The sequence below is a fragment of the Strongylocentrotus purpuratus genome, unplaced genomic scaffold (genome assembly GCF_000002235.5).
Source record: "Strongylocentrotus purpuratus isolate Spur 01 unplaced genomic scaffold, Spur_5.0 spur5_scaffold_21, whole genome shotgun sequence".
In the NCBI taxonomy this organism is placed as follows: Eukaryota; Metazoa; Echinodermata; class Echinoidea; order Camarodonta; family Strongylocentrotidae; genus Strongylocentrotus; species Strongylocentrotus purpuratus.
In genome coordinates, this window is record NW_022145607.1 from 9,716,968 (window position 1) to 9,994,654 (window position 277,687).

General features: G+C 37.2%; 8 protein-coding genes and 1 long non-coding RNA gene across 14 annotated transcripts; 3 read left to right on the forward strand and 6 right to left on the reverse strand.

Annotated features, from left to right (window-relative positions):
• Nucleotides 1–3,419: 3,419 nt before the first annotated feature.
• On the reverse strand, nt 3,420–30,211 carry LOC115928128 (cytochrome P450 4F6-like). Its single transcript, XM_030994897.1, has 8 exons — nt 30,201–30,211; nt 12,289–13,161; nt 11,453–11,596; nt 9,324–9,517; nt 8,102–8,249; nt 7,607–7,696; nt 7,144–7,292; nt 3,420–4,473 (listed from the first exon to the last, which is right to left on the reverse strand). Exons 2-8 carry the CDS (start codon nt 12,625–12,627, stop codon nt 4,026–4,028), a joined length of 1,512 nt encoding a protein of 503 aa, XP_030850757.1. The 5' UTR covers nt 12,628–13,161; nt 30,201–30,211; the 3' UTR covers nt 3,420–4,025.
• LOC105442213 lies at nt 15,124–22,601 on the reverse strand. Its single transcript, XM_030994127.1, has 4 exons — nt 22,478–22,601; nt 21,502–21,645; nt 16,046–17,179; nt 15,124–15,257 (listed from the first exon to the last, which is right to left on the reverse strand). The coding sequence occupies exons 1-4, from the start codon at nt 22,599–22,601 to the stop codon at nt 15,124–15,126; spliced, it is 1,536 nt and encodes a 511-aa protein (XP_030849987.1).
• Nucleotides 26,497–38,021, reverse strand: LOC115928129 (vesicle transport protein SFT2B-like). Its single transcript, XM_030994898.1, has 6 exons — nt 37,907–38,021; nt 35,909–35,995; nt 32,933–33,021; nt 31,436–31,553; nt 30,442–30,500; nt 26,497–30,064 (listed from the first exon to the last, which is right to left on the reverse strand). Exons 1-6 carry the CDS (start codon nt 37,973–37,975, stop codon nt 29,995–29,997), a joined length of 492 nt encoding a protein of 163 aa, XP_030850758.1. The 5' UTR covers nt 37,976–38,021; the 3' UTR covers nt 26,497–29,994.
• Nucleotides 38,022–39,599: 1,578 nt separating this feature from the next.
• On the reverse strand, nt 39,600–111,229 carry LOC105440521 (phosphatidylinositol-binding clathrin assembly protein-like). The gene is made up of 26 exons (XM_030994899.1): nt 111,122–111,229; nt 109,482–109,615; nt 96,959–97,101; nt 95,338–95,413; nt 83,926–84,028; nt 83,319–83,358; nt 82,038–82,094; nt 78,847–78,958; nt 76,581–76,687; nt 74,009–74,050; nt 73,062–73,091; nt 72,244–72,288; nt 70,500–70,576; nt 69,718–69,832; nt 67,272–67,361; nt 65,103–65,310; nt 64,436–64,582; nt 60,198–61,103; nt 54,247–54,315; nt 53,025–53,193; nt 50,340–50,405; nt 48,905–49,043; nt 46,836–46,880; nt 45,925–46,008; nt 45,331–45,462; nt 39,600–44,315 (listed from the first exon to the last, which is right to left on the reverse strand). Exons 1-26 carry the CDS (start codon nt 111,202–111,204, stop codon nt 44,301–44,303), a joined length of 3,234 nt encoding a protein of 1,077 aa, XP_030850759.1. The 5' UTR covers nt 111,205–111,229; the 3' UTR covers nt 39,600–44,300.
• Nucleotides 103,075–103,967, forward strand: LOC115928130. The gene is made up of 2 exons (XR_004065906.1): nt 103,075–103,147; nt 103,845–103,967. It is a non-coding gene; the product is annotated as an uncharacterized LOC115928130 (long non-coding RNA).
• A 7,376-nt stretch (nt 111,230–118,605) lies between the features above and the next one.
• On the forward strand, nt 118,606–139,903 carry LOC115918133 (protein SON-like). Of its 5 annotated transcripts, XM_030994901.1 has the most exons (11): nt 118,606–118,724; nt 121,757–125,259; nt 125,714–125,919; nt 127,062–127,196; nt 127,612–127,884; nt 128,659–128,769; nt 133,769–133,891; nt 136,483–136,630; nt 137,246–137,433; nt 138,236–138,290; nt 138,370–139,903. In XM_030994901.1, exons 1-11 carry the CDS (start codon nt 118,645–118,647, stop codon nt 138,426–138,428), a joined length of 4,881 nt encoding a protein of 1,626 aa, XP_030850761.1. In that variant the 5' UTR covers nt 118,606–118,644; the 3' UTR covers nt 138,429–139,903. The 5 variants fall into 5 exon arrangements, with proteins under 5 accessions (XP_030850761.1, XP_030850760.1, XP_030850763.1 ...); XM_030994900.1 differs by having other exon boundaries at nt 138,236–139,903; XM_030994903.1 differs by lacking the exons at nt 137,246–137,433; nt 138,236–138,290; nt 138,370–139,903 and adding an exon at nt 134,988–135,091 and having other exon boundaries at nt 136,483–136,572.
• LOC115928131 lies at nt 129,172–133,689 on the forward strand. The gene is made up of 2 exons (XM_030994905.1): nt 129,172–130,198; nt 130,863–133,689. The coding sequence occupies exons 1-2, from the start codon at nt 129,868–129,870 to the stop codon at nt 133,016–133,018; spliced, it is 2,487 nt and encodes an 828-aa protein (XP_030850765.1). The 5' UTR covers nt 129,172–129,867; the 3' UTR covers nt 133,019–133,689.
• A 4,359-nt stretch (nt 139,904–144,262) lies between the features above and the next one.
• On the reverse strand, nt 144,263–156,247 carry LOC115918942 (protein downstream neighbor of son homolog). Of its 2 annotated transcripts, none has more exons than XM_030995265.1 (11): nt 156,160–156,247; nt 153,052–153,395; nt 152,680–152,775; nt 151,719–152,053; nt 150,581–150,708; nt 148,975–149,028; nt 148,216–148,394; nt 147,624–147,726; nt 146,691–146,882; nt 145,512–145,707; nt 144,263–144,836 (listed from the first exon to the last, which is right to left on the reverse strand). In XM_030995265.1, exons 4-11 carry the CDS (start codon nt 151,941–151,943, stop codon nt 144,474–144,476), a joined length of 1,440 nt encoding a protein of 479 aa, XP_030851125.1. In that variant the 5' UTR covers nt 151,944–152,053; nt 152,680–152,775; nt 153,052–153,395; nt 156,160–156,247; the 3' UTR covers nt 144,263–144,473. The 2 variants fall into 2 exon arrangements, with proteins under 2 accessions (XP_030851125.1, XP_030851124.1); XM_030995264.1 differs by having other exon boundaries at nt 151,719–152,056.
• A 58,875-nt stretch (nt 156,248–215,122) lies between these two features.
• On the reverse strand, nt 215,123–216,864 carry LOC115928273 (slit homolog 3 protein-like). Its single transcript, XM_030995345.1, has one exon. It carries the CDS (start codon nt 216,804–216,806, stop codon nt 215,151–215,153), a length of 1,656 nt encoding a protein of 551 aa, XP_030851205.1. The 5' UTR covers nt 216,807–216,864; the 3' UTR covers nt 215,123–215,150.
• Nucleotides 216,865–277,687: the final 60,823 nt, after the last annotated feature.

Consider the following 277,687-nt stretch of genomic DNA (forward strand, 5'->3'; position numbering starts at 1 on the left):
TGGGGACCTTTCTCTAACAAGCCCAGCTTTTATAAGGTCTCCTCTTTCTTTCATGTACAGCACATGATCTTACATAAATAACTTTTGTATATAATTTCTTTAGTTAATAACAAGAGTTGTATGCTGAACGTTACTATTGCGCTTCCAATTATGTTCGTTATACTGATAAACTGCTGTTCCAGTTTCTTTATTTGAAATTCTATGTACAAATGTTTGTGAAAGAAGAAATAAAATGAACTACAATATGAACTAAAATGCGTCTTTTCCATCGCTGGAGCTGAGTCTAATTTCGCGGTCGATATACGCATGGCTGCGAGCCCTGTGTGTAAGCATCATTGTCCGCTGTGTAAAAACTTCGATTACGCACTTGCATAAATTATAGAGGTCATTCGTAATTTTATAAAAGCTATTTTTCATTGGATTGAAATTGGCCCTTCTTTCTCGACAACCAATCAAATGATGTGTTACATCAGACGGCAGGGGATTATATACTCTCTGTTTTCGCGGCCGAGACCCCAATAACAAGTAGTATACTTACGAGCATTATCTCCTTGAAGTACACAACCCCCAGTGAAAAAGGCGAATTTTCCTGTGTCCTCCATAGTGAAATCACAAATTTAATGATTGTTGTCCATATTTGAAGACGAAAAGGTCCTATTTTCCAGTCTACAAATCAGTTCGAAATTTGTATCAGTGGAAAGAACAATATTTGAATATGTGATTTTCACCCAAGATGCATATATCTCCGTTTAGTCTCATTGGACAACGCCCCCTATCGTCAGAGTCCAGCGGCCTAGCATGTTAGCGTATGGACTTTTACCCCCCCCCCCCCAAAAAAAAAAAAAAAAAAAAAAAAAATCGTTAAAAATTCATTTTTTGTTTAAACGAAAAGCACATCCATCCCGATGTACGTTGACACTAGCTCTTTCATTGGAACCCTCATGTCCCAATGACTTTTGAAAGTTCATCCACCGTAATTTGATAGGTCTCCAGCTCGCCACTACCTATATAACACATGTGCAACAAGTCAAACTTTGGACGCAATTTGCCACGCGATTGTAAGGTTATAGGTCAAGCACACGAAGGATAACAAGCATGAATTGTCATAGATCAGTTCTGATTGGTTCATTATGTCCATTTCAGCCAACCCCCACCGTAATGTTTCCATTTACTATAGGAAAACATTTTGCCGAGGTAAGCAAACACATGAATATTCATGACCGCCATGGACTACTCGATTATTTACAGAGGGGTGCAATTGTGCACCACATCAAACTCCCCTACTTTCAGTCAAGTATTTCATTGCATTATGTAGTTTGGTATGTTTATTTTACTAACTGTTTAATTATCAGATATCAATGATAGTCAAAAGATATTGAAAAGGTTCTTGTATTTTGTATATTGCAAAGCAATCTGACATACAAAATCGCTATCAAGTGTCGTCTGATCTGCTATATACGTTCAAGGCACATTGATCTGGGGACTGTCATGTACACAGTTTACTCGTCATTGTAGATTTATGATACGCCATCTGTCATTTATTAGTCTTTAACTTTTTTGTCGACATAATTACCACACACATGAACACTCTCACTCCCCCTCCCCAACACACCATTTCCGCACACCCGGTTCACACATCAAACCCAATGGCATATACACCCTGCAACATAGTGGAACATTCTAGTTTGGTAGTGACGTCGAACTAACTACGTTTGTGCTGGCAATGGTCCAGCGAGCGAAAATGAGACAACCGGAGCAATATGAGTTTGTTTTCCTTGTAGGAGCATTTCTTCACACACGTGTTGTAGACCGCGGAGCGAGACCGTGTGAGCAGATACCTGAAATTTGTCCATATGCAGTTTCATCAGTTTCATTAGGAACTGGAATTTTCATTTTGCATTAAGTATCTGTATCTGGCTACAGTGAGAGGGTGTATTAAAAGTACCATAGTCCGAGATCCGTTGATGGTCGCTTGGTGTCCAGTTTCTATTTCAACCACCACGGTGACGGGTTGCTCTCTCCTCGTCAACTCGCGGACGTCCGGAACAGAACCAAACCAGAGGTCATTGATGAGGTCAATTGTTATAACTGAAGATAACTGTGCGATAATTACTTGTTTTTTCATTTAAATTTTTAACGGTGTCACCTGTTTTTTAAACTAGCAAAATGATCATAGTCGTAATTGGCTCGTCGAGGATGCCGAGTCTTGCCGAAATGTCGTCTCACCGTTTAAGAACCGAAAACAGCGTATTAACAATATTGGATCGGCCAAAACTTTTAAGTCATGTTTTGAAATAATCATGTAATCTAAATCAAATGAATCAAAAGAAATGCAAAAACACCACTGAGAGGAGACACGGTACCGATATTGGGTTAAGGGAGCACTGGCAAAATGAGGGGGGGGGTAGCTGGTAGGTGTGTGTGTGTGTGGGGTGGGATACGAATTACCATGCAGGGCTATTAATAAGGCTAATTATGGTTCAGGGGAAGACGCAACCTATAACCATGAACATAAGACATCGCGGAGAGATATGAGAACCGGAAAGCGAAAAAAGGAAAGGTAAAAGAAAGATATATATTCCAAAGTCCTTTTTATTTGTTTATACGTATAAAAATCATACAAATTCCATCCGAAAAATATAATCCAAGAGGACAAACTATAGATTAGTACTCTGAATGTCTGTTTCTGCACAGGGAGTACCTATTTACAAAATACAATTACATACATTTATCAGAAACTATAAAAGCTTTATTAAACATTACACTGTAACACTATGATATTTTGCAATGTAATTAGTAAACATACCTATCACTAGAGTACATGTAGCTATGAAAGCAGAACTATCGTTCATCAAAAATTTGTGATACAGACTCCCTTTAACAATTTATTTTTAAACGAAGTACAGATACCGGAATTTTCAAAATATACCTATTTTCCACAGAGAATATATAAATGCAATAGTTCAGTTCAGTTCAGTTCATTTTATTCAAAACCACGCAAAGCATGATATAATCTGTTACATAAAAAAGAGACTGGTAATAGTACATCAATCAACATATTCTAACTTGATTACATAATAAACTGAACGGTTATAGGACCCCTTTTATAGAAGCTAAGCTTGTGAGCGGGGCCCTAAAGTCAACAAAATACATACATTTACCGTAAAAAGAAGGTTACGTATGATTATACAATGGATGAAAATACTAAGCTACAGAATATAGAACATACAAATACTCTCTCTCTCTCTCTCTCACACACACACGCACATACACAGCAAACAAACTAATGAGTAGTTCCTTAATGGTCAAAAAGCATAAGAAATTACTAAGATGCAAAGAAAAACTATGTCAGTCTTTCAAATAGATACGTTTTAGATAACCTTCTAAAGCTAGAAAGAATTGTATTATTTTTTGTTTAATATATCATCAGGCAGACTGTTCCATTCTTTAATGCAAGAGATATACGTTGAAGCCAAATGTCCATCACCTGTTCATCAGCTTCTGATTGTTGCTGAAGAAATTATCAATCATAAAAAACGACAAATCTTCACGATAAGCTCCCGGTATATAAAGATGAAATTAGGAACTGCACACGGATATTATATATACAAATCATATATTTGCTACTGAGACAGCTGTTCCGGGCTTTATTTCGTCAAATGTATATAGGGTCACAGTAAGGGTTGCAATTCAGTTTTATTTTAGGTGTATGGTTAGGTTAGATAAAGCGTTGGGTCCGGGGTTGACGGTACGAATTCGGTTATTGGAAGAAATCGACGCAGAGCAATTGTCGCAAGAGCAGCTGCAATACAATCTGCACAGTAATACAGAAGTGAGATTTCATACACACATATTACTACTCTATGGATGGCATGCTTTTATGGTGGAATATAAATCAAATCATCAATATATAATGCAATATGAACAGGCGGGGATAGTTTTACCATCGTAGGGGAAATCGTGGGGGAAACCGTTACTTTAACATATAATGGTGATAGCAATAATTAATCGAAGGATGTACCAAATTATTTTTTACTCCGAGGATGAATACCTAGCAGTATTTCATCTTCTGGTACACTAACAACCCGTAAGACTGGCTTGGAGTCACGGACCAAAGTAAAGCAGAACTTGTCGAAAATCCGAATCATTGCTACCTGTATCTCCTGTAGCGCGAACTGCTGTGCGATGCAGTTGCGAGCACCTGCGGAGAAGGGAATGAAAGCGAACGGATCTCGGCCTTCGACGTTCTGGCGGTCGAAACGACTTGGTCTGAATGTCATATGGTCATCGCCCCAGACGTCAGGGTTGTGATGGAGCTGATAGGTGAAGAGGGTAAGCTCGGTGCCTGCTGGGACTGTTAGACCGTCGACGACCAGGGGTTCGGTCAGTAGGCGGCCTGGGGATACGAACGAGTACATGCGCTGACTCTCCTTGACACATTTCATTAGAAATGGGGTACGATGGAGATCTTCACTGCATAGGGGAAAATAGTATCAATAGTAAACAAATATACCATGCACTAGGAGGCTCTAGTTGAAATTATGGATCGAGGTGGCAGGAATATTTGTGTCGCCGAGGATCCATAATTTCACCAGTGGCTTGAAATAGTGCATGATATATTTGTTTTATATTTTTCAAACCAACTTTCAATAGTGCAATATACCATGGATGACGTCACGGTTACATCATAGCAATGTTATGTTTGGTCACGTGATGCCATGTTGACCAATCACTGAACAGGATTTTATTGATCAAAAATATAATTTGAAATATCAACGCCCGTTTAACGCCCGTATGTTGCACGCGAAGCGTCATTTAGACTGTTCTCTCACCAGCGCTAATCCAGTCTAACTTTAGAATATAAGTGCAGGTGCTAACGATGTAGTATAAATGTTTGCACTGTTTGACTTTTTGTACTTTTTGGACAAGCGAAAGCACAGGCGCACAGTTTTCTCAACGACAAATGATTTGACTGACATAGACAATATTACTCCTAACAGACAGGCGTAAATAGTCAATTTTGACTGAACGCGCGCCAACAATATAAACAGCAACAACAACAACTTTTTGTACTGCATGATATGCGTCAAAGGTTGCGCTAGTCACAGACGTATCACTATGTCAGGTCACTAGTGACTTTTAGATTGAGTGGACGAGAACACGACGAACGCCGACTGATCATGCGTGTCAACGTACTCAACTGCCCATGTTGACTACAATTAGAAATCTTTTAGATTGTACTCGACGATATACATGCATGCAGGAAGTAACACTATGAATATGACGAACAAAGAAAGAGGACAAAATATACAGTTCCTCATTCTATCCTCAACAATAGGCCACTTTCGTAATGTAACCAAATTTAATGCATAAGTCTTTGTAAAGTGCCTCAATACACATTATTTTATTCACCTGATAAGAATAATAGTATTTTTCATTAGACAGAATCCGAACTGCATACATTAGTTGTTGCCAGGTTGGACAAACATTATGGCTTGACCTACCTAGCAACACTTAATATATGCAGTTGCATTATGACTATTGAAATACTATTATTCTTATCAGGTGAATAAAATAATTTGTATTGAGGCACTTCACAAAGACGTATGCATTAAATTTGGTTACATTACGAAACTGGCCTATTGCTGTGGTAGAACATCCCTTCACTGCTATTATGTAAAAATGTGTATGAATATGCATGTGACACCTGTTCTACACATTTTTACATAATAGCAGGAAAGGGATGTTCCTTTGTCTACCTGAGGAACTGTATATTAATGCACATGCGGCAAATACTAGTACCGTACTAGATTTAGGAAAATCAACACTATGAATATGACTGACAAAGAAAGCGGACAAAATAAACAGTTCCTCAGGTAGACAATGGAACATCCCTTCACTGCTTTTGTGTAAACATGTGTAGAACAGGTGAATATGCATGTGACACCTGTTCTACAAATTTTACACAATAGCAGTGAAGGGATGTTCATTTGTCTACCTGAGGAACTGTATATTTTGTCCGCTTTTTTGTCAGTCATATTCATAGTGCTAGGTTGACGCATTCTCGATCGCCGACTGAGACGACGTGACGCATGCGCAGTGCCTTAAAATGACGTCACACGTTACAGTAAAAGCTGTCGACGTGCTAATCTAATAGTCCCTAATAATGACGCCTCATGAGCAACATACATTATTTTCTGTTCGTTTGTTTTGTTCGAAGTCAATGAGGAGATTACTGCAGAGACATGATCTTGAAAATAATATTCTGTATTTCCGCATATTTATTTATTTATATTATATTCCGCACATCCTGAACCAACTGGGAAAAGAGTACTTAATAATGTATTTGCCAGCTTTGTCCGGTCTTTATTGTTTTACTTCATGAATCACTTATTTTAGGTTGGTAATTACAATTAAAGTATGTGACAGCCACTGTCTAGCCGGCTACAATTCCTTTATCTTTTGCAATTGTTTGAATGTCTTTGGTAGGAATGCATGGTGGAACAGCTACAAAGGTATATAAGTATACGGAAACACCAAGTAGTAAATTGCCGAAAGAATAACAACAGTCCTAATTTTAAGGATTACATACATGGTGTTTCCGTAAAATTCAATACATTATTTCCAAATGTTTAATCTTTCCATAGAATGGAGTTCTAGTCATGCCATTGCATCGTAACGGAAACTGGAAGCGAGTGGAAAAGGTTGATTATTTTAGGTAATAAGTATTGGTGTATTAAAACTGTGATGTTTTTGAAAACATGAAATTGGTAAGAAATTTACCCATTCTTGCTAGAAGCACCACTCTACATAGAAATGTCTTCAAGGGACTACACAGACAGGTGGCATGAAAGTGTGGTTCACAACCTCTAGCTATTACTTGTCATATTTTGAATTCTTGTTTACCACTCGATTAAGTGCATTTGAAGAGCCATTTTGTCTTCTCTGTCTTCTCTTCCACACTAAAATAAAAAGAATGGAAAAGCTCCCATTTTTTAATTTCCAGCTTTCTAGGAAATCTACAGGCTCTCAGGCTACCTGATTTTGGGGGTCAAGTTACTGGTTTCCATATGGATATCTGTATATCATCATACCAATTATTTATACCGTGTAAAAATACTAAGTAAGATACATCTTTTTTACCTGCGAACTTCAGGATCACGATCTTGGAAGAGTTCATCAATTTCTTCCTGGACCTTGGTCTGGTATTCTGGGTGAGTAGCCAGCAAGTACAACAGCCACGTGAGGGCGCTAGACGTCGTATCAATTCCGGCAAAGACGAAACTATTTATCTTTCGAATATAAAATGATATAAATACGATGTTTGATTTTTCCTCATTCTTGGTGTAACCAACTGGAAGTTTTCAAATCTTGGCTTCAGTTGTATTGATAGAGTTGTCAAATTCAAAGATGTCTGCTAAAGTTTTCACGACCACAGTGTTGAGTATGGTCAATTAAACCTAGCTAAAAAGTATTGTCTATGGATTTGCTGGTTTAATCATTTCATAAATATGATGGATTATGTTTTTTACGTCTAAAAAAAAAATCGAAAAGGAAATAGATGTGTCTCAAATGTTGCCCTCCAAAGTTTCATAATTATACATACCTCGTCTCTCATTTCTCTATCCGTTAGTCCGCCCTCTGTGTCCTTTGCCAACATAAGAGTATCCAAGATATCCTTGCCCTTGGAAAATTCCTATATAAAAAAATTAGTATATTTAGGCATTTCGTACAAACACTCACACACGCACACGCACCAACACCCATATATTAACACACAAACACTAACACAACCACGGCCCCTCATACCTTGACGCATACCTTCCTTTACAGAAAACACACACACATGCACGCTCCCCTAACACGTTGAATTTTTCAGACACCCGCACACACACAGCCCTCCCACACCCCCACCATACCCTGCTATATTTATAGCGATATTAACTTTGTGTCGGATTTTGAAAACTTTGCGCTGTCACATATCAACAACATTAAAAAAGTTGGTGTAACTATTATTCCTTTTGCTGCTCAAAATTTGTGATCATTGCTTTTTATGAGGCAACACGAAGCCTGTACCATTTGTTCCTTAGTTCCTGCTTACCGTACATCCGGTCTGTCTGTGTTGCTCCCTACGATCAGAGATGAGTTTCTCCTGAAGTCTATGAAGGACGTCGATCTCTTTTCTCCAAGACTTGTAGAGTGAAGATCGTCGGAAGATGAAGTCGTAGGTGAGGTGTGGGCTCAGAGACCTTCAACAAGAACATATAAGCATGTTGTAGTAGGTCCATGATATACGTCAGCAGTTACGTTACAAAAGCCCACCCATGGTGAGCGGGGACTCGGTCTTTTCTCGGAAATTAAATGTGAATGGACAACTTATTAGGGGAGGGAGGACAGGGGAGGGGGAAGGGGAGGAAGGTGGTCAAAATGATTTCTTCGTTCCTTTCCGTTCTCCCTTTTTCTCTTTTTTCACTACTCAATGTAGGGGAATGTGCCCCAAGTGTCATCCTATAACTATGCCATTGCAGGTCAGTCGCTAGTGAGATCAATCATGAAATTTATCCCACAGCTCCGTCATTGGAAGGACTAGCTCCACATCCTGTCTCTGCAGTGACATAACCAATATTGGGTCCTTTCCACGCACCTGGCCCAAAACCATGATAAGCCACTACCATGTACTGAATAATCCAATGTAGTTCTATCGTAATATCCTATCCTAGGACAAAACTTTTCACCTTTCTCTTTCTCAAAAGCAGTAGTTCATTAAAGGTTAGCCTACGATTCGGTTCTCGAAAACACTGGACCTCAATTATAACTACCTATCAGAAAAACGAAACAAACGATTTTTGTTCAAAAGACGATATACCATAAGCACCTAGCAAGTTGTCTCTAGATTATAACAAAAATTATTATTACTATAAATTACAATTAGTATAGTAAAAACTAAATGCATCCCTGTACAAAGAAGCTTTCAAAGGCAAGAAGGAGGCTTGCTCATCCCTTTTTACTTCCTCGTTTAACTTCATGTGGCAAACACATAATCACCAAGTATACTCAATATCTAGTTGGTATTTTGTCTTTCGTATGGGTAATTGGTCATTTGTTGTCCAAAACTTCATCAAGAACAATATAATTGAAACTCTACGGTCTAGTAATCAAAGGATTCGAAGCTGTTCCAGAGCTATCATTTTGATATCATAATCAGAAATACTACTAAGAAGATGCAGTCGGTAACGTTTGGGAAAACAATATATTCCACTGTGTCTTGCATGATTGTACTATGTAGTAAGAATGCTAGAAAGAGATATGCTTCTGTTTCGTACCTCTTCATGACAATGCCAGCCAGGGTCGATACAGATTTCATGTATTCTGAGACACCCTCCTGGCAGCCTGACTCGTAGGAAAAGGCACATTGTAAGATGACGTCACTGGAAAAAGCACTCGTGGTTTTGTGGAGTTCGAGGAGCTCTCCCGCCACACCTCTTTGTGAGATCACTGAAATCAGGGTGTCGGCAATCTATATAAAATATCATGATCATTAGTATAAGTCGTGTACAGCCTGTTTTTGTATTTGGGTCATTGTACGAATTTTTGGAGAGGACTACGAACTATACAAATGTAGATGGGATACCCCCTCACTGGTTTTTGAAGTTTTGTTGTATTACAAAATTACATTCTTTAGAAACAACTATAATATAAAAACAAGCAATATACTGTTTTCTCACTTATACTAATATTTATTAGGTACATTTTAGTAAGTAGGCAGGAAGGGACTTCTTAAAAGAGCAAGCTGCATAATCATTTTTGTAGCACAGATCTATTTATATAACTCTTAATCGTGTAAACATTCAGTGTAAACTGCGCCTACGTGATACCAACAGAATACAAATTTTCTTCAATATTAACTCGTACATTTTGACGGATATTATGTGAGGGAGCGTAGCGACCGAGCGAGAAGTTTGTTTTCATTTTTATTACCTCAGACCCTAAAACTGTTTTTCAGTCTTTAGCCAGTATTTGCTATACAGTGCGTCCCAGAAAAAACGAAACCGAGAATTATCGATGTTTTATCATAACTTATTCACATTTATAATTAATAAATTACACATGTTTGGAAAGCTTAGATCCTCTTCTTTCATGTGATGTAACTCATATAATGCATATTTCACGCATGAGTGATTAAAATGATTTTGAAGAAAGGAAACCAAAAAGTCATTTGGCGGACGCTATCTGAATTTTTCAAAGAGAAAATCACATTTCTAGAAAGTTGAGTTTCTGCCCTTTCATATGAAGTCTACAGTTAGGAAAAATGAGCAAGGAATGACAAAGTTCCATTTGTTTAAAATAGTGCTTGTATTTCCATAATTTCATTACACGAATTCGTTTTCACTGGCTGCTTATCGTAGCAACAAACGGTATTTAACAAAAGATTTAACTCTGTTTCCTTGTCAATCAGCCGTAGACGAAAGACTTCTTGCATGCATGATTGTCAACGAAACGAAGTTAAGTCTTTTGTCAATTCTGCTTGTTGCTACTGCAGGCAGCCAGTAAAAACGAATTCGTTTGATAAAATTATGGAAATGCAAGCACTACTTTAAACAAACAGAACTTTGTTACATTGAATTACATTGGTTCCTGTGTTATAGTGATGGGGTATATTTTCAACGAGAGCTTTTTGCAATGCGGAACCTATAATCTGCAAGCACCGCTTTTCAATAGGTTCCTCACATTTTACTCAATCTGACATATGAATTGAATATCATTATTTCATGCTTATATACCATATACATATATGATTTCTATTTCATAATGTCTTTCTCTATTTACTGTAAAATGTGGAGAAATAAAAAAGAAACGTGAAAACTTAAAATGCAGGAAAACCCCCAGGTTTTTGAAAGCTAGGATATCGAAATTCACGACGTTCGATGGAATAACCCCCTCCAACACCCTCTGCTGTTCGGTTGCTTCGCTACCTCGCGGGGTTCACATTAATGATGCCATCCAATTTTAAAACACCCCCATGAAAAAAATCCTGCGTACGCCACTGAGTTGGATAACATACTAATCATAAGCAAAATTAACAAAGACAGAAATCAGTTATGTTTCAAAAAAATTAAGGTAGCGATAGTAATTCATAGATCTGTTTAAAACATGAATATACATTACAAAATAGTTCTAAACTGAAAAAATAACGCAACCCTCTTCCTTTAATAATAAATTATGATATAACGTTCACAAGCGCTTCCTAAGAAGTTTGGATATTATTACCCTGGCTAAGGTTAGACATATGATTAGGCCATACGGGTAACCTATCATCGAAATAGAAACATAGTCTTAATACTAAACGTTTAACGTGTATCTGGTCCTATCTTTGTTCCTTATATTATACCCAAATTGCTTAGAAATAAAGTTGTCAATAATGTTTCATAAAAAACAAAAAATTTCATAATACCTGATTCATTTTAGGGATATGACTCTTGAGAACGTTGAAATGGAAAGAGTTTGTAATGAGCCTCCGATGTCTCTTCCATAAATTACCGTCTGTTGTAGCCATAGGTTGGCCTAGCCATTCATCAAATAGTCGATACACTTCACTCTGTCAGACGAACAAAACAAAACAAATATTAGGGTCAAATGTATTTGTTGACTTGGTGTTCCAGGCCTTCCTAGTATAGTAGGGGAATCTAAACAAAGTTATCATCTGAAGTGCCATTTTCAAGTTATTTATTCTGGTCCAAGCTCCACATTTCGATCAAATCATCGAGTATACCAAGTATGTCGGTAACGAATATAGCATGATGTCGGTAACAACATGCCATGGAACTGCCCAGAATAAAAGATTTTACGTATGCCCAGTCTCAAAAGGATTGATATCAAGGTTTTGATTTCTCTGACCTAATTATAAAAGCACATGATGCAGTTCTTCATCTGCTCTTCAGAATGAGCTCTCATGAAAGCTCTAGGAGGGCTATAAACCTAATGCAAATCTGAAGATGAGGTACGTGACTTATATGAGAGAAAATATATTGGACTCGCTCTTATACGAGATACATACCAGTGTGGGCTTGTGGTGTGTGTGTGTGTGTGTGTGTGTGTGACTGAAATAAGAGGAGCAATAAGAGGTGCACTCTTCTTCAGATACATATCTTCTTAAATCTTGAGGAAACGGGCAACGGCGTTCTTTTCGGGATATTACAAATTATCATGATATGCCTTGTACAAGTTTTAAGCTCGCAAAATGAAATACGATATAAGGTTTCCAATAGAGTAAAATCTTAAATGACTTACTTTGACCGTTCCAACACTGCCATTGAGTACATTCCGTACAGATTCAGGATGGTTCAGTACCACAATGGGTTTCCATCCCGCCCAAAAGACATGAAGTCTTCGATAGGTCTTAGGCGTGTTACGATGCCACTCGAACCCAGGAGTCACGGGTCCAGGTTCTTGCAGGACATTGCCGAACAGCCAGTGAGGTGGAGCACCTGGAAGAGTGCGCCGAATGTGAACGATCCGCTTTACTTCTGTCCATACTGCGATCATACAGAGCAGACATCTGTACCCGAGAAAGCTGAAAAGCACGGATAACACCAAAACTGAAACTGGGGCAAGATTCCATAATGCCATAATTGCTGCCCGTCTTTTAACCACGTTGATAGTCAAGAGTGATATTATAATAATTCTGCAATTAAGTAGCAATTCTTGATGTCTTCAAGAAGGCCGAAGTGTTGGAAGTGAGCAAAATATTAGTGGAGAATATTTAATATCCCAAATATACCGAGCACATCTGAACACTCCGTATATACAGACGCAAGCTTATTATGGCTTGCACTGTAATATGTACTCAATACTCAGATACGATCAGTACATACGTCCGATAATGTAAAGAATTGACCTTAAAGTTAAGGACTATCTACAAGCTAATCAATTCCGCATATTCATGACAAAGAACCCGCAAGCTAGGCGCAACGACCCACAGCCAAAACTAGTATACATATTAATAGTAGACGATGCTATCAGATTGCTGAATACATAGTGGCTATATTAGCACAAAGGAAATTTATTATTCAAAGGAAATTTTATTATTCCATGCTCTGCAGTTCAGGCGCGAGGCCTGCTTTGACCACTCCAATTTTTTCAAAGTAAACGTTCCGGCCTCTCCTGCCTATTCATATTTGAAAATACACTGTAGTCCAAAGGTCAACCCATAAAGCAAGGTTAGCTCAAATCAAGTGGTTTTTGACGATTTCGCGTCATTTGCTTGGGAAAACAAATCAACAAGTCGATTGTAGGTGTGTTTGTTGCACCTGTGATTGATGTAATATGGATTCCAAAAAGCGATATTCCTACGCCAGAAATCAGTTACTATTATATCAGATGAGTAATCAACGGTGGCGTAGCCTCAAAGAGGGGGGGGGATATAAACCTCCATCGTGTGGTTAAAACACATTAGAAAGAAAACAAGACAAACAGAAAGAAACAGAAAATCCGGCAGAAAATAGACGACTGAACCACCTCCCACACCTCAACCCAAAAAAGTTAGAGGGTAGTGCGATTAGGAACACTGTCATATTAGGTATTGATATCAATATCCAAGCATTATACACTATACAAACTACAAATAATAGAGACGAAGTTATGTAGAAAACAAATACTTATTCAGATTCATTCATTCAGATTAATTGTATTGGTCCATTTGGAAATTAAGTTGTTGGCATTACATAAAGCACATGAACAATATACAATAGACAATAATATACACAATATATAATACACAGTAGCAAATGTACAATGACACATTCATATGGAAACACGGATATAAATCGTTTTTACATAGTGGTATAATATAAGAATATATGAGAAATTGTACGAATTAAAAATTTACTCTAGGTTATAGATGCCAGGAGGGTCAAATCTGACTGACATGAGCGCTATACAAGAACCCATTATTATTATTATTATCATAAGGTATCAATATCAATATCCACTATACAAACTACTAATAATAGAGACGAAGTTATGTAGAAAACAAATACTTATATGAGAAAATGTACGAATTAAATATTTACTCTAGGGTATAGCTATTTTAAAGGCACACTGCCATACTTGTAGCTACTTGCTCCCTCTATATAGAAAACTTCTCCAATCGGTGCCTGTTGGTCCCCCATGATCCTCTTTTTCTTATGTTAAATGAGAGCTGAGTTAATGAGATAGCCACCTGTCACAGTGACCTCGATGGCTCTCTGTGTGGTCTAATCCCTTCTGGCCCAGTAATGGTGACGGTCTTTAAGTAAAAGGTTATAATGTTTTATCCAGACTCTAAAAAGGGGAGTTATTAGAAGAAGTAAAAGTAAAAGAAGAAGAAAGAGGGAAAAGGGGATTGAGAAGGAAGAAGAAGGGCGAGATAAAGAAGGAGGTGGGAAAGTAGAAGTGGTAGAGGAAGAGGAGACAACTGTGACATTGGCAATGGAAGATAATTTCAGTCAGTTAAACAATTACAAATAAATGGTTAACACAGATTTTTAACTTCGATACAGAAGATGTAGTGTTTATATTAATAAGATTAGACCCCAGTATAAATATAAAAGAGGTATATATATATATATATATATATATAAAATAATCTACATAAAAACTTGATTTCATTACATTGTGTGTATCATTAATTGAAAACAATGGTTGGAATTAAAGTATTGCACTTATGGGATCACATCATAACTATAATATTAGTAGTATTAAAAAAACATCTGTTTTCTGCTTTGTAAATGTGTATAAGTGAAGGTATGGGGTTGTTTTTCACTCTGTTTGGCAAAGTAGTGTAATTTCTTAATCTTTTTTGATTAATCTGGGGGTTCTTTAATTGGTTACTGGAAATACATTTTCCAATGAAAGATGTTCAGATTACCTGATACAGGTATGACATCAAATATTCGTCAGTTTCCATGACTCTCTCCCATAAACTAACAAAATACATATTACAAAACGAAAAACAAGGCAAAATAATGCAACAAAAACATAATAAAAAAAACCTATGTTTGTGGCGACTTAACAGACTTTGAAGACGACATATCTGATTAGATGACGTCAAACAAAGCTCCGGGATCAATCATGCCTGTAGCGACGTTAAACGTGTTTGGACTTGACTCTTCTGTTTAACAGTACCGATATGACTACGATGTTGATGGTGAAGATCAAAACAGGGATTCCAGTCATCATGAATACGATGGTATAAGACTGGATGACGTCAAACAAAGCTCCTGCATGGGAGAATAGATTAAGAAACAATCGAAAAGAATTCCCAGCTTGGATAACACAAAATAATAGGCGATGAGTCATCCAGATCATTGAGTGCTTAAATGTTCTATTTGAAAATATCAGAAATATTTTAGAGTAAAACTGAAATAGCTTATTTGTTTTAATTTTCAACCCCTTATAGTGTGGAAAATCCTAGGCGAAATATTTATCACTAAGTTTGCTCTAAAAAAGGACAGGCTTACCATTTCGAGTTTAGTATAAAAAAAAGTTTAACAAATTATGTTAAAAAATGAAAATAAAGCATATCAACATAAAATAATTGATGTAAAAATACCACCTCGTTTTGATAATTGAGAATTAAATGACACGTTGCATTGCTTTCCACTGATTATGGATTTTCACAAATCTCGAAACAGAGTGGCACGTTCATAAAACCCGCACTAGTAAGGTGGAGGAGGAAACGATGATGTGCGTTTTAGAGACACTATTAAACAACTGAACCATCGCTACTGTATACTAGGAAACATCTATGAATTTACAGTGAACTGCATGGCGTTCTGTCTTACAAGCCTTGTACTTTATTAAAGATATTCTTTCGTCTATCATTTTGCAAGTTTATGTATGACTATCATGTATATTTTTAACATGTTGGATGATAAATAAATTAAGAATTGAATTGACAAAAAAAGTTGTATTAAAAAGTGGCATTCTCTAGTGTTAATAAACTTTGTGTTAATATACACAAAGCTTGAATTTAATATTATTTCAGAGTGTCAAGATAATGGCCTACCTGTGAGTAACCCTGCCGAGATATTACCAGAACCGTTAATTAACATCACCAGTCCAAGGCCGAAACTGAAGTTGCTTTCATCTACCAACGTCAATTTGAGAAAAGTTGCGTCTACAGTATCCAGCACAAAGAAGCAGAGGCCCTGCAGAAATGCCCAAACTGAACGAATCATGAATGATTCACCGACGAAATCCAAGAAAAATGACAAACTGGTAATAAAACCAACGGTGATGTAGATTTTGAACATGTGTACTTTCTTAATGAGGAGAATGACAGTAATAGTTCTGCCAATAATCCCACTGATTCCACCAATTGAAGACAAGAAGACAGCTCGAGATGGGGTGATGCCTAACTGCTCTGCGTGAGGCACTAGGTACAACACCCAGGCTTCGAACGAATAGGCACGAAAGAAAGTCGCTGGGAGGCACATTAAGAACAGAGCTTCCTTGGTTATAAACAGTTTGCAGCGAGATATAAATGATGAGCAGAAATTATATTTCTCACTATGATCATTTTGACCAGATCTCGAAGCATTAGAAAGATCATCCACTTTACCAGGACGATCGCATGCACTATTTAGCACAGTAACGTGTTCCTCACGGTTATCATCGTCATTTAAAATCCCTTCATCCTCCTCGTATCTTATTATATCATTTATTACGATTTCAGCATTTAGTGTCTCCGTATTTTCAAGGTTTTCCTTGGAGTGAAAACGGCTTTCTGCCAGGGCTTGACCTTGGACCATATCATTTATTGATTCATCTTTCAATGTTGTCATTTGATCACCTCCTACTATACCATCTACCTCACCGTCATCATCCGACGGTTCAAAACGGATCACCTCCAACGGATCTTGATCACTACCACTTTGTTCAGTAGTGTTATCTTTCACAATGAAGACTGGTTTCCGAATGGCCGCTCCCCCTGCAACCTTATGAAACATGATTGCTCCAAGAATCATAAAAGCTCCCGAGTAACCGTACGCTTCTAGAGCTCGCTCGGTGATGACGGGTAGGAACATTATACCTGCTATTAAACCATATGATGCTACGGTGTTCATTAGAACAAAGCTCTCTTTGAAATACTGGTTCATCAGGAGAGAAATCGGTAAGTAGACACAACATCGGCCAATTCCTATCAATGAGATAATAAAGTGTTAAAAAGTAGCATTAGTGAAAAATATTGCAGATTTCAAGTTTCAAGTTTCTAGTTTATTTTGTTTCATATTTCACAAAAAAGAATTCAAATAATTGACAAAACTAGAACATAATATGAAATATACTAAAAATGTCACATTCTACCGTGTGTCTCAAAAAAAACGTAACACTTTTGAAATGGTTGCCAAATTGAGCATATATAATTTTATGAAAAAATGTCTATATGTATGGAAAGCTAAAGGACCAACCTTTCATATGATATGAAAAAATTAAAAAAAAAATCATGCTTCGATGGACAGTGTTCACTTAAGTTAGAGGTATGAAAATGGGCCTGCGCAGGATTTTTCCTTCCAATTTTGGACAGGTAAATTACTTGTAACTTACAAAATAAGGTCGATATGAGATATTCATGATCGATGGATCAAAAGGATATTTTGAATCAAAAGGATATTTTGAATACCTCGAATACCATTCCTTTTTCAGTGTTATTTATCAATCCCGAAACACCACCGCCCACCCCCCCCCCCACACACACACACACACACACACACTTCCACCCACTCCCATCTCATTGTATCATTGATCTGGTAGATGTGAACGGGATTAAGGAAGAATGGGAATTGGCTAAATTGAAATATTCCAAATCATAATTGACATTACGCAACCCACTGTCCTCCCCCTCCCACACACACACACACACACACACACACACACACACACACAACCTTCTTCCCATCCTCTCACCTACTCCTTGCTTTTTTATCAGTTTTCTTCCGAAAGTTTGGTGGATCATTTTTTCCATTAATAATCAAATTAACCAGTCACTCATTTTGATCATTGAAATCAATCGATAAATCACTGAAACATTAATTCCATCAAGCAATTGCTCAAACCAATTATCACACGCACACAAACCACACACACACGCACGTACACACACACACATATACGCGCACACACATACACACACGTGCACACACACACACACACACATTAGGGCAGACATGACAAAAAACAAGTTAAATCTTTTTTTAAAAGATTTTCATGTTTCTTTTATTTCTTTCTTATTTAAAACTGCTTTGTTCATCTTAAAATGAAAGATCTGACAAAAGTAATCAGTTCAGTAGTCCACATGGCTATCTTTTCTTCTTGATTGAATATCAAGGCTTTCAAAGTACCGACTGAGTAAGGGTACCGGTAAAGATAAAAGTCTTTCACATTAATGATCGACGTGTCCACCTTCTCTCTCGATACACGATCTTGCCCGTTTCAGCATGTCCAGAACAGCTCTCCTGACTGTGGCTCTGTCTTGACGAAGGACATCAATCTCATGGGTGATTCTCTCCTTGATATCATCCAGCGTGTCGGGAGGTGTGGTGTAGACCTTGGCCTTGAGCCATCCCCACAAGAAGAAGTCGAGAGGCGTCATGTCAGGTGAACGTGGAGGCCATTCAACTTCGCGGTTGAGGGATATCACTCGATCACCGAAGAGCTGGGTGAGGCGCTCTGTGACATCCCTGGAGCGATGGCAAGGTGCCCCATCTTGCGCCCACCATACGCGTTGAAACCGTCCATTCCTGCCACGGCGATACCTTGCAACTCTATCGAGGGCAGGGACAACATGTCCATCTATCATCTGGAGATAGGCTTCACCGTTGACATTGTTGTCAAAGAAGATGGGCCCAATGATGTCCCCTCTGCCAGTGAGACCGGCCCACACCGTCACCTTGGACCGGTTGTACTTCCTTTGGTAGTCGAACTCTTCTGGAGGATGCCCTTTATCCCGGTATGCCACAAGATTGTGCGTGTTGACCTGGGCATTGAGAGCGAAACCGGACTCGTCCCCTATCAACAAGTCATCTAAGAATCGCGCCGGCCTTCGGAGTAGCCACTCACAAAATCTTGTGCGACGCTGACGATCTCCTGGGAGAAGCTCGTGTCTCTTGATCATCTGGTAAGGGTGGTAGTGAAGATCAAGTAGCGTGATCCTGTTGAAGGTGGCGTGGGGTAGATCTGTAGGGTTTCGCCGACAGCTGATGTCTCCATCCTGATGATCCTGAATGGCTTGACGAACCACTTCAATATTCTCTGCCGATCGTCCAGTCCTGAGGCGTCCTGATCTTCCTCGGTTCAGATTATGGCTCGTCCCCGTTCCCTCGTACTTGGCGACATTGCGGTACACGGTAAGACGCGAAGGGCAGCGTACATCCGGGTAGACTTGTCTGAACCTCTGACAGACTGCTGTAACATTGTTAGTTCGATGATACTCAGTTACCATGAAAGCACGCTGCTGATTTGTGAATTGGGGTCGTTCCATACTGACAACATGGCATAAGATGGACTGTTTGAAGGCTATGTAACAACTTAATGCAGTTATTTTTACTCTTAAACCTGTAATGTGTAATACCATGTTTTTGCCTCTTTGTTTTAGTATTAAACAGTGATTTTGGATAAAGAGGATTATGTAACAGTTTCTGGCTACTCAGTGTTCAGGCCAATGAAGAATAACAATGCAATGTCATACGGTATTCCATGGACAGGTGATAACAAGTTCAAATGTGGGGAAAGAGAAGGGGTCTGGTATTTTCAATGCATAATGAATGATGTACTTAGCTATTACATGTTTGGGTCATTCATAAAACCTGAATAAAATGTGATTGATGATCCACCAAACTTACGGAAGAAAACTGATAAAGAAAAGGCAAGGGGTAGGTGATGGGATGGGAAAAGGTTGTGGGGGGGAGGAGAGTGGGTTGCATAATGTCAATTATGATTTTGAATACGGTATTTCAATTTAACATTTTCCCATTCTTCCTTAATCCCGTTCACATCTACCAGATCAATGATACAATGAGATGGGAGTGGGTGGAAGTGTGTGTGTGTGTGTGTGTGTGTGGGGGGGGGGGGGGGTGGGCGGTGGTGTTTCGGGATTGATAAATAACACTGAAAAAGGAATGGTATTCGAGGTATTCAAAATATCCTTTTGATTCAAAATATCCTTTTGATCCATCGATCATGAATATCTCATATCGACCTTATTTTGTAAGTTACAAGTAATTTACCTGTCCAAAATTGGAAGGAAAAATCCTGCGCAGGCCCATTTTCATACCTCTAACTTAAGTGAACACTGTCCATCGAAGCATGATTTTTTTTTTAATTTTTTCATATCATATGAAAGGTTGGTCCTTTAGCTTTCCATACATATCAACATTTTTTCATAAAATTATATATGCTCAATTTGGCAACCATTTCAAAAGTGTTACGTTTTTTTTGAGACACACGGTATAATCAATTCTTTGAGAAGACTTCGAAATTAATTGGATTGAATGATAGGTTATACAGGGTGAAATGTGAGGAACCTATTGAAAAGCTCAGCTTGTATAGGTACCTAATATGACATACCTGTGAGTGCCAGACCGAAACCGGTAATGTTGGAGATGAAGCCACATGATACCAGACACACCCTATACATTACCTCCTAATATGACATACCTGTAAGAGCCAGGGTGAACGATACCAAAACCGGTAATATATATTAGAGATGAAACCATATAATACAGTTCACACCCTATTTATTACCCCTCCTAATATGACATACCTGTGAGTTCCAGGGTGATCGATACCAAAACCGGTAATATTATGTTGGAGATGAAACCACATAATATCAGACACACCCCACTTATTACCCCTCCTAATATGACATATCTGTGAGTGCCAGGGTGATACCAAGACCGGTAATGTTGGATATATCCACATGATACCAGACAAACCCTATACTTTGTTTACCCTTCGTATTATGACATACCTGTGAGTGACAGGGTTAAACCATGACCGGTATTATTCGAGATAAAACTACATGATACCAGACACACCCTATTTATTACCCCTCCTAACATGACATAGTTGTGAGTGCCAGGATGATACCAAATCTGGTAATGTTGGAGATGAAACCACATGATACCAGACACCCCTCCCCCATTTGTTACCCCTCCTTATATGGCATACCTGTGAGTGCCAGGGTGATACTAAGACCGGTAATGTTGAAGATAAAACCTATAATACTAGACACACCATATGTATAACCCCTCTTAATACGAGATGCTTGTGAGTGCCAGTATGATAACAAGACCGGTAATGTTCGAGATAAAACCACATGATACCAGACACACCCCATTAAAAAAACCCTCCCAATATAAAATACCTGTGAGTGCCAGTATGGTACCAAGACCGGTAATGTTCGAGATAAAACCACATGATACCAGACACACCCCATTTAAAACCCCTCCCAATATGACATACCTGTGAGTGCCAGCATGAAACCAAGTCCGGTAATGTTGGAGATGAAGCCGCACGCTACCAGACAGACTCCGCTTATTACCCCTCCTAATAACATGGCCACAATTCGATGATCTACTCTCTGGAGGACCAAGGAAACGAAAGGACCTGCATGTACATCGAATGAATTATAGAACTTAACGAAACACTGTGCTCAGAGTGGGGGGGGGGGGGGGGGGGGGGGGGGGGTACCAATATACACCAATATATGAACTTCAAAGGAAGGAGAAATATCAATGTAAAATCCATATTTCTTTAAATTTGACTGGGTATGCGATTCAACCTCATCATATTTTGTGTACATATCAATGCCAATATCCTTCCAACAATACAACCATATATGTATATATATATATATATATATATATATATATATATATATGTATATACATTTATTATCATCATTATTTATTCGGCATTTCAGAAGAAAAAGGTATATATAACAGGTAAAACAAATAAAACAATAGACTGATCGTGATATAAAACAGATGAAGAGATTTTGTCAGAGCAGACGGGGATGCCTGGGACAAGAAAAGGTGAACTGAATCACCATGACCCTCAGGTCTTTTGTCCCCCACCCCGTCATCTCTATCCAAATCTGTACATAAAATCAGAAGGACGAGACAGCAACACATAAGCTTATATAAGTGTGTCACATTGAAAAGGGTTAGGGCGATATATTGAAAGTTGACATGAAAGTTGTAATGACAAGCGGTTTGTGTAGAAATCTCTACAACCCCCCCATGAAAAGTCCACCCCTGTTGCCAGGGATATCATGCGTCATTCATGAGTGTCCGGGTGCGTGTTTGGATGTGTGCGTGTGTGTCGATAGAGGGACGGGTGTTAATTGAAAGCCATTATGAATACGTCTTACAAATTTTGATACATTTGAAAATATAGATCTACAGTCTATTGTCCTTTAAAGAATCAAATAATTCACCTGAAAAGAGCATGATTGTACCGGGTAAACTGCAGATGAAGCCTACTATGGCGTAATTTATGTTGAATCTTTCAACCATCACTGGGAGGAGAACGCCGAAAGCCTTGGTGATCCCAGACCCCATGTTTATCACGAACATGCATAGTATGATGACGTAACCCCACTTCCAGTTTAAAATTGAGATCTCTTGTCCTCTTGATGACTCCATTTCTAAAAAATAATTTGTGCAAAATTTGACATTTAAAACTTTTAAAAAGGAGCTTAATAACTTAAATGTGATCCCCCCAAAAAAATCTTGGTGAGCAACAACTTAATTCACATTTTCTTTATATTGTAACGAAATTTATTACAAATATTTAATACAGACTTCTCTCGATCTCGAACTCTTGTCTCTTCTTGCTCAGTATCTCTCTCATTCATGTGTCATGCGTGTATACAAAACAAATGTCACAGAAGAAATAGAGTAGGTCGATCGTGAATTTCAGTTCTATTCGTCGTTTATTACTTTAAATAATGACAGCTCGGTAGAAACCGTGCTCTCTAAACTGCCACTAAATAAGTCATGTACAGTGTATTATCAGAACGCTTGCAGATTTGGAAAGCGGCAGAAAGGAGTCTCGACGATAAGTCTTTAAGAAGAAGTCTTGAGGAGAAGCCCCTCGATTTTAAATCTCCCTGGCTTTATATAGGAAGCTATATTGTTTTCTATAGCCGGACAACCTTCCAGCAAGAAAACAATCCGACCTCGAGTCTGTCTTAAACAGGACAAGGTTTGGCCTCCACTCGGGTTCATTAGGGACTTTTAGATTTGCGTGGACTGATACGTGTGACGTCCATTCAAGGCAGTGCATTACAATTACGTCGATCGTAGCAATCCACATTGTCGTTCGACAATTCTAAAAGTCCCTATTCATCGAGTGTCTGTCCTTGCCAGTGGCGGATTCAGGGGGCCGGGGGCCGCCCCCTCCCTTTTTTTCCTTCCCCCTCCCCAAGCCACTGAACGAAATATCTGACGACGTAATTTTCCAATTTCCGACCCCCCAACCCCCCCCCCCCAAAAAAAAAAAAAAAACCCTGAGCTTCCGGGGGCTCTGCCCCTGGATTTCACCAGTGCCACAAATAAGGTATCAAAATATCCTCATCTCACCGTAATTAAATGCCTAAAACCCCTTGACTTCCGGTGGCTCTGCCCCTACACCCCACCTCGAGCCCTAAGGCGTACGGCTGTATGCTAATCTGACAGTAATTTAATGCTTAAAACCCCTGAGCAGGCCGAGTTTCTGAGGTCTCGGCCCCATGGACCTCACTCCAATTAGTGTCATGCCAGAGTCACAAATAAGGTATCAAAATATGTTCATCTGACCGTAATTAAATGCCTAAAACCCCTAAGTTTCCGGGGCTCCGCCCCCTCGATCCCACCAGGGGCCCTAAGGCGGGCCCCTGAATACTTGTCTGACCGTTATAAGATGCCTAAAACTCCCGAGCTTCCGGGGGGTCCGCCCCCTGGACCCCACGCCAATTTGTGTCCTGCCAGTGTCACAAATAAGGTTTCAAAATATGCTCATCTGACCAGAATTTATTGCCCAATAACCCTGAGCTTCTGGGGGCTTCGCCCCCTGGACCCCATGTCAATTCGTGACCTGCCAGAGTCACAAATAAGGTATCAAAGTATGCTCATCTGACGGTAATTTAATGTATAAGACCCCTGAGCTTCTGGGGGCTCCACCCCTTGACCCCCCCCCCCGAGAAACGTTCATCGGGGCCTGCCTGTAAGAGTGAGGTGATGGGGATTTTTTTTTGTCTACCCCCCCCCCCCCCCCTCCAACGTTTTTGCCACTGCCGATTTTACCATTACGTACTAATATTTGGCTCGCATAATTTCAAATTTGCCCCCCCCCCCCTAAGAATCCTGGATCCGCGCTTGGTCCTTGCCGTTACGTAAGACAAGGGCAGACTCTATAGACGAGCGTGGCCCTGGGCTTATGCAATAGAAATTCCACTGAGGACGAAAAACACGCAGGCACTGCCGAAAAACATGTCGTAAATCTACTCAAGGACTGTTTGACTTGCACAAATAGCAAAAAATTAACTATGCACATGATACAGACATATCTAAATTCGTTATACACTATCAAAGCTTCTTGTATACTCCTTCAGTTATATATCTTTTTAATTTGTTATGTCGGGTAAGCCCCGGGCAAAGTTTGTCATCAAAAGCAACCATTATCACAGTATGCGTACAATTGAATACATAGTAAATCAAATTAAATCAAATCGAATCAATCAAATCAATCATCATTAAACTGCCCAATAATGGATTAATCAATCACTTAATCATATAATCGACAGTAATGAATCAATAGATAAATCAGTCAACTGATCAATCAACTGATCGATAAATCATTCAATTTTGTAGAAAAAAAATAAACCGATCAAACAATCAAGCATCCAATCAACCAATCAACCAAACCAACTAACTTACCAACTAATCACCCAATCAATAAATCAATCTACCAACCAACAATTAACAATCAAACAATCAACCAACAAATCTACCAACTAACCAACCAATCAACCAATCAATCAATCAACCAACAAACCAACCAACTAACCAACCAATCAATCAATCAATTATATTAACCAACAAATCAATATATGTCCAACTAATTCAAGGGTATGATAACGAGCATACTGTTCTTGTCCTGCTTTACATAAATACGATTACATAACTCAATACTTTGATTTGTTCTCCATGGGGGCATGAACATAAACTGGGTGGGCTAATGGGCAGCATGCGACAACATTAATTGATATACAGGTGTCTTTAAGAGCACAATATTTATGTCATACTTACTCTCATGCAGTATGTCTGTAATGTATGTAGACCAGTAGATTTGGGAATCAAAGATCACGAAAGTTGATGATGCCAACACTGTTTATCATTCTCATTCTTTTTCTCGCTCATGGTTGGAAGTAAGCACGTTCAACAGTATAAAGATCCGATACCGATACGTCATAAAAGTCTTTAAAGTCTCACCTCCCTGGTAAAGGGGTACTTTTCACGCACCAAAGTCCTGCTCGTAGTACGTACACAAAAAAAGACTTTACACACCGGACTTAGGGGGTGCTTTCAAAACAGAACATGCATAAGCGTACCCTGAGTGGAGGGCCGGGTGCAGTTTAGCAATTAGTGTTCAAGACAGGCGCGTACGCAGGATTTTTTTCGAAGGAGGGGGTGGGGGGGGGGGGGGTTAAATATTAAAATCGCGCCGAAAATTTCGCGACGACTCAGACAGCCGCTGAATAAGCGGGGGGGGGGGGGTAAGAGGACATATATTTTTTTTTGTCAATTTGGTTTGAAAACGGGGGCATGGGCCAGTCGTGCCCCTTCCCTAATTCTGCAGTACTACCCCGAATAAGAGGGGGAAATGAGGTATAAAGTATATGCAGGGTCATTATCTACGTCAACTGGGATTCGTTTATTTCTCATTCCCTCTCCTTATTCTAAATAGTTGATTTCTATTTCGTTTCTTTGTTATTTGTCTACATTTTTTAAAAGCTTGGCCTATATATTCACAAGATAAACATTATCATGGTGGATTATTGCTACTCGTAGTAATGTATATTTATAAAGCGCTTAGAGACATTGTATTAAGCGTTATATAAAAGCTAAATATTATTATTATTATTATAAGGTGTACCTAAAGACTTTGTGTAAATGTTAATGATTTGAAGGTTACATACGCATGTGTTTATGATTAACTCACTATATGGGAAGGGAAAAGACATGAAAATCAAAGAAAGAAAGAAGTGGGGAGAAACAGATGAAAGTAGAATAGGACAAAGAAGAGTATGAAGAAATTGATAAAGAAGATAGGAATATTCTTAAGAATCCTTAGAGAAAAGGGAAAGGACAGACAAAATCTCTATAGCCTGTTTAAATTGTAATCTTTACTACTGATATTTCTTTCTTTGTTAACCCATAAACCATAACTATTCTTATGTGTGGAGATTACAAGTTTAAGAAAAAATAAGAATAGGCAGTTGCCATTATTAAGATACATGGCAATAAAGTACAGTTTTACAGCAATGCAATATAATGAGACAACAATACAGTATATTTGTATTTCCATATTGATATATATTTACAGGCAAAATTACTATCACTTTACATACACCATCTAAATATGAAAGTTTGAAACATTTTTGTTAATCACCAGGTTTACAGTGCTTGGTAGAGAATGATCCATTATTGGAAAACTGCATATTCCAATAACTTTTTATTGAAAATTAATGCATTTGATGAATGCCAATAGTTTTGATCAGCATATATCCACTGTACAACACAAACTGCTATGTTTGTTTCACATTATGCACATAAACTTAAATATAGAAATGCAAAAGACATGCCACTTTTATGACAATGTTCACAATCTTACATAGAATAAGGTAACTTGAAAAAAGTACAGCGCTTGCAGAAAATGAATTTACAAACAAATGATTTTAGAACTCGACAAAAAGTATTACACCACAAAAATATATGAGGCCCAATCTTCATAAATCATAGATAAAGTTTTACTGATTTTATGATAAAAATAAATATGATTTCACATGAACCAAAACTGTAATTGGCACTTTTGATATAATATCATATATTTTGTGTCCATAATGAAAAAGCACATTATACAGTCATTTCAAAAAGGCAGATTTTAACTCTTCAAGATTCTGATATAAAATATGATTCAGTACTTTTGGAAAGTACTCTCAAGGTTGCTTTCTAAAGACACTCTTTTCTTTGGAAGATCATTTGATTAACACATAATGGACTACATTAAACAATAAAAACATGTCACATCAATATCATAAAGACCAATTTTGATGAATTTGATAAATACTACTATGCATATTTCAATTAAATTAACTCAATGTATACAAAGAGATCGATTGGCCCAAATATTATTTTGATGCTGGCAAATTATTTGAATAAACGTGGAAAGATGTCACACATAGATAATTTTAGATTGTCATTTCATGAACTTTAAAACTTAACTTTCAGTTTCTCCTTAAAGAATTGTACTACAGACACAGTTTTCAACTTATTTGTTACATTGTTGCCCACATTTTTTTGCAGCGTATTCTAACAGGAGCACACTCTAATTTTGAAATGGCAAGGTAGTGCCAGCGTTTATATTTGGTAGATTTAACACATTAAACTGCTGGATCCACGGGTCCCTTTGATTCTTCTTCTTATTGAGTGATACTATGGACAGAATATTAAACCCGATCCAACAATGAAACTGCCATCAGTATTCAGTAACCAAATTGCACTTCTTTTCAATGTCAAACACATTCAGTAACCATGTACACGTACAAACACTCTAACCAGAAACATGAAACCAATACATGTATTACTGTACAAACTACTTGGAGCAAATGTTAAGTGTTACCTCGTTTTACAGAAGACAATTGCAAACATTCATTATAGCAAGGTAATTTTGAGAGCCCCACTTCTTTGTATTCTATTGTTTATTAGTTCTGAGAAAACAAGGATTCTATAAAACAAGTTCATTTTCTTGGTCTCGATAAATTTGACAGAGGTTCCCCAATGTACATGCATGTAAGGCCAGAAGGGCATGGCAGGTGCAGTTTGATTTACCATAAGACACTAGAAAGTTGGCATGCGTCATGAAATAAATTGATTCATGTCACAGAAACAGTGAGTTATAAATAGATCACATTCTAATCAATTGGCAGGACTAATTCGATTTTACAAGTCCTACAACTACAAAATTTCCAAATGTGACTAAACTAATACAAATCACGTTCATATGCAATTGATGTGATGATAATGTAGACTTCATATATTATACTGAACTTAATTCTCGCCTTCACATCTCAGTTTAACACAATGTTCAAATCATTGACAATAAAATAAAAAGTAAATAAATACATCTACATGTAAGTACTACTGCTGTATTAAACCTAATTTTACCTCATCAGATAAGGGCACTTAATCATGAAGCTGAGAAGGAAAAAAATATTGATCAAGATGATACTAAAATGCTGACAATAGAATATAGAGTAAGGCAAATGAAATAAATTCCCTTTATAAAAAAATAAATAAAAGAAAGAACAAAAAATTGAACTTCATAATTCTGAATATCATAGAAAATATAAGTAGAAAGATTGAAAACAAAAGGTTTCTATTCTACATAGGTGCATTTCTGTACAGATAAATAGCCTTTGGAAAGAAAAAAAATCAAATATTAATTACACCAAAGCTTCTGATATATATTTTATCAATGGTGCTGTAAAACAGAAACTTTCGCTACATGCAACTTTCGCGAATTGTAGCTAAGAGTCTCTTACACCGCATGAAAGGTTTATAAATGGCTGAACGTGGAAAAAAATAGATATAAAGATATATATATCTCATATATTTTATAATACTTTGTAAAACTAATCTTGTATCAATGTCATTTAAGCCAAACGATCATGCCTCTGAAATACACTTTCATTAAACTCAGACAGGCAGTTGTGGTCATGAATGATCGTGCGCTAGTTTTATACATCCACCCATACCAGTCATTTTACTTGTGCAGCTTAATGCTTGAAGGCACTGTACTGGCATTCGATGCATTGTATAACCAAAACCTTTCACGCCCTTAACTTTTACGAATCTGGACTCTTCATGAAATACGCGAAAGTTTCATGCATGCAAACATTTATGGTTTTACAGTTTGTTCTCTGTTTGGATATGCAATCTGGTACTATCATTGGAACCGCTGTCTTAAGCCTCGTTTACATTTAGCACAGGAAATTGGAACCGCCTCCTAAAGCCTTGTTTACAATTAGCACGGCGAAACCATTGCCATTTTTTTTGTGCTTACATATATATTGTGATACCATACCCTTCACGCTTCTGTTTATTATTACATAGAGCTCACTGAATATGCACAGGACCTTCATTTACCCGTGAAGAAAGAGCAGCAGCTTTTACGCGGTGTTTCACTATGTCATATCTGAACAAGCCTTTATGAATATTGTGCTAAATAACCTCTTTTTATAATAGTATTATAGTAGTAATAAAGTTTGAATCTTGCAATACCTCGAAGCATATGAGAGGATATGCCTGAAGTCAGGGGTATCACTAAAAGGAGGGAGGGAGGGGGGGGGGAGGGGGTGTGGCATGTTTTATGGTTTCTTTCAGCTTCTCCAAATACAAGAATGAATCAGTCCAAGCAACATTTTTTACGTGCAAGTATCAGCCTGGTAAGTCGCACCTTCCTTGGTTGAGCCTTTCACGTTATCAAGGAAAACTTTTGTCCTGAAAACGGACATTAAATTGAAAATATATTGCAAACAAGTATCCCATATGTTGGAAGCGATGACAAATCTTTCTGTCCCTCCTACCTACAGGTATATGAGCATTGACAGATACTTATTGCAGCTTCTTGCCATGTCTATGTTGATTTCTTTTGTACACTGTGGCTCATAGCCCTCTTCCGTCTCAGAACCTATGCGAAGCAACCCTCGCAGCATTTCTTCACACCATCTCTTGCGTATGGGATGTAGGATATGGAATACCTAGGTGTCAAATACAATGGGTAAAAATGTCTGAAAATAATAGCAATAATTTGGATATGTGAACTTGCAGCATTTCGCATCTGACTAAAAATAAATCACTTGCTTTCAAAGTTTTAATTACTGGCAGAATAAACACAAACACAGATCAAAAAGGTTTGAGAAACATCAGACAGGAAAGTTGTAAGTTTCCATATCATATGATATGAAGAAAACTATGTCAACTATCATTTCCCAAAATACTAACTGTTTTAGTATATTGTGAAATCCTTAATTTTTAATTTTTTTTATTTTTTAAAATACTTTTTAAATAGCTTAATAAATAATGTAATTTTAATGTGTATCATGCTGAAAAAGAGATGAAATTTTTTAATACATACCATAATGATGCAAGAAATTGTAGAAAGCAGAACAGGATTGCCAGAATGGTGATTTCCCACTGTAAGAAAGAGAAAAAGAGAGAGAGAGAAAATCCTCAAAGTTTCTTTATTCCATTTTATTTTGTTAACTTTAGGGCTAGTCCGAGCTGTTGTCTTTACATCACAAACCGCATCTTACATGTTAGTATACATGTTTACCGTATCTGATAACTGTAGTTAATAGCACTATTGGAGCTTTTAACAGGCCAAATATGGAATGAAAAGACACATTTTGATGTCACTATAATTACGCTCAACTCTACAATACGTTGTAACCTACGAGAAATCAAATTACCAAAATACCTTGGGCATGCCCTTTACTGACATAGCAACAGAGTCTCTAACCATGATTATGTTCCATGCAGGTTCAGCACAGATATAGGCATCATATCATGCATAAATCTTCTTGTTCCTCCAAAAATAGGTATTTAATTTGTTTCATACTTAAAAACACTCCCATCAAAATATTACTCATCATTAGTAGTGGTAATATCAGCATTAAGCTGCTCATCAACATCAACATCAGTTTCATCATCTTCATCTTCATCTTCATCATCATCATCATCATCATCATCATCATCATCATCATCATCATCATCAGTATCATCATCATCATCATCATCATCATCATCATCAGTATCAGTATCATTATCATCATCATCACCTTCATCATTTTCTTCTTCATCATCATCATCAACACAATCATCAATACCATTATCTCCACCACCATAACAATCATTTCCACAATGCTGATGTCTTTTTAATCATCATCATCATCATCATCATCATCATCATCATCATCATCATCATCATCATCATTGCCATCCTTCTTCTTCATCATCATCATCATCATCATCATCATCATCATCATCATCATCATCATCATCATCATCATCATCATCATCCTCCTCCTCCTCATCATTCATCATACTACCCCAGACTATAATCCACTTACCCACAGTGCAGACATGAGTGTCAATGCAATCATGGCGATCATGATTAATGTTGCAATAATCCTCTTCTCCTTAAACATGTTCTTCAGCTGATTGATGGGTCCCATTAGAAACAGGGTCCTTTAGAGAAAAAAAGAAGACAGTCAAACAAAATTATTAACGAATGAGTAGAGCTGGCCAGGTATTTGGTATTTTGTCGAATTTGTCCCACACATCACCAACATCCAAGTTTATGGTACAAGTACATCTGGGCCCCGTCAAAGAGTTGTAATTGATCCAAATCAATTGCGAGTTTGCAGTCTCCCATCTCTTATGTACATAGTTGTGATTGATATCAATCACAAATAACTTGTGATTAATCACAATTGTTTTTAAGACAGGGCCCTGATGTTTGTATTAATTTGCAAGCCCTACCAAAGCTTTGATTAGACCCAAGCTTAAAGGTAAAGACCAGTATTGGAAATGCCCCAATTTCAAAAAATGAAATGGAAGCTCTCATTACCAATCATGTGAAAGAATATGTTTTGACTAATACATGATGATAAAAAATTTGCCGGGAAACTGCCTAATAATTCATATATTTGGTAAATTTGTTTCTCTCATGGTCTGTGAGAGATATAGGGTAGTCCCATATACATCTTTCTGTGTACAGTGCTTGTAACTTTACGAAGAATGGGCCAAATTTCTTATCACTTTGATGATTCCAGAACCTTGCAGATGCTAGATGCTAGATGATCAACCTTTTCTGATCGATTCCACAACGTTTCTTTCACAATGCAATCGCATGACCATAACTGGTCTTTACCATTAAAGTCAAAGTATATTTCTGATGTACCATACTAATAGTAACCTAAACAGATTAGACACCAAATGACAAAATATATTGAACTTGTCATGCTATATCATTTGTTAGCACACAGCAATAGCAAATGCAGTACTGCATAATGATCAATATATTTAACAATTATGTCCATAATTATATACATATGCTAGAAGAGAAGTACCTTCAAGGGGACTGCAGGATCAAGCTTTTATCTGTAACATCTTTTAAATGAATTAACATCTCACATTAATTAGAACACAATATCAAAATTGTCTTCAAATCCCTACTGATGTGTATTTCTACCAAATTAACTTCACTGTCCTGTATACCCTGCTCAAACTCTTATCTGCCTGCCCTTTCTTCCCGCCCCCCCCCCCCACTCCGTGAACGGAGGGATACCATGCGTGTTCCCAAACTCTCTGGCTCGTAACAAAAGTAGAAGGTCTACCCGTATTGACTTTACACACCAAACTTTTGTTGAAAAGGGGGGGGGGGGGGGTGTGCTGAAAAAGGTTTGTATAACATAAGAAAAAGGTTGACCCGTATTGACTTTACACACCAGACTTTTGCTGAAAACGGGGGGGGGGGGGGGGGGGGGGGGGGGGGTCGCTGGGAACACGCATATGCGTACCCTAAATAACACTGAGAGGGGGGGGGGGGCCTTTCTTTCACTTACCCAGAAAGAGCGATTACGGTGCCGAAGCAATACAGGACGGCAAACGTACGAAGGTTATGACTCGATGGAATGAAGAGGAGGAAGGAACCCTATAGGAAACAAAGAATAAATAAATAAATAAATAGTGAACATTTATAATGCGCCATGTCTGTCAATAATGACACTCCTGGCGCAGTTGTGTGAAAATTGTATAATTATAATTGTGGGCATACGACGAACCAGTGATTCAAGAAAGAAAGTAAAACACACATACCGGTAAGTTAAAGTTTAACATACTTCAGGACATAATTTTGCAATAATAGAATTACAATAATTTTTATTTATTTTTTTTTTTTTTTTGAACCTAAAAGCAAGGTTACACACATAAAAAGAATAAGAACAAATCAGACGATTGGGTTATGTAGTCTTGCAGCACCAGCTACATACCAGTGATATCACTAATGGTTGACCTGTATTGAAAAACCACTGATATCACTAATGTCTTTGTGTAAGATATTAATCTACATTTGCCACACTCCACCCAGGTGAGGTAAATGGGTATCGGGTAGGAGGAAATTCCTTGAATGCTTGAGCGCCTTTTCATGGAAGCTTGGCTAAAGCCAGGGGTAATGATATGATTGCAGGCCAAGCCTTTTATATATTATACTAGGAGGACCCGTGGAAAATCCACGGGATTCTAGGGGGTGGTACGTGGTTGTATTTATGATGTGCTATCAATTTTTTTTCAATTTTCATGTTAGATGATCTATTTTTAATATTCATGTTTGTTTTTCTTTTTTTTTCTTCCCCCTTTTAATTTCAATTTCATTTTCCCTCTTGGTAAAGGCCTACTTTTTATCCTTTTATTCTTTTTCTACTCTTGTCATAATATTTAATTCGATAGATGATCAACCTTTTGTTTGCTGTTTCATATATCATTTTGAAATGTTTTTTTTTATTTGTAACATATTAAAACTTGAAGATTAAAAGAAAAAATGAAATTAGTAATTTGTAAATAAACTGATGCAAACTATTTTACGCTTTAACTTTCGTTTTCACTTTCATTATTTATGATTATTGTTTTTCATTCATTCCCATCCTTATTCCCATTATCCCTTTCCCGTCCAGTTTCTTACGAATTATACTGTTCTCAAACCTCCCATTTTCATTTTTCATATTTTCACTCATCTCTAATTAGAACTTGTTCCAATTAATCAAAACATGAGTAACAATTGTTTAATTTGGCTTAACATACATTATTACAACTACATGTTCTATTAAACAAAATGATCAACAAAATGATATTTTGCATGGATGATAAGAACTTCAGAGAGGTCCCGGAGGTCTCAGTGAAAATACACAAATATTGACTGCTCATGAGGATGAAATTATCATTCCCAAGGTGGTGTTCATACCGGTCCTTCTATCACCCGAGGCAAAGCCGAGGGGGTGATAGAAGGGCCAGTATTTGAACGAAATCGAGGGAGTGATAATTTCCACCACCATCCGATTACAGAGCAGTCCTTATTTTGTTTTGTTTATCCCTCATGCTTTCATTAACAGGTCAGTAGAAAAGAAATCCAACATCAAGAGTCTATTTAACATATTCTTTCGGAGTTCAAAAGTTTCAAATAACCAACGCTAAACGAAATCAAACATACGGAAATCGAATCTATACAGTGTAGTGCAGTAACTGCGGCGCAGCGTAAAACGATGGCTTGAGCGCCGTGATGACCCGCCTGAGTTGGGCGCTGGAAGGAATTTGAAATCCTGTATGCTCTGTGTGTGTGCAATGATTGATTAGGCGTACTATCACAGATCTATTAGCGTTATTATTGTTGTCATTTCGATGTAGTTTTCATGAAAAGACCTATAAGACAGAAGCTTGGACTATGAATATGTTGGTATAGATCACAGAATTTGAATAATTGTTTTCAGAGTAAAGATTTTACGCGAAAATAGGTCCATCGTTTGCGCATGTCGAGTGTAGCCCAGCTCAGCTCACACACAGTCACAGTTCCGACAGTGCTCGGCAGCAGTGTAGTGGCGCAATGCGCTGTCCGTGTGTGGACTCAAGCCTCAAGGCAGCCAGCTTGCAACTGAACTGTAAGTTACGATGGATTTCTTGTGAAAACTTTACTTTGAAGAATGATTATCAAAATTCAGTAAACATGGACGGAATAATCACAAAGTTAGCCCTGCTTTCATACCTCTAATTCACGTTAACTATATACAAATCACAAATCACGGCAATCATAGAATGAAAGTCGCAAACCGACTGTGCGTGTGACATGAGCGTAAAATCATCGCATACATGCACGTACAGGCATAGGCCGTCTGGCGTACAAAGCATACCCTATAGCAAGATCCATAACACGGGTAAGCCCAGCCCGTCAGAGCGTAGATTTACTACATCTCATCACCCGGGTGAGTCATCGGTTACTGTTTATTTCTCTGACACGCTACAAAGCATATCCTATAGTAAGAGGTCTAACTCGGGGTACGCCCCACCGTTTAAAGATGAGATTTGCTACACCCGTTGACGCGAGTGGATTCTCGTCTATTGTGTGTCTCTTCGTCTCTCTTTGATAATTAGACAAAGGGCGGGAGCACGCCTTGTCAACTCGCTCTCGCGGGTTCGTCGCCTCCTTGCAATCCACGACGCCCGCCGTACTTTCGTTCGCCCGTCCTCCCCGAAACCCCGAAACCGCGTTTAACGGCATGGACGTCGATCGCGGGGTCGAGGTGGCACGCGGGTTACGGGAGACAGGCCTCATGGAATTGTGCCACCGTTCCCGCGCCACGGCGGAGGCGAGCGGGGTCGGGGAAAGACCTTTTTGAGGAACCGTTTTGGACCCCCCGCGGCGATTTTGCGTATTAGTAATATAGATTTATTCAGAACCCTTCACTGGAGCTACAAACATGTAGATGCAAGTGGATATTTAGTGGTTTTTAAATGGCTGATGACTAGAGAAGATAATTATGCTTGAAACTTACCAATATGGATAGTGAGCAACCAATAACAAAGCAGGCAATGAATCCTTTAATGCGGGTTGACCAGCTGAGTGAAGAGGCATTGTACACCTGAAAAATAAAATATTCCACAAACATATAATTGTTTAAAAAGGAGAATTAACTCTAAAGAGAAATGCACTAATTATTTTAATATTTTTCCCATTTGTTGAGCTTATACACTATGTCAGATCAAAACATGAGAGGGGGAATCACTCAAGATATCTTTTACGATTGAGTCCCATGCAGTGCTATTTGGGGTCTGCCATTTCCTTGGTGTGTACATGTGTCAAGAGAGTTCAATCACTACATATGTTACACTTACAGTAAGAAATATATTTCCTTTGCGCAATAATGCCAAATCTGATTTGTTTCATCAAATAGATTTAAAAGAATATGAATGGGAAAAAAAATACTAGATTGAGATCTGGACTATGTTGTTCAGAAATTTTCAGGTGGGGGTATTGACAATTCAAAATGAATCAGTAGTTCAAAGAAGCTTCCATGCAAAATGTCATAGATCTTTGTGTTGGACAAAAATAATTGACATTATAAAGTAGCTCTAGTATTTTAAACATCGTGATTGGTCAAAATGCGTCACATGACAATATGACATGACAATATGACATGACCATCACTATGAACATGACTGACAAAGAAAGCGGACAAAATATACAGTTCCTCAGGTAGACAAAGGAACATCCCTTCACTGCTATTATGTAAAAAGTGAATATGCATGTGACACCTGTTCTACACATTTTTACATAATAGCAGTGAAGGGATGTTCCTTTGTCTACCTGACGAACTGTATATTTTGTCCGCTTTGTTTGTCAGTCATGTTCATAGTGCATGCACCTTTTTTGTGGGCATGCACGATCAAAGCGCGCGCCAAAAAAAGCGCAGTCAAGAGTATCATTGCACGCTCTAAGATCGATATCCAGCGCAGCGTACATGTAGAGCAAGTGCAAGGTCTTATCTTTTCATTTTCTAGTACCAACATAATCTCCTAGACTCCGACTATAGACCTACGTTAGATCTAGATCTTTTGTTTGTTTTGATTTCCATTTGTCGCTATTTTATAAAACAAATAACACACTTGACACTGTTATCATTCCTGATATGACCCAGCAAGCAAGACACAGATGTAAAATGACTAAGGTGCAAGACCCGGAAGCTGGGACATCCCCCTTGAAGTTAGACCTGGAATCTTGGAGATGGCTTCTTCCAGAAGCTTTGGCATTCAAGGTATTCAAGGTATTGTGTGTAATGTAAATGCAGTGTACGCTCGGTATCTTCAGATGGTGCACACTGTAAGCTCGTGCACAGAGGTGGCCCCAATCTAAAGAAACCTCGCACTGCATTTACCACTAACAAACGCTGGGTCGTGCGTTATTTGTAGAATATTATTATTAAAGACAGACAAATATTTAGTGTTTGATGCATATTTTCATTGAATCAAAAGCGAATTGACAGCTGTATTTGAGTTAAGTATTCTGAAACACAAACCTCATAGTCATTAGCAGCATTACGGTATATATACTTTGTGTGTAGGAAAAAAACGTTAAGAGTTAAGACTCAAGAGTAAGACACCCTCTGTTGATTTTTCAAAACAAAACTCACAAACACAGCTGGACAAAAACTCAACAAAATTCACTCAAAATCGGCATAAGAGAAGGCATTAATATGTTTGTTTAGTGTCCAGACACCCAACCACCATCACCTAGCCTGATTTGACATCTCTATAATCTAGAGAAAAGATAACGATTAAGAGTAGACCTATAAGAGTGTTGATAGGAATTGAAAAATTATAATATAGATTCTAGGCCTAAAGATTGTATCCAACACGTAAAGCTACGCGCGGGACTGAAGTCAAGGATCTTGGGTCCCGTCTACGTCACATTAAATACTCGTATAATGTGAAAAAAGTACAGCGAAAGTGCATCGTGAATTTTAACCAAATATAACAAACTACCGAATACTTACGTCGGTTATTATGCTTTGCTCATCCTGCTGCTCTTCTTCTCCACGCAATACCTTTTTCAACTTGTCCATTTTCCTTATTATTGTAATCTCACTCTGCAAGTTAAGATTTTTTAGTCTATCATTTATGAATGAATAATTGAACAGCGTGATTTTTTACGACAAACCTAAATTTAACTTATGTCGTCATACGACTCCAAATTCGATTCAATGGGCAATAATTTGCTCCACAGCCAATTTCTAACATCTCTGTTTTGTAATTGGAAAGGAAAGAAAAGAGAAAGCTAATGTTGATTATTAATTTAGGCCACATGTTTGCCTTCGATCCCCTCTCTCCCAATCTGCTACTTAATTTTAGCAGGAAATTTGATTTTCTTTTTCAAGGGGTGGGGGCGGGGGATGATATAGATCGAGGCCCCATAGTGGCATAGCAGCCAGATATTTTTGTTGACATGTTCTTTGAGAGGACCATCAAGCAGTCATTTTTTTCCCACTAGTATATTTCACTCGGATCGATCATGTAGAGAAACTATGATATTTTATGATTTTTAAATACAATATAATTAATACTTTTTTTCCAGTTTTAATTTACACATTGGAAATTTCTTGTATACATGAAATTCTTCTTTTTTTTTTTACTAACTTCCAATGCATGTAGGCCTATATGTGCATGCATGCTCTCATTAATTTTGAATATCTTTGATCTTCTCCGTTTCCTAGTACAATTTGTGAATATATTCATTGACTTTTCCCATTCTCACTATAAATTTGTCTTACAATTGAACTCTAGAATAGGCCCTATAGATGCACTTCTTCTTAAAGAGAAGGTTGAGTTCTGGGAAGAGGTGAAAAATAAATTGTGAGCATTACTCATTCTTATTATGCAAGTGTGGAAGAACATCAGTTAAGACATGTTCCCTGAAAAGCATGGCTCTTCAAATGCCTTCATATTCTAAATATGCATGTAACATCGTAAAAATCGGGGGGGGGGGGGGGGCGGCTTTTTACGCCACATGTTCGTGTAGTCCCATATACATCTTTCTGTGCAAGTGTTTGTAACTTTACCAAGACTTGGCCACATTTCTTATCATTTTGATGATTCCAGAACCTTGCAATACACACAAACTCTTTAGATGATCAACCTTTTCTGGTCGGTTCCACACCGTTTCTTTCACAATGCAATCGCATGACCAGAACTCAACTTCATCTTTAATCTTCTCATTCTCACTTTCATTTAAACAATATCCAAACCTCATCCCTTTCACATTTTCTTACTTCATATGACCCTCTTCTAGTCAAACAATTATTAACACTTTCTTTTTCTTCTTCTCCAATTCTGACTGTAAGTAGCTCTCTTTTCATTAAACAATAAGTGTATACTTCTCTTTCTCTCATTCTCACCAAACTTCTACGTCAAAGGACTATACTTCTCTTCTTCTCTTTGTCATATTCTCACTACGTGCAACACTTATCTATTTGAATAATATCAACACCCTTTTTCACGATACACATTTAAATTGAATAAAACCTTCCCCTTCTCTTCCTCTCACAACAATTTTTTTATACATCAACAATACATACAAGTCTCTATACGGTCTCTTTCTCCAAATTTTTTGTTGGGAGTCTGTTTTCTCTTCTTTGAACCTCGAGAGTAACAAAAATCCAGCAGAATAAAACAAACGATTGCTTCACATTGTTTCTTTTCATCACTTTATTTTCATTTATTGGGTCACGAGACCAACATATTTCCATTCTCTACGGATAGAAGTAGATACGGCTCTGAGAAAAAAATTACAAACGAATGGTTGATACATAATTCTGTCACATTCGTAAAAATAGACAAGACAAATCTGACCACAAAGGTTTCACAGATGACAGCTTGAAAACACTCAATATTCATTTCATAGAAACTGGAGCTTGCGGGTAGACTGACTGCATAGTAGAAATTAAGATGCAAGGGACTAATAGGGATCTTACTAATAGAGAATCGTAAACAGTATATCAAAAAGAGGAAAGACATTAAACGTTGTCTAAATACAGGATTTCAAACTGCTCTTAAACTCTTCTAGAATTTGTACATGTAGTTTAAAGCTCTCTTTTTCATTATAGACATAATTTCTCTTTATTTTCATAAACCACATTTCGATTAAATGATCGGAGGACAATCCCATTTATACACTCAATAGATAGAATATGGAACAATGTCTTTTCTTAGACTGGATGAGGTGTAAATGTACAAATAATTTACATCACAGTACGGAAAATACCCTTTATCAATTATTACGTCATGGTCCATCAAGATTTTGGGTAGTTAGTTGGATATTAGCATTCAACATGAACATTTATCTAGTAGACTTTGTTGTATCAGATAGATAACATGTAACACACATCAGTGTCATTAATGATATATAACATCCATTGTGGAGTAAAGCATAACTAACCATCAACATAAATACAAAAGAGTAAATAAAAATAAAATAATAAACGATTGAACAAGATAAGATATGAAATAAAATTGATATTGCTTTCACTGTAGTAAAACAAGAATGCATCTCTTGTTCTTGTTTTGCATACATAACATCATACATTCATTTGGAACACTGCTAAAGCAAAGTAAAGATTGCTTTTACAACACCTGATGACAATTATTTCATCAAGGGCAGATTTGTATTCTAACCCATAAAACACCAAACATATGTCTGTGGTTTTTATGTGCTTTTACATTACTTGATCTAGAGATTTGCTTCAGCTATACTAATTACCAATTTGGAAAAGCAAATGATGGGGCATTTCAACTCTAGAATTTTAACTTGGTAGAATATCAAGATCTGTTTCTGCAATCATATGGCATGGTTCAGAGAAGGGTTGAATCATCCAGAATCGCTTAGTGTCACTGGCATGTTCAGTTGGCAAATGCACTATAATTTTATTTGAAGGCATTTACTCAACATTGATGTGCCCCAATATGAAACAGGGACACTAGGGCCCGTAAAAAAAAGCTTAGCAATTGATTGCACGATTGATTTTTCCGGATTGATTGCATTGAGCACTATGTGCAGTCAATCGCAAAAATCAATTGTACATTCAATTGCTTTGCTTCATGTTACAGGACCCAGAGTGAGTAAGGATAACAAGTTTTTGATGTGATTTTGCACCCCCTCCCACCCCCTGAATGATGCAGACCCTTTCCATTTCTTTAAAACATGATACATGATAAATAAAAGGATAAAGAGGGTCTAAATCATTTCTGGAGGGGAGGGGTATAAACAAAACTTTAAAATTATACAAAGTCAACTTACAGTCTCTTCACCGTTTTACGGAACCTGTAATTCATACCATGGGTAGAAATGCAGATAACTATCATCTTCATTATATTTCCCTCAAACTCAGAAACATCAGGCAATGTAAATTCTAAAAAATGGTTTTAAGATGTCGATCCATGGAAATGACAACTGACAGAGTAATAATTCAGCACATTTATAACACACTTGAACAGTTGTATTACAATGTATGGTATGTAGCTATTAATTCACCGACCAAAATAGCATATTCGTAAAACAAAAATTACAAACACTGCCTCACACTCAATTCAATTATATATCTCTCTTTCTCTCTCTTTCTCTCTCTCTCTCTCTCTCTCTCTCTCTCGTCTCTCTCTCTCTCTCTCTCTCTCTCTTTCTCTCTCTCTCTCTCTCTTTGTATCTCTATCCCTCTCACACACACTCCATTTTATTTTGAATCAATTTGACATCCAGATTTACATACCTGCATCAATTCATTTTCCTATATATAATATGCACACAGACACTCACCCAACACACAATAAACATTAAGAAATAACATAACTTTCCCCCTTTTTATCAAACAAGTAATTTTCTACAAATGTACACATTCTATGTCTAATCCGTGATAAATCTTCTATGCAATCCAATAACTTTTCAACATAATCATATTGATTAAGAAAAATGTCTTGAATTACACATCACAAAATGCATGTTACACATGACATTGCTACCAACTCCAAACCAAATGATCATCTGTATACAGTCAACTTCCATTTTAGTTTAGGACATACAAATGCTTAATCTTCATGTGCATATTTTAACCCCTCAAACATCATTGCAAATTAAATTTAAAAACAACGATTTTGATGCGTGTTGTGGCAATTAAAATATAAACTAATCTCAAAGTTGTAGAAACTTCATCTATTTCCCGAATCAAAGTTCATCTAAGATTTGACTTAAATTTTGGTTTAAGCTTTCAGATGATGATTTCTAAGTTATCATTTTCCCTAAATACCACAGCTCTGAACAATTGGAGATATACATGGTCGAGCACAGTATCCATTAAACAAAGTACTTCTTATTAATGCTGGTCCATAATTCATAATGCCTTCTATATCCATACAAGGCAAGGGTACAAAAAATACATATGCACACCTAATAAATTTATACATGTATTTGAAATATCCATGACATATTTCTTACATCAACATTATATTTAAGAAAAAGTAAAATCTATAAATGGAAACGCCAAAATTCAGGTAGATGATGATGTACAAGATTTGAGTCGCGCAAAGATGAAATTTCATAATCATGGTCCTATACTTATCCTACTACTCCCTATTATTCTTAAGGTAGTATATGTAAATGGTCTCCATTCAAGTGAGCAATTAACACTGCTCCAATGATGAAGGTGTTCATTACATCAAACCTTACGCTACTTAATATTCGTTGGCAGTAGGGTCATGATTAGAATATATATTAAAGATCAAAAGGTAGACATTGAAAAAGGATGTCTTCATAATATGTTACATGTTCAACACATTGCTTTCTGCATTATAAAATATTACTTTGACAAAAAGATGATCATTCATATGTACAAAATGATTGGTGATTATTGAATGATTTTTGTTTTGTGTGTGTGTGCTCCAAATGGTGCAGAAATTTCTTGAATAATCATAGGTTTGTACACTTAAGAAACCAGAACATGATCTGAAGTGTGCATTTCAATGTGATATAGAGCACATAATGTATTTATTCATCCATTTATGGCCCAACAGCTCATATATTGCATCATAATAAATCAGACTTTGTCTTAAATTAAATTTTATTAATAGAACTCAAGATTAGCTTGAAAATGCCTTTTTTCAGTGGGTTTCAACCTAAGGTATCCTAGGGTTTAGATCTTTCAGCAGCCCTACACAATAACGCAAGGCTCCCACATTAAATAACAACCACAAAAACTACCGCAGCAAAATGACATACGCATAATGCAGTTAGCATTCTTTCATCTTAGAACAAAACCAAAAGTAAGAACAATTAAGGCTCGTTAGATATGACACGGTAAACCGCCGCAAAAAAGCCACCTCAGGTTTTTTGTACACGTCAATGAATGGTAACTGGGCACCATAAAGGTCCTGCCCGTGTTCACTAAGCTCTGTGTACGTCATCGTAACAAAACTTTTTAAAAACACTGAAGTTTTGCAGCATCACATCTGAACGAGGCCTTCAGAGTGTTTTTAGTTAAGCACAGAAACTTTGGTTTGTTGTGGCAGTTTACCATGCCCTATGTTGACAAGCCTTAGATGTAACTACATACTACGATGTACTTCTGGGATCTTATCATACCTGGAACTGCCCAGCATCTGTAAAAGGTGCAGAGACACAGCTGATGTTTAGTTGTCAAACAAAGCTGAAGGGTCCAGATGTGAGAACTCACCATACCATCCATAACTGACCCATATAAGCACACTGTTTTGTCTCACAGCGTTACATGCTTTGCCTTAATAAACAGGCTCTTCTTGTTGCTTCCATTTTCATATTCCACTGACTTATACTGAAGTTCATGATAAAGACTTTGTCCTTTGTGTTTGTGTTTATGGACATAGGACTTCATTCATACACATGTATTCATCATGACAAAGAACTTGTAGGTTGTGTGCAAGAGTAGTTCACAAATCCAACACGAAAATTCACTTAACCCGTTTACTACTAAGCTATCTAATTTCCTATGCAAAATACAGGAACCATTCAATTGACAGAGGCAAAGGGTTAAATCTTCAGGGTATAGCACTATAGAATCAATCCATGTCAATGACACTTTGACAAAATGAAGATATCTATCTTTGATGTTTGAGCCCACTTGCACTAACATAAACATGGATGACTGGAATCGCTCAATCACAAAATATAACGTATGAGAGTGGACGCCATCGAGAAAAAAAAATTCTTGATTCGTGGGGCTGGTTTCTACATAATTGGTCACAAACAGCTTCTTTTCTCCACTTTGAAAATGTGCACTCATATCATAATATATATATATTTATATATTTATCTATTTATATATATATTCATATATCCATATATCTCTGTGGAGATGACTGACATCTGTGGAGCTAGATGAGATTACCCTGTGGGAGAAAATTGAGAGAAAAAAAAAAGAAGAAAAAATTTGTAATGCAATATTGTGTAAATTGTTTCTTAATATTAAAATAACAGGTGCAAACTACATTAAATCTGGCTGCCGTTCAATTTTAGAGGTTGCACTACAAATTGTACTAGCATTAGATATATAAGCATGTGAAAAGATTGAGAAAAAAGAAAGGACATTTATTTTTCCTTCATTCATACATCAAATTTTGCATATCATTAATACAAACAATATGATCTGACTGGGATCCAATTTTAGAAGAAATTACACTAGCCTAAGATGTGAACATTCAAGAACAGATGTCAAAGAAAAAGACATTAATTTTCATTCATTTATTCAACGACTTATGCAATACTACACAAATAATGAATGGTTATGGTTGAGTTCAATGAACGAATGAAAAACATTCATTATTTGTTTTATACAACATCGAAGAAGATCTAATAGAACGTTAATCAACAAATTATGCCTTACTCCTTATATTAAAGATAAATTAAAGTTGGAGTCAAGTCTTCTCGATTACATTCACATTGCCTTTGCGTCAGATACACGAAGGGATACGAGAGGTACGCAGTGTGCATATAACCAAAAATGCACGCCCGTGCAATAGAATATCTATTGAATATCATGTGACCAACAATCCTCCAATCAAATGACAAGGATCCACGTAGGTGTTGTATAACATTCCTTAGAGCCAAGTGCAAACAATACTACAGTCAAACCTGTCTATAGCGACCGCCCATGGGAAACACAAAAAGTGGTCTTTGTAGACAGGTTCCTTTAGTTCAAGTTTCAATGAGAAACCATTTTTAAGGGAAACAAAAATGTGGTCTTTGAAGACAGGTGGTCACTAAAGCAGGTTTGACGGTATCTGATTGTGATTCAATTTTAGAAAGAAATTGCAAACTCTGTAAATTCAAATCTATTTGGGGCGACGAGTCCCTTACAAACAATGTGTGTTCTGCAGCAACATGTGCGGAGGAAGGTGGACTTACGAATGGATCTGCGGGTGCTTGAGCTTGTGTAGGTGGTCTCGTTGGTTGATTATACATAGGTTGACCCATACCTCCAACAGGTTGTCCAAACATGCCCGCGGGTGCCATGCCCATCGGTCTTACACCCATGCCCTTCAAGAGAAAAATCAAAAGAGAAACATAGAAATTATTAGGGTATGGTAACATTAAAAGCAATCGAGAATAAACACAGCCTGTTCATGTATTCCATGATTATAAACACAACGATATAGTTTCTCATATATATATATATATATATATATTACTTTTTTTTACAATGTGTGACCAAAACAAATTTCCATGTATTCTTGTGAATTTGGATGAATAAAAAGAATTGAATTGAATTGATTTGAATATGTCCACGGATGCCATAACCAACAGTGCAGCTAAGGAAGCAGAGTTACGGGAACATACTGCTACAGCTGACCTAAGATGATGCTAGAGGAGATTTTTGCGATAGTGCTTTGTTGGACAGGCACAAAAGAATATACACCATGTCGAGACAAACTGACACAAAGTTGGCCAAACTCTGTCTACAGATTTCTCTGATCACTCACGCAACATACAATAACTTACCATTCCAGGTTGGGCCATCCCTGCTTGTTGAGCACCAAATTGTCCTGAGAATGCTTGACCCCTCCAATCGGCCGTTTGACCGCTCTGAAACAAAACATATACCAAAAATCACCATCAGTAATGCCTCCCAAACATAAAAACTTCCCGAATACAGAAATTCAATAAGACATAGCAGGCAGACTGCCTAAAAAATCATTGCAGGAAAGAGAAGGGCTAGTGACAATTTTCTTTTCTTTTTTCTTGAGGGGGGGGGGGGGATCCTTTTGAGTTTTCACGCATGATTGAGTGAACCTTCTAGAAAGCTGTTGTAAGCAAGCTCATGAGTGGTCTCACGAGTTGTCTGGCTCGTAACCTGACAGTCTACTTGCATATCCAGAATGTATGTGTGACCAGATTAAGAAATATGAAGCGCATTTTTCTTATCTCATTTAAATTGTGGTGCAGCTTATCTATCTTTTTTGAATCTGCATTGAATAAAAAAAAACAATACAAGATTGCACAAAACTACATGTATACATTTAATGCATAACTGTGCCAATGATACATATTAAGGGTAACATATTGGCCCACATGTTCAACATGTATTTTCTAAAGCACAATAGTACATTTAATACTGCATTTCTGTGTACAATGTAGTAATACTTTCATCCAAAAATTTGTCCTAATATGAGATATGAACATACACTTTATATGGAACTTAGCCCCTCTTTTTCCCAGCAGAACAGCAACATCACCAGAAATTTTCTTGGCCCTCAGATGAAGAAATTCCATGAATTTCAAAACTAACCCACCACATCCACCTCCAAGAAAATGGATGATACCACATGGATAGACATACAGCACTGCCAGCAAATGGAGCAGATTGCTGCTCATGGACTATACCATTAGTCAAACAGGGGTGTTAGACTCACCATGGTAGTATTTGGTGGTGGAGGTGTTGGTGCAGACTCAAGCTCCTTTACATCATTATTTTAACGTTTTGTGAAAGCATGAAGTGAGAGTGGTGTTAACAGAAATGAAAGATAATATTAGCATTATGTTTAGAATGAGGACAGGATCAGAGAATAGCGAACTGTGTTAGTTTCAAATAAAGCTACAAAACAGAATGAGGATTACTAAGACAATGTATAATATGGTAAAACATAAGATGAAATGATATATGAAAGAAAGATTACATGTTGTTAAAATGAAACAAATGAATTGAGAAAACATGCAAGACAGGATGAGAGAGGCATGGTAAAATGATAAAACACCAAATTGAATTTGTTCACAATCATACAGTTATCACAATTCATGATTCTGCTTGATGAGGATAATTTACTCATAAATGACAAATAATTAAAATTAATTATTCATATTCATAAGGGAAAATTACTATATGACTAGAGACCTTTACTGATTACAATAAACCCCACACCACAATTGCATCCACATATAGCTTTTCATTAAACAAGGACAAATTTATATTAAACAAAAAACATACACTCACACACAGAGCAAACTATTAAAAAAAACCAGTTCAAACAACTATCCAAGATAATCACTGAAAGGTCGTTATCTCATCAAATCAGCTCTCGGTTAACATAAGAAAAAGATGGGGACCAACAGACACCGATTATGCATTGTTTGCTATATAGATGGCGTAAGTAGCTATAAGTAGTGCAGTGGGGCTTTAAAATCAATTTTCAATTCTGACTTCCAATATTAGTATCTGTTTAATAGTATCCTGTTTAATAGTATCTCTTTTGAAAATGAACAAGGCTAGTTACTTTAGAAATTCTTTTGTTTTCATAACCTTTCCCCAATTTAATTTCCTTCTTCGTACAAATACACTACAAGACTAAAATATAAATAAAAGTGGTTAAAATTACTGTAGACATGAAAAAAGTACTACCGGTATACTTTATAACCATGAAACATACAAATAGATCATGCTACTATTTCCTCTCAACAGGTAGTTCATTATACAAAATCTAAAGGTGGCAAATCACACATGTACTATTCTACCAGGAATTTTCACAAGGATCAATTTTTTTTATCCAGAGTGCCGTAAAACATTTTTTAGATTTATCACATCATATATCAACCGCAGCTTTCTGAAGCAGAAAAATTGTCAGCAGCATTTGCTTGTTTGTTTTTTCCTACTTTGAGCTCATATCCATAAAATTAAATGTTCAATTAAAATCTATGTACCATGCAAGTATCATCTTCAAAGCTAATATACAACATAATGATCTGAACCAAATGAATGAGTAAAATAATAGATGTAGAATATGTAGAAAAGAATGCAACTATTAAATCAGAAAGCATGAGTTAGTTTGATTCTAGAGACAGAGAAATGTAATAAACATGAATATTTTAACCGTTAACATCATCAGAAGAGTAATTCCTTAGAGTTCATGAAGTTTTGCTGTACTGTACATCCTAGCTTATAAATACATCTTCCATCATTTCACATAATTATATCCCAACCCCCCCCCCCCCCCAAAAAAAAAAAAAATAAAAAAAAAATATATATATATATATATATATATATATATATATATATTGCTGGTGATCTGACATTTGCTTGAGTGACTTTTGCTCACTGTTTTATTTCATCAAAGATATAGGTTTGGGATTGCAGTCGGGTTTAATTTGTCATAGTTTTAGGGTTATGGTTAGGTTTAGGGTTAGGATCAGGGTTAGGGCTAATGTTAGTATTTGATCAAGAGTTGAAATTAAGATTTGTGTCAGTGTAGAAAACCATGAAGTAATTGTCACCAGTAGTATGTGCTGAAGAAGGCTCTTTTATGGTTATTTTGTTGATCAAAAGCAAAATTGCATGTCATGAAATTCACCGTTCTGAATCATCATGAAATAAACAAGAATCCTCATGACTAATAGATTAGGATGTTGCCGTAAGAGCTGGTCAGAATGTCTATACTTAAGTGCTCTGGACCTGAGAGTTTAGGGTTCAAATCCCTGTTGATCTACTCACCATGTAACCTCCCATAGGGGCTGCTGCTGCAACACCCCATGCAGGGGCAGCCGATGACCCGATGGGGCCCTTCTGGGGTGACCAACCGGCCCCTCCGGTCCTCTGTGATGGTGAGTTCTTGGTCCACTGATGTTCCGTCCTAAAAGAAATCAAAGTTTAGGGACCAAAATCAATTTACCAAGATTCTTTCATTTGAATGGACGATGGGAACAACGCACAGGAATGACTATTATACACAATCTAATGTACATCCAAACACTTTGGAGCTTTACAAATTGTCAGCGAACACACTGCCAACGAGAATCAGGTGTTCCGTGTGTTAAGCCTACGGGAATTGGAGTATTCTAAAGTCATCAGGTTTTAATGACATCTCAGATTTATATTTCCTCTTGATTTTAACATTAATATCATTTCATACAGTCCACCTTGATTCTCCCTTGCCATATTAAATATGAGCAATCCATACAAATAAAAATGACCATTTGCAGCCTCTGATTTTAGTACCGGTATGCATAATTAAAATAATAATAATATATCAAATACTCATGTCATGCAATTACACTTAGATTAGCAGCCATCCAGCCTCATATGGACATGCAACTATATGAACTGAGCCCAACTTTCAAGGCAAATCATTTGCATGTTTAAATACAGGTAATGAATGTCATGAAATGGAATGCAATTTTGAAAATCTTCCCACGGCATAGACCTCTAATCAGCATGAAATCAAAAAGCGGTTTCATAAAATTTTGATCAGATGCTACATCAATGTAGCATTGTTACAGATAGTATTCCTTTTTTTTTTTTAATGAACACATTTAACAAAAAAAGAAAGTGTAACACATCTAAAAAAGGGAACTCATGTAAAAAAAGAAAAAAGGAAAGGACCAGTGAACCACACATTTTCAGAATCAGGTCAAGATATGAAAAATACTTGCATTTACGGTAACTGTAAAATGGAACCTTCACAGCATGGAGAGACAATATAGGGGGTTTGTAGTGCAACAAAGGTAGAATTATAATAGAGGTGCATGTACATGTATATAATCACAGGCTCAATGAAATATAAATTGAGGTAAATTGCACGAGATGGCTAGATGTAACGAAGAGCGATAGATATATTTCTGAAGATAAGATCAGAAAAAGACTGAATCTCAGGTAATTAACTACATTAGAAGCATTATTTATTTGGTTAGGGATTATGAAGTATGATTAGAATATACTTTGCATCTTATTTGTCTGGTGCATTGCTGGTTAGAGGTCTATGCCGAGTTTTTGACTAAACATGAAGCGTACATATTATTATAGAGGCTTGACAATTAACCCTTTGAATGTAATCTTTTTGATGCATGCATCCCAAATGAAAGCCCAGCCACCAGTGGATTATTAATAGGGTTAATAAAACTATGACGAGACATTGCCACCAAGCACCTACTTCAAACGGCCCATTCCATGAAGATCAAAATCAAGTGCACCACTTCCACTCCCAGCTCCAGCAGTTCTGCATTAGTAAGTGTGTGATGAGAGGAGGGCATGACAGCACAGCAAACGGATGAAGGAGGAACGCACGCATCCCAGAGAAAGTAGGGAGAGTGGAGGATGGAGGGTGGTGGAGGATGGGCAGGAGTGATGCGTTGAGGAGGATGACGGGGGTTTATCGGGGGAGCAAAATTGAAAAGGTTATGTGGTGTGAATGAATGAACAGGGCAGGAAGAGAGGAAGGAGAGAGAGAATAGATGTGGGATAGAGGAAGATGCAGAATCAGGATTGATGAATGGAGAAAACAGGATGGAGTGATGGGTGACAAAATTGAAAGGATGAAAGGAGAGGGATAAGGAAAAATGAAGACGGAAAAGAAAGGTGATTTATGACAAGAGAAAAGGATGAAACAGGGCATCCAAAAAAAAAGGCAGTAAGCAAAGAGAATGGAAGGAAGAAGATTGAAAAGGGTTCCATGATGGAGAATGCAGGAATCAATAATGAGGAATCAATAAAAACAAAGAGGATAGATGGACAGGAGTGCGAAGATTATTGGCAAATTAAATTAAATGGAAGCAGTAAAGGTGCAGCAAAAGAAGAAATAGGACAGATAGCCATGTAAAACAAAAATAAAAGTATTGAGGGAGGATGGGAAAATGAAAGGGGGGTATTACAATCAGTGATTTAGAATGAAATAGAAAGAAGAGCAAGATTAGAAAAGAGTTGGAGATTGATAACATGGTTGCGGGTCACATCGATATGATGGAATGATCATGAGCAAATTCACCAAAATTAAAACATACAAAATAAAAGAGAATTGGCATGAGGGTTCAACAAAAGAATGGTATTTAGGAATAATGGATAGGCAATGAAAAGATATACAAACACATTTTACAAGGGAATGAAAAGGGAAAGAATGATACGTGAATGTGCGAATAGGAAAAGCAAACCGAAAAAAAGAGGATTGGTTAAATGGGTGATTCAATTTCATGTAAATTGTGGAAAAAATGAGAATTAAGCATTGTAAACTAACAGAGCCATTGATTATATATCCTCTTAATAACATACATGAAACAGAACATGGAACAGTACACAAAGAACTCAGAAAAAGAAAGAGAGAGAGAGAGAGAGAGAGAGAGAAAGAGAGAAAGAGAGAGAGAGAGGAAAGAGAGCAAAAATGGTACAGGCTTGAAAGAATAGTTATTTTAGCATTAAAGGTAAAGACCAGTTATGGTCATGCGATTGCATTGTGAAAGAAACGTTGTGGAATCGATCAGAAAAGGTTGATCATCTAGCATCTAGCATCAAAATGATAAGAAATTTGGCCCATTCTTCGTAAAGTTACAAGCACTATACACAGAAAGATGTACATGGGACTACCCTATATCTCTCACAGACCATGAGAGAAACAAATTTACCAAATATATGAATTAGTAGGCGGTTTCCCGGCAAATTTGTTATCATCATGTATTAGTCAAAACATATTCTTTCACATGATTGGTAATGAGAGCTTCCATTTCATTTTTTGAAATTGGGGCGTTTCCAATACTGGTCTTTACCTTTAAATTTATTTTTTTTTAATGTTGGTTAAGTAAAAGGGATTATAGCAATTAAACCAGAGGTGTGATTTAAAGTTTAGAAAATATAAAAGTAACAAGAATTCAGAGTAGGTTAACAAAAAGTAACAAGGAGAGAGAGAAATATGCAGAGAAGACGACCTTTATATATATAGGTGGCCACTGCATGGTACAGGTATGAGAAGGAAAAATGGTATTGAATTCCAAAGAATACATGTGTACACAGAAAGACACTCAACAAATTGTGAGTTAAGATGAGGAACAATGAGGGAGCATTGTAATTTTTTGAAGAAAGTTAATGCTAGATATAAAGAGTGAATGAAAATGACACACATTAACGCAGATACAGGTACATTACATCACCAACACACATCAAAACGAGACAAAAGAGTGACTGAATGTGAATTAACATTATGACATGAAAGCATAATATGAAGTATATATATACATGGAATGCATGTACTAATGAAAATTACTACGATACTAGTTACTACACTATAACAGCCATTAAAACCAAAGCATTTCAGACATATTTCATGAAGAAAAAAATTTCCTAGTATTTCTCACATATCATGCATAAAGTGTATTAAGCAACTGCAATCTTTCAAAGACAAAATAGTATTAAAAGTTTGGTTTAGTTGGTGGTTGGTGAAATTTTAAATCGGATTAAACTGCACTGCAAAAAAAACCAATGTTACTGCGAGTGGCAGACCATTTTACTGCAAAATTTCAACTATAACACTGCAAATCCACACTCATTACACTGCAGAAGGCCCACATTGAATTTCTTCTTATGGATACAGATGAATTCCAACAGATCATTTTCAAACGCTAGCATTTTAGTTTTGTAAATCTTTTTAAAATCTAGAAATTAGTTGGCCATTTAAAAAAAAAATGGGGTTATTTTTTTAAAACTATAAACTAAGCTGCTTTTCTTTTTTTCTTTTTTTTTGCGGGGGGCTTTAAAACTTTAACCATACAACCCCTTCTACAGGAAGAAAAATGTCACCACATTTCTAAGCCTACATATTCCTCTAGAAAAGCAAGGTAAATTTTAAACTCACTTTTTAGGAGAGGCTACACCTTTAATATCGAGATTTGTTGCCAATTTGACGAGTGTTGTGTCGAGATTCTTGCCCCCGTTGGCGGCCATGACCTCTGCCTGTGAGGGGGGTACATATTGTTGGTTCATGGGCTGGAGGACATCTCCCATGATGGGTGCGGTGGTTTGGGCTGAGGAAGAAGGGAGAAGGAGGAAGGGGGAAGCAAGAACAGGTTATAAACATTATCCTCATTGGTGCAGAAGTACAGGGCAGTGTTTCACGAAACCATCATAGGTACAAGTTCACCAACATCCACTTGAAATCCATGTATTGTAATAAACATGTGTTTGAATGGGACGTCAGTAAACTTGTACTTTTGACGGTTTTGTGAAACTATGCCCAGGTAAATATACAAGTGTCACTATACAAATACAGTCTGAAAATTGTAAGCTACAAACAGATGTTTATAGCACATCTAAACACTGGAGAAATGGATTTCCCAACACGGTAAGTGGATTAAAAAAAAAACATTTCTGATCCATTTCAAGCACAGCAAATGACCTTGATGTTTTGAGGACAATAATCATCAGATGAAGCTTTATTTTATCATGTGGATGTGCAAAAATGATCCTCTCTAATTGTAATGACTGTGGTCACTTTTAAAATTGCAATTTTAATAATATATGAAGAAATGATTTTATATTTGCAGATGAAAGGACATTCTGAAGTGGGGTGGAATACGAGAAGAAAACAGAATTTTCATATGAAAAAAACCTGGGGCCCGTTGCCTAAAACTTAATACCATTAATGGTAACTTTGCTATCAATGGCAACTACCATGGTAACAGCTAGGCTCAACAGCCAATCAAAATCAAGGTCTCCATGGTAGTTGGGAAAGTTATCATCAATGGTAAGTTTTATGCAACAGGGCCCTGATGATAGATAAATGACATTACTTACCATTAAATCTGAATATTATACATCATAAATTTATAATTATAACTAAAAATAGATATAATCTAGCTTATGGTACATGAAAAATATTGGAAAATTAATGAAATCAAACATTGACCAACTTTTTTTAAACCCACATTAGGATTTAACTAATATAAATGGTTATAAACTCTACTTTGAAATTGCTTGTCCTTTCAATTCAAGCTCAAAATCATGCGTCTATCTCTGCAAAGAAGGAAAAACACACTTTATAGAGAAGACTACACTGTCTACTTTGCATGCACAGTTACCTGCTGGCTGCACACTGCTTCCGAATGCCTTGTCAAAGTTTGCCCCAATGTCATTATTATTTGCAAAACCTGTGAGATGGAAATGAGAGAAGAAAATGGCATGGAAATAGAGAGATGCTTGCACACACAGAACATGATTACGGTAAGCACATAAAGTGAGATCAAGCTTTATCACCAAGGATCACACTCAAAACGAACATCTTCAACAAAGTACTTCAATGGAACAGTGATGACAGGACACATTTCGACTCAAATTTGCATTGAAATGTCACATGAATTTGCATGAGTGAAAAAGCAACAGATAGAGAAACAGTACGAAAAATGAAAGTAATTTGCAGAGAGCTAAAAAAAGGGATCAGAATCAAAATAATTTTTTTTTCAACTGTTATTATTAGCTGACAGAAAATATGTATTGGCATGGCATTGTTTTTGATAAAAAATTCACAAATATTCAAACACACAATGTTCATACAGTACATGTATCTAGAACTTAGCTGGCGGCTCTCTGGCTTATTTTACTAAATGTGCATGCTGTATTCTTCAAATTGGCAATATGATGATGGCAGTGATAATGATAATGATTCTAATGATAAAATGATTCAGTATATAAAAACACACGGCTCACTGGCAAATATTTGCTGAAGCTGATATTTTTATTTTTTTTGTTATCAAAAACCTATATCTACCTGTACACTAAATACTAATTACACAGAGCTTTAGACTAGATCTTACACAACAAAAAGCAGAAGTTTGCTGATACAGATCTGACATGGGTTAAAGCGATTCTGGACTGATGAACTTTCTGCCCTAGCCTACTGTTTATTGTACAGCGCCATCTCATGGTCAACTAGCAAATAGTGCTTATATAACCCACTAAGACTTGATGCAAGAACCAACAGCGCAGCTAGGCAAGCACAGAGGGTTACAGGATCATACTGCTGCAGCGGACCTGAGATGGCGCTAGACAATATTTTGCTGTAGCGCTGATTTGCAAACAAATCAGATAAATATTCAATATAGTTCTACATGTACAGGAACAGTCAAAAGGAAATACAAAATTAATGTACTGTCAACAGTATTGTGAAACTACCAATATGACAGCTACACTTCAAGATGCGAGAACAAATACTAGAATATAAACAGTCACAAAATGAGACTAATCACTATTCAGTACACACCATAGACAGGGATTGGCAAGAAAGAACGTCAAGCATACTACGACACACATGGAAACAGACAATAATTCACTTCTATAAATAAAATCTACTATTAAAATGAACAATACACTAGAGCAGAGAAAGGGGTACAGAATACAATGAACAAATTACTAAATACAGAGCATCTTGATATTTGAATGAAGTTATTCAAACTGAAGACTTGGGGGACAACAGAGAAATTCTATCATACCGCAGACAGGCAGCTTCATTTATTAAAAAAATAATAATAATATAACAGCCTTCTCTTTTCAATGGAAGATTAACTTCTTTATTGGTTTCTTTACTTCACCTACAGAAAAAGGTTGTGTACTTTCTTTCTTTTTTAAGTCACATGAAATTGAAGATCAGAGTAATGTCTGTTCCTCTAATAGCTTCGGCAATAATAAAACAATTTTTCTCACAGCTCATATCATACGATGACACACTATCTACATGTAATATCATGAGGATGCTAATTTATCTACATGTTGAAAAATCAAAGAGAAAATATTAAACATGATGAATGGGTGTACACGGCAAAAGGATCTAAAACTGATGGGAAAAAGGAAATCATTAAAAAATGACAATTCAACCAACATCAAAAATCGAAGCCTGTTCTTCAGAGGCAATGGAATGCCTTTCACAAAATGAATAAACCTTGGCATGAATTCATTATACCATAAAACACTACTTTCTTCAACATCTAAACATGACTGAAAACTACTTTTTTCTAGAATATCAAAATAAGATGTTGAGCGATAAAACAGAAACTTAAAATGATTGATTTTAACCTAAAATATCACACTTGATCACAGATACTTAACTATTTTTTTTCAATACCAAAAGACAACCTCTACATCACACACAAATAAAAAGAAGAAATAATAATAAACAAATAATTAGTGCATCAAACAGAAGAGTAAAAGTTGATTAACATTTCTTAGTGCTTTTGTGCCAATTTTCTTTTGCAAAATTACAATTTTTATATCAAATTATTTTTCCTTTCCTGTGTGTGGTAAAGAGGTATATCAAAACAACTGCACACTACAAAGACGACTAAAAATGGGCTACTCAAACCATTCTATGACATTAAAATTGTTTTTACTAGAAATCAATTATTTCACATAGCACAAATTTACTACATGATCACTACATCAAACAGGGTTTGCTGAATCTCATCAAGACAGACAAAATAGTTATGTGAATTCAATAGATGCTAATGATCCAATCTTTAAATTAAATATTTTTGACAGAAATTTTGATAACAAGTAGATCGTATATATGCGATTCATAGAAAACAGTTCATTTCTGAGAAAAATTTGATTTAATCCCAAAAGGCATACACAGGCCCAATGCAATGAGAAACAGACTCTGGTCAAATTTCCATTCAACTGATATTGGTCTAAAAACATGATCATGTGAAAATGATAGCAACACAACCAATATTTGCTACCATTTTTATTCTGCATTCCTCATGCATTTTTTTCTTGGGCTCAGAATGAATTAGAAATTAAAAAAATGATTTTGTCTTTGAACTCCAGCAAACCTTTATTTGATGAATACATGTAAGTCACTGGGATTTTCTTAAGCTCTAGCTCACACCATATTAAGATGGATTGTAGAAGTGGTCAGTTTTGCAATTCATTTATTTTCTCGAGTTTTGTGCAAGTTTCAGGGAATGTCACGTTAAAACCATATTTAAATATTCACACTCTTTTCTACACAATGTGTTTAATATAGGATGATGATCCAAACACCCCACCTACTGATTCCAAACAAACAAAATTATTAACAAAATATTGGTCATTTCATAAAACCAGTAGTTTTTATTTGGTCCCTTGTCAGTACCGTGCCAGTTCTGTCAGTGCGACTGGGGTAAGAAGCTTAAATAAGCAAGTACTTACAGTACTTGAAGTGCACATATAACTTTGCTTATTGCAAAGGTAATGGGCCGTATTGGACAAAAATTTAACCCAAAGCTAGGCTTCAGCTTTTGTTCAAAATCAGGTTTTAAAAAGGAAGTTAGTCTGAGATCTAGATTTTCCTTCCTTAAACATGATTTTTCAACCCAGGGTTGAGTTTAACTGAATTAGTAGAATACGGACAAATGAGAACTGCAAAAATGAGCACTTCTGTATTAAAAGATAAGGGTGATTTGATGACAATGATGTAGCGTCACACCATGCCCAGTTTGGTACCTGGTGATGAAATCATGGAAGAGAGGATGGGCTGGGGATGTTCTGTGAGAGAGATTACACAAGATTATCATGGAGGGAGGAAAGCTGATGAGGATGATGATGAGTTCATGCACCAGTCAGTATAGGGAAACCCCCCCAACTGAACAACCCTCCAGAGTGTGTCATTAGGGAAGTTAAGATTTGCCCGCCGACATACAATGCAGTGGATTGCTATATGTGACGTCCTTTTAAGGCACTGTGACGTCCTTTTAAGGTCCTGTCAATGCCTTAAAAGGAAGTCACACGTAGCAGTCCACTATGTCGGCATGCAAATATAAAAGTCCCTATTGAAGAGTCTTGTACCAGGGACAAGTTGATTTACAGGTACAGTCGAACCTGTGTATAGCGACCGCCCAAGGGAAACACCACAAGTGATCTTTGTAGACAGATTCCTTTAGTACTTGTTTCAATAGGAAACCATTTTCAAAGGAAACAGAAAATGTGGTCTTTTAAGACAGGTGGTTTATACTAAAACAGGTTTGACTGTATCTTATTGACCCATAGCACAGGGTTTTAAGGATAACATTGTTAACACTTGGTCCAAACCGAGTAGACCAGCCATGCCACATCCCAGGAGGCATGGGTTGGAAATACTGAAAGCATTTTCAAGGTTGAAAGTATGAAGAGAGATATATTGTTAACTTTGTCTGGAAGGATTTACGCCTTTTTTCCCATCTTCTTCTTGCTGTTTGAAATCCCTATGCTTGATATTTTTACCAAGTGCATATGGCACTGGCCCGAACCCTGTGAAGATGCTACGTAAATCCATTAGTTTTAATGTGAACATCCAATGCTTTTGTAAATCAAGTGTATGTTGAAGAAAACAGTGAAATGGCAACTCCAGATGGCAGAAATGACACACCCTGGACAGTCATTACAAGGGGATTTGCCTTGAATGGTGCATTATGGTTAGTACATGATAGGGGGCGGGGTCTAAAACTACCATGACTGATGGCCCACAAGATCTGCAGATTTAAACCTGTATTTTATTGCTACAGCTGTAGAGTACCTTGAGTGTCATTAGAATACTTTACAACTGCTTTTTTTAATTTTTCAGCATCTAAAAAAATAAAGTTTTCCTGATCAAGTTCTTATTCCTAAATCCAATATTTTGTTTTAATGTCTAAGCAATAGATAGGTATGAAAGCTGCTTCTTCGTCAACAGGATCTTAACCTTTGACCTTATGCCTTCTTGCTCTCAACAGATGATATTCTCTTTACACACAATGTCAGTTTTTTTTTTTTTTTTACTGCACATGATAATAACAATGATATCATAATACTTCCAGTGATATAGCTTCATGGCAAATTTGCATGGATGGGGAAATTTAGCAAAGGGAATACGCTCAAATGGTAGTGAATTTTGTGATAAGTTTGTTACTGTAAACTTGGACCATTTTGGACGTCAAGGAAGCAAACGACAATTCATACTCTGTAGCAGTGCTTGCCTATATGTATTGCCTTCTGTAATGCAATGTTTTTTTCTTTCTATTATTGTGAAGCTCAGAACAGAATATAATTAATGTTTGAGATTGTCCAATGTCCATGTTTACAGTAACTGACATGAGATGATTAACAGAGATGAGTATTAGTTATGGTTCATGAGAATGTACATTCAGAAGCTATTATTAATAATGACAGGTACATTTAGTACGGGGAAGGGTGAATTGTTCTACATCACTTTTTCACATAATAATCTGACAGGAAAGGTCTATCCACTTTGGATTGTGGAAATGCATTTTGGGGCAAATTTAAAGTCTTCTGATCAATATCCATAATATTAATTTGAAACCTGTATCAATCCAAAATCTTCTAATAATATAAGTATGATTATAAATTTTATCCTAAAAAAGAAATCATCTTTTCAAGGGAAATAATCGTTTTTGATTTGTTTTTAAACTACTACACATCTAAAAATGATAAGATGACCAATAATGCGACATGTACTTGAAAATAAAACAATGTCATCATCAACACTGACATGATACATTCTTTCTTTTGAACAGAATATTACTTGTATTTTTTGTTATAATATATAATTTAATGTAAAACTACATAAACGTGTCCTCTGTCCAGAGCCAGAAGGACGTTAACTTAGAGTTAAATTATACACGTTAACGCCCTTCTGGTTTTGAAGAGACGATAAACACAAAAAACAGCTAGACATTTACAGGATCCATAGACTTTATGCACAGTTGAATCAATCAGAAATAGTAAATCTCTGATTTGGATTTTCATTTGAGAAAAATAAAGATATAAAGAAACAATATGTGATATATTGTAAGGCACTATTCGGAGTATGAGGTATAATAAGATACTACAAGAGGCTCAAGTTCTGTATATATAGATGTACAGAACAAACAATAAAGTTGTGATTATACTGTAACCATTGGCGCTGAGAATTTCACATGAAAACAAACAAGAGATATAATATCCATCAAATATGAACATGGAGAATAACTGAGGGCTCATATAAAGACATCAACACTTAAATAACCACAACAGATGATCTATTTACTTTCAAAGCATTGTCCAAGGACACCCTGGTCTACTGTAGCAGAAGTAGACGGGGTCAAAGGTCGAGCTCCAAAGATGGACTCTATCTCAGAGGGCTTGTCGACGTCCCAGGAGTGGGTTCCTCCCTGGGTGTCATCTGAAGCGGTGGTGATGGGGGTAAAGTCTGATGAAGGATTAGTCACAAAGGGTGACGACGAAGCCAGGGTATTCTGCAGAGGAACCTGGGGGGATGGGTTTGGGGATGGGAAGGGGGTGGGGTGATGGGTAGGGGAGTACTTGGGGTTCATGGCAGGTGACTTGGGAGTCTTGGCTGGGGACAGGCTAAGGCCCATTGGGTCAAACGACACTGAATAATTAGGGGCTGCAGGGCTACCGAACGGAGACTTGGGGGCTGCTTGGTCAATAGCTGATGACGCATTGGGGCTGATAGGGTCTAACATAGGGGAATAATTTGGGGTTATAGGACTGCGAGCGGGTGATTTGGGAGCAACAGAGTCACTGGTTGGTAGGAAGCCAGGGGTAGCTGTATCAAAGGATAGGGAATAGTTTGGCACCTGCACGGGCTGAGAGGGGGCTTGGGTGGTCATGAGGGAACCATCGGAAGCAACACTGGGAGACAAAGGATCTAACTGATTCATGGAAAACGTCTGAGGCGCTAAGGGGGCCAGGAGATCCCCCTGGGGGTCAGCGCCCTTTTTAGTCTTCATGTAATCATCTTCAATGCCAGCAAAGGGATCAAGTTTGGTGCTACTAGCACCTTCCTCGGGCTCAACAGACTGGTCAGTGTGCTCCAGGACGGGGGCTTGACCATCAAAATCAGCCAGGAATGGGGGTTGATCTACATTAGCTTGGGTTGCGGGATTACTTGAGGTAAAGGGGTTAGGAGGATCTAAGGATCCTGCCATGTCTACACAGAGTAATACCCACAATTATAACCAATCATAACCATAGCGGAAAGATATATCCATAGATTACCATTGTACATAAGTTAACACAACGGGATGTACATGTATAAATAACAGTACATTAAGTACAAATAGATATGTTACATGGTTAAATGTACATGTATGGGGTGGAAAGAGAAGAAAGAAGATTACAATTAATTCACCAATCCCATTACCCTGTAACTACATTGCTTCTTGATATCCAAACATTAAAATTTATAATAATGCAAGTTCTAATGTTTGATAGATATGAACATCCTAGAGCAATCAATATCATAACTTTTGCATGTATATCATAATTTTGAAGAAGCCTCAGTTACTTGGAATTTCTAGCCCAAAGTATCATATAACTACACTGTACCAATAATCAGTATAAGTCACACCTACACTGTTGCCTATAGAAGGGACTAAGGAAAAATCGATGACACAATGTCACTTCAACAACAGAGGAAGACGTAGGATAAGTCACTTAGTACAGCTGAAACTGGGAGATAGGGAAGCTGGCCCCTACTACCAACATTCTTTATTACTGGGTGACATAGAAGTAATTGGCTTGCACGAAATATCCAGATCACATGATACAGATTTCTTTGTAATGAGTTCAAGGGAACGCACAGCTTAAAGTCTTACCCATCAGACTACAAAACTGAGGGATAAATGACAGACTGTAGGATATTACCACAGAGCCTTGGTCTTACCCACAGGAATACAGAACCAAGGGCTAATGGCAACTTAAAGGGTACTACATGTAATGTTCTAACTTCAAGTCTTGCCTGAAGGACTAAAGTAACTGAGGCCTAATGGCATTGGGTATCTTTGTCTCCGATTCTCAAACAAAATCCTGGATTTGGCTCATGCTGCAATGATAATTATAAACCTTTAGGTCAGTCAGGAACTCCATGACTTTTACAAGCCGATCACCTGTCTGATTATCAAGATATTTATGATTGGAAATCAAAATCAAATCAAATCAAAATACAATGGTTTTTGTAACACTACAGTCTATTGGGGAAAATGAGTATGGTAAAACTAGTCACTTAAAAATGTATACTTTTTTGAGGCACTTCATGATCATTTTGAGGGCTTTAATATTACACCATATCACAGACACTGATAAACACGTAGGGCCATGCATCTCAGATTTAACATTGTTAAATGATGCCTTTAAAGGGTACTACATGTACTGTACTGACTTCAAGCCTTGCCTAAAGGACTAAAGTAAACTGAGGTCTAAATGACAGACTGTAGGATATTACCACACTGACTTGGTTTTACTCGCAGGAATACAGAACCAAGGGCTAATGGCATATTATTATTAAAGGGCTTGGGTATTAATTAACTTTGCCTCAGATTCTAAAAGAAAAATCCTGGATTTAGCTCATGCTGCAATCATAATTATGAACCTTTAGGTCAGTCAAGCCTCCCATGACTTTTACAAGCCGATCGCCTGTCTGATTATCAAGATATTTATGATTGGAAATTGAAATTTTAGGGCTTCAATATTACACCATATCACAGACACTGATAACATGTAGGGCCATGCATCTCAGATTTAACATTGTTAAATGATGCCTTTAAGGGGTACTACATGTACTGTACTGACTTCAAGCCTTGCCTAAAGGACTAAAGTAAACGGAGGTCTAAATGACAGACTGTAGGATATTACCACACTGACTTGGTCTTGGTACAATACGAAAGGATACAAAAACTATGAACTGGTTTCAAATCTAGAATCTTCCATGTTGCCTGTCAATGCTTTATCCATTTAACTACTTTCGCTTTTTCACTTTGGAAAGGGGTCATGTAAAACGAGCTTCCAGACCTAAAGACATACAAGGTCTCACAACCATATAACTGATATTAAACTAGCTAGCATAGTGCACACAGATAATAATACAGTACTGGTTGGGAGTGAAGACGGAGCAAGCAGACCCAGCGAGTCCACATAGCTGGCCGGAGCTGATCGACTGGCCTCAATGGATTGACCAGGGATGTCAATGGGGACAGACTGGGAGACAGCTGCCCAAGAGCAATACGTGTAAAAAGCATAAGAGTATAGACTGAGAAAGTACCGGATAAAGGGCAAATTGTGAAGATTAATCTTAATTTATTTTTCCTATAGTTTCTTTCCATAAAGCTAAGTGAAGTAGAAATGATTTTATCATTTAAAAGGATATAATTTTTTCAACTTTCAGTATCACTTTATCACACAAGGCATGGTAAAAGAGGTAAAAGCGTTTGAAAGTTAAGCACAGCTCATGTCTTGGCAAACTCTTGAAACAAACAAAACCCCTGGAGAGGTACAAGAAGAGTGGAAATGCTTGAGGTTTGTGTTCATGTAGTCATTGACTTCATCTTTCCATCCAAGCTTTCAGGCAATATTGACAAAAGAATTCCAACATCATCTGAACATCGAGAAATTATACCTGGGTTCAAAACTTGAACAGAATGTCTGAAAAGGGATTTTTCCTTCAATTCAATTCTAGATGCATTTTGGTACGACTCCAAAACTTGGTTGGAAAGACAAAATCAATTAATAAACGAACAGGAATTCATAAATGTTGGATGTTCCCAATTCTTCTACCCTTTCTTTGCATCTAATGTTGTGGACCTACTGAATTATCGGTAGACATAGAACAGTCTAGGAGTGAAATAGTGTGTGTATACAACTGTACCAATGGTTTGCTCAGGAGGTGCAGGATAGAGTATTTAAAACAAACCAGAAAAGAGATTTCCACATAAACTTTGTGGCAACTTGATCCACATGACAAAACATGATTTCACTTATGGACTTATTTCATAAAAGACATCTTCCTTATAAATGCGTTGAAAAGGAATGTGTGAAATTACCGTTCTTTATTTGGAGAATACATGTATACATCAGAATGATAATGTGAAATGAAGAAAATCAATTAAGCGTTTAGAACAGCATGTTTTTTCTTTGTGAGCTTCATTCCATCGTTAGCCTTTCAACAACCATTTAACAGCACACAGTAACAAATCTTGTATGCCAACCCAACAATCTTTTCAGCTCATTCTCCTTATGCAGGTCAAGATGTGTTAATATCCTTGCATTGTAAATCCCAAGCTAAATCCCAAGCGACTGTTTGTTCTAATAGGGTAACACTTCTGCTTTAAAACTGTATGCAAGAAAAAAAAACGGGAGAGAGAGAGAGTGATTAAGAGAGGGAGACTGAGATAGAGGAAGAGAGAGAGAGAGGGGGTAGGGAGAGAGGGGAGAGAGTGATTGAGAAAGAGAGAGAGAGAGAGAGGAGGATGGAAGGGAGGTATTTACCATTTGGTGATCCCCCCCATTGCGGAGGTTGGTTGGAGGTCATGGCCTGAGTGGCCATCTGAGCATGGAGAATGGTGGTCATCTGGTTGGACTGGAGGAACATCAGGTCCTGTGAGGGCTTCATGCCTGGTTGATTGTTGTTGTTCACTGTGTGTGGGGGGGGGGGGGGCAAAACAAGTTATGCAAATTGCACATCAGACGTACAACAAACTCTAATCAATCCCTCCATGACAAGCAAAAAATGTGAGTTGATCATTGGCTCTAGTAGTAGTAGTGGTGGTTATACCTGACTGTTATGAAAGCCTAAATGTTTGTTAGTAAGCAACCAGAGGATAGACGACTTAAGGTCCTCTCCGAGGGACCTGGTAATGAGGATTAATGCTTTACCAAAGGGCACTAGCGCATTGCCTTGGTTCTAACCCAGGTCGCCGGCTTACGAGACCACTACTCTACCAACTGTGCTATCGGTCTTTTTGTGGCAGTTTCCATATCATAGGAGAATTTTAGTCACCCCAACGTTTTCATATTCATATTTGAAGTAATGTCCCTTGTATCTATGATTTCTACATCAATCAATCAATCAATCAAAAGATATAGCGCCTTTTGCTTGTGGTTACAAAACATTGCACACACCACTCCACATAGAGAGGCTTTTCTTTGGACAAACCTGCGGGGGCGGCAAACAGATCCTGGCCGGATGTTGATGCTGCGACAGGTTGGGGTGCCGCTGGCGCTGGGGCGGTGATGAAGGGGTTTGAAGTTTGAGCTGGAGCTGCTGCTGGTGCTGCTGCCATCTGTGGGGTGCTCTGGACTACAGGCTCCGGCGTGAAAGTGATGGACTGCTCCGACTGCTGGGTCTCTTTCAATCTTTGCTCCTGTACAACAAGGCCAGAGGGGATCAGATTAAATATTTCTTTTCTTCTTTAACCCATTGGACCATCGCATTCTTTCATTCTCATAAGCTTAACATGAGAACCATTGTAGGAACCACTGTTACCACTGTACCCTTCCAGTAGGCATTTGGTTAATGGTAAAAGTATATGTTGTATACACTCTGCTACAGCAGATTATATTGGGATAAAGACCAGCACGATGCTAACATTCAAAGGAATGTTTTTTTTTTTTATTGTTGTTGTTGTTGCTACTGCTCTTGATTTTGTTGTTGTTGCTCTTCCTGTTGCAGCTGTTGTTTTTGCTGCTATTGTAGTTGCAGCTGTTGTTGTTGTTGTTGTTGTTGTTGCTCTTGTTGTTACTCTTGTTATTGTTGTTGATTTTTAGGTTATTGTTATAGCTGCTATTACTGCTGCCATTATTATTATTATTGTAATCGACCATATTTTAATGATTTACATATGGATGCTTAAAAAAGGAACATAAAAAATCAACTCCAGGTATATTATAACAAGGTGGCTCATGTTGATATACTGGATGTAGAAATATATTGTTTATTTTTTTGTAATTTTCCTGTTTAAGTCAATCCTGAGAGATTTCCATTCTTTCTGAACATGCCATGTAAAAGATGCCAGTGCATTAATAGTTCAATATGGCACAAAGTCATTCCAATCCTACTTTGATTATTCAAGACAATTCCATGAACATTTGAGGAAATTTAAGAAGGATCTAAAAATCCCAAGCTTATTCACTGCCCTTTTTGATAAGAGATTCTTTTTCCTTACCGGGGCAATTGATAAATCTTCTGTTGGACCTAACATGTCGATAAGCTAATGAGCTTATTAACAGGTTAATCAATTTTGTGGGGCTTCGTAAGGGTACTAATTACATGTCTCCAGCAGACTTGGTGTGCAGACTCTGCTATATTAAAACAAGATGCACAATGTAGCATACTTTCACCTACAGTTACTTTAAAAAGCATGCAATTTTCTTCTTCTGATGATCCCTACACATACACATGCAAACTGCTAAAAATAAAAAAAAATGTCCTATTCGTCAGTTACAGGGTAGATTTCATGACTGAACTGAGGGGGTTTCCCCAAAGTCTATGCATTAGGCATTACAATGTATATAGAATTTTCTTCCAAATTTACTCTAAATTCATTCAGATATGCAATGAGCAATATGCTTAAAATGCACTACATCATGCTTGTAAGGTGACATGCAGGAATAGTGTGAGAGAAAGACTGATTTAACGTCATCTCATCTATTTTGTTTTTCTTACATTATGCAATGACTTTACAATGAAAATCTGATAAAAAAGTAATTATTGGCAGTGTACTAGGCTGTTCAGTGAGTGAGGAACAGTTATAAGAGTCTTCAATTTTGATTTCATCAAATGTGCTTTAACTAATCTACAATATTCTACAGCTTGAAAAAGTAAGTTTAAAATCTAATTTCTTGGATTACTTTCACTAAAGACAGTTACATCTTTATTAAGCATGCAATTTCAGTGGATTTAATTTGAATATTTCAGGCTTTGTCATCAAAAGGATGAATCTTAAGATTTCAAATCATGGAAATTTTGATGGTTTACTTGGTTTACATGCACCTTGTAGTTCCTGAATAATAATGAGTTTGGCCATCTCTTAATATATACCATCATACATGTAGTGTCTGCTACTCTACAAAAACTTGAATTTGATGGGAAAGCCAAGAACAGTTTTGTGCAGTCTACAATGTGGAATGTCTTTAATGAGATTCTAAAACATAAAACTGGTACAGATTAAGTCTGCTACTTGGAAGAACTTTTATCTAAGATTTGGACGAAATTTAAAATCAGAATTGGTGGAGGGAAAAGGCAAGACGATGCGAATGATGATGCAGGATGAACGCATGCCTGAGGAAGGAGAGAGTGTCCGCGTTCACCAAGACAAAGGGATACCTGATCATTAAAGTCAAACAGGATGGTTGTTCCCACTTCATTGTAACTCTGGGAGGTGTGGCTAAAACTCTGAGAGGTGTGGCTAAAACTCTGAAGTCAAGAAACATAAACACCGCCGGATGTTGACAATGTGCACGACTATAATGAGGCAAGTTGCCTCAATAGCAACATGGATGGTGAGATACAGTCAAACCTGTCTATAGCGGCCACCCAAGGAAAACACAAAGAGTGGTCTTTGTAGACAGGTTCCTTCAGTGCATGTTTCAATGAGAAACCATTTTCAAGGGAAACAAAAAAAATGTGGTCTTTGTAGACAGGTGGTCACTAAAGCAGGTTTGACTGTACAAATATGTCATGTTTCGTTACAGGCTATAGGTGACAGGTGTGGCAGATGGCATTACCGTAAAAAGTGAGTTAGTACGATGCAAGGAGTGGGGAATAAAAAAAATCCCAGTCATATCTGAATTTGGGAGAACCTGTCGACTGGATTTGATTGATAGGGAATCGCGAATTCTAGCACATTCACTCAGGGCCTTGTCTTATAAAGAGTTTGATTGACTTGAATTGATCGCAACTTGAAATTAAACACAAAATCAATCTCTACACAGTTGCAATCAATTTTAAGTTGTGATTGATTTCAATCGATTGCAACTCTTTATAATACAGTGCCCAGATTTCAGATACCGGTGCCTCAGCCGCACACTTTCACGTTAAAAATGATGGCATTCTAGGATTACAGTAGTTAACCGTGTTGTAATCAAGAGTTGTAATCTGAGGCAAGGAACGAGAAGGAATATTTTCAAGGAAAACATCCTTCATAAAATCTTTCCACTCCTAACATGTCCATTCCTTGTTTGAATCGCAAGAACATACAGATACTTTGTGTACCGTTTCTTTAAGTATAAAGCCTCTTACAATAAAAAGTTCTGGGACCCATTCACAAAGCCTTTTTTCAATGACAAATGACAAAAATCAGTGACAAATCTGCTGATAACCAATCAGAAGCAAGGATTTCAGTAGCTTATAACAACAACTGTCAATTGTCACTGATGACAGGGTGTGTGAAACGCCCCCCAGATCTAATACATTGAATCTGGTGACCATTCAAGCATCCATTGAGTAAATTAATGTATCTGAAAATGATGAAAAAAAGTTGAATAAAGTCAGAAACCATAGGATTGAGCTTTACACACACAAAACCCTGTAAGTCTGATCAGAGCACTTTAGATGTTACAGATAAATGTATAATATAAATAGTAACTAAACCACAGGGGAACAATTCCACAATCTAAAGATGCATAACTGTGGGGTGGTAGGGATAACAATTAAAAAGCCCATACACATACATGTATATATTACATACATGTACATGTAGTAATATATGCTGACTCAGTATATATATCATTTTCTTGATAAACCATACAGAAATTGGTATAGAAGAGAGAACATCAACATTCACATACAATATGTATCATTTCAGTTCCATATCATTTGCATATAACTCTTTGAGAGATGTATCCAGTTTTCTAGGAATCACCAATCCATATTACATAAGACATGAATTGTTACATCAAGCAGCACAGTATTTCTTTTAAGTTTTCAATGCCACTATGATTGGCTAGCTTTCAAGTCGGTGTAAAGGTATTCAACTCATAGAAGTATCAATGATTATGTAACCCAGATTGAATAAGGTAAGCTCAAGGATAAGGCTTTTAGTCTCTATCCATCTGACACACTTGAATGAACTGTCTTCATCTATAAGTGTATTGTAAGTAGAATAATCTTCCCTTCCAGGCCTACACATTTCAATATATTATCGTCAGCTTCCTCTTTTCAAGGATACTATTCAACAATGTAAAAATACGTTTGATTACAAGGATCGTTAAACAAGAAGAGGAATGGATGGAAAATACACAGAGAGGAGAAAATAAGCTGGATATAAAAAGAGAGAAATTGAAAATAGGCCAATAAAGAGATAAGAAGAAAGAAGGAAAAAGATTGTGAGATGAATATAAAGTCTAGATTCACAGAAAGCGAGAGAGAGAGAGAGAGAGAGAGGGGAGGGAGGGAGGATGAGAGAAAGAGAGAGAGAAAAAAAAGAGAAAGAGAGTGAGAGAGAAAGTGAAAGAGAGAGAGAGAGAGAGGGGGGAGGGAGGGAGGGTGAGACAGAGAGACAAAGGCAGAGAGAGAAAGAGAGAGAGAGAAAAAGAGAAAGAGAGTGAGAGAGAGAAAGTGAAAGAGAAAGAGGGAGAGAGAGAGAGAAAAAGAGAGAGAGAGAGAGATAGAAGATAGAAATCAAGAGAAAAGAAAAAGAGGGTTAGATTAAGAGAGATAAAACAAAGATGTACAGACAGAAGGTGTGTGTAGAAAGAGGGCAATAAAAGAGAGAAAATATGATGGGATAGGGAAGGTCTTTCACTAAAAAAAACTGACAAAATATGCATGCCTTGAGTGCCGCTAATCTTGCCTTCTCGTCCTCGAGGGCCTTCTTCTTGTCGTTATCGTCGATGGATGCTGCTGATGATGAGAATGCGTTTAAAACTGTCTGGACTGTATTGGCTCTGCATATGTAATAGGAGAAAAATAGGAAGGAATGACAGTGAAAGAATGATCTAGATTATACATATATATATCAAGATACCTACAGTGTACATGTATGTGCAAGGTGAAGAGACAATATTCTTTGGTATTGAGGGATAGCAATATACAAGCAAAATGCAGGTCACATATGCTTCTCTGTAGATCTATGAACCCATTGCTTGCCAGGACTGGGAAGTCCCTGTATTAAGTCAATGGAAATGGGAGAACTCAGTTGTCAATGAGTTAATTGTCAATACAATGCTTTAATAATGTACTTTATATTTATAGATCACACTGTACATGAATTTATTGAGTTTAGAATGTATTGGCATGTAACTCACAAATACAAATTAAAGCTGAATTTCAGGATATTTCTAGGTACAATTACAAAAACATAGAAAGTGGAGAAGGACAGCTTTTTCTAAAAAGGGCTCTTCACATTCCTGTGGGAATTAGCTCCATTGGGTGCAATTATTTTCATAAACTAGATGCCCTGCTTTTCTTCTTACACAACCAGCATACCAACAATTATTTCTGTGAGATCCTAATGGATACAATTACTATTTACTAAGAATAATAAAGCATCAAACACCCAAAATGTTGTTATGTTCCACATGCATTTTTACATTATACCATCGTCATACTTACTTGTTCCAGTTTGACTTTTTGCTGCTTTCGATGGATGCCAGATGCTGCTCAAGGGCTTCTAACAGACTACTTGGGGCCTGCAAAATAAATGTTTCAGTAAAAAATTATAAACTTTAATACAAAATGACTTCTAGGCATGATAAGATGAGACAGATGTCAGTGCATTTTAATTTCTGTAAGAAGTTACATATTTCATTTTGAAATATTTCATGGCATCTTCTCTGGCTCAATAAAGCACATAGCAATAGCAACATTTTCAAATGAGTACAACTGTATTAAACTGATGTACTACTAATACTGTTAGCACTTTGGTCAATTAACTGGTAAATTGTTTTATTAAAAAGTAATTGGTCTAATTTTTATAACTACAACTTTCTTGTATGTTGTTGTACCACTTTATACTCCATTTTGACATTACAATGTGATCGCTAGGAATAATGCGTCATTAACAGCAAAATTGTTGTAAAACAAACTAAAAAAAAAAAATGTGAATGGCTCCAAAGCAAATAAATATGTTAATTTACATACATGTAAGTGAGAAGGGCTGTATAAAAGGGTGAGGTACCGTAAAGAGATTTAAATCGGTTTGATTGACTATGTATGTATACATGACTTACATCTCTCATATAAGCAAGTTGAGAAATGGATATTGAGAAGCACGAAATGCAAAAAGATAAAAATTGGTATATTTCAGTGATGTGATGTAAATTTCAGGTGTAAAGATTGAAATGTATTCAAGTACAGAAATGTATAACTGGCTATTTCAGTGAAATTTATTTTTAAATTCATAACGCATGTACTTTCTGTTAAATGTTTGATAGCAAATCTTTGCAAGAAGTATATAGAGTACATGAATTAGGAGTTGAGTTGAATCAAAAATATGGCCTTGAGTGGGGGGGGGGGGCCTGGTCAAAACATTTATGTGTACAACCATGAGCTTTTATAAACATTACAGAGCTGAATTAAAAACTAACAGGCCTTGTGTATCCTTTTCAGCAATTTTAAAAGATTTCCCCCTAGGCGACATTTTTTTCTTCATGGCAGATTCTTCTCCCGGAACAAACAAAACACTCTGTCACTGTCTAATCGTTTTTTAGGCCACACTCCACTTGAAAATGTTGCTGCACGTTAGCCTTGAATACGTAAGGATCTTGAATGTTAACTATGGATGGTGGTAAAGAGTTCCAGTTTGGAAGTGTTTTTGGAAAAAATGAATATTTGAATGAATCTTTGTTTAAACTAATTCAAGTTATTGTGCGATCTCCTGACCTGGGCCCCATTTCACAAAACTTGTCATCAGTGGCAAATGACAGTTTTTGTTATAAGCTACTGATATCCTTGCTTCTGATTGGTTATCAGCAGATTTGTAACTGATTTTTGTCATTTGTCATCGAAAGAAGGCTTTGTGAAACAGGTCCCTGGTTGTCACAGGATGAAGTGGTGAAGTGGTGAAAAGCAAATGAGTTCTTAAATGAAGGAGTTATACATATAGTTATCACAATAAATGATGAAATGGTGAATGATAACATAGGTACATGTATGGGTTAATAATTCATGTAATAGAAGAAAGAAAACTTCACTACTCATAAACTCTTCTCATTTCAAATTATACTTGGTCGATCATGCCAAAACAATACTATAATGTAATGTACATGTGTACTTGTATCAAAACAAAATAAAAACAGTATCATGCATTGCTTCTGTTCAAAAGTCAGCCAGCGCTAAAAACCAAACACTGCCTCACCTTACCCGTATCCAGTGGTTTCCATGGAAACAACATATTAGGACACTGCAACTCAAACAACAAGACGTAAATGTGCATCTTATGCTGTACTATGAATACCAGATTATAGTTGGGTTAGTGGCATTAGGCCTGTCCACATCAGCTTGAGTTTGCCAAATAACCTGCTTCTTTCCCATATAGCGATATATTTTGGAAACAAGACCAAGATTTCTCCAGATATTTTCTCGACCAAATATCCTGCTAGGTAGCTGGATAATTTGCGATCGGGATAATTATAATAGCTGGTTATCTGGCAAACTCCAGTTGATGAAGACAGGCCTATTGCAATTCATGATTTCTAAAAACAATATGTAAATAAGCCAAGTTTATAGTTTATACTGTGCAAATAGTTTGTCCTACCCTAAAATCAATCTCTTTTGGAAAAAAACATGATTTTTTTTTTGGTCCTGATCATAACATAACCTTGGGGGAGGGGGAACTACATGAATGGCAAAGCAGAATTTGTTCATATATTCTCAGTGAAACATATTTTCAGGTACACAGATACACTTGACTTAAATGTTCAGAACTGAAAACTTTCTTTTTGTAGCAAGCACGTGTAATACACACTTGTCATCCTTTCTTCATTCTATATAAGGACAGTATACTCATCTGTGTCAACACATCAGCTGTACCATCCATTATTGCTATTTAAACAATTGATACGTGCTTTGGATATATTATAGGCTGAGCTAAATGCATAGTATAAACTTAACTTTTGGAATGCTTGTATAGGTATTTTCTGGAATAATAAAAAAGGGGTCATTCAGGAAACTCACTGTTTTATATTCAGGTGGCACATCACCAAACTGCAGGTAAATTACATGCAAGATAACATTCAGAAAGATATACAATTACACAGTCAATCAATACCATTCCAACATGCTGAACAAATTGTGCATTTCTAACTCTCCCCCCCCCCCCCCCCCCTCTTCTAGAGCATCTTTGGTATCACTTTCAGCCAACATTAAAAATGATTTCTCTTTTTATTCCATCTCTCTATCCCCCTCTCTCTATCTCTCAAATATAGCTTTTTGTTGTTGTTATCTCTTCTTATTACACATTCCTCTTTTTAAATCATCTGCAATATCAATATTATCGATATATTTCTTGTAAAATATGACACATACAACTTCCATGCTCTTAAATTCTTTAAAGTACAAGGCTTTGCTGATATACAGGAACACAAACATGTACAGTGTATTAAACTTGTTTTAATTATTTTGAATCCAATCCATCCCCCCCCCAAAAAAAAAATAAATAAATAAATAAAAAAAAAAAATAAAAAAAAATAAATAAATAAATAAATAAATAAATAAATAAAAATAAAAAATAAATAAATAAAAATAATAATAATAATAATAATAATAATATCAAATGATCCCTACTAAAGTATTAATGATTCAACAAAAGGTAAACACAAGAAACAAGTAAAAAAATACATTGAAGTCATACAGAGTTACATGTATATTGTACCTTGCTAAATAAACACAATCGTATACATTTTACACTAAACAAACGACACTGCATGGCAGACTTTTGAACTGAAACAATGCTTTTGCACATCTACGATTGACATATTTTTTTGGGGAAAAGTTTGGTGAAAAATTTACCAAGATCCTCAACTATACATGCCACAAGACAACATAGGACCATAGAACACATGATGCCAAACAGGACAGATACAGATAACACATTTAGTGAGCTAGAAGTTTGGCCTACTTACCTTCGCTAAATCTGGAATTTCTCCCTTGTCGATACCCACTTGCTGTGATAATGAAAAGAAAAAAAATGGTTGAGAAAATAGTTATAAATTATTCATGAACATGAGTGATGAAATCTTTTCCAATTTGTACAGGATTATAGCATCATCTGCGCGATATATTCAGAATTCAGAACATAAAATAAAATATCTAGCTCAAAATGTTATTGCCGACTACGTTAATATATCTGATCAGACTAAAATTTACATCATTTTACACAGAGTTGATACTCTCCCGTTAGATGTATACACTATTATTATTACTATTTTACAAATATATCATTCCAAAACCAAACACATTTTCCCATTATTCCCATTTTAATGTTTGTTTACAGCCAAAAAGGCATATATTGATAGCAATTTACACTGTTAACATCCTTCTAACAGACAATATATTTAAATCAATGTATTCTCCACACAAAAAAATGTCAAAGTTATGACTGATATTACATGTAGGACCACACATGACCGTAATTATTTCTCAGGGCATTACACAACAAAGTGAAACCCAGGTACGCAAATGAATTTTTTTTTGCAGCTTTGCACATTATTAATGTTCCTTGCATGAGGGATATCCTTTTAAAAACAGGACGAGCGGGGCAGGAGAGGATGACAAGTCCCTCATATAAATCACATTTAATTGAAACCCTCGCTGCATCTGTATAAACAAACGTTGCTGAATGATCAGTCGCAAGACCGGGAGAAGAGGATGAATCAAATTTATTACTTGCTCAGCTTTTCTTTGATGTCATCATATTACTCCTATATCAGCACATTCAAAGCATTGTATAATTTCTTCCACTTTGTCTGAAATTAATCTATACAGGGAACATGTCTACTCTTTATATGTTATAAACCCCCTCCCCCCCTTCCCCCCCCCCCCCTCCCCCCAAAAAAATTGCTTTGCAGCAAAAATTTTGAATTACCTAAAAATGGTATGCATTTGCATTTGCATTTCCAACATGTACCGGTACCCCATTTTTTCAATGTACAAAGATGTTTGGCTTTATTAATATTTGTTATATATAAAAAGCTGAGTTTTAACTGAAAGTCAGGCATATTTATGTTCAACATCAATAAATATAAGTACAGGCGTACATTAACAACCATTTAAAAAAAAAGAACTATTAGAATATTGTAAATACCTTAAATAAACAAACAATAGGCACATGGTTCATTTATATCTAGGACTACCCTATAAAGAAACCATTATTCTATTTTTGAAAAAGTACATACACTGTATGAATTTTCATTAAACACCTTTTCTAATTAAAAATATCTGTGCCTAGGGTAATGCCTAATACTTGAAATGTTGGACTCTTGATGCATTAAGAATACCAGTATGCATTTTCAATTTCATACGCTGTTTCAATATTGCGTTGCAGACGAGGGAGATAAAGGTGGCTATGTATTTATACCTAACCCTTGAATTGAAAATCCCTCAAGCCAGTATTCATATCGTCATTCTTTGAATAAAACATGAGGGTATTAGATCCAGAAGACCACAGAGTATGGATAATGCCCTTCTCTTTCAATTTGCAGGCAAATGAACAACAAAGAGGCAGAAATTCATACCAACTTTATGCATGAAAATTTGACAGCCAAGCCAAAAAGGCCGCACAGGATATATAATTGACGATTGTTATTCATCATGCATAAAAGCTAATGCACTGCATGTATAAGCTACCAAAATATTTGATTTTAAGTCTAGAAATTCAACTCATCTTTATAACATAGATTTGGGCCTGATACAACAATATTGTACTGGAGTAAAAACCAGAAACTAAAAATAGTATTACAGCTAAAGTTTTCCTAGGATAAATATTAAGAAAATAATAGTATTAGCTGGCTCTTAGTTGTGGGAATATCTATAATTTTGCCTATATCCTACATGTACATGTAGCTCAAGTATTACAATTGGATAGATTATTAAAAACCATCCAATATCATATGAATGCAATGATATATTGATGTTTTATGGCATTTGTGGTATTATAGCTGAGGCTATTGGAAGATGGTTGAAACAACAGAGTCTGAAAGCAAAGTCAGAATGTGGTTGATGCTGAATGTTGTTTTTGTCCAAGTTAAAGAGCTCTCTAGAGTACAAATGTCAGAGCATGCAGTCTGAATAAAACATTTCAACAGTTTGAATACAATTCGGCTTCCTCCTTTTAACCCCTACAGTGCCACTAACTCAAGATCATTTCCCGTAATGGAATTTTCATGAGTTAAATGTAGGGTTTAATATATTATTTGATGGTTAGAGTAAGCCTAAAACAGCTTTTGGAACAATCTTTGCAATAAATGTAGTTGTTTTAATTTCAAAATCAGCATTTTCAGGTTGAGACAAGTAGTACTGTCTGGACTTTTCATGCAAAGGAAACTTGATGAGTTACTAGTGTTTAATTCATTGATCCACTGTCAGATTTGGGCATTTAACATAAACAAAAACAATCTTGAACATAAAATGTACTCAGCATACAAAATTCAACACTTTTTTAGTCAAAAGAAAGAGTATTAAAATTCATGCCCTTACCTCGGCTACTTTGAGGAACTCTCCTATCCTCTCCATGCGAATCAGGAATTTCTTGTAGATGTCCAGCGCTGTACGGCAGTCTTTCTTGCCCATGTCAAAGTACTTCTCTGCACAACACAAACAAACAGAGCTTACAAGTTAAAGAAGAACCAATCACACATAAAAATATATATTTCACCATGGCAACTGACACATATCATTATCCCAAGATAGCTTCCAGGAGCTGCTGAAAGGGATTGTCATTTCAAGATTTAAGATATAGATTATCTCCGGAATTGCATGCGAGATCCAAATGCTTCACAGCCAAACATCATAAATACCATAAGAAATACATTTTATATTAATTCCCTCACTGAATGCTAATTTTGATTTGCACCAAAATTTAAGCGAGTACTTCGACTTCAACTAAACTTTATTACAATTATTTTAACCTTAATTCATAGGGTGCAAAATTTGTATTAAACTAAACTTACACATCTTTCATAGAGGTATTGTAATATCTTAAGTTGATATTTTGAATTAAAGGATGCCAGCAAAGAAGGCCTTTCAATAATAGTGAAACACATTCAGTGATTGTTTTTCTATAACTGAATAGGGCTGTCAAAATTTGATATAGTACTACCAAGGGTATCTAGATCTAAATGATAACAGAAACTGAATTCATTTATTCATTTTACCAGTCATATTACTTAGTACCCAAATCTATCCATCTACAGTACCATCTGAAAAATGTACTACATGTATGTATTCTCAAAACACATATGATAAGGATCTCAGTACTCTGTAGTGACACAGCAAGGTACAATGTACAAGATATGTCACATGCTTTGTATTCTCAGGGAAGATATATATCATACTACCAGGGTATTAAATGTCAACAGATACATTATATTGTACATGGATGTTTGGCGACAGCTACACTGGTCACAAGGCTATAACTCTCATACAGGAAGGTTATTTTCATTAGATTTGGTGTTGATTAGATTCAGTGGCATAATCAACTCTTCAGTGCTAACATTAACGATCATGGCATGATAAAGACACATTGCAATTATCTTCTACACTATAGCTACAGTGTACATGAATACAAAAGAATCAACATGTCAAGTCTAATATTAACTGCATTAAATTATAGATCTATACTAAGCCTAGATACACAACTGTTTTATCAATGTTTATCAATCACATTAAATTCTCGACTTAACAAAATGTTTGTCTATAAAATCATAATAAATTGTCAGTACATAATTATTTCAAAATTCTGTGCTATCACAAAAACTCTGAATACACTGTCCACAATTAATTTTTACTAATTTGTTAAAACCATTTCAAGTCTTTAAATACGTCCTATCACTCATAAATGCTTCATTTTATAGTCTACAAATGGAAATGAATAACTAATTCATAATTAGTCTCAGACATATATCCAATAATCTTCATCTCTCATTGGAATTTCAAATTGGAATTCCATTGATGGATTACTCAGAAGGCGCAGCTACGCATGATGGAGTATTTGGCAGAGCACAATCTACCCTGTACAGGTACATGTGTAAAAGCTTGTAAATAATTAATGACTCACCCTACACCCACATCGTTTGATGGAAGGAAAACCACAAATTAATTAATTTTGATTCTTAAAACATGTGGTATAGCGATTAGTAATAATGTAATGATGCAGGGCTCTTCTGGTAACCATTCTAGAAACATGATGAAGCTAAACGTGTGTAGTGAAAGTGGCATGAAAGAAGCATGAACAATGCATTTCCATAACACTATCATGGCATGATGAAGTTTCAGCACATAAAGTTTTATCTCTAGTTTCTACACCACCTAAATGTAAATCACTACTCTGGACTGAACAAGTATGAACACTTGGATAAAAAGCTCTTTTTCATATTTTCAGATCTTTAGACAACTACTGTTTCTAAACAGCTTAAAAAATAACCCTTTTGATTGTGTTGTTGACTTATGCTCTATTAGGATGGCTATTGTTCAAACAAAACAAAACAACAACAAAATCCCCCTATAAAGGAAATTTTAATCAACTTTATTGCGATTGTCTTTTTTGTTGGTTTATAATTTTTTAACAGAGCTCATTTATTTAATTTCAAAAAACTTTGGTAGAGCTTTCAAAAGTTATATAACTCAATGCTTATACTTGTTTAATAAATTTATATTTTGTTTGTTTTAATGTTGCACAATTTGACACTATTGGTGGATTGTCAAAAACGGTAGATCTTACTACAATGTATCTTTGACTACTAACCTAAGAGATTGATGATTCCATCGTTGTAGCATGCAAACAGCCGTATGCTGTCTTTGAACAGGAGCATGAATGCACTATTTATTACACCATTGGACAGATTATTGGACGTGACCTGTAAAGAAAGAAGAAAAAAAGAGAAAAACAGTATAAATGATTAATAAAATGCTGAATAAATTTTTATGAGAAGCATCTTTTTTATTAATATTATTTATTTGGCAAAGACAAAGAAAAATCAATGAATACAAACAAGAGTACATTTGGAAAAGAGTCAAATGGATGCCAGGAAAAGAAAAAGATAAACTTAGTAACTATAACCCGAAGGTCTTCTTTCAAGAGTCCATTTCATAAATGTTTATGAAAAGAATCTTATCGTAAAATTACCTTTATAAGTAGAATCTTTTAATACAAGAAATCTTATGAGAAGAAATTTTGAAAGACAAGAAGCAGTATACACATTTATATAAAGACAGAAGAGCTGCATTGTCTCATAGCTTGATCCAAAAACATACTTCAAAGCATGCAGTCAACCATAGTTGTTTAATATAGACGTAAGGCTTTCCACCTCATAAAGCAGGAGTGCCCTTTCCAATCGCTATGCTCTATTTACGTCTGACGACATTCTGCGAGGGGCAACATAATGAATTTTCTTTCTCCCCAAAGCAAAAAAACAGAAAAAAATACTCATGTCTTTGCACATGCACAAAATACCATCAGAGCAATATGCTAAAGTAAACTGTCTGCATATGAAATGTATCCTAACCAACATTGTTTTCTTATTTAGGATTTCTTTTTCCTCCAGTATTTATCAAATACGTACGTTTTAATACCTGGATTAAAAGAATATAATAAAAACACAGACAAAAGAGTACCAGAAAAAAAGGTTCTAAAAACTCAAAGTTTTGGTATGGGGTCATGAATTTGGTTCAAATTAACATATTGGAAGCATATGCAATCCTACAATATTCAGTGATCGTTGTCCCGGTTGAAATCGAGTCTCAAGTTATGAAATTATAAATGATAAACTCTTTATGCTGTATAGCTCCCTCTCAAGGTCAAGATATCAATTTAGCTATGAAACAATGTTTCTTGACTAAAATCGACCGATTAGCTACATGTACTCCTGTTTGGAAATTATATATCACAACTACATATTCTGAGATTTTCATGGTCGCGGCTACCATTGTACGGCCGTAGGCGCTATTTCTCGAAAACAGAAGTGTTTTAGGGGTTAATTTTTTTAGTGCTTATAATACATCCACAGGGGCATCCAAATATATCAAAATTGTAAAGATTCACTATCCACCCAATTTTCAAAATTTCCCAAAACTTTGTATTACCTTTAAAGGTGCTTCTTCTATAAAATCATTTGGAGGACACAATGATAAATTCTGAATAGATGTCAATTCAACAAATTTCATTATTCTTACAAACACAATTGTATTACTGACACTGCAAACTGTGGCTATGTCTAGGTTTCATAGCAACATATTGCATACTGGAATCATCAAAGACTAAATAATCACACACAGTTCATCTGTAGTAAGTAACTTCCCTTCCTCTACTTAATACAGATTACATCTCAGTCACAAGAATCCATTATCAATAAAGTGACTTCATTAGTTTCAGCACAGCACGCTCTGTTCTGGAAATTGATTTGAATTTGCTACAGGTTCTTCTACTTAATGAATCCTAGATTTGATCTGGAGGGAGAGTTGCCTTGGGCTAAAGATGCTTTAGCTCATAGATACCTGACATCTATACCCCACATTAATAAATATGATTACAGTTGAGTAATAAATGTTGATATCACATACCCTTCACATATTTTTAAAGGAATTATATTTATTAAAAAAAAGTTATCATGTAAATAATAGATTTACTGTCGGTGGTAAATTTGTATTTTGGTTCAAAGTATTCTATTTGTCAAAATAGCTATTAATATACTTTAAGAATTAGAGTCAACTCTGTTCTGATATATTGTTCATATTAAAACCATCATCATTGCAGCTGTAGAGACACACTGGTGCTGCAACGATGTTGGTTTTAATATGAACAGGGCTCCTGAAAAAAAAGGGCCAGAGTAAATAAACCATGTCAACCCGTGTTTCTGCAGTTCTGATTGTTTTAATAAAACAACCAATCGACTGCATGATATAGAATTTGGGATTACTTGGAAGCTCTTTCTCTTGAAATGAATTTCCATAACCAGAACTCAAGATTAGCTTGAAGGTAATATGCGTATTAAAGGAAAATATCTCATTTTGATTTCCAACCTTGAAAGATGAAATTGAGTTCTGGTAATACGATAAAAATTGTGCAAGAAACTGTCTCAAAGCCATTGGGAAAGGTCTGATTACGGAGTCATTAGAAATTAATGTACATGCTGTAAGACTTGGGAGTGATCAAAATAAAAAGACTCTCAATCTTACTGAAAATCACATGCACTGCACACAAAGTGGGTGAGTGGGACTACACACACACAGGTGGCATAAAAGTTTAGTTTAAAATTTTGAAGAGCAAGCCTATTCAGGAGATAATTTTATGGTGGTGGTTATTTTACCTGACTGCTAAAAAAGCATAAATGCTTGTAAGCAACCAGACAGCCGGCGGCTGGTAATGAAGATTAATGCCTTACCAAAGGACACTAGCGCATCGCCTTGGTTTCGAACTCGGGTGACCGGATTACGAGACCACTGCTCTACCGACTGAGCTATCGCACCTCCTTTATTTATCAAGATATTCTTCCAATTCATTTACAAAGAATGAAAAAGGTCTCAAATAATTTGTGATCTTTAATCAGAACTCACCCTTCCCATAATCCCATTACTATCCCTCCATCTAATCATGGACCCTATCCATGATTTAATCAAGGGAATATCAAAGATGTGAGGGCATGCTGTAACAAGACACTCGCATCATAATTTGCATGGATGCCGAGGATCACATTCAATCTCAAACCCCACATCACTTGTGGCTATCTCGTACACTATAAGCTTTATGTACATTGTAACTTTATGTAGTTGTATCTTGTTTAGAAATTTGTAAGGATTCATAGAGATGGGAGACTTTCTACACATACTACTTTTAAAAATTCAAAATTGTAGACTTACATTCAATGTCTAGATTTTTAAAGAAAAGAATTATATCTTCTTCTTTTTTCCTCATATCTCATACTTTTTTTACTCTCTTACCTCAAAGTCTAGTAGGGCATCCATTAGGTCTTGCAAAGGGGGAAGGGTTTTCAGGAGCTGTGAAGACAAGAAAAAAATAATGACAAGCAATAGAAATATTTATTTTATAGAACATTATGGGAAGTGTTGGCACAGTTAAATAATAGGCCTATTTTCATTTTACATCAATATATAGAGGATGCTGTCTGTTCTGTGGTGACCAGCTCATAAACTTTTAAAGGCACACTGTCCTACTTGTAGCTACTTGCTCCCTCTATATAGAAAACTTCCCAAATCGGTGCCTGTTGGTCCCCCATGATCCTCTTTTTCTTATGTCAAATGAGAGCTGAGTTAATGAGATAGCCACCTGTCACAGTGACCTCGATAGCTCACTGGGTGGTCTAATCCCTTCTTGCTGAAGTAGTAACGCCTCCCTTTAAAGTTTTAGTTAAATTGAATAGAATAATCTGATTCTCAATCTACATTTACATGTATAAAACTTGCAGGATAATTACATGTACAGTCAAGCGAACAAAGGCACAAACATTTGAAATATGCCAGACGTTAATTTCTTTGTTCAGCATCACATTCCTTGGTCTGATGCTATTATTATTATTATTATTATTATTTAGAGTCGATATAGGAATACAGGCAAAGACTTTCAAAAAAGTTAACCTATCCCTTTAAGATGGTTAAACAACATCTTCATGCTTGCACACACTTCAATGCAAGAGCAAACAATCTACAGTACAGGTTGTTGAGATGAAACCACTTGTTGATACCATTTCATTCTTGTTTTGATTCATTTGACTAGAGATTGATTTATTGATTTGCAATACCAATGTTTTGCTTGATCTGAAAAAACCTATTTATTAGTATGATATCAACTGTCGACCCTTAAGTGGATCGTAAATGTGAGACTCCAAACAATCTTTCTTAGAAGAGAGTCCGTATTGAACTTTTACAGTTGGTATACATTAGGCCTAAAAAAAAGATGTTGTATTGCCCTTTGCGACCGTTTAATTTTTAAAAAAAGTATTAAAGCTTTCAAAACTAAGAAATATCAGCCAAAAGAGGGATTATTTTTTATTTTTTTTAAACATTTCCGACCGACCGACCCATGTTTTGGCAGCTACAGTGTTAAAGGGCAATACAACATCTTCTTTTTTTTAGGCCCGTATGAGCTTGTGTAAAATCTTCAAAATGTGGGGGCTCCGGACTTAAATTTAGGTGGGCATTTGTCACGGGCACCTGCTAGTGTCGAGACCTGGTAATTGTATGAGCAAAGGAGATGAAACTTACTTTTTCTGCACACATTGTTCTTAGTACTCCTTCTTCCTTCCTATTGGAATGAAATAGACACAAAGAAAAACATTTCAATCAAAATTGAGCAATACAATGTATTAATATGTCATATGTACATGTACATGTATTTTAAATTGGGAATATGAAACCTTAGTCTTTGATTTGATTTGATTTGATTATTATAGGTAGTTCCTATATCATAGGAAGTGTAAGAACTGAAGTTATATGTTGAATGCATAATTACATGGAAGTTACAAAATGAAAATTAAATCAAATTTCAACATATGACATGATGCTTCTTTCTACAAGAGAACTTTATATTTTATTACAGGCTAATCATGGAAAAAAATATACGGGGGCTCGGGGCGAATTAGCCCCCGAAAGTCATAAAAGAGCCCCCCGAAAGTCATAAAAGAACCCCCCCCCCCCCCCAAAAAAAAAAAAAAAAAAAAAAAAAAAAAATTGCATTTAGTTCAATGCAAAACAAAATAAAGAGTGTTATTTTCATGCAAGCAAGCTTGAAAAGTAGCCCCCCAAAATTTGTAAGTATTTTTTTCCCTGAGGCTAATGATTACTCCTGGATATACAAGTAAAGAGTTCTTACCCTCTTTTAGCCCGACAGAAATCAAATGCCATTTGTCTGAATGCTAGAGCCTTGCAGTTGAGGTACTTGGCGTACCGCCTGATGTATGTTGACATGTCATATCCTGTAGAGAACATAGCAGAAGGAGAAAGAAACATTAGTTATTTATAACTTGGAATCCAAGCATGTATAATGTACAGGTTGCAATGTATTTGATGTTAGGTTATCTTGAAATTCAAATGGTAAAACAAAATATACTTGGTGTATCGCCTGATTTTGTGGGGAAAACAAACGAGTAAGAAAGGCAAAAAGAAACATACAACGTTTACTCGTAGCTATGAATTCAAGCATGTCTAATTAACAGGTTGCAGAGTATTTGATGTTTGTTTGTGTTATCTTGGGAAGCGATTGGTACGATAAAAGATTCTTCTTACTAGGTCTAAAATCAAAACTTGTTGTATTGCCCTTTACATGTAGGTGCCAAAACATGGGTCGGTTGGTCTGAAAAGTTTTTTTTTTAAACTTTTTTTTTAACTTTTTTTTTCTCGCCCTGTATGGGCCTATATGGGCCTATATTTTTCAGTTTTTAATTTATTTTTTTCCAGTCCTCTTTTGGCTGATATGTATAATTTTAGAAAGGTGTCTCCCTGGTTTCTAGCTGGTGTACTGTAGTGCATGGTATAAACATGTACACGAGGCCTGGGTCTACGTTCATGTTTACACTAATAGGATTTTGAAAATAGGGCAGAAGACGAGTGAGAATTTGGGAATAATTTAATTTTATGCATTTAAATCCCATTTAAACAAACAAAGTACATATTTTTTTATTCATTAATAATAAAATTTTTTTTTAAAGGTTTAAAAAAAAAAAAAAATTAACTGCTGACCATAGATTTTCAGATTTTTGGGTCGGTCGCAAAGGGCAATACAACAAGTTTTTATTTTAGGCCCTATGGAAAAATGACATTGAAATTCATGAAACACAACAAGTAGCTAATCATGTTCATGTACGTTGTAGTACATTGTGAAAGAACATGAAGGAGGCAGAAGCAATTATTTTCTCATTCATACTCTCCTTAAAGGGAAAGTCCACCCTGAAATTAAGTTAGTTTTAATAGGAGTAGAAAAATGAGAGAAACAAGTCAGTGAAAGTTTGAGCAAATTCCGATTAAAAATAAGGAAGTTTGGATTTTTGAAGTTGTGATCAATCAAACACAAATTGGCAACTCTATGACGTATCATGCGAGCTCAACTTCCATTTGCTCAGAACTAAAAAAATCTAAAATTTTCATTTTCCCTCAAGAAAAATTTCAACCATACATGTACCCTAAATATAATAATTGCAAATATGTTTCTATACTCCCCCTGCAAGGAACAAATATATATTCCGTCATCAATAACGAAGAAAACATGATTTTATGGAATATTATGCACAAAGCAAATGAAGGAGAGCTCGTATGATAAGTCACAGAGTTGCCAATTTGTATTTGATTGATCACAACTTCAATAATTCATAACTTTCTTATTTTCATTCAGAATTTGCTCAAACTTTCACTCACCTGATTTTCTTATTATTCTGCCTCTATCGAAACAAACTTATTTTTGGGGTGGACTTTCCCTTTAAATTCCACCTTTTGGAAAACATGTTTACAACATGACTTAATTACATGTATCCTTTATGAGCACATCACTAGGAAACAAAGATGACAATGTCTCACTTGATACATCCCCCATACAAAATGTTTTCACATACAATGTAAATGTAAATGTATGGCATGTCCTTGTGAATTATGCTCCTGCATTTATCCTCATCCTGCTTCCTCCTAGCAGAACAGAAAGTTAACATTTCTTTTCATACCCTCAATGTGATCATCAAATTGATAGATATTTTTCTTTTTTTCCTCCCCCCTCCCCTCCCCTAAAAAACTTTATTACATGGGCATAGCCAGTTAGCCATATCTACACATAGACATGTACATGTACATGTACAGTATATGTTCATCCAGGTCTAGACAATTTCGCCTACCGGTAGATTTTAAAAAAAAAGAAAAAAAAAAGTGGTGCTTATAAAGCGCTTTACTACAAAGTCTCTATTAAACGCTAGGCCCATAGCTTCATTTACCATTAACTGTACATGTAGGTCAGCCGCTTAGCGCTTATTAGCTTATTATTCACGTACTACCCGATTAGAAATTATTCTGCTTGGCAAGGAAAGTACATTACATTCCATTGTAATTCAACCAGGTTTACAAGGAGTGTCTTCAACATATTTTGTCAGCCATACTCCATACTCATAATTCATATTCCTCTGCATGTTTCGTGACAGAAACGGAAGCCCCAGAGGATATAAGAATTTGATCTTGAATCGGCAGACAGTCCATCATTCTACTTGACCCAAAACAACTTTCATTTCCTACGAACTGCTACCATGGCAACCAGCACCATCACATGGTTTCATGATGCTCAACTTATCTGTCTCAGAGAAGCACTTACATGTACATGTTGTACATGTAGCAAATAAATAGTTGTCGTAAAAGCTATGAGTTTGGGACACCTGACAGTAGAGACTGTTTAAAAACATGAGTGCTGGAAAAAAGCTCAAGTATGAGTAACTACATTTAATGATTAAAATGAATATCTCACCCAAGGAGCTTTAGAGTATGAGATACATGTATATATTGTAAATGTAACATTCCAATTATTCATTATTGAGTTTAAGGAAAGTAGTTTACATGAAAAATGATCCACCACAATTTCAAAGGAACCTCATATCAACTCAAAGATTTATTTGAACAATAAGGGATTTTCTATGCACGTTAATGTAAAGATCTAAAGATATTGAGAGAGAAATCCAACAAACTCTAATCTGTAGAGACGATGCTACACAAGAATTATGTCTGTGTTCCATAATGAACATGTACAGTATGTGCAACTCAATTAATCAAAATTATAAAAACAACAACAACAACCAAAAATACAAAGAATTCATTTAAACAGGTTCATTTGAAATGGTCTTCATCAATCATTTTTGCAGAGTTATCTATGGATGGAGGTCTAGACATTCATGTACAGTATATGTACATTAAAGTTTCAGTATCACCGTAGCAATGTACAAGTACATGTACCTTTAAATTAGACTTGAGTTGACCTTGGGCGATGAACTCAAAACAGGAGCTGAATGGAATGTGAAATATGAGGCAATGATTACACATCGTCACTGCATATCAACAATGTCATCATATTACACACAAATCTGAGACAAAATAGTGTTCATTTCAAGTTACTATCATGTTTCCAATTAATGAGCTTCTCTTACAAACAATTTCTGCTACTGTTTCAGCTCTTTCACAGCAACTATAATGTTTCCTATTAATGAGCTTCTTTTACAAATAATTTCTGCTACTGTTTCAGCTCTTTCACAGCAACTATCACATTTCCTCTTAGTATTAATGAGCTTCTTTTACAAATGATTTCTGCTACTGTTTCAGCTCTTTCACAGCAGAATAAAAGGAAATACTGTCATGAAATAAATTGCTTTTTGGAAAGAAGGCTGTTTTCAAAGTAATAGGGCCCTATGTATGCAGATTGTTTGAACCACTGTAACTTTTAATTTTAAAAAGTAGAAATTAATCAAGATTTGCAAATAGCCTACATGTATATTTTTGTATTAAACTACAATACCTGATAATTTACTAATGTGAATACAAAAATGACTTTCCTAGTACCTTGAATCTACAGTGTATATAAATATTATTGTTGAGTATGAATAAGCATTTAACCTTGAGCCCTCATACACTGTAGGGCAATAAATTCTTTAGCAGCAAGTCACAATAATTGTGTCACCAAGAGGCACATTCCATAAAACCTCGCACAAATATTTACATATTGGCTTGTAGGCATGTACAAGTGCTTTGTATAGATCTGTACACTGCACATGTTTGCAAGTGGTTCATCAGCCTCTATCATTTTATGGTGGTTTAGACAGTACTGGTACGTAATAATTTGTCCATACAAACAAGTGCAATAATGTTTTCAGGAAATGGTTATCATTTTAGGGAGTTATTGAGCCATAAGGGAAGAGGTTGTTATTGTTTGTTTTCTTTGGTTTCACATTTGTTTGTTTTGGTTTTGTTTGTTCTTTGTTTACTTATACAGGCGATTAAAAAGAAGCCATATTAGTTATAAAAAAACATAAAAAAGAAGAATATTTGTACCCAGCTGATCGTCTCAATAACTGCTGGGTTTTTTGTATTTGCTTTAAAAAAAAACATTCATTTCAAAATTATGTACATGTAGGCTACATGTAGGCCTATGCCTAAGAATACAAAGTACATGTATTTTAAGGCAACATCATTCAATTAACATTCTGTTCCCAGCTGAACATCTCAATTACTTTGATTATAACGTTGATCCTCTAAATTGTTTCATGAACCTCCAAATTGAAACAAATCCTGTCTACACAGGTATTGCCTACAGTACATAGTGGATTTATATATATGCAGAGCTGGCATTCATTCTCTCTCGAGCAAGCCAGGAGGGTCGATGAGTAATTTGCACACGTCAGCCAGTCAGCCAGCCAGCCAGCCAGCCAGCCACACACGTTTAACCCACTGTTAATTATTAGTTCTCTATTGATCCCTTTTTGTATGCACTGTCTAGGATCAGGATCAATGGGTAGTACACTATACAATGTACATGATGTGCATAAGATGGTACTGTGTACAGTAATGTACATGTAGGTGTGTGGGCAGTACATCCAGAAAGTCTGCAATATGCACAGCCTTTTCCCCAACTCCTCTCAATGATAAACATGCATTGGGCCTTGGGGTGGGGGAAATATAAGGTATTGCATCACATGTACTACATGTACATGTATAGCTTAAAGCTACATGAACATGTATAACTGCATTAACACTACAAGCAAAAAAAACATTTTTTTTCCCTTTTTTTTCCCTCACATTCCGGTGTTTCGTCGGAAGTTGCTAGGCAACTACCCATAAACACAACAAAAAACCTAAATAAAAAATCCAGTGTAAATGCTCACTCTCAAACTTTGGTGAATCATTCCCGTTTTTGGTCAAGTGGCTATCCTTTAAGGCTGTGCACAACATTGTAATGAGGTACTCGAGTACACTCCCAGGCTTACAAGCGAATACTCGAATATTCGGACGCCATGTTTTTTTATAATTTTTTTGAATTCTTTTGAATTTTTTGAATTTTTGATTTTTTTGATTTTTTTGCCACTACCATACCACTGGTGCAGTATCCCAGTATCGCCGAAAACGCATGCAATTTTACTTCGAGTTGCAGTTTAAGGCATCAATTTAATAATAATAATAACAGTAAACAATGCTGTTTTAAAAACCAAAGATGCCAGAATAATCCATTGTCCTCAGAGTCCAAACAGAAATCTGGACATTTGGTCCCAGTTTCTGAGTGGTGAGTTTGACAGTGCTTGAGTCGGGGAAACATTTTTATTGACGGTACCCTGGCACGGGTAAGCTTCGGCCTGGACAATTTTTTTTTTTTTTCTCGGCCGAATATTCGGGTTTGAGAAATCGTACCCGAGTAGTTGTCAACCGTGCGGGTACTCAAGCATTCGACTACCTGTCGCAGCCTTACTATCCTTGCATCCGTACTAATGCATGAAGAACAGCGACGACTCAAGCATGCGCTCAACTTATACATGTACCACCAAACAAAACAGAACCATCAAACTCCAATGGTTTCTTAAGTGTTTTTCCAGTAGTGTAAATGGCAATAAAAAAGACCCAATGGTTTTTCAAAATAATTTTTGGGCTGTGTAAATGGGCTTACACTGTAGCTTGGACGACCTACAGCCTTTTCACACACAGCTAAAATTCATTGGATCTAGAGATGATTAGTTTAAACTTGTTTAACTCGACAGTTTTAAACATGTTTAAAGAAAATTTTCCCTGTGTGAACATCATTTATACGATGTTCGGATAGATATTAAGTCGCGATTCATACGCCCCTCAAAGCAGGCTGCAGATACGAAGTTTGTATCTAGAGAGCTTGACATTTTGTGTGTGAACGGTTTAAACGTGTTTAAACTGGATGGAGCGTGCACTTTGTTTGATATGACATGACCTTCAATGCGCAATGGCACTACTGCGCATTTTAATAGCAGTAGTTAATCACGAAACGATTTACGATCGCACCGAAATTTATGTGTGTGAATGATGTCGTATGTACAGCTGATTAGTTTAAAGCCCTTTAAACTAATCATGTTCATAGAATTTTAGCTGTGTGTGAAAAGGCTGTAAAAATATGTACTGTAGCCTAAATTTTATTTATGACAGTTCATAAATGTACAAGTGTGCATGAATCTTTCCATAAACATTTGACTGCACTACCAGAAAGGCCAATTTTGCGCGTCACTACAAATTGAAGGTCTTTTCCATCAAAATAAAATGAATTCATGCCGCAAAGTGGCAGATACTTAAATAGCGTTCAGTTGTTCATATAGGTTTCATCGGTCCTAGTAAAAGTCAATATCCCTCTAGTACAACAGGAAGCTGTGGGCTTTGACCCACACCATTATTGGTCACGGGGAAAGACAAAGGCACAGTATTACTAAATATAACATTTTGAATGAGCAACGATGGATCATGTGTCTATATTTACAAATGGGGGCGGGGGCGGGGGCTTCTCAACAAACAATCATGTTGCAAACTTCCCAGATGAAATGAACGTTAAATGTTTTTTGTGGTAGTTTACCACGACGAGCCTTTACAGTGACCACTCCAACCACAGAGGATGCAGGTATAAAAGACAGTTTTTGGAAAGTTTTGTGCAGAGGTTCTATGCATCATTGGAGTTACAATATGACTGTCCTCATCAGCTCAAGCTTGCCGAAAAACTCGTTATTTCAACTATACTGATCACAAATTAACCAGTTAATTTGCGTCTTCATCAGCCCACAGTTGCAATTAGCTGGATATTTGGTCGATAAAAATCCAGAGAAATGTTTGGTCTTGTTTCCAAAATATCCTGCTATTTGGGAAATAGCTGGCTAATTTGAGTCAGTCTGAGCTACAGCTACTGTAGTTTATGATGAGCGTATCGGTCTGGGGAAGACGCGATTTTGAGCTTCAGGATAATAACCCAAGTCTGAAAATAGTGGGTTGTTTGGCAAACTCGAGCTGATGAGGACAGGCCTATGTAGCACGCAAGTGACCCTTTCTCCCTTCCTGTTCCATATCCCAGGTAAGATTCTAATTCCGGACGCGTATCCATTCCTGGGTGGAAGCAAGATTCCTTCCGCACATAAAGAATGATCAATGAAACCTGTAGTGGTAATGATTACAACAGATTGCTGCTTGTCTGTATACATGTATGTGTATATGTACGTATTAGACAAATACTACACGCACATCATGACTTGAAATGGAGAAATATACAGGCTTACAAGATGAAGAGACTTTATAAACTGTAAAGCTAATATTTTTAAAAATCAAATTGGATTCACACTTTGAAACATGTGTATGTACATGTACATGTAGGCCTACAAGTGTCTTCGAAATTTCTTTCATATTTCAATATATTTTTTCTCCACAAAAATGTAGGACTAAAAGTTCCTAATAAATGGTAAGGTTATTCACAAGTACATCTACAACTGTACATGTATCATGTTTATTGTTTAGCCTGTGTATAAAACTAAGAATTTCCCTTCTCCATGCCCCCATTTATTCCTCTGCTTATGTTTTTATTTGTCAAATAAGTTATAGTGTACCAAATAAAGATTATACAGTAGCACTAATACTGTATGTGTCTAGGGCAGTGCCTCAAATGTGACCAATATGAATATCTAGGTAAGTAGGTATATATTTCAAAGTTTGTTAATAACTTGCAAAAGAGTACAAAAGCTGAGTTATCTATTTCTACAGCAAGTCACCTCCCACAAACCAAAGTCCACTTCCATTGTACTAGGATCGGAGTGATCAATGGAGATATGCAGGAATTTAATTTTGAATACAATTTCACCTATCAAAAGGTCACATCGTTCACTGATATGGGTGAATGGTTTGATTCCTATCATTTGTTCCTTCTTGCAGAATCTACCAGATATTAAAGGGGTAGTCCACATTGGTCCCTGGTATTAAGTTGGTTTTTCATAGAAGCACAAAACACGAGAGGAACAGGTGGTCAGTGAGAGATTGAGCAAATTCCTCTTCAAAATAAGAAAGTTATGAATTTTTGAAGTTGAGATCATTCAAAATCAAATTCGCAAATCTGTGACGTATATATAGCAAGGTCCCTCCCATTTGCTGTGTACTAAAAATATCAGTAGTTGTTATTTCCTTTTTTTTAAATTCAATCATGCATGCATCTTAACTATAATTTTTCCAAATATGTTTCTTCACATCCCTGGTATTGAAAAAATGTATTGTGTAATCAATAACAAAGGAAATGAAAGTTGATGAAATTTTATGTACATGAAGGGCCTACAGAGCAAATTGGAGAGGAGCTTGCAAGATACGTCAAAGTGTTGGCAATTTGTGTTTGATTGATCACAACTTCAAAAATTCATTCCTTTCTCATTTTTAGTTGGCTTTTGCTCAAGCTTTCACTGACCTGTTCCTTTTCATTCTACTGCTTCTAATATCAGGGAGCACTTTAACCTTTTTTAATACAGTACGTGCACAGTACAGTACAGGTACTTACAGCTTCATAGAGATCTACACGTGTGTACACCCCTGCATTCCCCTCAATTAACACTAAAGTTTTTATAAATGTTGATCATATTCTTATTTGTTAATCTACTTTGCTGCATTCTGTTATCGGCCGATCAAGGTCTTTCAGTAGGCCTGAATCATAATAATGCAGACAGTAAACATTTACATGTACTGTACATGTGTGCTTACAATCGCATGAGTTCCTTTACACTGCAGACATAACATTCACTTGTCCAGAGGTGAAACTTCTTACAATGCGATTCAGTTTTTGACTCTTTATTTCAAATATTTCACTTATTTACTCGCTTTCAAAAGCAATTTTTTTTTAAAGATACATATGCAATGTACAACAAAAAGTAAAATGATATGGGTTTAATAACAGACTTAACACCCTTTTGATTCCATTTTAAGGTTCACAAATCTGTTCAATTTTCTGCCCTCCTTAAATACAACATACTACCAAGAATTGGATTGTCCTTTAGAAGGAATTGGAATTTATATCACATTATATGAACATACCGTAATTAACAGTGTATAAACCGCCCCCCTCTTTTTCACCCTTAAAAAAAAATATACATATTTTTTTTTTTTGCAAGCCAGGTCCGTGTTAAAAAACCCACGCGGGAAGGCCTTTCATTTAACTGCGAGGTGCAGTTAAATGTGTAAGATCAATTATGTAAATTTAAAAACAGTAGAGGACCTAGGATAGAACCTTGTGGTACGCTATGTAATAGAAGAAAAATTGGAGGAATTATTATTATAAACTACATAATGAGATCTATCAGAAAGATTGCTTTCAAACCAAGATGACAGACAAATTTGAGTGTTGTTCTAGTTTCCGAGTGGTGAGTCAACACACCGATTACTGAGCTGGGAGACATTGCCAGGCATTTTTTCTTTTGGTGTACCATGTAAAGTATAAGACGCACCCCCGACTTTGAATTTTCTTCGGCGGCAAAAAAGTGGGGTTAATACACCGTTAATTACGATAGATTAAGGTGCTACTGATTTACAGGTAAGTTTCTCTAATCCAGCATGAAGACTATGTACTGAAAGTCTGAATGTAAAGCCATGCCCAAAATGATTGTAAATGGCATTAACAGACAAAACCTGAATAAATACATGAATCAAACTGCCCAAAGGCCCCTTTTCATTTGTAAACTTTACCCTTTAATTCTAAAAGAAATTTAAATAACAACAACCAACAAATAGATTTCATGATGAATGACAGTATCATTGAGCTTTTCTCTATCTTCCACTTTTCTTTTTGTCATAAATCACTAATTTCCAATGTTCAATGTCGCCTTTCAAATGCATATATTGCTATTAGATGTGATCACAAACAAGATCTTCTGGATGTACAACATGACAGGGATAACTTCTTTTAAAAATTCATCAAGATATTGATTACAGTTATGTTTTTGTATTCCCTGATGAAAAAACCTGCTGGTTGCCATAATTCCAGGATGTAACAACATGATATGCGCCTTGACACTCCACAGGGTGGATTTGGCACTATACAGTGTAAGTTACATATATAGTCATGATCTTCATTATTATACCTGACTCTAAAGCTAACTTTTCTTCAACCTGTACATGTACCGTAAATATCCGTGTATAAGGCCCACCCTTATTTTGGGGTGGGGGAAAAAAAAAAAAAAAAAAAAAAAAAAAAAAAAAAATTGTTGTTGTTGTTGTTGTTTTGTTGCCGAAAACCCACGCGGGGAAGGACCTTCATTTTACATCGAGGTGCAGTTGAAGTTGTGAACTTGTCACAAATAATAGTAACAACAGTCTAAGGCTTCATGATACCACGTGTCCCACACCAGCCTCATCACATCACATAGCAGAAGCACTGTGTTCTATGCCAAACATCAATAGTCATGCATGATATGAATAGCATCCTCTAAATTTCTGACAATGGAGTACCTAGGATAGAACCTTGTGGTACACGATTTGTTATAGAAAAAAAAATTGAGGAATTATTATTATAAACTACCTATTGAGATCTGTTAAAAAGATAACTTTCAAACGAATATGACAGAAAAATTTGAGTGTTGTTGTAGTTTCCGAGAGGTGAGTCAACACACTGATTACTGAGCTAGGAGACATTGCCAGGCATAGCGCCATCAATCGAAACTAAAAAAAAAAAATTAAAAAAAAATTCTGTACCTGTGTAAGACCCACCCCCGACTTGCAATTTTTTTCGGCGGCAAAAAAGTGCGACTTATACACGGAGATTTACGGTACATGTAAGGCTCCTAGCTTACTGGCACCCAAGTATTAGAAGTATGATATCCTCAAACGGGAATATTGTTTGAAGATTGACCAAAATCAGACCAATTGTCGGACAATGATGTATTTGGAAATTAGTAATAAAAAAAGGAGAAAAAAGAAGATAGTTTAGATATGTACAGTGCATGCAAGAAGACTTGATTTATGGTTTATTCTTCCAAACTTTCATGGAAGGATTCTTTTTTGTAAGCTAGGAGCCTTAAATATACAGGTTGATGATATCAAGAAAGTGTCTGGACAAAGAATGAAAGGTGCAACACAAATGGCAGGTGAAAGAGATGCATGGCGTGCTCTCGTGAAGACCACAGCAGCGCTTTACAGCGCCATCTGAAGTTGATGATGATGATGATCATCATCATTAAGATAATTATTTGTAAATAGATCATATTTGATGTATAATTCTGTATGAATCAAACAAAAGGAAGAAATTTGAACTGACCTTGCACATTTGTTTTGTCTGTGAAATCATCCAAACTGAAAACACTGGCTCTCGTTGCTAGATTCCACATGAAGCGCTGCAAGAACACAAGCAATATAAAAACATATGATGGTTTATTTTAAGATTCTCTTTATTCAAAAATATATTAATATAAATTTCAATTTCAATTTCAAATTTCAATTTCAAAATTCAATTTCAAATTCAACTAATATTGGAAGAAAAAAAAAGAAATTTGATTTGAAAAAAAAATTGAATATTAATATCTATTGTAGAGGAATAACAAAGGGGAAAAATTCTTGTACGGGGTATTTTCTCAAAGAATAGGGGCAGAAATGACGGAAAGCAAACATTTAGAAAAGATGATAAATTACATGTACATATGTCATAAGACTCAGCAAAATCAGCATAAAAAACATTTTGTGTACAGTGTATACCCATTTATCATAATAATCATCTACATGTGACCACCCATTCATCATGATAATCATCTGCAATGTACATGTGACCGGTCTATAATAAAGACAAAACATTGTTTATATTCTCAGTTCCTGTAGTGAAGGAGTTCATGTACAATGTACATGTATGTATTTGAGTCAGGACAAATCTTAATTGCAACCACCAGATTCTGGGCCTGTAAACAAAGCAAAGGTCAGGTCGATTGGCTGAGATGAGAGGGAGTCTCAAGGAAAAATGGGAAGACGAGGGACAAGAAATAAAGTACAGATGTCTTTCAAAATGTCAAACGCCCGACAGGTTTCCTTGTCCTGTTCTAGAGCCCCAATACCCATCAGAAGCAATCCATGTACATTGTATAAATAAATAAATAAACAAATGTCCAAGTGGCAGAGATCCTGTTGTCAACCCTTACAAAATGCCTCTCAAATTGAAGGCAAGGACAATCAAGTTGCCTGCTGAAAGGCAGAAGGGCGTTTACTGACTTTACTCTATGAAATATGATGTGAGTTAATTCTTTCTAGCTCTCAAAAGATGATGCCTTCGCAATAATGCACTGACTATTTCACAATGAAGGTTTAAATTACATGTACACTGTATTTGTTATTGTTGTTTTGTTGTTTTATTTTTTATTTAGGTTAGTTTGTTTATTTATTTAACCTGACTGCTAAGAAAGCGTGTGTATGCTTGTAACTATTAGCAACAAGGGCCAGACGACTTTAAGACCTCTCTGAGGTACTTGGTAATAATAAGGATTAATGCCTTACCAAACCCGGGAACTCCCGGTTATGAGACCACTGCTCTACCACTGAGCAGTCTATGGAATAGCATCCATTGCACCATGAGTTGGTGTGTGGTTATTAAGTTTTATTAAGGTTTTGAAAACGATGACCAAGTTCCCATTGGTTAATCTAGTTGATCTTTTCAAACCAACTTTATAACATTAGGATGGACTTCCCCTTTAATTATAAGCAATCTATGGAGTAGCATCGATAATGACCATACTTACATCGTTGCCATGCACCATGAGTAGGTGTGTGGTTATTAACATTTTAAAAACGATGACCCAGTTCACATTGGTTGATCTTTTAAAACCAACTGAATATTAGACTTCCCCTATATAAGTTTAAGCAATCTGTGGAGTAGCATAACAATTGATCATACTTACATCATTGCCATAGACCATGAGTTGGTGTGTTGTTATTAACGTTTTGAAAACGACGACCCAGTTGCCATTGGTTGATCTATGTACAATCTGGTCTGCTAGGTCTGGAATGCTGATATGTTCTGCAGCAGTGCACTGCAGTAGATCTATAAGACAAGAAATAAAAATGGAAAATTAAAACATTAAGCATTATTAGTTTAAAATAAAGCTTTCTGGGTTACTACACCACGTAATTTTGTCAAAGGAATAAGAATTGCTTTTTGACATTTCGATCAGAAAGCTTGGATCGTCTTCAGGAGAGTGACAATTTCTTTTAATACATGTACAATGTACATTCACATGAAATGTAATAAACTGCATGGATTTTCCTTCTCAAGGATGACAAGACTTCTGAAAGGATTTTTAGAATATTTGTTTTTGTTTTTGTTTGTTCTTTGAATTGAGAAAACTTACATGTACATACATGTATAGGTCTCTTTCTTGTAATAACTGTTATGTTTTTGTATAAATATATTATGCAACAAAAAAATGTAATTACACCAGATATTGCAGGAAATACATCAAAATTAAACTCTTTTTTCAGTTTTTTGCAATGGACTACACACACAATGCCAATTTGAAAGTTTTCACGTTCACATTAAACACTGATGCTCCATTTGTACAACAAACACATTAATTTCCAGCACAGGATTTCAAAGGCTGGAAATTTACTAATGGAAATTTCTTGCCACCATCCACCTCCTAATCATTAACTTTTCATAATCAACACTACAACAAAAGGCAAGGCTGAATTTTGTGAGGTAATTGATTGATTACACGAGAAATAAACCAAGCAATAACTTGGCATCCATCCATTATTTCATTTCCCAACCCAATAATATTACCAGCACGAATATATATTTGAACAATATCAATGGGAAAGTAACAATTCTGTTTTTCAATTACTGCTGTTTGTTCTCTGAGGCACTTGCGTTCAATCATCATACATGTAGCCCTCTGCTACACCCCGCATCTATCCATTTCTAGCTGCGGTGCTGCCGGTGCAATACATTTTCGGTAAATAGAGAGTGCCATGGCTACTGCAGACGATATGTTAATGATCCCGGATAGAGCACTGCATGAGGGTGGGATAGCTTGTGCATGCAGTGGCTGGATGTAATGACATTGCATTAGTACGGTGTGGCACTAACGCGTACATGTATGTGTAACAGTGCATACTTTTGAATTGTGACGTTCAGGCTTTGAGTCCTATTTATTAAAGCTGTAAACAATGCGATGATGGTATTATGGGAAAGCTGATTAGCTTCTTTTTTTTATATACAATTACACTTTCAGACACTTTTATTATTTGTACTGATAAATTTATATCACTTACAATTTTTTAGGATCTAGAGATGAACTTGTAGTTCCAAACTACAAATTCACTTTCACATCTTTCAATTTGCAGCTCTTTTGCTGTATTAAAGATTAGTCATTCCTTATATTTTCGCAATAAATACTCACTGTGCATTTATTTTTAAATGAGCAAGATCAAACATAAAGTAACAAAAGTTACATGTGAACAAGGGAACATGTTCGCTGTAACTGTTTAAAAATATTATCATGTACAGTACATGTACCATCATTAACGACCTGGATTTTCAACAAGACTTTAAATTGTTGACAATCCTCATACATTGTACACTCAACCAAACTGGTGCAATGTATTAAGGTCATCAATTACCTGTCTAATGTTAAACTTTTTTTTAAATCTCTTTTCCTCATGTTATATGCATCTCTCCTCTTTTCTTTCTCCATATCTTTATTTATGTACAGTATATACAAAAATGTACGTGTATTCCACATTCTACCCACACCTTTTTCCAAAGTTCGCTGGAGGTCAAGTAATTTGTCTCACCAGCAGACTTTAATACCGTAAATGTACTGTACATCAACTCATTATCATATGCATGTACATTGTACATGAAGAACATTTGTAGTTCTACCTGTACATGTACTCTGTGTGCAATAACTTAAAACATCTTGTTCTTTTTTCCAAAGAATTTCATTGCACATTTTCGTAATGCATCAAGGATCATGCATGCTTCTTCCTAGGTATCTTGTTCAAGTAGGGAACAGCAATATGAATGTTAAAATGATATTATATTTATAGGCCTTCATTATAATTTAAATGCCGGTGTGCACTGTACAAGTAAAGCTTTGAAATAAATAATAAAACAGCAAAATTTCATATTATCCACTGGTGAGTTATTAGTTATTTTATTCATTTTATTTATTAATTTTTCATTGACTCAATTTTTTGTTAAAACAATCCCTGTAAAACATCTTGTCAATATATAAATTTACAGTCTGGAACACCAGACCAAGTCTATAGCACACCTGTGAGACTCTCCCTCGACCTTTCATGTCCCACGTTCTTGGATTCTCCTACAAAATAATAATAACTATTTTTATGACTAACCTATGAATCATGCTGACACATGACGTCTGACTTTCGATACATTGTTCATGTACATTTCGTGAAATATCTAGAGAGGGGGGGGGGGGGGGGGAACAAACATTACCAGACCTCAAAGTAGTGAAAAAATAATCCTTTACATTAAAAGCTCTGTTTGAATTTTCTCCAAAAATGTGGGGTCCATACACAGCAATTTCTATTGTTTTATTGTTTTTATTTCTCTTCTTTTTTCTTTTTCTACTTATCATACTTATACTTAATCATCATTGCTGGAACATTCTAAAATTGTCATTCTCTGAACACCCTTGACTATTTCAAGGTTAGATTTAAAAGCACAGAACTGAGGATGTGACATTTGTAGGGAAATCAGAAACGGATGGTGGTAGTTGCTTTGACCCTTTTTATATACGTTTATTTTAAAAATAAAGAATACCGGTACTTGTATAGCACGCTGTGCTTTTTCCTGTAGAAAAAAAAATGTAAGAAAACTACTTCAACCTGTGAAGGTTGGACCAGGGGACATGTCTCTGGTCAACTTCTTGGTCAGGCTCAGTCCACACAATAGGGTTCATTGGGTGGTCAATCAATGGTATTGAAACTTTTCATAAGTGGAAATTCAGTCATTTGGGGACACTTTCTGTGAAAATCAGCAGGGGCTAGTCTGATCTCATTCAACAAGAATCTTTTCAAACAGAGGACTGACAGGTCTTGGCTTTGGTTTAGCTAAAAAAATTACTACATGTACATGTACTGCTTTATATTTTGCTTTTTGGAATTTACCTACGGTATCATACAAAACTAGCAAATGCACAAAATGCCTTTTTATAATAAATATCCATTACCGGTATTTACATGTAGGAGTGCTAAAAACAGATATGAACGTACATGTACATGTAATGTTTAATATATAAAAATTAAAAAATAGTGAGAGTTTAATAGTCTTTTCGCAGATAAAATTGTACTGTTTACCAAATCATTCTTCTGACGAAAGAAAACTTCCCAAAATGATAATGGTAAGAGCACATGTAGACTGTAATGAGCATCTGGCTGGCACATTTGATGCTGATAAACGATGGCATCAGAGGGCATGCTTGACATTGATGTATGGATGTTTCAAGGTAGGAATTCACTATCACGCATCAGCAGAACATGAACAAGGTTATTCTTTGTTTTTAATGTGATGAGATAATGCAGGTTGGATAAAGGCTGGATCATTTGTAAGTCTTACACTACCCTGTACATGGTGTAAATTAGACTGAACATTCATACCAACATTTTCTTTTTAATGGATAGATGGAGTACTTGTCATAAAAAGTTAGAATGTGTGAGGGGTGTCAATTATTCTTACAACTATACAGGTACAGTACACCAGTACAATACAGTGTATGTCTACATGTTTAATAGTGTATTAAGTGCAATAAAAAAAAGGAGGTACTGTACATGTATTTTGTGAACCGGAGCTTTTGGAGAGTTTGCTTGATTTGAAGTAGAAAAAAAATCCATGCAACCATTTGATGTCATTTTTTTATAATGTGCTTTCTAAATTTGCTCTTCCATAATTTACTGAATGATACTAACGTACATGTACATGTACCTAAACTGTACATGTAAATACATGTATATTACTTGTATCAGAGCTTGTACAGTAATCCTACTACAAGTACCGTACCCATTCATTCCCAGTCCCTGCACAACCAACTCTAACACGCCCCCTCAAATCATGTGATTACAATATTGTTACTTCTCAGTCTCACTTATTAAAGTTTACTCTTTGATGAATTGCCTGGATTGTAAAAGTATGTGATAATTTATGGGAGGATATCCTGGCTAGGCATCCTGTCTTTTATGCATGCAGATCTTTGTAGCTACATTGTACATGTAGGATGATGCATTAGCACATGTTTGAGAAGGTGTTTACACTATCTCACTATCAATGAGAAACATCCTTCTTTGACTAAACATCTAGTTCAGACTACTAACAATCTGTATACATGTGCATGTACAGTAGTTACAATGTATTGTACAAGGTATGCAGTATGATAAGATTTTTTTTGTTCTAGTCTGAAAGTTGCCTACCAGTTAATATCCCTTAATGTGAACAGGTTTATTAATAGCTTCCAAAGCAACAGCAGCAGGGAGTTTAATACCGTAGTCATTCTGATCCATCTCAAAGTGAGTTGAACTGAATACATTTAACTTTAATTACAACTGTATGAATAAAGAATTATCACAATCAAAATTCTTCTACATGTATTTCAAATCCTGGCTAAATTGTTGTCAACACAGCCAAGTGAGTACATGTACAGGTGTACAACTTCATGTATACTCCCGAAGAAGTGGAACATGTGAACTGTAATAAAAAATTATGTACAGTACAGTACAGGTACAGTGTACATGTTTGTGCGTAAATTTTCATGTGTGAATTTAAATACCTGGTTAGCAAAACCCGGGGCCCACAACTCAACGCTTCATAGCAGTTGATTGTATATTCGATTGACTGGTCATAATAGCTATAGAGACCATGCAAAATAGCAATAAAAAATTAAACTTCTTTGTGTTACGGGGAATCAGTATTTCTGTTGTTTACATTCATATCATCATGAACATCAGTTTGGGCAATGGACATTGTCTCAGTGTTCATAGTACTGTATGACATCATGTACATGTAAACTGAAGTACAAAATGAAAAATATATATGGTTTTATATTTTTTTTATCATTCGTAAACATATTTTGTTTTAGAGGTACATGTACATGTACATGTATGCAAGTAAATACTTGTATGTGGACTCTTTGGAAAGACAATACTGAACCCACAGCAGAGCCTAAAAGTGCTTCAAAATACCACCACACGCCCCTTACGGAAATGCCTGTTTCTGTCACTGACTCTCAATATGTCCTTCACTGTAGTGGACAATGAGTACACAGACAGACAAAGCGTATAAAAGGTACAGTTTAGCCACCACAAGTCTCCTTCAAATCTGAAATGTAAACGTGTGTGGGACACTAACTGTAGAGTGTCAGTCTACATGTTCATGTACGTGTACAATGTAAATGTGGTGCACGAAAGTCAAAATAAATTTGGTTGGTTGGTTCATTATTGTTTTACCAGACTGATACATGTAAGAAAGCTTGTAAACAAAACAACCAGGGGACCGGCGGCTTTAAGTCCTCTCCGAGGGACTTGGTAATGACTCAGACTTAATGAGGGACTAATAGTAATGAGGAATAATGCCTAATACCAAAGGGCACCAGTAACCAGAAATATACAAATTGCAAGAGTGATTGATGACCATTCATTTGCTTGTTTTTAAAAATAAAAATCCTAAATTTCTGGAATTAGTGTACTACTTAATCAGGCCTAAATTACTGTACATTTAGGCCTACTGTATGTACATGTACATGTAAATTTGAAGGCCCCCCCCCCCAAAAAAAAAAAAAACGTGTACACTGTATTGCAGAAAATAACTTCAGAAAATTTGAGATTCAATTATTCAAGAGTTTCAGCGATAAATGTCTACAGACATGAAGGCTTGTGTACATAAAGCATGACAATAAATGTATTTTTGGAAACACTGAAATGTCAAAGCATTCATGATTGGTTATGACTGTACATAAACATCATAACATTAGAGGGCCTACATGTACCACATTCAATGGAATCCTACTCCTATACATGTACATTGAGCATTGTTTTGTGGATATCTCCAGCATGCATTTTGTTGACATGCACAGGTTAAGGCTGTGCAGGGTAGTCGAATGCTCGAGTACCCGCACGGTTGACAACTACTCGGGTACGATTTCTCGTACCCGAATATTCGGCCGCAAAAAAAAAAAAAAAAAAAAAAAAAAAAAAAAAAAAAAAAAAAAAAAAAAAAAAATTAAATGTCCAGGCCGACGCTTACCAGTGCCTGGGTGAGCGGCGGCCGCTGGCATGGTGCCGTCGGTAAAAATGTTTCCCAACTCAAGCACTGTCAAACTCACCACTCAGAAACTGGGACCAAATGTCTGGATTTCTGCTTGGACTTGGAGGAAAATGGATTATTCTGCCATCTTTGGTTTTTAAAACAGCATTGTTCACTGTTATTATTATGATTAAATCGGCGCCCTCAACTGCAACTCAAAGTAAAATTGCATGCGTTTTCGGCGACAGAACTTGGATACTGCTCCAGTTGTTGTTGTGTTTTGAGTTATTGGCGATTAGTCAGTGATTTGACTATTGTCGCCAAATTACTTTACGGCAGTGGTATGTATGGTGGTGGCAAAAAAAAAAAAAAAAAAAAAAAAAATTCAAAAAAAAAAAAATTCAAAAAAATTCAGAAAAAAAAAAAAAAATCAAAAAAAAACATGGCGTCCGAATACTCGAGTATTCGCTTGTAAGCATGGGAGTATACTCGGGTACCTCATTACACTGTTGTGCACAGCAGCACAGGTACTGTTCATGTTCCATTTTGTTCCTTGTCTAGGTAAAATTTCATTACTGAAAGGTATTTTTACGGAGAAAAATGCAACTGCCACATGGCGTGTTCAGCGGTGATTTGAACCCCCAAACACACCCACTCATGAGCTTTCCATGGGGGTCACCTTGCTCCGAATATCGACCCTATTGTGACCTTTGAGGGGGTGCGTGCTGTGACACACAGACAGCTGGTTATTTCATTCAAATTTTTCCACAGCAGACGAGCTTCTGCACTGTATTGAAGTGCTCAGATGGAAGTTTCCTATCCTCTTGACATCATTTTTTTAATGATTTAATGTATGAATCATGCAGGTTAGCCAGGATGATCGAGCTTGCAGTGGCAGTCGTTTGAAAAGTACTGCAGTATGCATGCACTGTGCTGCAATGCTGCATGTACAGTACATGAATACAATATGTATGTCAGTGTACATAATAAATATACAGTAAAGTGCGATTATAAGTACATCACACTGATATTTAAGTTTTTGATTGTTTTCTTACCCCGAGCACTTTTGGAGCTTTTGAGAGCTGAATCGCTCAGGCCTATCGCTCATCCTGCCGTGTACAGTGTATGTCAGTGTAAAAAAAAACGACTTTTCTGTTTGCACCCTGGGCTCTCTTAGGATTTGGTGTACAGTATGTAAGTGCGATTATAAGTATGTCACACTGGTATTTAAGTTTTTGATTGTTTTTTACTGGAGCATTTTTTCAATTTACCAGAGCACTTCCGGAGCTTTTGAGAGCTAAATCAATCAGGTCTATCGGTGACCCAGCCATGTTCTTTTTCACCGATCACCAAAGAAAGAAAAAAGGAGATCACTGTTTTTAGGTTACTGCGATCACGAGATGACTTCATCGGAGTTCATCCTCCCATTATCTCCTTCTATAGAATGCTATCCTTGAGTATGTGTGCCAAAAGTAGGAATGGGTTTGACAGTCACACAGCCAGGAGTAGTGAGTCATAGCGACAGGGGAAACCTGGGACTAAGAGGAAATTACATTGAGGGCAGTCAATGTTCGTTTGTCTGCTTTCAATGTGTGCATAAAAAGGATGCATTATTCACGACTGTATTTACAAAAAAAAAAGTAACAAGGAGAACTCACATCTCTATGACTACAATATTCACGTACAGTGAATCGTTCATAATGTACCTGGGTTTTGAATAACTTGTGTGTACAGTACTGTACGCACATTAGAATATTTTTACAGACAACATTCACTGTAGCTAATTCACTGTCAGTTCTCACTATTAAGTAAATGTACATGTACAAACTGTAAATGTAGTTTGTCTTCGACAGGTTTAAAGCAACTGAGTCAGCAGAGAAGTCAGTCCGTTGAAAACAGAATACCCGGTACCCAACCTTGGTCATAAGCCTTCTTGAAGACACAGCACACAAATCACCTTGTCCGTTCACGGTCAAGGTGAAGGTTGAAATCACCCCCAAAACACTTTCAAGGTGATTGGGAAAGAAATCAAACAAAAAAGTAAAAGTATTAGAAACCTGGATGTATCTTCAATGATTTCTATTTATGTCAATTGATTGGCATTGGGAAATTTGATTGGTTTAGTTTATTTTTTTGTTTTTTAAATGAAAACAAAGCATGTACACGCTATACATGTACATGTACGTAGGCCCAACAAAAGTACTGTTCATACACTGTAGTCCATGTACAGTGTATGTACTTTTACATGTACTAAGTGCTGTTCGTTTTTTGTGTGGGTGCAGTTCAGTTTTGAGCATCCATGGGTGCTTCCTGTGTTTACTGTTATTACACGGTGTCTTCTCAGATAATCCCTTAAAGATCAAGTTCCTCTCACGGCTGCTGACATGACGTCTGTCTCGAGGAAGGGGGTGTGATGATGTCACTCCGAGAGTCAGGTGAGTCACATGATAGGGTAAGCACTATAGGAAGCACGTCACATCATTGCGGTGCGTGAATTAACTACTATGGAAATCAAGTCCTCAATATACATGTACAATTACTATATCTACATCGACTACATTGTCAATACACATGTACACTGTACATAAAAATGCAGTAAAAATTTGTGCATCTATTCAAAAATAATTTCATTCTCCGCTTTTCAGTTTAAGGAAATCCGTGAAGAAAAGAATTATACCCTAAAAATATAAAGTACTGTATATAATGTACATGTACATTGTATCTTCTGATATACGCGACAGCTGAAAAGAGTGGGTGGTTGTCGACTAATTGGTCTTTTCCTCACCAAAGTTCTTCCATTACTTTACAAGTACACTATTATGACCAAAAGTTTGTCAAACAGAACAACTGCTAAATAAAGAGTGTTATTTTCATGCAAGCAAGCTTGAAAGTAGCCCCCGAGTATTTCTTTTTCCCTGAACTGCTAATTCATACATGTACATGTATTCTGACTTTTTAGAAATACACACAGTAACAGTAACTTGAAACTAAGCCTACTTGAAACATGTACATGTACATGTGTTATGTACATGTAGCTAAAATGTAACATTGGGTTTAAAGGTAAAGACCAGTATTGGAAACGCCCCAATTTCAAAAAATGAAATAGAAGCTCTCATTACCAATCATGTGAAAGAATATGTTTTGACTAATACATGATGATGAAAAATTTGCCGGGAAACCGCCTAATAATTCATATATTTGGTAAATTTGTTTCTCTCATGGTCTGTGAGAGATATAGGGTAGTCCCATATACATCTTTCTGTGTATAGTGCTTGTAACTTTACGAAGAATGGGCCAAATTTCTTATCATTTTGATGATTCCAGAACCTTGCAGATCTATGCTAGATGCTACATGTAGATGATCAACCTTTTCTGATCGATTCCACAGCGTTTCTTTCACAATGCAATCGCATGACCATACATGTAACTGGTCTTTACCTTTAATACATGTACGTACATGTACATGTTTACTGTACAGTGTACATGTACATGTAGGACAAGCAACCCTCTTCTTGAATTCTTGAAAAGAAAAAATCCCAAGGTACTGTATATACTGTTCATGTACAGTGTACAATGTACAAGTAATGTGAATGTCATCGATATTCTTTTTCCATATTATTGGTAATGTACATGTGGCTCTGTTTGAACTTTCTAGGACCAAATCACTCAATGCTCCTTTTGCTGGTAATCTTTTACTGATTTCATGTACATGTACATGGGATTTAGGAAGATTCACATACTGCCACTGGTACTTGATGAGTTTGAAGTGGCCCAATACAGAAGCTTTGACCTCCACTCTGGTGCACATTAAATTCCCATTCACTTGTTGTACTCACAAATGAATCACACACATGAACACATGCTGAATGTTACAGCTCAATGCACTCAATTCTGAATGGATGAAGAGTCGAAGACGGTTGAATAAACAAAATCCTTCCAGTCAGCGATAGCAGTTCAATGGAATGATTCAATCATCTACAATCATGTAAGTCATCATTCATAAAATAATATTTAAAAATGACTCACCATTAATAAAGTTTACTGAGCACTATTATTGTAAAGAATTACTACTGTGGATTTGTACATGTACATGTACATGTACATTACTTGGGTATGTACTGTACATATACTGTACATCCATACATGCTCTTACATGGAGCAGAGAGAATTTAGCAGTGAAAAGATCAATTTACAGCTCTGGTAAAAGCAAATTAAAAAAAACTCACACTTTAAAAGAAAGATGAAGACCCCCACCCCCTCCCACAAACGCGGTACTGACCTGTGCCCTCATTGTGATTTATCAGTACCAGTACCACTCAAATGACTCCATACAAACTTACATGTACATGTACATTGTACATGAACATGTAGATATGGACATGTAATTTATGTAATTCCAAATAAATAGTGTAAATGTACACCCCAGACACATTTCAAAGAACTCAGATATGTTGTAGAATGAAAAAAGATCTTCTTTTTGTGTCCATCAAAAACCCATGTCTAGACCACAGATGTCAAGGGGAGTGCAATACATGTACATGTTCATTTGTAGATTGTACATGTAGTTGAACTTCTGTCTTCCGGGATATCGTTTGAAATATAGATCAGGTGAATTATAAGAGTGAATATCCTGGGAATACTTGGAATATTGCAGAGTAGCAATTTACTTCTCTCTGCAGGATGAGATCATGATATCCTGATAAGTACGACCCCTGACCTTAACAGTCATTAATTATAACAATGACAGTCACCCCCTGCTGCTTGCACATGTCACAGGCATGATCAGAATAGCACATAACTATTAAACCTTCCTATTCAATTGGCTTAGATAAGAGCAGAAAGAAAAAAAATGGAAACCGGTAAGTGAAGAAAAAACAATGTCAATGTCAAGGAAAATAAGAAAGTTAATTTTGAATGTCAAGATTGCAAATGATACATGAACCAGTAAGGGGAATCCCCCATCGCATATTTATATTGTTGTTGTAAGGTGTAATGTAAATATCAGGGAGAAGGTGCATGTTTGTATGTTTAAACATTTTACAAAATCCCATGTTTTGAAAAGATGAATACCGGTAGACTTTTTTTTACATCAGATATATCACTCAGCATCACAGCATGGGAAGATGATAGGATCTACATGTACCCACATTCATTCAACGCCCCCTGAATATTCACAATTAAAGATATATGATTAAGATGAATAGATGTACATAGCGTAATCCATCCATATTTCACAACACCACCTGTTTCCACTTTCCACAAGATTTCAAAATATTATTTTTTGTTTTGTTCCACTCACTACTTTCCACTGCTGCCAGGACTACATGGATAATGTTTCTTTCAATGCCACACCCACTCAATCCCCCTTTTCAAGACATCTCATGTACTGTAGTACACTGTAAATTAGATGTCTGGAGAACATGGACTTAACAAGTCATTATACTCAGTTTAATTTGTGATTACTACTTACACAAGTCGTAAATATAATTTGCGGTTATACCATTACTTAGAATCTAATGGTAACCAATGATTTACGACCTGTGTACATGTACAGTACATGTTGTAAGTCCATGTTCAAATGGTAAAATACATTTCTGCAGAAAACATGCCAATATAAAGTTCCAGTGAATTATATTCTGGGTCGAGATTGTGTTACTTTTCACTGTTTTCAGGTCTTCTGTGGAAACAAACAAAATAAGTAGACTAGCAATGCAATGTGCAAATATTTTTGTACACAAATAGGTCTAGAGAGTCTAAGTAAAGCAAATGCCAATGCCATGCCATGGCTTGAAAAATAATTTTAAATGTTTTAAAACTCTTTATTTTTTAACTCATTTGACTCCTAGTCTCCTACTACAACATTAACAGATGTGTACTCTCTGCAAGTTTGCCACACTTTAGTTTAATAAATGTGATTAATTAACAGCATAATCACAATCAGTGAAATCAATGACAATGATGCAATTTGCAAACCATCTCATTCTCACTCCCACTCACTGAGTCCCAGTCACTCGACTCTGTACTTTAATTAATCATTTGTCTCAGCAATCCTTGCATACAAATTAACGACTGGATACCTACTTTACCACAACATAGGTACTCTCATATTCGTAATGAAATGTATTGGTTAAATTATGCTTCAAATAGACATGCTAGATACTCACAATCCAAGTGTTTTTTCTTCGGTCCCATCATCTCCTCAGTCGTGGCTTTGCATACCGACTTCGCCAGGTCTGATCCCGATATCGTATGACGGGCCGCCTGCATGCGATCCACAACGCTTTGTCGTCCAGACATGCTGGAAGAGAACAAGTTAAATATTAGGTCCTAGGTGGAAACAAATCAAGAACACTCTTGGAGTTTAGATGTGTGTAGTGTAGAGTAATTATATCCAAAAATGTCCTCAGAAAAGGTGGGTTGGTCTTGCCGATGCTAGCGGGGAAAACGGCACCTGTCGTGTATAGAGAACATGTAGTATATTCTGTACGTGTAATTTGTAATTGCATACGTACGCGCGCACGTACGTACGCAATAATCATGAACGTACACGTTCAATTTCAATGAGAGGGCGGGCGTGCACTCGCAGAATTGACTTGCGCGCGTATGTGCGAAAAGAGCAAGTGAAAATTTCCAAGTTGACTACAGTATACTTATGTACAATCCTCAAAATGACCAAAAAATATGTGTGAAATATACAGGAATTTCTGAATATAAGCACTCAGGTCTTATAAAATAATATATGAGACTCGTTTATCCTTTTTTAAACATATAAGCAGTGGCGTAGCGTGGGTCTATACGGTCTATACGCTAAGGGGCACTTGACGATGAAGGGGGGGGGGGGGGGGCGGGGCTGCAGTCTATAATGAGAGGATACTCGTGGGTGATGGGATGCGGTACATGTGGCTTGGTGTCTTCTTTTCTAATGTTTTCCCCCTTCCTTTCTCTTTCTCTCTTTTTCTTTCCACCACTGGTTTTACTAGAAAAATGAACTTCCAAGTATTTCCATAATATATTTTTTCAGCAGGATAGTCATCCAATCTAAAATTTTGAAGAATTGTTTATGTTCTGCTTATTAGAAAACCCTTAATTTGTGTACTTACACTTTAAAGTAGTTTGCCCCACTTAAACAACCAAAACTGAATTGTCATATTACATCAGCGACTGGTAGGGATGTGTATGCCTTTCCGGGGCGGCGATCCCGGGGAGGGGGGGTGGTGGGGGTGGGGGGGGGCGGGTGGCCCGAATCATTGGTAAGTTTTATTATTATACACATTTTTCACACAAAGAAACCTACTGCTCGGTAGTAAATGAGTACTATTTTGAATTCGTTTTATAATGTGTTTTTTTTTTTGGGGGGGTACCCCCGTTCTGAACAGTATGCATTCAAATTCACAGGAGTGTTTCACAAGACTAAAATATTGACTTTAAGTTGGACTTAACTATGGCAGGCTGTTCATGCCACGTGTTTTCCCTCACTATTGTGATCTTATGATATTTTTTCCTTCAATATTGAATTATCAGCAACAACAACAACAACAACAACAAACAACAACAAAAAAAAAATCGAAATTCACTAGATTTGTGCCCATGATTTGTACGTCCGTTAAGATACCAATGCCAGTAAATGGTGAGAGCAAACAGTGGCATGAAAGGCCTGTCAGTTAAGTCCAAACACGGGGTGGTGTTTCACTAAGACTAAGATCTTAGTGTTTCATGCCTAATACGGCCAAGGTCTGGATACGCCACTGATCCTGGGGGCGGATGGACGGGATTAACTTATCCAATTTTATGTGTAGACCATTACCTGATTGGATGACGTGCTCTGCCTCCAACGAGATACTGCATAGCCTCCACTGTGTACTGCATAGCCTGCTTCGATTTATCCATCTTCAAGTCTTCTCGAGCTCTTGATTTATTTCCTTATCACCCGGCTCTGTGGCGTATAACATCAGTCAAAATGCATAAAAAGGTTTTAAAAATATGCCGATATTGATAACACATTAAGAAATAACGTCTATATCCGCTTCCAAAGGATTTTTATATTTGAATTGATTTTATTTTAATTATTTTCTTCTGCTTTCCATATAAAAATTAATATAAACATTTTCCGGTATCACACAAACATAAAATACTAAGAAGTACTTTTTCAAAATTATTCATAAATTAATCGATATATACATAACAACTATTATGGAAAAGAAGAAGAAGATAAATTTTCAAATTATCATATACAATAAAGTGGTTAACAATATTATTTTGCGTAAGAAAGACTGCCATTGTATTTGCTAGAAAATATGACAGCCCAAAACAAATCTTATGAAATATATGAATATTATCTACTAAGCAGAATGGACAAATAATTAAAAGCATAAGGATAATGATGATGATGTTGATGATGATGATGATGATGATGCTGATGATGGTGACGATGTTGCTGCTGTTGATGATAATGATGATGATTGTAATGAAGAAATATATACAGGGATGATAAACTATAAATTATAATAATTATGGCAAATACTCAAAAGTTGATAAAGAAATTTTATACCATGAACCTTTTTACATCATTACCCCAGTATAGCTACGGTAACCTATTTATAATGCTCATAACATTCATGGAATAAATCTTACCAGGTATTTACTAAACCAGTGGCGAGCATGACAAATGTAGATTAAGGCTTTGCCAAAGTACCGTTAGGGGGGAGGCAGGGATTCAAACCATTATGGCTCACAGTCCGGAGACTTGACCACTGAACCGCATTACTACAGTGATATAAATTTCCACTGCGCTCAATGTTTCTTGAAGGAGCGACTGGGGTATAATCGTTTGTGGGGGTGTTTCACCACCCCCCCCCCCCCCCCCCCCCTTCCGAAAAAATGACTGCATGGAGTTGATTCGCCGCTTTGGATGAGCATGCGATAACACATTAAAAAAGTATGCATAAGTCGCATCTTTGGAAATGCTTACGCATTTAATATTTTTGCACGCCTTTTGACCGTGAAGAAGCGGACTGGTCCAGGATTTCCGTGTATAAGGCGGGGGGGGGGGGTGGTACACGCACATGCATCCTTTTATATACGCCTATTATGGGGAAGTATACAAAAAACGAACGAAACCAAAAAGATATCTATAATGACATAACATAACAATACAAAAGACCCCAAAAACAAGAAAAGAAAGGAAGAGAAAGAAAGGATAATAAAATTGAAGAAAAAAACAAAGCAAAAGGAAAAAGAAAAAAAAAGCGAAAGTATTTTAAAAATTTGAAAAAACAGATAAAAACAAAACCAACAAAAAAAAACAAAGCGATTCGTGTCGGGCCTGCCCCCCCCCCCCAATCGATCTACCTCTGAACAGAAGAACAGTTCAACAAAATGTGCACCTTTTATTGTTATGACGTGCCAACTCCTGCAAGCCATTATGAATTAGCATACCTTTTTTCAGGGGAACACATGCGAATGTGCTAGAAATTAGAGATAATGCCGATGAAATGTCAAAATAGCCGGGTTCAATATTGCATATTTCATAGAATAGTATGCACTTTATATCCATGACGTAACGAATATTCCATTCACGTGCTAAACAATTATTGATTGATCGATCGGCAGAATGTTTATTAAACGCATGGAACATAGCAACCATCCGGCTTAATTACTTTCGTTATTAAAGACACATAGAAAATAATGTTAATTATTACGCAATATCTGAATATACATTGAAAAAGCGAAATATGAATAACTATTGTATTAATTACAGCATCGAATTTTATGAAAGGATGTTCAACTATCATTAGGGAAATAGAGTTTTCAGATGATAAAAAATGTCCGATTTGATAATATTCTTGCATCACTGGACCATTATCAGTGGAGGATCCAGGTTGGGGTAGGGGTCAGGCTCTGTCCCGCTAAAATTCATTCTGGCATTCCTAAGAACTAAATGTGCCCTTTAATGTCAGAGATTCTTCGAACTTGTACCCCCCCCCCCCCCACCCTGCTGGATCAGCCTCATGTGTTCTATAATATTGATACAATCACTGATGTAGTTTGCTTTGGAGGCAATTATTATGTTATATTGCCAAATTTTGATTAAAATGTTACCACTATTCATTTATTCCTTTTAAAAAAATCTTTCAATCTTTTGTCAGGGTATATCCTGAAAGGATTAATATTGTTATCCTCTCCTACATTATTCGGTATTCAGAAATACTCCTCACACCATTGCACTGCATAATGCGTTTTCACCATTACTGCAAGCGGTGTACCACTAAATCCCAACAATATACAGAGACCAAGGAAATCCAATATACCTCATTTGAGCACGTTTGCGTCACAGTATCTCCGTGTATTATTTTAGACGAGTCTTGGTTTCAAGTTTGGACGCCAGCTGCATCTATACGGACCTTGCACACTGTCATCTAGGTGAGATATTAACTCACTTCTTGCGGATTGACTCTATGCTGTATTCGCCGTCCAAAGTCGACCTGCATGCATAGCACGTTCTGAAATGTGACAACTTTTCAATGATGAAATTCTATTTATAAAATTATGTCTGGTATATATTAACAAACTGGTATTACCCGTCTTGAAGACATTATGACGTCAAAGAACTCACTCGAACGCTTTCCCCAAAAACATTATTATAGAGCTGCATGGGAATTTCTTTGTGGTCCTGCCAAATATTGAAGATGATAATTATTGTATGCACTATCAATGAAATCCGTGAAAAATCTCTTTGCTGAGTCTCGTTATAAATATTATTGCAAATCACCAGATATTAGAAATCCTTTATTCACCAATCGTAACCCGAATATCCTCATATACCAACGACGTATACTATTATTATACTCCACTATGTAGCTCCAAAGAATGGCTCCAATGTCCAAAGTGCAGGATCCAGTAACATTAATGGTTTCCGTCTTGGAGTCATCGACAGACGATGATTATATGGCTTCCTCTCCCATTATATGGTTTCGCACGGGACTCGCCAAAGGATGTCCTGTTAATTAGATAGTATTAATATAAGCAACTTCTTCCCCTCATAATGTTATTCCCGATTCCGTATTCCGAGCGAATTCCTCCTCCTCCAGAAAAATATTGGAAATCTTGAAAAGTACTCTATCCCTTGCGTGGGAGCATTAATAATGCCTTAACCGGAGGCACGAACTTGATGTAATGTCTGCAGGTTGGTCTCTAATGGTATTTGGAAGAAAAGGTCGAGCGAAGAAGATGGGAAATGCAGAAACTTGAGACGAGGTTTCCCTCCTATACCAAAAGACCTGGATTATTGAGCAGAAGTTCAAGTCAGAGTGTCCCCGAATGTTCGTGTGACCCCGAGGGAGAGAGATGCAAAGCTACACGGTGACGTGTAGGCCTAAATACTATAAATACGATGACAGCATTATAAACAAAACCTCTGTACTGGTTTTACACAGATCAATAATGGAAATCAGTTACATGCCAATAGACCGAACTCGCAAATTAGTCCTATTTGTATGGGACGATGCCAAGCTATCTAGTTTGTGAAATGGAATACAATCAATAAAGTTTTCCCTCTGTGATTACAGTGGCTGCATAGATTTGCATATCACGACATTCTGTATTTGTAATCAGCAGTAACATCATCATGTACTATAATATTATTATACAATCACTATCGCGTGTTAAAAGGTTAGAAAAGATGTCATTCTTCTTTTAGCTCGAATAAGATATTGAATAAACATTGTGTTTTAACTGTCCTTCTCATTAGTTTAATTTCTTTTTAACTGGCAACACATTTAATCTACATCTACCATTACAAAATAAATATTCTTCCCTCTCTGCCTCTTTTGAATTTCTTTCTCACGGTCTTTATCCTTTTCTTTCTCCAACTCTCTTTTACACTCCTTCTCCCCTTCTCTCCTCTCTCTCTCTCTCTCTCTCTCTCTCCCTCTCTCTCTCTTTCTATCTCTTTCTCTCTCTGTCTACTAGTTTTCCCTCTTCTCTCTTTCTCTCTCCCTCTATATCTCACTATATCTTTCTCATTGTCTCCTCCTCTCCCGCCCCTCTCCTGCTCCTCTATTCCCCCTCCCCCTTTCCCTCTTCCTTCTCTCTCTCTCTCTCTCTCTCTCTCTCTGTTTCTGTCTGCCTGTTTCCCTCTTTTCAATAATCTTCCTGAGATACCCACACTCGTGTTCATTATTAGTTTGCTGGCTCTCGATTCTCCTTCTCCTTGTAACACCCAGTCGTTGTACACAGGAGTTAGTGGAATTGATTATTTGTTGGTGACGGAGAAGTTCAATTAGCACAGTGTTCTAATTTTACCAGAAGACATGTCCCCAGCATTCGCTATTAATTTTATTCACTGTATACTGCCTAGTATATACTTTTCGGCCAAGTACTGCAGCATGACTCAAAATCAAAGACTAATTCAAATATCATATCATAATAGTTCAAAATGATAAAAAGACAATAGCATATAATATGAATATATTGTATATTTTCTGTTTGTATTTTTTAATTCAATATTTAACGAAATTTACATTAAACCAGTGAGAGTAAGTTGAAACTCTAAACATCTTCAATCCAGCTGTTTTATTTACGACAGTATATACTATATATTTCTAAAACCGTGACGGTCGAATTGCAAATTGAATTATTTGTTATGTAATTAATAATAACGATACATTTTTAATATTTCATCATTAGACGAGCTCTGAAAGCAAACTGCACGAGCATAAGGCTGCCTCTCCTCGAACTATATACACAATGCCAACATTTCCAGACGAAGTTCTTTGTGTCAAAGTAAGAAGGGAAGGGGCGGGATTTCCGGAAGTAGTTGTCAAGGAGTATCAGAGGCGGGGGGGGGGGGGGGGGGGGGGGTCTGAAGCCCCATATCCCCCGATAATTCTGAAATGACTAAACTCGATCATGCCACCATCTCAGTTACAGACAGTAAGGTGGTCTCTTCGTATTCGTATATTTTGTAACTTGTGTTTTGTAAATAAATATTGTATCTTGACACATCATTAAAATGATGAGGAAGTTACTGATACCAGCCCAAGAGGCCGGAGAGGGGGAATTAAAGTAAACTTATGAGCAAACACGGAGGATCGTTTTCATTGTAATTTCTATTATAATGGTTCGATATACCAACTACTTAGCAGTTGTGCGTATAATGATCTGAATATTTTGTTCTTCTTTGAACACGGGTTTTGCATCATATTCAGCGAAAAATTATAATTTATACCGAAAATGCATTTTAGGGCAGTTTTATATAATTTATCCTTATTACCAGGGGTGGCGATTTCTTTTCATGACTGGGGGACGAAATGCGAGGGATCAGGGAGCAGTGGCGTTTTTTTTTTTTTTTTTTTTTTTTGGGGGGGGGGGGGGGGGGGGGGGAGGGCAGAAAAAAAATCCGCATCACCCCCACTCTTACATGTTTTACTTGCAGGCCCCGCGGAACATTTTTCAAAGTGGGTGGGGGGGGGCGGCTAAGTATTTACGATCAGGTAGAGCAAAGCGGGAATCAAGTGGAGCGTAAATTGGCGTGGGGGTCCAGGGGCATAGCCCAATGAAGCTCAGGGATTTTGGGCATTTAATAACGATCAGATGAGCATCGAGGGGGCCGGCTTAGGGTCCTATCTGGTAGGGTTAAGGGGGCGGCGCCCCCGGAAGCTCAGTGGTTTTAGGCATTTAATTACGGTCGGATGAGCATATTTTGATACCTTATTTATGACACTTGCATGCAGGTCACTAATTGGAGTGGGGTAAAGGGGACGTAAGAGGTTTAAGACATTAAATTACGATCAGATGAGCATCCTGGGGCTGCTTTAGAACCCTGGGTGGGGTCCAGTGGGCAGAGCCCCGGAAGATCAGGTTTAGGCATTTCATTACGCTCAGATGCGCATCTAGGGGCCTGCCTTAAGGTCCTGGTGGGGTCCCGGGTGCGGAGCCCCCGGAACCTCAGGATTTGTAGGCATTTAGTTACGGTCAGATGAGCAACTAGGGGCCCGCCTTAGGGCTTTTAAAACATTTCTAAAACTTTTAAAAACATGCCATTTCAGCAACATTTGTAAATCACCGGTACCGTATTAAAAATAAACTACGTTTGAATTTATTAGGGGGCAACTGTCCCAAGCCCCCCCCCCAATCATTACGCCAGTGCGAGGGAGCATAGAAAACGAGAGGGGTGAAGGTGACGGAAGTGACAACCCCCTTACTGGTTTATGAAGTTTTGTTGTATTAAAATACATTCCTTAGCAAAACTATACTATAAAAACCAGCAATTTCCTTTTTTCAATCTTCACTTTTTTTTTACAATATTACCATTTTTTTTACTTGAACACTTTGAAGGATATTATGCGAGGGAGCATATAGGTACCGAGCGAGAAGATTTTTGCATTTTTATTTGTCTAAACGCTGCACTTTAAGAGCCTTAAAGTTTGTTGCAGTCTTTAGTCAGTATTTGCTATACATATTTTTTCTCACTTTTTCAAATTTTCCGGGGGAGGGGGGGGGGGGGGAGACGATCCCCCCTAAAAAAAATAATCGAGGGGGACGTGTCCCCGCCCCCCCCCCCCCCCAACACACCTACACCCCTACTACACACCTACCCCGCTGGCAGCTTTCTTATCATTTCCTCATACTGCATAATTAAAAAAAAAAAAAAAAAATTGCAAACAAAATTAGATGTTATTCAAGAAACTTAACAACATGGATGGTAATCTTTTCCTCAATAGAAGCTTACGATAATTATTTTTATGAGATATTTAAAATAAATTATATATCATCAAAATAAGTGAGCGAGCTTAGGACAAATTTGAGTACAAATTACCATCATTTTTTTTAAATTAGGGTTGCTGCTCGTTCAAATGGTTTTTATCATTTCTTTTTTTTTGTTGGGGGGGGGGGGCGTTGTGCCCGCCCCTCACAATATGCTGGAGTTATAGTAGCGGAATCTATCATTATGTCTACAACAAGGCTTTCTTTTGAGATAGGAATGACGATGGAAACATAGCTAAAAGGGGCACTTATCAGTTATCTAAAAAAAAAAAAAAAGACTCTTCATAAACAAATAAGGGTATTTCGTGTGGAGGGGGGGGGGGGGGTAGGCCCTACTTGATAAAGTGGCGCCACTCTGCCCCCTGTCCCGTTAAAATTGTTCTTAGGGTAAACGGCCTGGGGTTAAATTGCTCTGGGGGTAATTGACTTGGCCATGCCCCAATCTGTGCCGCATAAAAAAATAACGCGTCCCGGGGTAGTTGCGGGGTATTATTTTTGTCTCTAGCAAAAAGAAAACACACAAAATTGAAAAAGGTAACAAACAAAAAAGGAAAAAAAATAAAGATGGCGGAGAACCTGCGAGATGCTCTACGCGATTTCGCCCTCCAAAAGATGCGTGATCTTGAAACGGAGAGAGCTCAAAAGTAACATTACCACATTATTCTTTTCATGCTGTCTATGGGTTTTTGATGTGTTGAATGATTGTCAATGAATGCTAAAGATCTAATGGTTAAACGTCACTTTATTATCGAAATATTTTGTTCGTCGCTATGCCTATGTAGCGCTGCGCGCTGGCCGCTCAACACGGGCCTAGGGCCCAAGTTATGCCGGGTGTTCTGGGGTTGGCGTGGCTGCCCAGGGCTCCGCTCCAGCTAGCAGCTTGTTGCAATGACGAACCTTCGTCATTGCCTTGTTTTCGTTCACATTCTTCTTATTAATATTCTTGGTTCTTCTTCTTCTTCTTGTCGTCCGGAATCCCATTCGCTTTGCACGTAGTGCTTGTTATTCCTATCCAGGTCCTTTTCTCTTGCTCGATTCCTTTCAAACTTCGTAGGCGTAATCTGTGATCTCCAATCTAGGTCACCTACTTTTTCGTTTTCTGAAATCACTCATGCGTAAACGTCCAGGCGCCATTTTGTCCGTTTCTGGTCCATTTTAAGGCCTTTCTATCTTCCTTCCTATCTCCACTATCCTAGATCCTACAAACTTTTAACAAATTCCTCTAGATAGTCTAAGAGATGTTCTTTCATCTGCGACGTATAACCTGCCCTTCAAAATGCCATCTTCATACTCAAAATTCAAATCTGAAACCGACTCCGTCAAAAATCTCTCAAATTCTTGAAAAATGGACCCCTAAATAATCTAAAACTGCCATAACTTTGTCATATAAATTCCGTTTTGTATTTAAATCCCACACTATCCTTATCTCATAATTGCACATAGCCATGCCAAATTTCACGCTCCAATGGCTTTGCAAAACATAAATAGCGCCCTCTAAAGTTCTGGGAATTGGCTTTCTTTCTGTGGCCGTATCTCCATTATGGCTTGGCAAACCCGTACCCTTTTTTGGATTTAGATCTTTAAAGATATGCCCTTTCCAGCCATATACAAAATTATATACCCTAACACTGACCGACTTTGAGAAAAATGCCCTCCAAATTCGCCATTTTCAAGAAAATTCCAAAATAACTTCAACTTGCTCTAAATTGGCGATCTTTATACCTACGTCAATGAAAACTTGGCAGACACATGTATCCATATACGTGACAACTGTCTGCCAAGTTTGGTAAATTTAATAACGTCAGCGCAAAGTTATCGCTAAAAATGATGAATTTACTATGCATTACGTTATAGCGCGTTAAATGCGTGCAATACATTTGGCGGAGATAACAATAGTGTCAAACTGACCGCAATGAAGTGCCCTTTCGCATGATACCAAGTACAGTATATGTTCACACAGAAAATTGTGAGTAAATCGCATTTTAACAAAGGTCACTACACGAATTCCGCCCGAATCTAACACGTATCGGCTATGACGTCATTTTTTCAGACTGCTTTTCGCCCCCTAAATGTCCTTTTTTTTCCTTGAAAATTTGCAGTGGCATGCCGAGTTCCAATACGCAGGGCACCTCTTGGCCGGATTTTCGAAATTGGTCAAGGGGGCCATTCAAGACGCCATTTTGTTCTATAAATCTATTTTACATCACGTGTTTCGATAGGATTATCATAGATAAAAAGAGAGTAGTTTACAATAACAACCATGAAATTCTCTTTCTAATGATACCAAATACGGCCTATAAAGAGACATAAAGAGAGAGAGAAAAAACAATTTAACTCCGGTCATAATACAGATCCTGTACGTTTTCCGCCCATTCATTACACGCATTGTCTATGGGGCATATCGGGTTCACGCTTTTGGCCCCCAGAACGATGTTTATTGCAATGACGAACATGCACCAAATCCCCTTGTTTTTGCACGCAGTGTTAGTAACTCTTTCTAGGTTCTTTCCCCTATCCCAATTTCTTACAAACTTCGTAGGCGTAGTCATTACCATGCCATCAAGGTCACTCTTGAGGCCTTTCTTTCGCCCTACCTATCTCCAATATCACAGAAGCTACAGACTTCGAACAAATTGCTCTGGATAGTCCGAGAGAAGCTCTTTCGTTTGACACGTAGAAACACGGCGTCATTGCACGCACATCGTTGTGACACGATTGCATTTCTAGTTGTATTTGGTATCTGTATGTTGGTGTTGTGACTGAGCTATGGAAGTTGGGCGAGGACGATCACTTGTTTGTTTAATATTTGTTTTCACTTTTCGGCTGCTAGAAGTCTGGGTTAAGACCATATGTGGAGAATTGGGCTATCAATATCATGCTGGTTTTGGAAACTACTTTCTCGTCCGCGCCCACGCTTATTTATATTTGTGTGTGATAAACTGTGAATAGCGATGGTCTATTATAATGATAGTGTGAAGCAATGAAGCGCTACTGTGCGGAGCGAATGGTGGTTTTCTATTTCATGATAGTGTCTACAGAAGAAGGGGCGCTGGTCCGAGAATGAGGATCGTTCGCTTAAACGAGGATATCCTCGTAAATGCGCACAAAAACAGAAAAGCGTCCCCCCAAAAATATACATGTATGGATCGTCCATATTTTCTCTGACGTTTTTTTGTCGGCTCTGCGGGTTTCGGGTTCTCCCCAGTTCACCGTCTTACTTTTACGGGTTGTCCGTCTTCCCGAGGATTTATCGCTCATAACGTGAACGTCTCTGTCCAAAGTTTAATGTGAAATGCATCAAGAAAATCATCGCTGAATCCTTTGTGTGGTATACACTTTGTAGCACATTTTGGCCAATGTATGATTCCAACAAAAATGAATTTCAAATTTGTAATTTAGCTAGGTTATCCTAGAATTTTCTCATTCAGCAGGGCACACTATGCACTGATTCTTGCCAATTTCTTATTTTGTGAGTATTTCACCCAGAAATTATTTGTATGTTTCCTCCCTTACCATTTGGACTTTATATTTTTTTGTATTGCTTGCGCATTTAAACAAATTTAAAGTCACCATTCAAAGTGCCAGGCTTAAGAGGGGTATTGTATTGGGAAGTATTCCTGTGCGCCGCATATTATTTATAACTTCAAAAGCTGTAATTTTATCTTTTCTTTTTCAGGAGCAAAAAAGATGACGATAGTGATGGTAAAAGTCCGAAGTCAACGAAGATCAAAATCAACAGGGTTACCTCCAAGATGATATCAGGATCATCAAAGAAAGCTGAAGATTCACAGGCAGTCAAGTCGGATTCCACGAAAAACACCAAGCGACATCTTGATGAATCCACTTCAGGAGACAGTAGTAAAGTACAGAAACTCATGAGGCTGTACGAGGAAGACGCATCCATCGCAGTGACGTCTGCAGCTGGGAAAGGAGGCAGTGGATCTGTCAAGTCACCACCTGTACCATCTGTACCCAAGAGAACAGATTTTCTTGCGAATAATGAAGCATTTATCAAAAAACAGGATGGGACAGAGAACAAGAAACTTTCTGGATCGACAAAGTTCATGAAAGAAGAGTCCTCAAAAGATCAGCTTCAATTCAAGAGCTTACAGTTGAGCAAAAAAGAAGAGTCTGATGTTGAAGTGGGTGCAGAGAAGAAGAGTGTACCAATATCAGGTGAAAAGAAAATGATCAAGATAAACATCCAAACTAAATTGATAGAGCTGCAACAAGAACCAGAGAAGGTGGCAAAAGATGGCTTGGACTCTGACTCTGACAGCAGTAGCGATGATGATGGTAATGATAGTGATGATGATCAGGTTGCTGCTGGGCTGCCATGGAGGACCATTCTTGAAGATGGAGAGCTGAGCGAATCATCACATGAAGAGGAAGAGAAGCAAGAAGAAGATGTAAAGGAGACAGGTGGGAATGAGGAGAAGGCTATAGAAGAGGAGAAAGAAGTCTTGGAAAAGACGGGGGAAGATAAGAAAAAGTCTTCCAAACACAAGCACAAGAGCAAACACAAGAAGCACAAACATAAGAAAAGCAAAAAGAAAAAGAGTAAGCACAAGCACAAAGACAAAAAGCGAAAGGATAGTGCTTCTGATTTGAAGAATGAAGGAGGGACTACTTCCGAACAAGGGACAAGAGAAGAGAATGATTCAACAGCATCAGGAAATGAAATAATTGACATTAAACATGAAGGAGATAAAACAAGCTCTAGCAGGAGAAGGAGCAAAGATGAAAAGCAGAAGGAATCGCGACAAAAAGATGAAAAATTGGAAGAGAGTAAAAGGCAGAGTAGTTCAAGTTCCAGTAGAAAAACTAGTAAAGAGAGGGAAGCACAGGAAGCAAGGGATGAGGGCCCCTTGAAAGAAGATGTGAGGAAGGATAAACAGACTAAAACTGAAGAGAGAAAGGACAAATCTAGAAGTCATATTGAAAGTAGAAGTCGCAGCAAGGAAAAAAGTCATACAAAGGATGTGAGAGAAGACAATAAGAGAAGAAATGAGGATGTGGGAAGAATGGATCAAGTTAAGGATAAAGAAGAAAAGAAAACCGATGACAAGCATGAAAGAAGGTCAAGGAGCATTGAGAAGCTGTCCCATGATGAAAGTTGTGGAAAACCTGAGAAAATTAAAGAGGATGATAAATGTGTGCCTTTATCAAAACAATTAGAAGGAAGTACTAGTGGGACGAAAGAAAAGCAAGCTGAACACCAAAAGGAAGAAAGTAAAAGTGTAATCGAAAGTGATGAGAAGGCAAAACCTTCCAAGATTGATTCAAAGGAAGAAAGCAAGACCGTAAGAGAAAGTACAGACCCTACACGTGCAGGAGGAAGTTTCACAATAATGTTTTCCAATGATGATAGTGTCAAGACTCGCATAAGCAGCAAAAGTGATTCAAGTCACAAAAGTGAAAAGAATAATCATGATGAGAGAAAAATGAAGGAAGAGGAGATACAAAAAGAAGACATGAGGAAAAGCTTTAGAAGAGAGGAGGAGAAAAAGGATGCTACAAAAGAGAAGAGTCGGCATGAAGAAAGTAGGAAAGGAGAAAAGAGACACAAGGAGAAAAGGAAAGAGAAAGACAGGGAAGATAAAAAGCAGGTCCACTCCAAGAAGCATCAGGTATCGACCAAAGTTAAGATAGACCATCTTGAACATGACTTTCCATCTGCAGAAGAATATGCTGAGGATCCAGGTGATAAGGTCCAGTCTGGAAAGAAGGATGATATGAAAAGTGAGATGTCAGTTTCAGATGAGACCCAATCCTCTGAAATTCAGGCAGCTCTTGACACTCCTATTGAAGTGGTTGTGCCACCATCGGATGATGCCCCTGCAGAAAGTGCAGTCAAAAGAAAAGAGAAGTTAGAGGAAGAAAACAGTTCCGCAGATAATACTGAAAAGCAAGCAGATGTCACCTCTGGAACTAATGCAACTAATGAGAGTGAATCCTCAATGAACTCATCTTGTGCAGAAAAATCTGAAGTGACTCGAGATGAACGGTCATGCTCCAGTGATACTGCTGTCAAAGATAGTGCCACCACAGCTTCTTCTAGGCAGATAGAGTTCATTAGTGTGAAGGACTCGCCAATACCTGCTAAACAGCTTGAGAGTTCTGCCACCAAAGTGGAGACTGTTTTGAAGATGGGAATAGAGACTAGTGGTGATGTTGATGACTCAGAAGTCATTGATAATACAGAAGCTAAACTCTCAAAAAGTTCAGAAAGTGCCGGACACAAGGAGGGCACAGAAGACTCCTCCGTCTGTGAGCAGAAAGAAGATGGTGCTGTTAGTACAACTTCATCCACAGAAAAACCCAACAAGAATGCAGAATCTATTGAAAAGGCAGTGGAGAACAAGGATGTACTGAAAGAAAGTGACAAAACTTCAAAGAAGAGGAAAAAAGACAAATCAGATGACAAAGAGGAAGGAGCAATTGACAGTGAAATTGAAGAAGGTGAAATTACTAAAAAGCACAAGAAAAGCAAGAAGAAGGATAAGAAGAAAGATAAAAGTGAGAGGGATAAGAAAGACCGAACGGAGAGAGACAAAAGTGGTCGAGACAGAAGTGATTCCAGAGATAAACACAAGAGGAGGCATTCTGATTCGCGTTCAGAGTCGCGTTCAGAGTCGCGTTCTCACTCCCGTTCTCACAAAAAACACAAAGGATCACGCTCAAAATCACGTTCTGATGATGATGGTGATAGCGATATAAGCATTGGAACAACCAGAATGGTGGAAAAGAGTTATTTCAGTGAATCGCGAGGCTGCTGGGTAACTCGGATGGTCCCTAAAGAAGACGATAGTCCATCTCCTGAAGTTGGCGATGGAAACGAACCATATGACATTGGAGACACCTACATCCGTCATCCTGCTCATGACAGAAGAAGCGTGTTTGACAGACTTGGTGGCGGGAGCAGCAGTCGTGGTAGAGGTCGTTACAACGACCGACATGATGATAGGAATCCGCGCTATGGATACAGTCGTAGAAGGGGACGTTCATATTCAAGGTCACATTCTAGGTCGCGTTCAAGGTCAAGATCCCCCAAGTTTCATATTGACAAGAAGAAACTGTTGGAGATTGCCAAGGCTAACGCTTTAATGAGAATGAGAGCAGGAGACCTGCCATCTAACTTGCCTATTACTGAATCCATGAAGAAAGCAGCTGACTCATGTAAGTTGACTTCTTGTCATATATCAATTTATGACCACTTGTATTCAAAGTTAATGCGACAAATGAGTTGTAAGATATTTTTAAGTACCAATAGAACTTTAATTCAGATTCACCTTTGTATACTTGTGTCTTCCATCATTTGTAATCTACCTATCATTTTGCCACAGATCTGATGCAAACATTTATTAATTGACTTACACAGATCTAATGATTATTTCTCGCTCTTGTGAGCATTTTCAGATTACAATCCAGTCAATTTAATGAAATAAACTTGAAAATGTTGATGAAACAACAATGGGGTACATGTGAGGCAGTGCAAGTAATTAACGCAAATCTTCCCAATCTTTCTGTGAGCTATTCAAGTATCAAAACTTTTATTGCAACCATTTTTAAACTGCTATTGTAGCCATCACTTGCATTGATGCTCCTGTAATTGTTATCATTTATCAAACAGTTGAAGTCAACGAATCCATCCAGAAGTTCACTGACCGATGCAAGGCATTGGCTAATCTTCAAGGAGGCAGTTCTGACGATGACTCACCGGTCAACAGACCAGTGGGCTCAGATGATGAAGATGAAGATGGGAACGAGGCTCAGAAACCGTTTGTGAGACATCCTTTCAAGGTCAAAGAGGCTGCTCCCATCGTGATGAACATCAGGGTAAATGAATATTAAACCATTCGATCCTTTCCATATTGCTCTTACATTTATAACAAATGCTGTTAAATCTTCAAGTGAACCGGTAACATTGTCGATGAAAAAACTGCATAATTTTACCATGAAATGTTACTTATTATATTCCTTCTACTTTACTAACCCTCTAGCAAAAAAATCCTGAAAAAACTCAAACCACAATGATATTTATGGTTTTCTTTGAAGGCGTCACTGTACGACACCCTCTAACAGTAAATTCTCCCAACCAATTTTTTTTCCATGAAAAGAAGACATCAAACAGGCTTTGAAAACTATTTCAACACTTAAATGTTTGGAATGGTATAGAGTCGATACATTGCTTTGTGACAATTTACATTCATCTAAAATTGAATTAAGTTATAATGATATAGTTGGGAGGATAACAAGTCCTTTGAATATCATGTAGCACATAACATGTCTTTAGATGATAAATGGGTTGTAAATGTAAATGGGTTGAGAAGGTTGGAAAGGTCACAAGATGTCACATGAAAATGACGATAGGGCCTAATGGCATTCTAAAAGTGGAAATTAAACTAAACCCTACTTTCCTCCAAACTGATTCGTATTGTGCTTTAGAGGTAATGCAAAGTTTTGGGAAATTTTGAAAATTGGATTCATAGTAATTCTTTAAAATGTTGATATATTTGGATGGCCCTGTGAATTTATTATAAGCACTAGAAAATTTAGCCCCCAAAACACTTCTGCTTCCAATAAATTGAATGATAAAAAATTTACCGGTGCTCCGGGTAAATTTCAAATATTTCAAATAGCGCCTAAGGTCATTCCATGATAGCTGGGACCATGAAAATCTAAGAATATGCAGTTCTGATATAATTTCCCAACGGGAATAGCAAATCGGTCGATTGTAGCAACAAAAAAAACATTGTTTTGAAGCTAAAGAAATATCAGTCTTGAGAGGGCGCAATACAACATAAAGACTTTATTATTTACAATTTCATCACTTTAGACTCGATTTCAACCGTGACAATGATCATTGAATATTGTAAAATTACATATGCTTCTAATATGTTCATTTGAACCAAATTCATGACCCCATACCAAAACTTTGTAATACCTTTAATGACTTTGAACACTTATAATATTTTCAGAATGCAATCCAGATTCCTGTGGCGAGTAAGGACAAGCTGAGAGTACAGTTCCCAGTGTCGTGTGGCTCTCAACATCGTAAGAAAGAAGTCGAGATTGTGATTGGCAATGCAAACGATCCCTATGGCCAATGGAAAGTGAGTATGATTGCTACGTGGTGGGTTCGCTTGAAGATACATTCATCCAGTCATGACCCCCCCCCCCCCCCCCATGGTATTAGCCACATACATGTACATTATCCCTCCTGCCACCCCCAGACAACTATTTCTAATTGTATGTGATATTTGAATAAATGAACTTGATCTTGAACTTGAACTTGATATTGAAGTAGTGCAAGTGTGTGGGAACGATGTGAGGGTGGACATAATTTAATTCAATTTCAAATTCTATTTGGTCAATTTTTAAGCTAAATAAGCAATAATGAGACTTTATTTGCTTGTAAGTCAAGTGCTTGTGTATTTCTCTGATGAAGTATTTTCATTATGATGTAATGTGAGGAAATTAGATGGTTTTTTTTACTACTTAGCTTGACTTAATGATTTTGATTAACAGACTGTGGAGAAACCCACGCCTAAACCAGCGGCAGCACCAACCACAAAAGCTAGTACTCCCCAACCACCAGCAACACCAGCCACCACAGCAGCAGCAACACCAGCAGCCACACCAGCAACTCAGACCACCCCAGCAGCAACAGCCATGGTTCCTGCAGTTGCTGCCACTGTGGCGCCTGTGGTAGCTGGCCCTCACATTCCGGGGCTGACCAACAGCCAACCACCACAGCCAGTACCAGAGAAAGATAAAGTCTTTGAAGATTCACCAGGATTTGTGAGTACTTCTTATTTTTTTTTTCCAAAGATGTTGTAATTGATTATTTAAACTTTTCCAAAGTAATTCAAATTCAACCTAATTATTTCAAATACATTTCATATTGTATGCATTTCGTTCCCGTGCTGTGAGTACTTCTTATTCTGCAGTGCTCTTAGTTTTCATTGTAATCTTGTAGGCTCTTCGAGTGTGAACCATGCAAAGACAATCACCATTTTCCCAAAACTGCTTCTTACGCAATAATAATACAGCAACATACCGTATAAGTTGAAAACAAACATCGCCCTTTGACATTCTAGTAGCTTGTCAAGGTTAGTCAAACTTAGCAGTAAAAGCGTACATTTATTTTATAACGCTGATAGATCTATTTATCATTTGCACCAGAGGAATACATTGCAATAATGGCTTGTTGCCTGAAAACCAACATACTGCGTACAACATGATTATACCCAAAACAGAGATAAATGCTCTTTATTGTTTTGTTGTTGTTTAGGTTTATAGGCGTTTATCATTCAGGAGTGCATATTTACGCCTCTTCTGTTAGGATTTTTTTCAAGTGCCCTGACAGCCTCAATGTCAACTTCACTAGATTTTGTAAAGTACTAATGTCATGTGTGGAAAGTATGTTAGAGAACTTATATTTATTGTTTACAGATATCTTTGGGGGACAAAATGTCTTTGTTTTATATTGGTCATTCTTCAGCCTAACATGCTTTCATCAATTTGTTCATTTAGAAATACATGTGTATATTTCTTCTGTCATTTTTCCTGCAGTCTTACGACATTGGCCAGATCGTGTCTGCTAGATTGAAGGCTGCTAGGGCTCTGCAGTCCAATCCTAATAACGTGGAGGCACTCACTGTTCTGCATCACTCACAAAAACAGGTCAGTTGAAAAGAATCTTTGTGCTTTGTAACATTCAATTCAAGCTACTGTTAAACAGTAAATTTGAATGGTGTTCTGACACATTTATCCCCCGAGGAATGATTGAAACCCTATTCATTTATGTTGTTCCTGGTAGATGTTTATGCATTATTACATAGAACAAATTATTCTCAAATAGTCTTTCAATTTTGTACACTACTCCCAGGGGAATTAAAAGAAGTTTTTTTTAAATATAAATTTGAACTTGTCTGTTTTTGCCTTAGAAATGTGTTTTTTATTTATTGGTAAGGATGTTTAGTATATCACCTAAACTGTACTATTGCAAAAAGTTAAAAAGTAGTAACTAGAAATCTGTCACAGTGTATTTTTACCTGTTCGACAATACAAGATACATACTGTAAACAGGGTTCGTACGGGTCATGGAAAACCTGGAAAGTCATGGAATTTTACTTTATTGCTTTTAAGGCCTTGAAAGTCATGGAAAATTATTTTTTCCATTGGAAAGTCATGGAAAGTCATGGAATATCAAAATTATGGACAACTATAGTATTTTCTCACTATACAAGTGAATAAATGGAGATATTTCAACCATTTTCTTCTCGTATTTTCTTTCATTCGTAACATACCGACTGATTGTACTTGTGAATGTGTTCACTATGATCGATGGATAAGCGCTGTGTACGTGGGTGTGTACGTGTACGATACGAACTACGTGTGTATGGTCAGTGTATGGCGGTACGGTCCACATCGTGCGCACATGGCTAGCTTGCGAGCGAGCTCGCTAGCGCTAGCTCAGTTCAGCAAGCTAGCGCACGTGTACGTGTGCAGTGTGTGTGTGCATATGATGATGGTGCCAACGCGACATGTGACACTCCAAGAACGAATGTAATGCCTCGATTGCACTTTGGCTTTGCATTAAATTGCGACCACTTAGACTACTACAATTTTTACACTTCTCCAATAAATGAGGAAAAAGTAAATTAGTAATATTTGTTTTTTAATTTTCATTATTTAAATAAAAAAGGAACAATACTGACGTGTCAACAAGGCAAATTGGCAGCGCTAGCTCGTTGACGATCTATATATCGACGCGACGGCATGTGTTTTGAAACTTTTGTGCATGTGTTGATTCTTCATGAAACGGAGTTGTTTATTTTCACAGACCTTGGAACTCGTCACGTGGATATTTTCACCATTACAAATTTTGTGGAAGTGATATTCAAAATGCCTGGAAATTGTCATTTTAAGGATGCTTGGTTAGAACACCCGGATTACCGTGGCTGGATTTTGAAAGAAAGTTCCGATCTGGGGACTGCTAGATGTGCTGTTTGTATGTGTAAATTCAGTGTCCGTAATATGGGCGAAGCAGCCGTCAAGAGCCACAAGAAGAGTGAAAAACACACAGCAAACCTCCAACAGCAACAACGTCGTAAGTGAGCATTTTTAATGTGAATTTTACCGATCCTTTATTGAGCATGAATCCAAATAATGACTGATAATAATTATATAAAAATGAAAGATTTGAGATTATTTAGCGATGCGATGTCACCTCGCAGGCATTGGTTACTGCTTACTGCGACCAGCCCGTTCGGGAGCGTCCCCGGCCCCGGGCCGGGCCGGCTAGGTTACTGCATGCAACAGCCCGAACGCTAACCCAGGGGGCTCCGCACTCACACGCCAGTGTTGTACCGGGCACTGTATGTGGACTGCAGAAAAAAAAAATAATAATAATTTACCTTAAAATTGACCCCAAAAATCATAAAACTAAATTTTGTACTTACAATTGGGTCCAACAGTTTGCTTGCCTTGAGAAGTATTTCCTCCTTTCTATTTCTTTAAAATATGTTTTTAAGGAATGAGTCAAAAATTAGTCCACTTGTCTTAGTGACTTACATCAATTGGCCAAAAGTTGCCGTGAATTTTTTTTTTTTTCCTTCCCCATACTGTCAAACGGTTGTCAAAATAGGAAAACGTTTATGCTTTTAATGGTCGTTTGAACGGCAGTTAAACGTTTTGACTCGGCCCTAAATCTTACCAAATGATGATATTTATATTTTATTTATTTTAATAGACATTTTTTTCTTTTCTCCTAGATTCTACTCTCTCACTCAAGAGCTTCTTCAAGGCAAAAGGTGCAGAAAGTTCATCAGTATCTATCACGTCTACAGATGCAACAACCAGTACTTGTGCGCCATCAACCTCTAAAGTGACAACTCCCATTCCTGTTGCTGCAAGAGAGGAAACTTTAAAAGCTGAAATACTCTGGTGTCTGAAAGTGGTGGAGGATCATTTATCATTTCATTCTTGCCAGCACAACAGTGAGCTCTTTCAAAGAATGTTTCCGGACTCAGCTATTGCTAAGGGTTTCACGTTGTCAGAAACAAAATGTCGGTATATGACGGTGTTTGGTTTGGGCCCATATGTGCAAGACCTCCTTTATGACAACATAAAACAATCAAACCACTATGTGATACTGTTTGATGAAAGCCTCAACAAGAAGCTCCAGAAAAAGCAGATGGACTTCCTCATAAGAACATGGCAACACAATGAAGTTTGCACTCGCTACTTGACGTCTGTGTTCATCGGACATGGTTCAGCTGTTCACCTCAAGGAAGAACTGAATAAAGTTCTGCACACAGTTGGCTTGGAAAAATTACTGCAAATATCAATGGATGGTCCCAACGTTAATTGGAAGATGTATGATGACTTTACGCGAGAGTACACTGCTGACCTGACCAAATCCATACTGAATATAGGCTCATGCGGGCTCCATATAGTTAATGGTGCTTTTCTGACAGGTGCCAAGGCTGCTGACTGGGAGGTGGAAAGCTTTCTATCATCCTTGTATTACCTGTTTTCTGATTCCCCTGCCAGAAGAGAGGATTATCAGAAGATAACTGGAGATCATACCATGCCACTTAAGTTTTGCAAGACCCGATGGCTGGAAAACCTTCCTGTTGCAGAGAGAGCAATCAGCATCTGGGAGAGTGTATGTGCGTATGTTAAAGCAGTAGAAGAGAAGAAAATCCCTCACCCAAAGAACAAGTCCTTTGAAACTGTTTCAAAATGTACTCATATAACTGATTTCTTAGCAAGACTGTACTTCTTCATATCTGTTGCAAAGCTGGTCAATCCTTTCCTAACAGACTATCAGACTGATGCACCAATGCTGCCCTTTTTAGCTGAAGACCTTACTAGAATGCTTGCATCCCTTATGCAGCGATTTTTAAAGCTGGACAGGAGTACCATTACTTCTCCTTACAAGATAATGCAGGTAGATGTTAGCAGTGAGGCCATTCAGCTGCCCTTGGCCAAGTTGGACATTGGATTCTACACTGAGAAGAAGCTGAAAGATCTGAAGGCGAAAAATATCATCAGTGAGCTGAAAGTTCTGGAATTTCGCACTCAAGCAAAGAAGTTTCTTGCTGCAATGACCCGGAAGCTCATTGAGCGATGTCCGCTTAAGTATGCACTTGTGAGAAATATAGGATGCTTGAGTCCAAAGAACATGGCAAAAGACAAAGAAAACTCCACTGCAAAGCTGAAGAGGGTGCTTAACACCCTTAGTGATGCCCACAGACTTAAGGATTCATGTGACGATATCCTAAGAGAATACTCAGAAGCATGTGATGAGGCATCAAGAAGTGCAGAGATGAGAGACTTTGATCCAAAGAAAGAGAGATTGGACTCTGTAATGTGCAAATTTCTGTCCGAGTCTCGCTATTCGACCCTCTTAAAGTTGGTCCGCATGTTGCTTGTCTTGTCCCATGGACAAGCCTCCATTGAGAGAGGTTTCTCAATCAACAACGAAGTTGAAGAGGACAATCTCCTGGGACACTCACTGATATCATTGAGGGCCATTTATGACCATATCAAGTATGTTGGAGGAATCAAGAATGTGACTATTGACAAATCAATCATGTTGGCTGCGTCTGCAGGCAGGCAGAAATACCACATCTATCTCGATGAACAGAGGCGTAAAAAGGAAAAGGAAAAGAAAGAAGGAAAGAGAAAAGGACTGATGGATGGTTTGGAAGAACTAAAGGCCAAACAAATGAGACTGCAAGCAGATGTGAAAAGTCTTCACACCTCAGCAGACAAGTATGCTGAGGAAGCAGAGTCACAAGGAAGATTGACTTGTATTTCCAAATCAAACAGCCTCCGACGTACAGCAAAGGAGAAGGCATCCCAGTTACAAGTAATTCAGAAACAGATTGATGAACAGCTGAATGCCATTAAGAATTATTAAAGAACTTGGACAGTTTGTTACCAATGCCACCAAATATTCAGACAGGTGCAATGTGTAGAGGGATTTCTTTCAAACAGCTACATGAAGATGTCTCAAGAAAAAACTCATTCAGAAATTATTGACCAGCTTAATGCTAGCGAAACAAGAATTCATCAGCTGATGTGAGTAGGCCTACTGTGTTTTGTTGGTGAAATCAAAATTGGTGATGGTATGTGTGTGAGTTTGTGTGTTGGTGTTGTTTTGTTTTCTTTTTTTGGGGGGGGGGGGGTAGTTACCTTGTACATGCAAAGGAGAGCTATTGAAGGAATCATGGTGGTCCATGAAACCAGGAACAGGCAATTTGTATTCTTTAGAAGTGAAAATTGCCATTAAAAAATGGACAATTGTTGATATGAATACATGTATGTGTAATTGTAAGAATATTATATAGCAGTGCATATCGAATATGATGAAAAAATAACATGTAATTGTAACAGATGAAATAACTAGATAACAAAAGCTGCCTTTCTATTAGTAGACTTGAAACATGCACTTTGCTTCGCTTTGATTTGAGATCAAATTTTCAGTCTACCGTGTAAAAAAAATGTGTAAAAGTCATGGAAAGGTCATGGAATTCTGGCTAGAAAAGTCATGGAAAGTCATGGAATTAAATTTATGAGAAAGAGTATGAACCCTGTGTAAAATATTAAGTTTTTTTAAATGCAAATAGAAAATATAATGTTGAACCATTTGTTGTTTTCTGTTTGTTAGATTCAGACCTGGGCTCACAGCAGCAAGAAACCTGGTTTGTTCACGGGTAGCACAGACGCTACCTTCCTACGACCTGAAGAGCTTGGTAATCCCAATCGCAAAAACCAGGCTTGGATTAGGAAGGTTCGTATTCACCAAGAAACCAGGCTTTAAACCTTCAAACTGATCTAGGGACCATTTGACCATGCTAGGAATGAATTGACAATAGGCAGTGTTCACTCTTTGAATAATTTTTACTTGACTGATCATTTCTGTGAGAGATTGAACGGGTTTGGCTTAAGATTTCTCTTATCTTGTATTTTTCTTTTCTGTTTTACTTTCCTCTTAACTTAAAAATTCTCCTGCCCCTCCTACCCCTTTCCTCCTTGCATTAGTCTTCTTAAATCTCTTTCTATTTTTCTGTTCCCATTTATTAGTTGTTACAAGAAACTAAACCCCAGGAATATAGGTAATAAAAGGAATAAGACCAGCATTGTCACAATTCCAAGGTAGAAAATCAATTTGAAAGTAAAATCATCTGAATATTATTACATTTTTAATTGAGATGTATTACCACACTTCTGCATATTAATGAATCTTGAGACATCACTCACACGGAAGTTTGGTGATATTTCTCAATTGATATCATATTTCCTTGTTACCTGTAACATGTTTCCAGCGGTAGTCTACATTCGTGTCAAGTTGACAACCACATTTTCAGAAAGTGTGGGTGTATGTTTCTGTGGCCCATGACATTACTAAGTATGTCTTAACAGGTGTGTGAATTTCCACACAAAATCAGCAGAAATTACTACTTTGCCTTTATTAGATGTGGCTTCAGTCTCATCTGGGAAGAGGGTTTGGACCCTAACAAGTAGAAAATGGCAATAAGGCTACTGAAACTAAAAGGTCTGGAGAAAGAGAGAGGGGATGTGGAGTTTTATGAGCTCATAAAACCCAACATCTGCTTTTTCATCAATATTGATATAAATTCTTCAATACTGACAACAATGTAAGGACCACTTTTATGTACATGTCTGTTTAATACTGGTAATAATTACTAGTATTCAACATGCCATTTCAAAATGGCTACACACCCCTTTTGTTGAAATGTTGTCTTCCACTCTCTGTCATCTCTCCAGTGGGACAACATGGCCTCCTCTTTGGCCATGGCATGTCCCATTGGAGAGATGGGGGTGGCAGCATACATTTCTCTGACTAGACTGGAAACTTGTTACAGGTTATAAACCAATACGACGGCGCAGTAATAGCCACGAGGAGAAGAATGTGGAGCTGCAGATGAAACTTGAATAAGAAACGGACATCGTGATGTAGAGTTGGTGGGTAAGGAGCGTTTCATTTTAGCACTCTAATGCAGGAAAATGGGCCCACAGATTCTGCATTTGTATTTTTATTTGTGATGACCAAATGCTATTTTTTTAAATAAAAACATGATCGCAAGACATTAAAGTGTGTGTCAAACTGAAAATAACTTCCATCTATTTGATTCTGAGCTTGAGGATGTTTTATGATGTCTAAAGTTGAAGAACAAATATATTTAAGATATACTAGTTTATATCATTTATTTTAAAAGACAATGGCAAAATGACTTTGAGTGGCTTACCATAGCATAATAATAATGATAATAATAAATTTGTATAGCGCAGCTTTTATATAAAATACACTCAGCTGCGCTGGTTCATAGCATGATAAAATATCAAAGATATGTAGATCATAGCTTTCTATTCCTTAACAGAGGACTCGGAGTGTTATTTTATGAAAGCAAACTTCATTCTTTAGAAACTGCACTGCACCTCAACAGTACGACAATACACCTGATGGTGGCCTGTACTGCTACTGAAGAAGAAGAAGAAACTGATGTGTGTGGGCCCATTCCTTGTGCTTAAATCAAACACTCCTTTCAAGTCATGAGGGATTTTCATGTGGTGTCTTTTTGCTCTTTGTTATGTTTATATATATCATTGTCCTGTACCGAAGAACTGGCTGGTGTTGTAAGTATACACATCCTAGGATATTGAGACAAACTGTACATCTTAAAGATAACCAAAGCGTGACGTCATAGTACACAAGTTTTCAAGGTAGCTGGTTTGAAACAATTTTGTGATAAACAATAGCGAGGTGATCACACCACCGCCAAAAATTGAATTTGCCGTGCTCCAGTCCGTTGCTTGAATGATGTCCCAGTGATGAGTGAATGTGACGTTAGAACTTTGATACTCTATGTAGGCTGTGATATCAGAATTAAAGTTTTTATTCAACTCTTTCCAGTTGTAGTAGGCATAAAAAATGTATTTATTAAACAAAATAGTCCTTTAATATCAATCATTTTCAATTGAAGTTTAAAATTGTAAGGTAAGTAGGAAGTGTCATTGGAAAGTTTTATTCGCTTCCTATTCCTGATATGAGCAGTAGTATTTATCATGTCTAATGTTCTAATATTTGAGGAAAAACATCTTTGTTACTTTGCAATGATATTTAAGATAATGCCCACTAACAATCATAACTAGGGTTCTAATTTTATTCCTTATTTATTTTTACTTATCTCCCACCATCACATCTCCAATCATAATCCTTTATAATACCCTTCTCATCATCATACCCTCAAAATATTGACATTTGGGGGATGTTGCCTTCGCTCGCCCTGCTCATGGGCCATTTCACCTTGTGTCACCTTGGGTCATCGTTGGTGCTTGGATCTGACTGACCCCCCACAGGACATGTTCCTGACAGCTGCACCGGTCAACACAGACATTGGACGGTCACTCATGCATAAGATGGGCTGGAAGCAGGGAGAAGGACTAGGCAAGAACAAAGAGGGAGCCCTCAATCCATTGTTGTTGGAGATCAAGACAGATCGGCAAGGTAAGTTAGAATTCTTTAAACTTTTTCCCCGTTTTTTCTTGGGTCTAATCATGCCTAATATAACAGGAAAAGTTAAGTTCCTAGAGGGCAAAGAAAAACATTCTTCATCTCTACTATCATGTTAAATTAAGTTGTATTTGCAAGTAACAATGGTCTGAAAGTTTTTAAGTTCCAGGAGGCAATAAATATTGCCCTAAGCCCCAGGAGGTGCGATGGGTTCGAAACCAAGTAGATGCGCTAGTGCCATTTGGTAAGGCATTAATCCTCATTACCAGGTCCCTCGGAGAGGACCTAAAGCCGTCGGCTGTCTGGTTGCTTACTAGCAAGCATTCATGCAAATTTCTTAGCAGTCGGGTAAAATAACCACCACATTGTATTTTGAGAGTCATTCCTCATGATATCGCATAGCTAAAGAGCCCTGTAATTGGATTCCTATACCGGTAGTCATATTTATCCCTTTCACCTACATGTGTAGGTCAGGATTGATTTCTTTCCTTTTTTTTCATTTCTGTGATTGGATTTCTCTAGTCCTATTTAGCTATTCCACAAAAGTCAGGATTTATTTGTTAAATTGTAGCTCATTTCTTTTCTCCTTCTACTCGCATCACCCTTCAGGTCTGGTAGCTGCAGAGGAGAAACCAAAGAAGAAAGGGGATGTGTCAAAGGTGATCCGGAAGGACCTGTCCGGCAAGCACCCTGTGATGGCGCTGAATGAACTCTGTAATAAGAGGAGATGGGGCAAACCTAACTTTGAGGTTGTGAGAGAGGATGGTCCTCCGCACAAGAAGAACTTTGTTTTCAAGGTACAATTATAGATAATAACCTGAACTTCTACTTTTACTTCTATGGTAATACTCATCAACGCCTGCTCAGCATTTAGATGAGGGTAAAGCATAGAGTTGTTATATACAGCTCTATACGGTACAGTTCCTGAAAAGGGAACTAAATTGTTTCAAGAGCCACCTTGAACTGCTCCAAAGAAGGCGGTTCGACGAAAGGCTGAAACGAAAACAATTTCATTGAATTTTTCATTGTTTTAAAATATTTTGTAATGAAAGAATGAAGGAGTAATATTGAAGAGATATAACCTATCACTGTTAGCAATCCACATATGGAGTGAAATAGGAATGGTCAGAGCTTTGAAATTCTTATGTTTCTAGAAATGTATTTCTGCTGACAATGAAATCATTCATGCCTTTCTGTAATGCACATGATAAAACCATACATCCACTGGTCTATCATTTATATTGTGCAAAGTGATCGGTACTTTTGAACGTCTATTGACAATTTTGAAAGACATGACACAAAAGTAATCACTGGTTTCTCGAGCAGGAATATAACCAAACACTTACATTTTGTTGAAAGGAAGCTTCAAGATAAAAAATGCTGAACATTTTCACTCGGGTTACTGTGAAAATTTGATACAGAGCATGGATATCTATTTTATTTTCATGTTACATGTATGTCTTCTTAAACTTCTCAATGTATACTAATGAAAATACTCTTTGAAAGTCATTTAAGTCTGAAGTGTATGGATTTGTTAAGATTGATGGAAATTTAGTAATACTTTTCATAATTGCCCTTTTTTCTTCTTCCTTGTTCCAGGTGTGTATACGTAATGATGAGTACATTCCGACGGTGTGTTCAGGGAACAAGAAAGATGCCAAAGCCATGGCAGCAACGGTTGCCCTACAGAAGATGGGACTTCTACCACATTGATGACTGGAACACACGCTAAGATGCCAAAGCCATGGCAGCAACGGTTGCCCTACAGAAGATGGGACTTCTACCACATTGATGACTGGAACACACGCTAAGATGCTAAAGCCATGGCAGCAACGGTTGCCCTACAGAAGATGGGACTTCTACCACATTGATGACTGGAACACACGCTAAGATGCCAAAGCCATGGCAGCAACGGTTGCCCTACAGAAGATGGGACTTCTATCACATTGATGACTGGAACACACGCTAAGATGCCAAAGCCATGGCAGCAACGGTTGCCCTACAGAAGATGGGACTTCTACCACATTGATGACTGGAACACACGCTAAGATGCCAAAGCTATGGCAGCAACGGTTGCCCTACAGAAGATGGGACTTCTACCACATTGATGACTGGAACACACGCTAAGATGCCAAAGCCATGGCAGCAACGGTTGCCCTACAGAAGATGGGACTTCTACCACATCGATGACTGGAACACACGCTAAAGGGCCATTCTGCCTGTGTCGTACTTAAAGATATATCTTGCCTGATGACGGTACACAAGATCGATACAAAACTATTGAGTGATCCTTATGCAGTGATACCAGAGAAAATCATCAGTCCACTGTAATGCCACCGATTACGCACTTGTGGATTATAAGGATAATGTAAAAGATGGATGAATATTTTGTATGCGACACACATCATTGGATCGCTTTGGAGGGAATTAATATTCATAGATTGCCTGTACAGATGGCTGGTCTGCAGAGTATCTTAGTGTGCTTGCCCTGCTCTCTCTGTAGAATTCCTATAGGTGCAGCTCTAGCAGGCAGCTAGGAGGCATGGACAAATATAAGCTGTCCTGGGGGGTGTTTCACAAAACTTGTCATCAGTGACAAATGACAGTTTTTGTTATAAGCTACTGAAATCCTTACTTCTGATTGGTTATCAGCAGATTTGTCACTGATTTTTGTCATTTGTCATTTTAAAAAGGCTTTGTGAAACGGGTCCCTGGTCAAGTCTAAAATAGACTTGAAAGTGGCACAAGAGTGCTCAGCATAGGTTTGGGTGAAAGTTTTAATGGGAGCTATTCAGCTTTGGCCTTCAGTTTGGAAGCCACACTGTGAACAATGGCATATTCATTTTGAGTGCAAATGATTTTAAATTTCTCATGGATATCCAAGTCCCTTATTTTAATGTAAACCAGTTGATTGATAATTTGATAGCTCCTTTTAATGTACAAGTACATCATTTTGAAAGCAAATTATTTATAAGCATATAAGCAAATATTTAGCATAGAAAGAGCACATTATGTACGACTTTAATTTCACCATAAAATGTGATTAACACTGGACAAAAGGGTGTAATAAAACTTTGATTCTGAAAAGTAACTACCCGACGATAATTAACATTATTTTTAGATTTTTTTTTTTCATTTGGAAGGACTCCAATTTCAGCTTACATCAGGATTGATTTGATATGATTTGATTAGTAAATTCATTCTCATCAATCTACCTCTGGATTTGAAGAAGAAGAAAAATATAGCTACCAGTATACATGAACATACGAAAACTCATGCAAATCATGTACTTAAAAAAACCAAACGTAATTTTCCATGTTGCCTTCCATTTCTTTTCGTTAATATGTTGATATAAATTCTGATCTGATCATATTCTCCACTCAGTTCTTGTTTCTCTTACTGTTTCATACTTACGTTTTTTCTCTTTGGACTTTTGTCAACGTTATTAAAGGTACATGAATCGCAAGTGTTTCGCCTTGCCTTTTCAAGAAAGCATTCTGTAGAAAAAATAATATCATCAATACGTAAGTTTGTTTCAATTAACAGTTTTCAAAAACTTGTGTAGTGTTGACCAGTAGTTCCCTACAGGGGGGGGGGGGGGGGGGGGCAAGTGGACCTTCTGTTTCAACATTTTGAGGTGGCTGCAGGACTATTCTTGTTTTTATATTTATTTAAATCAGTATCACAAGTGGTCACATTTTTTTTCTTCTCCATTGGGGCGATTTTTAATTTTGCAAACGCCCCCGTGAGCAACCTGACGGAGGCGATTATGTAGCTCACGGGGGCGAATCGCCCATCGCTCCTGTGTATTTTGAGCGCTGATCACAAGTGGTTACATTTTATTTTTTCTCCACAATGGCAAGCTGTATGTTGTATCACGTGATAAGAAGTTTAATTAAGGGATCTGATATCTTGTGATGGTTCAAACAATCTAAACTGAGTTTTAGCTTGCACTGAAAGTCAATATTGACTCATTTTTAGTGTATCACTTTCTAAATTTTATTGAAGGAGCTTAAAGATAAAGTTGAGTTCTGTTCATGCGATTGCATTGTGAAAGAAACGTTGTGGAATCGATCAGAAAAAGTTGATCATGTAGCATATAAGTATTGGTGTGTACTGCAAGGATCTGGAATCATCAAAATGATAAGAAATTTGGCCCAGTCTTGGTGAAAGTAACAAGCACTGTACACAGTATATATATGTATATTTAAGCTGCTACATGTCATATTTAGAATTTGAAGGCATTTAAAGAGCCATACTTTTCCGGGAACATTTGTTCGATGATGTTCTTCCACACTTGCATAAAACCAATGAAAACACTCACAAATTATTTTTCACCATTCGTCAGAACTCGACCTTCTCTTTAACCCTATTTTAACTGGGCTATTTCAGACCAGGTTTTTACTGGGGGGGGGGGTCAATTTGACCCCCCCCTAAGATCTCGGCCGTTTCACCGCCGATCGCCGCAAAAATTTGCATGCATGTCAAGTGAAGTGTATAGAATACTATGGTAATTTCAAATTTTTGAAAAATTCACTCATTTGCATATTTATGGTAATTTATGCAAATAAGGTCATAAAATTCACATTTCGGCCCATAAAACATAGATTATTCATATTTAAGTATTCTTTTTCACTACATATATTTATTAGACCATTTGGAATAATAATACAACACAAAAAATTGGAAGAGCCAGGTTATTCCTTATGTTATCTCTTGTTTTTATAATTTCTTGTGTATTTCATTGTTTTTTTAACTTATGTATTTTATTGTTTTTGTTGTTTTATTTCATTTATAACTACAATTCAACTATTTTGACCCCAAAACAAACATCTAAACTTTAAAGGAATAGTTGAGTGTTGGTCAATACTCACATTAGCGAACGAAACTATGATCTAAACATAAAAAACATACAATAAATGTCTAAGAATGCATCATTGAAGATATAAATCCGAAATATTACATTAGAGTGAATTTATATGCAAAAAACCAAGACTGAATAACCAATGTTTTATCTATTTTTAGGAAAAATGACTTTTACATATGTTTTGTACACAAATCACGAAAATGAGCGATTTTCGGGCTGACATGCAAAGACAAAAGGTCACGCGACCTTGTAACCGTAGGTCCGATTTTCAAAAAAATTGTTTTAAAAGATGCGTAACACTCGAAAGTAAAAAGTCATGAGAGGAAAATTTTATATCTGCCGCGGTTTCGGAGTAGTCGCGAAATTTCTACAGGGGGGGTCAAATTGACCCCCCCCCCCAGTTAACGTAGGGTTAAGATAGATTGGTTGTTTAATATAGAATGTGTAGAAGACTAAAATGAATGTTTTCATTTGACTTGTGAATATGTCTTTAAAAAAAACATTGTGGACTGCCAAAATGATTGCTTTCATTTTTGTGTACCGGTAGTTGAACAGATATTAAAATCTGATTATTTGACCTCATTTTGATGGCCGTGTTTCATTTCTCAAAGTCACCAAGTGGAACAATATTTTAAGAATAACAAGAAGTGATGATATGGCATATGTTTTTGTTTTTAAAATACTTTTTATACAGAAAGAATGTGACATTTTTTCTAGATAAACTTTATGTACATGGTTATGAATGAGCATGAATTACAACATTTATGCATTAAAAGAAATAAACCATGCCACAAAAAATATGTTTTGCATTGTCTTTATTATATATTTGTTATAAATTTGCATTACTTTACTCATACACAAGATGTTATATCATTATTTATATTACATGTCAATAAATAAATTTCAGAAAGATGGTTAAGTGGTACACAAAGGGGTATTAACGTGCAACAGCGACAGGTTTGAATTGAAAAATTGCAGTTTTGAAATTCAGTTTAAAGATGAAGTTGAGTTCTGGTCATGCGATTGCATTGTGAAAGAAACGGTGTGGAATCGGCCAGAAAAGGTTGATCATCTAGCATATAAGAATTTGTGTGTATTGCAAGGTTCTTGAATCATCAAAATGATAAGAAATTTGGCCAAGTCTTGGAAAAGTTACAAACACTGTACACAGAAAGATGTATATGGGACTACACGAACACATGGCTTAAAAATCCTACCCCAGATTTTTATATGTTACATGACATATTTAGAATATGAAGGCATTTGAAGAGCCATGCTTTTCAGGGAACATGTGTTATATGATGTTCTTCCACACTTGCATAATACGAATGATAACACTCACAAATTATTTTTCACCTCTTCCCAGAACTCGACCCTTCTCTTTAAGTTTCATTCTCAACCTAAACTATTTCTGAAATATTATTCATAAACTTGGTTTGAAAATGCTCCAAAATATGGCTGATTGCACCAGAGAGCCATTAAGAATCGTAGAGCCCTGGACCCGTTTCTCAAAGCCTTTTTTCAATGACAAATGACAAGATTCAGTGACAAATCTGCTGATAACCAATCAGAAGCAAGGATTTCAGTAGCTTATAACAAAGACTGTCAATTGTCACTGATGACAAGTTTTGTGAAACGGGTCCCTTGGACCATGTCAACAAAACAATTTGTGCTTTGCATACATCGATTCATACTCCTCAGGTTTCAATTTTGTGTGTGGACCCTCCTGGGTGATTCTGACAATTGCATTGACAATGTTTACTCCCTGCTACATACTGAAAAAGACATGGTTGGGGCTCGGATTTCAATCATGTTTATGGTTGGGTTTGTTTGTTGCAGTTTCTGATTTGACTGGTGTTAGAACTTGAATGAGGAGGAAATGTACCTGTAGCATGTGACGAACGATCGTTCGATCCATAAACCATGCCTGTCATTGCATGTCGTGATGCATGAGCACACAGGTAGGCACTGACAGTCTTGTATGTTATCAAATATCACATGGGTTTAGAATTGCCCTCTGTGACATACATTACATTCTAGGCCGTATTCTGTAAAAACTGTTTCTTTGGCGCATTTTCAAGATGTTACACAAGCTGTGTGATGTGCGAAGAATCTTCTCATTAGAGAAATGTGTAGAAAAGCAAGAATATTTCTAGTTTTAATACATGTGCACAGCCCTGACTACAAAATAAACATTGGATGTAGTACATTAAAGGGAAAGTCCACCACCAAAATAAGTTTGTTTCGATAGAGGCAGAATAATAAGAAAATCAGGTGAGTGAAAGTTTGAGCAAATTCTGAATGAAAATAAGAAAGTTATGAATTATTGAAGTTGTGATCAATCAAATACAAATTGGCAACTCCGTGACTTATTATACGAGCTCTCCTTCATTTGCTTTGTGCATAATATTCCATAAAATCATGTTTTCTTCGTTATTGATGACGGAATATATATTTGTTCCTTGCAGGGGGAGTATAGACACATATTTGCAATTATTATATTTAGGGTGCATGTATGGTTGAAATTTTTCTTGAGGGAAAATGAAAATTTTAGATTTTTTTAGTACTGAGCAAATGGAAGTTGAGCTCGCATGATACGTCATAGAGTTGCCAATTTGTGTTTGATTGATCACAACTTCAAAAATCCTAACTTCCTTATTTTTGATCGGAATTTGCTCAAACTTTCACTGACTTGTTTCTCTAATTTTTCTACTCCTATTAAAACTAACTTAATTTCAGGGTGGACTTCCCCTTTAAGAGCTCAAAGGTGCCTTTTAACATGAAACATGACATGACAAAACTGGTTTCACAACACACAAACCGACAACCATTATATAGTCACAATCAGATACCGGTAGTTTCAAACTACAAAAGTTCCTCTCATTTCAAAAATTAATTTATCTACAGTATTACACTTTGAAAATATACTCGGTATACCTCTATTGTTTATTCCCAAGGATATAATTATAACTACAGAAACAATCTATCTGTGCATGTCACTTCCTTGGTGGGTAAATTAACAGTACACTTGCTACCCAAATATTCCACCTGTCTCTCTGAAAGTCCACAGTTCGTTCTCATCGCTTTCAATCTCTCCTCGTCCCCTGCGTCCCTCACTCCTGACTTCTCATTGGTGGAGTAGGTACAGCTGGTGAACGGAGCAGTTGCTTCGTGATTGCTGAGGGCCATATGGAAAGCGCCCTCTTGTGTTCTGCGGAGAAGAGCACAGAGGCTGTGGACGTTGTGGGGCATGATGGGACCTGTGACCTCTAAGCTGCTGACCTCTACCAGCGAGGACTTGCTGGATTGTTGCTTCAGAGTGCCTGATTTCAGCTGGGAAAAGCAAAGAGGAAAAGCTCCATTTTAGTTCAAGCACTTGAGAGAAGCATTCTGAAAACTTTACATTTCTCCAAAAATGCACTGCTAAAATTGAAAGCAGCACAGCATAAATTCAGAATGAAGTAATAAAGGGGGTTAAAAAAAAAGCACAAACACTAATGATAATAATAATCTGTTTTTTTATATAGCGCTCAATACACCGATCCAACGATGTGCCTAAGCGCTTTACAGATATACTATTACCCCGGTCATCGGATTCAGGCTTACCCGCACTCAATGTGTGCACATTTTCCACTCCCTGGAATAGAATATTGAAGTGAAATGGAATCTCTGGCTTTCTTTTTTGCCTTGGAATTATATTCGGTGGAACCTTAAAGTGAACTCCTTGGGACCAAGGAAATTAATTGTAATAAGGAAATCTTGTTATCAGTATTATTACAAGAAGTAGGCCCAGCAAAAAATTACCTTGTTGTAACAAGAGTTCTACAAAATAAAGTTCAAATACACCTGCTTTACACACAAGATGCCAACCTGTGAAGTGGCTCATCAATTTGAACAATGGTCTCGAACCCAAGAAAGAGTGGAAATCTGAGTTCCTCAGATAGACCTCCAGGAAAAGGTCCCCTGGCTGCTACCATACAAGATAAACTAAAAATCAATGAACATTACCTTGCAGCTGTTCAGAGTAGCACCCTTGAATGCTATAGGAGAGAGGATGGTGGGCGGTATGTCTGCTAATGGTCCTACACTGGTCAGCACCGTCCGACTGTTCAGTAGGAAGTTATACAAGGCCGCGGTGTCCAGACCTTCTACTAGCACCAGGGATTGAGGCCGATTGTCCAGTTTGAGTAGTTGGTCAGTTTGGCTGGGGATAACTTGGTCAAGGAAAAAATTCTACAATTCTTGTTATACCTTGTTTTTTTTTAATGTATTCACTGCAGCCTGACTACCCAAGGGAAGCATAAAATGTGACAACTGTAGAAAGATACCAAGGTCTCCCTTTCTTTATAAAAAGAAGATATTTTATTGGACCACTTTATACAACTAAGGCGTTTTTTACTGCCATACAATTCTCCAGTCTAGGAGCTACACATTTCTCAATTCTGTCATGAATCGCATGTGCCTCGACTAACAAAAGCATGTCAAAATCATGATGATAAATAGCATTTACCACCACTGTGTTATGCTGGAAAATATGCATGATTACAACTTGCATTACTGTTTAACCCAACACTTTTGCAACATTATACTTTGGTAAACTGATAAAAACAGCCATCTTCATGGCAATAAACTTACAAATTGCAATACTTGAGTATTGTATCAATTGTGATTCTGTGAAACTGAAATGCTCAAGAAATTTGTATATTAGACTTTTGTTGAAAGTTTCAGGTTTTATAATATGCACTTAAATGGGATTGGGTATCTTTGCCTCAGATTCTAAACAAAAGCCTGGATTAAGCTCATGCTGCAGTCATAATTATAAATCTTTCGGTCAGTCAGGCCTGTCTGATTATCAAGATATTTTTGATTGGAATTCGAAATGTCAATTGTATAACACTAAAGTCTATCGGGGAAAATGAGTATGGTAACACCGGTCACTCAATTTTTTTTAGGGCTTCAATATTACACCATATCACAGACACTGATAACACGTAGATCCATGCATCTCAGATTTGTAAAACTGGAAGCAATGTTAAACAATGCCTTTAAAAGAAAATCAAGTTGATTTTACCTAGGTAATATCATGCATGACATTAAGTATTAAAGTTAAATTAGATCCCTTTATTCAAAATCAATGCATGTAACGTGATGGGTCTAAAGTCCCAATAGACAGAGAGAAAAGGATACAATTTGACTCTGGTGGGCTCTAAGGACGGAAAGTTGGTTTTATCCAGACCCATGCTCTGTAACCATGACGATGCCTTGGTGGGGCTCCGAAGGATGTCTTCCACTTCCTCCTCTTCCTCTGCGATCTCTTTCTTTATCTGATCATCTTCTTGGTTTACTTCAGACTGCTCTTCTATCTCTCCTTCAGGACAGCTAGATGGAACATGAGGTCAAGGGTTCAGTCACACAAAGACGTAATTCCATATTTTGCCAAAATGAGTATTTCATATCAAAATGTTCAGAGAAATGTGGGCTTTCTAGGAAACACAAAGCCTTAACTCTACCCAACACCCCATTAAAGTCAATGGCTAGTGAAACATAGACTTAACTCCTTAAGGCCCAAGTGCTCAGTGACACATAAACCACTTTTTCTCAAAATGGCCAAAATGGAGTTACGTCTTTGTGTCACTGACCGAGGTGATATAATTGGTTTACACAACGGCAGACTCTGTGCATACTCCTTTAAACTATTGGGGATGGAGAAAAACATTGTGGGGGAGACACTAAGAAATGAAGAGGGCAAATGCTACCAAAAAGGGGGGGGGGGGGGGTAATTACTCCCCTTTATAGTTGATGGCTTGGTTCTCTTGTATTACATCAAACTGGTCATATTAGTGTTCTCATCCCCCACAAATGACAACAGTAGAACCTCAGTACCAGTAGCTGGACCCACGCCCTGCAACATGCTATTTGGCATATATACCCAAATAAAATGTTGGTGATATGTATGTACCAGAAGAATGTACATGTATACCATACACAGGTTTTCACTTGATATCCTAAAATATTCAACTTCATCTTTTATAGATAAAATATACCAATAAAATTCTACAGATTCCAAAGCTTTTGAAAAATGTTAAAATCCTGTTGCATCTGAATCGATGGTTGCCTTACCTTTCTTCAGTAGCTTTCTGTTGTTGACCTGCAGTTGCGGTAGTTGTCTCTGTTTCTACTGGAGATGGGGCTTCTTGATGTAAAGGCATGGTGTAACTAATGCCTGAATTTTGAATAATTAAACAAATTAATTGGTTAATACAGGTCATATTGTATACCAATACCATCATAACTATTAATGATTATTGTTGAAACATTGATTAGAAAAACACCTCATTTCTCAGTTAATGATGTTGTGACCCTTCATTAAATCAATCACTTAGCAGGTCAAAACAAAGCAGAAATTGCACAGGAAATACATACTTGCTAAAAATTAATTCTTTGTAATTCATTACTCTTCATGTGACCTCTAAACATACGAGTACTCACTTCGTTTTCATAGGTTTCTCACTAATCTTAATTGACTTCACTCTTTTATGTGCCTGATATAAATATATTTATTTTAAATATTATCAATGAAGATATTCTTAAATTACAAAGCAAATGGTACTACATGAACAAAAGAACATTCATGTTTTGCAGACTGAAATAATTTGCATACAATGTAACTCACTATAGCTATAGAGTATATGTTCTTAAAGGTGATGATTACCTTCTGTTTTCAGTGCCTCTCTGAGCCCTCTGGTGGTAGGGGTCATGAGGGCATGCATAGTGGGCGTGGCAGCGATACCAGCGGCTCTGAACAGAACGGTGAAGTGATGGGTGCAGAGGTAGAAATAAGGGCAGTGACCCGACCGCAGCAGGTGGAAGACAGATCGGAAACTCTCAGACCTGGGTCAAGAAGATAATTAGCAAAATAAGCTGAAGTTGCGGCAACAATGCATCTATTCCTCTTTTTTATATATACTACACATGCATGTATCCTATTATGATAACGAACCAGCGTGTTTTTTAATCTAAGGACGTAGGTACAGCTTTTACAAATACATAAGGATTGTTATCAGGGCACATTGCCTTACAAGGAATTAGTGCAACTTGATACCAGTCTCTTTTGAGAAAATCGACAGAGAGAGAGTGAGGGAGGGAGCAGGGGGGGGGGGGGGGGAGGGGGAGAGAAAAAGCAAAGAAGGGAGAGAAAGAGATACATAGTGTGTGTATTTGAGAGAGAGAGAGAAAGAAAGAGAGACTAGTAAATACCAGTAGACATAAATGGAGGATGAAGCTAAATATATAATGGTACCCTTCCACTTTTCCCACTAAACAGGTTTTTTAGAAATTTACATAACAAATTCTGAACAACTTCCAATCATCTGTGTTGAATAATGCACATATAAATAAGTACAGTATGAAAACATGAATATGCCTGATATACAGTATACCTGCTTCTACAGAGACACTGTAATGTACTTACCAGTTTGTCATCAAGGCACTAGCTATTGTTGTATCCTTAGTAGCAATGGATTGTCTATAGATACAAGAGATGAAGAAATTTGGAGACACTTAAAAATAAAGGTGATAAGTCCAAACATTACATTGAAATCCTTATTTCCTCATGACAGTGTAGTGTACATTTGCTCGCTGTTCACAATTACATGTATTCATTTTGTCTTCTTAATTTTACATCTACTGGTTTTTGTCAATGTTTTCTTACCATCTGGACACAGGGAAAAGGTTTGTGCTTTAAATGGGTTGCATTGGTAAAGGAAAGTGCAAGGACATGTTCTCTTTGATAGGTATAAGTTACACTGATATTGGAATTAAAAAAATAATTACTGGTTAACAAAATAACAAATAAAATATATGTGCTTTTTAGGGGTTCCAGTGGTGAAGGAAAATGAAAGAATAAGTTATTTTCATTATAATTAATAACATATTTGATTTGACCTTCCTACTGAAAGGACAACAAATTAGTGATTTTAGAAGAGTTCCTGTGCTGAAACAAAGAATCACTATAATAATCTATTTCAAAGTAAAACTTGAAATCCTCTTCTCCAAATCTAGACAGGAAAGGGGGGGGGGGGGCAAGAGTCATTTAGTCAATGTTAAAATGACTAAAAAAAATGAAATGAACAGGAGATGAATCAAAACAATCTTGGGAAAGATGTTACAGGTAAGCACAGCTAGGATTTCCCTGTAATAGGCGACTTGCTGCACAACCTACTTGAACTTTTTTGGTTCTGGTACCAACCACCCTGGGGAAGAGGTTACTGGTAAGCACAGCTTGGATTGCCCTGTAATAGGCGACTTGCTGCACAACCTACTTGAACTTTTTTGGTTCTGGTACCACCCTGGGGAAGAGGTTACGGGCAAGCACAGCTTGGATTGCCCTGTAATAGGCGACTTGCTGCACAACTTACTTGAACTTTTTTGGTTCTGGTACCACCCTGGGAAAGAGGTTACTGGTAAGCACAGCTTGGATTTCCCTGTAATAGGCGACTTGCTGCACAACTTACTTGAACTTTTTTGGTTCTGGTACCACCCTGGGAAAGAGGTTACGGGCAAGCACAGCTTGGATTGCCCTGTAATAGGCGACTTGCTGCACAACTTACTTGAACTTTTTTGGTTCTGGTACCACCCTGGGAAAGAGGTTACTGGTAAGCACAGCTTGGATTTCCCTGTAATAGGCGACTTGCTGCACAACTTACTTGAACTTTTTTGGTTCTGGTACCACCCTGGGAAAGAGGTTACGGGCAAGCACAGCTTGGATTGCCCTGTAATAGGCGACTTGCTGCACAACTTACTTGAACTTTTTTGGTTCTGGTACCACCCTGGGAAAGAGGTTACTGGTAAGCACAGCTTGGATTTCCCTATGATCTAGCTGCACAGCTTACTTGAACTTTTTTGGTTCTGGTACAATCCTGGGAAAGAGGTTACTGGTAAGCACAGCTTGGATTTCCCTATGATCTAGCTGCACAGCTTACTTGAACTTTTTTGGTTCTGGTACTACCCTGGGGAAGAGGTTACCGGTAAGCAAAGCTTGGATTGCCCTGTAATAGGCGACTTGCTGCACAACTTACTTGAACTTTTTTGGTTCTGGTACCACCCTGGGGAAGAGGTTAAGCCACGGTATATCAGGATGCATCCAGCACATGGTAGCCTGCTGAAGGTCACTCCTCCAGCTAGTCTCCTCACCAGTCTCTTGCTCCTGAATCATATCAATTGTGTACAAGGTATTATAGTGAGGAGCACACTGACATAGACTATCAGAGTGATCATACATATATGAATTGTTGTAGTCGAGTGGTTTAACCACTTGACAGGAAATGCAAAGGTTGTGGGTTCGATCCCTGACGTAGCAATACTGTCCTTTGGCAAGGCATTAATCTACATTTGTCACTCCATACCAAGGAGAGCAACGGGACCAGGTAGGATGATGAAAGCCTTTGTGATAGAAATTGTCATATGCTCTCACAGTGAACATATGTTGGAAGACTCCCAAGGGAGTGAAAAGTGTGCACAACGAGTGTGTGAATGAATCTGATGACGGGAGTAATAATATATGTAAAGCACTTAGAGACAGTATTCGGTATAAAATTTCAGATTTATGTGTATTATACCATGAGCTGTCTTGCTAGAGACTATCTTCTGATATCATATATATTCCATATTGTGGAGGTGCCATTTAGAATGTTCAAGAGCACTTTAAGTATTACAGGTATTACGATTCCATAATGCATGGCTACGTGTACCGAACAACTGAAGTCAGGGATTCCAGTTTGAATTTATCAGAGGGCCTGAAAATCACCTAGAATGAGCTTTTTTGTACACAAAAAAGCCTTAACTATGGTCTGAAAATAACTTGCCAGGGCCTGAATTCATGCTATTGCCCGGAAACTGGCATCCCTGTGAAGTGTTCTATTACACTAGGCATGGGCTCTTTCCAGAGAACTATGCAACTGGACTGAAGGTTTTTACATACTATGCACAATACATTCATGAAGCTCCTTGGAGAGAATCCAACAGTGACAGAAAACTATTCCATTGTTGAAGGCCAGCCTATCATTAGGACTTTACGCACTCAAAGCTACAGGATCAATGAAACTATTTAAGTTCATATAAATCAGTGGGGTAGAAAAATGGTGTACAGTAAGCTTCATCTTAGCACATCAATGACCTATCCATGCTATACTGTTCAATGGGACTGCCCTAGCTTACCTCGGTGTCAGGACCATGCTGACCTTGTACAAACGAGCACAGTCCTTTGGCTTCCTCCTTCATACGGATCGGCTGGCACCAACTGAATGAGCTGTGTGATGTAAAGCGAAGACGTGTTCTGAGACACCAGTCTGGTGTCAGGTCAGGTTTACCTCTAGCAAGTGGTTTACTACTGACTTGCTCAGTCTGCTGAAATATGGAGACAATGAGAGTGATGAGTAACATAGTGGACTGAATGAGCTGTGTGATGTAAAACGAAGACGCGTTCTGAGACACCAGTCTGGTGTCAGGTCAGGTTTACCTCTAGCAAGTGGTTTACTACTGACTTGCTCAGTCTGCTGAAATATGGAGACAATGAAAGTGATCAGTAATACAGTGGGAGGAATAAATTTCTTGAATGACGAAAAACACTTGGACAGGTTGGTGCATTAATTTGAGACAGTCAGGTTATAAGAAGGCCTTACCAGCAACATGCCCTAATGGAACAAGACTGTTTTGATACTATTACCTTGAAGCCATGCTGTACTAGTTTAGCCAGGAGGGATTAGACCACTCAGTGTGGTCACTGACAGGTGGCTATCTCATAAACTCAGCTCTCAATTAACATAAGAAAAAGAGGATCATGGGGGACCAATGGTCACTGCTTAGGCATTGTTTTCTATATAGAGGTAGCAAGTAGTACAGTGGGGCTTTAAGTATTAAATAGCACTACATTTTGTTAATTTCACATCAAATTTAAGAAAATCCACACCCCCCCCCCCCCTTTCAACATAAATATCCAAGTCTTCCTAGTAATAAAAACATTGCAGTCTTTTACATGTATACTTTCATACACCAAATTTACCACAATATTTACCTTTGGTTTTAAGGTACACTGTACATAAAGCTTTTATTCAAACCAAGGACAATTAAAACTATCCACTAGGTAAAAAGAAAGGTAAAACAGCTGCTGATGAAATACCTCTTTTGTAGATTTTGATGCAGTCTTTTCTTCCTCCTCTGCCTCCATAGCTTTCATAGCCTTGGTCAGTCTTTGGCAAGCCTCTACATCAAATACCTAAAGATGTGACAGGAAATGAAGATTAAAGAGTTATACAAAATGAAGGTAAATGAAATAATAATCCTACTTTTAAATCTTTTCTCTTAATTCTGTTAATATAGACATATTGAATATTACAGCTCTAATAATAAATTCAAGGAAGATTTCAGCATACGTGAGTTCCAATTCACATACAAAGTCCATTAACACATTAAGCACATAGGTTTATATGTACTGTATGTTGACTACAACTAGAAAGAGAGAGAAAAAACCTGAGCTCCAAAATCTAGGTACCTCATCTTGCTGTGAGTCAAGTGCAGTGAAGAGCTTTCGATGGTTACTCCCGTTCTCCTTCTTAACATGCTGTCTCTCGCCTCCTACAACTTCACTTTGAATTCTCCTCCTCATCACATTATCCCCACCCCCGCTACCGAATGGATTACGCCTCTTCCCACTCCGGCCGTTTCCGGTTGATTGTGACCCAGAGTTGACCTGCGATTGGGTCGATGTGAAGGACTTTGAGGTCAGGTCGCTGGTGCTACGGCGATTTCTTTTCAACCGGACCTTCATGATGTGCGAGGGTTTGGTCCATTGCTTGCTTGGGGAATTTTCCATAGATGACATCTCTCCTGCTTCTCCTATCAATGGATGAAATGATAATAAAATAGAATTTATGCAAGTTTAGAAATTTAGAAAAGTTTTTCACGATGCATTCATCCCGCGAAACTAGAGGTCACTCATTGAAAATTTTCAAGCAACAATACAGGCTCAATCTCAGAGGGCACTTGTTCAGCCAAAGTGTTATCACCGACTGGAACAATCTTCCTCAGTGTGCGGTCACAGCACAAAGTTTGAATATTTTCAAAATATTACTTGATAATTATTGGTCCAAATTCCAGTATGTTGCGCGTGATCCATCTCACTAGTGTGCCTTCAAAGTTATTTTTGTTTATTAATCACAACCATAAAGAAGAAGCGACCGGAAGACCAACAGGACTACCTTTTCTTCCGTATACTGTTGATTTTGATGTTGATGTTAAACACTTGTGGTGTTTTCTTTATAAAATAAGCAGCACTGTGTAAAATAGAGGCACACTGCCAATACGGGAGACTATCTCTAATGTCAGAAGATTTTGTAATAATTTTTGGAAGCCTATTTGGGAGACGGTCTCCTATTTCAGTACCGGTATACCAATTAATTTAATTTAATTTGCTGGAAAGTGATTACCTTGGCTCAAAATAACAATAGAGCTTATAATTTAATAGCAGATTCGTTTTGTGCCATATGTCATGGTTTTTACTCACAAACAGTTAATTGTACCTTTCATCAGACATTGTACATACAACTGCACTGCACCTTAACAGTTTGACAATAAATATGTACTGCAACTGAAGAAGAGACGAAGATTCCAGATGATAAATTACTTTTGCTTTCATAACAGTTTTTGTTATCATCCACACACTAAACCAATGGGCTCCTGACCTTAGACAGGCAAAATTTGTCTTGTTGGGGTTGCATCTTATAAGCAAAGTCTTTGATATGGCTTTACAGTTATGGGAGACACTCATGGGGCGTTGCAATAAAGATGAGTTGCGATCAATTGCAAGACTTACGTTGATGTTGGGGATTTGCAAATGATTACAACTTTTTTTGCAATGCCCCCATTAGTTTTACTCTTAAAATTAAATGTCATCCTCTATCACGTTATGATACCATATTAAGTGAAATTTTTGCCATCAAATTGTTGGCGAATTCGTGGCTCCCAACTCTTAAGAGGGCCTTAAACTTGGTTTGGATCGACAGTTGTTGTGAGTCGAGTCATGCAACAATAACTTGTTACTATTTTGCAATTGCCCTTTGTCAAGAATCAAGGTCACATCATCGTCATGGCGTGCCTTGCAAATTAAACTCCATAACAAAGTCTACAATTTGGGGCGTTGCAATCAATCGCAACTTGCAAAGATTTACCCCCAAAAATGTGTTTGACTTTGAATTGAAGACCCAAGTTGAAAATATTGATGATTAAAAGTATAAAAGAATACTCAATACCGTAGATCTAGATCTAGATCTAGAAAAGATAATAGAATCTAGGTCTAATTTGGGTTTTCTGAAAACTGTTGTACACAGAAAACCAAAATTTTGTTATTGTGTTCTTTCTTCAACCGTGATATTACTCTTTATGAGTGTTAATATAAAGCAGGGCTGTCAACCCGGCGGAACCCGCATTTGGAGGGAGGCTCATGCGCACGCCACCACGCTCATTCTCCCGCCACCCCAAAACTGCTTGTAGTTGTACTAGGTATGTTACAATGTGTGTGCTTTCGACATGAAGGTTTCTGCCATGGGGCTGTTATGCACTATTGGAGACCAATTTGGATAGCCTACGTAAATGTGATCTTTTGATGGGCTGATTAGATTTTTGTTTCATGATTTTTATTGGATGAGAAGAATGACATTGTTATCTTTCATTTCATACTAAACTTTTTATTATTTATGTTCTCGGCAGTTTGTTTTGCTGCACTTTTACACAAGAGCTGAGTTAAGTGCCATTCTGTATCCTGATCTCACCTACAGGATTTGAAAAAAAAGTATCTAGGATGATTGGTTAACATGTGGATTTGCTTTTGGTGAAATTTCAGCAAAATCTATCGATGAGAAATCTGTTTTTTGGGATGAGGAATGTGAAAATGTCATGCAAAAATGACGGCCCGATTAGCAGTTTTTGTGTATTTAGAGTCTACATACATTTTGGGGCGATTTTATGTAATGAAATAGAAATAGAATCTTTCGGTCACATTTGAGATCACAACTTTTGGTTTAAAAACAAAGGAAAACAAAGCGATTAAATACATAATTTCTCTTTCTGGGCGTTTAATATTGGCATAACTTTCTTATTACTGGGGCTATTATGATGGCATCAAATAAAAGGTCTTATCAGGCTCTGTCTAGCAAGAGCTTGAATTAGATCTATGAGATTTAATTTTTTTGTAACATCCCTAGATCTAGTTGTACTAGTATTGATTGTAGATCTAGCGGGAGATTCTCGCCACCACGCCTTCCTCCTGCTCTCCCGCCAACAATGTAGAATGTCCCGGTTATTCTCCCTCCAAGCAAGCAGTTTCCCAAACGGAAGGGCAGGGGCTAGCCTATGTCAGAACTCTGTAAAACTACATGTATGCCGGAAGCGACGGGCAGAGATCCGTTGAGTAGCCGCCACCGCCACAGCACCGAGCTGCGATGCCCGAGGCTGAGGCTGAGGCTGAGCGCATTTAGCTGAACGAGAGAGATTACTTTACATTTACGAGACACCGTCTTACTCTCTGAAATTGTCTACAAAGATTTTTAATAACCTCACGAATAGACCCTAATTATTATTATTATAATAGATCTACGTTACTCACAAGCTTAATCTCAGAACTTCACAAAAAAGGGTCCAACTCCGCTGTTGACATCTGCAGTGTTTTGTTTTCCAAAATCCCGCAATTAAACCTGACGACAGATGGCGCTCTTTCATTTACTTTTTAGGGCTGTACTGTCGGGTGGGGTGGGTGCAGGCGCGGATCCAGGATTTCTTAGGGGAGGGGGCCCAACTTTTTTTTTTTTTTGCTCCCGAAAATTTGAAAATCGCGCCGGCCGAAAAGTCGCTCAGTGGGGGGGGGGGGGGGGGGGGGGGGGCGGGGGGGTTACAGAGCACAATTTTTTTTTTTTTTTTTTTTGCTCCCGAAAATTTGAAAAAACGCGCCGGCCAAAAATTCACTCAGGGGGGGGGGGGGGGGGGGGGGGGGGGGGGGGGGGGGGGGGGGGTAGTGAGCACATTTTTTTTTTTGATCCTCAAAAAAATTTCAATTTGCACCCCCCCCCCTTGAGCGCCAGGGGGGGGGGGGGCCCAACCCCCCAAAATCGTAAAAATCACGTTAATTTACATGATTTTTTTCTCAAGGGGATCCGCGCCTGGGTGGGTGTGTGTGTGTGTGTGGGGGGGGGGGGGGGTGCCCGCACAGGGTAATATATTATATTAGATAGCTTAGACAGATACCGAGATGTGATTGGTCCAGAGCTCGTCACGTGATATCAATTGCGAGGATCCAAATTGTTATATTTTCCTGGCCGGTCACTTTTCAGTGTTATATTTTACCGGCTGGTGAAATGAATATATTTTTAATCAATGCATGTCGCCCTCTTGAGGACTGTATGTCACCAATTACATACATTACACCATTATCGAGGGCCTTTTTATTTTTTCAATTTTTTTCCATGAATTTTTTTTTTCCCCTAGAAATTTTTTTGTCCACATTTTTTTTTCCCCCAAAAATGCTTTTTTGGGTAAAAAAAAAATTTTTAATAATTTTTTTTTGTTTCCCGAAAAATGCTTTTTTGGGTAAGATTTTTTTTTTTTTTTTTTTTTTTTCCCCCAAATTTTTTTTTATTTTTTTTTTTTAAGGTTATCTCGACAAATTATTTTCCAGTATTTTGATTGTCCCCGAAAAAAAAAAAAAAAAAAATTCGGGCTAAAAAAAATATGGACCCCCCCCCCCCCCCCCCACAAAAAAAAAAAAAACAAGGCTATCTAATATAACAGTTATTGACTGGCAGGGGGTATATAACATTCTTTGGACCTGAAGGGAGTTATATTTTCCCTCGTGACCATATTTTCCCTCAGCGCTGCGCGCTTCGGGAAAATATAACCACTTGGGAAATATAACTCCCTTCAGCGGTCCAAATAATGTTATATTACACCCCCTGCCAGTCAATAACTGTATAATAACTCTATAAAAAAAAAAACCCTGTAAACCTTACTCAATTTTACAAATATGATATTTATCACTGGGAGAGAGTTGGGGAACTACTTTTACCCTTGAAAGTCATTCTTGTCGAATTTCTCGAAAGTTTTGTTTAAGAAATGCTACTAGGTCTAAGTAATTATTACATTTGTAATACCATTATCATGAGATATGAAGAAAAACTCGATATTAAGAATATGACTTGTCATGTGTTACTTCATGTGTGTCTTACTGCAATTGTACTGACTCACACCTATGGGAATAATAAGCTACTAATCAAAATCAGTAACAATATTTCATAAGCCGAGCATCAACTGATACACAAACTCTGTCATTTAAGAACAGAAAACCTTTTAACTGTTATCAATACCCGTCTACTTTTCATTTAAATAGGGCCTTCACAATGTGGGAATGAAAGTACATGTATTGTTATGTTTTTAAAGCAAAAAACAATTCACCCCCCCCCCCCCCACTCTGTGAACGGAGGGATGCCACACGTGTTCCCAAACTCTCCGGCTTGTAACAAAATAAAAAATTCTACCCGTATTGACTAGCAATTGAACTGGGTTAACATTATTTTTCTACCCCCCCCCCGCATACCATACATAAACGCTTGAATTATATACACATTTGATATTCACCTTTCATTACAAAATAAGTAATTTAGGGCACTGACAAAGTATGCTGGACAGAAAAAAATAATTTAGTATGCGTGTGTTACCTTACATAGCATCAATGAATAAGAAAACTTGGCTATACAATTCTGTTATCAATAGCTTAATTACGTAATAATTGCGTAACAAACTACTAAGATTCTTCTGACATAGCATCAATGAATGAATTGAAAAGGAAATGATTGTCCTTTCTTCGGAGAGGCATGCATATCTTCGTCTTTTATTTAAATGCTTGTTCAATACACAAATAGGCCAAGCTGCAAAGTGAATGAGAGAAGAAAATAATTGTAATTAAGCGACAGTTTCAATGCTTTAAAAACAGGACAGTGATGAATAAGGCCTAATATTATTCTCATTGCAGTTTGAGCGGTTCGGGTCTTAATTTTTCGTAATAAGACGCGAGCTGTTCATCCATATCTCAGTGAGTTTTCCTTTTTTGTTTTTGTTTCTGTTTATTTTTTTTGTTTTCGGAGGGGTGGGGGGGGGGGGGGGGGGTTGGCAAAATACTTTTCCTGATACATGTTTTCCCCCAGGAATATAAAAACTTGGGAATAAACTGCCCACAAATTTGAGTAAAATTGAAAGTCATTCCAGTTGCGGCTACTTGCTTCCGACTTGGTTGCAAATAACCTGAAAAGAGGGGATGGTCAATCCATGAATAAAAGAAAAAAGGCGGAGGGGGAGCCAATAACAAAAACCAAATAAAAAGCAACGAGCGAACAAACGAACAAATAAATTAACCAATATATAAAGCAGAAAATGAAACGAAATCGGTGAGATGACCACCACTTATCACCTTATTAATCAATCATGATACCCCCTACTTTCTTTCACTCTCTGTCACCGATTTCAATCTTATTCCCTCTTTCTAATTTTCCTCTCCTCCTTCCTTCCTTTTTCAGTTGTCCTTTAAATTGTCCTGTCTTTTGTTGTCTTCTACTATTTCCCCCGTCTCTGTCTCTTTCTCTCTCTGGAGCCCTTTTGGACCTCTTATGGGGAGAAAGGGAAGGGCTATCTCGGCCTCCTTTATTCCTTTTAAACTTTGTTGTTTAGGTACCTTTTCCATTTTCGGAATTACGAACCCTATTTCATTTTCGGAATTAAAAACGCTTTTTTTTCATTTTCGGAATTATTAATCCTTTTTAATTTTTGGTAAATACGAACCATTGGAATAATGAACCTTCGTATAAATATATATATTAAAAAACCTTCAGAATAACGAAATTTGTAATAATGCCAAAAATGTTCGGAATTATGAACCCTTTTTCATTTTCGGAATTATGAACCCTCGAAAAAAAACGAACCTTCGGAAAAAACGAGTGCCCCCCCCCCAGTTCATTCCCCCTCGCGGCATACCTTTTAAACCATTCCTCCTCCTCCAATCCTTTTCTCTGTTCCTTTTTATCTCACTCTCCATTTTCTCTCCCATTTCAGTCTTTTAAATCAGCATTTCAAGTTATTTCCATTTCTCGCTTTTACTCAGGGGAGTCGCTAAAGAAGGGGTGGATGTGGGGTGCGACATCCCGCACCTGTCAGGATATTGTCGATAAAATTGCGCTGCCCTCGGGAAAATGAAAAAAAGGGGGAAGGGAAATTTTGTAATGCCTAAATCACCCTCTTTTCACCGGAGAGGCTCCTGCAGTGACGTCAGTGTGCTATTGCGCGATACAGCTCCAAAACTGGGCTTTTTCCCAAGCGTTCTGAGTCGGTCATTTTTAAAGCTAGATTCCAGAATTATTCATGATTTCTAAGAAAAATCATTATCATGTTCGGAATCTCCGTCATTTCATTTTCATTTTTTGGTTAGAATGGCCCTTTAAGTGATTCGCACGCTAAAGCCCCCCCCCCAACAAAACAAAAAAATGATTCTCCTCGATTGCTTTTCTGGAGTAGGGGAAGGCGGGCGGATTTGTTAAAAATTATTTTAATTTTTGTCTAAAATTATTTTCCCCCCATTTTTTGTTAATTATTTTTTTATTTTTTCATTAAAGGTAAAGACCAGTTATGGTCATGCGATTGCATTGTGAAAGAAACGTTGTGGAATCGATCAGAAAAGGTTGATCATCTAGCATCTAGCATTTGCAAGGTTCTGGAATCATCAAAATGATAAGAAATTTGGCCCATTTTTCATAAAGTTACAAGCACTATACACAGAAAGATGTATATGGGACTACCCTATATCTCTCACAGACCATGAGAGAAACAAATTTACCAAATATATGAATTAGTAGGCGGTTTCCCGGCAAATTTGTTATCATCATGTATTAGTCAAAACATATTCTCTCACATGATTGGTAATGAGAGCTTCCATTTCATTTTTTGAAATTGCAATACTGGTCTTTACCTTTAAAAAATATAAAGGAATCATTGAGATGTCGCTTTTTTGCGGGGGTGGGGGGGGGGGGCGGAAATTGGACAATTACGTCGTCAGATATTTCGTTCAGTGGCTGGGGGGGGGGGGGGGGGAAGGAGGAACACGTTTTGTGTTTTGCCTCCTTCAGCACATATATATATATATATATATATTTAAATATTGAAAACAAATTAAGGGGGGGGGGGTATACGTGCCTGGCTAATATGCTGACTAAGTTGACGAAATATATCGTATATGTATATGTCGTCGAGGAAATAGGAAAGTTGGTGCATAGGAAAGATAGTGCATAGGAAAAATTATTTACTGAGCTTTCGGCCCCGGGTTTATAGGGTTAAATTTGTAGACCGTATTTGTCGGTGATTGGTGGTTAGTTTTGTCGGTAATTGGTGGCCTCTACACCCCCCCCCCCACACACACACACTGAAAAAAAGGTCTAGCGACGCCCCTGCTTTCACTCCCATTGTTTTACATCGGAATCGGTATCACCCTCTCTCAGTCTCTCATTCGTTCTCGACATCAGCACGTGAACATCAATATGATAAATAAAGACTCAAGACACGGTTTATTTGTTGTTCAGCTACTGTTTGCTTCTCGTGGGTTTTTCTTTTTTTTCGTTACATGAACAACAATAACAAAATAACATATTTACAATAATATAACATAATATAGTACCCATGTGAGCAATTGTTTTGTTAAATACGATGAGATAAAGGATGAGTTTTGTCACATTGTTACCATTCCCATCTCATTGCATGTGTATAGACAAGACATGGTGTGATTGTATCCCCAAACAAAAGATGACGCAGGAACGCCCGATCCGAGTCACAATCAGCCTCTACCATCCGTCGGTTAAAATGCACAAATTCGGCTAGTTGAGGAGAAAGAGGAGTGCGTGTGGGTGTGTGACGGTGTTATGTCAGACATAGCACCACCACACACTCACTCGCACTGCCATCTCTCTCCAACAAACCGAACAAGTGCAAGATAACTGACGAATGAAAGAAGCTGAAAGTTTCCCAAACCGAGCGCCTCCCATGTATCCTACGTCATCGATTGCTAGGAGATAAATCACTCCATGACTGCTCTACACACACGCAATCAGACGGGAGTGGTACCAATGTCACGAAATAATCCTTTACTCATTATAAATAATAATACAAATAACAATAATGAAAATAATAATAATAACGATTATTAAATTAAATTAAGTATGTGGGATAAACTAAATTATACTATCATATAAATTATACTAACATATATATTATACTAACATATAAATTATACTAACATATAAATTAATTAAGAAAGAATAATTATAATACTATAATACTAAGCAATAATAGGTAAATACATATGATTTATTGTGGTAAATAAAATAAAGCTATGAGAGACAATAGACACTATCATGACAAGGGCTTAATACCCTATAGATGTTAGAGTTCTTCTCATCTCAACCCAACAGACCCCTCTTACCAAATAATGGAGTTCGATGTCACTAGCACAGGCATCTTCAGGAAAGAGGAAGTAAACAGCTCTGCGTTTGGTCACAACCAGACGCATCAACAAAGATTTATCTAGTTGTGATCAAACGCAGAGTTTATTCTTCCGCCATTCTGAAGGAGAAGCCTGTCCCAGAGATATCGGAGAACATGATTTGATCTTAAAGCTGTTTGGTTCAAATGAGAATGCAACCCAACATAGTTAATATCAATAATAATATCAACGTTTATGATGATGATGATGATGATGATAATACTACTACTACTAATAATAACTAATATTAATTAACCATTAATCTAACCAATAATAATAATTATTTAAAGGATAATGAAATAATTATATTAAAATATTAATAATAATACTCTTAAAAATAATAATAATTATTTAAAGGATAATGGAATAATTATATTAAAATATTAATTATAATAATCTTAACAATAATAATAATTTAAAGGATAATGGAATAATTATATTAAAATATTAATTATAATAATCTTAACAACAATAATTATATTAAAATATTAATTATTATAATCTTAACAATACTAATAATAAAAGCAACAACAATAATAATGTAAATACTAATGATAACTAATAGTAATTATAATAATCTTAATAAAAATAAAACCATCATCATCATCATCATAAAACACTAATAATGATAAAAGTTTCATCCCACTCAGCTAAAGGTAATGCACAGTGTCAGTATCAGCCAACAATTTGACGGGTAAATAAAATTACACCCATCACTCCCTCTGCTCCTGGCTGGGGCGGAGGAGTAAGCTAAGTGAGGGACTATCATCGAGGCTTGTTGAATACCTCACCACCTATACTAGCTCAATCTTAAAGCTTATCTGCCGTAGTTTACAGGAGGGATTAGACTGCCCTGCAAGGTCACTGGACAGGTGGTTATCTCATCAACTCAGTTCTCAGTTAACATAAGAAAAAGAGGATCATGGGGGACCAATGGTCACCGATTAGGCATCGTTTGTTATATAGAGGGCGCAAGTAGCTACAAGTAGTGCAGTGGGCCTTTAAGGGAGATGCGGTGGATCCGCACTCGATCTACATGACATGACTACTTACTATGTCTAGAAATGAAAATGCAGCTTCCCGGCGTTGAGTAGCACAGACCATACTTTCAATGAGACATCAATTAACTATTGAATGAGATGGTCGTATTTGCCTAGCCTTTGATCTCAAGCTGCTCACTTCAGATAAGAGAATACTTGAGAGTTCACTACTTGACCCTAAGTTTAAAACCAATGACACTGTGCATTACCTTGAATCTCTATTAAAGTACGGTCAAACAGAAAATCTCCGGAAGGAGGGTTGCCCCTTGTTTAATCCTGTTGCTGCCAAGAGGAAAACCCAATTAAAAAAAAATACATATTTAAGACTTTGCAAGGATTATTGGGTATCCTCCCCCGATGACTCTCCCTCATCCTGTGTACCTCCAGCCTTCCATTCACACTACCCCAGCCCACAATACATGATCCAACAACGGCCTGATTTTAGAAGAATACGCAAAGGGTCCCGGTGTGCAATATCTAACAATGTCAAATCTTCCTCATCAAGGTTCCAATTGCTCTTGAAAAGTGAAGAACCTTGATGAGGAAGATTAGCATGAACAAGAATTAAGACCAAACCCTTTGCCTTTTCTCCCGAGACCAGGTCGTGGTGAGATCATGTAGTATGCGCTGGGCCTCAACACTCACACATCTGTCAGGTTAACAGTGCGCCACATCTCCCTCTTCTTCTGCTCTGCTCCTCTAGGGTTGCCTCAATACCATTCATGAGCCGATGATGCAGAAGGTAATCTGCATTTGAAGCCACCAACAGCTCTCCTGAATCATGCTTGTCACCTAAAACTGATCAGACTCAAACAAAAGGTTAGGCACTGCATGGATGATGCAGATTTCAAGGAACCAACACAGTAAAAGAGTCATGTAAAAACGCATTTGCCCCCTTTTTGCCCAATATTTGGTGCCCTAAAGTGTGTGGCTCTAAACTAAACTAAACTATATTAAAAAAAAACTACACAGTACCCACCCCCACCCATTAATGAAGAGAGAGAAAAAACTCTCATCTTCCTCTCTGTCCCCACCCCGACCCCCTCCCTTTCCTCTTCTCTCCGTCTAAGTCCCTCATCCCCACCCCTCTCCTCTCCATCTCCTTCCCCAATCCCTCGATCCCCTCTCTCCCCTCTTCTCTCCGTCTCAGTCGCCCACCCGATCCCCCTCTCCCCTCCCTCTCTGTCCCCCAGATCCCCTCCCTCCTCAATCTACTCTCCCTTTCTTTCACCTTTCCCCTCCCACTTCCCTCTCACCCCCTTTCCTCTCTCTCACCCTCTCCCTCCACCTGAAAATTTCGCGATCTTTTCCACAACCACAAGGCAGAAATAATTTTCCGCGCGTTCTTTGCAGTCTTTTTTAAACAAAGTTAGCGAAAATCGGGCATTATAGTTGTAATGTGACTCATTTGGCCAATCAGATTGGTTTGGGCGACATTGATACGCGACCCAAGAGCTTAGCTTTCTCTATTTACTGTTTCCAACAGTTCTTCAACTTTTTCTATGCGTGTGGCATAAAGGGTGCTGTTATCTGCATATCTCAGGCTGTTCAGACTCCAGCCAGGACTTCTGTTAACAAACCATCAGTTGCTCTTCTCAATTGATGCAGAATAGAGAGAGGTTGAAATGAGATGGAGATGGTATACACCATTGCCTCCCTCGTCATGGTCCTAGGCATTGTCCTAACCAGTAACCGTCTCCTCTTTAATTTAAGTGTGCTTCAATCATAAAGATCTTCATGAGCTGAATCAAATGGCATGGGATTCCCCATCGTCTATGTAGTCATGTCTCATCAAGTCTGCATAGGGATAAGATGAGATGGGGGCAGTGCACAGTATCACTTGAATCACTTCACTCCCAGGTAAAATTAGCCACTGACTCCTCTTCCAATGCAAAGATATGCTTGCTTCCATCAATTATGAGCTCGATCAAAATGACATTGTCTCACTAATCTCATCGTTTAGTGTGCCGGATGCTTGCAAAATCATCACAGGCTCCACAGCCATTCCAAATAAAGCTTATCTTTGTAGGAAGCTCAGGTTCAAGTAAAAAGCCTACCCCCCCCCCCATTGATGATATGTAGCAAATACTTCCTTGTATGGGGAATAAAGACAATAGTCTGGTAGTTCATGCATTCAACCACATTACACAATCTTTCAGTTGGCAGAGTGCTGAAGTTTTCCAATCTCTTCGGCCAGGATGTTGAGTGCTAAAATCATTGTATGTCATACAATGTATATATTATCTGTATTCCGTATCAAGCAGTCTTTCTTGGAACTCATTCCGGTAGGGCATCAGTACCAGGGTCTCCTGCCTGCATGTACTATCAACTTGAGATGTAAACTCTAGGTGCCATCTATCGGGCTTTGGCGATCATACTGTTTCTCATCCCTCAGACTCTAGCATTCTCTGTCGGCAGTACTTCCACGCTTCAAGGCTGTCGTATTTTCAGAGATGTGACTCTACTGAACTTTACAACGGTCCATTTACATTCATTATGAACAATTCAGTGAGGCTGCTTAAAAGAGTGTCAACACATTTCATATGCCAGTTCTGACTGTTTTCCATGAGGATTTGTCCCACCATCGGCTCTTATATATCATCACAAAGAAAAGGTCTAAACTGGTTTGATTGTCTGTCCCTAGTCCCTCACTCAGTCTGCTCTATGTGGCGTGTCATCACAAAGAGAGAGTCTAAACAGGTTTGGTTGTTGGTCCGTGTCAAGAGTGTCAACACATTTCATATGCCAGTTCTGACTGTTTTCCATGAGGATTTGTCCCACCATCGGCTCTTATATATCATCATAAAGAAAAGGTCTAAACTGGTTTGATTGTCTGTCCCTAGTCCCTCACTCAGTCTGCTCTATGTGGCGTGTCATCACAAAGAGAGAGTCTAAACAGGTTTGGTTGTCCTTTCCTAGTTCTTCACTCGGTCGGCTCTATGTAGGATGTGATCACAAGGAAAGAGTCTAAACTGGTTTGGTTGTCCGTTCCTAGTCCTTCACTCAGTCGGCTCTATGTAGGATGTGATCACAAGGAAAGAGGTCAAATTGGTTTGGTTGTCCTTTCCTAGTTCTTCACTCGATCGGATCTATGTAGGATGTCATCACACGGAAAGAGTTCAAATTAGTTTGGTTGTCTGTCCCTATGGTCCCTCACTCAGTCGGCTCTATGTGGCGTGTCATAACGAGGAAAGAGGCCAAATTGGTTTGGTAAACTTGTCCCTCACTCAGTCGGCTCTATGTGGCGTGTCATAACGAGGAAAGAGGCCAAATTGGTTTGGTAAACTTGTCCCTCACTCAGTCGGCTCTATGTAGAATGTCATCACAAGGAAAGAGATGAAGTTGGTTTGGTTGTCTGTCCCTATAGTCCCTCACTCAGTCGGCTCTTTGTGGCGTGTCATCACAAGGAAAAGGTCTAAACGGGTTGGTTGTCCTTTCCTAGTTCTTCACTCGGCCGGCTCTATGTAGGATTTCATCACAAGGAAAGAGTCTATAAAACTGGTTTGGTTGTCTGTCCCTAGTCCCTCACTCGGTCGGCTCTATGTGGCGTGTCATCAAAAGGAAAAGGTCTAAACGGGTTTGCTTGTCCGTTCCTAGTTCTTCACTCGGTCGGCTCTATGTAGGATGTCATCACAAGGAAAGAGGACAAATTGGTTTGGTTGTCTGTACCTAGTGCCTCACTCGGTCGGCTCTATGTAGGATGTCATCACAAGGAAAGAGGTCAAATTGATTTTGGTTGTCTGTCCTTAGTTCTTCACTCGGTCGGCTCTATGTTGGATGTGATCACAAGGAAAAGGTCTAAACGGGTTTGCTTGTCCGTTCCTAGTTCCTCACTCGGTCGGCTCTATGTTGGATGTCATCACAAGGAAAGAGGCCAAATTGATTCGATTGTTGTGGGGATTTCAATCAGGTATCCAATCTAATCCATTCCAAACCAGGTATTCGATAAAGCGCCTTTTTTGCGGTTACACAGTTACCCACATTACTCCACAAAGTTATTTGGGTCACTTAAACAATAGCGTATCGCTTTAAAAAAGACCAGGTGAGTCAACACAATCCATTGTCCTCTAACAATAAATAGGACTTCATACGTTTCTTGAAATAGTCAAAAGATGAAACTGTCTTCACAATAGTAGGTATCTTGTTCCATCAGTGGGTAAGACGTTCTCCCACACTTTTCTTAGAGAGACGATTAGTAGGCATGTAAATGATGGACATGAGGACAACGAACCAGGCAATCATTTACGCACTCTGGAAATTAATAGACTTGTTGACTAGCCGTAGGATTTTGAAAATTATTCTATGTCGCACAGGCAACCAATGCATATTGAGTCCAGGACTTTGTGTGTGAGTCCGAAGTGAAGCGGAAAACACAAGCCTTGCGGCACTGCTAGTCAAAGTCTTCCAGCTCGAAGACATGTCGCTGACACTATTATGATCTTAAGTCATAATTGCCTCAATGACCATTTATAATCAACTCTGATTATTAAGCACGTCGCTGGCTGTACTGTTTACGGTATTGCAGTAGCAATTATGAGACAAGGTGTGCTCAAAATTGGCCAGAGATATACAACAACGAAAAATTAACAGGCGTGGCCCATCAATGCATTTCATCCAGAATACAACAACAACTAAAAGGGGAGAAAACAAATCTAGACCATATCCCCAAAGAAGCCAGCAAACAGAAAGGATATTACATCAATAAGACTCGCGAAGTTAAAGGACACAGCAGGCCCGCCCCCTCTCCTTAAAAAAAAAACAACGGGCATACCCTAAATATATACACACCACAAAAGGAAGGAATCTAGGACATGCTCTCAAAGCATACAAATAGAAATATCTAATCATTAAAACCACTAGGATATTAAAGAGTCAGACCGACCCGTGCCCCCTCCTCCATGAAGAATCTAACTGACATACTGTAAGTAACTTACGCAAACAAGCCATCCCTTTAAAGTATGAATACCTCCCCTCCCACCTTACATCAATCCACAAAGCCCCGAAATCCTAACTAATGTATGTAGAATACCATTTGGGAAATTTGACAATGTACAGCCATGCCGAAAATTGTCATGTTAAACCAATCATGACAGAAAGGATGTATTCTACATATTTTGGACCAACCCTTTAAAATACCTTAAAATTAATGGCAAATGCTTTTAAACGTGACTTTCTTACTGCCTTGATTCCATGAAATCTGCTTCTCATCCATCCAGTGTCGAAACCTGATGTTTGGGTCATCACAGTTCAGCTGACAAGCATGATCCAGGAGAACAGTTGATGGCTCCAAACACAGATTCCCTTCTACACCATCTTCACATGAAATGGCAGGAGACCCCCTGGAGGTTGGGAACAAGAAGAGAAAAATGTTTAGCCTGCTAACCTATGGATGTATGAGAGTGATATGCAGTGCGAATAAGGGGATGACCAGAGGTCAACATCCAAGAGGGTTGAGCCGGGGGAGAAAGAACCAGCGAAGCTCCGATTAAGAAAGTGAGGGGGAGGGGTAGAGAAATCTCATGTTAAAATATCGTCATCGTGTTGCCTACTTCAGTCACTGGTGCACAATAATATTGCATCCCAAAGAAAGCCTAAATCACAGGAATAGATTAATCGAGAAGCCATGTACGTGATATATCCCATCTCAAAACACAAGACTAGTGCTATTTTAGCCATGGCATTTCTCGTCACATAAGGTGTGTTGTGCAAACTTGAAAATTAATGGCTAAAGTGGCCAGCCCAAAAAACCTACTATATTTAAGGCATAATCAAAGATGTATAAATAAATTCTGTTACTTGAGCCAGGAACTCTTTTTAGGGCAAAAATACACTTTTATCAAAGGTTGCAGAAAAAAAAAGTATTTAGAATAAATATATGTGTATTGCTCATTTTTTACCATTACGAGTACATCCACTTGTATCATTCCAATGATAATGTATAATATGAAAAAGTTTCTATCGTTTGGATGTCTTTTTTTTGGGGGGGGGGGGGGGTGGCAGTTTAACATTTACAAATGGGAAACTGAAAATTAGATATATGACCAAAGACATATAATAACATTTTGGCTAGAAAGCTAACTTCCTGAAAGGAATTTTTTGCCTTAATTGCAACAAGCACGTATCACCATTTGTATTTGAAGTAAGCAACCCTATGACTTGATATGAAACAAACATGAAAGATAAAATGCCTTTCAGAAAGACCTGCAAAAAAACAAGCCTCCATTATCATTACGTTTTCCAGTGCAAAGTCCCAAATGTATCGTATATCTGACTAAGCAACCATGTACAGAGATGTTTGACCTTTAAAGATAAACTTGAGTTCTGGTTAAAAAAGAAAATGAATTCTCACAGAATCTTACGAAACTTACACTGAATGTTCAAGATTACAAATAAATGTCATGTGCCTAACAATTTAGGAAGAAAATGTATACTAGCTGAGTAATGAGCATAGAAAGATAAGGAAATCAGGGTAGTACTAGCCCCGACACCATGTGTGTTGTCCCATATAAATCTTTCTGTGTAGGTGATTGTTACTTTACCAAGACTCTGCCAAATTTATGATGAGTTTGATGACTCCAGAACCTTGCATTACACACCATTACTTACATGCTATATGATCAACTTTTCTGATCCATTCCACACCTTTTCTTTCACAATGCAATCGCACTACCAGAACTCAAGTTTATCTTTAATCTTTAGTAGAGATTTGAGGAGGAGGGGTAACTACTGGATACCAAAGTGTGAAAACCAGACAATATGTGTCATTTCATTCCCAGGCCTGTAAACTGCCCCTAGATTGGGAATCAGGAGTTTCAGGAGTATTCTATCAAGGACTCTTCCCGCTCTCTCTAGCCAGAAGAAGCAAAATTAACACCATGCACTAAAAGCCTCGTTCAGATACCCGCGGCGGTTCGTTTATGACGCCGTAAAGCGCAATACGCTTCACAGTTCTGTATCTTATTAGACAGAGCTAAGTGAATTCGTGAATCTGCGGAAATTTTGATATTGCGTCCATTATTAATCGATGAAGAATTCTAGCATCTTGTATAAAAAATCAAAGGTTTTATAAGAGATACAAAATGTTCAAAAAATAATTCTTGGTCCTATCAATGTACTTTTTTGTTTTTGAAAACAAATAAAAGTGTAAAAAGGGGGTATGTAACGCACGTAAAGCGTATAAGTCAAAATGATTTAGTTTTTCTTGTCTATAACGGAATATTGATAATTTATCAAAGATTCTTTTTTTTATGATTCTGAAATGAATTTATATACATTTTGACTTGTTCAACATATATATAAATAATGAAAGTGGATACCTTATAAAATGACTGATTGGAAACAAATAGTCTATAATTATATTCTCATTTTCACAAAATTAAAAAAAAAAAAAAAAAATCGAAATCTACTGAAATTAATTCCCAGGTTGAATCTTTGTCTGAATGCTAAATGAAATGCCACAGCCTGCCCCAACGTGTGAAGGTTTTATTCAGATGTAGGGGGGGGGGGGGGGTATCCATTTTTTCTCAATTAAACCAAAAACCCTAATCATTCCCCTATGATCGGACCAGGATATTAGATCTAAGACCATCACAGTGACTACATTGACTACGACTGAAACAAGGACCTGTGAAGCTATGCCTGTCGAATATAAGCACTGTAAGCAGTGCACATACTAAGCAAGCACTTGCCTCACAAATCTTTATTTCAATAGATCATACGCTCACAAACATGACCATCAGCAGCGGGATTTGACATCGTTCTCTGCTTGTTCTCCGGCTCTAGGGTTGTCTCTGCCATTCCATGATCCAGTGGTAGAGAGGGAAACCTGCTTTTGAAGTCACCAGCGGCACTCCAGAATCATGCTTGTCACCATAACTGATCAGACTCAAACAAAAGGTTAGGCACGGAATGGATGGTGCAAATTTCAATGAACCACCGAGATAAGAAAGTCATGTGTAAAAACATTTGCAACCCTTTCCCGTTTTAGTCCCGAATTTACTGCTGTAAAAATTATACCCTATAACCTAAAAATAAGACGGGCTCTCCTGTCTGATCCGTACAATAGCCCCCCCCTGGAAATACCCCCGTCACTCTCTCTCCCTTCCTTCCCCTTCCCCTATTCCCATCTCTCGCCCCTTCCCCTCTCCCCATCTCTCGCCCCTTCCCCTCTCCCCTGCCCCTCACCGCCACTCTACCGCCTCTCCCTCCGCCACCACTCTCTCGCCTCCCTCTTCTCGCCCCCAATAGAAAGAATTACATTACTTCAAAACGTTTGGAAACCTACAGTACCAAGCCATCGTAAGGTATGGAACTTGAGTAATACTGAAGGGGACAAAGACAGGCATTGTGAAATGCATGCCTCTACAAACAGAATGGAAGGGGCCAATAATATCTGAGGTGTATACGCAATCCATGGAGCACTATGACTATTTCCAGTGATAAAGTGAATCATTCAAAAGGCTTACATCCCAAAATATAAATGATAATAGGTAAACTATGTTCACACAAAAAAATAAAAACGTGAAGACAGCAGTGTCATTGAATGTACGGAAAACTATGCAAAGGTCTACAGAAAGAAAACAAAAATAAAAACAAAAAAACAAACCAGTGTATATAATTGAGCGTGCTGTTTTTTCACCTATAGTTTAAGGGGAGAGCCGTGTATGCTAGTCATTCACAGCTCACCATCGCTCAGCCAGGAACTACATATATCTACACTAACGAACCTCCTGACCGATTGCAGAGAATAAAATTCGGAAATCATGCAAAATACGAACATGGCATACAATATGGATACTCATTGAATATATGCACTATCAAACAATACAGACATTGTATTTCTGGTGTCTGTTTGTAGGAAAACCTGTGTTTGGGACTTGGTCCCCCTTAATTTGATGGGGCCAAATTCAAATCCCCCTCCCCCCTCTACAGACTAAAAACTAACAAACTAAATTCCGGTGAGCCTTTCGATTATTTTGTGAACAATCAGTACCTTACAAAACTAACCTCTTCCCCCAAATAGCAAGTGACTGGGTGCACTGTTCACCTAGAGTTTAAGGGGCGGGGCCAGGTAGGCTCATTCTTCACAGGACACCGGCTCTCATCAAATGATAAACTACCCTATATTCTAGTTAGCCTTACAGCAATACAAACTTAATTAAGTTCCTGACAGAACGAAACTCTACATAAATAAAATTAAAAAAAAAACAACTACAGTTTAAAGGGCGGGGCCCGGTAGGCTCATTGTTCACAGGACACCGCCGACTCCCATCAAATGATTAACTACCCCATATTCTAGTTAGCCTTAACCCCTCAGAAAAATAATTAAGTTCCTGACAGAACGAAACTCTACATAAATAAAATTAAAAAAGCAACTATACAGTTTAAGGGGCGGGGCCCGGTAGGCTCATTGTTCACAGGTCACCGTCTCCCAACTAAGAGTTAACTACTCTAAAATTTAATTAGCCCTACAGAAAAAGAAAACAAAATAAGTTTCTTACAGAACAAGGCTCTGCATACATGAGAGAGGGAAATAAATAAAGCTACTGCCTGGGCGTGCTATTCACCTACAGTTTAAGGGGCGGGGACCGGTAGGCTCATTACTCACAGGTCACCGTCTCTCAGCCAGTAATTAACTACCCTATATCCTAGTTAGCCTTAAAACATAACTAAAGTAAGCCTAGTTAGCCTTAAAACATAACTAAAGTAAATTCAAAAAATTAAAAAAAGCAACTACAGTTTAAGTGGCGGGACCCGGTAGGCTCATCGTTCACAGGTCACCGTCTCCCAACTAAGAGTTAACCACTCTAACATTAAATTAACCCTACAAAAAAAGAAGACAAATTAAGTTTCTTATTACAGAACAAGGCTCTGCATACATGAGAGAGGAAATAAAATGAAGCTACTGCCTGGACGTGCTATTCACCTACAGTTTAAGGGGCGGGGCCCGGTAGGCTCATCGTTCACAGGTCACCGTATCCCAACTAAGAGTTAACCACTCTAACATTAAATTAACCCTACAAAAAAAGAAGACAAATTAAGTTTCTTATTACAGAACAAGGCTCTGCATACATGAGAGAGGAAATAAAATGAAGCTACTGCCTGGACGTGCTATTCACCTACAGTTTAAGGGGCGGGGCCCGGTAGGCTCATCGTTCACAGGTCACCGTATCCCAACTAAGAGTTAACTACTCTAACATTTAATTAGCCCTACAGAAAAAGAAGACAAATTAAGTTTCTTACAGAACAAGGCTCTGCATACATGAGGGAAATAAATAAAGCTACTGCCTGGACGTGCTATTCACCTACAGTTTAAGGGGCGGGGCCCGTTAGAATCATTACTCACAGGTCACCGTCTCTCAGCCAGTAATTAACTACCCTATATTCTAGTAGCCTTACAAGAACAAAAAAAAATTAAGTTTCTGATGAGCTGTCACGAGCATGAAGAGAATGGCATGATGACACATAGCAAGCACCTTAAACTACGAACAAGCCCTACCGAGAGAAAAAAGAAGGAAAACAATGAAGGAAAAGAAAGAAGGAACAAAATGCCTGATCTTGCTGCACCGTTCTCCAGCAATTTAAGGTACAAGACCAGCTAGAACATCATTCACAGGTGCTCTAGTTAGACAGGTTATACCCTACTTACTACTACAGCTAGCCCATGTATCATCTAACCTGATCTCCCATAACTCTCAAGGCATCTACAACTGTTCATCACCCTGCACGTCGCTGGCTGTACTGTCTACGGCATTACAGTAACAATTGTGAGACAAGAAGTACTCAAAATTGGCCAGACTAAAACATAACTAAAGTAAATTCTGGTGAGCCTTTCGATTATTTTGTGAACAATCAGTACCTAATGAAACTAACCTCTTCACCGAAATAGCATGTGACTGGGTGCGCTGTTCACCTATAGTTTAGGGGGCGGGGCCCGGTAGGCTCATTCTTGACAGGACACCGCCTCCCATCAAATGATTAACTACCCTAAATTCTAGTTAGCCTTACAGCAATACAAACATAATTAGGTTTCTGACAGAAAAAAAATCTACATAAATAAAATTTAAAAAAAGCAACTACAGTTTAAATGGCGGGGCCCGGTAGGCTCATCGTTCACAGGTCATCGTCTCTCAGCCAGTAATTAACTACCCTATATTCTCGTTAGCCTTACAAGAACAAAAAATAATTAAGTTTCCGTTGAGCTTTTACGAGCATGAAGAGAATGACATGATGACACATAGCAAGCACCTTAAACTACGAACAAGCCCTACCGAGAGAAAAAAGAAGGAAGAAGGCTCATTGTTCACAGGTCACCGTCTCCCAACTAAGAGTTAACTACTCTAACATTTAATTAGCCCTACAGAAAAAGAAAACAAATTAAGTTTCTGATAAAACAAAACGCCACATGAATAAATGAAACAAAGCCACTGATTGGGCGAGCCGTTGATCTGTCACAAGCATGAAGAGAATGGCATGATGACACATAGCAAGCACCTTAAACTACGAACAAGCCCTACCGAGAGAAAAAAGAAGGAAAACAATGAAGGAAAAGACAGAAGAAACAAAATACCTGATCTTGCTGCACCGTTCTTCAGCAATTTAAGGTACAAGACCAGCTAGAACATCATTCACAGGTGCTCTAGTAAGACAGGTTATACCCTACTTACTTCTAGTACTACAGCTAGCCCATGTATCATCTAACCTGATCTCCCATAACTCTCAAGGCATCTACAACTGTTCATCACCCTGCTCGTCGCTGGCTGTACTGTCTACGGCATTACAGTAACAATTGTGAGACAAGAAGTACTCAAAATTGGCCAGACTAAAAAATAACTAAAGTAAATTCTGGTGAGCCTTTCGATTATTTTGTGAACAATCAGTACCTGATGAAACTAACCTCTTCACCAAAATAGCAAGTGCCTGGGTGCGCTGTTCACCTATAGTTTAAGGGGCGGGGCCCGGTAGGCTCATTCTTCATAGTACAACGCCTCCCATCAAATGATTAACTACCCTATATTCTAGTTAGCCTTACAGCAATAGAAACATAATTAAGTTTCTGACAGAAAAAAACTCTACATAAATAAAATTTTAAAAAGCAACTACAGTTTAAGTGGCGGGGCCCGGTAGGCTCATTGTTCACAGGTCACCGTCTCCCAACTAAGAGTTAACTACTCTAACATTTAATTAGCCCTACAGAAAATGAAGACAATTTAAGTTTCTTACAGAACAAGGCTCTGCATACATGAGAGAGGAAAATAAATAAAGCTACTGCCTGGGCGTGCTATTCACCTACAGTTTAAGGGGCGGGGCCCGGTAGGCTCATGGTTCACAGGTCACCGTCTCCCAACTAAGAGTTAACTACTCTAACATTTAATTAGCCCTACAGAAAAAGAAGACAAATTAAGTTTCTTACAGAACAAGGCTCTGCATACATGAGAGAGGAAAATAAATAAAGCTACTGCCTGGGCGTGCTATTCACCTACAGTTTAAGGGGCGGGGCCCGTTAGGATCATTACTCACAGGTCACCGTCTCTCAGCCAGTAATTAACTACCCTATATTCTAGTTAGCCTTACAAGAACAAAAAATAATTAAGTTTCCGTTGAGCTTTTACGAGCATGAAGAGAATGGCATGATGACACATAGCAAGCACCTTAAACTACGAACAAGCCCTACCGAGAGAAAAAAGAAGGAAAACAATGAAGGAAAAGAAAGAAGGAACAAAATGCCTGATCTTGCTGCACCGTTCTCCAGCAATTTAAGGTACAAGACCAGCTAGAACATCATTCACAGGTGCTCTAGTAAGACAGGTTATACCCTACTTACTACTACAGCTAGCCCATGTATCATCTAACCTGATCTCCCATAACTCTCAAGGCATCTACAACTGTTCATCACCCTGCACGTCGCTGGCTGTACTGTCTACGGCATTACAGTAACAATATTGTGAGACAAGAAGTACTCAAAATTGGCCAGACTAAAAAATAACTAAAGTAAATTCTGGTGAGCCTTTCGATTATTTTGTGACCAATCAGTACCTGACGAAACTAACCTCTTCACCAAAATAGCAAGTGACTGGGTACGCTTTTCGCCTATAGTTTAGGGGGCGGGGCCCGGTAGGCTCATTGTTCACAGGTCACCGTCTTCCAACTAAGAGTTAACTACTCTAACATTTAATTAGCCCTACAGAAAAAGAAGAAAAATTAAGTATCTTATTACAGAACAAGGCTCTGCATACATGAGAGAGGAAAAAAATATAAAGCTACTGCCTGGGCGTGCTATTCACCTACAGTTTAAGGGGCGGGGCCCGTTAGGATCATTATTCACATGTCACCGTCTCTCAGCCAGTAATTAACTACCCTATATTCTAGTTAGCCTTACAAGAACAAAAAATAATTAAGTTTCTGATACAACAAAACTACACATGATTAAATAAAACAAAGCATCTGATTGGGCGAGCCGTTGATCTGTCACGAGCATGAAGAGAATGGCATGATGACACATAGCAAGCACCTTAAACTACAAACAAGCCCTACCGAGAGAAAAAAGAAGGAAAACAATGAAGGAAAAGAAAGAAGGAACAAAATGCCTGATCTTGCTGCACCGTTCTCCAGCAATTTAAGGTACAAGACCAGCTAGAACATCATTCACAGGTGCTCTAGTAAGACAGGTTATACCCTACTTACTACTACAGCTAGCCCATGTATCATCTAACCTGATCTCCCATAACTCTCAAGGCATCTACAACTGTTCATCACCCTGCACGTCGCTGGCTGTACTGTCTACGGCATTACAGTAACAATTGTGAGACAAGAAGTACTCAAAATTGGCCAGACTAAAAAATAACTAAAGTAAATTCTGGTGAGCCTTTCGATTATTTTGTGAACAATCAGTACCTTACAAAACTAACCTGTTCACCAAAATAGCAAGTGACTGGGTGCGCTGTTCACCTATAGTTTAAGGGGCGGGGCCCGGTAGGCTCATTCTTCATAGGACAACGCCTCCCATCAAATGATTAACTACCCTATATTCTAGTTAGCCTTACAGCAATAGAAACATAATTAAGTTTCTGACAGAAAAAAAGTCTACATAAATAAAATTTAAAAAAGCAACTACAGTTTAAGTGGCGGGGCCCGGTAGGCTCATTGTTCACAGGTCACCGTCTCCCAACTAAGAGTTAACTACTCTAACATTTAATTAGCCCTACAGAAAAAGAAGACAAATTAAGTTTCTTACAGAACAAGGCTCTGCATACATGAGAGAGGAAATAAATAAAGCTACTGCCTGGGCGTGCTATTCACCTACAGTTTAAGGGGCGGGGCCCGGTAGGCTCATGGTTCACAGGTCACCGTCTCCCAACTAAGAGTTAACTACTCTAACATTTAATTAGCCCTACAGAAAAAGAAGACAAATTAAGTTTCTTACAGAACAAGGCTCTGCATACATGAGAGAGGAAAATAAATAAAGCTACTGCCTGGACGTGCTATTCACCTACAGTTTAAGGGGCGGGGCCCGGTAGGCTCATGGTTCACAGGTCACGTCTCCCAACTAAGAGTTAACTACTCTAACATTTAATTAGCCCTACAGAAAAAGAAGACAAATTAAGTTTCTTACAGAACAAGGCTCTGCATACATGAGAGAGGAAAATAAATAAAGCTACTGCCTGGGCGTGCTATTCACCTACAGTTTAAGGGGCGGGGACCGGTAGGCTCATTCTTCACAGGACACCGTCTCTCAGCCAGTAATTAACTACCCTATATTCTAGTTAGCCTTACAAGAACAAAAAATAATTAAGTTTCCGTTGAGCTTTTACGAGCATGAAGAGAATGGCATGATGACACATCGCAAGCACCTTAAACTACGAACAAGCCCTACCGAGAGAAAAAAGAAGGAAAACAATGAAGGAAAAGAAAGAAGGAACAAAATGCCTGATCTTGCTGCACCGTTCTCCAGCAATTTAAGGTACAAGACCAGCTAGAACATCATTCACAGGTGCTCTAGTAAGACAGGTTATACCCTACTTACTACAACAGCTAGCCCATGTATCATCTAACCTGATCTCCCATAACTCTCAAGGCATCTACAACTGTTCACCACCCTGCACGTCGCTGGCTGTACTGTCTACGGCATTACAGTAACAATATTGTGAGACAAGAAGTACTCAAAATTGGCCAGACTAAAAAATAACTAAAGTAAATTCTGATGAGCCTTTCGATTATTTTGTGACCAATCAGTACCTGACGAAACTAACCTCTTCACCAAAATAGCAAGTGACTGGGTACGCTTTTCGCCTATAGTTTAGGGGGCGGGGCCCGGTAGGCTCATTGTTCACAGGTCACCGTCTTCCAACTAAGAGTTAACTACTCTAACATTTAATTAGCCCTACAGAAAAAGAAGACAAATTAAGTTTCTTACAGAACAAGGCTCTGCATACATGAGAGAGGAAAAAAATATAAAGCTACTGCCTGGGCGTGCTATTCACCTACAGTTTAAGGGGCGGGGCCCGTTAGGATCATTATTCACATGTCACCGTCTCTCAGCCAGTAATTAACTACCCTATATTCTAGTTAGCCTTACAAGAACAAAAAATAATTAAGTTTCTGATACAACAAAACTACACATGATTAAATAAAACAAAGCATCTGATTGGGCGAGCCGTTGATCTGTCACGAGCATGAAGAGAATGGCATGATGACACATAGCAAGCACCTTAAACTACAAACAAGCCCTACCGAGAGAAAAAAGAAGGAAAACAATGAAGGAAAAGAAAGAAGGAACAAAATGCCTGATCTTGCTGCACCGTTCTCCAGCAATTTAAGGTACAAGACCAGCTAGAACATCATTCACAGGTGCTCTAGTAAGACAGGTTATACCCTACTTACTACTACAGCTAGCCCATGTATCATCTAACCTGATCTCCCATAACTCTCAAGGCATCTACAACTGTTCATCACCCTGCACGTCGCTGGCTGTACTGTCTACGGCATTACAGTAACAATATTGTGAGACAAGAAGTACTCAAAATTGGCCAGACTAAAAAATAACTAAAGTAAATTCTGATGAGCCTTTCGATTATTTTGTGACCAATCAGTACCTGACGAAACTAACCTCTTCACCAAAATAGCAAGTGACTGGGTACGCTTTTCGCCTATAGTTTAGGGGGCGGGGCCCGGTAGGCTCATTGTTCACAGGTCACCGTCTTCCAACTAAGAGTTAACTACTCTAACATTTAATTAGCCCTACAGAAAAAGAAGACAAATTAAGTTTCTTACAGAACAAGGCTCTGCATACATGAGAGAGGAAAAAAATAAAGCTACTGCCTGGGCGTGCTATTCACCTACAGTTTAAGGGGCGGGGCCCGTTAGGATCATTATTCACATGTCACCGTCTCTCAGCCAGTAATTAACTACCCTATATTCTAGTTAGCCTTACAAGAACAAAAAATAATTAAGTTTCTGATACAACAAAACTACACATGATTAAATAAAACAAAGCATCTGATTGGGCGAGCCGTTGATCTGTCACGAGCATGAAGAGAATGGCATGATGACACATAGCAAGCACCTTAAACTACAAACAAGCCCTACCGAGAGAAAAAAGAAGGAAAACAATGAAGGAAAAGAAAGAAGAAACAAAATGCCTGATCTTGCTGCACCGTTCTCCAGCAATTTAAGGTACAAGACCAGCTAGAACATCATTCACAGGTGCTCTAGTAAGACAGGTTATACCCTACTTACTACTACAGCTAGCCCATGTATCACCTAACCTGATCTCCCATAACTCTCAAGGCATCTACAACTGTTCATCACCCTGCACGTCGCTGGCTGTACTGTCTACGGCATTACAGTAACAATATTGTGAAACAAGAAGTACTCAAAATTGGCCAGACTAAAAAATTACTAAAGTAAATCTGGTGAGCCTTTCGATTATTTTGTGAACAATCAGTACCTGATGAAACTAACCTGTTCACCAAAATAGCTACTGCCTGGACGTGCTATTCACCTACATTTTAAGGGGCGGGGCCCGGTAGGCTCATGGTTCACAGGTCACCGTCTCCCAACTAAGAGTTAACTACTCTAACATTTAATTAGCCCTACAGAAAAAGAAGACAAATTAAGTTTCTTACAGAACAAGGCTCTGCATACACGAGAGAGGAAAATAAATAAAGCTACTGCCTGGACGTGCTATTCACCTACAGTTTAAGGGGCGGGGCCCGTTAGGATCATTACTCACAGGTCACCGTCTCTCAGCCAGTAATTAACTACCCTATATTCTAGTTAGCCTTACAAGAACAAAAAATAATTAAGTTTCTGTTGAGCTGTCACGAGCATGAAGAGAATGGCATGATGACACATAGCAAGCACCTTAAACTACGAACAAGCCCTACCGAGAGAAAAAAGAAGGAAAACAATGAAGGAAAAGAAAGAAGGAACAAAATGCCTGATCTTGCTGCACCGTTCTCCAGCAATTTAAGGTACAAGACCAGCTAGAACATCATTCACAGGTGCTCTAGTTAGACAGGTTATACCCTACTTACTACTACAGCTAGCCTATGTATCATCTAACCTGATCTCCCATAACTCTCAAGGCATCTACAACTGTTCATCACCCTGCACGTCGCTGGCTGTACTGTCTACGGCATTACAGTAACAATTGTGAGACAAGAAGTACTCAAAATTGGCCAGACTAAAAAATAACTAAAGTAAATTCTGGTGAGCCTTTCGATTATTTTGTGAACAATCAGTACCTGATGAAACTAACCTTATCACCAAAATAGCATGTGACTGGGTGCGCTGTTCACCTATAGTTTAGGGGGGGGGGGACCGGTAGGATCATTATTCACAGGTCACCGTCTCTCAGCCAGTAATTAACTACCCTATATTCTAGCTAGCCTTACAAGAAGAAAACATAAATAAGTTTCTGATAGAAAAAAATTACATATGAATAAATAAAACAAAGCATCTGATTGGGCGAGCCGTTGATCTGTCACGAGCATGAAGAGAATGGCATGATGACACATAGCAAGCACCTTAAACTACGAACAAGCCCTACCGAGAGAAAAAAGAAGGAAAACAATGAAGGAAAAGAAAGAAGGAACAAAATGCCTGATCTTGCTGCACCGTTCTCCAGCAATTTAAGGTACAAGACCAGCTAGAACATCATTCACAGGTACTCTAGTAAGACAGGTTATACCCTACTTACTACTACAGCTAGCCCATGTATCATCTAACCTGATCTCCCATAACTCTCAAGGCATCTACAACTGTTCATCACCCTGTACGTCGCTGGCTGTACTGTCTACGGCATTACAGTAACAATTGTGAGACAAGAAGTACTCAAAATTGGCCAGACTAAAAAATAACTAAAGTAAATTCTGGTGAGCCTTTCGATTATTTTGTGAACAATCAGTACCTGATGAAACTAACCTCATCACCAAAATAGCATGTGACTGGGTGCGCTGTTCTCCTATAGTTTAAGGGGCGGAGCCCGGTAGGCTCATTCTTGACAGGACACCGCCTCCCACCAAATGATTAACTACCCTATATTCTAGTTAGCCTTACAGCAATACAAACATAATTAAGTTTCTGACAGAAAAAAAACTCTACATAAATAAAATTACAAAAGCAACTACAGTTTAAGTGGCGGGGCCCGGTAGGCTCATCGTTCACAGGTCACTGTCTCCCAACTAAGAGTTAACTACTCTAACATTTAATTAGCCCTACAGAAAAAGAAGACAAATTAAGTTTCTTACAGAACAAGGCTCTGCATACATGAGAGAGGAAAAAAATAAAGCTACTGCCTGGGCGTGCTATTCACCTACAGTTTAAGGGGCGGGGCCCGGTAGGCTCATGGTTCACAGGTCACCGTCTCCCAACTAAGAGTTAACTACTCTAACATTTAATTAGCCCTACAGAAAAAGAAGACAAATTAAGTTTCTTACAGAACAAGGCTCTGCATACATGAGAGAGGAAAAAAATAAAGCTACTGCCTGGGCGTGCTATTCACCTACAGTTTAAGGGGCGGGGCCCGGTAGGCTCATGGTTCACAGGTCACCGTCTCCCAACTAAGAGTTAACTACTCTAACATTTAATTAGCCCTACAGAAAAAGAAGACAAATTAAGTTTCTTACAGAACAAGGCTCTGCATACATGAGAGAGGAAAAAAATAAAGCTACTGCCTGGGCGTGCTATTCACCTACAGTTTAAGGGGCGGGGCCCGGTAGGCTCATGGTTCACAGGTCACCGTCTCCCAACTAAGAGTTAACTACTCTAACATTTAATTAGCCCTACAGAAAAAGAAGACAAATTAAGTTTCTTACAGAACAAGGCTCTGCATACATGAGAGAGGAAAAAAAATAAAGCTACTGCCTGGGCGTGCTATTCACCTACAGTTTAAGGGGCGGGGACCGGTAGGATCATTATTCACAGGTCACCGTCTCTCAGCCAGTAATTAACTACCCTATATTCTAGCTAGCCTTACAAGAACAAAAAATAATTAAGTTTCTGATAGAAAAAAACTCTACATAAATAAAATTAAAAAAGCAACTCTACAGTTTAAGGGGCGGGGCCTGGTAAGCTCATTCTTCACAGGACACCGCCGACTCCCATCAAATGATTAACTACCCCATATTCTAGTTAGCCTTAACCCCCAAAAAAAATAATTAAGTTCCTAACAGAACGAAACTCTACATAAATAAAATTAAAAAAGCAACTATACAGTTTAAGGGGCGGGGCCCGGTAGGCTCATTGTTCACAGGTCACCGTCTCTCAGCCAGTAATTAACTACCCTATATTCTAGTTAGCCTTACAAGAACAAAAAATAATTAAGTTTCCGTTGAGCTGTCACAATCATGAAGAGAATGGCATGATGACACATAGCAAGCACCTTAAACTACGAACAAGCCATACCGAGAGAAAAAAGAAGGAAAACAATGAAGGAAAAGAAAGAAGGAACAAAATGCCTGATCTTGCTGCACCGTTCTCCAGCAATTTAAGGTACAAGACCAGCTAGAACATCATTCACAGGTGCTCTAGTTAGACAGGTTATACCCTACTTACTACTACAGCTAGCCCATGTATCATCTAATCTGATCTCCCATAACTCTCAAGGCATCTACAACTGTTCATCACCCTGCACGTCGCTGGCTGTACTGTCTACGGCATTACAGTAACAATTGTGAGACAAGAAGTACTCAAAATTGGCCAGACTAAAAAATTACTAAAGTAAATCTGGTGAGCCTTTCGATTATTTTGTGAACAATCAGTACCTGATGAAACTAACCTCTTCACCAAAATGGCAAGTGACTTGGTGCGCTGTTCACCTATAGTTTAAGGGGCGGGGCCCGGTAGGCTCATTCTTCACAGGACATCGCCTCCCATCAAATGATTAACTACCCGATATTCTAGTTAGCCTTAACCCCCAAAAAATAATTGAGTTCCCGACAGAACGAAACTCTACATAAATAAAAATAAAAAAAGCAACTACAGTTTAAAGGGCGGGGCCCGGTAGTCTTATTGTTCACAGGTCACCGTCTCCCAACTAAGAGTTAACTACGTTAAACTTTAAATAGCCCTACAGAAAAAGAAGAAAATTTAAGTTTCTTACAGAACAAGGCTCTGCATATAAGACAGACGAAAAGAAAAAAAGCTACTGCCTGGGCGTGCTGTCCACCTTCAGTTTAAGGGGCGGGCCCGGTAGGATTATTATTCACATGTCACTGTCTGCCAGCCAGTATTAAAACTACACTCCATTCTAGTTAGCTTAACAAGAACAAAAATAATTAAGTTTCTGACAGAGCAAAGCTCTACATTATATATATATATATATATATATATATATATATATATATATATATATATATATATATACATATACATATATATTAAAGCAACTGTCTGGGCGTGCCGTTCAGGCTACAGTTGAAGGGGCGGGGCCCGATAGGCTTATTATTCACAGGTCACCGTCTCCCAGCTAAGAGTTATCTACACTAACTTCTAATTCGCTTCACAGAAAAAGAAGAAAAAATAAGTTTCTTTCAGAGCAAAGCTCTAAATAAATGAGAGTAGAAAAGAAAAAAGCTACTGACTTGGCGTGCCGTTCGCATACAGTTTATGGGGCGGGGCCCGGTAGGCTCATTATTCACATGATACCGTATCCCAGCCAGTAATACTATCCTATATTTCAGTTAGCCTTACAACATCTAAAAATAATTAAGTTTCTGACAGAACAAAGGTCTACATAAATAAAAGTATAAACAAAGCAACTGACTGGGTCTGCCTTTCACCTAAAGTTAATGGGACGGGGCCCGGTAGGCTCGTTATTCACTAAATAACGTCTCCCAGCCAGTAATTAACTACCCTAATTAGCCTTACAGAAAAAGAAGGGTCAAAAGGGAAGCTTCTTACAGAGCTAAGCTCTGCATATTATAAGAGAAGAAATAGAGAGATACTGACTGGGCGTGCTGTTCACCTACAGTCTAAAGGGCGTGGCCCGGTAGGCCCAGTTTTCATAGGACACCGTCTCCCAGTCCCCAGCTAGTATCTTACTACATTAAGTTCTAATGAGCCTTACAGAAAAAAAGAATAAAAGGGAATCGAGTACATGACTGAACCACGCTCAACGTATAAAAACAAAAATGGCAAATGATAGGGCGTGCCGTTAATATAGGCTTATTATTATTCACATCACACCAGATCCTTACCATTAATTATAATAAAGGAAGGTACAAGCTTCAACTATGTATTACAAACAAAATGTAGTTACCACGCGTTAGTGTCAGGGAAACCATAGAAAATATTTTAAAAATAGCAACTGGCTAGGCTTGCTGATCACCTACAATTTATTTAAGGGGTATGGCCCGGTAGGTTCGTCATTTACAGCCCACCATCTCACATACAAGCATTACCTACCTTAAATTCTTTTGCAAAGCCTTACATATTGTAAAAAATACAAAAAACTCAAAAGTCAATAAAAGAGTCCCTGATCGGGCGTACCATAGACATACCGTTCAAGACCCAATAACAAACACCAGAGAAAAAGGACATCTAAACATCATGCGAAATACTAACTTATCTATCAATATATATATATATCAAATGAAACTTTCCACAAATATTCAATAAATATATGAAATTTCTGGGGTTATGTATTCCAGGAAAACCTATATATGGTAGCCCTATAATAATGGGTGACAGACCACTTGATTGGGCCGGGTGCCGGTAGGCGAACATCTCCCAGACAGAAATTAACTACATAAACGATCGAGCACCTTGACTACTTACAGAAAAAATAGAAAACCTGAAATTACGAAGAATATCAATATGTCAAAGATCATGGATCTTAAAATTAAAAGTAAATATACGAAAGACAATTCCTATATAACAACCGAAGCCGCATTATTCGTAAGTCACTATCTCCAGCAAGGCATAATACCAATAGGCCTCTGAAAGGGATAGTCTTGATACAAAGCTAAACTCAGCCAGCCGGTCAGGCGTTACTCATGTACCTTTTCCTCGAAGAAATATCTTTACATTAACTTATATGTGTGTCAAACGTGCAATGCAGTTGGGCAAGAGGCATATAAAGCTAGTAACCTAATAAACCCTTAATATCGCTTTATGACTGGAATCCTAAAATCCCAAAGGAATGGAATATATACGGAAAAGGACAGTAACAGGAATTTTAAAAATTAAGGAGAGTGCTTATTCAAAATTCTTATCTACCTACATATAGAATACCCGCTTCCTCTCATGTTTTCCTTCGTTTTTATCTTTTTTAATTTGAACAGCCAACGAAGGTTTGCATGATGCAAACACTGCCAAAGAAATGCAAATCGGATCGAAATATCCCCCCCCCCCTAAAATGGGGTATTCTGTATTTGGCCCAGCCCTAAAACACCCTTAAAATGAGAAGCAAATGCTACACATGACTTTCTTACCACCATGATCCAATGAAATCTGCTTCTCATCCATCCAGTGTCGAAACCTGATGTTTGGGTCATCACAGATCAAGTGACAAGCAGGATCCAGGAGAACAGTTGATGGCTCCAAACACAGATTCCCTTCTGCACCATCTTCACATGAAATGGCTGGAGACTCCCCTTGGAGGTTGGGAGCAAGAAAAGAAAGAAGTTAAACCAGCTGACCAATGGATGAAGGTGAGTGGATAAGGTGAAGTCAGTGTGAGATTACGTGATCTTAACACCCCGCTTTACGCCCAATATGTTCATTTGAACCAAATTCATGACCCCATACCAAAACTTTGTATAACCTTTTATGTGATTTTTATTATGGTCTTGAAGGATTTCATATAAGGATTTGTGGGAAGGGGCAAGGCAAAACTATTTTTGTTGATTAAAAACTGACGTACATTTTGCACTGGGGGCAGGCTGTAGATTCCCTTTGTCAAATGCATTTGCACGAGTGGGCTAATGCTATCTGTGATTTCTTTTCTTAAGCTATATATATATTTTTTTCTTTCTATTTAGAATATTTTGTCATAAGATTTCTTCTCCTCGAGTCTTTGAAAACTATATTATTTTGCTAATTTTTAATTTATAAATAGGTTAGGCCTTTAAAGTTATTCTGTTATAATATGTTAATGCATTTTGGAGAAAAGTTTGTTGGAGGGTTTGGGGCAAAATAGCTTAGCGTATTTGATGGAGAAAATTTCATCCACGTTGGAGGAAAATGAAATTATATACCCCATTAATAGATTTTCTTTTTTAAATTTTCAAAATCGTTTATAGTTGAGTTCTGTTTTCAGACCGCAAATGCCTTCAAAGTGCATGGTTATTGCTCTTATTCTTATCTATGACATTTATAGTGCCCTTTAGAACCTAAAATTGCTATAAAGGTAATTTTAGACCCCAAAATGTGTGAAATTTAGCCAATACATTCATACCAATTCAGCTCCACTTTAAAAAAAATATGGTGACGGTTAATTTATTATTTCATTAAAAATAAAAATACATGAGCCGGCTAATTGTGGGTAGTATAAGCAAAACGAAAATGCCAACAAAAAAGCCAACATCGGCATTGACTGAAATTTTTGAGCGACTTGTTGCAGTCCTTTAACATTGGGTTTTCACACTTTGTGTTCCAGAATATCTAAATGAAGATCTAGATAGCCAGTAGCTACCCCCATTTTAAAGGTAAACCACAGTGTTTTAAATCAATTGGACAATAATGTCAATCTACACCTGGATGAAGAATGACAATATGCAGATTAAATAATTTGCCAAACGGTATTCATGCCAGGCTGGGTTTTGATCCCTCAACTGCTTAATTGTAATTCATTGATTGAACCACTATACCATGACGCAGACAATCATTTGACTCAACGAACATTGTGGTTATATTTAAACATCTTGCCAAAGGACTGTAGAGCCAGGCTAGGATACAATTTTTCAACCTCCCGATTGAAGCTGAGACACTGAACCACTATACCACGGCGAGACCAGTCACACACTGTGGTTTACCTTTAAAGCTCAACTGAGTGGGATGAAACTTTGTCATTATTGTGTCTATTGTCTCTCATGAATAAATCATATGAACAAAAGTAATAATAGTAATAATGAAGCAATGATTGCTATGACAGCAATAATACTGTGGATAACATGAATACAAAATAACAAAAGTAAAGACAAAATAAAACAAAACATATTGCTCACATGGGTAAAATAAATGTATAACTACCCCTGTTCCCCCACCACCACCCCTCCCTCTACCCCATACTCTACCCCTGTTCCCCCACCGCCACCCTCCCTCTACCCCATACTCTACACCTGTTCCCCCACCGCCACCCCTCCCTCTACCCCATACTCTACCCCTGTTCCCCCACCGCCACCCCTCCCTCTACCCCATACTCTATCCCTGTTCCCCCACCGCCACCCCTCCCTCTACCCCATACTCTACACCTGTTCCCCCACCGCCACCCCTCCCTCTACCCCTTCCTCTCCCCTCGGCTCCTCCTCTTCCCTCTCCTCCTCCTCAGTGTCCTCCGACGCACTCCAATGGAGGTGCCACTCCTCCTCCTCGTCCTCCCTCGCCACCCCTTCCTCTGCCCTCGGCTCCTCCTCTTCCCTCTCCTCCTCCTCAGTGTCCTCCGACGCACTCCAGTGGAGGTGCCACTCCTCCTCCTCGTCCTCCCTCGCCACCCCTTCCTCTGCTCCATAATCTCCCCTCGGCTCCTCTTCCCTCTCCTCCTCGGTGTCGTCCTCTGCGCTCCAATGTAGGTGCCACTCCTCCTCCTCGTTCTCTTCCCATGCTGCCTCCTCCTCCACCTCTTCCATGCGTTGAACCTCAATCTCCATCTCCACCTCGTCCACCACCACTCCTATCTCCTCTTCCACCGCTCCTTCCTCCTCTTCCACCGCTCCTACAACGACATCCTGTATGGCCTCTAAAGCGGCCAGTTCGGCCTCTTCCACCGCAAGAACTAGCATCATGTTGTCTGGAGAAAGAAAAAAGTCCAGTCCGATTAAACGAAATCACAGGATTTATGTGAATTCAGTCGAACAAGGCTCGGATCCCTTACAACTTTTTAGATATAATTGCTCGTATACTTAAAAAAAAAAAGATCCGGACATTGTCTTTCAAAATCATTATGACCCAATATAGCAGTTCTCGTATAGTTTTTTTTCTGCCTGAGCTCAGACTGTCTGAAAATGGCCATGCATGATCTATTAATATAAATCATAATTTTGATGCAAAACGCTAGAAGAGAAAAATACTCTTGTCAATAATGGGTGCATTAATGAAAACATTATTTTGGGATTATTTTTTAATAAAATTAGGATAACCTTTTAACCATTACTGTACTGGGTTACTTAGTTTGAGCACCTCCCTGACTGGGGAGGGGCGGCTGGGAGATGCCGCTATGATCTCGGTCGTCGAATGTCCGATGAACACGAAAATTTGCATGTTTGAAGATATTCACGTAAGAAAAGATGGTACAATTCGTTTTTCCTAATATGCAAGTTGTTGTCATTATAGCCTAATTGATTATACAAATGCTAATTTCATACATTTTACAGAAAAATGTACATATTTGTCTCCAGACTTTCGAAGAATCTTGAAAATGCATTGAATAAACATTTCCTTCATTTCAAATTCATGACATTTCATCATTTTTCTATTTGGAAATGCAAAGGTTAATTTGCATAAATTATGAATACGCATATTTCATCATTTTATTTTCTTATTATATCTATTGTTTTATTTGTAATGTATTTGTTCGGGAACATATCAAAGCAAGTTGATATCAATTTATATCTCACACTTGTTTGAAGAAATCTAAACCTGTGTTCACATTTTTGCTTGTACATGAAAAGGCAATTATAGCACTCTTTGATGACATGCGCATACGACTAATGTGACACCTTACAAGTATATCTGATTTCGACGAAAATGGTATCAAAATATGCGTATAGGACTTAGGTGCGTAGTTGCGTAGAAACGACAATTTAAAATTCCAGGGGGGGGGGGGGGGCTCCCAGGCCCCAGTACGATAAGGGTTAATACAGGGACAGCATAGATAATGGATATACACATATGATACGCACATATACAGAACCCTGTTCCTTATATTTTGACGTTGACAAAACATGGAATCAAATTTTCTCCAGCTATCTTATGTAAAAGATACGTGGAGATGTTTCCCATAATATTGAATTTAATGTCGCCAATAGCCTAACACTAATTTCATTTTAATTTTGATAAAAAAAATGAACATGGTATGGAGTAAGCAGCAGGCCAATATGGATCAAACACTATATTTCAGCGGCTTTCAAGGTGTGTTAACTTTGCACAATAGACCATGCGAAGCCGTAATGAAAAAAGGCTCCAAATTTTGATATTTTTTATTTTGAAATAATAGTCATACTATTGAATGGCTTATTTCGGCCAATACATGAAATATCGAACTCAATATGCAGAAATATTTCGTTCAATATTTCCTTGTATTGACCCTAAAGCCATCCAATAGTATATTCTTCTTGTATCCATGATTGCAAGATATTTTTAATGTGAGGAAACCCAAAGAAGAAAAAAATGTGTCATGCGGATAAAGTCTTTCAATTCCACAAGTGGAGAAAGATATAATAAACAAATTATAAACTTACGATGCTGAGTACACTTAGGAGCGACGCCTGGAAATCGTGAATCTCGGCTGCATAAACGGCCTTGACGGGTTACTGACGAACACTTAGTAGGTCTGTTTAGGTACAGATTGACTAACCTGTATGACAAAAACAATATCTAAATATCAGCTTGTCATTTATGGAATAACTATCTATTATCAATATAGTGATTTTTGAGGTGCAAGCGATCCCAACATAATTATACAGACATATAAACACGTTCGTGGGGAGGGGGTCGTAATAAGTTGATTTCTATATCGCAACAGGTCCATGATCGCATTTACGCATTACTCCATTCTTTTTGACACAGACTACAATTTTGTGAGTATTTGAAAGCCCTTATCACAATATCTGCTTCATCTGTGTAAAATTCTAAAAAGTGATTAGGATTTTTTAACGGGCGAGGGGTCAATTTGTCCAATTCCATGACAACAATTATTGTTAATCATAAAAACAAAAACAAAAAAAACAATTGACTGACTTTTAACTTAAATTAATTCATCAGCTGCAATTCTTCTCACATTCTGAGTTTGTCAATAAATTAAATCTTCGATGTAATTATATCGGTTATACCTTTAAAATGGAAGCATATTTGCTAAGACCCATCTAAGACAAATACGAAGAAGGAATTATTGTAGCATGAGCAAAGTTACTTAAGTACTCTCTTAAAAAAAGAGAGTGAATTTTCACTCTATTTTCACTTTCTTGGGAGTGACGTCCGTGATCACTTGTTTAGGAGTGAAAATCGTTTGATTTTAGAATGCTTTCTAAGAAAAAAGAGTGAATGTTCACTCTATTTTCACTCCATTTTCACTCTCCAGAGGAGTGACGTCCGTGATTTTGAAAATTCACTCTTTTTTTTAAGAGAGTAGGTGAACTAATTCATACATTGTATGTTGACAAACTCTTTAAAGTTCCAATTTCCCAAAAGAAATGGAAAAGTATTCTTTCAAAATAAGTTGTTAATTGGAATCAAATTTACATTATTCCTTTTAATGTTATTTTTCGACAAAGTTAAGGTATTTTCAGTTCCAAATAACTCACAACTTGTAATTTACTTTATAATTTCTTTCTAATAGCTTTCCCTTTGTCGTCTTACTTTCATCATCATTCCTCTCCTCCATGTCTTCACAGTTCTAACTGTTCCATTCTTCTCATTCCACTCCCTCCCTCTCTATCTCTCTCTCCCTCTCTCCCATCTTCGGCAGGTCTTCCTGTTTTTCTTTCTTACTTAACCCTCTCTCTTTAAATCGTTCTCTCCCTGACCTTTTCCCTCCCTTTCAGTAATTGTTTAATCATGTTTTTTATGGTAAATCCGTATATATTTGTAGCTTTATAGACATTCAATGTGCATTACGGTTCGAAATTCAACAAATCTTCTAATAATCAGTATTTACTTGTTATAACTCAGTTAATCAGCCTAAATTTCTATTTAAAATATGAATATTCATCACTTAACAATGATTACAAAAATAATAATAATGCCGAATCTATTTTATTTGTATCATCAATTTGTTTGCAAGTAGGGAATATGTAATATTATAGGGAGTTACGATCTATCCGACTGTGTATTTTTTGTACTTGTCTATATATCTAAGTTTTGTTGAAATGCTTTTTAATACTTGTAAAACTTGCAATGTAATTTAGCTTTCGGGCTACCATTTTGCAGTTGTCTAATAAAACCATTCTACTACTACTACTACTACTACTACTACTACTACTACTACCATTTTCTTGTTGTCAATAAGTATTCAAAGGCTGTTGGTATATCCCATTCTGATGTACGTACGTTTTGTTCAGAAGATTCTTAGATGATGTTGAGAAATATACCCTGAAAATAATATTAAGTTAACAAGTATTAATTTCATCTTTGTCATCCCAGGTTGAAATTATTTCTCATTCAATTTCATTATTTGATGCACAACATCATATATTTTCATGTTTTAAATGTTTGAAGGGATCTTGATCACTTCCATGTTTTCAAAAGAAATTGAAATATCATTATGAAGTTGAACAACCAATCTTTGTATGCGCAATAAGAGAGGTATATTTTATTTCTCGATAGATGGAGGTATGTCCAACTTAAATAAATACTAGAATAATACCAACTAAATACTAGAATCTTGTTTTTCATTGTACCTTTCTTTGTCAAATGTATTTATACATCATTTTGTACATTTGCTTATACTGTTTTATGCTTTGAAAAAATTGAATAACGACATTAGTCGAAGAAAAAAAAAGAGAGATTTGAGACAGAAACATCATTGTATTGCTCTTAAAGATAATGTGTCCCTCTTGCGGCCTAAACCAAATTAATGCAGAATATTGCAGGGACTATGAATATGTCACGTGTGTCTTATCTGTGAAATGTATAGTTTGCAGTCTCCTATAGTATTCAAATTATGCAAGGAAACCCGTTTTAATTCATAGACTTTACTTTCAGACACTATTGAGTGACAGACTGACTTTTGTTTTCTTTGGTAATAACATTCATAAAATGAGCTGTAAAAGGTACATGAGCATTTTGTTTTACACATCAATAACCCGATTCTTTTAATGGCCAAAATTAAGCAAACTGAATCTTTGCGCAGCACAAAACGTACGATCAAACGGTACTAAAAACCAGACCATTTTCTACGCATAATTTTCAAAACGTGTTGCGAAAATTCCTAACGGTCGATATAATTCCAAATATCAAAAAGGCAATTGCCAGTTCTAATCTTTTCAGGGGAGTTTTCAGTACCTCTTGTTTATGATGGGATTCACACAAAATTATATTTTCAGCCTGCAAAAGGAAAACACACCACCTGAGTGTGTACTATCATTTTGTTGGTATTTATGAAGAGCAAAGGAAACATGCACAGAGTTGGTATTCAGGGAAATTTCAGATATGAAAGGTGTTAGTATAGGGGGTGTAAATATTAATAATTAAGAATGAAGCAGATTTAAAACATGTATTGGATATTGTAAAAGTCAAAAGTAGGATTAGTTAACCCTAAAAATGCCGGGCTATTTGAGGTCTTAGTACGGCCGGGGGGGGGGGGCATTATGGCCCCCTTAAGATCTCGGCCGTGAAACGAGCCGATCTCCGCGAAAATTTGCATGCATGTCAAGTGAAGTGTATAGTATAATATGATAATTTAAATTTTCTGAAAAATTCACTCATTTGCATATTTATGGTAATTTATGCAAATAAGGTAATAAAATTACAATTTTACCCATAAATCATACATTATTCATATTTAAGCATTCTTTTTCACTTCATATATTCATTAGACCATTTGGAATAACAAAACGATACTAAAAAAATTATGAAGAGCCAGCCTTTTCCTTATGTTATCTCTTGTTTTCATATTTCTTATGTATTTAATTGTTTTTATCAACTTATGTATTTTATTGTTTTTGTGGTTTTATTTCATTTCTTACTACATTTCAACTATTTTGACTCCCAAAACAACCACCTAAACTTTAAACAAGACCCAATAACCAATGTTTGATCTGTTTTTTTAGGAAAAATGACATTTCCTTATGTTTTGTACAGAAATCACAAAAAAATGAGCGATTTTCGGGCTGACATGCAAAGACAAAATGTCACATGACCTTGTAACTGTAGGCCCGGTTTTCAAAAGAAATCTTTTAAAAGATGCGCAAGACTCGAAAGAAAAAAGTCAGCGAGCGGCGGGGCGCCATCCATATGCGTTCCAGAACAATCAGGAAAATCATGGAGGGGGGGGGGGCATAATGGCCCCGGCCTTATTCGGGTTAAGGAGACACAAATAAAATACTTTTGAAAATATGTCTTGTTTATATCTAAGGCTTTACCCACTTAACTTAACCGATCATACGCTTTTATTTCCACATTGTAAAATCCCCAAAGGAGTGGGTAATCTGCCATGGTAGGCAAGCCATAGTTAGAAGTGTATTCTCTAGTTTTCAGACCTACATTAATTTTGAGGTAAATTCTATCTTCGAATGTGTAAACTGAATAGTTTAAACATATTTGTTAACGTTTGGAATGTTGAAGTTTTGTAATTTTGATGTGCTGACGCCTAAAACATTGTACACGAATTTCATTACATCGTATTTTTCTAAGCATAATATATTGGTGTATTTTTATAAACTATCAAATGAAAATATCCGGGTGATACCCATCTCAAGAACAAAACTGATTCACCGGTCATGTAATAAAATTATTTCCTGGAATCATTTTTAATCTTTTAAAAAAAATTCCTAATTCATTTAAATATTGGTATTGCGACTAAGGCTATGGCTAGGCTCTTTTTACTCACCGATAGTATTAATTTCACGAGATACTAGCTAGTAAGCTCTTCATGAAACAGTTAAGGAAGATCAGAGACATCTCCGAAGTTGGCGGATAAAGTTATGACTGTCTTGTCGTTGGTTTCTAGAAACGGGCCCCTGGTCTATTGTCATGAATGATCTAGAAGAAGTACCGGTAAACAGCGATGGTAGACGAAGGCGTACAATACTTTGCCTCCTTCCTTCCCCCTGTTAGCCGGTCATATCAATTTCCATGTAGGTCTACGGAGGAGGATTAAGGTCTTGATCTTCCCTCGCAATTCGTCGTTTTTCGGGTTGTAATAATCAATGAATTGAATTTCAGATCATTTTTGAAACCCCCTCCCTGATGTAGTGTTGTTTAATTTGGGCTTGGAAATTAATACAATATTCAGATTTTCTGGATCGGGCCAGTAGGGATGAGAACTACCGTGTGAGTAAAAAGAAAGTTAACACCTAGAAAATTGCTAATTATTTTACAAATCATCTATGAACAGTAAATTATTAAACATCTTATGAAAGAGTGTTTTATCCCGAATTGTGTGGTATGTGTTCACGCTTGGGGGCATTGTTTGCGAGAGTGCAAAAATCGAGTTGCGCCGAAGTGATGCCTACAGTATGTGATATGCTGGGATTAAAGTGAGAGAATGAATTCAATGTATGCTTTTTTGCAGAAAAAAAAGTCACGAACACACACATGCACATACACACACTCGATAACAAATGTTCGTTAATATTTGAAATTCCATATTTGATATGTGTGGCATGATTAATTTTGTTAGGGATTTTATTTGGATCTGCAATGACCGAATTAGTACCCAAATCCCAATTGTTTTATTCCAACATCACAAAAGAAACTTTGACGCAAGTCGATTTCTGCACTCTCGCAAACAATGCCCCCTGTTTGTCCAAGCGTGTATGGACACATACCACACAAAAATGATACTAAATGATTCGGGATAAAACACTTTCATAAGATGTTTAATAATTTACTGTTCAAAGATGATTTATAAAATAATTAGCAATTTTCCAGGTGTAAACTTTTTTTACTCACACTGTAGATGTTACCCTTGTTGATGGACTTTTGGAGGATACTAGTACAGCAGGTCGTTAGTACAATATTCCTAGCCTTTCAGTGCCACCCCTCCCATCTAATAAACAAGACTGATTCACCGGTCATGAAACGAAATACGCACAATTATATTTCACAAATAATTGTATAATTTAATCTACACAAATTAAGTATATTGCATATCTTATTCCCTGATACTATTTTTAATCACATTTTCATTCCTAATTCATTTAAATAATTGCAGTTTTCCTAAAATTACTTTTTGTTTAATCCGGTAGAACTGTGACTAAGGCTATGTCTTGGCTCCTCTTCTTGCCGATAGTATCGATTTCACGAGATGTCTAGCTAGTAAGCTTTTCATGAAACGGTTTAGAAAGATCAGCGACATCTCCGTAGTTGCCTGATAAAGTTATGGCTGTCTTGTCGTTGGTTTCGAGACACGGGCCCCCTGTGGGTTTTTTTTCATCTGCGAGCATCACTTTCCTATCGTGGAAAAATGTGCTCATCTGAATAGGTCGAATAGGGAATAGCTTCATAGTAGTTTCTCCCTCCACCCCCCCCCCCCTCTAAACAAAAGAAGAAAAAAAAAAAAAAAAAAAAAAAAAAAAAACTTGAAGGAATTAAACAATAATGATAAGCGGGAAGAAACTTACTCTTCATACGATAGTTCCGCCTTATGTTGCCAGCATGTTTTGGTAGCGTGTCTTGTTTTGCGCTTACATCTCTCGCGTCCTACAGTCTTCGTGAGGCAAACGCATCGGTGTCGGATAGCCCCGTACATGCTTGGATGCTCGAAGTCAATGTTCATCTACGTAATGAAAGCAGAGCAAAGAAAACACATACAATTAAATGACTGAGATATTTAATCAAATTTGAATGGAAAATTGAATTGAAAAACTAATTTCCATCATCACAGTCATAGACCAAAAAGATGGATAAAATGGATGACAAAGATAAAATGATTGTTTTACAGAGTGAACGGTATTACAAAAATACATATAAAGTGACATTATTACAAGTACATATCATGTAACCATATTACAAATAGAAAATGAAATGCTATGCTGATAAGGCTTGATCATTCAATGCACACCATGCGCATTGGAGATAAAGATATTGGTTAGGCCTACAAATAAAGAAAACTGGATTGATTTTGATCGAATATCAAATTGTATTTCCCAAGAACGGGTCGTAAAACCTATCGGGGTTCTGGTGTCTGGACCGAATCCCACTTCCCTTTTAAAAATCCATTTGACTTTCCTTAATTATCAAACTAACACATCTGCCTCCGCCCTAGCTATTTCAAGGTGTTTTCTTTTTGGATAGGTTTTGTTCACCTTAATATCTCCAATTCTCATTCAAAATAAATTTTCTTTCATTATAGTTTTAAGATGTCCCTCTATGAAATTTGGTACAATTTGAATATGACTGTGCTATATAGTGCGTGAAAAAGCATTCCCAATCCTTGATATAATCCCATTATAATCTGTGTTACCTTGAGTTATATATGTCATTTTAAAGAGTAATTAAGATTATATATAATGACACGGATGACTGAGCAACAGCTATTTTCAAGAAGCATTGTCAAAATCCTTTTCTACCAAGTTTAGAATAGAGAAATATATATTTTTCAAAAGCCCTTACGCATTGTTATTTCAGTCCAAAAACTATTGCTGATTTTACATTCATATTGTACATTTGAATGGAAAAGGTGAATCTGTCAACTCAGACAAAAAAAAAAAAAAAAAAAAAATATATATTTTCTTTATTATGCTGACACAATATTGGCTTTTCTCATATTACCTTCTAAGGTAAGCCATGTAATTTCATCCAAAATTGAGAAAGTTTACTTGGGATACTATCCCTTTTCCAAGAAATTTTACTGTCAGCATCTTTGTTAGTTATGCAGTGGCGTAGACAGGTTCGTACACCTAGGGGGGGGGGGATGACTCAGGGGTGGATCTAGCTTTTTGCTAAGGGGGGGGGGGGTTGACCAAAATAATGACGATGCAGAGCATCGTCCACGAGCCGCGAAGCGGCGAGCCAATTTTTTTGGGGGGTGCTTATTTGAACCCCGTAAGTGATGTTTTCCTGGCATCAATTAACACAAATGGAGACCATAAAAAGCAGTGCATGATAACGTCTTTTTAAATCAAGTAACAGTTAAATACACAGTTATATCCAGAGTTATCGTGTGTTCGGTTAAGTTACCAGATGAGTTGAATATCTTCTCACAATATTTGCACTTGAAAGGGTTTCTCTCCAGCGTGCGTTCTTTTTTCTTTTTTTTTTCTTTTTTTCCTTTTTTTTTTTTTTTTTGGGCCGCCCAAGGGGGGGGGGGGGTTAAACCCCCTAACCCCCCCCGTAGATCCGCGCCTGTTTAATCTTGTGGTTATCTTGTGGTTTCCAAACCACAAGATAACCACAAAATACTTGTAAGATTTTCTTTTTATTACCGTCTGAATTGGCTTTCACCGTGTGAATGCGGCTAATAACAATAAACACAATTACAATAATGATGAGGATTATTATTATCATCATCATAATTATTATTATTATTATTAATATTATAATTGTTATCATTATTATTATTACTATTATTATCATCATTATGACTTATTAAGTAAGCAAATATCATTCCCCAAAACCTGGGGGGGATAATTGTACATGCCATCCCCCCACCTTGTGAGGTGGGGGGGGGGGGTGCATCCCCCTCATCCCCCCCGTTGTCTACGCCCCTGTAGTTATGATAATGTGTTCTTTCGCGCATTTAATAAATCTTTGAGGTTAGTAAACCTCTAAGCTTTCACGTGCTGCTCGAAACAAATAACTTATAAACCTTATACACATCAGAAATGTGAAATGTAGCTATGGATAAATGAGCGGAAAGAAGTTAAATATGAAGAGACAAGAATATAGGCTGAAATAATTCAAGATTGTCACGGTGATTGAAATTAGGTCATTTGAAAGCTTAGATAAAATGGATCACTTTAAATGATGAAGCGCTACAGTTTGAAGGAGAATTTCATTATTAAAATGATTTATAAGACCAAAGTAAAATATGCACGACGCGTTACTTTGGCATATCCCACATTTAGTGCACGATCTCAAACGTTAGACAAGGAGATTTGACAGCACTTTTTAAAAGACACTGGTGATCGATCAACCGTAGCAGGAAAAAAATCCCAATAGTGCAGGGGCAGAAAACAAGTTACTCATACCGTGAAATACATTCACGATCACATTGATTGTGAATTTGTAATCCCAAGCTACCAAAGTTGGGTATACGTTCTTGTTTACACACTCATTACCTTTAAACGTAAATTATTCTGGGACCGGGCTTCCCCGGTGATGAACGGAAAATACCTCCAAGTATTGTAATGCCATGATATTTGCTTAGTTTGTTTCGACATGTTCCTTATTGGCATATGATTATATATATAATCAAATCGTGTTTCTGAGGATTTCAAGATTAACATAAACATGATATATATAAAAATTTAACCACACATTCTGCTGTATAATGTCGCTACATTATCATGTACTTACGGTGAATCGAAAGGTGGATATCTGCAGAATCGTGAAATGGCCTAAGGATAAAATACAACAAAAAGAGAAAAAAAGGTCATCAAAGCGAATAAGATATGTTAGTACATAGAAGTTAAAGGAAACCTCATCCCAAAATATAAGTGTATAGCTTTTCTGAAAAAATGAGATGTATTCATGCCCTATAGTGTATAATACTCCTTACGAAAATATACAGAAGATATATAAATGAATAATTATGTTATTGACATGATGCCTTTTAGCATGACATGGGCGCAGCCCATTTTCTTGAAAATGTGACTAACCAGTTAAAGCTACATTTAAAGATACTATGTCCCTTTTGCAGCGAACAAAAAATCTGTAGAAGTTTGCAGGAATTACGAATATGTCATGTATGTCCTATCTGTGAAATTTAAACGTTAGCAGACTATGCAAGGAAACCTGTTTACTTGCTAGACTTCACTGTCAGACACTAATGAGTGAGTGACTGGCTTTTCTTCTTCTTTGGTAATAACATGCATTAAAATGAGCTATATAAATACATGAGCATTTGTCTTCATCAATAACCCACTTCTTGTAATGGCCAAAATTAAACTGATTGAATCTTTGCGCAGCATCAAACGTACGATCATTCGGTACAATGGTCTGAAAATCAGACTATTACTTACTGGCTCTAAAGCTCTTAAGTCGATTAAAAAACTAATAGTCGTTATTTTCCCACTTAAAGACATTTTCAAGCCCCCTTGTTTTTAGGGAAGTTCTTAATTAGTATTATCTTCAAATGCTGTTGGAATTTAACCATTTCATTTTGTTGGCCTGCAAATGGAACAAAGTACCTTTAAGTGAGTTGGAATGACTTTTTCAATTAATAACAAATACCTTATTTTTCAACGAGAAAAATCAAAGATGAAAAGATAAAATTTATATTTGGTGAAATATATGTATGTAACCAGTGGCGTACCAGGATTTTTTTCAAGGGGGGGGGGGGGGGAGTTAACAGTTTTAAATCGGGCCGAAAATTTTGCAACGACTCAGCCAGCCGCTGAATAAGCGGGGGGGGGGGGGGGGGGGAGTAAGAGCACATTTTTTAAAATTTTGGTTCCAAAAATTTCGCAACGACTCAAGGGGGGGGGGGGGGGGGTAAGGTCACTTTTTGGGGGTCACCCTTTGGTAGAAATATATATATATATATATATATTTAAAAAAAAAATATTTCTTAATTTATTTTTTGTTTATTATTAAAACAAAATGAGGGAGGAGGTTTCCTAAAAAAAAAAAAAAAAATCACCCACATAACAAAAATTGAGGAGTAGGCGTATGCGCCTGTATATAACAAGGGATTTATTATTGTAACTTATTCATTGAAAAATACTAAAATGTAGTACAGTCAAACCTGTCTATAGCGACCTCTGGACCGCATGACCGTTACCAAAATCACGGAAAAAGGGGTCAATTTCAAGCAATGTCCGCGGACAAAATATTCCTCGAAATATAGAAAATAGGGGTGCACAGGTGTCCTCGAAACTGATAAATAGGGGTCAGGAAAAAGGGAAAAAAGAAAACCGGGAAGAAAAATTCTCGGAGCCGAGCCTTGTCCTTGAAATATGGTAAAAAAAGGGGTAAATTTGCGAAAGTGTCCTTACAATCTTATAAATAGGGATATTCTAAAGTACGATTTTGTCCTTGTTTTGACGTAAAAAAGGGGGTTAAATATCACAAAATGTCCTTAAAAATTGACCGCAATAGGGGGGTATTTGCATTTGTGGTAACGGTCATATGCGTCACCCTCTGCGGAGGAGTGACCCCACCGGGACGAAACCTCCCTAATGTTGGCCGAACTGGCAACAACTAATGTTTGCAGTTTGGATTCTGTCTATTGAAATACTAGTATTCTTATCAGGTGAAAGAAATAGTTTGTATCGAGGCACTTCACAAAGACGTATGCATTAAATTTGGTTACATTAGAAAATTGCCTATTATTGGTATTGCATTGCAATACCTCCATAATATACGTACGCGTTCACGGAAAAATGAAACCGCATATTCTATCGAGGGCGGTCTATTCCCCCCCCCCCAGTCCCCAACATAAAACAATCTTTTGTGTGCCCATGCCATGGGCCATTATGCATGGGCGTACAGAGGATTTTGTTATGTTGGGGACCGGGGTAAAATTCAATGAATTATTGAACATTTATTGCATTTTATTTTTATTTTTTTTATTTGTGGGAAGTGCCCCCTATCCTAGCCCCGCTGCGTACAGTCATGGTTTAGTGACAAAACAATGGCCTCGTAACTGTGAGGCCCCAGGATCAAAACCGTGTCGATGTGCCATATTAGTGCCCTTTTGTGGGGCATTAATCCTCATTACTGTCATTTATGACTTAAGGGCATAGGTCCCCTAGTTGATAATCATAGTAGCATACACATGCTTCAGCAGTCACGCAAAACAAACACTGACAAATTATTTATTCAATGAAATCTGAGAATGTACACTATTATCTAGATCTATTAGGAATAAATCTTTGTCAAAATAATTCCATAAATTGTGGTAATAAAAAATATTCCAACTATATGAACGACAGTGTAGTAAGAAGATTGTTTGACCAGGGAGCTGTCATACAAGGAGTGGAAACTCTTGTAATTTACTTAAACGCATGCGTGAGTTCTAAAGCGTAAAATGGGATGCGTAACATTCCACTTGGCTCTGAGGTTCCATGCTCCGAGCCGCTCTTTCACTGCGGGGAATTTCGGAGGCCAGGCACCAGCTTCACATTTATAAAATTGACTGCAAAATTTCAGTGTAAATTATATATTTTATATGGTGATTGTATTGTGAATAATGCATCATATTTTTTTCTTCAAGTTTAGTACTCCGCCCTTCCTATCATTTGTGTGCCAAAGTTGGTAAAAGAAAAATTATATCCTGACGACACCTCAATATTTTAGGATAGTCCGATTATTTTTGCATGTTTTAATGTCCGTCATTTAATCCATGATTTACAATCTTCGATAACTTTAAGTTTACTAATGCGTGCTTTTGGTATTTTTGCAGTTGGCAGATAAAGTATGAAACTACAAAAGTTTGTTTTTGCTTATTCAACTCCTTACACATTCAAAAATTGATGAGAAATCATTGAAACGGACAACAAACATTTGCTGACATACCAGTTTCTGATGTAGGAATTCTAAATCCTGATATTACACTTGCTTTTTTTTTTTATCTCACCACCTGCCCAACAGTTGCTGAGTAGCACATAATATTTCGGCGGCTTGGAGCATGGGGTTAGAGGCGGCGATTTCTTTTCATGACCAGGGGGGGGGGGGGGGCGAAATGCGAGGGAGCATAGGAAACGAGAGGGGCGAAGACGACGGAAGTTACTACCCCTTTAAAGGTTTTTGAAGTTGTGTTGTATTAAAAAATGACATTCCTTAGAAAAACTATAGTATAAAACGAAATACAGATTTTCTACAATATTTACTTGTACATTTTTAATGATATTATGCGAGGGAGCATAGCGACCGAGCAAGAAGATTTTTGCATTTTTATTAGTCTAAACACTGCACTCCTGGGCCATTCAGATCCTAAAAATGTGTTGCAGTCTTTAGTCAGTATTTGCCAGGCGCGTACGCAGGGGGGGGGGGGGTGTGTTTTTTGGGGGTTAAACCCCCCCTTTGGAATTTTGTATGTGTGTATTTTTAAGAAAACCCCCTAAAAACCCCCTTTGTTTTGTTTAACCCCCCCCCCTTGAAAAAAATCCTGCGTACGCCCCTGGTATTTGCTATACATTTTTGGGAGGCACTTTTTCAAATTTTCCGAGGGGGGTGATCCCCCTAAAAAAATTGAGGGAGACGTGTCACCCACGGTCCCCAGGGATCGCCGCTCCTGCGTGCGGTCAAATGAGAGCGGCTTGATTCCACTCCTTGTATGACAGCTCCCTCGTATGACTTACAAATAGTAAAATTGTAATCGCCGTTAACAGTACTAGTAGGCATAATAATAGACCTTCGTAACAAGTGTAAACATTCAAATTTGCATGAAAAGTACAAATTAACAACAACACAACAACAATGATAATGATAACATTAATACAACAATGATAACATTAAAAACAATAATAACACAACAACATTTACAACCGTTAATGATACCGGCATGACATATTAGCATTTATGGAGGAGATGATAAAACATTAAACATGCAAACGTTCTTTACAGGCAGCTTTTGTCAAACATATAAATAATTCTATTCGCTCCGGTAAGACAAACATTCACATTACAATTATGAGCATGGATTAATTTTTAGTCATGAGTAATTTAAGAGAGAGAGACATACAATCAATTTCTACTGATATAAAGCAACCGCGAAAATAAAGTAGGCTTAATGCTATGGTCACATTACCCAAAAGTAGCCTGCTCGGCGGCCGAGCGGCGAGTTTTTAACAAATTCTGCCCGGCGGCTGCCCGGCCACCGAGCGGCGACCGGCCAGTCACCGCTCGTTATTAGGGCATCGCTCGCTCGCCGCTGAAGTTTTAGCGCGGAGTTAAAATTTGGGCGGCGCCTGCCCACTTTTCACTCGCCGCCCAAAATACGCTCGGTGCCTGGGCGGTCGCCGCCCGGGCACCGAACTAATCGCTGGGCGATGCCTAATTCCAGCAGCGACCGAGCAGGCTACTGATCGGTCGGTCGCTGCTCTAATTTGTGACCATAGCTTTACATAGACTTGACCATGAGAGGAGGTACCTGGAGTAAACATGCAGAATTTTATGATAAACATCGGTTAAACTTGTTTTCACGAAGTGACGGTAGTGAGGAAAATCGTAACGCAAAGTGAATGCAATTTTTTGTCACTACCGTCACTTAGTGAAAACAGCGACGAACTATTACAAGCATCAACAAAACAACCACAACAACAACATTTAGGAGTTAATAGTTTTAAATGATGCCGACATGACTGTAACATATTATACAGACCGTTATTAGTCAATGTTTGTTTTTAAAGTGATCTTTATCAGCAGCAATTGGCGAAGAAATGAGCGCATGAAAGTTCTATTTGATTTGATGTATACAAGTAATACAAACCTCAAAAACAGATAGGTACATTTTCAGTCATGAGGCTTTTAAAACAGAGAAACGGTCATGTTATATTGACACACAATAAACGTGATAGGAAGATGAGGATTGGGCGCCATGACAGGTTCACACATAGCTTCATTACTATCTTGGCTGTATATTAAAAGCTGTTCTGTTGATTCTCAACATTTCAAACACCACTGTACAAAACTCAACTGATTTCAGTCAAAATCCGTACGTTAGTGACAATTGATGACACCTAAATAGCAGTAAGATACAATTTTTTGTTTTTTTGTTAGGGAGAATAATTTAAAAAATCAAATCGTGAGTCTACTATCAATCTTGCCGATCAGCCACATCGTATTCATTGTGTGCATGTGTGTGGATTGTGTACCATATATTGACTATCCATGTGACTGTGCAATTGCTGCCTTTTAGCACGTAGTGCAGCTCTCATTAGCATTGACAATTAGCATTGACTCGCTATGCTTTGCTGGAGTGGACAGGGTACAGGGTACACACGGGTACAGGACCCTTTTTTTTTATACCATGTTCTTATTCTATAAATCAAAAACAAAATTCAGAGTTAGAACCATTAATGGGTTAGATGACCCCTGCATGTTAAATAAATCGTGTTAAATAATCTTAAAAACAAAATGAACATGAAAACGATTTCTACAAACTAAGGCAACTTTTGACGAAGAAAATCTATAACACCAACAATCACTCAATATTAGTTAGAAATTACATAACCAAGCATAAAATCACATAATTTCTAATGATACGGAAATCGAAAATATAACCAAGAGCATATCTACTGTTCATATCAAACCATAATATTGTTAGACATAAAACATAGTTAAAGAATGACCACAAATATGAGAGAGACAAGGAAGGTGGTGTTGACTTACCAAATTCTGTGAGACAAGTCTGCAGATCAGTGAATGCTGTTGGTATTTATACCAGATAATGATCAGAGACGCTCGCATTGAACATGACCACTGAACTATATTAAACTCAATGGATTAACTTGTCATCTTAACCAGTAACTTGGAGTTCTATTCTTATCTTCCTTGTACATCGCCAGCTCTTTGAAAAACGGCTTTGTCATGTTAGAAGTAATCATTGTCCCCGTCACCTCTAGTAAATTCGTAGCTGATCACGTCTCAAACTGAAGGAGAAAAGCTCCAAGCCTGCAACAAAGCATTGGCAATGTTTTACACTCAGGATAAAGGAGAAACATTCTGGGACAATTATCATGCAAATCTGCTGAAATAGTCATTTATTTGTCATCCCTCTTGGCAATAGATGCTTTCGATTAGTATATGCTGTAAAGTCAGCCTTTAATCCATCTCCCTGATCAGGGTTTAGGTGCCCATTCAATCCGTCAACATCATGCTTTGTAGCCTAACCAGGAGAGCCAAATTTGTTTGGTACAACAGTAATTTCAGTCTATGTATATAAATACAAACAACAACATTTGTGAGCTTTATTTCTGCATGATTATGCAACAAAAGATATACAGCAAAGTTAATGTTTGATTCATGGAAAATGGGGATTTCACCGGCCAAGCATCAGAGTTGATGAGGAGATAGAGACACTGTTACAGTATTAAAATGCAAAATCAAGAAAATTGTCAAAGTTGTGACCCCCCCTCCACTAAATCGCGACAAAGAGAGAGAGAGAGAGAGAGAGAGAGAGGGGGGGGGGGGCGGGGATAGTAAACCCTCCCATAAATATATAGATCTTCCCATTAACAGTGTACGTGGCCTTTGGTAATTTGCATTTCAGTTCCACACCCCCCCCCCCCCTCCTGCCCCCTAACAGTTCCCGATAAATGGCTGGACCGAGGCTACACTCTTTGATACCTGGTTAGGGTTACATAAAATGTTGCGGGATTCCCTTATGAACGTACATGTTATTGTAGAAAAAATATCACACATGTTAATGAGGGTCTTGGGGCCATTTGTATTCCATTCAACCGTGACCCCCCCCCCCCCATCAAACCGCCAGTGTCCCTTAAATGACGGGGCCCAACTCACGGTACTGGATTCCTAGTTGGGTTTGAATAATTTTTAAATTTGGGAGCATTTACCTTATGAAAAGACACTTTAAGTATATTAAAACAAGATAACACATAATGTGCAAATGATGGTCTGGGGTTTAAACAGCACAGGAATATTGTCTGAAACCAGCTATACTCTTGATTTGATCAAGTTTGGTCAAAATAAAACAGTTATATTATTAGGAGTGTATAAAATGAGAACAGAAACATATTTATCGTGCTTGGTTAAATCTAAGTGCAATGTTGCCATGCCATAATCAGCAGTATGATAATAGTTAATAGCCTTTTCGAAAGTGAGCGCACGGAATTGAGGAATTTCTTGTCAAGTTAATATTTGTATTGGGGTAGTAGGTTCAGTGTATGGCTTCATATCGTGGAGGTGTTGTGGTATAATGGTTCATTAAATTGACTCTCAATGCAAAGTTTGAGGTTCAAATCCCAGCGCAGCACTTAGTCCTTTGGCCAGATGTTTTGCGACTCTCCACCTGGTACGTACCTGGCAACTGGCCTTATCTTAATTACAGGGCCCTTGAACCTTGAAGAATTACTCTCCCAAAAGCGTGAACGCTGTCCTGGAGAGGGCTGTGCTGTGTTGCGTGCTGTTGGTGATGTGCTGTTGGTGGTTGTTCTCCGTGCACTATATACAATGTGCAGGGTGCAGTGTGCAGGTGGTGCAGGTGTGTCCCCCGTTACAACATCTTCAGGGGCAGGGGCGGCGCCATAGTCTGTATGGCGGGAAGAACAATGTTGATGCTGATGATGATTCACTGGGTAAACAAATTATCATCAGTTATTATTATTATTGTTATTATCATCATATTTTTATTGCTGATATTATTATAATCATTACTATTATAATTGTTACTAATGTGCCTCTTGATTTAACTTTAGTATTCGGGTTCTATCTATAATATAATATTTAATAGAATTTCACCATCTTTCTGTTACATTGTTTATGTACGTTTGAGACATTCGGAATGAAGTACATTCATCTCGTGTCTGCATTGCAAACTTTTTGTAAGTTTTGTGGTAAGGTACTCTTGAACTTGGTTGCATACGACAGGGAAGATATATACTTTGTGGTTTTCAAAGCATTGCGGAGATGAAACCTTATTAATTGACTTCAGGAGAAAAAAGAAGAAGCTTGGAATGACCTTCGTTTATATCCCCCCTTTTCACTTTTCACTCTATTAAATATTATAGTATGTGCAATCAGCTGGTACAACATGAACAAACTAGTAAATGATCCGCATCCATGGCGAGCTGCGTAAACTTAGTGGAGTAATGGTGTGACAAACACACACACAATGAACGGACGAGTCCATTGTGATCTCGAAGGGTAATGAGTCTGAAAATGATGTTTCATTGATGAGGGACGAGGCACGAGCACTGGTGTAGGGTAGTTTGCAGGCACAAACCCTGGTCAGTCGTAAAAGAGAGTCTGCACTATAAGACTACCACAGGCCATCTACTATAGCTGCTCCTGATATTGATACAATCATGTTGTTGTTGTTTTAGTTTATAGGCATTTGTCATTCAGAAGTGAATATTTACGCCTCTTCTCTTAGGGTTTTTTCCCCTTTAAAATTATATATATATTTTTTTAAATATATAGATTTGGATAAATTGGATTTTTAAAAGTTAAACTGTTTATGTTGAAGAATTCAGTGGCTGGCGAGCAAAAGGCCTATCGGCTATATAGGACGCCCAAGGACCAGCTCGGACACGGTACATTGTGTCAAGTTTCTCAACTCAGCCTAATGCTGAGCCTAGGCCCTCCGACATCCACCAATAAGTCTAGTCGTCTCCACCGCGTTTCTTCAATATTTTGTCCGAAAAACAATAAGAAAAAGAACATATACATGAAGATTCTAAACGATTATATAGGCAGTTCTCTTTTCTATATTATTATTTTGTTTTTCACTCTTCTTTCTCTTCATGTATCACTCACTATAAAAAAGTGAAACTTCTTGGGCTCAAATACTTATGTGCGGTGCAAGGTGGTTAGCAGGGGTACAAGTGTACCCTTTTAGTTCTAACTACGAAGTTGACCAGAGCCTGCTGGTGGTTAATGTCTGTGGACTTCAGGAGTATTGGGATTACTTTTTCATTTTTTATGCCAGATTCTGTAATGAGCATGGCTCTCTCTATAAGGAAGAGCGGGCACTTGCATAAGTAATGGTTGATCGTTTCATTTTCATGCTCACAATTTGAACAATGACCGGTCTCATGTTGATTCAGTAGGTAGCTGGACTAGGCTTCTCTCAAGGCACAATGATTTTTTGATAAAGTGTCAAATTAGGGTCTGTGCTTGCAGAATAGGTGTAGGGTGGGGAAAGGGCATGGGGGCTGCACCCCCAAAACACTTTGATATTCGCCCCTACTTACGAATAGGCTATTTTCGTCCCACAACCAATATAACCAAATTAAATGCAAATGCCTTGGGGCTTATACTAAACACTCGGGTCGCGGCGCGCTGGAAAACACTCGGGTCACGGCTAGCTGCTTCCAACTTCGTTTAAAAGTAAATTCCCCACGCACCCCCATTGAAAAATGATTAAAAAACAGTCGCTAATCTAAAATAAGAATTTACCAGCGTGAAGGGCCGATTTGAAGACACTATTACAAAAAATAATGGCCCAGCTAGCCGTGTTTTCCAACGCACCGCGAACCGAGTGTTTAGTATAAGCCTGCCTTCATGCCTCAGTTACAAATTATTTCAGTCACCTGTTCATTTTGGAAATAATTGTATTTTAGTTGTCAGCCGTAATATGTGTTCTACATTGCCATAGAACATCATCTTCACCTTTAAGTTTAGGTTTAAATGTAAATCCCAACTCCCTGGACGGCAACAGAAATCGTACATAATTATGTTGGAGCAATAACGGCCCCTTCTGGGGAATGGAAGAAATACAGTTGAATAATACAACTACATGTATAATGTTAAAAAATGATAGTTAAAAAAACCCAGAAAATCTTTAAAAACAAGAACATCTTTGGCAGCGAACAACAAACGAATCGTTCGTTCGTGTCTCCTTAGATCAAGATAGTTATGTAAAGTCCCTTAATTAAATTAAATTAAATTAAATTAAATTAAATTAAATTAAATTAAATTAAATTAAATTAAATTAAGTTCTGTCATCGCCCGTTTGCTGCTATGGCCGTTTCATGAACAGTGACCAGGTCTTCATCTGTGCAACCCGTTCCGCCGCACTGCAAGATGTGGTCCATCGTCTTTTCGAGTCTCTCTTCAAATGAAGGCTAGCTTTAAGATATACTTAAAAATACATAATACCCTATATCTCAACTGGCAGTACTAACACTACTTTATACAAGTATGTACACTATGATACTAAGAACGACAACAACACATTACACCAAAAGTCTGACTATTAAATAGGAAATGACTAATTATTAGCAGGGAGCGGATTAATTGTATCGTGACAAAAGATGGTGCTAGAGTACTATTACACACGGCCAGAGCTATTCTGACTGCAAATTCAATCGCAATTACTTTACAAAAAATGCTGATTTACTGACGTTACGCTTTCGAGATACAATCATGATTTGGGTGAAATCACTCTTAGTCGCTTAGGGGCACGTTTAGTAATGAGAGAAAAAAGGGGTCACACTTATCGAAAGGGATAAGTCACTTATTAGAACAGAAAATAAGCACGTGGCAAAGCACAACGGGTAATTATCAGAGGTGAGAATGGGGCAATCCTTACACCTACACAAAAAAGCAAATTTGCAGTTTTGAAGACAGTTCAACTTGGTCTTAAATGGCGATCTTTATACTTTTGTGTTATATACTTTGATGACGTCATCGCAAAGTTATCGCAAAAATGATGGATTTACTATGCATTATATTATATATAACAAAACGTTTTAGGCTTGCAGTACAATTTGCACAGATGACAATGGTTTCAGAATGAATGCAATGAAATGCCCTTTTGAATGACACCAAATACGGTTTATTTCACGCAGAAATGCCCGGCAGCCAAACACACACACACACACACACACACACAAAAAGGGTTCTAGAAAAAGATTTCATGGCGTTTTAGGGTCATGCATGGCACCCATGCTTTAACTCTTGCGAAAATACTAATTAATAAGATGCGGGTGGATGCCAGGCGAATTTTTTACTAAAAATGTCATAAAATTGTAATTTCTATTTTTTTGACCAAATATATTTTTTCTTTAAAATTATGGAATTTACTAATGTAGAACGCTGCAAAAAAAGAAAAGTTCTTGTAAATTCAGGTTTTCTCAATCTATTCAACATTAGCCTAGCCCTCTTAGCCCAGTTAAAAGTCCTCTTTGGCTCAGGCATAGCATATTGTATAACTAAGTGCAGAAATGTAGTTATTAACGTTTTAGGGTTTTCACTTAATTCCTGAATTACATTATGATACATTTATATGTGTAAAATCTTGTTAAGGGTGGCGGACTTGAATATCAGGTAAAGTGTCATAAACAGAAAATAAAATAGTGTTTCCTTGTTTCACTTCAGTTATATGTCTGGTCAAATGGTCTCGTATATTATTTTAGTGAGGAATGTTTGTATCAAAGCGAAACGAAGTAATAACCAAATTTAGACATGCTTCAACTTCAAATAGTTTTTCATCGTAATTTTACTCTAAAGAATCTATTAGACGAGCATGAGTTTGAGCTTCTACGCACCCGGCACGCTCGTAAGTTTACCATCATTGATCGGTTATTTTTTGTCTTTAATGTTGAACCTACAGAGTACGTGAACATCATTGCAAATGATTTCAATCAAAGTACATTTCCTTTCAGAATGTTGCTTTCAAATGTGTTTTTCTTTCTCCTTCACCCTTGTTACAAACCCAGCTGTATGAAATATCATATTTCACCTACGATACTGTGACATGATATAAAAAGTGTAACAGGCCGTATATCATGGTATGACTGATGGGGATCGGACATAGATTTATGTGGTTTCCAGGCAAAGTCACTATTTGGCTCTCTCTCTCTCTCTCTCCCTCTTTCTCGTTCTCTCTCTCTCTCTATCTCTCTCTTTGTGTTAAAAAGGTCCAGGGTCCATGACCATGAGTAAACCCATATCGTTTACATAATATAAACTAAAACTAAGAAGAAGAACAACAACAAAACACTATACACACAATAAGTTCTATAACACAATGTTTTTAATTTAGCCTCCTTCCTACATGATGTATTAATGACACAATTATTTCATGGCTATCGTAATGTTACAGAATATTAAAATAATCCCTCTTATACGTCAACATGTTCAATCAGACCATGTCGTTCATGTCAATGATAGTTGAGTTTCGGTATAGAGGGCGCTGTACATTTTTTTTTTTGGGGGGGGGGGGGGTGAGATAATGACAAACTGAGTGTCAACTTCGAAAGAGCATACAATATAGATGACAACACCCTTTATGTTTGCTCAAAATCGGTTAAAAAACGGCTGAAATATCCATAGATATGACCTTTTCTAATATTTGTGGGGCTCCACAAATATTCGCTAATTTTGAACCAGCCGTTGAAAGACAACAAAATGCTTACACTTTTCAAACAAATGTTTTTAATTAGTTGTTGATGGTATTTCTATTTAACCATTATTTTAACACAACATAACATGCATAATTTTATTATTAAAAATGGTTGAAACCAATGACTTTTTAGAGAATGCCCACATGTAGTTTAGCGGCTCTCTTAATTGTCAACAGGATTATTACTAAGTCGTTTGTAATTTGTGTATACCTTTCGAGCATGATGCAGCTATGAGAATTCGTTTGAAATGTAATGGTGCAGATTTTGGATTCTCACATTTAGTTTGACCAAAAATGTACTCTCCATATCAAAACTCAACTATTCCTATATCAATCTTAAGTTGATTCTCCCTTCCGCTACAAGTTAAGAAAGTAATTGCCCACAAAGTCATTGGCAGACTAAAATATAATAATGAGTCTTGCAGGAATTTCCATCTCCACAAACACATAAATCATTCTCAATATTCACCTCCATTCTCTCTGTATCCGTTTTCCACTCCACCATATCTCTTTCTCTCTTCGTTTTGATTTACATGTGATTAATCACCTCAACCTGTCATTCACTTCCTCTCCAAATCCATTTTTCTTTCTCTTGATATCATACCGGTGTGTTGGCTCAGTCAGTAGAGCGTCCGCCTCACAACTGGATAGGTCGTGGGTTCGAACCCCGGCCGCGTCATACCAAAAGACGTTAAAAGAGCTACCTTGTTTGGCGTTCAACAATAAGGGATAGAGCAACGTCGATTTGGCGCTGTTCAGTGGCTGCCGGGCTCACGATCAATTGGGCAAAAAGAATTTCCATTTTCGGTTTAATAAAATTTGGAGTGGACAAAAGATTATTATTATTATCATGATTATTATTATTATGTTTTCATCTCTTCCAAGTAATAGTGATAACATTCACGAAGTCAGGTACGCACGTGTAATTAGGGTGGCGGGGTACGAGGTTTCGAAAACATCCGTCAGCCTAAGAGCAGATATCGTTTCAAGAAGAAATATAAATATCTAGCACAGACTATGACAGACTAATGCTATGAAGAAATCAAGAAATACATATTTTTATGCGGACAGTAGCTAGACTCATGACTAGAATAATCAAACAGAAAATCGCCATGGCTCTATAACAGGTCTAAAAAGAAGGGGGTGGTGATTTCAATGCCATTTTGACATAGTACAAATTGTTGTCACTATCTCCCCCCTCTCCTATTGCACGGGAAACATTGTTCATTGTATGACTACATTTCCACGGGCTGTCAGGAGGACACGTTTGACAGTTACATTCGTTTTTATGTTCATATTTCCGGGTAAAAATAATGTCCTAAATTTTCCTGGCTGAAAGAAGAAAATCCCTCTCACTCCATAATTATCTTCTGTAAGTTCGTTTTGAAAAGACAACAGATTGCTACTTTTCAGGATCTCGCATTTCTCATCACTGATTATGCATGTTTAAAAATATTCAAATTAGACGGGGACACCCCGTCCTCCTCCTTTCTCGCTCCATACATCCATAGTTTTGGCCTATTCGTCTAAACTATGAGAAACACGGGTACACATAAATTTTGTTGTAATAAGCCATAATATTCCTTTGACACAGCGTTTTACAATGAAAAGGTGAACTATCATACAGCAATGTGATAATAATGTGTGAAGTATTCAAATGCTATTAAAACATGCACATGTTGTTGTGACTGGCATAATTTACATAAATGTACATAAATGTATATAATTATAAAGCATTAAGCTATATCAACAGTCATGTTCGACATGTTCGATGGCGAGAATTTATACATTTTCAGAGATCGGTATTCTTGAGATAATCTCCTTGACACCGAGAGATTTAAGATACAATGTTGTATTAAAAAAGACACTGAGAAAAAACCTTAATATTACCTCGAATTATCATTATAGCTTCTCGGGTTATGTTCCAAATCTTAATCTACAGAAAAATTCGTTGATAAAGAGGTTTCATGTACATGGCTTTTTGGTTGCCTTGAAGAGATTCACTTCTCCATAAATACTTAACTAACACTTATCGGCGCACACTACACGATCCGGCTGCGATCTGTTTATTGAAGAAGTAAGCTTGAAATCTAATCCCCTAAAAGTTAGATTCTATTAATCCATGAATAATCAAATCCTCAAACATTTTACATGTTGAAATGTTCATATAAAATGCTGTTGTAAATTCTTCCAAAATCGATCGCAGTCATATCGTGAAGTGTGCGCTAAGCCTTAGAGTAATGGGAATCAGTAAGTATAAACCTTTAAATGCAAATTCTCTCATTCAGCAAATGGTGATTGTAATTCTAATATTGAAAAACAGAGAGAAACTGCGTTACAAGTATTATACAGTAGGCTTGCGGGTGCACCATGTGAGAGAGAGAGGGAGGATTGAGGAGTCCTGAAAAGGACTCTCTGTAATCTTCCTGGAATGTTTTATAGTCCTGAAAAGGACTATTGGTATAGTCTTGAAAAAGACTGTTGGTTATCTTTCTTAGCTTATGGTTCTAAGGAGAACTATAGCGCTTGGAGAGAATGAGGGCGGGAGTAGCTCGACGTTTCGAACACTCCTGACGACGGATAGTCAACCTGTTCGAAACGTCGAGCTACTCCCGCCCTCTTCCTCTCCTAGCGCTATAGTTCTCCTTAGAACTATAAGCTAAGAAAGATAACCAACAGTCTTTTTCAAGACTATACCAACAGTCCTTTTCTGGACTACAAAACCCTCAAGAAAGATTACCGAGAGTCCTTTTCAGGACTCCTCAATCCTCCCTCTCTCTCACATGGTGCACCCGCAAGCCTACTGTATAATCTACATCACCATACAAGCCGACACTTACAAGCATACACGTATTATAAAGATTTGCATCCAACCATGTCATAAAACCATCATACCACGATGATACACGTTAATTCTATGATTGCCAATTATCTATCCGATTTTCTTTCAGATTAAAGTTTCAATGTAAATCTTTAACATAAACAAGAACAAGAACATCAGAAACAATAATGCTAATGGCGATGGTGATGATGATGATGACGACGATGATGATGTTAACAATGATAATAATAATCATAATGATAATATTAATAATAATAGTACAATGATAATAATACTGATGATAGTGAAGACAATTATGTATAACAGTAACAATATTAGTAGAGCGATTAATATACTACTACTATGACAACTACTACTACTACTACGACGACAAACACTTTCTTTACTTTCTCTAGGTTCCTACATGACTGTTATGCTACTCGTTTGGGATCAAGTCATTTGTCCTTAGATTAATGGTCAGATTTTTGGTCAATTCATTCCAGAAACATTCTTGTCCTCTTGCGTCCTCAGTCCAGTGGATATAGGGTCTGCCATCATTAAGATACAACCTCGCCAAGAATGGCATTTCGTCATCTGGGATGTCTTCGAGGAAGACCACGATTACAAATTCAGTCAAAGTGTCACTCACGTGGTCCATGGCCGTCCGGAACTTGAGTAAGAACCAGCGGTCTTGCACAGCAGCTCTGCTAAGCACTATGATGGTCTTGTAACTGTGGCTCACCACGTAATCAACGGAATCTAAATAATGCATACCCAATACGAGGTCTTCGTCACCGAAGACGTTCCTCTGAAACTGTGGTAGCCGTTCTCCGAGAGCCGGTCGGAGCTGTTCGCGAATCCATTCTTCGTCATCTTCGCCATCGTCGTAGAAAATGATGTTCACGTCAAACTCGTAGTCATTGTGGTCTCGAGCGTCTCGCATCTCTTTATAGCCCACTGCGGCCAGTTTTAAGAGAAAGAGTTTGTACCTCAACTGCCATCGGAAGTGATACAACAGCACGCTGGTTACAACCAAGCCAATGGAGGCAAGGGGAATCAGAAACAATAGACCATTTATTATACAGAGTTCATTTGGATCAACATCAAGCAGGGGTTTCTCACGAAAAGGCTCCAGAGATTCTGACGAACAAATAGTTTTGTCCTTGTCTATCAGGTGTATAGGTTTATTTATCCAATCAATAAGCCACTTTAGATCACAGTTACAATCAAATGGGTTCATTGATAGATCAAGTGAAGAAATGGAGGAAAAAATCGGCTTGAATGTCTTTTGATTAAAGCGCGTTAATTTGTTGTCGGCCAAAGAAAGATTTGTGAGATTCCGGTTATTTGAGAACATTAGCTCATCCAAGTATATGATCTGGTTTCCTTCAAAGTCGATAATGTTTACTTGACCCAACCCCGACAATACATCATCATGAATATGCTGGATGTTGTTTCCTTTCAAACTCAACTTCTGAAGCGATTCCAACCCCGAGAAGACAAGAGGATGTAGATTTCCAATTTGGCAATATTCTAGATTTAGCTCTTGTAAAACAGAGAGTTGCCGGAATATCCCTGGCGGTAAAAAACTCGGGAAAAGGTTTCTACTCAAATCCAAATGATTAAGACCCAATAATCCATCGAAAAGAGACACGTTTCCATTCCATATGTTATTCGTAATGTCAAGCCCAGCGTATTTCATGTCTAACTTAACAAGAGAATGTAAATGTTTAAACGAGGCTGGTCCGATATGAACCCCGATCTCTAACGGATTAATAGAGTTAAGGAAAAGTGATCTTAATATTGGGGTGTTCAATTCCAAATTTGTATATAATTGACATCCGGACAAATCAATGGTTTGAATATTGTCAAGTCCCGAAAAGGCCGTCAGCTCAAAGACACCAAGTAGTCTGTTATAGCTCATGTTTAAGAAAGTTAAATTTCCTAAACCCCGAAATACAGATGCAGATATGTTTGTAATCATATTACCGGATAAGTCTAACTCCGATAAGTCAACTGTCCAAGTCTGGTTTTGAGGATTTATTTGTTTTACTTGGTTGTTGTTGATTATTAGTACCTTTAATGCCTTCATGCCCTCGAAAAAGTCTGGTTGAATTATGTCGATGGGGAGTTCGTTATGATTGAAAATTAATTTTTTGAGTTTTGTTAAATTTGAAAAGACCAAAGGATGGACGCTTTTAAGTCTGTTGTTTTCTAAGTACAGAAGAGAGAGAGAAGAATCGCGCAGTGGATCAAAGAAACCTTCAGGAAACGCACCGACAGAGCCTTTCTGGATAATAAGCTCATCGATGTCTGATTTTGAGATTCCGAGGATGATGTTCGTTAACACCTCGTCACTCAAAGGGTAGCCACCTAGCATCAGAGAGCGAACATGTAATGATGCGATCACATCAGGGTCTACGGATTGGATTGGGTTTTGTATAAGATTTAGAATAGTAGTGTTGCACACAAAGGTGAAATCTCCCGCCGTAAGGTGTTTTATTTGATTAGTAGTCATGTATACCTGGTCGGCCATGCCACAATAACTCACATTGATGAAGGAGAGCCGGTTCATGAACAGAACAACAGTATCTAGGTGTGGACTCCATTTTAGAATGTCATTGGGGAGCGACTTCAAGTTTGTTGACGTTAAATCGAGCATGGAAAGCTGTGAAGACATCATAAAGACGCCTGTTGCTGGAAGCACAAGCTGCTGGTTCATCAATAGAGACAGGTTAATTAAGCCCTTTAGGGGGTAAAAAGCGCCCGATTCTATCGATCTTACATCGTTGTGAGAAATGTCCAAGGAGTTAATTAGAGGGTATACTTCAAACGAGGAGTTCAAGAGTTTGGTGATATTGTTATGAGACAAGTCAAGCACCTTGGTATCATCAGAAAGTTTTTGGGGAACTGTATCCAGGCCTTTATTGCTGCAAGAAGCTTTTTTCAGTTCAAGATTCTGATCGCATCCATGGAAAGATTTGTCTATGTCCAGTATTAAGGATATCATCGGCGAATCTCCATCGTGTCGATGTACAGATTGAAAGGACGAGCTAACGATGAGACACGCGACGAGCAATGGGTATAAGATTGAGCCGTTTGCCATGACGTCAATATATCACCTCTGAAATAAGAAGGGTACACCTTTGTCGGATGATAATGTCGTGGGTAAACTTCCAATGAAGGAAAGTGTAGACGTGGTGTATTTTTAGTTCATCGTTTTATTTTGTCATCAGACGAAACCAAAACAAAGCCCTGCAAGAAAGAGAAGAAAATCAATCAATTAATACTTCAGTCATTTATAATATTGATGAATTTAAATAAACAGATTTTGTTGAATAACAATCAATATTGTCATAACATGAAATATAATTTCCATCAGCTAGTAACGCTGACACATGATCTATTAAGCATCGGAAGTCTGTACCTCAATCCACAGACCACAATGGGATAATTGAGTCAGAACTTCGAGAAAAAATGCTCTGTACGGCCATGCATTATTGCATTTTCTTTGTGTTTTTTTATTTATGGAAACTGCCCCCTACCCTAGAGACCGCTGCGTACCGTCATGATTCAGTGACAAAGCAATGGCCTCGTAACTGTGAGGCCCCAGGATAAAAACCGTGTCGATGTGCTATATTAGTGCCCTTTTGTGGGGCATTAATCCTCATTACTGTCATTTATGACTTAGGGGCATTGGTCTCCTAGTTGATAAGCATAGTAGCATACACATGCTTTAGTAGTCACGCAAAACACACATTGGCAAATTATTATTCAATAACATCTGAGAATGTATACTATTATCTAGATCTATTAGGAATAAATTATTTTAAAAATAATTCCATAAATTGGGGTAAAACAAAAATATTCCAACTATATGAGCGACAGTGTACTTTGGCACATGCTCCTTTTCTTTCTTGAAAAGTTTCCCCTTTTTTCTCATCATTAAACGCGCACTAGCTAATTTCAAGAGCAATTTCCCCCAATTGCCCCCTCGCACGCATCTATACATGATGTACTTATGTTACTTATCAAAGGTCTGTTCAGTCTTCCGTTATGAGAATGTGCTTATAATCCCATTTGGATTGGTTTTTTCCCCTCTTTATAAGATGTAATTTTTCGCACAGCGACCTCACACATCTTAAACAATTTTCCTCGCTCGCAAACAATTTTTTAGACAATCAACTGCAAAGCATGATGCTTAAGCAATGTCTTGTAGGGTGTATAAATTGAAACAAATCGTCCTTGTTTTCACGAAGTGACGGTAGTGAGGAAAATCGTAACGCAAAGTGAATGCAATTTTTTTTCACTACCGTCACTTCGTGAAAACAGCGACGAAATATTGAAATCATCCCTGATAACTGTAATCACAATGTAGGGGTATTTACCAATGTCTAAAAAATTGTATATTTTCACTTTGAGATTTCCCTTTGTAGGTGCCCTTTTTTCCAGAAAGTGCCCTTTTTTCTTGGTGCCCCCTCCCCACTTTGGAAGTCGCTCGACAGCCCTTGTTTGTTACCCAATTGGCGCATGAATTGTTAGTTCCAGAAACAAAATGCATGGAATTTGTAAGAGTTGTAGGGTTGGGGGAAGGTTCTTTTCATTTCTTTATTATACCAAACGTTTACGTATTTTCAGATGAAGTAATGATTATACCACGGCAAATGAGATTGTTTTTGTTTAAATTATAATTAGCCGACTTTTTCGGAAAACGAGGAGATTTATGTCTCTGATGGGATCATCTAGAGGCTATGCCTACGATGTTTGAAATGAATCGGGATAGAGGAAGGGACGTAAATAGGGCTCACAAGCACAGCGTGTAAAACGAGTGGGATTTGGGGTGAATGAAGAATACGTCATGACGCGTGATGTGGCCCAGAGAAAAAGAAATGATCAGATAATGTGATGGAAAATGAATTATTTAAGCGTTGCCAATTGCGTTGATGCCTTTTTATATGATGCGCAATTTGAGTGGAAAACACTCCAAGTACAGTGTACATGTGCCGTACGTACATAAGGCAATTTTCACAGGTATTAGTAGTCCATGGGCCAATAAATGAATAAGCCCCAACCCCTTAGACATAATCTTAAATTTAGTATTTTCATTATAACATTTAGCTATCAGAATGTTCTTGTATGCCCTAAAGTTTGAGTTCGGTGTGACAACTAGGACTATTACCATGGTAACGGACCAAGAACCTTAGAATTATAGAAAAGGTCATAAATTTGTAATTTAGAAATTTAAAAACAAATTCAAAACATGCTCATATTTAGATTTAAAGCTTCTCACTTGATTATGCATGTACCAATCATGTTTAATTTTTTTGTTTTGTTTAGGTCCCCAAAGAATCGACTCAGCCAGAAGGGGGGGGGGGGTAAGGTCAACTTTTAAGGTCAGCCATTTGTATATATATATATATTTTTAATTTTATTATTATTTTTTAATTGTAATAACAAACAAACAAAACAAAAAATTGGCCCGGGGGGCATGTCCCTATTTTTCGGTAACATTTTAGCGAATTTAGGGGTGATTTTAACATATCTTTGGGCGGCCGGGGGGCACGTGCCCCCTGTGCCCCCCTGAATCCGTTCCTGGGTGGTGGATGTAACCACCACGGCCATTGCCGTGGTTTATAATCGGTTACACATCAATAAAACACTGAATTCTATAAATACCACATATATTTGTAATTGAACAATATAAAGGCAAATGAAAGCATCTAAATCAAAATATTTGAGCTTCCAGTTTGATTGCAAGGTAGTCTGGTCCATTTAAGGTCACGATGTTGTTATCATTGAAAAGTTATAATGAAAAATTACAATTTGTGGAAAAATAATGCTATAGCTTTTAATTCACAAACCGTTTGAAGTTTTCTTTTGTATATCAGTATACCACACCGTTTCACTCATATCCTACAGCGAATATAAACATACTGCAACAGCGGCAACTCATGCTGGGAGGAGTGGTACACAGGGGCACATGCTCGTCCCCCCCCCCACAAAAACTAGTTTTTTCACGTAATTTACGAACTATTGTCCCCTTTCCATGTTATATGATAAGGCCTAGTATCGAATGTAAGTATTAATTGATTGATAAAAGACTTAAGAGATTATTAATCATTTAAATGATAATTTCGTTGCAGTAGAATAGAACTTTCAGCTGCAGATACTGTCAAAACTAAAAATCAATGTAAATAGGTCGAACAGAGGAAAAGAGACAAACAAAATAGATGCTCGGTATATCATGTGTATCATAATACTTTGCATGTGACTAACCTGAGATTCTCATGCAATAATCGCGTAATGTGAAATTATTATTGAAGACAATTAAAATTTAGTCAACATTCCATGATAACTATTCTGATTTTTACTTGACCTTTGGCACCTATAAATGACATTAAATTACAAAATAAACATCAGAAGAGAATTAAACTCCCTTCAGAAGCTGGGAATAGACCTATCATGCATCATAAAGGAACATTGGGCTCACAAGTTTATGCAAATTGCCCAACATTATGCCCGAATGTTGAAATTGTTCTCTAACGACATGAAATCACGAATCATCAGCTTGATCATCAACAACAACAACAAAAAGTCTTCAACTGAAAGACTTATTTTAGGTTTATTAAATGCAAGTCCACTGTCCAACCGGGGATCTTTTTTTTTTTTTTTTTTTTTTGGGGGGGGGGGACCACTTCGAACAAGATGATTTTCCATAAGTTAACAGAGCCAAAATGCCTTATCCTTGCCGAGGTATAGACTTAAGAATTTATAAGACATGCTAATGTGGGTATAATCCACCGTCCAATCATTCTCATAATACTAATAACATTAAGTAAATTTGTTTATGATATTTACTAAGGATTAGGGTTACTGCACAATATGCATGGATTGTATGTGAATCTATTCCGACGAGGTTGTATAGCAGCTATAATATTTTAATAATAATAATACATACATACGATTGACAATCAAATGCTCAAGGCGCAGCTTTCGCAAAAGATGAAATACATGATATATAGACACAAGTGCGATAGAAAAGGTATGGACATGAAAGGTAATGGTAATCAATAAAATTAAAGGTTAAATTAAACATATATTTCTTAAGATTATTTTTGCTTGGATCAACAAAATGTAGATGTAACGAGCAAAAAATGGCATATTATACTCACTGTTTGCCTAGATCCTGCTAATAATAAAATTAAAGGTTAAATTAAACATATATTTCTTAAGATTATTTTTGCTTGGATCAACAAAATGTAGATGTAACGAGCAAAAAATAGCATATTATACTCACTGTTTGCCTAGATCCTGCTAAATGCGAAATGAATCGTGGAATTCGAGTCGAGTCCTCTCCTCAGAAATATTTATCCAATGATAGCCCACCTAAAATAATTCACACATAATCTTAATTCAAATAAAAGCAACTAGCATCAAGTGATATGAGAGGTCTCTTCTAGAACGTCTTATAAAGGCGTTTACAATGTCTATTTCGCAAGATAAGTGGAGAGTTTGTCTCTGGCTCATGAATCCGGTTTGACAGATGCCAAAACGTACAGTGTGTCGAAGAAAATGATCTAGAAATCAATATAATGCAGTTTTCCTTTGCACAAATGTGCTTCGTTCCATCAGATTTTCAAGTAGAAGTGACGGATAACCCGTATGAAATGAAAGACATAGGCTGCGTGAGTCTGTATTTCATCGTCTGGTGACGTGCATTGAGCAGGTACCTAATGCAAGTCAGTTGGATCATGTAGTAAAATATAACACGAGACCAGAGGAAAAAACATATAACTACAGCTAACCAATCAAACGAGAGAATACATATCTCTCACTCAGTGAGTCGGTCCTGATGGGCATTGTGATGCAAAATATACCATGTGATAAAGTGGCATGGGCGGTCCGCTCAACGAGTGGAAACTTTAGTCTGTTCCCAGACAGAAAAGAAACTACTTTAATTGACAATGGGGGAGGGGGAGGGGAAAGGAGACTTCAATATATATCAACTGCCATTGCATCTGAGTACTTTTCCGCGAATCTATACAGTTCAATATCTTCTGTTGACAATGTAAACAAACGTTATTGGGGGGGGGGGGGGGGGTGTTGAAGGAATGCCTATCTTTGGTTGCCTAGTCATCTAAAAATAAGGAAATTAATACTTAAATTAGGAACTTAAACTCAACGATAATTGCCCCCAAAATGTTTTAAAAATCATTTATGAACTTCGAATGAGGCAGAAAGAAAAATATCGAAACGTAGTGTAGGCCTTACATTGTATCTTCTTTTCAATTTGTTGTCCACAGCCATGTTTTTTGTGAGTGTGCGAGAGGCGTGAAGGGGAACGCATTGCTGTGTATGTGTGTGTTGTGTGTGTGTGTGTGTGTGTGTAGGCGCGTTTGTAGGGGGAAAGGGTTGGCCTTAACCCCCTTAACTTTTTATGTGTATGTTTTTGAGGAACCCCCTTTTCTTTGTATTAACAAAAATAATAATAATAATAAAAAAAAATTAAAAAACGGGGGTAATTGATGACCCCCAAAACCCGACCTTACCTTCCCCCCCCCAACAAAACGAAATATCAATCGGCCAAATTTTGGGACACACAAAAAAAATGTGCTCTAACCCCCCCCCCCCAGCCATGTTTTTGTGAGTGTGCGAGAGGCGTGAAGGGGAACGCATTGCTGTGTATGGGTGTGTGTGTGTGTGTGTATGCGTGTGTGTTGTGTGTGTATGCAGGCGCGTTCGCAGGGGGGGGGGGGGAGGGTTGGGTTTAACCCCCCTTAACTTAACGGCTGCCAATATTCAAGTGAAGTTTCTTCAGACTTCTTTACCACCTTTCTTTTTTCTGTTTCTGCCATGCCTTCTCTCTCTCTGTCTCTGTATATTATATACACACATTGTGTATTTCCTCCTGCTTATACTCTTCCTTTCTTCAAAACTTCTCTTACCTCTCTACTTTAATCCCTTCATTCTTGTTTTCTCACTTTCTTTACCCATCTCTCCTCATACATATTTCCCTACTCCTTTCACACTTTCTTTTGTCTCAACAAAATGTATCAAACCCCTACGCATTCTAAATTGTTATTACTTGATGACAAGCTTTATGACACTGGACCCTGGTTTCTTTTCTTTGTCTATTAATGTGAGCACTTGAAGAAAACGTGAGAACCTGAAAATTATGAGATAGAAAGTGATGAAAATTTCGAGTACCTGAAAACTAGCAATCTCTTGTCTTTTCAAAATGAACTTAAAAGATGATTGGTACTACAAAATCGGAGAAATGAAAAGAGCCATACTAAAGGTTTACGATTTGCACTCATTAGAATAAAACGCAAGAATGAAACAGAAAGCCGAAATCGAACAATATAAACGGAAACTTACGGAAGATAGTTATGGAGTGAGAAGGTTTTCTTCGTACAGCCATGGAAATTTAAGACATTATTTTATTTTTAAATTCTAGTCACGCTAGCTACTGCCCGCTTAAAAGCATTTATTTCTTGATCAAAATCTTCATAGCATTTAAAGAAGAGCCAAAGTAAGGCCTACATTACGCTTCTTTATTTTTCTTTCTGTCTCATTCGAAGTTCATAAATGATTTTTAAAACATTTAGGGGGCAATTATCGTTGAGTTTAGGTTCCTAATTTTATTATTAATTTCCTTAGTTTTAGATAATAATAAATAGATACATGTATACAAATTATTATCAAAATAAATTCGAATCCAAAACAAATTGAAACATATTCAAAAAGTGACTGGAAAACCAAAAACTGGCATTCCCTCAACACCCCCCCCCAAAAAAAACAACATTTTTTTACATTCTCAACAGAAGATATTGAACGAATTGTATAGATTTGCTAGAGGAGTATATTTAAATGATTGAATTGTGGGAAAAGTACTCAGATGCAATGGCAGTTGATATATATTGAAGTCTCCTCTACCCTCCCCCTCCCCCATCGGCAATTAAAGTAGTTTCTTTTCTGTCTGGGAACAGACTAAGGTTTCCACTCGTTGCGCGGACCGCCCAGGCCACTTTATCACATGATATATTTTGCATCACAATGCCCATCAGGACCGACTCACTGAGTGAGAGATATGTATTCTCTCGTTTGATTGGTTAGCTGTAGTTATATGTTTTTTCCTCTGGTCCCGTGTTATTTTACCACATAATCTAACTGACTTGCATTAGGTACCTGCTCAATGCATGTCACCAGACGGTGAAATACAGACTCACGCAGCCTATGTCTTTCATTTCATACGGGTTATCCGTCACTTTTACATGAAATCTGATGGAACGAAGCACATTTTTGCAAAGAAAATCTGCATCATCTTGATTTCTAGATCATTTTCTTCGACACACTGCATGTTTTGGCATCTGTCAAACCGGATTCATGAGCCAGAGTCAAACTCTCCACTTATCTTGCCAAAGAGACATTTTAAACACATTTATAAGATGTCCTAGAAGAGACATCTCATGTCACTTCTTGCCAGTTACTGTTATTGGAATTAAGATTATGTGTGAATCCTTTTAGCTGGGATTGGATAAATATTTCTGAGGAGAGGACTCGACTCGACTTCCACGATTCATTTCGCATTAGGAGGATCTAGGCGAACAGTGAGTATAATATACCATTTTTTACTCGTTACATCTAAATTTTGTTGATCCAAGCCAAAATAATCTTAAAAAATATATGTTTAATTTAGACTATAATTGATTAACATTACCTTTCATGTCCGTACCTTTCCTATCGCACTTGTGTTTATGTATCATGTGTTTCATCTTTTGCGAAAGCTGCGCCTTGAGCATTTGACTGTCAAGAGGATTGTCAAATCGTATGTATGTATTATTATTATTAAAACATTATAGCCGCTATATAAGCTCGTCGGAATAGAGTTACATACACTCCATGCATATTGTGCAGTAACCCTGATCCTTAGTAAATATCATAAACAAATTTACTTAATGTTATTAGTATTATGAGAATGATTGGAAGGTGGATTATACCCACATTAGCATGTCTTATAAACTATTAAGTCTATACCTCGGCAAGGATAAGGCATTTTGGCTCTGTTAACTTATGGAACATCATCTTGTTCGAAGTGGTTCCCCCCCCCAAAAAAAAAAAAAAAAAAAAATCCCCGGTAGGATAGTGGACTTGCATTTAATAAACCTAAAATAGGTCTTTCCGTTGAAGACTTTTTGTTGTTGTTGTCGTTGATCAGGGTGATGATTCGTGATTTCATGTCGTTAGAGAACAATTTCAACATTCGGGCAATGTTGGACAATTTGCATAAACGTGTGAGCCCAATGTTCCTTTATGATGCATGATAGGTCTATTCCCAGCTTCTGAAGGGAGTTTAATTCAATTCTGATGTTTATTTTGTAATTTAATGTCATTAGGTGCCAAAGGTCAAATGAAAATCAGAATAGTTATCATGGAATATTGACTAAATTGTAATTGCCTTCAATTATAATTTCACATAACGCGATTATTGCATGAGAATCTCAGGTTAGTCACATGCAAAGTATCATGATATACATGATATACCGAGCATCTATTTTGTTTGTCTCTTTTCCTCTGTTCGACCTCCTTGCATTGATTTTTAGTTTTGACAGTATCTGCAGCTGAAAGTTCTATTCTACTGCAACGAAATTATCATTTAAATGATTAATAATCTCTTATGTCTTTTATCAATTAATTAATAGTTACAATCGATACTAGGCCTTATCATATAACATGGAAAGGGGACAAAAGTTCGTAAATTATGTGAACAAAAGAAGTTTTTTGTGGGGGGGGGGGGGACGAGCACGTGCCCCTGCGTATCCCTCCTCCCAACCTGAGTTGCCACTGTTGCAGTATGTTTATATTCGCTGTAGGATATGAGTGAAACGGTGCGGTATACTGATATACGAAAGAAAACTTTAAACGGTTTGTGAATTAAAAGCTAGAGCATTTTTTTTCCACAAATTGTAATTTTTCATCATACCTTTTCAATAATAACAACATCGTGACCTTAAATGGATCAGACTACCTTGCAATCAAACTGGAAGTTCAAATATTTTGATTTAGATGCTTTCACTTGCCTTTATGTTGTTCAATTACAAATATATGTGGTATTTATAGAATTAAGAGAATTATTCATGAATGTTATCCAATTCAGTTCAAAAGACTTTATTTCCGTTAAAAAGCGAACAAATATATACATGTGATAAAGTACAGACAGTTTAGAAAACACAATTCATGAGCATTATGTTGAATTAATTTAAACAAACTGTGAAAATGAGTAGTAGGAAAAGGGAGCACCTGTAGGAAGCTTATGTTAGCTTGTTGATTCAGGCGTCCAAATGAATAAAATAATTACACAGATATAATAATATAATAATTAGTATTGCGCATGGATTTTTTCTACCCCTCACCCCTCTTCCACCCCTCCCCTCCCCTTCTTTCTCTCTTATGGTAATTTACAAATTATATTTTATTTAGAAATAGGTATTAAACTAAAACAAATTAAAGGGATAATAGATTTATTTTAAGATTTTTCTTGAATGAGTTTAAGTAAACATATTGTGTGAGAGAGAATGGAAGAGAATTCCATACTGTCGGCCCTGTATATCTAACCGAATGTTGCATGTACTGTTTATCGATATTCCAATGTGTAACTTAAGACTATTTCGAGTATTATATTTATGAATTTTAGAGTTAGTTCGGAACATAATGGCAAGAGATAAAGGTGCATTACCTTTAATACATTTGAATACAAACACAGCATTTTGATATTTATTTAGGCTATAAATATTGAGGGTATTTAACTGTCTAAATAAAGGTTTAGAATGGGCCAAATAATGAGAGTTTGTACAATATCGTAGACAACGCTTCTGAAGTAAAAATAAAGGTTTCAACTTAGAAGGACTTGTATTTCCCTACACGATGTTACCATATGACAAATAAGAGAGAATGAGTGAATTATAAATCATAAACAATACATTTCCTGGTAAATAATACTTCAGCTTTGACAATAATCCTGTAGTTTTACTAATCTTTGTAGAGATCATGGCACTATGGGATTTCCATGACAGTGTTTCATCTATGAGAATACCTAAAAATTGATTATTTGAGACTTTTTAAATAATTTTTTGATCAATATATAATGGTGAAACTTGATTTGTCAATTCTCTTTTGTTGCACTGAGCTGTTCTAAAACGAATACATTTGGTTTTGTCTAAATTAAGCAATAGTTTATTTACCTTTAACCACAGAGATACATTCTTCATGGGTTCATTAAACTGGTCTATTAGTGAGTATAAGTTATCATGGCTTAAAAACAAAGAAGCGTCATCAGCAAACTGTACAAATTTTTAGGAATGAGAAGAGTTGCATATGTCATTTATATATATAAAAGGAAAAATAGGGGTCCTACATTTGACCCTCGTGGAATTCCAGATTTAATCAGTAATTTAGTAGAACTGTATCCATTATATTCAGTAAATTGGTACCTTTGTGAAAAATAACACTTAATCCAATTAAACGCAATACCTCTGATACCATAATTAACTAATTTATTTAAGAGAATGGAAAAATCAATGTTATTAAACGCCTTACTCAGGTCCATAAAGACATCAAATATAAACTGTTTTGAATACAAGGCATTAACAATTATATCATGAACAGATATTAAAGCATGGTCAGTAGAATAATGGGTTCGAAATCCAACTTGATTATCATGTAATATATGATGTTTAGATACAAAATTGTATATACGATCATAGACTAATCTCTCCGTGATTTTTGAAAAGCATGACAAAAGTGATATAGGACGATAATTACCAATAGTGTGCTTATCCCCCTTTTTAAAGATTGGGATAATTTTGGATACTTTTAGTTGTGAGGGGACTATTCCTATTTGGAGATAGAGATTAAAAACATAAGCTAAAGGTTTTGTAATAACATATCTGACATACTTGACAATATCTGGACTAATATCGTCCCATCCACACCACTTTTCATGTTTAAAAGAGTACATTATTTTCAAAATTTCATCTTCATTAATAGGTTTCAGAAATAAACTTTCCTTCATCGGAGATATCATAAAAGAGGAGAAATTTAAATCTTTACAAGTAGTTGCATCAATGGAAGAAGCTAGTTTTGGTCCTAATTGTTAAAATAATCGTTAAAAACACTGGATATCAATTGCGGATCATTTAGTGTTCTTCCTTGGTGTATAAAGTGTTGTGGTAAGATGGGTTTTCATTTTTTAAAATATATTAGGCCTATTAATCAATCGCCATGTTTTCTTGAGGTTAGTTCTACAATCATTAAACCTTTGATAAAAATACATTTTTATTTGCCTTTCTCAATTCAGACAACAGATTCTAATCTTCTTATATTTGTCTTCATTTTCATATGTAGGATTACAGCAAAACCTTTTATAAAGTTTGTTCTTCAATGTTATTTTAGTCAACAAGTTTAATGATACCCATAACTTTTTGTTTTTATTTTTCTTATTACTCCTAACAAAAATGAATGATTCATTATAATGCCTTTGAAAGTTGGAGAAAAAAAATATCATAGGCAACACTGGGATCTTTACTTCTATAAACATCTGCCCATTCTTCAGAAGGTAACTTGCTGAAAAATTACTTCTTTGTGTTATCTTTGATTTGTCTTATTTTCTTTCCCTTATCATACTCATAACATGTTTGAGCATTATTTAGTATTACAAAAATAATTAAGTGTTTTCTTGATGTGTAACCGATTATTAACCACGGCAATGGCCGTGGTGGTCATATCCACCATCAACTTCATGACAAAACAAACAGATTATGATGGCTGAGGGTCTTAGATAACAAGTGTATATTATTTGATATGGGTAATATTCTGCTTTTTTATATATTTTGTGTTGATTATTTACCTTTATTTTTTTATTCACTGAAGTCAACTTCTTTAATATTCAGTTTACATGGCAACGGCCATATTTTGTAAAAGACCGTGGCTTCAAATGATTTATCTCTTTTTTTGTTATAAAAAGACGGTCTGCTAACACTATTATATGATTTTCGTTTGTTTCATCTTGTTGAAGAACAATTGTAGCATTTTCTACAATTAAAATATTTCTTGATCTGTTAACACAGTAACGGCCTAGCAGTCACGTCCATCACCTACTTAATGGCAAACAAACAGATTACGATCGATGAGGGTCCTAGCTAACATAAAATCATCATTTAGACTTATGCAAACATTTATTTAACAATATATTTATTAGTTTCAGGTACTTTTTTTTAATACAAACGTCAATATTTTCTCACTGTTTCCATAGCAACAGCAATTTTTAAACATGACTGGTACATGCATAATCAAGTGAGAAGCTTAAGATATAAATATGAACATGTTTTAAATGTGTTTCTAAATGTTTAAATTACACATTTATGACTTGATCCGTTACCATGGTGATAGCCCTAGTTGTCACACGGATCTCAAACTTTAGGGCAAACAAGAACATTCTGATAGCTAAAGGTTATAACATAAATACTAAATTCAAGATCATGGCTAAGGGGCTTTGGCCTTTTCATTTATTGGCCAATGGAGTAATATTACTGATATTGTTTTCCACTCAAATTGCTTATGTAAAAAAGCATCAACTCGTTTGGCATAGAATAACATTATTTATTTTTCATCACATTATCTGATCATTTCTTTTTATCTGTGTTGCACGAATACATATATTATATGTTTAATCTAGAACGAGTGTTTTAATGAATAGCTTTATGTGTTTTGAAAACTTTTAAATATGATTAGTTTCAATAACCCCTTATTCCGAGTAAATCACCCTTTATGTTTCACTTTTACAATGTCAAATTCCCGTTATAGTGCCATCACTAATATTGTTTATTCTATTTCAATCTGCACAATGTATATAAAGCATATACAAATAAACTTTATTTAAATGAAAATTTCACTAGTCATTCTAAAATGTTTCAGGCTTTCTGTAGGCCCTGGGCTGGATTTCTACGGGAACCTCTGAGCGGTCCCCCCAGAGTTTGGGAAAAAAACGCAACGCAGGTATTGTGTCGATCCTGCTGATCACATTCAGATTATAATTTAATGCTTTTTATATCAAATCTGCTTTCCCATGATATGATGAAAATGTGTATCAACATCAGTCGGAATGCAATTGAACAGTCACTTTGGAAATACTTCAAGAAATGACACATCAAACAGTTTAACCGTCTCCATGGAAATGAGTTTATTTTGCAGACCCTTCATGCATGAAAGAGAGGTTTGTTTGTATGCCTCATAAAAAAACTCCTGTTAGTTGATAATCCCAAATCCTATCGTGTTGAAATCTTATGAACCCCGATATTATTAAAACATTAATGTAACATTTTCATAACATTGAATATTGTTATTTTATTATTGTTGTTGTTTCATTTTATTTGTTGATACACCCTCTTTGAATAATTTGCTCCTTTAACTACCGGTATGTATTATTTTGTCAAAGGACCAATCATTTTTTTTTAAATTTACTTTTATAGTCGAAGTGTCCCATCTGCTCCATTTAGTATTCCATTTATTAGTGTCGTAACTCCAGCGTGACAGAATTGACATCCAATCCTTACATTTGGATGCATTTACAATTTAATTTTAGAAGATGCCTATATTTACGCATTGTTTATTTTGTGGTAATTTTACCCCTATTAGTACAAAGGCGAAAATGATTTATTTTGAAATTGTTTGGGGCGGGGATATCGAGAAATTAAAAAGATCAATTTGCTTCATACTGTTCGTACAGATATAGAAAGCAATTACAATGTGATTTTTTTGTTGTTGCTATAAACACAAGTATACAATATATAGACTAAACAAGTATATACAATTAGTGATAATTATTCTATAGTTGTCAACAGATTTCAAGTTGGCAATTCTGAACGTGGTATTATGTCTTTGTCTTTGGTCTCACAAAAGGAAGAATAATTTTTGATAGTAATCTACCCATCTTGTTTTAACCTTGTACTGATACACAACATTTAGTAAAATCTGTAATTAACTAAGCTGTGTTTATATAAAATGTGATTAAGAAAGCAGGTAGTAATTCAACATTTAATTGGAGTGGTGTATATGAACTCATGAGTAATCCTACATTGTAATTAATATGTGCAGTTATGCTGTAGTGTCAGGACAAAATGATTACATGCCGTTACTACACTGTCGCTCATATAGTTGGAATATTTTTGTTGTACCCCAATTTATCGAATTATTTTAAAAACAATTTAAAAATAATAGATCTAGATAATAGTATACATTCTCAGATTTTATTGAATAATAATTTGCCAATGTGTGTTTTGCGTGACTGCTGAAACATGTGTATGCTACTATGCTTATCAACTAGGGGACCTACGCCCTTAAGTCTTAAATGACAGTAATGAGGAGTAATGCCCCACAAAAGGGCACTAATATAGCACATCGACGCGGTTTTTATCCTGGGGCCTCACAGTTACGAGGCCATTGCTTTGTCACTGAACCATGACTGTACGCAGCGGGGGATAGGGTAGGGGGCAGTTTCCTTAAATTTAAAAAAAGAAAAGAAAATGCAATAAATTTTCAATAATTTATTGCATTTTACCCCGGTCCGCAAAATAAAAAAAAAATCTTCTGGGTGGCCATGCATTATGGCTCAAGTCATGTGCACACAGAGGATTTTTTAATGTTAGGAACTGGGTAAAATGCAATAAATTATTGAAAATTTATTGCATTTTCTGTGTTTTTATTTATTTATGGAAACTGCCCCCTACCCTAGCCCCCGCTGCGTACAGTCATGGTTCAGTGACAAAGCAATGGCCTCGTAACTGTGAGGCCCCAGGATCAAATCCGTGTCGATGTGCTATATTAGTGCCCTTTTGTGGGGCATTAATCCTCATTACTGTCATTTATGACTTAAGGGCGTAGGTCCCTAGTTGATAAGCATAGTAGCATACACATGCTTTAGCAGTCACGCAAAACACACATTGGGAAATTATTATTAAATAAAATTTGAGAATGTATACTATTATCTAGATCTATTAGGAATAAATTATTTTTAAAATAATTCCATAAATTGGGGTAAAACAAAAATATTCCAACTATATGAGCGACAGTGTAAATAGCGAATATTTGAATTCAAAGTTCATTGTATCAATGGTACAAATAGATAGACGTGGAAACAGAGCAGTGAGTAATTGTAATTGAATGATTAATATTTGATTTTGGCAAAAAAGCTTCAGCTGAACTGCAGTTACAATGCATGGTTGTAGTATTAGAGCCAGAGGGCGACCATGGGAAATGATGGTTATCTCTTGGGTGGTTTCAGTTCATAGTAAATCGGCTTCGTGCCAGGGTGATGTCTATCTTGTGTAGGCATTTTGAATTAGGTTTAAATCAGTCACACTCACTGATACCTAAAATTGGTCTTGATGTTTACAATATTTTGGCGAACTGTATAGGTTTAAATCATAATGCAGGTTTATTCTCAAGATGATTATAAAAGCACAGTAATCTTGTAGTTCGGTAAAATTGCTCTGGAAGCAATCACATTAAATATGCTTTTAATCATGTGTCTTTACACTGGTAAAATTTGTTGATTTTTCTATCATGGAACAGCATATTTTCTATAAGAATCTAAATTTGAAATGACTCATATAAGAATTGAATTTGGTTTAATCATTTTAATTCTACTCTTTCAATTTTTATATTATTTGATAGCAATTCTACCATAGTGGGTTATTCTGATTGAATCATTCCAAATTCCTAAATTGTGTTTGTTCTAAGACGGAGGCATGTTATCAGAGGATAATGATGGTGGCTAGTGAGAATGCAAATACGGGGATCTGTCTGCCATTTTATGATAATGATTATATTCTCGAAGTTCTTACTCAATTCCATTGTGGTCTGTGGATGGAGATACAGATTTTCGATGGTTAATAGATAATGTGTGAGCGTTACTACATGTAGCTGATGGAAATTATATTTCATGTTATGACAATATTGATTGTTATTCATCAAAATCTGTTTATTTACATTCATCAATATTATAAATGACTGAAGTATTAATTGATTGATATTCTCCTGTTTCTTGCAGGGCTTTGTTTTGGTTTTGCCTGATGACAAAATAAAACGATGAACTAAAAATACACCACGTCTACACTTTCCTTCATTGGAAGTTTACCCACGACATTATCATCCGACAATTGTGGATCCTTCCTATTTCAGAGGTGATGTATTGACGTCATGGCAAACGGCTTAATCTTATACCCAGTGCTCATCGCTTGTCTCCTCGTCAGCTCTTCCTTTCAATCTTTATATCGACACGATGGAGATTCGGTGATGACATACTTAACACTGGACATAGACATATCTTTCCAGGGATGCGATCAGAACCTTGAACTGAAACAAGCTTCTTGCAGCAATAAAGGTCTAAAGACGGTTCCCCAGGATCTCTCTGGGGATACCGAGGTGCTTGACTTGTCTCATAACAATATCACCAAACTCTTGAACTCCTCGTTTGAAGTATACCCTCTAATTAACTCCTTGGACATTTCTCACAACGATGTAAGATCGATAGAATCGGGCGCTTTTTACCCCCTAAAGGGCTTAATTAACCTGTCTCTATTGATGAACCAGCGTCTTGTGCTTCCAGCAACAGGCGTCTTTATGATGTCTTCACAGCTTTCCATGCTCGATTTAACGAAAACAAACTTGGCGTCGCTCCCCAATGACATTCTAAAATGGAGTCCATACCTAGATCTTGTTGTTCTGTTCATCAACCGGCTCTCCTTCATCAATGTGAGTTATTGTGGAATGGCCGACCAGGTATACATGGATACTAATCAAATAAAACACCTTACGGCGGGAAATTTCACCTTTGTGTGCAACACTAATATTCTAGATCTTAGACAAAACCCAATCCAATCCGTAGACCCTGATGTGATCGCATCATTACATGTTCGCTGTTTGATGCTAGGTGGCTACCCTTTGAGTGACGAGGTGTTAACGAACATCTTCCTCGGCATCTCAAAATCAGACATCGATAAGCTTATAATCCAGGAAGGCTCTGTCGGTGCGTTTCCTAAAGGTTTCTTTGATCCACTGCGCGATTCTTCTCTCTCTCTTCTGTACTTAGAAAAAAACAGACTTAAAAGCCTCCATGCTTTAGTCTTCTCGAATTTAACAAAACTCAAAGAATTAGTTTTCAATCATAACGAACTCCCCGTCGACAAAATTCAACCAGACTTTTTCGAGGGCATGAAGGCATTAAAGGTACTAATAATCAACGACAACCAAATAAAACAAATAAATCCTCAAAACCAGACTTGGACAGTTGACTTATCGGAGTTAGACTTATCCGGTAATATGATTACAAACATATCTACATCTGTATTTCGGGGTTTAGGAAACTTAACTTTCTTAAACATGAGCAATAACAAACAACTTTCTATCTTTGAGCTGAAGGCTTTTTTGGGACTTGACAATATTCAAACCATTGATTTGTCCGGATGTCAGTTATATAGAATTCTGGAATTGAATACCCCAATATTAAGATCACTTTTCCTTAACTCTATTAATCCGTCAAACGACGGGGTTAGTATCGGACCAGCCTCGTTTCAACATTTACATTCCCTTGTTAATTTAGACATGAAAAACTCTGGGCTTGACATTTCGAAAAACATATGGAACGAAAACGCGTCTCTTTTCGATGGATTGTTGCATCTTAATCATTTGGATTTGAGTAGAAACCCTTTCCCGAGTTTTTTACCGCCAGGGATATTCCGGCAACTCTCCGTTTTACAAGAGCTAAATCTAGAATATTGCCAAATTGGAAATCTACATCCTCTTATCTTCTCGGGGTTGGAATCGCTTCAGAAGTTGAGTTTGAAAGGAAACAACATCCAGCATATTCATGACGATGTATTGTCGGGGTTGGGTCAAGTAAACATTATCGACTTTGAAGGAAACCAGATCATATACTTGGATGAGCTAATGTTCTCAAATAACCGGAATCTCACAAATCTTTCTTTGGCCGACAACAAATTAACGCGCTTTAATCAAAAGACTTTCAAGCCGATCTTTTCCTCCATTTCTTCACTTGATCTATCAATGAACCCAATTGATTGTAACTGTGATCTAAAGTGGCTTATTGATTGGATAAATAAACCTATACACCTGATAGACAAGGACAAAAATATTTGTTCGTCAGAATCTCTGGAGCCTTTTCGTGAGAAACCCCTGCTTGATGTTGATCCAAATGAACTCTGTATAATAAATGGTATATTGTTTCTGATTCCCCTTGCCTCCATTGGCTTGGTTGTAATCAGCGTGATGTTGTATCACTACCGATGGCAGTTGAGGTACAAACTCTTTCTCTTAAAACTGGCCGCAGTGGGCTATAAAGAGATGCGAGACGCTCGAGAACACAATGACTACGAGTTTGACGTGAACATCATTTTCTACGACGATGGCGAAGATGACGAAGAATGGATTCGCGAACAGCTCCGACCGGCTCTCGGAGAACGGCTACCACAGTTTCAGAGGAACGTCTTCGGTGACGAAGACCTTGTATTGGGTATGCATTATTTAGATTCCGTTGATTACGTGGTGAGCCACAGTTACAAGACCATCATAGTGCTTAGCAGAGCTGCTGTGCAAGACCGCTGGTTCATACTCAAGTTCCGGACGGCCATGGACCACGTGAGTGACACTTTGACTGAATTTGTAGTCGTGGTCTTCCTCGAAGACATCCCAGATGACGAAATGCCATTCTTGGCGCGGTTGTATCTCAATGATGGCAGACCCTATATCCACTGGACTGAGGACGCAAGAAGACAAGAATGTTTCTGGGATGAATTGACCAAAAATTTGACCATGAATCTAAGGACAAATGACTTGATCCCAAACGAGTAGCATAACAGTCATGTAGGAACCTAGAGAAACGTTTGATGATTATCAGTGAAGAAAGTGTCATAGTAGTAGTAGATTAATCGCTCTACTAATATTGTTACTGTTATACATAATTGTCTTCATTATGATTATATATTCAATATCCCCATCCTCATCATCATCATTATTAATATTATCATTGTATTATTATTATTAATATTATCATTATGATTATTATTATCATTGTTTACATCATCATCGTCGTCATCATCATCATCACCATCGTCATTAGCATTATTGTTTCTGATGTTCTTGTTTTTGTTTCTGTTAAAGATTTACATTGGAACTTAAATCTGTAAGAAAATCGGTTAGATAATTGGCAATCATAGAATTAACGTGTATCCTCGTGGTATGATTGTTTTATGATATGGTTGGATGCAAATCTTTAAAATACTTGTATGCTTGTAAATGTCGGCTTGCATGGTGATGTAGATTATACAGTAGGCTTGCGGGTGCACCATGTGAGAGAGAGGGAGGATTGAGGAGTCCTGAAAAGGACTCTCGGTAATCTTTCTTGAGGGTTTTGTAGTCCTGAAAAGGACTTATTGGTATAGTCTTGAAAAAGACTGTTGGTTATCTTTCTTAGCTTATAGTTCTAAGGAGAACTATAGCGCTTGGAGAGGATGAGGGCGGGAGTGGCTCGACGTTTCGAACAGGTTGACTATCCGTCGTGAGGAGTGCATTTTAAGGTTTATACTTACTGATTCCCATTACTCTAAGGCTTAGCGCACACTTCACGATCTGACTGCGATCCGATTTTGGAAGAATTTACAACAGCATTTTATATGAAAATTTCAACATGTAATATGTTTGAGGATTTGATTATTCATGAATTAATAGAATCTAACTTTTAGGGGATTTCAAGCTTACTTCTTCAATAAACAGATCGCAGCCGGATCATGTAGTGTGCGCCGGTAAGTGTTAGTTAAGTATTTATGGAGAAGTGAATCTCTTCAAGGCAACCGAAAAGCCATGTCCATGAAACCTCTTTATCAACGAACTTTTCTGTAGATTAAGACTTGGAACATAACACGAGAAGCTATGATGATAATTCGAGGTAAAATTAAGGTTTTTTCTTATTGTCTTTTTTAATACAACATTGTATCTTAAATCTCTCGGTGTCAATGGGATTTCTTTAAGGATACCGAACATGACTGTGGAATAGGTTAATGCTTTATGATTATATACATTTATGTACATTTCTGTAAATTATGCCAGTCACAACAAAATGTGCATGTTTTTAATAGTATTTGGAATACTACACACATTATTTTCACATTGATGTATGATAGTTCACCTTTTCATTGTAAAACTCTGTGTCAAAGGAATATTATGGCGTATTACAACAAAATTTATGTGTATCTGTGTTTCTCATAGTTTAGACGAACAGGTCAAAACTATGGATGTACGGAGCGAGAAAGGAGGAGGACGGGGTGTCCCCGTCCAATTCGAGTATTTTAAACATGAATAATCAGTGATGAGAAATAGCAATCTGTTGTCTTTTCGAAACGAACTTACAGAAGATAACTATGGAATGAGAAGCATTTTCTTCTTACAGTCAGGAAAATTTAGGACATTATTAAATTTGTACCCGGAAATATGAACATAAAACGAGTTTAACTGTCAAAGGTGTCCTCCTGAAAGCCCGTGGGAATGTAGTCATACAATGAACAATGTTTCCCGTGCAATAGGAGAGGGGGGGGGGGCGAGATAGTGAAATCAATTTGTACTATGTCAAAATGGCATTGACATCACCACCCCTTCTTTTTAGACCTGTTATAGAGCCATGGCGATTTTCTGTTTGATTATACTAGTCATGCTAGCTACTGTCCGCATAAAAATATGTATTTCCTGGTTTCTTCATAGCCTTACTAGTCTGTCATAGTCTGTGTTAGATATTTCAATTTCTCCTTGAAACGATATCTGCTTTTAGGCTGACGGGTGTTTTCGTAACCTCGAACCCCGCCCCCTACCTACACGTATGTACATGACTTCGTGAATGTTATCACTATTACTTGGAAGAGATGAAAACATGATATCAAGAGAAAGAAATATGGATTTAGAGAGGAAGTGAATGAGAGGGGAGGTGATTAATCACATGTAAACCAAAACGAAGAGAGAAAGAGATATGGTGGAGTGGAAAACGGATACAGAGAGAATGGAGGTGAATATAGAGAATGATATGATGAGAGAGATAGATGGTGGAGATTGAGAGAGATGTATATATAGAGAGAGGGAGATAGAAGAGTGAGAGATAATGTGTATGTGTGTTTGTGTGTGTGTGCGTGCGTGAGTTTGTGTGTTTGACTAGGAATTACTATACTCATTAGAAAACAACGAGAATTTCAATTTAAATAATTGCATGGAGCCATATATACTTTAAATGAGCATCTTCATAGATTTGATTTCGTCAGTGATAATTTATTCGTTTTGTAAACAGGAAATATAGAAACATATAAATATTATTTGTTATCTTGCGGGAGCGTTCAAAGGATATGGCAGGCTTTAATACAACTTTAAAGATTTAGAATGGCGAGATATATTTGTTGGGTTGGCAAGTAGTTCATATAGAATACAAATCTGTAATACTATAATTTTCATGATGAAGTATGTTATATTTATGTCAAGATCGGGGGGGGGGGGGCAACTACCAACTTCATAAAAGATGTAGAAAACCATTTTTAATTATAGGGATAAGGAAAAGAAAATAGCCATTAGAATGGAAAAGCTGGGAGTACCTTTTCTGAAGTGGGAGCAGCTTAGTCTTAATTGAGATTTATTTTCCTCTCCATTGCACCGTGAGTCTGTTAAAGTGTAGCTCTATTTTGCAGCCTGGTTAACTTAGTACTTATTTAGTATATTTCTTGAGTTGAGAATGTTAGCAGACATCCACTGAGTGAGTAGTGTGTGTGTGTGTGTGTCTCTCTCTCTCTCTCTGTGGGTATGGGTGTGTGAGGGAGGGGGCAGGGAGGAGCAGGACTTTGTACCAATAAAATAACTCCAATTTTGTTAAAGTTTTTTTTTATATAATAATAATAATAATAATAATAATAGTACATTTATAGAGCGCAGAAACTATCCAACATTAAGTGTATATTCAACTGCGCTACAAGAGCACCTGATATGCTTAGATTTACAGTTAAATTAAGTGAATAACACGTACAATTGACTTATAAATTATGTTTATGTACTTTAAAGGTATATACCAGTTTTGGAAACGCCCCTCCCCCCTCTAATAAAATGAAATAGAAGCTCTTATCACCAATCATGTGAAAGAATATGTTTTGACTGATACGTGATGATACATATTTTGCCGGGAAACCGCCTACTAATTGATACATTTGGTAAATTATCATATCTATCCGGACTGGATAGATATCACGTTGTCCTATATACATCTTTCTGTGTACAGTGCTGGTAACTTTACCAAGTCTGGGCCAAATTTCTTATCATTTTGATGATTCCAGATCCTTGCAGTACACACCAATACTTATATGCTAGATGATCAACCTTTTCTAATCGATTCCACAACGTTTCTTTCACAATGCAATCGCATGAACAGAACTGGTCTATACCTTTAAGTTTACTTTGTTGCTCAGTAATTTTTATATATACTGTAAATGAGTTTTGGTTTAATGTATGTTTATGTTAATGTATAAGCAATAATATTTAAAACGTTTATTTGCTTTATTCAATTGTATGTTCTTGTTTATATTACATTTGGAGGAATAAAACAAAATTACTATTACAAAAAAAAAGTGTGTGTGTGTGTGTGTGTGTGTGTGTGTGTAGAGGCGTTCGGGACGGGGGCGGGGCTGCATATCAACAAATTGTGAATAACACGGACAAAGCAAACACATTTGGACTTTAGATAGCACAAGTCCAAAAAACACAACTATTTTACTATTATTTAATTTATTCAACGGCTGCCTATATTCAAGTAAAGTTTCTTCAGACTTCTATACCACCTTTCTCTCTTCAGTTTCTGCTATGCCTTCTCTCTCTCTCTCTCTCTCTCTCTCTCTTTATTGTGTATTTCCTCCTGCTACTCCTCCTTTCTTCAACTCTTCTCTTCTCTTTACTCCCTTCATTCTTGTTTTCTCACTTTCGTTACCCAATTCTCCTCATACCTATTTCCCTATTCACACTTTCCTTTTCTCCTTTTCTGATGTCTCAACAAAATGTATCAAACCCCTACGCATTCTAAATTGTTATTGTTTGATGACAAGCTTTATGAAACTGGAGCCTGGTTTCCTTTCTTTGTCTATTAATGTGAGCACTTGAAGAAAACGTGAGAACGTCGAAGCCCCCACAGAAACAAAAAAAACAAAGAAAATGCAATACATTTTCAATAATTCATTGCATTTCCCCCCAGTCCCCAACAGGAAAAATTCCTCTGTAGGGCCATGCATTATGGTTCAAGGCATGCCCACATAGAAGATTTTTTTATGACGGGGTTCGAGGCAAAATGCAATGAATTATTGACAATTTGTGGAATTTTCTTTTTTTTTTTTTTTTTGTGGGGGCGTCGACGTACCCTAGCGCCCGCTGCGTACAGTCATGATTCATTGGCTCAGTAATGGCCACGTTACTGTGAGCCCCTAGGATCAAAACCGTGTCGATGTGCTATATTAGTGCCCTTTTATGAGGTATTAATCCCCATTACTGTCAGCTATGACTTAAGGACGTAGGTCCCCTAGTTGATTAGCATTGTAGCACACACCTGTTTTTGCAGTCACGCAAAACAAACACTCCCCAATTGTCATTCAATTAAATCTGAGAATGAATACTATGATCTAGATCTACTAGGAATAAATCATTGTCAAAATCATTCAATAAATTGGGATAAAAATAATTATTCCACCATTATGATCAACAGTGTATATATACTTTTTTTGTTTTTGTTAACAATTTTGTTTTATTTCTCCAGATGTGTAATACAAACCATGACATACAATTGAATAAAATAAACGTGTTCAATATTGATGCTTTTACATAAACATAATTAAACACAAACTTATTTGCAGTATAATATAACTTAGCAACAAAGTAATCGTATAAGTACCTACACATAATATGTCAATTGTAAATGTTATTTACTTATATATTACAAAAAAAAAACTTAAACAAATCTGGAGGTAATTTTACTGAAACAATCCTGCCCCCTCCCTGCCCCCTCCATCACACAAACATACTCACCCTCTATCACACAAACATACTCACCCACCCACACACATACTCACCCACCCACCCACTCACCCCCCCCCCCACACACAGTACTCACTCAGTGGATGTCTGCCAACATTCTCAACTCAAGAAAAATATACTAAATAAGTTATCCAGGCCGCAAAATAGAGTTACGCTTTTAACAGGCTCACGGTGGAGAAGAAAACAAATCTTAATTAATCTTAAGCAGCTCCCACTTTAAGAAATGTGATCCTAGCTTTCCCATTTTAATTGCTATTTTCTTTTCCTCATCCCTATACTTAAAAATGCTTTTTTTCATCTTTTCTAAAGTTAGTACTCGCCCCCCCCCCCCGATCTTGACATAAAATGTAACATACTTCACCATGAAAATGATAGTATTACACATTTTTATTCTATATGAACTACCTACCAACCCAACAAATATATCTCGCCATTCTAAATATTTAATTTCATCTAACTCAAAAAGTTGTATTAAAGCCTGCCATATCCTTTGAACGCTCCCACAAGATAAAAATAAATGTTTGTATGTTTCTATTTCCTGCTTACAAAACGAACATAAATTATCACCAACAAAACCAAATCTATGAAGATGCTCATTAGTGTATATGGCTCCATGCAATAATTTAAATTGAAATTCACGTTGTTTTTCCAATGAGTATAGTAATTCTTGGTCTAACAAATATTTCTTTTAATTCTTTATCTATAAAATCATAATAATTTTGCCCATCCCTTACCTGCAAATCATACGTTTGTTGCAGTGCTTTGATAAAATAATCATAGATTGTTCTTGAACCCACATCCACAAACTGTATTTTTTTACTAGAAATATGGAAATAAGTATTAAAGCTTATCAAATCAACCTCGAGGAATTCTATTAACCCTGAATCATCCTTCCATAACCTGGGTATCGCATCATAAATATCAATAATCATAAGCAAATTATTACCTTTCATACCGAGGTATGAACACACACACACACACACACACATTGTATATCCCCTTCCTGCTACTCCTCCTGTCTTCAACACTTCTCTTATACCTCTTTACTTTAATCTCTTCATTCTTGTTTTCTTACTTTCTCCACATATATATATTTGTATGTCTATTTCCCTTTTCTGCTCACACTTTCTCTTTTTCTTTTTCTGATGTTTCAACAAAATATATTAGTGTATCAAACTCCTACGCATTCTAAATTGTTATTTATTGATGAAAAGCTTCATGAAACTGGGCCCTGGTTCTCTTTCTTTGTCTTTTAATATGAACACTTGAAAACTTGAGAATCTGAAGATATGAGATAAAAAGTGAGGATAAATACGAGTACCTGAACACTAGCAAAATTCTAAAATTTAGAACATCTCACAATCATTAGGTGATACGTACGTAGACGTATCACCTTTTGATTTCGTCAAGATTTTTATTATTTATTTATTTATTATTATTCTTCCTCGAATTTGTTCGCAGGATATCTCAAGACTGAACGAAGCCATTGTTATGAATCTTTCAATGATGATAGATCTTAGTCTAACTTAGAACTGCGTGACTTTTCAAAGACTCAAAGTCATCGTGACGTCACCCAGACGCCATTTTGTGAAAATCAACTAATGATCATATCTTTATAACGAATAATAATTTTTCATTCATATTTATCATGATTAAGATCAATATCCGTCCGGTCAAGTTGAGGTCAATAAACGTGCGTAAATGCGCGCGTGCGCGCTCGTCCGCGCGTTTACGCGCGCGCAAAAATTAAAAATGCTCTAAATCATCCCAAATTTTTTTTGCATACGTTTCAGGCCAAATGGAGCATTTGATAAAAAAATTACGCACACGCGCATGCGCGCGCGTTTTCGCATGTACTGGCATTTTGCAACATAGAATCGCCGATTTTTTTTCTGTCATCATATTCGGTACATTTTTCCAAGCATTTTGATAATTTGTTCACCTTTTATTAACGCAATGAGCGTCCGTCAAAGTTGACAGCACGCGCGGATTTGCGTTTTCTTTATCCACAATACATGAGCAAAAACATGCCTATACAAAATTCTTTGTAACTCTTCAGAATAAATAGAAACTCCCAATATTTGTTCATATTTAGATAGATTATGAGTCGGAAATATGATTTCACGTCTCATTTGACCCTCAATTAACTAATGACGTCATCATAATAGCCTCCGAACTCAAAATTTCAATTTGCATATTATGACGTCAGCATATTTTTGGAAAATTGATTGTATCTCTGTAAATATTTATTGATTTTCTTCCAAATTTTGATATGTTCTAGCTGAGACAATTTTCTACAAATGCAGTGTACATAATTGTCCAGTTTGACTAAGGTATCATGGCGTATTTTTGCGATTAAAGGAGGCATGTCAATTTTTCACATTTTGCGTGTATTGTCTATGGGACATGACTATTTCTCAAAACTGCATTCTACATTTCCGTCTTTCGCGAGCAACATCTCCGTTTTTTTAACTTTGTTTTCCGTGAGCTTCGGATATGTTGTAGCTGAGACAATGAGCTATCTCCAATGTGTACTTCATTTTTCGATCATATGCTGGGATCATGCTCATATTTTACTTGCAAAGTAGGATTTCTGAATTCCATTTCCCGTTTACGTGTAATCGCTATGGGAGATGTTTTGGTATATCGGTAACGCACTTGACTTCCAACCTCGAGATCCCTGGTTCGAGTCCGGGGGTCTCCAACAATTTTTTTCCACTTTTTTTTCCTTTTGACCTTCACTGTACCATCTCCTTTGATTATTTAAACACGTAGATTCGCAAATAATGTCATAAATAACCCTTTTTACTTTATTATTACCCTATTTTCACTTAATCCACTACTTTTTGCGTATAATCCCTATGGGAGATGACTTTTTCTAAAATCTGGAGTCTACATTCCTGTCTTTTGCGAGCAATATCGCCGTTATTTCGGCTTGGATTTTGTTGATTTTTGAGTATGTTGTAGCTGAGACTATATGCTATCTAAATAAACCCTCATTTTTTCAATAAGATGTCATGATCGCGCTCATGATCATGATCATGATCATCATGATCATCATTATCATAATGATGATAATCATTTATCAATTACATTTTCATTTCTTTGAATGAGATAACAATCGTCAAAAGGTGTTCTTCATGATGTAAATTAGAGTCAAATGTGTAACTGGTTACTGCACAGGGTCAAAGGTCATATATTGTTTCAATCTATCTTCCCTAGATCCATGATGATCAAGGAGACACAATTTAATCTTGACATATGAATAGATCATAATGGGAGAAGCATTTTACAAAATAATATATCGTGTTATGCATTATTCGTTATGTAAACCATTATCATACGTATCACCTAAATCGTCTAAGTGACGAATTAAAGTCTAGTTTAATATTAGGGTGATCACACTGCCTGTACACATAGTCTGCCCCGCGAACACACACACACAACAGCAGAGAGTTGGTAGAAATAGCAAGTTTTGTAAATTTATTTGAAAAAAAACTAAAACAATATTTTTAAAATTGTAATTCACATATATTTCAAGCATACCTTTAATTACAATTCTGTGTAGTTTCATTGTTATAGGCATGTGGGAAATATGTTAAATGATTTAATTAGAATATTGTCTTTTCAGCCATTGTGTGACATGGCCCGCTGATCGCCCATTGACTCGCGCTGCTATTCTGCGTGGTGAAAATGCACCTCAATGTATAAAACTCCCCTACAAAAAATGCAATATCTTCATGTATTTCACTCATTGAACCAATTTGTTGTTTACACTCAAGGTAGCCACAACTGTACTGGGGTCACCAAACTTTTTTTACACTCTGAAATTCAGTCCCTGTGAAATGTTATGGCCTGTTGAATGGCTTCTCGAAAAATCGTCATAAATCCTCAAATCTGACATTTCTTTAAAAGAAAAATATACTGTGATGTAGCTGAAAGTCTGCAAATTCTTATCATTTGATCAGTTCTTCTGAATAATTTGTGAAACATATGAGGAAATAGCTGTGACGGTGATCCAAGTAATTTCCATCGCCATATTTTATTGGCATTGCAAAAATATTTGGAATTTAATGTTAATATTTGGTGTAAATATGATCTATAAATATATGACTTAAAAAATGCCAACGAAATGAACAGTTTGACTGTCCTATCGAGTGGTGAAGTGTGACGTCATCAAAAATCTATTTTTAGAATTTCTCAATTTTGTCTTCATATTCCGAAAGAACATCAAAAATAATGTCCAAATGTCGAAAACCAATTGAATATGTTAAGTATTGGCTGAGATATGACCATCTGAATGAATATCTGTTCTATGGGAACTCAGTGTTATATGCTCTGGCTCCTAACCATTAGGAGCCAGAGCATATAACACTGAGTTCCTATGGGGAGTATATTTATTCAGATGGTCATATCAGCCAATATCAGCAAAACGCGGAAGCTTTGACGTTTCATTAAATTATTATAAAAAGAAGACGATTTGCTGTACCGTTCTCGACTCTTAATCCTTATCTTTAATTAGGTTTCCCCTCTCGGGCGAAAGACGCGGAAGCTTTGACGTTTCATTAAATTATTAGAGAAAGAAGACGATTCGTTGTACCGTTATCGACTCGTCTAAATGAAGTTTTCTCCTTCTAGTGCGGTATGGTATGTAATCCCGTAGGATTTTTTTGCCAAAGTTGATTTTTTTTGTTGTTGCTGTTTTGGCTTCAAAAGGGTCCCAATTGTTGGGCGCCAAAATGGCATATATAACGCGCAATAGGGAAATTTGGTGTCTTCGAAAAAATTTGAACCCCATCAATTTCTGATAGCTTGGACCCTAATGAATCCAAAAATGCAATAAAAATCAACTTTGGCACAAAAATCCTACGGGAGCTGTTTCAGTGACATACCTTATCACACTATTCCGCGCGAAGCGCGGAATTTTTTGGCGTTTCATCAAAATATAGAGAAAGGTAGACGATTCGTCGTACCGTTGTTGACTCGTAATCCTTGTTTGAATTTAGTTTCCCCGAAAATGTTAAACCTCTGATTTCTTTAGCTGACATTATAGGAAAGTGAAACTTCGAGAAAATACAAGTATTGTAGTTGTAGTCACTCTCGAAGTCGTCACAGCGAATACAAAGTCACAGTTCGTAGGGAAAAAAACTTGTCGGCCAACCGACTATATACATCTCACCGACTTCAAACTTCTGCATTGATATAGTACGAGGATCGAGCAAGAATACCGACACAGCTGACCCGACACAGCGACGAGACGACTCCACCCAACAACCCCCTCTCTCTTTTACTCACACTCCTCCTCTATCAGGCTCTTACCTCCCCTCTCTCTCCTCTCTTTCATCCCCAGTTTCTTTTGTTTCCCTTTTCTTTTTTTCTTCTTTCTTTCCTTTGCTTTGTTTTCTTTGTTTTCCTTTCTTTCCTCTCCTCCCCCTTTTTCTTTTTTCTCTTTCTTTCTTCTCTTTTCTTTCCTTTCTCTTCCTTTCTTTCCTTCCTTTTCCTTCCTTTCTTTACTTTTCCTTTTCTTTTTTTCTTTTCTTTCCCTTTCCCCCTCTTTTTGTCCCTCCCCCTTTTCTCTTTTTTTCCGACGGCAGCGCAATTTTACCGACAATATCCTGACAGGTGGGGGTGTCGCACCCCCACACCCCCCTTTGGAGACGCCCCTGCGTGAAGGGCCGATTTGAAGACACCATTACAACAACAAACTGCGGACACGTTTGCCACGTGTGACGGACGTGTCTTTGGTTCTCTCTCGGAATATACCGAAATATTTGGAATTATCTTTGAAACGTACTTTGGAATTCAAATGGTAGCATTTGGAAAGATTTATGAATTTGGATTATTTCTGTAGGTTTCTGTGGGCTTCTAACACAATCCTGCACCTTCTAACCTAATATAGCACGTACGACGGCATTCAAATTTCCCGCCTTTTCTGGGAGGCCAATCATGGCTGCGGCTTCGGCTCTCTCTGAGCCGGAACTGTCTGTGAGAAGTGAAAGTGATGACGTGTTCAGAGTTGTTACTCATAATCGACCTAGGAAAGGAGAACCTATTCAAAAAAGAAGACGAGAAGAAAGTGTAGCGGTAGAAAACTTAAACACTAAAACATCAGAATCAGACTCAAACACCACGGTTTATCAAACCCCTTCTCCTGGCAAAGATCCAAAGCAAACAGATTTCAAACTGTTCATTACCCCAATAGACAAAAATAAATCTTTAAAAAATATGAGTCCCATAAAAATCGCACGAGCGATTAAAGATGTGTGTGTTAGTCCCGTGGAATTCATAAAACCTGTTAGCTCTGGATTACTAGTTAAGTGTAAGAACATAAAACAAGTTCGAGCAATCCTACAGTTGGATAATATAGGGAATATTCCCGTCAAAGTGACCGAGGGTGCAAGAGGCGCCAAAGGGGTAATTTACGCCATTCCAATAGAAATGACCGAGGAAGAAATTTTGTCTGAATTAAGAACGCAACAGGTAACAGCGGTTAAAAGAATGACAAAAAGGGTGAAGAATGGAGAAGATAAAGATCAAATGGAAACAAACGAATCAAAGCAGATTCCTCTAACAAGCGTCATCCTGACCTTTAGTACATCCACTCTACCAACATCGATAAGGATGTGCTACCAAATAAAGTTGGTAAAATTATACATTCCCAAAGTAGTCAGGTGCTTCAAGTGCCAAAGATTTGGGCATGGGGCAGCAGCGTGCCGGTCTAACATGAGATGCGTTAGATGTGGCGAAAGCCACAAGTTTGAGGAGTGCGCCAAAAAAGACACCCCGAAATGTGTAAACTGCGGAGGCGAGCATTCTGCTGCTTATAATGGTTGCACACAAGCAAAAAAAGCTAAACAAGTACAACACATCAAAATCACAGAAAAAAAATCACATATGCACAAGCATCACAAATATGGACAAATAAACAAAATACCCCTCAAACTAACATTGTCACACAAACCTCCCAAATGAGGAAAGAGGAACAACAAATTAAACCAAGAGATGCGATACCTGGCTCATATGCCATCGCTGCAACCACACAAAACATACCTCCCGTAACCACCAGCACCCAACAAACTCAAAATGTCTTACCACCTCGAACAACCTCAAAACATCCTTCGAAAATCCCTCGAAAAATCCCACAAAATCCTTCAACAACATTAACAAACTCCACAACAATCACTTCAAAAAAAGACAATGAAAAGAAAGAAAATCCTTCTGTACCCACGAACTTTATAGCTACAGCAAATGATGATGAGATAATTGACTTTATATGTCAATTGATCCTCTCACTCACAGAGGGCAAAACTCTTAAAGAAATAAATAATTTAGTTCTGGTCGCAGCGAAAATATCGCTGCAGCAAATAAGTAGTGCTAACAATGTTGATAACGATACTTAAAACATTGATGATACTGTTTTCCATACTACAATGGAATGCACAGTGAATACTAGGGCATGGAAAAGAACTTATAAAGTATTTGAATACACACAAACATTGCTATGATTTGATATGTATACAAGAAACATGGTTTCAGGAAAATAGAGTTCTTCAAATTCCTGAATACACATGTCTCCCAAGAAATAGGGAAAATCAGGTGAGGGGAGGATGTGCGATATACGTTCATAATAAAATCAAGTATGAAGGTCCAATGAATGATGTAAATTTAGAAATGCAGCAAGTAAACATACACGCAGGAAATGAAAAGTTATCAATTGTGAACTTTTATAATCCTTGTAAGAAATTAAATGAATATATTATGAATGTGCTATTAAAAGACGTTAATAAAAATGATAAAGTTATTATAGTAGGCGATTTTAACGCTCATGGTACCATGTGGGGAAGTGACAAAACAGACAAGAATGGACAAGTGATAGAACAATTCGTGAATCATCATAATCTAACTGTTTTGAATGATGGCGAAGGAACCAGACTGGATCCAAGAACAGGAAAACTGTCATGCTTAGATTTATGTATAACCACTCCTTCACTGGCATGTAGAAGTACTTGGAGAGTCATGGAAAGCCTTTTTGGAAGTGATCACTTCCCAATAAATATCCAAACAACTTTAGACGGGAAAAGCTCTGAATATAAAGATGCTTCAATAAGAAGTGCAGATGATTTTATCTCCTTTAAACATATAAATTTGAAAAAATTTGCTAAGAAATGTGAAGAGATGATTACAAATGATCTCATACCTATAAATAATGATATACAGGAAATATATGATAATTTCATGAAATATTTAAAACTGTGTATAAAAGACACTGTACCGAAAAGGAGAAATGTCTCTAAAAATCCGGTGCCTTGGTGGACCAAGAATGCACAGAGAAAATCAAAGAGAGAAATAGAATGTGTAATAAGATGTCACGGAAAATAACTTTTGAAAAGGTAGATGAGTACTTAAAAAAGAAAGCAGAAGCACAGCGTGTGCTCCGCCAAGCAGAACGAAATTACTGGCGAGCATTTTGCACGAAGCTGGATCAGTATATGCCAGAATCTAAGATCTGGGCTTGTATAAAACGGCTGAATGGTGTACTAATAAAAAAATAAAAAAACATGTCAACATTGATTGTAAATAGTAAAGATATTGTCTCCGATCAGGAGAAAGCAAATGCCTTTGGAAATTACTTTAAAAAAATAGGAATAAAAGACAGGGATACTAATAAGGAATTACCGAAGGCACCAAATAATGACATTCATATTTTAAATGTAGATCATGTTATAAATGAACCCTTTTTTATAACAGAATTTGAAAAGGCAGTGCAATCGCGAAAAAGGACTGCCCCAGGAAAAGATAATATACCTTACGTTGTTTATGAAAATCTGCCAAAAGCAAACAAGGAAATCATGCTGAATATCATTAACTTAATATGGAAAACCGGGGAAATTCCAATTCAACTAAAGCATTCTATAATAATCCCCATTCTCAAACATGGAAAAGATCCCAGAAATACATCGTCATATAGACTAATTTCTTTAACATCATGTTTTGCCAAGATAATTATACGAATGATAAAAGAAAGACTACAATGGTATGTTGAAAAACATGAATTATTACCCAATTTTTTAAGTGGATTTAGGAAATGTCGTAGTGTGATGGACAATATTGTACAATTAGAAAACGACATCCAAAAGAGCATAAACTGTAATGAACATGTAATAGCGGTTTTCTTGGATGTCGAAAAGGCTTTCGATACAGTTTGGATAAAGGGTCTGGTTTTTAAATTAGCAAAAAATGGAATAGAAGGGAACATGCTGAGGTATATAGAAAATTATCTAACAGCACGAACTTTTCAAGTACGAATTGGAAATACAGAATCTAAAACTTATAAAACGCATAACGGGTTACCACAAGGGAGTGTTTTAAGTCCTCTTTTATATAATATAATGATGGGTGATATACCGACAGACCAAGATGTAAGAATATCTATGTATGCAGATGACTGCGCAATATGGATATCAGGCAGGAACATTGTACATATTACTGAAAAAATACAGAAATATTTGAATCTTTTAATTCGTTGGTTTGAAGAGTGGGGGTTTCGACTCTCACCTGTCAAAACAGTGCCCGTATTTTTTACGAAAAGCTGGAATGCCGTTCTACCGCCTGATATAGAACTGAATGGAAATGTGTTAATGTACGAAAAATCTCATCGCTTTTTAGGGGTTATATTTGATAAAAGGTTAACTTGGCAACCACATATCGAAAATGTAATCACGAGAAGTAAAAGAAAATTAAATATCTTAAGATGTCTAACTGGAACAAACTGGGGAAGTTCCTCGAAATCACTTATTATGGTGTACAGAGCACTTATAAGGTCTCTTTTTGATTACGGATGTGAGGCGTATGACAGTGCAACTGCTACCACCAAAAAAGCCATTGACTCTGTCCAATACCAAGCACTGAGGATATGCGCAGGTGGGCTGCCCTTAACCTCCTTAGAATCACTACAGGTGGAAATGGGGGAAATGCCTTTGGATATAAGAAGACAAATGCTTTCAAGTAAATATAGACAAAACATCGAAAGATGGGCGAATCATCCGTTGTTAAAAAACATTGAACCATGTTGACATTTTGAATACTTGAAGGGGAAAAACGTAAACAAACCTTTTGGATATAGAATACAAAGCAAGCTGGGAAAACGTATAGAAACGATAACCTACTCCCCATTTCCACCATGGTTATTCTACCCTCCGGCAGTGTCAACGGAATTAAGTACTCGAATAAAGAAAACAGATCATCCTACACAATTACATATATACACCGATGGATCAAAAGTACCTGAAAGAGGGACCTCTGCAGCTGCTTTTTACGTCCCTTACTATTCTGTACATCGGAGCAAAAGGTTAGCAAATTTCACCTCTTCGTACAGGGCTGAATTGGCTGCCATCATTCTTGCTCTCAGATGGGTAGATGAATTAGACATCTATGTGGGGGTTGTTATTTTTAGTGATTCACTAAGTGCACTTATTGCATTACAACAACAGAAGGACGAATCTTTTATCCTGGAAATTCTCACCATGACTACTCACTTAAAGAATAAAGGAGTTGATATATATGTAAAGTGGATACCTGGACATTGTGGAATAAAAGGGAACGAGATGGCGGATTTCCACGCAAAGGCCGCATTAGAAAAGAAAATAGAAGTCAATAATAATCTAAATATGTCAGAAATGAAAAGCTTAATTACTACAAGTTCCAAACTCCTTTGGCAAGAAAGGTGGAACAAAACCAACTCGTATTTGAAAACATATCAAAAAGATGTTAATAAACCATATATATGTTCATTAGAGAGACAACATTCAACAATTATTCATCGACTCCGCTTTGGAGTCCTTGGACTTAACCAGGATCTCCTCAGATTGGGAATTCGTGCTACTGGTTTCTGTAATAGATGCCCCAGTGAAATAGAGACTGTAAAACATTTTTTAGTACATTGCCCTAACTATATTATAGAAAGGGCTATGCTTTTAACAGAAATTAACGAATCCCAACCGGAAAAAATTATGGAATACTTAAAAAAGAGTGAGTCCAGTATACAAAAAGCTATTGTACGGTTCTTTCTCAGAACGAAACGGTTCCCTATCAGGAAGTAATACCTCCCTTGATGAACAGTAAAATATAATACAATATTATGAATGTGCTAAATTACACTCAGTACATTAAAAATATAATAACATAATGTAATAAGAAAATAAAATAAGAATAGTAAAACATTAAACAATATTATAATATGCTAAATTACACTCAGTACAGTAAAAATATAATAACATAATGTTTTAAGAAAATAAAATAAGAACAGTAAAACATAATACAATATTATAAATATGCTAAATTACACTCAGTACATTAAAAATATAATAACATAATGTATTAAGAAAATAAAATAAGAATAGTAAAACATTATACAATATTATAATATGCTAAATTACACTCAGTACATTAAAAACATAATAACATAATGTAATAAGAAAATAAAATAAGAACAGTAAAACATAATACAATATTATAAATATGCTAAATTACACTCAGTACATTAAAAATATAATAACATAATGTATTAAGAAAATAAAATAAGAAAAAGTAACAACAATGATAAAAGGTATGATAAGATTACTGAATATAGAGGCTTGTGTAGGTGCTATCTTATATACATATTTATGTATGGTGTGTATGTGATATAACAAATAATCTGCACGTACTGTTAAGAAACACTAACAAAGCCCATGAATGTTTTGCTTACGATATTATTTTTCGATACTATCTTAAAAGATAAATAAATATAAAACGAAATAATATATATATTTTTTTTTAAATCCAAAATTGAGAGATATAACACGTGCCGTAAAGTATTTTGGCGACAATAGTCAAATCACTGACTAATCGCCAATAACTCAAAACACAACAACAACAACAAAAATGGCCCAGCTAGCCGTGACCAGAGTGTTTTCCAACGCACCGCGAACCGAGTGTTTAGTATAAGCCTGCCTTTATGCCCTAGTTGCAAATTATTTCCGTCACCTGTTCATTTTGAGAATAATTGTATTTTAGTAGTCAGCCGTAATATGTGTTATACATTGCCATAGAACATCATCTTCACGTGGCAATTATTACCTGCAGATTGTAGCTGGTAGATATTCAAATACTTCAAGGGAAATGAGGCTATGTACGCTGTGCAATTTGCAATCGCTTGGGATGAGTTTCATTGCTTGTTTGTATGCCCTACCTTTCGTTCAGACAGAAAATTGTTCACCGATAAATATTTTATTGAAAGACCAAATACACTGTAAATGGATCAGCTTTTTAACTCCAATAATGTACAAACACGTTTAAACGTAGTAGAATTCTGTCGAAAAATAATGCTTCGCTTTCATTAATTTATTATGTGCAAACAACATGTTATGAGTTCGATATTAACTTTATGTTTCTCTTTTTTGTCTTATTGATATCAAGAATATTTTCAGCAATTCATTAATTTAGATATCAATTTACTGGTGCCAGTAAATTTCTTTTTCAATTGCTTCCATTAATTTCGTCGTAAGTTATCGTTTCAATTAATATTATCTTTTTGTTTTTTATTATTATTGTTATCATCATCATTATTGTTATTATCATTATCATCATAATTTTTCTCACTATTGTCGTTAGTGCTATTTAGTATTGATTAACATTAATTCCATTTGTATTGTATATTTTACAGTGTTAAATTGACAAATTCAAACTGATTGTAAATTTCTCCATTACCCCAATGTGGGTGACATGAGAATAAATTGTCATTGTCATTGTCATTGTCATTGTCATTGTCATTGCACCAAGGGTGTCGATTTGTATCCGTGGTTGGGGGGGATGATAGGTGCCAAAATATTTTCGGCAATGGATCGAAGCAACCGAGAGGTAGAAGCGTGTGGCAGGTTGCACCCCCTCCCCAAGCGCGTAGCCAGGATTTCATTTTAGAAGGGGGCGGTATAGTGAGCACGCGAATCACTTACAGAGCGCACTCCCTAGGAGGTTGGGTGCAGGAAGGGGGCAGTTTTCCCCCTCCCCCGCGAAGCGCGGAAGCTTTGACGTTTCATTAATTATTAGAGAAAGAAGACGATTCGTTGGACCGTTCTCGACTCTTAATCCTTGTTTGAATCAAGTTCCCCTTCCTCCGCGCATTGCGCGGAAGCTCTGACGTTTCATTAGATTATTAAAGAAAGAAGACGATTCGATGTACCATTCTCGACTCTTAATCCTCGTCTGAATTCAGTTCCCCCCCCCCTTCCGCGCAAAGCGCGAAAGCTTTTACGTTTCATTTAATTAATAGAGAAAGAAGACGATTCGTTGTCTTGTGTCCTTGTCTGATTTCAGTTTCCCCACGCGGAAGCTTTGCATTTCAATAAATTATTACTCTTAATCCTTATTAGAATTCATTTTCGCCCATCTTTACGTGACGTGAATTTTAAAAAGGGTGAACGGAAACAACATAGCAACTAGTGAATTATCTTATAAGGCATACTAATGTCCGAAAATCTTTCTCCTTGTCTCCGATCTAATCGCGAATTCGTCACAGAGTTCATCTATGTTTACACTGTCCAGAATTGTTTGATGTGCATTAATTGCAGATTGCTACTTTTGCGCTTCGCGCTTAACATTTAGCGCGTTGCTTTTAACGCTGCGGCTTTGCATTTGGCGCACTGCATTTCTATGATGCTGTTGATTGAACAAATTGAATAAATTCATCAATTCCTAATGAAGACGTATGAGCGAGAATTCAATTTATTCTTGTTTCATATGCGGTTGTCTCATTTACTTCGTATATATATATATATATATATATATATATATGTATTATGAAAATGAGACAGCAAAATGTGTATATTGATGGTCATCTTGCGAGTAATAACCATTAACTACTCTCATCGGGCTCTCATTAATTTTTCTCTTCATTTTTAATTTTTTTTTAATGGTGAATTATTGGGGGGGGGGGGATGATTGTACAGGCCATCCCCCCCAACTGAAATATTGGGGGGATATATCCCCCTATCCCCCCCCCCCCCGAGATCAACACCCATGCATTGCACACTCACAATAACCTTGGCTAGGGACAACAAATTACAAAGAAGAGACAAAGTAAGGCCTACATTACGCTTCGACATTTTCCTTTCTGCCTCATTCGAAGTTCATAAATGATTTTAAAACAATTATTATTAAAATAAACTCGAATTAAAAAAAACAAAACATATTCAAATAGTGACTGGGAAACCAAAGACAGGCATTCCCTCAACACCCCCCCCCCCAATAACATTTTTTACATTGTCAACAGAAGATGTTGAATTGTATAGATTCGCTAGAGTAGTATATTTAAATGATTACATTGTGGACAAGTACCCAGATGCAATGGCAGTTGATATATATTGAAGTCACCTCTTTCCCCTCCCCCATCGTCATTTAAAGTAGTTTCTATTCTGTCTGGGAACGGCAGACTAAGGTTTCCATTTGATGAGCAGAATGCCCAGGCCACTTTATCACAGGATATTATTTGCATCACAATGCCCAAGGACCGACTCACTGAGCGAGAGATATGTATTCTCTTGTTTGATTGGTTAGCTGTAGTTATATGTTTTTTCCTTTGGTTTCGTTTTTGTTTACCACATGATCCAACTGACTTGCATTAGGTACCTGCTCAATGCACGTCACCAGACGGTGAAATACAGACTCACGCAGCCCATGTCTTTCATTTCATACGGGTTATCCGTCAGTTCTACATGAAAATCTGATGGAACGAAGCACATTTGTGCAAAGGAAATCTGCATTAGATTGATTTCTAGATCCTTTTCTTCGACACGCTGTATGTTTTGGCATCTGTCAAACCGGATTCATGACCCAGAGACAAATTCTCCAATTATCTTGCGAAAGAGACATTGTAAACGCCTTTATAACACGTTCTAGAAGAGACCTCTCATGTCACTTGTTCCTAGGACTTTCATTTGAACTGTGTGAATCCTATTAGCTCGGCTATAATTGGATTAATATTTCGGAGGAGAGGACTCGACGCCTCATTCCACGATTCATTTCGCGTTTAGCAGGATTTAGGCAACTCAGTGAGTATAATATCTCATTTTTGACTCGTTACCTCTAAATTGTGTTGATCCAAGCAATAGCCACTATATAAGCTCGTCGGAATAGAATTACACTGTCGCTCATATAGTTGGAATATTTTTTGTTTTACCCCAATTTATGGAATTATTTTAAAAATAATTTAAAAATAATAGATCTGGATAATAGTATACATTTTTCGATTTTATTGAATAATAATTTGACAATAAGTGTTTTGCGTGATTGCTAAAGCATGTGTTTGCTACTATTCTTATCAACTAGGGGACCGACGCCCTTAAGTCATAAATGACAATAATGAGGATTAATGCCCCCCTCAACAGAGCACTAATATAGCACATCGACACGGTTTTGATCCTAGGGCCTTACAGTTACGAGGCCATTGCTTTATCACTGAACTATAATTGTACGCAGCGGGGGGCTAGGGTAGGGGGCAGTTTCCATAAATAAAAAAAAAGAAAAGAAAATGCAATAAATGTTCAATAATTTATTGCATTTTACCCCGGTCCTCAACATAAAAAAATCCTCTGGACGGCCATGCATTATGGCTCAAGGCATGGGCACACAGAGGATTTTTTGATGTTGGGAACCGCTGCAAAATGCAATCAATTATTGAAAATTTATTGCATTTTCTTAGATTTTTTATATTTATGGAAACTGTCCCCTACCCTAGCCCCCGCTGCGTACAGTCAGGGTTCAGTGACAAAGCAATGGCCTCGTAACTTATTATTCAATAAAATCTGAGAATGTATACTATTATCTAAATTGTGGTAAAACAAAAATATTCCAACTTTATGAGCGACAGTGTACATACAATCCATGTATAATTATATTGCAGTAACCCTAATCCTTAGTAGATATCATAAACAAATTTACTTGAAGGGAAATCTAACCCAAATAAACAACCACTCTAAAAAGAAAGCAGACAAATCAGAGAAGGAAACTGATGAAAGTTTCAATTAAATCTGCTTAAATATAAGAAAGTTATGAATTTGAAAGTTGTAATCGCTATACGTATGGGCACTTCAAATTTGCTGAAGTGGTAATGTCAATGTGATGTAGTGCCGGACTACTTTCCCATCTGTTCCAAAATTATAAAATTAACAATTTTTTTAAATAAGAAATTCATGGCTCGGGAGGGTCTATTCATTTTAGAGGACCTATAATAATAATATGCTATCTATAATATATTTTGAGTAGTGCCCCAAGGGAGAAATAACTTACGAGAAAAACGGAAAATAATGATATTTGTGTACACGGCAAAAGGGAGAGTTATCCACGTCCTACGTCACAATTCACTAACCAAACTACCAATTTGAGAATCGCATAGCCTTAGTGATCTCATTTTCACGAGCTGAAACATTTGCCTAGCAGGCTGTCGCGGCTTGCCAGTAAGGCCATGAGCTGTTAATTGTGAATCCACTCTATTAATGGACTGTTTGTTCTTTGTAATACAGTAATTGGCCATTTCAAACGGATGTTTCATTTTTTAATGAAAGAAATCGAAAAATGGCATATATGTCGTATGGGAGATATTGTATGTTGTCTCCCCAAACGGTAACTAAGTTTTGTTTCTATTCACGTTGCTTACAGCACAGTATTTTGATGTTTCTATCATTGTGAAATGTTTTAAGTGTGATTTGATTATGATGTATCCAAGCAACATTTTTCAGAAATCTAATGGGGAAAAGATTTCTATAGTTTTTTTTTCTTCCTTCAGAATGTATCCATTGAAGTGCTTTTATACTGGCGATTGAAATCATTACTTGCATGAAAATCTAACAAGGTTATTGGAAAGAGCAAGTCTAGTTCGTGAAAATGTATATTGTATTTTTGCATACATGAATTAAATCTAATTTTTTCACAGTATGAATTATATTGATAGAATCTCATCATTCCTTTCTTTTTAAACTGTATTTTAAAAAGAAGATATTTGATGAAAACAAGATTTGTATATTTAAAGAATTCTATTTAAAGAATTCTATACATGAATCTATATATTGCCAATTACCAAAGACAATAATTTGTTCTTATCAGCCACATGACAAGCCCTCTGGTTTCCTCCATTGCCGGTTAAAATACACATACAGTATTTCTTTAATAGGCACCTGGGCCCGTCAGTATTCAATTCAATACCTATTTTAGAGTATTTCACTCAATCTTGGGCAATACTGAGCCGTATAAAGCGCTTAATTAGAGACATCGTAAATGTATTAAGCGCTATATAAAAGCGTAATATTATTATTATTATCCATATGACACCCTTTTACTCTTCAAATTTCTGTCAACAAATCCAATATTATCGAAAGTAATATCGATAGTTACATTCGTTTGTCTCGCATGTATGGTCAACAAGGAATTTAAAGATCACAACATTTGCATGATGGGTCGATTAATTATCAAATCTGATATATATATATATATATATATATATAGGCGTGAAGAAAAGGGTCTAGGAGCGTGAGACATGGCTGTACTTTACATATTTTGGAACATCCGTTGTCATGTCAGAGTTATAGACCGCCGGTACGTCCTCCCGTAAAGTATAAAAGACCCTTGCTTACAGTAGTTTTTATCACCTGACGAAGTGTTGCAGATAGCGCACGAAACGTCGTGAAGTTTTAGATTCCTTATTGACCACATTGCGAGACAAACGAATATCACTAGCGATATTATTTTCGATACTACATCCGCAATGAGTAATATATTTAACAATTATAGCATTTTCTACAATTAAAATATTTCTTGATCTGTTACCACAGTAACGGCCTAGCAGTAACGTCCATCACCTACTGTATGACAAACAAACAGATTACGAATAGCTGAGGGTCCTAGCAGAAAATAATAATGTAGAATTACGCAAACATTTATTTAACAATATATTTATTAGTTTCAGGTATTTTTTTTGTATACAAACATCAATATTTTCTCACTATTTCCTTAGCAACAGCAATTTTTAAACATGACTGGTACATGCATAATCAAGTGAGAAACTTTAAATATAAATATGAACATGTTTTGAATGTGTTTTTAAATTTCTAATTACAAATTTACGACCTTTTCTATAATTCTAAGGTTCTTGGTCCGTTACCATGGTAATAGCCCTAGTTGTCACACCGATCTCAAACTTTAGGGCAAACAAGAACATTCTGATAGCTAAAGGTTCTAATATAAATACTAAATGTAAGATTATGTCTAAGGAGTTGGGGCCTTTTCATTTATGAACTACTATGGACTATTAATACCTGTGAAAATTGACTTATATACGTACGGCACATGTACACTGTGCTTGGAGTGTTTTCCACTCAAATTGCGCATCACGTAAAAAGGCATCAACTCATTTGGCATAGCTTAAAATAATTTATTTTCCATCACATTATCTGATCATTCCTTTTTCTCTGGGCCACATCACGCGTCATGACGTATTCTTCATTCACCCAAATCCCACTCGTTTTGCACGCTGTGCTTGTGAGCCTTATTTACATCCCTTTCTCTATCCCGATTCATTTTAAACATCGTAGGCATAGCCTCTAGATGATCCCATCAGAGACATAAAACTCTTCGTTTTCCGAAAAAATCGGCTTATTACAATTTAAACAAAAACAATCTCATTTGCCATGATATAATCATTACTTCATCTGAAAATACATAAACGTTTGATATAATAAAGAAATGAAAAGAACTTTCCCCCAACTCTCTAGATTACAAATTCCATGCATTTTGTTCATGGAACTAACAATTCATGCGCCAATTGGATTACAAACAGGGGCTGCCGAGCGACTTCCAAAGTGGGGGGGGGGGGGGCACCAAGAAAAAAGGGCACTTTCTGGAAAAAAAGGGCACCTACAAAGGGAAATCTCAAAGCGAAAATATACAATTTTTTAGACATTGGTATATACCCCTACATTGTGATTAAAAATATCAGGGATGATTTCAATATTTGTTTCAATTTATACTCCATACAAGACATTGCTTAACCACTTGACTGCTAATGGCTTAAAATACGTTCATACCGCCTGTGCTACAGCATTTTTGTACTATACAAAAACTTCACAAAAAACGTACACTGCACACACAAAAAGCCGGTATTTTTCTAGAAGAGCGCCATATACTGTTCGAGACCTGTATAACATCATTGCAGTGCTAATTACACAGCAGGGCTTGGCATTATGCAGTGCTATGGACTTGAAAGTGCAATGCACTAAGCACGTACATGTACGTGGTGCGCACAGACATGCAAGAGCGAGAACACGTACATGTACGTGGTGAGCAGTCAAGTGGTTAAGCATCATGCTTTGCAGTTGATTGTCTAAAATATTGTTTGCGAGCGAGGAAAATTGTTAAGATGTGTGAGGTCGCAGCGCTAAAAATTACATCTTATAAAGAGGAAAATAGCCAATCCAAATGGGGTTATAAGCACATTCTCATAACGGAAGACTGAACAGACCTTTGATAAGTAACATAAGTACATCATGTATAGATGCGTGCGAGGGGGCAATTGGGGGAAATTGCTCTTAGTCTTAGAAATTAGCTAGTGCACGATTAATGATGAGAGAAACAGGGGAAACTTTTCAAGAAAGAAAAGGAGCATGTGCCAAAGTACACTGTCGCTCATATAGTTGGAATATTTTTGTTTTACCCCAATTTATGGAATTATTTTAAAATAATTTATTCCTAATAGATCTAGATAATAGTATACATTCTCAGATTTTATTGAATAATAATTTGCCAATGTGTGTTTTGCGTGACTGCTAAAGCATGTATATGCTACTATGCTTATCAACTAGGGGACCAACGCCCCTAAGTCATAAATGACAGTAATGAGGATTAATGCCTCACAAAAGGGCACTAATATAGCACATCGACACAGTTTTGATCCTGGGGCCTCACAGTTACGAGGCCATTGCTTTGTCACTGAACCATGACTGTACGCAGCGGAACTAGGATAGGGGGCAGTTCCCACAAATAAAAAAAATAAAAATAAAATGCAATAAATTTTCAATAATTCATTGCATTTTGCCCCGGTTCCCAACATAACCAATTCTCTGTGTGCCCAGGCCTTGAGCCATAATGCATGGCCGTACAGAGCATTTTTTCTCGAAGTTCTGACTCAATTATTCCATTGTAGTCTGTGGATGGAGGTACAGACTTCCGACGTTTAATAGGTAATATGTCAGCGTTACTAGCTGATAGAAATTATATTTCATGTTATGACAATATTGATTGTTATTCAACAAAATCTGTTTATTTAAATTCATCAATATTATAAATGACTAAAGTATTAATTGATTATTATTCTTCTCTTTCTTGCAGGGCTTTGTTTTGGTTTCGTCTGATGACAAAATAAAACGATGCTAAAAATACACCACGTCTACACTTTCCTTCATTGGAAGTTTACCCACGACATTATTATCCGACAAAGGTCTACCCTTCTCATTTCAGAGGTGATATATTGACGTCATGGCAAACGGCTCAATCTTGTACCCATTGCTCGTCGCTTGTCTCCTCGTCGGCCCGTCCTTTCAATCTTTACATCGACACGAAAGAGATTCGGCGATGACATCCTTAACACTGGACATGGACAAATCATACCATGGATGCGATCAGAACCTTGACCTGAAAAAAGCTTCTTGCAGCAATAAAGACCTGGACACGGTTCCCCAGAAACTTTCTAAGGATACGGAGGTGCTTGACTTGTCTCATAACAATATCACCAAACTCTTGAACTCCTCGTTTGAAGTATACCCTCTAATTAACTCCTTAAACATTTCTCACAACGATGTAAGAGCGATAGAATCCGCCGCTTTTTACCCCCTCATGGGCTTAATGTACCTGGATCTATCCTTTAACTTGCGTCTTGTGCTTCCAGCGACAGGCGTCTTTATGATGTCTTCACAGCTTTCCATTCTCAATTTAACTTCAACAAACTTGAAGTCGCTCCCCAATGACATTCTAAAATGGAGTCCACACCTAGATATTGTGTCTCTGTTCATGAACCGGCTCTCCTTCATCAATATAAGTTCTTGTGGCATGGCCGACCAGGTATACATGACTACTAATCAAATAAAGCACCTTACGGCTGGAGATTTTATCTTTGTCTGCAACACTACTATTCTAAACCTTTGTCGAAACCCTATCCAATCTGTAGACCCCGATGTGATCGCATCATTACATGTTCGCAGTTTGATGCTAGGTGGCTACCCTTTGAGTGACGAGGTGTTAACGAACATCATCCTCGGAATCTCAAAATCAGACATCGATGAGCTTATAATTCAGAAAGGCTCCGTTGGTGCGTTTTCTAAAGGTTTCTTTGATCCACTGCGCGATTCTTCTCTCTCTCGTCTGTACTTAGAAAACAACAAACTTAATAGCCTCCATCCCTTAGTCTTCTCGAATTTAACAAAACTCAAACAATTAATTTTCAATTATAACAAACTCCCCATCGACAAAATTCAACCAGACTTTTTCGAGGGCATGAAGGCATTAAAGGTACTAATAATCAACGACAACCATGTAAAACAAATAAATCCTCAAAACCAGAATTGGACAGTTGACTTATCGGAGTTAGACTTATCCGGTAATATGATTACAGAAATATCTGCATCTGTATTTCGGGGTTTAGGTAATTTAACTTTCTTAAACATGAGCTCGAACAAACAACTTTTTATCTTTGCGCTGACGGCCTCTTCGGGACTTGACAATATTCAAAGCATTGATTTGTCCGGAAGTCAATTATATACAATTCTGGAATTGAACACCCCAACATTAAGATCACTTTTCCTACACTCTCTTGATCAAAAAGTCGGGGTTAATATCGGACCAGCCTCGTTTCAATATTTACAATCTCTTGTGAATTTAGACATGAAAGACTCTCAGCTTCACATTCAGAACATATGGAATGAAAATATAAACGCGTCTCTTTTCGATGGACTATTGTATCTTAATCATTTGGATTTGAGTAGAAACCCTTTCCCGAGTTTTTTACCCCCAGGGATATTCCGGCAACTCTCAGTTTTACAAGAGCTAAATCTAGAATACTGCCAAATTAGAAATCTACATCCTCTTGTCTTCTCGGGATTGGAATCGCTTCAGAAGTTGAGTTTGAAAGGAAACAACATCCAACAAATTCCTGATGATATATTGTCGGGGTTAGGTCAAGTTAACATTATCGACTTAGAAGGAAACCAGATCTTATACTTGGATGAGCAAATGTTCTCAAATAACTGGAAACTCACAAATCTTTCCTTGGCCGACAACAAATTAACGCGCTTTAATCAAAGGACTTTCAAGCCGATCCTTTCCTCCATTTCTTCACTTGATCTATCAATGAACCCAATCGATTGTAACTGTGATCTAAAGTGGCTTGTTAATTGGATTAATAAACCTATACCCCTAATAGACAAGGACAAAACCCTTTGTTCGTCAGAATCTCTGGAGCGTTTTCGTGAGAAACCCCTGCTTGATGTTGATCCAAATGAACTCTGTATAATAAATGGTCAATTGTTTCTGATTCCCCTCGCCTCCATTGGCTTGGTTGTAATCAGCGTGCTGTTGTATCACTACCGATGCCGATGCCGATGCCCATGCCAATGTCCATGCCGATGCCGATGCCGATGCCGATGCCAATGGCAGTTGAGGTACAAACTCTTTCTCTTGAAACTGGCCATACTGGGATTTAAAGAGATGCAAGACGCTCGAGACCACAATGACTACGAGTTTGACGTGAACATTATTTTCTACGACGATGACGAAGAATGGATTCGTGAACAGCTCCGACCGGCTCTCGAAGAACGGCTACCACAGTTTCAGAGGAACGTCTTCGGTGACGAAGACCTTGTATTGGGTATGCATTACTTAGAGTCCGTCGATTACGTGGTGAGTCATAGTTACAAGACCATCGTAGTGCTTAGCAGAGCTGCTGTGCACGACCACTGGTTCATACTGAAGTTCCGTACGGCCATGGACCACGTGAGTGACACTTTAACTGAATTCGTAGTCGTGGTTTTCCTCGAAGGCATCCCAGATGATGAAATGCCATTCTTGGCGAGATTGTATCTCAGTGATGGCAGACCCTACATCCACTGGACTGAGAACGTGAGAAGACAAGAATATTTCTGGGATGATTTGACCAAAAATATGACCATTAATCTAAAGACGAATGACTTGATCCCAAATGAGTAGCAGTCACGTAGGAATATAGAGATACGTGTGATGGTTATCAGTAATGAAAGTGGCAGTAGTAGCAGCAGCAGTATTTACAGTTATAATAGTAGAAGCAGCAGCAACATCAGAAGTGATCGTCCTAGTAGTAGGAGTGGTAGTAGTAGTGGTAGAAGTAGATTAATCGCTCTACTATTATAATAATTGTCTTCTTGATATTCGCATTCACTATCATCAGTATCATTATCATCATTATCCCCATCCTCATCATCACCATTATTATTAATATTATAATTGCTATTATTATTATTGAAATTATCATCATCATTATTATTATTATCATTGTTATCATCATCACCATTATCATTGGTGTTGTTGATGTTGTTCTTGTTTCTGTTAAAGGTATACATTGGAACTAAAATCTGTAAGAAAATCGGTTAGATAATTGACAATCATAGACTTAACGTGTATCCTCGTGGTATGATGGCTTTATGACATGGTTGGATGCAAATCTTTATGGTACTTGTATCGGCAGTTTCTTTCTATTTTTTCAATGTTAGAATCACAATCACCATTTGCTGGATAAGAGAATTTGCATTTAAAGGCACACTGCCATACTTGTAGCTACTTGCTCCCTCTATATAGAAAACTTCCCCAATCGGTGCCTGTTGGTCCCCCATGATCCTCTTTTTCTTATGTTAAATGAGAGCTGAGTTAATGAGATAGCCACCTGTCACAGTGACCTCGATGGCTCGCTGTGTGGTCTAATCCCTTCTTGCCCAGTAGTGGTGACGGTCTTTAAGGTTTATACTTACTGATTCCTATTTATGCCTCAGTCACACATAGTACTTTGCGTATTTGGCTTGCGTATTGCTGCGTATTTATGGCAAGCCGTTTTAACATTTATTCCTATTTCCTGATATCAAGAAATTGGATTCTTGATATCAAGAATTACCATTGCTTTACAACAGAAAATCATTTCAGAAAATCATGTTAAAACGGCTTGCCATAACTACGCAGCAATACGCAAGCCAAATACGCAAAGGTGTGACTGAGGCATAAGGCTCAGCGCACACTACACGATCTGACTGCGATCTGATTTTGGAAAAATTTACAACAGCATTTATATGAACATTTAGACATGTAAAATCTTAAAGGTAATGCAAAGTTTCGGGAAATATTGAAAATTGGGTGGATGGTGATTCTTTACAATTTTGATTTATTTGGATGCCCCTATGGATGTATTATAAGCACTAGAAAATTTAGCTCCTAAAGCACTTCTGCTTTCGAGAAAAATTGAATATTAAAATTTACCGGTGCTCCCGGTAAATTTCGATAAATTTCAAATAGTCCCTACAGCCGTACAATAGTAGCTGCGACCATGAAAATCTCAGAATATGTAGATATGATATATAATTTCCAAACGGGAATAGCTAATCGATCAATTTTGGTCGAGAAACATTGTTTTATAGTTTAATTAATATCTTGACCTTGAGAGGGAGCTATACAACATACAATTTCATAACTTAAGACTCAAGTTGAACCGCATCAACGATCACTGAATATTGTAGGATAGCATATGCTTCCAATATGTTCATTTGAACCAAATTCACAACCCCATACCAAAACTTTGCATTACCTTTATTGATTGAGGATCTGTTTATTAATAAAATATAACTTTTTGAGGGATTTTTAGCTTACTTCTTCAAGAATAAGATCGCAGTCGGGTCCTGCAGTGTGCGCCGGTAAGTTTAAGTGTTAGTGTAAATATTTATGAAGAAGTGAAAGTTTTTAACGTAACCAAAAACCCATGTCCATGAAATTTCTTTAACGACGAACTTTTCTGTAGACTACGGTTTGGAACATACGACGAGAAGTTGAATTGATAATTCGAGGTAAAATTAAGTTTTTTTCCATTGTCTCATTGTCTCATTGGTTTTTGATACAAAATTATATCTTAAATCTCTCGGTGTCAATGAGATTTCTTCAAGAATACCGATCTCTGAAAATATAGACACTCTCGCCATCAAACATGTCGAAGGTTAATAGGTTAATGCTTTATGATTATATACATTTATGTACATTTTTTTAAATTATGCCAGTCACAACAAAATGTGCATGTTTTTAATAGCATTTTAAATACTTCACACATATTATCACATTGTTGTATGATAGTTCACCTTTTTATTGTAAAACGCTGTGTCAAAGGAATATTATATCGTATTACAGCGAAATGTATGTGTACCCGTGTTTCTCACAGTTTAGACGAAAAAGGTCACAACTATGGATGTACGGAGCGAGAAAGGAGGAGGATGGGGTGTCCCCGTCCAATTCGAGCATTTCAAAACAGGAATCTTGATGTACACCCCTCTCTTTTTTTCTTTCTCTCTCTCTCTCTCTCTCTTCTCCCACTTTTTCCAATATTTTCCCTCCATATTTGTATTATTATGTATCCATTGACGGTAGTCATGCTATCAAGCTTTGCTCACTTTGTCAACCCTCCTGTTTGATGTTTTCGATTGGTTACAGCCAATCTTACTTTATTCTACATATACTCTTTTGTCATATATAAAATTTGAAATGACTTTTTTTGTTATATATTTGTAAAACTGCAAAAGAAATAGAAAACAGAAATAAATAAATCATATCAAATCAAATCAAATAAGCAGTGATGAGAAATGCGAGAACATGAAAACTAGCAATCTGTTGTCCTTTCGAAACGAACTTACAGAGAATAGTTATGGAATGAGAGGGATTTTCTTCTTACAGCCAGGACAATTTAGGACATTATTTTTACCCGGAAATATGAACATAAAAACGAGTATAACTGTAAAGGGTGTCCTCCTGAAAGCTCTTGGAAATGTAGTCATACAATCAACAATGTTTCCCATGTAATAGGAGGGGGGGGGGGGGGGAGAGAGAGATAGTGAAAACAATTTGTACTAAATGGCATTGACATCACCACCCCCTTATTTTGGGCCTAGTATAGAGTCATGGCGATTTTTTGTTTTTGTTTATTCTAGTCATGCTAGCTACTGTCCGCATTAAAATATGTATTTTCTTGATTTCTTGATCGAAATTCTTCATAGCATTATTTTGTGCTAGATATTGCAATTTCTCCTTGAAAGGATGTCTGCTCTCTGTACATGTAATTATATTAGGCTGATGGGAGTGTTCGAAACCTGGAACCCGGCCACCACATCCCCCTAGTTACAAGTACGTACATGACTTCGTGAATATTATCAGCATAACTTGGAAGAGATAAAAACATGATATCAAGAAGGAAAAAATGGATTGGGAGAGAAAGGAAATGAGAGGGGAGGTAGATGGTGGAGAGGAAAACAAATACAGAGCGAATGGAGGTGAAATATAGAGAATTTTATGATGAGAGGGAGAGATCGAAAGAGAGAGGGAGAGTAAGGGAGAGTGAGAGAGATATTTAGACAGAGAAAGGAGAGGTAGAGAGAATGTGTGTATGTGTGCGTGTGTGTGTGTAAGCGGACGGGTAGGGAATTTCACTAATTGGCGTGGGGTCCAGGGGGCGGAGCTCAAGGAAAGCTCAATGGTTTTAGGGATTAAATTAAGGTCAGATGAGCACACAGGGGCCCGCCTTAGGGCCCTTGGTTGGGTCCAGGGGGCAGGGGCCCCGGAAGCTCAGGGGCTTTAGGCGTTTAATTACGGTTAGATGAGCATTTTTGATACCTTATATGTGACACTGGCAGGACACTAATTGGCGTGGATTCCAGGGGGCGGATTTGTATATTTTCGCTTTGAAATTTCCCTTTGTAGGTGCCCTTTTCTCTTGGTGCCCCCACTTTGGAAGTCGCTCGGCCGCCCCTGTCAGAAGCTCAATGGTTTTAAGCATTAAATTACCGTCAGATGGGCATCCAGGGGCCGCCTTAAGGCCCTAGGTGGAATCCAGGGGGCAGATCCCCCGGAACCCCTGGGGGTTTCAGGCATTTAATCACGGTCAGGTGAGCTTTTATTGATACCCCCCCCCCTCCGATCTACACCTTGTTAGCGGGATAAATCGAAACTGATCTCCCCTTCCTTTCTTCTTTCTCTTTTTTTTCTCCCTTTCTCTCCTCTTTACCTTTCTCTTCCCTTCCTTCTCTCTCTTTTAGGTTTGCTGGGAGGGGGGGGGGGGGGGGGGGGGGAGGGGAGGCAAGGGCCTTTCGGCCTCATCCCCGATCCACACGTTATCGGTTTGATTAATCGCAACTGAAATCCCCCTTCTTTTCTTTTCTTCCTTCACTTTTTTCCTTCCCTTTTTCTCCTCTTTTCCCTTTTTCTTTCCCATTCCTTCCTTATTTCTCTTTTTTTTTACGAGGGGGGGGGGGGGGGGGCAAGGCCCGCTCGGCCCCCTGGATCCGCGACTGCATTGTATATCCCCTTCCTGCTACTCCTCCTTTCTTCAACACTTCTCTTACCTCTATATTTTAATTCTTGTTTTCTCACTTTCTTCACCCATTTCTCCTCATGCCTATTTCCCTACTCCTTTCACATTTTCTCTTTCTCTTTCCTGATGTATTAACACAATTTATGAGTATATCAAACTCAGGACCTACGCATTCTAAATTGTTATTAACTGATGAAAGCATTATGAAACTGGGCACTGGTTTCCTTTCTTTGTCTATTAATTTGAGCACTTGAAGAAAACTTGAGAACTTGAAAATATGAGATAGAAAGTGATGAGAAATACGAGAACCTAAAAACTAGCAATCTGTTGGGGGGGGGGGGGGGGGGGGGGAGAGAAAACATTGTGTACTATAGAGCAATGACGATAAAAAAAAATTCTAGTCATGCATAGCTACTGCCCGCTTTACAAAAATGTATTTCTTGATTTCTTGATCAAAATTTTTCAGAGCATTAGTCTGTGATAGATATTTCAATTTCTCCTTGAAAGGATATCAGCTCTTTGTTATCCCCTCGCCGACGAAGTCGGAGGGGATATAGAAACGCTGCTGTCCGTCCTTCCGTCCGTGCGTGCGTGCGTCCGTAACAAATTGGTTTCCGATCGATAACTTCAGTAATGTTTGACGGATTTTAATGAAATTTGATATGAAGGTACATGACATCAAAATACAGGCTAAATTAGATTGTGGAGTACGTAGGTCAAAGGTCAAAGGTCATAGCTCATTAAATATGCGAATAAATACCCATCTGGTTTCCGATCGATAACTTAAGTAATAGTTTGACGGATTTTAATGAAATTTGATATGAAGGTACATGATATCAAAATACAGGCTAAGTTTGATTGTGGAGTACGTAGGTCAAAGGTCATAGCTCATTAAATATGCACAGAAATACACATCTGGTTTTCGATCGATAACTTTAATAATTTTTGACGGATTTTATTGAGATTTGATATGATGATGATGATGAACAGCATTTGTGTGGCGCCATATATCTGTTTAAAAAAACATTCAAAGGCATATGAAGGTACATGATATCAAAATACAGGCTAAGTTCGATTGTCGAGTACGTAGGTCAAAGGTCATAGCTCATTAAATATGCAAATCTGGTTTCCATTCGATAACTTGAGTAATGTTTGACGAATTCTAATAAAATTTGATATGAAGGTAGGCCTATATGGTATCAAAACACAGCCTAAGTTCAATTTTCGAGTATGTAGGTCAAAGGTCATAGCTCATTAAATTATGCAAATCTGGTTTTCATTTGATAACTTGAGTAATGTTAGACGAATTAAAATGATATTTGATATGAAGGTTCATGGTATTAAAACACAGCCTAAGTTCGATTTCCACGTATGTAGGTCAACTTCCTTGCCTAATAATATAATAGTATAGTCCAATGGATGTCACTTATTCTGATGTATATATGCATTGCATGATTGTATGATTGTATTCTGCGAGGGGGTGCTACGCTTTGCGTTGACTTGTACATGTAATTATATCAGGCTGGTGGGAATGTTCGAAACATCGAACCCCGCCACTCCTACCCCCCCCCCTAGTTACATGTACGTAAATAACTCTTTTACTATTATCTAATTTATTTAACTGATGCCAATATTCAAGTGAAATTTCTTCAGTTTTCTACACCACCTTTCTCTCTCCTGTTTCTACCATGCCTTCTCTCTCTCCCTCTCTCTCTCCCTCTCTCTCTCTTTCTCTTTCTCTCCATCTATTTCTCTCTCTCTCTTTCTTTCTCTCTCTCTCTCTCTATTGATATCTACACATTATGAATCTCCTCCTGCTACTCCTCCTTTCTTCAACACTCCTCTTTCCTCTCTACTTTAATCCCATCATTCTTCTTTTCTGCAAGCATTACTTTAAACAAACAGAACTTTGTTATTCCTGTCTCATTTTCCTGATTGACGTGTCATATGAAAGGGCAGAAAATGAACGTTCTGGAAATGGGCTTTTCTTTTGAAATTCAGATACCATTCGCCAAACGACTTTTTGGTACCCTTTCTTCGAATTGTTTTTAATCAGTCATGCGTGAAATATGCACCATGAGTTGCATTAAATGAAAGAGGAGTATCTAAGCTTTACAAACGTGTGTCAATTATTAATTATAATTGGGATTAAGTTATGATAAAACATCGATAATTCTTGGTTTCGTTTTTTCTGGGTCGCAAAAGAAAGTTTACCGAACTTTGGTAGCTTCATATAAAAATTTAAACCTTTTTGGTCATAAAATATATGTCATGATAAAAAGTAACTTATATCCTATCCAATGATACCCTATTCATAAAATTCATGCCAACGATGACGGAGCACCAATGATTTCAGTTTTGTCAAAATCACCTTGTACCAAGTTTTGGCTGATTCATTTGTTATTCGAGTCTTTAATTACCTCAAAGACACAAGTATAGGGTGTCCTTTGTGTAAAAGATTATTGAGAATGATCATACACTTTGAATCTAATCAATACTACTGAATTTGAATATGAATTTGTAAATTTACAAGGCCGTCGAGGGTATTGTAAGAGGTTTTTTTCCAGGTCCCTTACCCTCTCCCCTGCTCTATATCTCCCCTTCAAGCTTACATTATGAAAAAGGAGAAATAGATGCTATTATGCCCTCATGCATATACATCCATAATCCTTTCTCATTATAAGCAAGATTCTTTTTAAGCATAACGTATTCAAGCTTATAATTTTGAATCGTCTAGATTTGCTAGAGTTGTAGATTTAAATGATTAAATTGTGGGAAAAAAAAGTATTCAGATGTAATGGCAGTTGATATATATTGAAGTCTCCTCTTTCCCCTCCCCCATCGTCATTTAAAGTAGTTTCTATTCTGTCTGGGAACGGCAGACTAAGGTTTCAATTTGGTGAGCAGAATGCCCAGGCCACTTTATCACATGATATTATTTGCATCACCGACCCACTGAGAGATATGCATGCTCTTGTTTGATTGGTTAGCTGTAGTTATATGTTTTTTCCTCTGGTTTCGTTTTCTTTTACCACATGATCCAACTGACTTGCATTAGGTACCTGCTCAATGCACGTCACCAGACGATGAAATACAGACTCACGCAGCCTATGTCTTTCATTTCATATGGGTTATCCATCATTTCTACATGAAAATCTGATGGAACGAAGCACATTTGTGCAAAGGAAATCTGCATTAGATTGATTTCTAGATCCTTTTCTTCGACACACTGCATTTTTGGCGTCTATCAAACCGGATTCATGACCCAGAGACAAACTCTCCACGTATCTTGCGAAAGAGACATTGTAAACGCCTTTATAAGACGCTCTAGAAGAGACCTCTCATGTCATTTGTTGCCAGATACTTTTATTTGAACCGGGGAAGATCTGTGAATCCTTTTAGCTCGGATATAATTGGATAAATATTTCGACTCGACGCCTCATTCTACGATTCATTTCGCGTTTAGCAGGATTTAGGCAAACAGTGAGTATAATATATCATTTTTGACTCGTTACATCTAAATTTTGTTAATCCAAGCAATATCCACTATATAAGCTCGTCTGAATTGAGTTAAACTTTTGATATATTTGGATGCCCCTGTGGATGTATTATAAGCACTAAAAAAAAATTAGCCCCTAAAACACTTCTGCTTTCGAGCAAATTGAATAATCAAAATTTACCGGAGCTCCCGGTAAATTTCAAATATTTCAAATAGCGCCTAAGGCCATTCCATGGTAGCTGCGACCATGAAAATCTCAGAATATGCAGTTCCGATATATAATTTCCAAATGGGAATAGCAAATCGGTCGATTGTAGTCAAGAAACATTGTTTTAAAGCTAAAGTAATATCAGTCTTGAGAGGGCGCTATACAACATAAAGAGTTTATTATTTACAATTTCATCACTTTAGATTCGATTTCAACCGCGACAACGATCATTGAATATTGTTAACTCGCATTTGCTTCCAATATGTTCATTTGAACCAAATTCATGACCCCATACCAAAACTTTGTAATACCTTTAAGTTCTTACCCCTATATCTGGGCAAGGATAAGGCATTTTGGCTCTGTTAGCGTATGGAACATCATCTTGTTCGAAGCGGTTTCTCCCAAATCCCCTGTAGGATGGTGGACTTGCATTTAATGAACCTAAAATAAGTCTTTCAAATGAAGACTTTTTGTTGTTGTCGTTTTTGATGATCATGGTGATGATTCGTGATTTCATGTCGTTAGAGAACAATTTCAACATTCGGGCAATGTTGGGCAATTTGCATAAACTTGTGAGCCCAACGTTCCTTTATGATGCATGATAGATCTATTCCCAGCTTCTAAAGGGAGTATAATTCACTTCTGATGTTTATTTTGTAATTTAATGTCATTTATAGGTGCACAAGGTCAAGTAAAATTCAGAATAGTTATCATTGACTAAATATTAATTGTCTTAAATTATAATTTCATATTACGCGAATTTTGCATGAGAATCTCAGGTTAGTCACATGCAAACTATCATGATATACATGATATAACGAGCATCTATTTTGTTTGTCTCTATTTTCCTCTGTTCGACCTCTTTACATTGATTTTTAGTTTTAACAGTATCTGCACCTGAAATTTGTATTCTACTGCAACGAAATTATCATTTAAATGATTAATAATCTCTTACATCTTTTATTAATTAATAGTTACAATCGATACTAGGCCGTATTATACAACATGGAAAAGGGGACGAGCATGTGCCCTGTGTACCCCTCCTCCCAACCTGACTTGCCACTGTTGCAGTATGTTTATATTCGCTGTAGGATATGAGTGAAACCGTCTGGTATACTGAAATACAAAAGAAAACTGTTTGTGAATTCAAAGCTAGAGCATTATTTTTTCTACAAATTGTAATTTTTCATTATACCTTTTCATTAATAACAACATCGTGACCTTAAATGGATCAGACTACCTTGCAATCAAACTGGAAGCTCAAATATTTTGATTTAGGTGCTTTCATTTGCCTTTATGTTGTTCAATTACAAATATATGTGGTATTTATAGAGTTCAGTGTTTTCTTGATGTGTAACCGACGGCAATGGCCGTGGTCGTCACATCCACCATCAACTTTATGACAAAACAAACAGATTATGATAGCAGAGGGTCCTAGATAACAAATGTATTTTATTTGATATGGCTCATTTTCTGCTTGTTTTATATTTCCGTTCGTTTCATCTTGTTGAAGAACAATTGCAGAATTTTCTACAATTAAAATATTTCTTGATCTGTTACCACATGCAGTCAGGGGCGCCGGAAGCAGTTTGGGATTGGGGGGGGGGGCAAACATACCAGGGGGCTCACCTTCCAGGGGCAGTGACGTAATGAGCAAAAACGTTTGGAAGGGAGGGGGGCAGAAGAAAAATCTGCATCACCACCACTCTTAACTTGAGAAAGTTTCGCATCAACTAGATTTTGTATTATTCTTCAGGTTAAACCTGGTGAACATATCTATTCAGCAGATTCACGATACCTTGGATTGGGAAACCCTAAAATCTCGACGTCGGAGACACATGTATTCGTTACTGTTTAAAACATTTCATGAGCTAGCACCTAATTATATGACTGATAAGTTTGTATTTAACGAAAAGTGTTACGGGCTAAGATATAATGACAATTTAATGCTTCCGAAACCAAGAACCAATCAGTTTAAACATTATCGTGGATCCGTGTTATACAATGAACTACCTCTTAAGCTCCGTCAGTTAGGCACACTAAATTTGTTTAATAAACATGTTCAGAGATACTTCAATTATTTTGATATTTAATTTCGCAATCCCATTGGCTTTTGCAATAAACTTAATCAATTTAATAACAGATTAAATTAGATAATGTGTAAAATATTTTTAAACTAATTAAGTTAATTGTTAGAAGGGTGGGTGATAAGGGTGAGGTCGTATTTTGTTACATTAGGGATGGTAGGGGGTATTTGAATAGATTTTAATGATTTTTCTTAGTGTTTTTTGTTTAATTTAATTTGTTTAAGTTAAGCACAAGTACAATGTTTTTTAAATAAGACTTACTATTTTGTTATATCATTACTTATTATAGTATCATTATATATATATATTGGACTCCATGGAAAAACAGAGCCATTAGGTTAATGAGTCTGAAATGGACTATCCAACCGTTTTATTATTCTATCATTGTTATATAAGTCTTTGATTTTGTTATATTGTGTTATTGTTTTTTATGACGATTTTTCGAAATAAAACAAACAAACAAACACGTTACATAAAGGTCCCGTGGAATGTTTTTGGATCCAGGGCTTGGGCCCCCGGAAGCTCAAGGTTTTTAGATATTAAATTACGATCAGATGAGCATATTTGGATACCTCATTTGTGACACAGGCAGATCACTAATTGGCGGAGAGTCCAGGGAGCAGAGCCCCCGGAAACTCAGGGGTTTTAGGCATATAATTACGGTTGGATGAGCATCCAGGAGCCCTCTTTAAGGCCATTGATGTGGTCCAGGGGGCAGAGCCCCCGGAAGCTCAGAGGTTGTAATATATAACTACGGTCAGATGAGCATCCAGGGGCCGCCTCAGGGCCCTTGGTGGGGTCCATGGGGCAAAGCCCCCGGAGGCTCAGGGGTTTTAGGTATTTAATTACGGTCAGATGAGCATCCAGGGGAACGCCTTAGGGCACTTGGTGGGTCCGTTTGCGGAGCCTCCGTAAGCTCTGGGGTTTTAGGCATTAAATCACGGTCAGTTGAGCATATATTGATACCTCATTTGTGAAATTGGCAGGTCACTTATTTTTATTCTCTCTCTTTCTTTCTTTTTCTCTGTAACATACTTTTTCAAAAAGTGAGGGGGGGGGGGGGGGGGGGGGGGGGGGGTCGAGCCCAGCCGTTCTGCAGACCCTGACATAAAGGCCTCTAAATAAACATATTTTTCGCCCGACTGTAAATTAGGATTTTCTAATTTTTCCAACAAACGAATAAAAAGGTATGACCTACAAACAAATTGAGAAAAAATACCGAAAAAAACATTTCAGCAACATTTGTAAATCCCTGGTATCGAATGAGAAATACCCCTCCCCCCATCAGTACGCCAGCGTTCAGGGGCTCATGTCTTCTCACCCCTATAACAGACACACGCTTTCCTATTCTCTCACAATGTGTCCACGATATGCGCGTATCGCTATTATAAAAACCTCCATTGATAAATATAGGTGGCATGCGCAATGTTTAGGAAATTTAATTCCTGTTAACTTTCCTTTTTTTTTTAATGAAATTTTATATGTGATTTAATTAAGGTTTTTATTATTTTTATGTTCTATTGGGTTAAAAATACAAACCCTCTTTACTACTTTACTGCTTTTCTTTTGGAGGGGGCGGTTTTTTTTTTTGGGTTGGGGGGGGGGGCATCTGCCCCCACCCCCACTTCCGGTGCCTATGAGTAACGGGCTAGCAGTCACGCCCATCACCCATTTTATGACAAACAGATTACGATAGCTAAGGGTCCTAGCTAACAGAAAATCATCATGAATTACGCAAACATTTATTTAACAATATATTTATTAGTTTCAGGTTGTTTTTTTATAAATACAAACATCAATATTTTCTCACTGTTTCAATAGCAAAAGCAATTTCTAAACATGACTGGTACATGCATAATCAAGTGAGAAGCTTTAAATATAAATATGGACATGTTTTTAATGTGTTTTTAAATTTCTAAATTACAAATTTATGTCTTTTTCTGTAAGTCTAATCAGGCCTGATAAAAATCCGATTTAAATCGGTTTCCCAATTTTTTTTTATTTTTCCCGATATTTTTTTCTTCTTCCCGATTTAAAAAAAAAAAAAAAAAAAAAAAAAAAAAAAAAAAAAAAAAAAAAAAAAATCCAGATTTCACTGTAAACGCACAAAATTGCGGGGCCGAGTAGGCCTGGCCCGGCCCTGGCCCTTTTCTCACTGTAAACGGGGTCTAAGCGTGCGTTTACAGTGAGAAAATGCAGGGCCTGGCCTTTTGCTGTGAACTGTAACAGGGGTCTCAGTTGTCACATCCATCTCAAACTTTAGGGCATACAAGAACATTCTGATAGCTAAATTTAAGATTATGTCTAAGAGGTTGGGGCCTTTTCATTTATTGGCCCATGGACTGCTAATACT

Excerpts from the sequence above, each read along its gene's own strand:
- LOC115928128 (XM_030994897.1), bottom strand. The coding sequence starts at position 12,627 with ATGGCATTATGGAATCTTGCCCCAGTTTCAGTTTTGGTGTTATCCGTG. Across the intron at positions 11,597-12,288 it reads GCAGTGTTGGAACGGTCAAA|AGTGAAGTGTATCGACTATT; the intron begins GTAAGTCATTTA and ends TTCGTCTGACAG. Across the intron at positions 7,293-7,606 it reads ATAGAGAAATGAGAGACGAG|ATAAATAGTTTCGTCTTTGC; the intron begins GTATGTATAATT and ends TATATTCGAAAG.
- LOC105442213 (XM_030994127.1), bottom strand. The coding sequence starts at position 22,601 with ATGGGGTCTGGGATCACCAAGGCTTTCGGCGTTCTCCTCCCAGTGATG. Across the intron at positions 21,646-22,477 it reads TACAATCATGCTCTTTTCAG|GTCCTTTCGTTTCCTTGGTC; the intron begins GTGAATTATTTG and ends ATGTACATGCAG. Across the intron at positions 17,180-21,501 it reads TTTCATGCTGGCACTCACAG|GAATTGGCCGATGTTGTGTC; the intron begins GTATGTCATATT and ends TCTCATTGATAG.
- LOC115928129 (XM_030994898.1), bottom strand. The coding sequence starts at position 37,975 with ATGGACAAGTTGAAAAAGGTATTGCGTGGAGAAGAAGAGCAGCAGGAT. Across the intron at positions 33,022-35,908 it reads GTTGCTCACTATCCATATTG|GGTTCCTTCCTCCTCTTCAT; the intron begins GTAAGTTTCAAG and ends TGTTTCCTATAG. Across the intron at positions 30,501-31,435 it reads CACTCATGTCTGCACTGTGG|TGGGAAATCACCATTCTGGC; the intron begins GTAAGTGGATTA and ends TCTTTCTTACAG.
- LOC105440521 (XM_030994899.1), bottom strand. The coding sequence starts at position 111,204 with ATGGATAAATCGAAGCAGGCTATGCAGTACACAGTGGAGGCTATGCAG. Across the intron at positions 70,577-72,243 it reads AACCACTGGATACGGGTAAG|GCCCCAAGTAGTCTGTTAGA; the intron begins GTGAGGCAGTGT and ends TTTATTTTGCAG. Across the intron at positions 45,463-45,924 it reads GGATGGCCCAACCTGGAATG|GGCATGGGTGTAAGACCGAT; the intron begins GTAAGTTATTGT and ends TTTCTCTTGAAG.
- LOC115918133 (XM_030994900.1), top strand. The coding sequence starts at position 118,645 with ATGGCGGAGAACCTGCGAGATGCTCTACGCGATTTCGCCCTCCAAAAG. Across the intron at positions 125,920-127,061 it reads CCATCGTGATGAACATCAGG|AATGCAATCCAGATTCCTGT; the intron begins GTAAATGAATAT and ends TAATATTTTCAG. Across the intron at positions 127,885-128,658 it reads TTGAAGATTCACCAGGATTT|TCTTACGACATTGGCCAGAT; the intron begins GTGAGTACTTCT and ends TTTTTCCTGCAG.
- LOC115928131 (XM_030994905.1), top strand. The coding sequence starts at position 129,868 with ATGTGTTTTGAAACTTTTGTGCATGTGTTGATTCTTCATGAAACGGAG. Across the intron at positions 130,199-130,862 it reads CCTCCAACAGCAACAACGTC|ATTCTACTCTCTCACTCAAG; the intron begins GTAAGTGAGCAT and ends CTTTTCTCCTAG.
- LOC115918942 (XM_030995265.1), bottom strand. The coding sequence starts at position 151,943 with ATGTTACTCATCACTCTCATTGTCTCCATATTTCAGCAGACTGAGCAA. Across the intron at positions 146,883-147,623 it reads CAGAAAGCTACTGAAGAAAG|CTGTCCTGAAGGAGAGATAG; the intron begins GTAAGGCAACCA and ends TGTTCCATCTAG. Across the intron at positions 145,708-146,690 it reads GAGCCCACCAGAGTCAAATT|CCAAACTGACCAACTACTCA; the intron begins GTATCCTTTTCT and ends AGTTATCCCCAG.
- LOC115928273 (XM_030995345.1), bottom strand. The coding sequence starts at position 216,806 with ATGAAGGCATTAAAGGTACTAATAATCAACAACAACCAAGTAAAACAA.